We start from the raw sequence: 287996 nt of genomic DNA, 5'->3' as shown, positions 1-287996 counted from the left end.
GACAGTACAAGAAAATCATAGGCCCATATACTGATGAAGTGAAAAAGCATTAGTCACTCAGTTGTGTACAACTTTCTGTGACCCCATGGACTGTAGCCCACCAGGTTCCTCTGTCCATGGAGTTCTCCAGACAAGAATACCAGAGTGGGTAGCCATTCCCTTCTCCAGGGGCACTTTCTTGACCCAGGGATCGAACCCAGGTCTCCCACATTGTAGGCAGATTCCTAAGAATCTGAGACACCAGGGAAGCCCCATACTGATGAACATGAATGCAAAAAATCTCAACAAAATACTAGCTAATCAAATTATATTTATTCCACTTAAAAGTTTATTTTTTGTTCTGATTTTAAAAGAAATTGAAACATTTTCATAGGTCCCTAAAAACATGAAAGACTCTAGGCACTGGGCCTTCTGTATCCATGAATTAAGTTGGCCCTGGTCTTTCCACCATCTCTGTACCCCTAGTTCTATTATTGAGCAAGTCCATACTCAGTAAATTTTTGTTGCGTGAAGGCAATATTCTAGACATGCCTACTTCAGAAAAAATTGAAGCGAATGAGAGAGTAGTTTCAGAAGAAATTTCTAAACTGTGAGCTTTATGCAAATAAAGGGGATTTGAGGAAGGGAGAGAGATGTTGATTCGGTGAATGGAATTCAAGTTTTCATCCCCAAACCAGGGAACACCAGGCTGTTAGCATCATTGAAAGGCAAAAGAGAAGAAAATTGAAGACCGTTTTTACCTCCTGCAGTATTTTACAAAGGCCTGGGCCTGCATGGGTCTCGGCCCTGGATTTGGACAGCTGTCAGGAAAATCAGCAGGAAAGGGAAATAAACATATGTCAAGACACAGGCAACATCAGACTGTGAAAGCCGGTCCACAGGCCCCGCTCCACCAGATGGCAGTGTGTCAACAGGGAGTCGGACAGCGTGCCCAAGAGGTACCAACTACAGGAACTTGCACTGATGCCAAAGCAGAGGCACTGTTTGTTTGAATTATTGCTGATAGATTTTCTTTTTATTATCTAACGAGGATTTTTTATTGACACAAAGAACACACAAAGGTGTACATTATTATAGCCCTTGCCAAGGATAAGACATGCAATCAAGATAAAGACATGCAAATACATCAGTAATATTTATGGATAGTCACTGTACAAAAGTTAAATCACTGGGGACTTCCCTGATGGTCCAGTGGCTAAGACTCCATGCTCCCAATGCAGGAGACCTGGGTTCAATCCCTGGCCAGGGAATTCGTTCCCACATGCCCCAACTAAGACCCAGAGTGGCCAAATAAATAAACAAATAAAAAGAAATATTAAAAAAAAGATGAAGACATGCAAATACACCAGCAATATTTATGAATAGTCACTGTACAAAAATTAAATCACCATAATTTTTTTTCTTTAATGTGGCTGCACCAGGTCTTAGGGCAGACTCTTCATTATGGCATGTGGGATCTTGTTCTTATTTATAGAGTGGATAGACAACAAGTTTTGACAGTATAGCACAGGGCTTCCCAGGTAAAGAATTCTTCCCAGTAAAGAATCCACCTGCCAATACAGGAGACACAGGATCGATCCCTGGGTCAGGAAGATTCCCTGGAGGAGGAAATGGCAAACAACTCCAGTATTCTTGCCTGGAAAAGTCCATGGACAGAGGAGCCTGGTGGGCTACAGTCCATGGGGTCACAAAGAGTTGGACACAACTGAAAGACTGAGCACACACATACTATACAGCACAGAGAACTATATTTGATACCCTGTGGTAAACTATAATGGAAAAGAATATTTTAAAAAAGAATGTCTATTTGTGCATGACTAAGTCACTTTGCTATATCACAGAGATTAGCACAACACTGCAAATCAACTCTACTTCAAAAGATTAATAAAATTTAAAATGTATATATCCTCTTTGTAAAGAGACTCCACTCATTTTGGATTAGGGCCCACCCTAATGACCTTATTTTAATTTGATCACCTCTTTAAAGATGGTATCTCCAAATACAGACACATTCCAAGGTCCTGGGAGTCAGGACTTCTGCATATGGACTTGTTTGACACAGCTCCTCCAATGACAGCATGCCAGTTCTCATCTTGGTTCCCCCACTAAGTAACTGGGCGATGTAGTCATGCTGAGCAAGTCACTCTCTGGGCCTCAGGCTTTGCCTATAAAATGAGGTCATTGGATGATGTCATCTCTGTGGTCTAGAAGTCTGTGATCATGACAATCAATACAAGTCTGAACTTTGCAAGACCAGGAACACAATGATTTCCAAAGCAGCCACAAAGGACAATTGTCTCTGTGCGTAGACATTGGTGTGTGTGTGTGCATACAGATGTCCTCTCTACTCTTGTAGGTATAAAGACAGCTTTCATCAACTTATGGGAGTTATCTTCCCCATGCACATGGGCATTCAGTGCTTTCAAGACCACAGCAGCACAAAACACAGTAACATGTATTTTCTCCAAGTAAGTTGGTCATTTTCCCTTTACTGCATCTTTGAAAGAAAGGAAATGTAGTTAAGGACCTACAAGTAATCCGTGGACTGTGTTTTCCAGTCACCCCATCCTCTTTCATGAGTGTTTCTTCATGCGAGTGATCTTCTCCCTGCATGGATCACCCTCTCTTGTACCTAATCCTGCGCTATTTCTGCCAGCAAACAGCTATATCAAGTGAAAGCGTTAGTCATTCAGTCCTTTCTGACTCTTTGCCACCCCATGGACTGTAGACCACCAGGCTCCTCCATCCATGGGATTTTCCAGGCAAGAATACTGGAGTGGGTTGCCATTTCCTTCTCTGGGGGATCTTCTTGACTCGGGGATCAAAACCAGGTCTTCCACATTGCAGGCAGACTCTACTGTCTGAGCCCCCAGGGAAGACCAAACTATACCAAGGCTCAAGTCAAATGTTACCTCCTTCATAAAACCTTCCACAATCATCTGCTCTTTCCACCTTGCTCATCTAGCACATGGTATGCATGCCTGCTAAGTTGCTTCAGCTGTGTCTGACCCTTTATGACCCTATGGACTGTAACCTGCCAGGCTCCTCTGTCCTTGGGATTCTCCAGGCAAGAATACTGGAGTGGGTTGCCATGCCCTTCTCGAGGGGATCTTCCCAGCCCAGGGGATAGAACCTGAGTCTCTTATGTCTCCTGCATTGGCAGATGGATTCTTTACGACTAGCACCACCTGGGAAGCCAGAGCACATGGTGTGCTCAGCTGTAAAAATAATTATAGTTGCCCACACATACATAGCACTTACTTTGTGCCTGGCAGAAGTCTGTATGCTTTATGTCTAACTCATTCAATTCTCACACCTACCAGATGAGGAAGAAAGACACTGTTATTATCCCCATTTGATAGATGAGAAAACTGAGACACGATGAGGTTAACTGACATGTCCAAATATACTCACAAAGTGATAGAGTATGATTCAAAGCCACACACTCCAACTCCAGAGGCGGAGCAAGCCATCCAGTATTAGATTCTATACCACATTGTTTTGTAATTAGTATTTATTTAGATTTCTGTCTCTCAGTAGATAATATGCTTCTTGGTGACAAGGACCGACTCTTTTTTCCAAAACAAATAACTTTTTATTGAAGGATCATTGATTTGTAATGTGTTAGTTTCAAGTAGACAGCAGAGTGATCCAGTTATATATATATGAAACTTCTTCAGATTCTTTTCCATTATAGGTTATTACAATACTTTATTGCATATAGTTCCCTGTGCCATACAATAGGTCCTTTTTGTTTACCTATTTTGTATGTAGTGGTGTGTATCTGTTCAACCCAAAATCCTAATTTATCCCTTCACCCTCTTTTCCCCTTTGGTAACCATAAATTTGTTCTCTATGTGAGTTTATTTCTGTTTTGTAAAAATGTTCATTGGTATCAGTTTTTTAGATTCCATATATAAGTGATATCACTTGATATTTGTCTTTCTCTGTCTGACTTACTTCACTTAGTATGATCATCTCTATGTCCATCCATGTTATTGCAGACAAGGACCATTTCTTAGTCATCTTTTTTCTTACAGCCTGATGCAGACCTGGCCCATGATAGATAGTTTAATAGTGAATAAATGTATTTGTTACTTGATCTCTCTGCTGTTTACTGAGCACGTGGTGCCTGGCACCTCCCTTCTCCGTGGATCTCCCCAGCTCCCATTCTTTCTTAACATCTACTAGAGCATCTCTTTTCCAGCCTGTGTTCCTCAAGTCCAGATAAACTCTGAGGTGTATCTGTCTACCATTGGGGCTGTCGGTGGGATAGAGATAGGCCCAAATGACTTCTAATAAATACAGTACCTAATGTGCATATCTCAGCTTCAGGTTTAGATGTGACCCCTCCTTCTCCCGTTCTCTTTGGTCCCCCATCTGCTCATTTCCACCATTGCCACAAGCTGTCTGCTCAGAATCACTGGAATAGAGGAGGGGAACAGACAGGTAAATGGGATGCTTATCCATGGGTCTATTCATTCAAAAAGAATCTGACACAAATGAAAAGTCTTGTCCCATAGCCCTCAAATACACGTTTGAAATGTAGTTTTGTTAAAGAATCGTATCCCTAAGCTTTATACACAGAAACTATAGACATGGCTTTCACAATATACATTCTCTTTGTCTCAATACGATAAGTGGCTACCATTAACATCCAACCACTGTATTAAGCCCTTTATATGCATTATCTTTTCTAATTTTCACAAAAACCAATGAGGGAAGCTGTCCTTTTCATCTTCATTTTACCAATGAGTAACCACAAGCTCAGAGAGTTTAAACAATTAGCTGGGGCTTCCACAGCTAGCAAAGGTCAAAACCAGGACTCCAGCCTCAAGTCCGGAGCTGAAGTGCTGCACACTTCTCCCTGTGGCCTCTTGGGTCACCCTCAGTTGACTCCTAATTTCTCTATCTCTCATCTGCACAGGAGAAAAACATGGGGGAAGAGAAAAAAGGAAAAAACAAGAAGGATAGGAATCGAAGAAGGAGAAGCAGATTAAGATGGAGAGAACAGGGGGGAAGACATGGGAAGAAAAAGAGGAGACAGAGCATGGCTACTGGGTACCCGACTTGTAGCTAAGTTCAATGTCAGGTATGAAACTGCTGTGTAAGTCTTTTTCCACTTGTTTTATTTTTTAATTAAAAAAAATTTTTTTTATTATATTTTTGACTGCACTGGGTCTTCGTTGGTGTGTGCGTACTTTCTCTAGCTGCAGTGAGTGGGGGCTACTCTAGCTGTGGTGCTTGGGCTTCTCTTTGCGATGGCTTCTCTTGTTGCAGGGCACGGGATGTACAGTGCACAGACTTCAGCAGTTGAGCACATCGGCTTAGTTGCCCCACGGCATGTGGGATCTTAGTTCCCAGATCAAGGATTGAACCTGTGCCCCCTGCACAGGAAGTGTGAGGTCCTTACCACTGGACCACCAGGGAAGTCCCTCCATTCGTTTTAAATAACAAAATTCAGTAAATGCACCTCGGTGGGACATGGTAAGGCTGTGTCCCATATGAGCCAAGGCTGTCCATGCAGAGACATGGCCTGTGAGCAGGAAGAAGACCCAGAGGCAGAGAACCAGGGGCGCTGACCAGCAAAATTGATGTAGTTGTTCTTCCTTTCCATTTTTTTCTGTCTCTTTCTCTTAATGTGAATGCATGGAAGTGTAAAATTGAGTCATTTAGTTAGCAAAATTAGGATTAATTTATGTAATCTTCTGTTTAGCCCTGCAGGGTTAAATCAGTAAATGTAGTAAATGTGTGTGTGTGTGTGTGTGTGTGCGCGCGCGCGCTCGCACGCATATGCTCAGTCTCATCAGACTCTTTGCAACCCCACGACCGTAGCCCACCAGGCTCCTCTGTCCTTGAGATTTCCTAGGCAAGAATACTGGAGCGGGTTGCCATTTCCTCCTCCTCCTGACCCAGCGACCAAACCCGTGTCTCTTGCATCTCCCACAGGCAGATTATTTACCATCTCGCCACATAGAAAGGTCAGACATTAAGCTTAATCAGATGCAAACCAGCCTATTCTATGCCCATCTTGTATTTTTCTCTCGGGCGTCCTCCACACCAGTATTCCCCACCTGATTTGGACAATGTGTTAGAAATAGTCCCTAAATTTCTCTGTGTGTGTAACCGAGCAGGACCCTATGGGGCCTTCCCTCCACCCCAACATCATCTGCTTTAGGTCCTTTCTGAAGTGCCTATTGAATAGATAATAGTATTGGATGCACATTTCCTTAGTTGTTTTGCAGATGTAAAAAAAAAAAAAGAACCACCAAATGAAAGAACTATTTGATGAGCCTCAGCACACAGCCCCAGGCCTCCTGAAGCCGGAGGACTGATCATGTTCACCCCTGTAACACCACCCTGCTCCCTCACCATCAGCAGATCAGAGAATTGGGTTTGATAAGATCCATTTAGCACCCTTCGACCCCTATCTCCCTCGCCTGACTTTTAAAAATGCTTTGTGGAAACCCTTCAGGGAAACCTTTTATAGAGCATGAGGCACCCATCTCCTTGCATGGCCTTGCAGTAAATCTTTCTCTGCCTCAAAGTCCCAACATTTCTGTTTGTTTGGCCTCACTGTGCATTGGGAACACAAACTTAAACACGTGTCTTCATAATTCTCATGGAGGAGGGAAAGCTTGTGTTCATTCCAAGTGTGTACACTTGGAATTAAGCGAGGCAACACTGGAGCTCAAAAGGAGAGAGGAGGCCTGGGAGTCCTGGCCAGAAGACAAACTGCCCAAATAAATGCCAGAAGTCCAAGAAAAGGCAGAATATAACACTCTTTAAGGGACTAACAGCCAGTCAGCAACTAGCTGTGTGACTGCAGATTTGTTAATCAGCAACCTCTCTGATGCTTTTATCTGCAACAAAATAAGATGCTGAACTCTAAGATCACCAAGACATCATATAGCTATGGAAGCCAAGTTCTGCTAGTCCATCCCAAGGAGATTTTTCTGAAGAAAAATAACATCTTCAAGACAAAGGAGAAGAAAGAGTGATAGATAGGAAATTACAGCCTCACTACTTTCTCTTGAAGAAAAGAGACCAATTCACAACAAATTATCCTATCTACTGACCAGGAAAAGAGCTCTAGATATAAGCCAGTCATTTATATTTCAGCTTTTCACTAGTGAAAATACTTGTCTATTTTAATTGAAGATTGAATTTGCTTAACTACTGAGTTCGTTTAATAGGCTGGCATTAGAATAGAAGATCTAACATGTATCTCTGTAATTTATCGTTTTTCATTCTGAATTCAATCATACATTTTGTATAAGTGCAAATGTAAAACATTTTGATGCAAAATTCATAGAGCAGAAGTCTATTAAAATGAAATTAAAATGGAATCCTTTCTCTTTGACAGCTAAGCTCAATAACTTTAGTCTCAGATTTATTGGGTTGGCCCAAAAGTTCATTTGGGTTTTTCCATAAGATGTTATTTTTAAGCACTGGACTATAGGTGGGGGTTGGATTAGGGGTCTGGGTGGGGGGAGTTTGTCTCAGCACCCCCTTCTTTCCCCGCCATACCCCAGGCCTCTCCTCTTAGCCTCCAGGTTGGAATGACCTCCCCAGTCACCCCCACTCTTATTTTATATTTGATTTTTGAGGTCCCTTCCCTCCCTGCATTTTGCCACCTGTGATAACTCCCAGCTGGACTTTGTCTTTCTCCCAAAACTCCAGCTCCCCAGATAGCTCTCCACCCTATTTGCATCAAAACTCAGCTGCCCTGTCCTCCATTTCCTTAGGGCTGCATTCCTGAGAATTTGCAGTCGATTGCAGTGGCCTTCTATAAAGGCCTGAATGCCCTGCAGGTGCATTAATAGAAGAGGAAAGTAGGGGGCAAAGGAGGAGGTGACTCTGTCCCGGATGACTTTGCCCTCTGCCCCAAAGCCTGGAGGGCAATTCCTGGTGCTCACCTTAAAAGGGTTCTTAATAAACAGGAGTGCTTTCAGGGGCAAATACTCTAATGTATGCTCATAAATACGAACAATTATTTGAAGAGAGTCACCCAGACAATGAGCACTAAGAAAGCTTGTCATACAAGAGAAAATTCAAGGATTTAGAAATGTTTAACATGGAAAAGAAGTTTCTTGGAAAACCAAATATCACCCAGGAAGAGGTATCTGATTTGTAATTTTGACTCCAAAGAGCAAAGTAGAAAGAATAAAGGCAGATTTCAATTCCATTTAAGAAAAATCTCTGAAAACGTTAAGAAGTACCTGTTAGTGGGATTGAAACAGGAGGGAAGAGGGGTAGGGCACAACCTTTGAAAGAATGACATGGCCACAGGACCTGACAAAGACGGGTTAGATCCAGCCAGGTCCAAGATGGGAGATTTAACTTCCTGTGGACCTTGAGACTCGTTATACATGCAAGGTAATGCATTAGCTAAATGACACACCCACAGGTTTCACAACAGTTCTTAGGCCAACCCTAAAAGGCAAAAAAATCGGGAAACCCTAAAAGTCCAATTCCTGGAAAAATCTGTCCCTTCCCCAAAACAGTTGGACTAATCCTTCCACTTATTAGCCTGTGAAATTACACAGCCCATAAAACCTAACCACCTCACATTTCAGCCCCCCTGGCCTTCCGACATAGCCCACACTGTCTGTGGAGTGCATTTCTCCCAAGGCTGCTCTCCCCTTTTGAGAAAGACCACATTCTGTCTCTTATTGTTCAGTAGCTAAGTCATTTCCAACCCTTGGCAACCCCGTGGACTACAGCATGCCAGGCTTCCCTATCCTTCACTATCTCCCAGAGTTTGCTCAAACTTATGTCCATTGAGTCAATGATGCCATCCCACCATCTCATCCTCTGTCACCTCATTCTCCTACCCTTAATCTTTCCCAGCATCAAGGTCTTTTCCAAAGAGTCAGCTCTTTGCATCAGGTGGCCAAAGTATTAGAGCTTCAGATTCAGCATCAATCCTTCCAATGAATATTCAGGGTTGATTTCCTTTACGACTGACTGGTTTGATCTCCTTGCTGACCAAGGGACTCTTAAGAGTCTTCTCTAGCACCACAATTTGAAAGCATCAATTTTTTGGTGCTCAGCCTTCTTTATGGTCCAAGTCTCATATTCGTACATGACTACTGGAAAAACCATAGGTTTTACTAGATAGACATCTCCATGCATTCTGTTTGTGGAATGTACATCTCTCAATAAACCCTCTTCTTACCTATTGTTTTGTCTTTTATTGAATTCTTTCTACATGAGACTTAAAGAATCTTTTTTTTAAATTTTTAATTTAATTTTTTTTTTTTTTTTTGACTATGCAAAACAGTACATGGGCTCTTAGTTCACTGAACAGGGATGGTACCTGTGCCCCCTGCTTGGAAAGCACAGAGTCTTAACAACTAACTGCCAGGGAAGTTCGACATAAAGAATCTGAGCTTCGTTAAGTCCTGACCCCAGGTGTGTGATTTCAGTTAAAAGATTGTGGATTCAAATCCTGATCTGGGTTCAGGCTGGGTTCAAGTCTGGCCCATTGGTTCAAGTCCCATCTGGGTAGTGTGGTTTCAGCAAGGTACTCTGTGAGATCAGAAACTTGTCTCTGCTCCAGATAATCACATAGAGTTAACCAGTCACACTGAGGAGTTATTTTTGAAGAGGGAAATGTGTTCCATAACGATTCATTGAATACTCTCTATGGTCAAGCACTGGGCTAGCTTCTGAGGATGTAAAACTGAGTAAGGTATGGTTTCAATCAGGTAAGAAAAGAGATATCAACAAGTAACAATGCTCCCAAGTACCTCACATCACTGGCCTCACCAGCCTATAACAGAACGAGATCACGCTTACTTTTTATATACTACACTTATTTCAGTACCAAGCCCCACCTGCCTAAATTCCAGAAATAAGCCTCCTTGAAGTGTCTCTCCAATTATTCTCAGTCTCCTAGGATAAAGCTTTCTTATCTGGCCAACGAGGAAAAGGAGCCTTAACAGTGGAAAACCATGGCAATCCTCGCAGAGCAAGCTCCAGAGTGACAGTCACAGCTGCAGGGGGGAGCTTGCGTGGGAACTCGAGTGGGAGTGGAGGCTCCTGCTTGAGGCTGATCAGGAGCCTTGCAGGGTGGAAAAAAAGCTTCAGAATTCAGTGGCTGAGTAGATGCAGGTTGACCTGGAATTGATCTGGTATCTGAACCCCAACCCCCAAAGGACCTGGTTTGCCCAGAAAACGCGGCGAAGTTGTATTCACAGGGGAGAAGTGTGTACCCAAGAAGGGCACCCGAAGTGGTGAGTTTTGTTTAGAAGACGGTTTCCAAGCCAAGGATAGCCGTGGATCTGTCTGTTTAACTCTCCCTTTTTTGTGCATTTCTTATAGCCAACCAAGCGGAAATATGCTGATGACACTGTCCTGCTAAGGAGGGAGATGAGAACAGAGGGCTTCCCAGGTGGCTCAGTTGTAAAGAATGGGCCTGCCAAGCAGGAAACACAGGTTCGATTCCAGGGTCAGGAAGATCCCCTGGAAAAGGGAATGGCAACCCTCTCTAGTATTCTTGTCTGGAAAATTCCATGGACAGAGGAACCTGGAAGGCTACAGTCCATAGGGTCACAAAGGAGTCGGACACGACTGCGTGATTCAACACACAGAAATATGTTGATGACACCATGCTCCTAAGGAGAGAAAAGAGAATAGACAGGTCTGAAGGATGAGGAAGGTTTTCAGGGGGAGTCTCTCTTTGCATGAGAGTTTCTTGCCCAGATTTAGTGCAGTTCATTCTCAGTTTCTGAATGTCGGTGGTTAACACAATCTTGTGGCCTCTGGCCCTCCTTACCTGCATTTACTCACAACACAATGCAAACCTGAACCTGCAAAGTCAACATCACCTCTGCCGGTCCCATTTCCCTTTCCAGTCCAGACACGTCTCCCGGGTCAAGATGCCAACCAAGGACAGATAGAATTCCTTCTGCAGAAGTGACCCTAAGGCTCCTTAGTGATCTTGAGCGGGGATTTTACTTTACTGTTTGCTATGCAAACAGGATGCCACCTATTTCAAGCACAACAGAATAATACACCTCACGGAAATGCCAAGAAGTCCTGGAGGGGGAGGAAATAGCCTTGATTCTGGAGAAAAAGAAAAATTGTACTAATAATACTACCCCCAAAGAAACCACTTAGAGAAGTCGGATGATTTTCTAACGCAGAGAGGCTGAAGTAAAACACCACGGACTAGAATGGATGCCAAAAGGAGGTGTCATGAAAGAGTCAATATTGCAGCATTAATACCCAGATGGCTCTCTCTAGGGCACGCAAACTCTGCTGGAGAAGGAAGTGGGTAGGAGGCAGGGTGAGAAAGGCAGCTTTACACCAAGCGCAGAAAGGGAAATATGCATTTAATTTTAAGCTGTCCTCCTGGGCTCCCCACTGTGTGAGCCCACCAGCGAACAGCGGAAGGGAAAACAGTAACATTCTGGGTTTTGTGTTTGTGTGTGTGTGTGTGTGTGTGTGTGTGTGTGTGTGTGTTCTCCCCTCTGTGAACTGTTTATACGGTTCACACGTGTTACCAGGGCAGTGGATTCCAGAGGGGTCCTGCTGAACAGAGGCTCTTCTTTGAATTACTCATCTGGGGGAGGAAGGGGAGGGATGTCCTGTGATCAAACTATTTCAGAAATACTGGATTCATCAAAACGTTAACTGTTTGTTTACTGCAGAGTTCTTAGAGCGATTTACTCTGTTAATGTACATTATGACTTTCCAAACAGAGAAATATGTGGTATTTCTCCAATTTAGATGAATGGGTCCTTTTCTTGGGGTGCTTTCTGGATCTAGAGTTCTAGAAAATGCTGCCTTGAAACATCACAGAAGCAATCCTTTATCCCCGTATCTGACTTCCCATTCAGTCTTGAGATATGCCTCGCCGTCACCCCATCCCCACACCCTGATCCCAGCAGCAGCCGCCTGGCTAGGCTGCCTGGGTCTGAATCTTCATCCCAAATTCTATTCTACACGTTCCCCAGGCCTTGTCTGACCAAGCCCAGTCTGACTCCTCCATCTGCTTTTGAGATCTTGCAAAACCATCAGCTTTCCTTTAGTCTTGTTCCAAAATGAGAATGAATATTTCTGGAGGGCTATGTGCACAGCTGGAGAATCCCAGGGATGGGGTCACACAGAGTCGGACACGACTGAAGTGACTTAGCAGTAGCAGTAGTATGTACACAGAACTGTTTTCACTTTACTTCTTTTTCTAAAAAATGCATTTGTTTTTAATTGCTTTACAATATTGTGTTGGTTTCTGCCACACATCAACATGAATCAGCCATTACATATGACCATTACATTACATACATATGACCCTCCCTCCTGCACCTCCCTCCCACCTCACACCTGTTCCCACCCCTCTAGGTTGTGACAGAGCATTGGATTTGACCTCCCTGAGTCATAGAGCAAATTCCACTGGCTATCTATTTTGCACATGGTAATGTATATGTTTCAATGTTACTCTCTCAATTCATCCCACCCTCTGCTTGCCCCTCTGTGCCCACAGGTCTGTTCTCTATGTCTGTGTCTCTGTTGTTGCCCTGCAGATAGATAGGTTCATCAGTACCTCACTTTACTTCTATTAGTTCATTAATACCATCCCTCCTACAGCCTCTTTTAAAACTTGACAAATGGGAAACCCAGATAGAGAGAAATTCAGTTACGCACCCCAGGTCACCGGGCTAACAGCGGCTGAGCCACAGTATGAACCTCTCAAGCCCAGCTGCCAAACCAAAGCTCTCTTGCAGCCACAGCTGCCTGCCTCTGCACCCACCTGCTTGTCTCTGCTTCTCAGGGAGCTCTCCCAGCTGGGGGGCCCTCTCTCCCTGGCCTTGTTCCACTGCGGAAAACGGATGAGCCTGGGTCCAACCCTGAAGGCTCGAGTTAGCCACGTTGAGGAGTTTGGACTTTGCTGGGCAGGCCACGGAGAGCAGTCAGAGGATACAGGAAGGTGTGTGACAGCATTCAATGTGTGCTGCTGATGGTCAGCTCCAGAGAAAGAGTACCAAATAAACTGGGCTGTTTGACAAACTCAGAGGTTAGAGGCTCAGGCTAACACACACAGCCCGTAAATGAATGAATTGATTGCACTCTTACAGCCCCACCTGTGCCAACTCTCATTTACCGCCACCCCCCCCACCCATTTCACAAGTGAAGACTCTAAGGTACAGAGCGGTCAAGGAGCTTGCCCTATGTGACCTAGCTGGAAAGTGCTAGAACCAGGATTAGAGCTGAAACTGTTTCTAAAGTGATCCTGTCATTGTATTTTCCAAGTTAGCCTTATTGTGCCTCTCCTGAGAGTTTTCATACTGTTCTTTAAACTCCTCTCTGTGCTCAAGATATTCTGTGACTGTTTTTTGGCAGACTGAAAGGGGACAGGTTGGCTGCAGTGAACCTGTGCGAAGCTGCTGCAGGTGACCCCTCCTAGGGATGTCCTCACATGGTCCTAACTTCAGGCAGAGGTGGGGAAGAGGCAGACACGTGGGCAGATTTGAGTACGAGCCAGGAGGGAGACCCGACAGGGACTGAGGTTGAAACTGGGGTGAGGAATAGGGGAAGGAGAAGGAAGACTCACCCCCAGTGGTCAGGCTGGAAAACTGGGGGCCCTTCAGTGCTTATTGGACTTTCTGGATGGCTCAGATGGTAAAGACTCTGCCTGCAGTGTAGGAGACCTGGGTTCTATCCCTGTTAGGAAGATCCCCTGAAGGAGGAAATGGCAACCCATTCCAGTATTCTTGCCTGGAGAATTCCATGGATAGAGGAGTCTGGCGGGCTACAGTCCATGATGTCACAAAGAGTCAGACACAACTGAGTGTGTCTGGCTCCCATTTCTTTAACCGAAATTCTATTCTAAACACAGCTGGCATCCTTTTCTTTACCAAATGGTGAGTCAACTATGAGTACTTATAATTCACCCCTTTATTATTTTTCTTTCTAACAGAAATAGAAATTACCAGGAGGCATATACTGTATGTCACACACAGTGCTAGGAATTAGAGAGGATGGGAGAAGACATGGATAAAAGTACTCAAAAAGAAAAAAAAAACAAAACTGCTCTATTGATAGCCCAGAAAGTCCATGAGAGACATGGTGGCCTACTTACAATTTGAATGGGAAGTTTTCTCTGCCCCCAAGTGTCCCCTTGTTGATGCCTGAAATCCTCCAGATGAGTCCTTAGACCCTCCAAACAGGAGATCTTGGAGCACATGGAATCTGATATTCTAATTATTCATATGAGGACACTGGGCCCAGAGAGATGATGTGATAGGTTCAGCTCACCCAAACTCACAATGAACCAGGATTTAGAGTACTTGAATTCCCTCAACATTCTCTCTCTAAATTTATTTATTTGGCTATGCTGGGTCTTACTTGCAGGGATCTAGTTCCCTGACCAGGGATAGAACCCAGGCCCCCTGCATTGGAGGCATGGAGTCTTAACCACTGGACCACCAGGAAAGTCCCAACATTTTCTCTCTAGAATCTTCTTGGATAAGGGAAGGTGAGGCAATACTTTGACATTCCCAGGACTTTGGCGTGAGTTCTTGAGCGGCTTTCCTCTGTTTCCAAAAAAAGGTTGCACAGGAAACTGCTTAAGACAGGGGTCCTCAACCTCTGGGCCGTGAACCGGTACCTCCTGTCAGATCAGTGGTAGCATTAGATTAGAAATAAAACACAAATAAAATAAATGTAATGCTTTTGAATCATCCTGAAACCATCCACCGGCACAACTCCCATCCATGAAAAAATTGTCTTCCACAAAACAAGTCCCTGGTGCCAAAAAAGTTGGGGACCACTGGAGGAGGCCACCAGTATTTCATCAAAAGAATTCCTTTTTCTGCATCGAGCAGCAAGGATGGTGCTCCCGGTCCTTCTCCAGGTTACAAAGGGACATTGTCCTCAGGGTCGCCATTGCTCTCTCTGCTCAATCCTTTAGGGAGCAGTCTACACAGGGTGAGATGGTTAAACAGCATCACGGACTCAGTGTCCAGTTGAGCAAATTCTGGGATATAGTGAAGGACAGAGAAGCCTGGTTTGCTGCAGTCCATGGGGTCACAAAGAGTCAGACACAACTTAGCAACTGAACAACAACAGACCTCATTTAAATATCCAGGAGTCCAACTCTGCCTTGGCCGAAGCAGATGGGCCCCAGTCCTCAAATCATAAATCCTTAGCAGGGAGGGATTCTGTCTAGCCCAGCTCCCTGTCTGGAGATAAGATTTTATTGTCCCTAATTTTTCAAACAAGGGCCTGAATCCCAGAGAGGTTAACCGACTTGCCCACGGTCACACCTCCAGTAATTAGAACAGTCACTTAAGGTTATTACCTACTTAGACTCCTAGTGGCATAGAATGTCGGTGCTGAAAGTGATCCTACGAGAACAGGGACCATATTTTCAGAACCCAAAACTAGGACATTTAGTTTGGCAAACCCAAGTGCCCTTATGGGTGCAGAGATTATTAGAATTGGTGATGGCCCAGAAAAAGGGGGATGTATGGCTGTGGTTCTTAGACACCATCCAATCCAGCGCCCCTCATTTCACAGTAGAGGCGACCAGAGCCCAGAGAGGCTCAGTGACTTGCCGGAGGTCGTAGGCAGAAACGTTTTCTGTTTTCTCAACTCTGAAGGTTGAGTCAACAGGGCGTGGGTGGGGGAGTAAAGAAGGGTCCATTGTTCCAGGCAGCTTGCCCTCCAGTGGACTGACTTGACCCCACAGTGCCTGCCTTAATTCAGAGTGGGTGTGGCTGTCCCCTACACACCAGAGAAATAACATTCAAAGCCAGATAAAACTTCGGGTCTTGAGTTCTTCCAGACCTGGGCAGCGAGGCTGAAAGGAATCTAGAGAACTAAAAGTCCTTTTCCTTCAGGCAGTAACATTCGACAGAAAGGAGATGCGACTTTCTGGGGTTTTCTTTTTAATTTCCTCCCAGAAATAAGATGTTAAAATGACAAGATATAAGCTAATCACTCCTCCAGCTTTCTAGATTCTAGTGTAAATCAAAGAAACAAGTCAAGTTGACACATATTTAATAAGGATCTGCATAAGCCCTGTCATGAGCAAGGCACTATAAATACATATTATTAAATCTTCAATTTGCCCCTAACCCTTGCCTCGTGCACTGCATGACCTCATTTTATATTTAGTAGCAGAAAAGGAGACCAAAGAACCAGCTCGAGCGCTCGGGGTGAGTCCATTCCCAGCTAGTTTCTTTGGCCTGGAGGCCCTCAATCTCTAGATCAACACTCCTTCCCACATTAAAAAGTGCATTTTGTCGTGTCCTTTTAACACCTTGGCCATCCAAATGAGGACTCTGAGCAGCAGATGGAACCCTTCCAAGAGTCTGCCTAACCTCTCCTCTATGCAAATGCTGATACTCTGCTGATGGAGAAATTGCTCCCGGAAAACCAATTTCCTCCTTATCGTCCTACAGGCTTCTGGGATACACCCTGCTGTGTAGGGTGGGCTATTACCACACCACCCCCCCCCACCCCCCGAAGAAAGAGGAATTGCTGAGAACAGCCTGCCCAGACTGAGATTTCAGACATGTTTGAATGGGAGCTGTGTTCCCACTCCCCAGTTTAGAAACTGTTTTCCTGAGGCTTGTTTTCCAGTGTTCTAGTTGCTTTGCACCCTCGGGGCCCTGGAGCTAGCATTCTCAAAGCCTTGCCACCCACAATCCACCCGCTATTGTCAGGGTTCAACAGGCGTTTCATTCATTCCTTCCTTCATTCATTTCCTCTGAATTTGTTTCCAAAGGACCGTAACCTGCCATTCAAGCCCACCCTCTATTCCACTGGCAAAGAATCAAGATGGGAGGTGAATGGCCAGCCTGCACAATGGGCTCCCCAGCTCTGTCCAAATGAGAGCACGTTTCCATGTCCGCCCTTCAGCCCAGGCTTCAATCCTGCCTCGGGTGAAAGCAAGTGACAGCGAACTAGAGAAGAGCTAATAACAACCTGATCTCCCAGATAGCATCTTCTTTAATTATTTAGAGAAAGGGACAGTCAGTTTAAAAACCCGTCCTGTTCCAGTTCTTTTGTTAAACCCTCTTAGAGTCACTGAGAGGTTGTGCAGCTGAGACTAGGAAGGGGCTGGTCCTGGGGAGGGAGTCCGGCAGGAAAGATGCTTTCTGAATGCAAAGGAAGGATGAGGCAAAAGACCCTCTGTTTACAAGACAGTTATGCACACGGTTTCTCTGCCAAAAATTCCAGCAAACACAGCTTATGAATTGTATTTTGCTTTTTAAAAATATGTATTTATTTATTTGGCTGCACCGAGTCTTAGTTGTGGCACACAGAAACTTTAGTTGCGACATGCAGACTCTTAGTTGTGGTATATGGGATCTAGTTCCCTGACCTGGGCCCCCTGCATTGGGAGTGCAGAGTCTTAGCCATTGGATCTCCGGGGAAGTCCCACCTTGTATATTTTAAAGAGCAGATTAGAGAAAGTCAAGAGAACAGCCAAGTCTAACTTCCATGGAAATTTGTTGGTGCCTGTGGATGTAACAGAGGAAACAAGATCTCTGGAAGCAGCTTAAAGGACCAGCTCTGCCACTGTCTAGTTGTGTGATGTGTGTGTGTGTGTGTGTGTGTGTGTGTTAGTCACTTAGTCATGTCCGACTCTTTGCATACCCATGGACTGTAGCCCACTGGACTCCTCTGCTTGTGGGATTCTTGCCCAAGCAAGAATACTGGAGTGGGTTGCCATTTCCTTCTCCCAATGTGATGTGGGATGGGTTATTTAACTTCTGGAAACCTTCTGTTTCCTCACCTGTGAAATAAACATCATAATAGCTATGTGATTTGAGGATGAGATGAGAACAGCTTACATAGTAAAGGCGCCATAAATGTTATCTTAAACATGAATTTTGTTGGTGTTGTTTTTGTTGCTAAATTGTGTCTGATGCTTTTACGATCCATGGACTGTAGCCCACCAGGCTCCTCTGTCCATGGGATTTCCCAAGCAAGAATACTGGAGTGGGTTGCCATTTCCTTCTCCAGGGGATCTTTCTGACCCAGGGATCAAACCCCTATCTCCTGCACTGGTAGGCGGACGCTTTACCACTGAGCCACCAGGGAAGTTAAACACGAACAGGGCAATCCATGAACTGGGGAGAAAGAAAGTCAATCAAGTGACGACGTGGACTGTTCTAACATTGTTTCTGGTGGATTTTTTTCCTTGCTGGACTTTGTGCCCTGGAATATGCATTTTAATTCCTCACACGAATTTAATAAACACGTGCTTAATGAGGATTAGATGCAGCATTCAGTGGCGCTCTGGGTCTTTCCATTTGAGGTCACAAAAGGAAATTCAGATAGAGATCTGGACGCTCACATGCTTTCTCAGTTGATAGGGGAAGCCTGGAGTCAGCTGCTGTTCCTTTCATGAGAGATGAAGTACAGGGCATGGGGAACAGGAGAGAAGGCTGATAGGAGGATGCAGACTAAGGAATCAGCAACATTAGAATAAACCAACAGAATGGAAAAAGAGAAGTGTGTTTCCCAGTGAAATCAACGCCCCCTCTGTCGTCTCTCCTGAGCCCTGGGGCTGCAGCGGACTTGTGTCTGCCAACACTTAGCACAGTCCTTGCCTGGACAAGGTGATGTCCAGGTGTTGCAGAAAGTGACAGAAGGATAAACTTTACTTACTAACACCTGGACAGAGTTTAATCATGTGTGTGGCACCTCTCTAAGAACTTTATAAATATGAAGTTGGTTAATCTTCAAAACAACTCACCAACATGGATATTTTATGGTTCCTATTTTACAGTTGGGGAAACAGAAGCCTGACTGTAATAGCCATGTTTATTAAGTATCTCATATAATAATAATAAACATAGCTATCATCACCCTGCTTATTTAACTCATATGCAGAGTACATCTTGTGAAATGTCGGCCTGGATGAAGCACAAGTTGGAATCAAGATTGCCGGGAGAAATATCAATAACCTCAGATACACAGATGACACCACTCTAATGGCAGAAAGTGAAGAACTAAAGAGCCTCTTGATAAAAGTGAAAGAGGAAAGTGAAAAAGTTGGCTTAGAACTCAACATTCAGAAAACTAAGATCATGGCATCCAGTCCCATCACTTCATGGCAAATAGATGGGGAAACAATGGAAACAGTGAGAGACTTTATTTTTTTGTACTCCAAAATCACTGCAGATGGTGACTGCATCCATGAAATTAAAAGATGCTTGCTCCTTGGAAGAAAAGCTATGACCAACTTAGACAGCATATTAAAAAGCAGAGACATTACTTTGCCAACAAAGGTCTGTCTAGTCAAAGCTATGGTTTTTCCAGTAGTCATGTATGGATGTGAGAGTTGGACTATAAAGAAAGCTGAGTGCCAAAGAAATGATGCTTTTGAACTGTGGTGTTGGAGAAGACTCTTAAGAGTCCCTTGGACTGCAAGGAGATCCAACCTGTCAACCCGAAAGGAAATCAGTCCTGAATATTCATTGGAAGGACTGAAGCTGAAGCTGAGACTCCAATACTTTGGCCACCTGATGTGAAGAACCCACTCACTGGAAAAGACCCTGATGCTGGGAAAGATTCAAAGTGGAAGAATGGGACGACAGAGGATGAGATGGTTGGATGGCATCACTGATGCGATGGACATGAGTTTAAGTAGGCTGCGGGAGTTGGTGATGGACACGGAAGCCTGGCATGCTGAAGTCCAGGGGGTCGAAAAGAGTCAGACACGATTGAGTGACTGAACTGACTGATGAAGTATCTATGATGTGTCCGGGTTTTAACGTGTCTTCAATATAATCCTCAGAACCCTATAAAATGAAGTTACTATTACTCTATTTATTTATTTTTTATTTATTTAAATTTATTTTGGGGGGTTCGCCATGTGGCATGTGGGATCTTCCCATACCAGGGATCGAACTCATTCCCCCTGAGAATTCTCTATTACTCTATTTACTAATCCTTGTCTTTTCCAGATGAAGAGTGAAGTTCATGGAGGCTCAATGACCTGCCTGCAATGCAGAAGACCCAGGTTTGATCCCTGAGTTGGGAAGATCCCCTGGAGAAGGGAATGGCTACCACTCCAGAATTCTTGCCTGGAGAATTCCATAGACAAAGGAGCCTGGCAGGTCCCAGTCCATGGGGTCACAAAGAGTCGGACATGACTGAGAGACTAACATTTTCAGTGACTTGCTCGTGGTCACACAGACACTAAATGGTCTGATTTCATTGCTCCAGACACCCCCTGGACCTCCAGGACACATCTCTACTCTCAGGAGGTGAGGTGAGACCAGAGATAAGGCTCCATCTAACATAGACACAAGTGACATCAAAGTAAAGCAAAAATATCCTAAGTTCTAGCCTTCCCTCCCTTGCCCATCACCACTCCATTGTGGGACTGAAGCCCCGCTTTGCTGGGTGGTTTGGAGATAACCAGACTTAGAGAAAAACCTGAAGTGAGATTCTCTCTCCTCCTCCTCAAACTCCCCCCAGTTCTAGACATTTAATGACAGACATCCCACTCTGTTGCCATCACCCTTGTGACCCCAGCCTCTCACTCCCCACCCCAGGCTGTGTCTGCCCTTACTCTGCCTTTATCTCAAAGATGAAAAAACAACCACCTCTGGGAAGGGAAGGGCTCTGAATGAGGTGAGAGAGACGGGAGGGGAGCCGTGACTGGGGAGCGGGAGAAGGATGGGGACCAGGGACCCAGAGGTGGGACTCAGAGGCATGTTCCCAGAGGGACAGCCAGCCCATGCAGGGTGAGACCACAGCCCACAATCTGTTGGCAGACTGCCGCCCGGCTTCTAGAGCTGAAGTTGGTGACCCGCATTGACACGTGCCTTCTCCAGGGCAAGACGCTCCACAGTCTTGGGGCAGGAAGGATGAGCAGACGGCTAGGGTCTCCGATTAGACAGTGGTACATCTCCATCTCTCCTCCCCTCTGGGCCATAACTAGAGGTCCAGTGTTGGGCTGGTGCTGCTTGGAAACCTCACCTTTTGTCCATTCCCGAGGGCTGAGGCGCACCTGGCCCAGCAGGTTGGAGCTGGGTGGAGCCCTGAGACTGCCCTGACCCAGGGCAACTGTTACCCGGAACAGCCAGAGCCCAACCGTCAATCACGTCTCACCTGCGGTTGACATTCCCTTCCCCCCAGCTCAGGGGCTTGGGTCCTTCTGGGCGGGACTGGAACCAGGAGAGCCTCTTAGCCAAGGCTTGGGGAGGATGAATTGAGACATGGGAAAAGAGGCGGCCTGCAGCAGCAGGTGGGGAGTTAGCAGGGAGTAACCAGTCTGGGACAATTGCCTAGAATAAACACTGTTGTCTGCCACAAGCTTTTCTGTGCCAGCCGGGGCCCGCTGAGCTGACCGTGCTTAAAGGGCCAGTTGCCGAGCTAACAGAAGCAAGCTGAGATCTGTCCTGGGGGAGCTGATGGTGGCAGTGAACCTAAAGGCATGAGCTCGTGGGAGCAGGAGTCAGGGGATGGGAAGTAAGTCCAAAGGCAGAGCATCCTGCCCCCCAAGGAAGGCTGGGAGTCAGGCTCGGTGACAGACCGTTCTGACCCAAGGCTGGCTGCCTGCTGTCATCTGGGATTGTTCAGTTGAAAAAAATGAGACCGAACCAGAAACAGAGCAGCCTCTCTCGATGTTTCGGGCTGAGTCTGCCTTTCACCCACTGCTCTCTCACGCCCAGGAATTCACGTGCTGTTCCATTTCCCCCTGTGGTCCCTCCCAGTTTCCATCCACCTAAGTGCTATCCTTTTCTATCACAGGAAACTTGCATCTTTCTATCCTCATCTTCACTCCTCTGAAACCCAAACTGTGAAGACGAAAGATTTAACCATATTAAAATCCACACTTTACCCTCATTTTACCAGCAGTGATGTAATCCATCTCCTATTTCCTGGGGGAGGGTGCATGGCCTCCTTCTCCATCTCCCTGTGTATCAGGAAACTACTACCTGGATTCAAGGCCGCCTGGACGAGGGAGCTGTGGTTACCTGGAAACTGATCTGCAGTAAATACGCCTCCTGATCTGAGTAGGGATTGTTTGGTCTTCTGGGAAACTGGTTCTACCTCTCTGCCCCCACCTCCGCCTCTGCTCCACCCCGATGGTATTTGAATTCAGGACCGGTCACAAGGATGTCCTGGAGCAAAAGCTTTCAGGACCCCAGTCAGTCAGGTGGAAGTTCATCTGGAGGAAAAAGAGGTGTTCTCTAAGGGAGAACCAAGATCCATTTGTTTTGTAAGAAGAGTGAGGCAGAGAGGAAGGAAGGAAGGAATGGAGGGAGGGAGTGAGAAAGAAAACAAGCAAACGAGCAGGGGTAGTTGGGGTGCTGCAGGATTCTAACTTGTCTGCCTTTTCTTAAGGTGCAACTTTCACCTGAGAGGGAACTAAACAGGGCAGAATAAAACTGTGGGGGCAAGACTAGCTGGGGTGTATGTGTGGTCAACACAGTGGTGTTATATCTCCCTTTGGGGGCTTCCCTGGTGGCTCAGATGGTAAAAATGGCCGGCAATGCAGAAGATCCGGGTTCGATCCCTGGGTCGGGAAGATGCCCTGGAGGAGAGTGTTCTTGCCTGGAGAATCCCATGGACAGAGGGCTTGGTGGGCTACCATCCATGGGGTCACAAAGAGTTGGACTCGACTGAGTGACTAACACTTTCACTTTGTACCTCCTTTGACTTATTTCCCAGCCAAAGACCATTCAGAAAAACCCTTAATGATTTCTTTCAGGAAATGTGTAGCACTTGTTCTGTGTCAGCTTCATCTTTACATTTCTTCAGGGCAAAGGCAGCCTGAATACAAGTTCCTGGCTTCCTTGAAGGCAAAGGCCCGCCTGCCTAACCTAGTGCATTGCATACAAGGCATTAATGAACATTTCTGACTTGACTTTTCCGGGCTCCCTGGGCTCCTCTTGTTTGGTTTCATAGTAGCCTCTGTTATGACATTCCTTGGCAAAGACTCTTAGCCTCCTTGCCATGTCTAATCAGGAAGCTCCTGACAGAAGGGGTAGCGAGGGTCCTCATTAAACCTTTTTGCAGTTTCCCATCTACCAGGGGAGGTACCACCAGCCCAGAGGCCAGCACCCAGACACTCAGGGAGAAGCACCTTCAGGGTTTTTACCATAAGTTCTGGCAGAAGCAGCTTCCCAAAGGACCTACGTGCTGGTTATTGTACTAAAGTTTTGCACTAAAAGGAGGAAACTAAATATGGTGTCTGATGCCCCCAAAGGCTTTTGGAAAAGTTTTCGCTGCCAGAAATGGCTCTTTCCTTAAGGATAGTAGTCAGCCAATCAGAGCTTTCTCTGATGATGTCATACTCTGCCAACAAATTTTATTGGTGGGAAGGCTCTGAGGTGTTGTGAGGGTGTAGAATTTCCACTGCAAGCTCAGGGGAAAATTGTCTGTGGCTTCGTTTAAGGTTCTACAGAATTCCATGGTGCTTATATTTCCAACCAAGCTGAGTTTATACTTGGCACTTGTTTAAAATCTGGGAAATTGAGAAACTTTCCTTTTTCCCTGTTGTCAAAAGTTGCTGATTCCTCAGTGGTTGACTATTTTCCTGTGCATACCTTTAGCAGAGGCCTTGGGACGCTGCTCAGCAGAGAATCAGTCCATGACAGTGGGTAGGGAATGACGTCACCGCAGGTTAGCTTGTAGAAAGGCATCTTCCGGTGAGGACGTTAGTGAGCAGGCTGTATGCATGCATATATTTCCATCTGATGGATTCCCAGGCATGCACGTGCCTTAAGTTTGCTCTGCACAGAGATGCAGAACTGAAAATAGCTCAGAGGTTTTTTTCCCCTCCTTTCCATGTGTCCCCAGCTTCCCCAAGTGAAGCCCCTGCTGTCTGCCTGTCTAGGTTGGAGTTAGCACACCAGCGCCTGTACTGAAGGCTAGTGCTGGTACAATTTACCTCGAGCTGCGGGGGAGTTCCTTGGTTACCTGCATCCACGCGGCTGGGAGCACCCACCCATAACCACACATTAAAAGGATGTCGGGGACTGACTCACAGTCTCTGTTATTTCAAGCAGCAGGCCGTTCCCGCCCCCACCACCTCTCCCTCAGGATAATCGACTCCACCCTCACCTCATCCGGGAAACCTCAGAGGAGCCCCACCTTGCCTCAGCCCTCCCCATCTTCAGTCCGGTCCTCTCTTTCAGCTTTTATCCTTGTCACCCCTCTTCCCAAATATATGACACCTAATTACACTGTCTCAAACTGTGTTAGTCACTCATGAGCGTGCTTACATATTTTAGCTCTTCAAGCTTCTATGTACTAACTATATTTACTTTCCCCCCTGTCACATATTAGAGACAGTGCTGAGCATGGACTTGAATGCCCTGGGAATAAATACTGAAATAGGGACTTCCCTGTGGTCCAGTGGCTATGACTATGTGCTCCCAATGCAGGGGGCCTGGGTTTGATCCCTGGTCAGGGAATTAGATGCTTCAACTAAGAATTCGAATACCACAATGAAGATTGACGATGCCTCATGCTGCAACTAAAACCTGGTGCATGCACACACACACACACACACACACACACACACAAAAAAAAAAACCTGGTGCAGCCAAATAAATAAATAAACTGGGATAATAACACTTGGGTTATTATTATATAGGTATTTTATAAGATTAAATGAGATGATGTATGCTTGACATATCATTGGAGCTTGGTAAATAATAGCTGAATCTGAATCCTAGCATGTAAACTCTTTAGGAATTATATGTGGTGGTTATTTAGTCACTAAGTCATGTCCAACTCGTGACCACATGGACTGCAGCACACCAGGCTCCTCTGTCCATGGGATCCCCCAGACAAGAATACTGGAGTGGGTTGCCATGCCCTTCTCTAGGGTATCTTCCTGACCCAGGGATTGAACCTGGGTCTCTTGCATTGCAGGTGGATTCTTTACTGACTGAGCAACCAGCCATCCCCCAATGCCTAGTTTTTGAGGATAGAGACATTTAATAAATGTCAACTGGCATACCTTGATTTTTATTTATTTATGGTCAAGCCTCATGGCCTCTGGGATCCCCATTTCCCAACCAGGGGTCAAATCCCAGCTCTTAGCAGTGAGTCCTAACCACTGGGCCACCAAGGAATTCTCATACTTTGATTTTTAGGATACCTTTCTAGATCAGACATATTCTGCAAATGGGTAATTTGGGGCACCAAGGAATTACAATGAGAATGAGTTAATACCATTTGATATTTAATCTTCATCCGATGGTCCCCCTAGTTTGGGAGGGGGTAGTCAATTACTTTCAGTGGCATATTCAGGACCAAGACAAGCAAGATTGTAATAAGCACATGGGACACACTTGTCACTACAAAAGACCTTTGTCCAACTACTTACTTCTGACAGTTCTTACTTTCAGCTGACACTCAGCTAATTAATTCCTACAGAGGTGTTAACAGATAAGACATGACTGATAAAACATTTGCTGATAAAGATTTGAGGACCCAGCCTGACTTGCTTTGGTAGACATCCTATCATATCTGCAAAGTGGCTTCTAAAATGTGAATGTGTTTCTTTACAGTCTCAAAGGAAACATTTTACTTGAGGGCTTCCCATGTGGAACTAGTGGTGAAGAACCCACCTACCAACGCAGGAGACAAAAGAGACGTGGGTCGATCCCTGGGTTGGGAAGATCCCCCGAAGAAGGAACAGGCAACCCACCCCAGTATTCCTGCCTGGGAAATCCCATGGACAGAGGAGCCTGGTGGGCTACAGTCCATGGGGTCGCAAACTCTTACCATCCCCAGCTTCTTGCCGGGGTCCCTGTCCAGCCATTGAGATCACCAGCAGGCACTGCTGCCTTCCTGAGGTCAGCCATGTACCCCACCCCCTCCAGAGTGTATGTCTACAATGATGCCTGATCCAGCCTTCAGTTTTCCACGAAGCCCTGGCCCCTTGTTTAGACTGTGGGCTCTTTTTGTGGGCCATGGTGCTGCTGAGTTGGTTTCTGTTGTCTGTCTTACCCGTGCTAAGTTGCTCCAGTCGTGTCTAACTCTGTGCAAGCCCATGGACTGTAGCCTGCCAGGCTCCTCTGTCCATGGGATTCTCCAGGCAAGAATACTGGAGTGGGTTGCCATGCCCTCCTCTGGGGGACCTTCCCATGTCTTACCCTTTAAATAAAACTGATGACAAGCCACAGTCTGCTCTTTATTGAGAGCAAGACCCAAATGGTGGTGCACATTTGAAGCGAGTTGTTCTAGTCTCACTTCCATCCGCACTCCACATTCTTGGCTTTTTATTCTGACATGAATTCCCACCTTTGGCACTGTCTAGCCCTGGCGGTCCTCCTAACTTTTTCCATCCTATTTGGACCAGCTCTCCTCCCCAATTTCTAGCCAGCTCACGCTTCTGCCTGGTATTTCCCTGATTTGGGGGGACAGGTCCACGTTCTACCTCCTACTCCCTCAGAAATCCTCATTCTTTTTCCTGGCAGCCGTGTCCTGTCTCAGTCCTGTCTTTCCTCCCTCCACTAGGGCTACAGCTGAGACTTAACTTGGTGCAGTAAAGAACATAGGAGAGGGAGGAGGACCCCTGTAATCTTGGCCTCATCTTTCCCCAGTTTCCTCCTCTTCCTCACAGCCAAGGCCATTGTTGATCATTTAAAACTCTGTAGCAAGCCTGCAACCATATATTCTGTTGTGTGTCTGTTTTTACATTTTTATTTATTTATTTATTTTGGCCACACCGTGAAGCAAGTGGAGTCAAAGCCACCTTGCCTCCTCCCTCCGGCCCTGCCTTCCCACCCACTCCCACCCACCCACCCTTTCTCTGCATAGTGGAAGTGTGGATTCTTAACCACTGGACTGCCAGGGATATTCCTCTGTGTGTATTTTTAAAAATCAGCTTTAAAGTCTATTGTTTACTTGTCATGCTGTAAACTGGGGGTTTTGGATGAGGAAATGTAGTCACCATATGTGTATGTGGCAGAGACAGTGCTCATGAGAAGCTCCATATGCTCCCCCTGTTTCCCAGCCTCCCTTGCAGGTAGCTGAGGCTTATGAGCACACTCTGGCCAGTAAACTAGAAACTAGACAAGGAAATGTCATTTCGACCTCTCTGTTCCCCTGCATTGACCTTGAGAGCTGCGTGCTGAGATGGCTGCCTGAGCCACAGCTGATGACAGTGGGTCCCCACTGACCCACACTGGCTTTTACATGAATAAGAAATACACCATTGGTGTGTTACGGCACTGAAATTTTAGGGGCTTTTCTGTCTTCACAGCATAGCTTGACATCACTCTGACTCATGCGAGTGTGGAGGTTTATTCCTACCAACACCCAAGAACTGCTTTTTAGATAACTTAAAATGTATATAAATTATCACTGTTGATCATGGAAAATTATAGAATACAAATAAACAAAATGAAAGAAAATTAAAATCATCTATAATCTTATTAGCCAGAGATAAATACTGTTAACATTTTGGTGTCTGTACTTCATGTATTTTTTTTCCAAGTCTATATAAATATATATTTATTTATTATTCTGGAATCTATTTCCTTACTTGACAAAATATCCTGTACATTTCCCCAAAGCAGTAAATATTACTCTATGACACAATCTTTAATCACTGCATAGCATTGCATTATGGCTGTATCATAATTTATACACTCTTGGTGTCTGTATTCCTCTGCCTAAATTTTTTCAGTAATGTCTCTGCTCCTTTTCCACATATTTTATCCTTTACTTCCCCTCCCACTCACAGACTGACTCTTAATCATCTACATTCCTAGAATGCAAATGAGACATTCCAAAAATAAGTAAAGTGGCCATGAAATTCCCAAGGTGATATTTTTGGATGGGGAAGGAAGAAGTAAAGTTTTTCCAATGTACTTATCCTTCTAATTATTATTGTTATTATTAATCTTATTTGCTTGGGAAATTCTAGTTTTTATTCTCTGAGTAGTAATAAATGACATGGAGACGGCAAAGGATATGTCAGGATGGGTAGCAGGAGGAAGCTATATAATTTAGGATTAGGTGTGGCTGCAAGAAACAAAACCACATCAAACTCAAACTAACAGTAGCTTAAACAAGCAGAACTCTATTTCACTCTCATAGAAGAGTTTAGAGGTAGGCACTCTGATATCGTACTCTATGGAGTATCAAAGCCAGACTTCTTCTTGCTTTCCTAAACATTTTCTTCCACTCCCAGTCACCTCACAAAGTTCATATGATTACTTTAACTCCAACCACTACATATACATTCCATCATGAGGAGAGGATATTTTTAAAAAGGAGAAGAAAATGTCACTTTTTTGGGAAATTGAACATATTATGTCTCTTTAGTCATTTGGTCAGAGAAGGCAATGGCACCCCACTCCAGTACTCTTGCCTGGAAAATCCCATGGACGGAGGAGCCTGGTAGGCTGCAGTCCATGGGGTCGCTAAGAGTCGGACACAACTGAGCGACTTCACTTTCACTTTTCACTTTCATGCATTAGAGAAGGAAATGGCAACCCACTCTGGTGTTCTTGCCTGGAGAATCCCAGGGACGGGGGAGCCTGGTGGGCTGCCATCTATGGGGTCGAACAGAGTCGGACACGACTGAAGGGACTTAGCAGCAGCAGTCATTTGGTCACCTGTGGATGCATGAGAGGCTGGGAAATATAGTCTTCATCCTCAGTATTCATGTGCCCAGCTAAAATTCAAGAATGTTAGGGCAAAAAAGTAAAAAAGAATGCTATGGACTTCCCTGGTGGTCCAGTGGTTAAGACAGTGCTTCCACTGCAGGCGGCACAGTGGGGAACTAAGATCCCACAAGCCCCATGGTGCTGGCCAAAAAAATGTTATTGCCATAGAAGAAGGAGAGAGTGGATGTTGGATATTGGTAGACAATCAGATATCTCTGCCATTTGAACCACCAGATGATTAATAAATATCCACGTTTTTCTAAAGTAAATAATTTAATTTAACTGAATGTAACTATGAAACTATTTTAGTCCCTCATGGAGGAGGATCAAACTCAAGGAAAATATAGATTACACTAACAGTCAAATGTAATCAAACTCTCGCTTTGAATGGCTGGGCTAAGTAAATACACATTCAGCACTTTACTCCCTGCAGGATTTCTGAAATCAGCCAGCTTCCTCTGAATGAACAAGTGTTAACAGAAAGAACAACTGATAGCCCTGGGCATCTTCGTTGGCACTTGGTTCCATCCAGACGGAGCTATACAATCCATAATGAGCTGAAGATTCTGAGGCACACCCAGGTCCAATTCTCAAATCCCTCAGGTAGAGACAGGGAGAAGATTAGATGATGTAGAGAGATGAAGAAAGCCAGAGCCTTTGTTCCTGATGCTTTGACTATCTAAACTCTCTTCTCCCTTCTCTACATGAAAAATAGTTGCAGGACTTCTCTGGTGGTCCAGTGGCCAAGACTCTGCACTCCCAATACAGGGGGCCCGGGTTTGATCTCTGGTCTGGGAACTAGATTCCACATGCAACGACTAAGACCAGACACAGCCAAATAAGTAAATATTAAAAAAGAGAGAAATATTACTCTTCTTTCTCATCATTTAAGGTGCCATTCAAATATTTGCTTCTCATGATGCTTTTTCTCTGACTTTAATTTTGGGGTCTATTCACTCATCCATTCAGCAAATACTGAGAAGTCTATCACAAACCAGGATTGGTACTTGGCATAGGGTTGGGAGACTCGCCAGTCAACTAGACAAGTCTGTGCCCTCAAATCAACAGTAATTAGGATGGCTAGTGTAGCATTACCCCCAGTGTGGTGGGTTATCTGTCTAAACAAAGGATAGAGAGCTTCTGGAGAGAGGAAACCTGGAGTTTTAATGAACAAACACTTACAGAGTGCGTACTATGTGTCGGTTACTATTCTGTTTTATGCATATTAAGTATATTGATTCTTTGAAGTCTTATAACAATCCCATGAGTTATAGCCTCATTGTTACTTTGAGTGTGTGTATACTTAGTTGCTCGGTTGTGTCCAACTCTTCTGCTACCCCATAGACTATATTCCGTCAGGCTCCTCTGTCCATAGGATTTCTCAGGCAAGAATACTGGACTGGGTTCTATTTCCTACTCCAGGGGATCTTTCCAACCCAGGGGTCAAAGCATCTCCTGCTTTTCCTGCATTGGCAGGTGGATTCCTCACCACTGAGCCACTTGGGAACCCACTGTTACCTTATTTGATAGATAATGAAACCGCAGCATAGAGAGGTTAAGTGACTTTTCACAAGGTCACAGAACTAGCAAGCGGTGAAGCTAAATAAACACACATTGAGTGCTTTACTGTGAGTTTGGCTCCACTGTGCATGCTTTGCTAATATACCATGTTTTATTATGATTCATGCTACCTGAATTCCTAGTATTTAATAAATGCCTGGAACATAGTAGATATTCAATAAACATATGCTGAATAGAAATGAGCCAGCTGCTTGACTTTAGGCAAGTTATCCTTTCTGAAGTAGAATTTCTACAGAGAAGAAACTGGACTTGGAGATATTCTGGAATTCCAGAACAAAAACTCTGTATTTGTTCCCCATTCATGTAGTAAATAACAGATCTGAAAGAACTCTTAAGGAATCATCGAATGGAGTCCTAGAGTTCAGCCTAATTTCATCTGTAGCAGGTTAGGTGGGAATTCCTATATTGATCACGTTTTTAGGATGTCTTGCATCTAAGGAGTAGATGATTCATAGATTCTATAAACGATGTACTGTACTAGGATAAATGCGGTTTCCCAGGTGGCGCTAGTGGTAAAGAATTTGCCTTCCAATGCAGGAGACGCAAGATATGCAGGTTCAATACCTGGGTTGGGAAGATCCCTTGGTGTAGGAAATGGCAACCCACTCCAGTATCCTTGCCTAGAAAATCCCATGGACAGAGGAGCCTAGTGGGCTACAGTCCATGGGGTCGCAAAGAGTCAGACATGACTGAACAGGCACACACATTCCAGGATAAATAAGATATCTAAAAAGTTCCTTCAGTGGGTGCAAAGGTAAAGCGCTTTTCTCTTGCATGGACAGTTTTGTAAGAGAGTATTTTGGTCACATTTCACTTCAGTTTTAAGCAGCATTGGATTATGTTCTGAACCGCTGTGGACTCGTAACAGATGGAACAATGCTTCTAAGACCTCCAGTCTGTCAATGTGGCTACAAGCAACTCATTATCCCCAGTAGACTGCTCTAAATTACCTTTTTTCAGATTTCACACTGGGCCCCAAAGACCTCAGGATACACTGCCAGACCTTTGACCAAAGCCAGCAAGATCCCCATCCTCTGACCAAATGCCAGCTTCAGTCTCTACAATTTGGCCCGTCTTCTTCCCCCCGCAGTCAGCTGGCCTTCACGTTAGCCTTCCCCACCCAGCTCCTGCTGCCCGGTAATCCCTGAATTGGCAGGACTGCCATCTCTGGTGAGTAATTGTCAGACAGGGGCAGTGCACTGGGCTAAATGTGACTGTAAGGGAGAACATTAGTGGTCATGAACTTCCCTAAAACTCCATCAACAGTTGTATTATTCCTCTGTGGAACAGGGCTGTGTGCCCTTGCACTTGAGGATCTAATGTATTTTCATTATTTGTTTCATTCTGAAAGCCTCTGATGTAATGACTTATCATTTTGCTGAGGCAAGAATTGAACACATGCCCCATGAGTTTAAAAAAAAGTTCAGAGTGGATATAAAGTTCACAGTTAAGTCCTTTTGCCAGTTAGTAAGGTTAGTCAAATGCCTAACATCTTGTCATGGCTCCCTTTGGGCATCTAAGATTTTTAGAAATTTTTTTTTATTCACTTATTTGGCTGCAATGGGTCTTAGATGCAGCATGTGGGATCTAGTTCCCTGAGCAGGGATCGTACCTGGGCCCCCTGCATTGGGAGCACGAAGTCTTAGCCCCTGGACCACCAGGAAAGTCCTTGGGCATCTATGATTTGGTCTCCATTAATTTTCCTGACAACCCAGTGAGTTTCTTTTGACTATTATTCCAATTTTATGCAGGAGAGAATTCTATGTTCTAGTACTAGTCATCCATATAAAAATAGTTGGATGTCTAAGAATGAGTCCTTCCCCCTGAGGTTTATTTTGTGGGCAGGAGGGAAAGGGGTAGCCTGTGGGTATAGAGGTGAGTCCTAGCACACACCATTGTAGGAAGGCTCTGCTCTTGACTCGTGTATGGATTTCATCCCTTCATCTCCAATCTCAACTTTCACTCCTTTCCTCCTTGAATTCTTATAAGTAACACAGTGTTCTGTATGTATGTGTTTTCTATTTACTTATATGGCTTATTGTACGGACATCTCATTTTCCTCCTTAATCTTTTAAATTAAAAAAAATGTATAAATGGAAAGATATCTATTTTTTAATATTTATTTATTCATTTTAGTTTTTGTCTGTAGTGGGTCTTCAGTTCTCTACACAGGCTTTCTCTAGTTACGACGCGCAGGGGCTACTCTTTGCTGAGGTGTGCTCAGGCATCTCATTGCGGTGCCTTCTCTCTTGTTGTGGAGCATGAGCTCTAGGGCGTGTGGGCTCAGTAGTTGCAGCTGCCAGGCTCCAGAGCACAGGCTCAGTAGTTGTGGAGCATGCACTTAGCTGCCTGCCCTGTGGCATGATCCCTCTTTTCAGACCAGGGATCAAACCTGTGACCCCTTTATTGGCAAGTGGATTCTTTACCCCTGAGTCCCCAGGGAAGTTCCTCCTTAATTTTTTTAAATCAACACCTTGTTTTTAATATCCATCCATAGCACTCACTGTATATCTAGTTCAATGCTTCAATCTGCAGCATGCTATTCCATAGGATACATTCTTAGTATTTTAGTTATCCAGTCCCCTTGTTGTGGACACTAGGGGGATTATACATATAAACCATATATATATATATATTCATCTCATATCTATATGTGTAGAAGTGATGTGTCACAGCACACATGTAAACTCCAACTTCACTAAGTACCGACAGATGGTTTTTCCTCCCACCACCAAGGTAGACCATGGCATTATCCATCAAAGTATTATTTGAATTGGTTTTTTGATTTCTTAAGTTTTTGTATGGTTGGACACTTACTTAGAAGTATTACCAAAAGAGAGGTAGGGGGAGCTGGATGAGTTAGGGCCCCCCCTTGGGCCTCTCCCCCAGTGATTTACCTCTCCCATCATCCTGTCTCCCTCAAATACCTAGAACCTACTGGAGGAAATTCCCTCTCTGAAAGTGAAAGTCACTCAATCATGTCTGGCTCTTTGCAACTCCATGGACTATACAGTTTGTACAATTCTCCAGGCCAGAATACTGGAGTGGGTAGCCTTTGCCTTCTTCAGGGGATCTTCCCAACCCAGGGGTTGAATCCAGGTCTTCCACACTACAGGCGGATTCTTTACCAGCTGAGCCACAAGGGAAGCCCTCCCTCTGAATCTTCCCCCCAAACAGCTTTTCTCCTTTTTCTCAGAGTTTTTACCAGTCCTCGACCAAGTGTCTTTCCTGTTTTCTGCTCTCAGAATCCAAATTCTTCCCACTTTGGCAAGATCCAATCCAAGACCTACTTCTACCATGAAGCCTGTCTAATGATTCTCATCTACATGTGTCTCCTCTCATTTTGATTATCTCTCTCTCTCATTTGAGGAGTTTTTAAATACTTAATGTAACTGTTTTATGTTCCAAAAAGAAAGATCAGGCAAATGAAATATGTCATATCTGGTCAGCCTCGTCACTGGTTTCTTTCTTTCTTTTTTAAATTTGTATTTAATTATTTGGCCACCCCACACAGCACATGAAACTTCCCCAACCAGGGATCAAACCTGTGCCCTTTGCAGTAACAATGCAGTCTTAACCACTAGGACACAAGGCAAGCCCATCACTGGTTTCTTTAGTTCATTTGACTTGCACTCTCCCAGCACCTGTGGGAGAATCAGATATTCTGGGGCAGTCTCACCCACCCCCTCAAGTCAGTCCTCCATAGGATTATAGAAAGATTTCACTAACAGAAAACACCTAGAACAAGCATTACACCTGCAAAGCATGCATGCAGGGGTCTTGCAAAATTCCTCTCACTGGTTACACGTGTCTTTATTGACTCAGAGTTTGTGGAGTTAAAAATGTGAGGTAAGTTCCAGATGCATCTGTGGAACTCTCTGCTGAGCTTCGGCCTGGCCCCTGTGGTGCTGTCATCACTGATCTTTCAACAACCACCTGCTCATTTCCTGAGCAAACACGGTTCCTGCAGAAAATGATCTCTATCTCTTTCCTATCATCCACCCACCAAAATCAAATGAATTGGGAAACACACCCTTTCCCACCGCTGATACATGATACTGTTTTCCATTCTCAGTTTTCCCATAAAACAGTTTGTAACAAAAATTGCCTGTTCCTAAACTAAAATTGACTTTCTTCTTTCTTACAGTCAAAATGTTGACATTATTCAGGATGGCATGAATCTAGCTTATAAAAGTACATTTTTCAAACTGTTTGGCAGCTGGAGTTTTATACGACAGTTGTTGTTGTTCAGTGGCTAAGTCCTGTCCAACTCTTTGTGACTCCACGGACTGCAGCACACCAGACTTCCCTGTCCTTCACTGTCTCCCAGAGCTTGTTCAAACTCATGTCCATTGAGTCGGTGATGCCATCCAACTATCTCATCCTCTGTTGCCCCTTTCCCCTCCTGCCTTCAATCTTTCCCAGCATCAGGGTCTTTTCCAGTGAGTTGGCTTTTTCATCCGGTGTTCAAAGTATCGAACCGGGGTCTCCTGCATTGCAGGAGCTTCTTTACCATTTGAGCCACCAGGGAAACCCAAGTGACAGTTATTGCCATTCAGATAAAAGCCCAAGTTACTGCCTAAGACGTCCCATGATGTTCTTTAAACAGAAATAACTCAGCAGGTACTCACCAAGGCCCCTTGTCCTTTCTTTGTGTTCCTCCTAGACTGTGGTCATGATGCCTGGCGAAGAGAGTGCCACCTGGGTAACACGAAGATGTGACTGAACAGAAAGATAAAAGGAAGCTGGGTCTCTGATGATGTCATGCAGTTACCATACCCACCTTGGACTCAGTTCCTCTAGGTGCTTTGCAATGTAAGAAATAAAAACAAAACATTATCTAATTTGCTCAACCACTGGTTTGCGGGTGTTATCTATTACACGCTGTCAGACTCAAATCCTGATTGTCATTTGTCTCTGACAAACCTCTTCTCTTGAACAATCTTGCACTGGATCCAAGGCAGCTTGGTAGGAAAACAAATCTGATTTTTCTTACAGAGAGCCCAAAGGTTCTCCAGGTCAGACCTCCTAGTGCCCACTTATCACGATGTGCGCTCTGCCTCTCTCTCACCTTATGAACCTTCTGTAGCTGATATGGGATATCACGCAGTGGCTCAGACATATTGGTAACTCTTCCTTGCTGGTCGAGAACTCCCCCAAGGATAAAGGCTGAAAATGCAATTCTTGCTTTGCTAAGTTTTTTGCTATGAGGGTATGAACGTGCGGCCTGCTTCTGTCCAGGGAGGTTCAGAAGGGAAAGTCACTGGGACACTTCTCTAAAAAAAGGGACCCGTGAAGAACAAATATCCCTTCCTCTTCACTGGAAGCATTGCTGAGAAATGCTGAGTCATCTTGTGTTCAGCAACACGTGAGGAGAACAAAAGTCCTGGATGGGAAGGCTTTGGTCCCAGACATGCCTCCAATGTCTGGGACACCGATTCTGGGTATAAGAATGCCTTTGAACATTTGGCTTTTGTTTATTCCACTTTTGAGTATATTCTGTTACTGGTACTTGAAAGAACTCTAAATGATATAGCAGTGTCAGAATAGGACTGGCTGCCATCTTCAGAATTTCTAGGTCTGTTTATTTTTTTAAAAAACTTCTTTTTTTATATGGGAGTATAGCCAATTAAAATGTTGTGATAGTTTCCGGTAGACAGCAAAGAGATTCAGCCATACGTATACACGTATCCATTCTCCCCTGAGCGCTAGATCTGTTTCTTTAAGTTCCTCGTTTCCTTTGCCATGTAGATACCTGAACAGCCTGTGTTGCTGGTCATCAAACAAGCCCAAGCATGTCTGAATCTGCAAGGAGTGTAGTTCAGGCATTATGCTTGGACTCTACAATGTAATTCCTATTCTAATTTTTGACTTTTTTCGTATTATAAGTTTTAATATAATCACCACCTTGTGGTATGTTACTTTAAAAACAGTAAAAGAATTTGAATGCTTGATAAAAAAAAGTCCTTACAAGGGAAACAGGATTGCTAGTAAATATCAGAATTATATATAAAAAATCTGCAAATAGGAATTAAAATATGTGGAGTCAAACTTTTATTACCTAATTGAAATGTTTGAAAATATTCTGCAGGTTTTTTTTTTATACCAACAATGAATAGCCTTCAAGCAAGATACCAAAGAGTAAATATTTTATTTGCTACGAATAAGTATTGTCTTATTTCTATGGGTACATCCTAATATACTAATATTTGCAGATGAGATATTTGCTCCTAGTTAATCTGGTGGTATTAATTTATGTTTTAAATCAGGTAGGGACTGGGGCTTCCCTGGTGGTTCAGTGGTGAAGACTCCATGCTCCCAATGCAGGGGGCCTGGGTTCAATACCTGGTCAGGGAACTAGATCCCACATGCCACAACTAAGGGTTCGCATGCCACAACCAAAGATCCCACATGCTGCAACTAAGACCAGGAGTAGCCAAATAAATAAATACATTTTTTAAAAAAAATCAAGTAGGGTCTGCAGGAAAGATAGGCTAAATATTTAATATTTCCATCCAAATCCTCAAAATACATATAAATCTTAACTGGTTCTTCGGTCTGCTTTCCCACAGTGGCAGAAGGGCTGTCTAGATGGTCAGTGCTAAACCAAGTTAGGGCAGGTCTATTCACCTGCATAGAACACTTGAGTGAAAAGTGAGCATTTCAGTCAATCATCTGAATAGCCTCAGACTCAAAGACAAAGCACTGGAATGATAATAAAACTTCTCACAGAGATTTGGGCAAGTCAGTGTTGCAGTCTTTGTTTTCTTCCTGAAGAAGATACCATACGACCAAGAAGAGTGCTCTGACCTGTTATAATTAGGAAAAATAATCCAGTATCTCTGTGGGCTACAACCATACATTGTTACAAAGAATGTTCAGTTTCCTGAATGGCAAAATGGTATTCCAAGAGGAAAGACTGCTGGATAGAGATTGGGAATTCTCTTTTAGATGGGAGTAACGAATTTAGTTGGGCAAAATCCGGGAGATAGTGGGGATAGGGAAGTCTGGCGTGCTGCAGTCCGTGGGATCTCAAAGAGTTGGACACGGCTTAGAGACCAAATAATAACAGCTAATTTAGTAAGGAAATAGTGGGTTAGCCTAGGATTCTGGGTCAGTCAGAAACCAACCCTGACCTAAATAAGATTTAGAATTCTATGTGTAGTGATTACTAGAGGACTTTGACCACTCTTTGATTTTTATTCTACTGGCAAGAATCCCAGGGAGGTGGCGGATGACAGGTGACTCTAACCCAACCCCCGACAGCGACTCTACCAATATTAATCTCTGTTCAAGAGGTGCTGGAGAAAGGAGAGATTTTGTGACTTGAGGGTACTGTGCTTTCCTTGGCAATACTCAGGCCATGGGAGAGCACATGACTGAAGCACTACAGCCATAGAATCAGAGCAGAAAGGATTCAGAAGAGTCCAATCATCTTCATTTCCACAAATGAGAAAGCACATCCAGGAGTGTTATCCGGGCAGCTTCTACATGAAACCTCAGATCGCTTGATTCATGTACTTCCACATTCTTCCAGTACATTATTGGACCAAAAGGCTATTAAGAGAGTAAGTAATGCAGAAAAAATGAGATGCTCCAGGTTCGGATATGAATTTACTCTGAAGAACACTGGAAAATAGAAAGGAATTTGCTACAGGTCTCAAAATCTAGGAAGACTTCACCAAAAATGCCAGAGGATTCCCCAAATAGTCTCAATTTGGGTGTGATGAACTGTAAGGAAGTTGTTCATATCTCCCCATCTTCAGGGTTCTGGCCCATAGTATATAAAAACCAAGGACTGGGCAGCATGGGGGTCAAAGCCTATCATTATTAGGACTTTGGGGATGGCTAGATTGGAAATGGTGGGGCTGGATATAGGGGGAGGGGTTTGCTTAACGGCAGCAGGTCTAAAAGAGACAGAGACAGCTAAGAGCAAACATGTATTGGGCTGGTGTGTGTGTTAGTCACTCAGTCGTGTCTGACTCTTTGTGACCCCATCAACTGTAGCCCAGCAGGCCCCTCTGTCTGTGGGATTCCCCAGGCAAGAATACTGGAGTGGGTTGCCATTTCCTTCTCCATTGGGTTGGTAATGAAGTTCATTTGGGTTTTTCCATAAGATCTTACGGAAAAACTTGAATGAACTTGTTGGCCAATCCAATATGTATTGCCCAAGTTTCAAAGCTGGGACAGTTGGTGAAGATGGATGTCAGAGTCTGTCTAGTTGCACCAAGGTAAGGCACTCCTCCTGTTCATTATATTATTACTTACTATTTTAATAGGTACAGTAACTTGCCTTTCCTTTGTTTTTGCTCTGTTTTTTAAAAATTACTTAAACTCTTATAGACAACCAACAAGGATCTACTGCAGCACAAGGAACTTAACTCAATATTCTGTAATAACTTATATGGGTAAAGAATCTGAAAAAGAATCAAGATATATGTATGTGTGTGGTTTAGTTGCTCAGCTGTGTCCAACTCTTTGTGATCCCATGGACTGTAGCCAGCCAGGCTCCTCTATCCGTGGGATTCTGCAGCCAAGAATACTGGAGTGGGTTGCCATTCCCTTCTCCAGGGGATATTCCCCACCCAGGGATAGAACCCACATCTCCTGCATTGCAGACAGATTCTTTACCATCTGAGCCACCAGGGAAACCCATACACAAGCGCTCACACACATACACACACACATATGTATAACTAAATCACTTTGCTGTACATCTGAAAATAACACAACATTGTAAATCAACTATACTTCAATAAAATTTAAAAAATATATATGTGAAATCTTTAAAAAAAACATTACCTAGTAACTCTTAGGGTTACTCTTTCAATGACATTTAGAATTTTCAGAAAAATCATTCAAATCCTGGAAAAAGACAAAGATGAGCAGGATGTCTTTTTAAGGTCATCTCACTTTAGGACTATAGGGAACTGCTTAGTTCATTGTTTACTATTGATGAAAGGCCCCGGACTTAGTGAATTACTTGCTAAATTCTAGATTTTTATCTGGTAAAGATGCAAATAATTTCTGTCCTATGAAACATATCATCTTTAAGATTTACAGCCTGTTGAGAATTAATCAGGTTTTTTTTAATTGAACTTAGCAACCTTATCTTAACACTTTTGTTAAATTGATTATGTCTACTACATTTTTCAGATACTCTCTGAATCAATCATAACTACTTACTGGCTGCCACATTAATGATCTTCTACATGTATTCATTTTGTATTTGCTGGATAGTTGATATTATGTTTTTGAAAATTATTCTTCAATATAATTTTTTCTCTAGTATTCTTCATAAAATGTCTTGAGATTTTGATTGGAACTCATGTCATTTATAGATTCTTTTGGAGAGAATTTTACACGCTTACAATCCTGAGATTTACTACCCTGGTATTTTTACTTTCCTTACTTTTTCATTTAGATACTACACTTTTTTTTCCCCAGTTTATTCTAGGGTAATTCATTTTCTGTTGTTAAAGGGAGTTTTTTTTCCATTTTTATTTCCTAACAATTTTTAGAATAGAAAAATAGAAAGTGTGTGTGTGTTTATCCATTACCTCCCATCTCACTGAACGCTTATAGTATTTCTTTTTTTCCTTTTAGTCACACAGCTTGGCATGCAGGAGTTGGGGGCGGTGGCCTTAAGTTCCCTGACCAGGGATAGAACCCATAACTCCTGCAGTGGAGGCTCAGAGTCTTAACCACTGGATTCCCAGGAAAATCCCTGAATTCCTATATTATTACAAATAGGTTTTTTTTTTGGGGGGGGGGGTTTGGAGTTTTTCCAGATATACAATGATATGTAATCAAATCGTGATAATTTTGTGCTGCCCCCTTGCCAGTATTTGTAATTCCTCTTTCCATAAAGCATGTTTAGAACACTATTGAATAATAAGTGGAAGAGTGGGCACTCTTGTTTTGCTTAACATTATCATAGTTGGAGGTGCAGTTTACAAAGGCACTGAAGAAAGAGCCTATTTTTAGTAAATTGGCACAAAGAAAAGATCTCCTTTGATAGTGCAATCTTTATTTTCACTTAGTCCTCATTTCCTGTTTAATCATATCTCAAACCTTGACTGCTCCTCTCTATTGAAGATAGGTCTGGCTTTCCTGGTGGCTCAGATGGTAAAGAATCTGCCTGCAATGCAGGACACCTGGGTTCAATCTCTGGGTCAGGAAGATCCCCTGGAGGAGGAAATGGCAACCACTCCAGTATTCTTGCCTGGAGAATCCCATGGACAGAGGAGCCTGGCAGGCTACAGTCCATGGGGTCGCAAAGAGTCAAATATGACTGAGCAGCTAACACACTTTAGGAGCTCTGCTAATGAAAGCTAACATACTAGATTTAATACTATTAGATTAATAAACTCCATATGAGCAACTGTGAGTGAGTGAGTGAGTGAAGTCACTTCAGTTGTGTCTGACTCTTCGAGACCCTATGGACTGTAGCCCACCAGGCTCTTCTGTCCATGGGATTCTCCAGGCAAGAGTACTGGAGTGGGTTCCCATTTTCTTCTCCAGGGGATCTTCCTGACCCAGGGATCGAACTCAGGTTTCCCACACTGCAGGCAGACTCCTTACGCTCTGAGCCACCAAAAAATCCCATAAGCAACTGTGATGCTCTCTCAATTTATCTGGCGTCTCAAAAAAAAAAAAAAAATTGCTGCTTTGGGAGGTAAAAGGTTTTTTCAAGAAAAAGGTCGACCTGCACTTGGAGGAAATGGGAAGAACAGAACGCACCATGCCTGCTGCTGTTTCTACCAGGGTGCCTCATCCAGGTGAAGGGACAGGGCCAAACAAACAGCTTTCCGGCGTCTGCCAAATGGCCCTGGTCACCACTGCGGCCTTGCCAAGGGTAGGGCTCTGCTATAGACTGTGTGGAGTTGAGAGCTGAATACAGATTCCTTTTCTGTGCCTCTGGCCCGTGGAGCAGGCTTGTCTGGCCCAGATTGCACTTGAATAGATGAAAAGAATCTGTTTTCGCCTTGGCCTGGGGCCTGCAGTCGAGACCACAAAGGCTAGCACAGACACACAGGAGTGGAAGGGCAGCTAAGAAATTGGAGAGAGGAAACTTAGGGGATTTTGAGAAGAAATAAACAATCCCTCAAGAACCTTTCCGGCTGATGTAGATTATGAGTTATTCAAATGGCCCCTTTGCTCTCATTTGGAGAAATGAAAACTGCAAAGATACTAGTTACAGCCTCTTGTGGATTCACCAGAATCCAGTCTCCCAATCTTTTAAAGAAAAGCTAGCTAAGAAAAAAGTTACGGGGGAGTTCCCTGGTGGTCCAGTGGCTAACACTCTGCACTCCCAGTGCAGGGGGCCCCAGTTCGAGCCCTGGTCAGGGAGCTAGATCCCACATGCTACAACTAAAACCTCACACAACCAAATAAATAATTTTTTTTTTTTTTAAAAGAGAAAGGTTACAGGCCTAAAGGTGGGACCCTGAAAGATGAGAAACATCGTGAACAAGAAGGATTTCTCCCCCCAAGCTTGATCCCGGAATGCAAAAGTTTAACCAAAATTAGAGAAATGTTGGTTCATGCATGATGAAGAGCTTGGGAAAACTGGCAGTGATTTTTATCAATGTGCTTTGTTTGGTGGGTAATTATGAGAGCCAGTCCCTTTGTTTAAAAAGAACTGTCTTTGGAATAGCTGGGAAAGCAAGTCCTTACTCTCTTCCTATTTTGCTTAGAACCAATGAGATGGGTTTTTTTTACATGGGAGCAATGACTGCCTGACGTTTCTGCCTGGAGGGCTTGGTAGAATACAGTCCCAGGTGTAATCTGGAGGCTCTGCCTGTAGCCCAGACCCGGGATGCAAAAGGAAGTGGGGTCTGCAAGGCCTAGGCTCATGAGGAAGCTCCATCCTTCCAGTTATGAGAATGGTTACTCTTGGCTATTTCCACATGACGGGAAACACTACGTGTTTGGGGATAAAAATATGTAGATGATCAGGACTATCAGAGACCATCAGGTGAGACCTCTTCCATGTTTTTCTCCTCCAATTTATTTCCGCCCTTGCTGCCTATATGCTTGTTCCTGGCCTTTGCTACTGTGTTGTTGTGGTTGTTTAGTCACTCAGTTGTGTGACACTTTGCCCCTCCATGGACTGTAGCCTGCAAGGCTCCTCTGTCCATGAAATTCCTCAGGCAAGAATATTGGTGTTGCCATTTCCTCCTCCAGGAGATCTTTCCAACCCAGGGATTGAACCCAAGTCTCCTGCTTGGCAGGCAGTTTCTTTACCACTGAGCCACTTGGGAAGTCCTTGCTGTTGTGTGGGGTAGTATTTTTGTATGTCAAGTGTGGGAATTACTGTGCTACCACTACCCAGGGAGCATGTTAAAATGCAGACTCCTAGGCCCTACCCCAGAACTATTGAATCAGAATATATGGGAGGGAGGAGGAAGGTGCATCTTTCATGATCTCAAGTTTGAGAAGAACTGGACCTCTGAGGACTCAGAGACATGACTCTAAACCACAGTGTTACGGAGTATTACATGGTCTTAGGCAAATTATTTAACCTGTCTCAGTTCTCTGGGCTGCAAAACAGGACTCACTATACCTACTTGATATTGTTATTGTAAATATTAATGACTATATTTTAAGTCAGTGTACATAGGATAGCATGGGGGCAGAGTTAGTGTTCATTCTGCATCAGAGATTGTATTTGCTCTCATCTGGATAAACCTTGAAGGTCAGAGCCTCCTGAGTGGCTGCAGGTCAACTGGTTTTAAACCTGCCATGTCTGTCCCCCTTCACCCTTTATTACCCAGTCCCCCCACACACTCTGCCTTCATGAGCCAAGAAGAGCCAGCAGATAGAAGCCCTGGTCCCAAGGTCAGGACAGAATTCTTCTTTGCTCTTGAAACTGCTCCCCCTGCCTTGGTCTTCTTGTTTCTCTGTGGCGGCTCTGGTCTCTGGCTTCCGCATCTGCTGCATTGCTCAATGTGGTGGCCTCCTCAGGCTGCCTTGGATGGCTCAGGATTCTCGTCTTTCTGTATCTGCACACTGTCTCTGTTTGGCATTACTCACAATTCTCTGAGGAAGACTCCCTCATCCATTCTCTTTCCTGTGGATCTCCCAGTGGTGTGACTATGTTCTCTATCAGAGGAAGAGAATCTGGACAAACCACACCTTAAGTTCCAATTCTCTGTGAATAGACACAGACCAAACAATAGAAAACAACTGGAGTATTTGTTTAAAAATACTGGCCTCCTGGAGTTACAGCCTTTGGTCCTTACTCCATTTTATGAAAGCCTTTGTATGTTCTTTTAAACTACATCCCACCCTTTTGGACTTTCCTGGTGGCTCAGTTGGTAAAGAAACTGCCTGCAATGCAGGGGACCTGGAGTTTGATCCCTGGGTCGGGAAGATCCCCCAGAAGAGAACATGGCAACCCACTCCAGTATTCTTGCCTGAAGAATCCCATGGATAGAGGAGGTTGGTGAGCTGCAGTCCATGGGATTGTAAGAGTCGGACATGACTGAGTGGCTAAACCATCACCACTCTTCTGCCTTTCAAAGCTGAAACGTAGGTTTGTGCTCTGCCTTTTCAGGAAGGAAGGTGTGCTCGGTAGGGTGTGTGAGAACAATTAAAACAGCACTGTGAGCAAGACAGCTTCCAACCGAAGGAGACGGCTTTTAACTGCTCAAAGCTTGAAATGCCAACTACTTGTGAGTGGGTGGTTATGATTTCTTTCTCTTTTTTCTTATAATTGTAAAGCTTCGGTGACTGGGTACTCTTCCCAAGAGAGCAGTCTAGAAAAGAAACATCTCCTGCAAAGTTGTTCTTCCTTAATGGCTGAGTGAAAATGAAAGCTATATAAAAGGAACCTGAAGTAAGAATGTCTTCATTGAATCTCAAAACATCAAGTGTAAACGGATTCATTCTTATGTCTCTGTAACGGAAGGAGTTGTAAAATATTAGTGTCCTTGGTGTCCAGGTGTGCGATGGAACGAATGGACGCGTTTAGTCATTTCCCCAAGGCTGCTCTGTGTGAACCTCTGGTGGAGGCAGAAGCAATTAGCACTTAAGTACCAGTCAGCCCTGGACATCACTGACCTTCAGTCTCTGGAGAAAGACGCCACTTCTCACGAGAAATAAGTTTTTCTCTGTGTCTCTCTCACATACACACACACACATACACACCCACACAATTGCATGGAAACAAGAAACTTCACTTCTCCTTAGGTTCTGCCTTTTACAGACTAACCGGTATATGCTGATCACATACCTCAGAGACGCACTGATTGGGACACGAGAATAAGCAGAACTATACCATCTCTCAGGCTTCCCTGATGGCTCAGTGGTCAAGATCCTGCCTGCAGTTCAGGAGACCCAGGAGACAAGGTTGAATCCCTGGGTGGAGGAAATGGCAACCCACTCCAGTATTCTTGCCTGGGAAATCCCATGGACAGAGGAGCCTGGCAGGCTGCAGTCCATGGGGGTCCCAAAAAGCCAGACAGGACTGAGCACGCATGCACACACATACCATCTGCGTGGGGATCAGAGTGCACCAGACCAGAATTCTGGAGACCACCAACCACTGTTATACTGCTTAGAAGTGAAATTAGAAGTGAGGTCTCAGGTTAACTCAGTCACGATGCAGTAACGAAGACAGACTGTAAGGTAAATAGATTTATATTTACAGAAAACAACAACAACAAAAAATGTACAATATAAGAAACATGAGAATAAAATTAATGAGTATCTGGATCAAGTATTGAGGGAATAAACCATGACTGAGTATGTTTCCTACAACAAACTAAATTTAGGTAATAATTAGTACCAGATAGCACTAAATGTGTTTCCAACTGCTCAAGGATTTTAGTCAATTAAAAAGTGTTTCAGTTCTACAACCTGAGTGGACTCTGGAACTTTTCTGGTTTGATCAGCCAAAACTTGGGGCTAAGGCGTGAGCCTGGAACCCGACTTCGAGGCCCTTCTCAGGACTTCCTGGGCTTCCCAGGTGGCGCTAGTAGTAAAGAATCTGCCTGCCAATGCAGGAGATGCAAGTGATGCAGGTTGAATCCCTGGGTTGGGAGGATCCCCTGGAGGAGAAAATGGCAACCCCTCCAGGGTTCTTGCTTGAAAAGTTCCATGGGGAGAGGGACCTGGTGGGCTACAGTCCATGGAGCCACATAGAATTGTACACAACTGAGTGGCTGAGAATAAGCACAATCTCAGGGTTTCCCAAACAAAGGTTTAAGTTGGACAGCATTTAGGGGTCATCTCTCCTGAGAGTCTCACTTTTTAACCACACAAAATTCTTAAGCCACCAGCAGGGGCGCTGAGCATGGAATTCTAGGCATCAGCTAGCAGGTGAGGGAAGAACTCACAGGTCCAATAGTAAGAGAACATTAGAGGAAGGATGATTGGGACAGATGATCATACAAAAACGTGGTAGATAAATATTTATCTACATGGAAAGTGAAAAAAATTTGTTAAAGAGAAAAGCAGATTGCATACATTATTTTCAATATGATCTGTTAAAATTTTTATAGAGAGACATGTTTATAAAGATATATAGGAGAAATATACCAAAATCTTAGTAGGGAATATCTCTGAAGTGTAGAATTACAGATTTTCCTATGTGTCTGCCATTTCTAATTTTTAAACAATGAGCTTGTATTGTTTCATCTTTTAAAAAATCTTTTATTTATTTTCAAATATAAGACACTATTCAAAACGTTCCTGAGTAAAAAGGCCATTTCTATTTAAAATAAGCACTAAGGCCCATACTTCCTTTCATCTCCTCAAGTAAGGAGAGATTCAGGGGCAGCTTCATAATTCATCAATCATTCAGGTCTTCATTCACGATCCCGGTGTCGGGTATAGGAATTCAGGCTAAATAAAGCTGTTCTACATCCCAGGTTCCTGCATGGGGAAGGCAGGAAATTTCCATGGTGCCGGGCTAGCAGGCAGAATCTCCGATGGCTGTCAGCTACTGTAGTTCCTTCCATTTCACCCCAGACACATCCAGAAGATATTTTTTGAGGTGGGACATTTCAGGTCACCTCCTTGGGTTCCTCCTTGGCCCCTATTAGGGTGGCCTCTGACCCTTTCAGTTGATTCCCTGACACAGATTCCTAGAAGCATGGTCTGCTCTGTAGCAGTATAAATTTTTGAGAAACAAAGTCACTTTAGCCTGAAGACCAGGTTTCGAGGCTGTGCATCAGTCGACAGCGGTTACGTAACGGTTTGTCTTTGTTCCTCTGGCCATCTGTGACCTCTCCTCTTCTTCCTGCTGACACCATCCCCAACAGAAAAATACAATCTGTTTAGCCTAATGTACCGCCTTCTCTCCTGAGCCTTCGCGGAGAATAATAACAGCAGCTGCATGACTTTTGCTTAATGTAAATACTTTATTTACTTTTGTATTTAATTTATGCATCTGTCCAGTGTTTGCACAGCTGTTTGATGTCTGTGTGCCCACAGATTAGCCTTTGCTGATTTGATCCAGCTTAAACTCTAAGTGCTGAGAAACAGAGGGGGCTCTCAGTGCACTTTACCCAGCCTCCAGCATGATACCATACAGATGAAAACTTAATTAAGAATTCCGGAGGTTGAGACATCTCCTTGAAGGCATCTTTCTTGATAAGAAGAAAGACCAATTTTACCTGATCTGCTCAGACAAAACATGACTGTTGTATCAAGGTGACTCTTGTGGAGTTTTTTCTCTCCCCAAAACTGTACCAAATTATTTGGGGAAGTGTAGGATATGAGATTCAGCCTGGATGCAGGGCTAGTAATTATGGGATGGGTTGGGATAGAAAATTGCTTTTCTTGAGGTTTACTTGTCCATCAAAAAACCAAGAAAGGACTGGGTAGTGTAATGGCAATGGTTTGGTTAACCCATACACTTGGAACTTAGTTTGCATGCCTGTACCTGAATGTGGACTAGTTTTCGATGTTGTCTTGTGGAAAGAGTTGAGGTCAGCTGCACCAGGTATGGTTATTGGAGGCAGGGGTGGGAATGCAAGGGCAAGGACCACCCACCCCTCCCCCTCCCCAGCCCAGTCTTTTCCCCTCTAGTAGGAGAGTGGGAAGAAAAAACAGTGGACAGGGATTTCTGTTTGGATGGGCTCTCTCCTATAATGTAAAGGTATCATTATCCTTCAGTAACATTTTTGTCCAGTTTTATGTGACCTGACCATCAACACCTTTTTTTTTTTTTTTAAAGATAAGGGACTTCCCTGGTGGTCCAGTGACTAAGACTCAGCGCTTCCAATGCCAGGGACCCTGGTCAGGGAAATAGATCCCACATGCCGCAACTAAGGCCCAGTGCAGCCAAATAAATAAAATAAAAAATAAATATTAAAAAAAATAAAAAGAGAGATAATAAAGATCAAGTACAGGTTGAATTTTAGGCAGAATTTGAATCTCTCTGTGCCTCTCTGTGCCTTAATGTAATTAGTGCCTCACACCTGTTGATAAAGCCTTAGACTGTCTATTGAAAGGTGAACCACAAAGAATAGAAAACTGAATTACCTAAAGTATAACTTTCTCAGTGGCTTGACTCTCTCTATCACTGTTGCAGAATTTTGCAACAAAGTATTTTGTTGCCATGAGTAAGATGGTTGCCACTGCTGTTTTGTTAAAAATTCATCAAGAAATAAAGAGAAATACTTTTAAAATTAGATCATGACCCAGGAAAGAAGGAGTGAACTGGTAAGTTTGAGTCTGTTATCAACTTTGTTTGAGACTGGCCTTTTATATCACTCTGAGGAGTAATACTGTTTGTTTTCAGCATGAAACCCATAAGAGAAAAAATTGAGTGGGGAACAGGGGGATAATATTTTGATAGGGTTGTTTTATTGTTTTGTCTGATGCATTATGACCTCTAACCTCCAACATATTTAGGGATCATTCATACTTAAACACAAAATAACTTCCAAAGCCAAGTGCAAATGGATTTTTTTTTTAAACAATAAAATGGCATATTGGATTATGCTTCTCGAGTTGCCCAGGAAACTTGGTGTTGACTGCGGTAAGTTTCAGAAACATAGGTGCATTCTCAGCCAACATGTATTTTGAATATAGCAGAGAAACAGATGGTTTAGACCTTCTGAAATGCATTGAATTCTGGAAACTGGAAGCCAGAAAGGACAAAATCGTGGGAGGGGAATGGCAGGGAGCAGCACCCTGGGAAAGCAGCAGCCCTGGAGTTGAATGACCTTCCTTTGAACCCAAGCTTTCCCAAGTCACTTTCCCATGCGCTTCCTCAACACTGGTTTCAGTTCTTTAGATCTCATGAAAGGCTTGGGGCTGGGGAGCATCACCACACAGCTGACTGGAGTGCTGATTCAGGCAGGGCTGGGAGGGAGGGCTGGAGACGCAGTGTTTACAGTGAAATACTGTGTGTGTGTGTGTGTGACTGTGTGTGTGTGCATATGTGTGTGTTTTCTCATAAGGAGTAGTGACATCTCACCACTGCCACCGCTGCCAATGGGAGATTTAGCTTTCTCCAAGTCACCTCAATTAAACATACATGTTAAATAAAGCAGCATGCTTGAGAGATACAGCTTCAAAAGCTCCTTGAGACCTGATTCCTCGTCTAAACATTTCACTGTCCCTTAAAGATCTCATATAGAGAAATGTTAGAGTTGTCTCTATTCATTCTTTCATGAGCCGCTACAAAATTTTGCTTGCAAAGAAGTGGAATTAATGCTTCTACAAAAGCTTACATTTCAGTGTGGTTCCTTTCACTTCCTGGTCTAAGTTCACATCTTAGAAATGGACACTGTAGAGCTCAGACAGTGGGTGATACACTCATATGACTATCTTGCTTTGCTATCTTAGGACATCTTTTCCGATCATTTTAGAAATGCTGAGTGATTTTCATGGGTCTTATGGGTTCCATCCCTGGTCAGGGAACTAAGATCTCACATGCCACTCATTTCATCTTCATTTCAAAACATTAGACAAAAGGAGTTTGGAAAACATAATAATCCTAGTTAATTTCCAAATTTCCTTTCTTCCAAAGCTTTTTCATAATAATTTAATTTTCCTACTTTTATGATACCACACTAAAGAAGAAATCAAGCAGGGCCATTTTGCAGATGGAAAAAACAGATGTTAATTGACTTATTTAAGGTTGCATGGTGAGACAAGATGAAAAAGGAAAGGGACAACTAGTTCCTTAAGTTTACTACATTTCTTTCCAACATGTTATTTCAGTTGGAAATGGAAAGGCACTTCATATAATTTGCCTTTGATTTTCTGTGTCTTTAATGTTTATGTATTAAAAATCTAATTGCAAGGTTAGACTATGATTTTCCTTTAAAGTCATTAAATTATTCATTAATACATATCCTTCTCTGCTGATTCTTGATATAAACAGATTTTTGGCATAATTTGTTTTGATTTGATTTGCAGTGAATTGCAAATAATATAATTTTTTAATTTGCAATTTTCCCACTTGTAATAAAGACATATCTATAGCAATAAAAAACAACAGAAAATAAGTCAGGATATAGATTCTTTACTCTGGCAATATCATTTATGCATTTATTTGGCAACATGGATACAAAGGTGAATAAACAAATTCCTGCCCTAATGGAATGTTCATTTTGGTGAAAGAGATAAAAAATAATCAATTAAAAAACACAATGATGGAGTGAAGGGGACAGAGAAGATAGAACTATTTATTTTATTTATTAATTTTAAAAAAATTTATTCATTTGGCTGTGCCAGATTTAGTTGCAGCATTCAGGATATTTAGTTGCGGCATGTGAACCCTTAGTTGCAGCATGTGGGATCTAGTTCCCTGACCAGGGATCGAACCCAGACCCCTACATTGGGCGCATGGAGTCTTAGCCACTGGACTGCCAGGGAAGTCCCCAGAACTATTTTAGACAGCAATTGAAAAGGTTAATTTAAAAGTCAGGAGAGGGTGGCCCTCCCTGGTTTAGGGACTAGCTGGAGCAGAGTGAGTGGAGAGGTGAGTGGTGGCTAAAGTGTGTGCTGTGATTAGAAGCACAGACCACAGAAGAGTTTGAGCAAAAATAATCACATCTCATTCATGTTTTAAAAGGAATTATCTGGTTGCTGGGCTGAGACTGTACCATGTTGGAGTAAGGATAGAAGGAGCCAACGCAGGAGACTCAACACATGTGGCTTCAATCCCTGGATCGGGAAGAACCCCTGGAGGAGGAAATGGCAACCTATTCCAGTATGCTTGCCTGGAGAATCCCACGGACAGAGGAGTCTCAGGGGCTTCAGTCCATGGGGTCGCAGAGTCGGCCATGACTGAGCACACATGCTCACACTCATGGCTACCTAAAATAAGGAGACCAGTTAGTCAGCCAGGAGAGAGATTGGAGGAGGCAGAGGCGGGTGTTGGCAGTTAGGGAGGAGGGAAGAGGTTGGATTCAGTGTATGTTCTGAAGGTAGAAGTGGAAGGTCCTGCTAAAATCAATGTGGTGTTTGAGAGAAAGAGTTGTTTTTGTCCTGAGACAGGGCAAACTTGAAGGAAGCAATTTTGGGCTTCGGTTTTAATGCTGAAAGTTAATGAGTTCTGCTTTGGACACATGAAGTTTGAGATATTCAAACACGGGTGTCACTGAGGCAGCTGGACATAGGAGCATGGAGTGCTGGTGAGAGGTCAGGGTTAAAGATATACAACAGTGAATGGAGGTTATTTAAAGGAGAGGGCTGTAGGAGACTGCCCTGGGAGGGGGCAGAAAGAAGAGGAAAGGCACAAGGTCAGAGCCCTGGGGCAAGTCGACATTTAGAATTCTACAAAGGGAGAAGGAACCTTTTGAAAAGACTGAAAAAGAGCTACTATCTGGCTAAACGGTTCAAAAGTAGATATGTAGATAGGTACAGCTGGTGTTAAAGTTCAGAGTCTGAAAAAATCTTTGTGGGAGTTCAGCCTTAAGTTCTAAATTATTGTAACAGAGGCTAATGAAACAAAATATGACCAGGAGAGGACAGAAGATGGCAAGTGTATCATTTTAAGGATTGCCCTGAAGATTTAGCACTACTGACCACTTCCTAAAATGTTGCCTAATAGTAGTTTATTCTTGTAAAGGGTTCAGTGTTGAGAGAGTTTACTTCATGGGCATCCAGATTAGCTGGGAGGATGCTACACGCAGACAACATACCTTTTTTCAAATATCTATTTTGATGTCCCGGAGAAGGAAATGGCAACCCACTCCAGTATTCTTGCCTGGAGAATCCCACGGACAGAGGGGCCTGGTGGGCTGCCATCTATGGGGTCGCACAGAGTCGAACATGACTGAAGCGACTTAGCAGCAGCAGCATTTTGTTGTCCTGTTTAACGGGGACACAATATGGAGCTGGTCCCTTTGGCCAGGAAGAAAATACATTAAAAAAGCAAGGTCAATGGAAGTGCCAAAAAACAAAACAAAAAATAAATAAATAAAAAGGCAATGTCAAGGGTCACTTTGGGAAAATTCTCTCCTAAGCCTGGTTGGCTTATTTTTCTCAACTTATTTTTTCTCAAGCCAGCTGCTGAGCCTTCAATTTGGGGATGAGAATAAGCTCCCTCTCTCCCCCTTGTTCAAATTCCCAGGCTCTTCCTAAAACTCAAGGTTAGGCAAGTAATGCAGTTGTCTCTGTGGCCGCCCTCTGCACTGGCTCAACTTGTCTGCACCATGACGCTGCTTCAGTGCCTGGAGGGGACCGCAGTGCAACAGATCCTAGATGCCAGGAGTGAGCCCAGATGCTACTGTCCGGAAGACGACAGTGCCAAGGCCGAGAAAGGAGGCCAGGCGGAGACCTCCCACAGCTCCAAAGACAGAAAGAATTTGCCATTTCCCCCCACAACCCCCGCCTCTCACCTTGAGAATACTGAATCAAACCAAAATAGATGCAGTTATTGAGCATTTTACATTCAGATAGGCTTATTTTTCTTTAGGGAATGTTGCAATTATTGGAATATATGTCTTGAATCACTAAAGGTATTCTTAGGACAAAGGCAATCGGTTACAAACTCTGAAACATGAAGTTCAGATGGCTGCAGAGTTGCCCAGAAATCACAGCCTTCAGTTTCTCTGCAGGCATAGCAAGAGCAACTACTTATTCATAGGTTCTCTAGATGCTTCTTTCCAAGGAGGGGGAGTGCTGGCTTAGAACCAGAGTAAGGAGCATCAGCAGCCTTGAGCTTGCTCAAACACCCCTGACATCTGGAATACACAGGAGGAATCCATTTGTTCTTTCTCTGAAGTTGATAAAATACCAATGTGGGGAAAGCTACCAAGATGTTTTGAGACTCTAAAATGGAATATCTGTGTCATCCAACATATGCATAGATCCCAGTTCCTGTAGGTATTACTCACCCTCTCTACCAGCTGAACATATACCATTCAATATTTGGCCAGTAGAGCTGAATCCCGGGGTATTATGGCCAAACTCTGGGATGTGAGGGCTTTCCAAAAGAATTTAGAATGTCATGATCTTAGTTGAGAGTAGTCAGGGATATCCTTCAGACCATAAGGAGATCAAATCATTCAATCCTAAAGGAAATCAACCCTGAATACTCATTGGAAGCAATGATGCTGAAGCTGAAGCTCCAACACTTTGGCCACCTGATGCGAAGAGTTCACTCACTGGAAAAACTGAGAGCAGGAGAAGGGGGTGACAGAGGATGAAATGGTTGGATGGTATCACCAACTCAATGGACATGAGTTTGAGCAAACTCTGGGAGACAGCGAAGGACAGGGAAGCCTGGCATGCTGCAGTCCATGAGGTCAAAGAGTCAGACATGACTAAGCGACTGAACAACAACAACAAAGGGATGAGAGCCTTGTGCAAAACTCGTCTCTCATGGTGGCTTGGTTTAATGTTCCATCCTGACCTCTTGACATCAAAGGAGATTTCTCTTTCATGCTCACCAATCACCTAGGAACAACACACGCCATTAAACCCTCTCTGCACACTCATCCCTCTCTAGCAGAGATAGGTCTCTGTGGTCAAAAGGTGAACCCATGAACTCCTGCAGTTTGGAGAAAGTAATTTTTAAACTACGAGCTTGGGTGAAGCTGCAGGTCTCTAGTTTTCTTCACTCACCTGGCTGTTTCTCCAGCACTTAGGAAGTACCCCTTAAGACCTTTACAGATCCTAAGTCTACCTGTTTCAAGTAGATGGCTACCAAACCAGGATGTTGAGTTGTTGTTTAGTTGCTAAGATATGTCTGACTCCACGGACTACACCCTGCTAGGCTCTTCTGTCCATGGGATTTCCCAGGCAAGAATACTGGAGAGTGTTGCCAAGCCCTCCTCCAGGGGATCTTCCCCACCCAGGGATAGAAACCCAGTCTTCTGCATTGGCAGGAAGATTCTTTAATGCTGTGCCTACCAGGATACATTTTTAAAATGTACGTGTCTTTAAATTTTCCCATCCAAGTCTGTGCCTCTATGTGAATCTCATTCCATCCCTTCCCTCCTTCTCTGCTAGAAAACATTCTGAATCTTGGTCCTTAAAGAAACCTTGGTTATACTGAAGCTGGCAGGAGTGAGATTATTGTACATGTTCACTCCCTAATTTCTCTCCAGGATGTGCTGAAATCCTGCTTCACATCTGTGCCCTTGAAATCGTGCTAACTGTGGTCAAGGCCACGTTTTATATTCAGTGACTCCCACTGACATGAGTATATGCTGAGTGGACCCGAATCACTGCAGTGACATTAGACGATGCAGTATTTGGCATGGGTGGATTTGAGTACTGAGATACATTATGTAGGCTAACCCCCTCCCCAACATTCAGATCCCAAAGGAGTCAGAAGGAGTGAATGTTACATATATAAAAGAAAAAGATCAAAACAGAAAAGGTTTTGTCAAGATCTGTTCTGTTACACAGACCGCTCGTTGCAGGTCGAAGTAATGCGCAGCCTTTAGGGGTTGAACAAAAGGAGTAGGAGCGAGAACCAAGGGCAGTGCCATACACACGCAGGGGTTCACGTGTCTCCTGGCCACGGACCTTCCGGGGTTGCTGCTCTTTTACCCTTTCTTGTCCTTCCTCTCCCTTGACAGGTCACTTCCAATCTTCCAGTCCATAACTCTGAATGAAGAAGACAACCAATGGAACTTTTAGGCCCAGATTCCAAATAATAACCGATGCGAGTTGATTTTAGACCAAAACGCGCAAGGGATGGAGAGACAGGGAGCTTCCCGACGTGCGGCAACGCCCCCTCTGCTCCGCGGCGCGGTGACAGCACCCCGGGGTCAGCTGTGAGTGGAGAGGAGCCACTGCCGTAGTCTCGGAGGATGGCTCTTCCCGGCGTCGCTGCTGCTGCGGCAGGGTTTGTGTTTTTGCACCGCAGCACGGTGCAGAAGCCAAGGCGGCAGACCTCGCCCGAACCTCCTAGGGTGCATCCCGGCACCCTTCCCTCGCCCTGCCGACCCCCGGAACCCCCGGGGGAGCGCGAGCAGCCCACCCCTCACCGCCCCCCCGCCGCGCACGTGCGCTCCCGGGACAACAGCAGGCGAGGCCCGGGCGCGCCCCCGCCGCCCTCGGCCACGCGCGCGCTCCGCCCGCCCTCCTCGCGCGTGCTCGTGCCCGGGGGCCGCGGCCGCGCGCCTCTTCTCCCCGCTGCGGGCGTCGCGGGCGCAGGAGGAGGCGGAGCGCGGGAGGCGGAGGCCGGGCCCGGCGGCGGGCTCCAACGGGCGCGCGCCGCGAGCGGGGCGGGGGCGCTGCGGGGGCGGCCCGGAGGCGGCGGGCTAGGGGCTCGAAGCCCAGGACCGCATCCCCAGGGCCGGCTCGGCCGGGGGAGGGCGATCGCGGTGCGGGTCGAAGGGGAGGACGACTCCGAGGCCGCGGCCGGGAGCCCGGCGTCCCCGCCCCCGAGCCTGACGGGGCGGCGCGGCGGGATGAGGCGCTGGCGCTGGGGGCGCCCGGCCGAGCCCCCGCGGCTGCCCCGGGCGGCCAGGCGCTAGGCTCGGCGCGCGGGCGGCGCTCGGCGGCGGCGAGGATCGGGACCAGGACGAGGACGAGGAGGAGGAGGAAGGGGAGGGCGTCGGGCCCGGCGCCCCGCAGGGCAGACACGGAGCGGCGAGCGGGGCGCAGCGACGCCGCGGCGGCGCGGCGGGGCCGCGGGGCTCGGTAAGGCGGGGGCCGCGGGAGGGTCGGGGGCGCCGGTGACGTGGGCAGGCGCCGCAGGGAAGGGCTGCGGGGGCCTGGCTTTCCTTTTCGGGAGAAATTCTTTTTAAAGTAAAGGTTCGGGATCGAATGTTCTTGGAAGGCCATCTCGGGTTTCCCCCTTCCTCCCCCCTCCACCCCCCCAACCCGGCTCCCTCCTCGGCCTCCCGGGGCGGACCGCGATCGGGCCGCAGCCGCCCGCGCCCACCACTTCCCCGCGGCCTCGGCGGACCGGGCCGGGCGGTTCCCGGCCTGCTGCGGCGCTCCGGGCCCGAGGCGCCGGGGCTCCGGGGCGCCCTGGCCGTGCCCGCTCCCCGCCGTGCTCGCTGTCGCGTCCGTGGAGTTTTCCCTCTCATCTTTCTAATTGGCTGAAGTTGCCTCTGCACATTGGACGGTGCTGGTGACTCTAGTGCCTTTTTCCTCCCTTGGTCTCCCCCGCCACCCCATCCCCGTCTTGCCTCTCTCATTTTGGTGACTTGATTAAATATTCATGTTAAAAAATTTCGCAAACAGATAAACAGAAACGGTACAGCGAGAAAGTCAAACCAGATTGCTTAGCTATAGTCTACTTCTAGACCCTTTATAACTCCACCTTCTGTGGCTGAAGCTTAAAGAAGGTGGACGGGAGGAGGAGACCCCAGGAGGATGCTTGGGTTGCAGTTTGATAGTTATCTTTTAGGAAATAAAATTTGGATAATTATAATTTTGATCTGCATGCAGAATTGCAATCTGCTTTTAAACTGCTTGGGGCACTGCATGATGTTACATGGATAGCTGGCAGCTGGGCCACATTGCATTGTTGTCAGCATCTCTTTTATTTTCCATTCTTTCAGAGTTTTACTTGGCACAGATTTAGACCTTTTAAGTCAATCTGAATGGGAGTAACTTCTGATGCATTGGTTGCTTTTGTAAACGTTGTCTATATTTGTATTTCTATTGGAAGAAGAAAAAGCATATGGTGCTAGAGTATTGTGGGTCTTAGCATCCAGAAAATACGCTAGTTTGAATCAGTAATTGAATTTGTTGTAATATTTTTGGGTAGTGATGATTGTGATTCATTAATATATTTTTCTTTATTGGATAAATTGGACTCAACTCGGAATATTGACATTTGATCTTTGTACTTGAGAAATAGAAGCTTTAATTGCTGCTACAACATGACCTCAAAGTTTTTCAAGCACTCACTGATGTGAATTCCTTCTTAATGCTGCTGTTTGTGAAGATGGGATATTATGAAGATGTGATGTCCGTTTTCAGGATTGTCTGGAGTTGGCTTCATTCCTAAAATTTAGTGTGTGGTGATTCTTCATAGAATAAGTCTCTAGAATGGCGTGAGGTTGGAACTATGCTCTAGCCAGTTGTGTTCATACCATCGTCCCTATAGCAGTCCGTAGAATAAAGCAGCACTTTGGACAGAGACCTGTCCAGACCTGGCTGGGGTAGAAGCCCAGTTTACTGTATGGTGATGCACGCTGAGATGGGCGATAGGGTGTAAGTGGGCCACAGAGGAAGTGTTAGTTGGAAGAATCTTCTTTGGTTATGTAACTTTTTGTTTTCTGGGGAGAGACCAAGAAGCAGCCAGGCAGGCTCAACTGTCATTAGAGTCTTTGATGTTGGCTTGAGTTCCAGTAGTTATGTTCCTTTTATTTTCTTTTCCTAACCCCCACATCGTTTTTCAATCACCAGAAGCTATGCTACAGTTGGGCTCAGACTTTAATGGGAATTCATTCATCTCTCTTTCTCTTAATCTCTCTTTATTTTATTTTTTAAAAGATATTTTTGTGAATGTGGACCATTTTTATTTTTATTTTATTTTTTTCCATTTTTAAAGTCTTTATTCAATCTGTGACAGCACTGCTTCTGTTCTGTGTTTTAGTTTTTTGGCCACAAGGCATGTCGGATCTTGGCTCCCTGACCAGGAGTTGAACCAACATCCCCTGCATTGAAAGGCAAAGTCTTAACCACTGGACCACCAGGGAAGTCTTGTCTTAGTCTGTCTTTAGAGTGACTTGTTCAGCAGTGTTTTCCCTTTCTGTGCTGGCCTTAGTGTGTTGTCTGCACAGCATACATAGATTCACTATTGACTGTAAATGCATCTGATGAATGTCAGGATTAGCAGCTGTTTTCTTCAGAAGACTTTGATAGCATAAGGAAAATTGAATGAAATGAACTAAACATTTTCATTGCTTTTAAAGATTATGACTAATAATTCTTGAAAATCTTTAGGGTTTAACCCATTAATGTGAAATTTGATGTCTGTGGAAGTAGTTGAGAGGCAGCAGGGACTTGAAATCAGGTTGTGGTTGCAGTTCTGCCACTTAGTAGCTGTGTGGCTTGGTCCCTGCTTTGGGCAAGTTATGTACATTTCTGAGCCTGTTTTTCTTAGGTGTAAATTGAGATGGGATTTTCCAGGTGGCTCATTGGTAAAGGATCTGCCTGTAATGCAGGAGACATAGGTTTGATCCCTGGATCGGGAAGATCCCCTGGAGAAGGAAATGGCAACCCACTCCAGTATTCTTGCCTGGAAATCCCATGGACAGAGGAGCCTGACGGGCTACAGTCCGTGGGGTCGCAAAAGAGTTGGACACGACTTAGCGACTAAGCAACAACAGCAACAAAATGCGACATTGCAAGGAGGCTTGCATTGTCTTCCTTACAGAGAGGTTAGATGAAAGAAAGGATATGAAAATACTTTGTATTGCTTCTTATATTCATAACCCATTATTGTCATTACCTATAAACTTAGTGTTTAGCTATTTTAAATGTCTTAATACCAGTTTTTAAAAATGCACATAAGGAATGAGAATGTGTTAGTTCTTTTTGAGTTCCAGAATTTTGTGATTCTGTCTCATTCTTAGGAAATCCATATGCTGCTGCTGCTGCTAAGTCACTTCAGTTGTGTCTGACTCTGTGCGACCCCATAGATGGCAGCCCACCAGGCTCCTCTGTCCCTTGGATCCTCCAGACAATACTGGAGTGGGTTGCCATTTCCTTCTCCAGTGCATGAAAGTGAAAAGTGAAAGTGAAGTCGCTCAGTCTTGTCTGACTGCTAGTGACCCCATGGACTGCAGCCTACCAGGCTCCTCCGTCCATGGGATTTTCCAGGCAAGAGTACTGGAGTGGGTTGCCCTTGCCTTCTCTGAATCCATATGTAGTGTCTACAGTTTTAGACTCAGAGTTTTTGATTATTTTGGGACAGATGTTTAGTTTATTGAGACTTTGAGCTTCTGAAAAGTATCAGTTCAGAATATTAAAGGAGATTACAAGTTAAGAGTATGAAAAGAGCTGTTTACTAAAATATATTTGTCTGCATTATTTAGGATAGACATTGACAAAATTCAGTATGTAGGCCAAATCTGGCCTGCAGCTTATATTTTGTATGGCTTATGAACTAAGAATGATTCATTTTCAAATAAAAAGTATTTCATAATGTTCAGGTTACATGAAATTCAGATACTAGTGCTCATAAATAAAATTTTATTGGGATTACAGTCACACTTGTTTATGTAGTGTCTATGGCTGTATTGGCTGTACAACAGCGGAGTTGATTCCTTGCAATGGTGATAGTATGGCCTTCAGGGCTTAAGCAGTTTTATTACCTGACCCTTTATAGAAAAGGTTTGCCAGTCTTTGTTGTTGTTGTTCAGTCGCTAAGTTATGTCCTACTTGTTGGCGACCCATGGACTGTAGCCCCCCAGACTCCTCTGTCCATGGGATTTCCCAGGCAAGAATACTGATACGGTTTGTCATTTCCTTCATCAGGGTATCTTCCCGACCCAGGGATCAAACCTGTGTCTCGTGCATTGGCAAGTGGATTCTTTACCACGGAGCCACTAGAAAGCCCCGTCTTTGCTTTAGGATGTAAAATTTTTTTCTCTGCTTAGCACAAGTGTGGTTTCTTGTCATAGCATTATAGGGATTAGGACCCCTGAAAAGGTACTGATTTTTGCTTTGGAGTCAGACAGACTTGTGTTTGAATGTCAGCTGTGATGTTAGCTTTGATCCTGGACAAACAAATTAACATCTTGGTGTTTCAGGTACCTCCTTTGTAATCAGAGAATATAGAATCTGTCTTAGAAGATTGTAGTGATGATTAAATGAAATGTTACATGTGACGGCTTAATACGATATTGTTGTTCAGTCGCTCAGTTGTGTCCGACTCTTTGCAACCTCACGGACGGCAGCATGCCAGGCTTCCCTGTCCTTCACCATCTCCCGGAGCTTGCTCAAACTCATGTCCATTGAATCGTGATGCCATATACGATATAGGCATATAAATAGTAAAGTTATAGATGATGGTGATCATGAATTCTAGTGTAAACAATACACCTAGAATGTTGTACATCACCTTGCCCCAATATTATAGAGTTGTTCTCCTTAGTGGTATGTTACTTGTTACTGAATTTTTTCCTTTACTGAAACCATTAGTTTAGTTAACAGCTGATAAATGGAATAACTTGAGAAATCTCTCATATGTTGTATTTTTATTAATCCCTTGCTTATTTCGATGATTAAGAATGGGAGGAAAGATAATTCTGCTCTGTTTTTCAAAGATCCTGGTTCTTGATAATTTCTTGGTACTAATATATGTTTGCAAGCTGAATTTAAATACTGGTTCTATTTTGGTTTTGATATTTCCTGTTTTTTGTTTTTTGACAAAGATATTTAGGAAAAGAACATTAAATTAGGCCAGGGTTAGGTGACTTTTTAAAATGTGTGTGACACCCTTTAAGTCTAACTTAGGATTTGTGTTAGCATCTCTGTAATAGCCTCTTCAGAGGCGGAATAATAAAACTTAATATTTTTTCCATAAAGATAGGCCTAGTGTACTTTCTAGAAGCTTCGTTGTTAAGCTGCTTTCTGAAATATTTGGTTTAAGTTATCTTACCGTGGATAAATTGGATGTACTTCCCTGCTTCAAATGCTGGTTTATTTAACATTAATCCCAAAGTCAGAGTGAGCAAATAAACAAAGGCCATTGTTCTGAGTCGAACAGAACAGGGCTGGGGCCAGTGTGGCTCTTGCCATCCTACAAATAGTGCAATTTCATGCCTTGGGTGTTCTTTACAGGCTGAGGGATAATCCCAGGGACACCTTTGGAGGGTGCTGACGTCCCCATGCTGTCTTTGGGGTGTGTGCAGAGGGCCTTTCATCAAACTGCAGAGCCGCAGCCCCTGGAAAACAGCGTTTGCGGCCCCATGGAAACAGTAGAGGCCTAAACAAGACCCTCCGTCTCAAGGAGACAGGATTTTCTTTTGAGGTTAAAGCATGTAAACAACAAAACCAACCAGAGAATTCCAGTTTGAAGAGGTGAAGACTGAGTGGGAATATTCCCCATGGTAGCAAAATGTAAAGATTTGGTAAAATAGATGTTTACAGGTTCATAGTATACCTGAACAAGGGGGCTTCCCTGGTATTTACAGGAGGTATTTTAGGTAGGTAAAATGAAGTGAGAAATGAGGTGTTTGGTTTAATTTCTCATATGCAGTTTATGAGCCAGAATGTTCAGAGTGGAAGTAGAATTCTGATTTTCAGGGAGAGTGCATCCGTTTACTACTTTATTTTATGCCCTGGATCATAGTAGACATTAGTATCGGAGGCTGTGGAGATGGAAAGCACTGAGAAAAGGCACGCGTGGCCCATGCACCCTGGACACGGTGTGATAGGTATACGTTGTCTCTGTTACCAAAGATAGGCACTGCACTCTGGGGAGGAATTCTGAAGTAGACATTCCGTTCCTTTGCCCTTGAAAAAGTATTAATAAAATTTTTATTTTGTGGGGTTCAGCCTTGTCCTGAGCAGGCCATGTGATTGCCCTGTTTTTATCCCGTTGTGTGTAGGATGGGAGTAGTAATTCCTGTTCTCTTTTTATTGGAGAGTTATATGAGAGAAGGACTCTCAAGATGAGTAGGATTTTCAGTGACTTTGAAGAACATATTATGTGAACTTTAGTAATTACCCGGTTTATTAAGGGCAGGCAAAAAAGGTAAGGAAACTTGAACAGAGAAAGGAGATTTGAACTTGAAGTCAGAGGACCTGGGTTCTCATCTTGGCTCTCCTGTAAATAAATCTGTGTCTTTGGACTAGTAAGTCATCTTGCTAAAAAACTCATTTTCTTTATATTTATTGATGAAATGAGGGGTCAAACTAGAGGTCTTTAAGATTCTTTCTTGCTCCAAAATTCCATGATCCTGTGATTTTTTTTTTTTTTTAAAGTAGAGACTATCCTCTTGTACTTCCCCAGTTTCTGTTGACCTTCTACCTGAGGAGAACCTGACAAACAGTGGTCTTCAGGACTTAGTGACAGTCCTGCTCTGGTAGGGTGCAGGAAACCAAATGTCTTTCTCAGTGAACTAAAAAGTATCCATTGAGTGCAAGTGAGGTTTTTTTGTACCAAGCTAAATGCAGTGGAGCCTAGATATGAAAGAAGTTGGCATCGAGTCTCTTCCCTTAGGAAGTGTTCCATTCCATTGGGAGGATAAACTATATAATGAAGAGGAATATTATGAAAGAGTGGACAAGGGACAGGGGGATAATCATCCCTGATCCGGCAGTGGCCATTGAAGGACTTGGGTGTACTGTTGGAGTGGATGCTTTGTGGCCTTGAACATTTGTTAAATGAGCTTTCTAGACTCCCTTCAGCTCTAGAAATTTGGTCACATTCTCCTTGAAAGAGCAGTAGCATCTTTGAATCAGCCTGTTAAGAGACAGAGTCAGCCTGTTAGGTAGGCGACAAATCAAGTGAAAACTGTTCAATCCAGGCCAGATTTTTATACTCATTCTACGTGATTGCTTGATTTACTAGATAGAAGGAAGGGATTACTTTAATTTTCTGGCAATGCATTCAAGGGGCAACAATTCTTCTGAAAAGTCAAGCATGTGAGAAGTGATAGGAGACTCAATGTGTCTCTGCTTCTGGGCAATAACTCTGAGCCCTGGATCTCATTCATTTTCCCCTTCTTAAGGATTTCACTCCTGCCATTATTTTTTCCCTTAAATTATCATTCTCTGCTTCCTGGATCATCTCTTTTAGTATGCAGACGTGCCCTATATTACTTGGAGCAGTGATGATTAATTGTTCACCAGATGCCACTCTCTCCAGCTTCATTTCAGTAATAGGGCCCTCAGGTTTTATCTGGCACATGGATGCCCAGCTGGACTGCATTTCCTAGCCTCCCTCTTACACGTGGATGTGACCGCATGATGAAGTTTAGGTAAATGGATATGACCAGAAGTACTGTGAGTGATTTCTGTGTCAGGGCCTTAGAAAGGAAAAGTGAATTGCTTTCTGCTTGCTCTTGCTTTCTGCTTTCCTCTTGCTCCCTTTCTGCCAGGAGAATATAGTGCTGGTACGTATTAATTCAACCTTGCAGTTGAGAGCAACACTTTAGGGGGAGGTAGATCAGTAAGATGGGTCCTTGGATGATCTTATAGAGCAGAACCACCTGCTACTGTTCATTTTTGGATGTTCACTGTTACTGTTCACTTAACTGGATGGTTAAGTGAGAAAGGAATACAGTGTTGTCTTGTTGGAACCACTAATACCTTACTAGGTATTAGAATAAATCACCTCTGTTAAACCATCCTCTCTCCTCCACCTTATGATTCCCTTCAGCTGTTGCCCAGTTTCTTTGTTCCCTTTTGCAGCAGGAGATATTTGTGTTTGCTGTATCTACTTCCTTACCACTGATTCTCTCTTTAGCCTGATCTATTTGAGCTCTTGTTGCTCCATTCGCTGACATTGCTTTTATTTTTATTTTTTATTTTTTATTTATTTATTTATTTTTTTGCTTTTAATCAAGGCTGCAGTGATCTGTATCTTTCAAAGCCAGAGGTCATGCAACGTCTGTATCTTACTGACCTTTCATCAGCATTTCCCATTGGCCAACTACCTTCTCTGATCTCATAGCTACTCATTCTCTTTGTCTTTTTTTGCCGCTTATCTCTGCCCACCTCCCCCTCTAAAATTTGGAGTGTCCCTGGGCGCTGCTGATTTCATCCATTTTCATGGTTTCAGGTACCGTTTATATGCTGTGGGGGCTCAGATTCCTGTCTCTGGTACTGATTTCTGGAGCTCTAGACTCATCATCTAATGCCATTCCTCTACCTGGATATCTCATGAAGAAGGCAGAACTGTGAATTACTTTCTTTCATTTACTCCTTCCTCCACTTCTCCCATGTATTTACTGTTTCAGGTGAAGCAGCCCCACTGTCTACCCAGTTGTGCAGGCTCTGAGGTCATCCTCCATTTTTTCCTTCTCACCTCGTGTTAATAAGTCCCATCAACTCCACCTTCGGAATATAAACTGGACTTGACTATGGCTCAGTTTTTTCATGGTTAACTCCTAGGCTAGCTGCCTTTGTCCTTTGGAAAATTATCTACAGACTTCCCTGCCTCTATCCTTGCCTTTATCCCCTGTGCTCCGCCTGTGTGTCCCCCACCTTCCTCCCACTCCTATCCCTTGGCTACTCAGGATCTTTTCAATGATTCCGTAGTTTTACCATTTCCACAGTGTCTTATAGTTGAAATCTTACAGTAATACTTTTTTGATTAGCTTCTTTCACTTTGTAATAAATATTTAAATGTCTTCCATGTCTTTTCATGGGTTGATAGCTTATTTCTTTTTCAGTTCAGTTCAGTTGCGCAGTTGTATCCGACTCTTTGCGTCCCCGTGGACTGTAGCACGCCAGGCCTCCCTGTCCATCACCAACTCCCAGAGTTTACTCAGACTCATGCCCATTGGGTTGGTGATGCCATCCAACCATCTCATCCTCTGTTGTTCCCTTCTCCTCCCGCCTTCAGTCTTTCCCAGCATCAGGGTCTTTTCCAGTGAGTCAGCTCTTTGCATCAGGTGGCCAAAGGATTGGAGTTTCAGCTTCAGCATCAGTCCTTCCAATGAATATTCAGGACTGATTTCATTTAGGATGGAGTGATTGGATCTCCTTGCAGTCCAAGGGACTCTCAAGAGTCTTCTCCAGCACCACAGTTCAAAAACATCAGTTCTATGCTCCAGTGGCGCAATCGGTTAGCGCCCGGTACTTATACAAAAACATCAGGTACTTATACAAAAACATCAGTTCTTCGGTGCTCAGCTTTCTTTATAGTCCAACTCTCACATCCATACATGACTACTGGAAAAACCATAGCTTCGACAAGATGGACCTTTGTTGGCAAAGGAATGTCTCTGCTTTTTAACATGCTGTCTAGGTTGGTCATAACTTTTCTTCTAAGGAGCAAGCGTCTTTTAATTTCATGGCTGCAGTCACCATCCACAGTGATTTTGGAGTCCCGCAAAATAAAGTCAGCCACTGTTTCCCCATCTATTTGCCATGAAGTGATGGGACCGGATGCCATGATCTTAGTTTTCTGAATGTTGAGTTTTAAGCCAACTTTTTCATTCTCCTCTTTCACTTTCATCAACAGGCTCTTTCACTTTCATCAAGAGGCTCTTGAGTTCTTTTTTACTTTCTGCCATAAGGGTGGTGTCATCTTCATATCTGAGGTTATTGGTATTTCTCCTGGCAGTCTTGATTCCAGCTTGTGCTTCATCCAGCCCAGCATTTCTCATGATGTACTCTGCATATAAGTTAAATAAGCAGGGTGACAATATACAGCCTTGACGTACTCCTTTCTCTATTTAGAACCAGTCTCTTGTTCCATGTCCAGTTCTAACCATTGCTTCCTGACCTGCATATAGGTTTCTAAAGAGGCAGGTCAGGTGGTCTGGTATTCCCATCTCTTTAAGAATTTTCCAGAGTGCTATTTCTTTTTAGCACTGAGTATATTCCATTGTCTGGGTATACTACAGTTTATCTACTCATCTGCTGAAGGACATCTTGGTTGCTCCAGGTGTTGGCAGTAATGAATGAAACTGCTATAAACATCCATGTTTTTTGTAAACAGGCGTTTTCAGCTCTTTTGGGTAAGTACCAAAGAGGGTGATTCTAGGATAGTATGATAAGCATGATTTTGAATGAGAGTTCCCATTGCCCCACATCCTTGTCGGCACTTGGTGGTATGAGCATTGTGGATTTTGGCCATACTAACAGGTGTATAGTGAGTGGATGATGCTCCTTTTCATCCCTTGACCGAGCTAAGCATGTACCTCTTCAGAGATTTACAATCACTGTTCCTTTTGCTTGGAATGTACTGCCTTCACATCTTCTCGTCTTCTGCTGCCCCAGAGAGGCCTTTGTGCTTACCTGTATACAGGCAGTCTCACGGACTCTGTCTTCTTTATTACCTACCTCACTTTGTTTTCTTCATTTCAGTTTGCATTTATTTGCTTTTATCTTACATTTATAACCCCATTTTCTGAAGGCTGTTTGAGAGGCCTGGGCTCTTTTTAGATATGTCCTGTAACCCCAGAATTTCTGTAGAATACGTAATTCTACAGAGAGGTGTCATCCATTGTGGGGACTGATGACAAGGTTTTCAGTGATAATGATAAATTGCGGGACCCTAGGAGCAGCAGGGAAGGTTCTGACTTCTTGGAGGATGGAAAAGTCTCTGGAGACAAAGCTGCTCTAGTCTTTTAAGTAATTAATATGGTAGAATGGAGGAATTTACTTCAGTTTTTGTGAGGAGGCAAATGACAAGAGTGAGCTGACAGCAGGGACTTTTTAATAGAGAAAGGCTGCTTCAGAGTTTAGCTTTCATTTGCCTTGTGTCTCAAAATACTTGTCTCTGCATATAGAGCTACACGTTCACGTTGAAGTTACATAGGCCTCCTGGTCATATGTGGTCTTTACCTTTTCCCGGTATCAGAGTTCCTTCCACATTATCCTTGGAAGGGCAGCACATACCCTCTGCTTCTGTATTTTCAGTGTCTGACTTGTTACTCAGCTGACAGCCCAGTTCTTTTTAAAAAAAAATTTATGTATTTTTACTGATGTATAATTGATTTACAGTGTTGCGTACAGCAGAGTGACTCAGTTATACGTATATGTGTGCATTCTTTTTCCTATTCTTTTCCATTATGGTTTATCACAGGATACTGAACATAGTTCCCTGTACTATACAGTATGACCTTGTTGTTGCCCAATTCTTTTTATTTTTATTTTTTTAATTAAATTTTTTTTTTTTGGCTGTGCCAGGTGTTAGTTGCAGCATGTGGGATCTAATTCCCTGATCAGGGATCAAACCCTGGGCCGTCTGCATTGGGAATATGGAGTCTTGCCACTTGACTACTCAGGAAGTGCCCCGATCCTTTTTGAAAGGAATTCTTACTGTTTAACATTCCTCATTGTATTAGAGTGGAATGTACCTGCCTTCATTTCCAGCACCACACAGATCTCTTCTGTTTTTCACATGACAGCCTTCATCTGTCACGTGAAAAGTGGCTGGTTCTTTGATCTTCCCAGTAACTTTTTTTCTTCCCAGGCTAAATGTACTTATTTTCTTCAACTGCTCCTCATGTGACTGAGCTCCTTTTGCAGGCCCATCCCCAACATTTCTGGAACTCGGGCACGAATACAAATGGAAGTCCACATGCTGTATGTCTAAACATTTACACATTATTAATCAGGTGAACTGATACAGATGATCCATCGAGTACCTTAATAAAGACAACTTAGTAATGACCTAAATATGGGTCACAGAGGGAATTCTCTGACTCCTGGGGGTTCTATTCAACACCATGGTAAAGGGCAGGTACACTTCTCCCTCCAGGCTCCTTGCATGAGGGACTTTTTGCATGTGCTTAGGTATGGGCTCTTGAAACCGTGCATGCGCATACTGCTTTCAGATAGCAGCTCTTTGATCATCCCTGGGTCCAGGGGATATAAATACTGATGGTGTGGTTGTCTGCTCTTGGGAGGGTCCACTCAGGGAAGAAACCTGAGCAAACCCTAGAAGTAGTCAGGAAATTCTAGGGTCCTGGTAAGAAGCGGGCTGGGGTGTGTGGACTGCAGTTGAGCATACCTTTTAGGTCCTGCGAACAGTTGGCCCCGTGGTCAAGCGGGGTGGTCAGCGGGTACCCCTGGTGCAATGTAGTACTGTTCTGTCCTTGTCAGATTCTGCTCTTGATTCTGTTTCCCAGAGCTGGTTATTGTGGAAAAAGTTAAATCCCCTCTTACAGTGTTCCAAACTAGACATTGCATTTTAATTAGAGCTTCCTAACTGGTGTGCCAGATAAGACTCTGAATGTGTTACAGATAGGGCAGAAACATTTCCTCGTTCCTTGGAGAGGACTGTCAGTGACAGAGAGGCAAACGCTTCTCCTGACCTCTAGTGACTGCCTGCAGCCTGGTTTACTTGCCACGGTGTGCCCTTATCAGTACTGTCGTCCTCTTGTGTGTCCTGAGTGCAGAAGACAGGGAAACCCTGCTCTGGACTGCGTCGCGTGACTCTGCAGGGCTCGCGGCATAAAGCCTTTACACACGGCTTCGAGAGCATTTCTATCATCATCAGCATTTGGTCCGCCTGACAGTGTTGGGAGTGTCAAAGTAGGTTTGTGCCCTTCTTATTAATGAGGATATAGATCCAGGTTAAGTGGCTTAGTGTAGCTACACATTCTCACTCAAGTAGGACAGTTGAAACTAGAACTCTATTCTTCTGACTCTTATTCTGGTATATTCTCTCTACTAACCCAAATTCCTTTTCTTGTACTATTTTTTTTTGGACAGCCTATCACTTCTGATTCATGTAGGGCATGCAGGCAGTTGCATTTTTTAGAGTTTTTCTGTCCCGACTTCTGTTATGTTGTTTCTCTTTATTGTTACTTCTTAACCTAAAGATTCCACTTGACAATCCCTATTAAGTGGTACCATTTTTATCAGATTCAAACAGTTCATCCAGTGTCTTGCAACTTAATTATGTATTATCCATTTTGATGGCTCTCTGCTCTGGATTTGTATCATATTTAGTTGTTACAGTGATGCTTGTCTGAAATGGTCACCCCGAGTTGTTTATAAAAGATTAGATTACATTAAAGCAGGAAAATGTGCAGTACATTTTAGAAATATTTCTTTTCTAAACTAGTTATGATAAAAAAAAAGTTCTGGGATGTAAGTGTAAATTCACTTCTCTTTTCATTTAGTGCCCATTTTTCATTGATCTTTACAAATGTTATTTTATTTAAACCTCAGAAATTTGTGGTCACTTACTCAAATGCTGGATTGATTTAGAATTCAAATCTAGGTCTGTTTAACCTCAAAGTACCTGTGTGTTTTCTTAGCACTAGTCTATGAATAATGAGAAATAATTTCTAAACATTTAACTTTGAGCCTGAGAAAGGGATGTTTCCCAGATTCATATTCTTACATTTGGAATAAGTAATTCTCTGGTCAGTTCAGTTCAGTCGCTCAGTTGTGTCTGACTCTTCACGACCCCGTGGACCACAGCACGCCAAGGCCTCCCTGTCCATCACCAACTGCCGGAATTTACTCAAAACTCATGTCCACTGAGTCGGTGATGCTATCCAACCATCTCATCCTCTATCGTCCCCTTCTCCTCCTGCCCTCAATCTTTCCCAGCATCAGGGTCTTTTCAGATGAGTCAGCTCTTCGCATCAGATGGCCAAAGTATTGGAGTTTCAGCTTCAACATCAGTCCTTCCAATGAATACTCAGGATTGATCTCCTCTAGGATGGACTGGTTGGATCTCCTTGCAGTCCAAGGGACTCTACTCATGCACAGAACAGGCTTCCTCACCAGCCCCCCTCCCCACACCTTATCTGGTATAAATGTCAATAGTTGAGAAACCCTGCCCTAAAGGTTCTAAGTAGTCAGGGTTTTACTTTGAATATGTGTGCTTGTATGTTTAGCCAACCCCATCATGGTGATAGGTCCTCAAATGTATGAGAGAAAACTTGTCATACTCCCCACTTGGGAACAGGTTGTCAATGACATTAGAGCATGATGTTTATTCAATTGTGCTGCTTCTAGAGAATCTGGGATTTAATGCCAAAGGCTTCCTGAGTGATGAAAGGTTAGGCTTTTTATATTTAATGCTTATTTTTATTAGAACTGTTGATGGGCGTAAGAAAATGAAAGTTGCTCATTTGTGTCCGACTCTTTGCGACTCCATGGACTATACAGTCCATGGAATTCTCCAGGCCAGGATGCTGGAGTGGGTAGCCGTTCCCTTCTCCAGGGGATCTTCCCAACCCAGGCAATCGAACCCAGGTCTCCCTCATTGCAGACGGATTCTTTACCAGCTGAGCCACCAAACGTGAAATATATGATACCAACTTGGCAGTTAGGTATTGACTTGCTAACCAACATAACTTCTATGAGGAGTTGTGTTTATTGATTAAAATACAGATTTGAAGGGATGGTTGCTTAGCATTCTAAAATCAGGTTTCTTTTCCCTTATTTTTGCGTTCCAAGGCATGACTGGAACATCATTGCAGCACCTTTCTCAGTTTCTTTACATTAATTTTACCAGACTTGATTTTGTGTTCCTTTATTCTAGATTGCCAAAACTATGTCCTTAAACTGATGTTTCATTGTGTTTACTCTAACTGATCAAGAGCCGTCAGAGGTTCTGTATTCCTACTAATTAAATGCTCTTGTTCCTATATTTACTGAACTCTCTTGCTTCATTTTCAAGGAAAGTCTTTTTTTCTTTTTAAATAATCCTCAATTCACAATTCATTGTCACTGAATGATACATGTCTGTCTTATTAATATTATCAGTAGCTACTATTACTACTAACATTTATTTATTATTGATATGCCAGGCTGTTATAAGCTCCTTATATGTATTATCTGGTTTATCATCATAGTTGCCTCATGAAGTAGTTACTCATACCTTTTTTTTTAATTATGGTAAAATTTATGTAAACATTTACCATCTAAACTCTTTTTAACTGTCCAGTATATTCACTGGATATACATTTTATGTATATTCACGTTGTTGTGAAACATCTCCAGAACATTTTCATCCTGCAAAACTAACAGTCCCTGCCTATTAAAGAACACACTATTTCTGCCTCCTGCAGCCCCTGGTCCCTACTATTTTAAGCATCCTTTCTGTTATTATGAATTTGACTACTTTAGATCCCTCATATCAGTGGAATCATGCACTATTTGTCTTTTAGTGACTGACCTCTTGCACTTAGCATAATGTCCTCAAGGTTCAGCCGTGCTGTAGCATGTGACAAGATCTCCTTTCTTTTTAAGGCTGAATAATATTCCGTTGTATGTATATGTCACATTTTGTTGATTCCTTCATCCTTTGAGGGGCACTTGGGTTGCTTCTGTCTCTTGGCTGTTGTAAATGCTGCTGTGAACATGGATATGCAAGTACTTCTTTGAGATCTTGTTTTCACTTGTTTTGTTTATACACCCAGGAGTAAGATTTCTGGATCATGTTGTTATTTAGTCGTTAAGTCATGTCTGACTCTTTATGACCTCATGGACTGTAGCCCACCAGGCTCCTCTCTTCATGGAATTTTCCAGGCAAGAATACTGGAGTGAGTTGCCATTTCCTTCTCCAGGGGATCTTCTGTATGTGAAGTGGTATCTTATTGTGGTTTTGATTTGCATTTGCTTAGTGATGTAGTGATGCTGAGCATTATTTTCAGAAACCTGTTGTCAGTTTTTGTATCATCTTGGAGAAATATATTCAAGTCCTTTGTCCATTTTTTATTTTTAGTTTTTTGGCCATGTTACATGGCATGTGGGATCTTAGTTCCTCAACCAGGGATCGAACCCATGCTCCCTGCAGTGGAAGTGCAGTGTCTTAACCATGAGACTGCCAGGGAAGTTACTGCCCATTTTTAAAAATAAAGTTTTTTGTAGTTGACTTGGCATTATATATTGCAGAAATTTTCTGAAATATCTGGTAGTTTCAGATATTTTCTTCCATTTTGTGGGTGGCCTTTTCCGTCTGTCCATAGTATCCTTTGATGCACCACAGTGTTTAATTTTGATGAAGAGATGGAAACAAAAAAATGCTTGGTTTTTACTGGCTTTCTATCTTTTAGCATTACTGTCTAACCAAAATAGAGGCCTAAGCTTCAGCATATGGAGAACTGAGTTCATGTAACTGTAGCTGATCTGTTTATAGGCTAACCTCTTGGAAGTTAGGAAGGAGAGGCCTGAAACAGGAGAAAGGGTTTAGGAAATCCTTTAGCTTAGTCTTAGCTAGATTAGTGATATGAAAAATATTATGGTATTCTTAGTGTTTAGGATTAGGGACTTTAGCAGAAGTGGAAAAAAAGAAACTTTGGTTAAATGAGCTGATAAAGGCCCTAGTGGTTTAGAAATATTTCTGTTACTGAAGTTCATGCAACAGGATCTGGAATAACTTTCCTGTTACTTTAGACCCTCTTCCTTTGTGTAGGCCTGTTCAGAGCCACCCCGTCCTCCATTTCAACAGTATATCTGTATTCCTGTGATCTCTGTTATATGCATTTGTTCTTTTTGCTTCTTTCAGCTGTATTCCTTTCCACTGTATGCTTATTAAACTTTTCAAAAAAAAGTGAGATAGGACCCATTTGCTTTGAGGACTGTGGTGTTTAGCATACTCTTGGGGGCTCAGTAAAATTTCAGAAGTATGTTCAGGCTTCTAGATTATTTGCCTTCAGTAGAAACAGTTACAGAAAGTTTTCTTGGTGGAGGAAACTGTCTCTTATCTTGGTACTGGCAAAGTCCTTCCTGCATCATGCTTCAGTTGATGTGTTCATTTAGTTCTCAGCTCTGCTGCTGAAAAACTTTTCTTAAAAAGAAATTTTTTTTTTCTTTAAAGTTGTTCATGTAATTCCCATTTTAATTACTTACTGGTTAATTTTTTTGGTAATTATTTTTTTGATTAGTCAGCTATAATAGTATAAGAATAGATTTTGGAGGTTGCTGTTAGCACATAAAAGTAGTAGGAATTTATTTAAACATTGTTTTAAAAGGACAGTTTTAACAATTAAATGTTTAATGCTTAAAAAGTTGTCCAGGTATATGCATAAAGGTAAAATTACCTGTAGTCTAAATTGTAATACTATATTTATATTATTTTTCCTAACATGTATTGTTTAGACTCTTCTCTTGTAAAATAATATTTTTTAACTTTGAGATTTCTTATTTAGATATATTTGTTATCACATTTTAAGAAAGAACTTGTAGACTTGTAACTCTGTATAAAAGCCCATAATAAATTTCTGTACTTTTTACCATGTGGGTATGGTTTAAAGTAGAGAAAGGCAAGAGGGATGAGCAAAATCCTGAAAAACGAAGGTCTTTAACAAAAGCTTTCCTAAATCCTGTCACAGGAAGTATGATAATTATGACAAGAAATCATAAGACCATTAGTGTCAGTGATGTCCTTTGTGTTTGGCTAGATCAACATTCATTTGCCCCCAGGTAAATAAATTATTTTATTTCACAAAAGAGATTTAATAATATACGGCTGAAGTGTAAATGAAATACTATGGCCCTTCAGTTGAGTAATGCATATGCAAGCCACAGATGTAAAAGTTCAGTCAGTTTCGTTGTTGCAGCCTGTGTCATTGAAGAAAGGGGGACAAAAGTTTGTTTGTAACGACCATGGAACTGAGTACAAAGACGCCAGTGACCTCTGACCCTCTGAGACTGTGCATCTGAACAAGGAATTGTTTGAGGATGGGAAAAGCTGCCCGTAGACTTGGGGTGTGCTTTTCCCTTGCTTTCTGTGGGATTGTTGAATGACCTGACTCCAGAAAAACAAAAAAGCAAAACCCCCAAAACAAAAAGCTTAATTGGAAGAACTTCTTATTAGTCTCAGAGGAATCTCATGTCCACACAGCCGAATCTAATTAGATATTCCTTTCCCAAAGTGATAGGCTCTATAAGGATGTTGTCCCCACTTACAAAAGCTGCCGTGTGAATTGCTGCCGTTCTGTGTGCCTACCGGGCTGGTTTCCTCCTCTGCAGTTCTTGTTATCTTCTTTGTAAAAGCGATCCTCTAGCTCTCCTGGTTGAGAAGTCCTTCTGGATCTGGACCACACTAATACCTTAGCTTTCTTTTCACATTGTTTAAATGCCGGGCATTATTCAGACACCGAAACTCATAAATATTTGTCAAATGAATGAGTGGGTTAATACATCCACAGGAAAAATTTTGTTTTTTTGTGTGAGAAGGTAGGAATGATGGCATTTGCAGTAGTGTTTTTTTTTTTTTTTCCTTTCTCCCATGGTGGTCAATAAAAATTTTGTAATATCTCTGAATATGAGAATACGATAAATGCAGCATCTCTTTTGCAGATATAGAGTAGCTCAGCCTTTGAGTTACCTGTCTTGGTTGCACTAGCCAGTGTTCAGACTGGGCTCTGATTATAAGATTTTTCTTCAGATCTGTTGTCCTTGGAAAGACTGAGGGATCAAGACTAGTATTACCATTTTGATGAAAAGCTGGCTCTGGCTTATGCTGTTGCCTAGTTCTTGTGGTTGTTCATTCGTTAATTTGTATCCAACTCTTTGTGACCCCATGGACTGCAGCAAGCCAGATTCCCCTGTCCTTCACCATCTCTTGGGGTTTGCTCAGATTCATGTCCATTGTCAGTGATGCTGTCTAACCATCTCATCCTCTTTTGCCCCTTTCTCCTTTTGCCTTCAATCTTTCCCAGCATCAGGATTTTTTCCACTGATTCGGCTGTTCGCATCAGATGGCCAACGTATTGGAGCTTCAGCTTCAGCATCAGTCCTTCCAGTGAATATTCAGGGTTGATTTCCTTTTGGATTAACTGGTTTGATCTCCTTGTAGTCCAAGACACTTATTGTATTGTGAGGAAAAGTTTGTATTCTGATAACTATATTTCAGCAGAAAAGTGCCATGTTACTTGACTTTCTGAGATGGCAGATGCTAAGTTAATTTGGAAGAATGATAAATAATGCTTTAGGTCAGGCTGAGAATTCATTGTTCATTCTGAAAAAATTTGTCGGGAAATATTCTCTTTAGAATTTAAGTTCTTTTTTTTTTTTTTTTTGAGGGGGCATTCATTATTAACTTAGTACGTCTAAGAACTGAGTATTTTAGAAAACTTTATTCAGCTTTTTGGTAACTTCCTGTTTAAAAGATTAAAGTTAAAAAAAAAAGATTAAAGTTGAAGTATGAAAGGAAAGCAGTCTAGGCATTGATCTTTAGCTGCTAGCTGAAGAAACTGTGGCTGTGCCTGACCTTTTAATGTTATAGAGCTGGAGCTTGTACATTTCTTCCTGAGAGGAGTAGTATGAAAAATGCTTTGGAAAAATAGCTGCCAGAGTTCTACCACAGAAAATTGTCTCTAGTGCCATGAGCCACAAACTTGTAAATTGCTAGATTAAAAAAATATATTCAGCATTAGTAAGAGCATCAAGTACTCATCATAGCTATGGCAGAAGTTCCTAATTTGTCGGATACCCATTTCCCTGTATCTTCTTTCTAACAGAACTTAAAGTTTTCCTAGAAGCAGAAGTGTGCCTAGCTAAAAAACCCCATACATTTCTTAGCCTCCTTTCCAGCCAGAGCAGCCATGTAACATAGTCCTGGTCAGTGAGGTGCAGGCAGAAATTTCTGGATGAAGATCTTTTGAAAGGCCTTTTACCTGTTTTTTTTTCCCTCCTGTGTAGAAATTAGACACGATGCCTAGGGCTAGACCAGTATTCTGGAGGCCTTCAGAGGAAAGCCAGGAGATTTACAGATATCTTCCCCTATATATCCCTGAGTTGCCAAACCAGCGTCAGCACATGCCTCTCTGAACTTCCATTTGATGAGAAGAGTAAACCCCTGTCTTCCTTAAACCACTGTAATTTGGGCTTCCTGTTACATGCATCAGAACATTATTCCTGGCTGATAACAATTATTTGTATGCCTGTTATGATCTACTTTCTGGAGATGTGGAATCTTCTGATTATAATTCAACAAGAGATTTTATCTGACTTGAAATCCAGAAGACCCTGAGAGTTTTGGAATTCTTTCTGTCTTTAGACTTGATTGGATGAGCTGGATATCCAGCTGGATAGATATTGGTTACCAAGGAGGTTTGAGGAAATGCATGGAAATATTCAAAAATAGTCTAGCATCTCCCACTATCACTTCATCCTCTCTTGCATTTAAGTCCTGGCTTCATCTGACCACATAATTTGTGTTGAAACTACTGGTGCTCCCTCTGAATGGAGAGGGTTTCAGATAGTTATAGCACGGTTAGGAATCTGACTGATGACCTCATCTCCCTCCTTGCCAGGGTTAACTATGGAGGCTATTTTCCGTTTTTTAAAAAAACTTATTCAGGTGTAATGTACTTACGGAAGAAGTGCTCAGATCATACCTGTACAACTTTTTGACTTTTCACATACAGCTTTATGTATTTTTCACAAACTGAACCTGTCTGTGTAACCGGCATCTTGATCAAGAAAGAAAGAAGTCCTGCTATGGCCCTTAGGATTATCAGTATCCTTCTAACAGCATCGAGTAGTTTTTGCCTGTATTTGTGTTATTTACACATGGACGCATATAGGATGTACTCTTTCGTGTTTGGCTTCTTTTTGCTCAGCATTTCTGTGAGATTAGTCTATATTGTTGTATATAATTATAGGTCATTCTCATTGCAGTGTGGCATTCCATTGTGTGACTGTATCCCAACTTATTTATCTCATCAACTGTTGGTGGGCCTTTGGAGTGTGTCCAGTTTTGACTCCATTTATGAATACTTCTGCTAAGAATATTCTTTTGTTAAACTTAATGGAAGTATTCTGTTGGGTATGTACTTTGAATGAAATTGCTGGATTGTAGAGTGTCAGTGCTTGAGAGCATTAGCTCCTCTGCATTCTACCAATACTTGATTTGTCTTTGTTTTTAGCCGGGTCATTCTGGTGGGTGTGTGTATTTTGTGAAGTGCCTGGTTGTCTTTTGCCCATTTTTTTTTTTCTTTTGCCCATTTTTCTACTGAGTTGTATGTCTTTTCTTATTGTTTGTGGGATACCCTTTTATATTCTGGATACTAGTCCTTTGCCAGATATTTATATTGTGAATATCTTTTTCTATTCTGTGATTTGCTCTTTCACTCTTTACTTGTTTTTTGAGAAATGGGTCTTTATATAATCCAATTGATCAGATTTTCCTTTGTGTTTAGTGCTTTTTGGATAATGTTAAAAAATATCTGCCTGCTCCAACATCACAAAGATGATGATCTGTATTTTGTTCTATAAAAGCTTTAGTGTGTTACCTCTCATATATAGATCTTCCCTCCACCTATGAATAGGATTGCTTTTTGTCTAGATGTGAGGGAGGGGGTAACAAAACATTTTTTCCGAATAGTTATGTAGTGGAGTCAGCACCATTTGTTTAAAATGTTATCCATTCCCCACTATACTGCAGTGTTAGGTTTCTCATAAATCAGTTAACCAAATATCTGTGGCTTGTTTCTGGACACGATTCTATTCTGTTCCATTAGTCAGTTTTTCTCCTCTTGTACAAACAGCATGCTGTTTTAATTATTACAGCTTTATAATAGGTTTTGTTAACTGTTAGTGTTAAGTTCTTTACCATCTTTGTTCTTCCTTGAGATGGCCTTAGCTAACTGGGGGTTGTCAACTGAGTATGTGGAGTTAATATTCATTCTGTATGCCTTCTGACCTCGACTGTACAGATCCTCAACCTGCTGAGTGAAGTACTGGCTTAATCCACTTAGCTGTCAAGTGAATCCAGTTAGGACCTCTAACCTCTTCGTGGATTTTCAGATCTATTGAGTAAACAGAAAATAATTTCTTGGTACACATATAAATTTAAACTCAGTGCTCACTTTTAGCAGAAATCACTGCTGTGTGCAGTAATCAAATATTTAGTTCAAATGTGTATATTTAATTGCACTGATGCTTAATTTTCTCATTTGTAAGTAATCAGCTGTTTTGTTTATTATGACCAGCACTGTAAATGCTGTGTTTGGGATTTTTTGAAGCAAAAAGATGAAACAGGCATAGTAAAATAAAAATAAGACAATTCCGTCTGGAAGACTCAGTCATCTGTGCGTGACATTTAAAGGCAGTGATCTTTGTAAGTCACAGTGTGATATTGTCAGTTGGGAAAAATTTCTCAGAATCTTGCCTTCTTTCCCCTTCCATTTCATGCTGTATCAGTTGGGGGAAATCCCAAGTTTTTAAAGTAAAGTAATAGTTATTTTTCTTCAAAATCAATCATTCCTAACTTATTTTCTTTGGGGGCTGGGGAATAGGAAGGAGTCAGGGAAGTAGGAGGCCTTCTGGTGACAGTGACTGCATTCCAGATTCCAATAGCACATGTCATCATATGTGATATGTTACAGTTGACCCTTGAACAGTGCAGGTATAAGTTGTGGATTCACTTACATGTGGATATTTTTTAGTAGTAAATACTGCAGTACTGCATGATCTGTATATTGGTTGAATGTATGGATGTAGGGGGTACGTATAAATTATATGCTGATTAACCCTTGCATTGTTCAAGCATCAGCTATATTTAAAATTGAGACTATCTTGGGAAATTGAAAATATATGAATTATTATAATACCTTGGGGGAATTTTTTTCTCGTTTTTAAAATGGGACCAAGTGATCAGAGATCTGTATACATGTGTGCTGCATGAACTTTTAATTTTTATCTCAGTTAATAGTGAGTTGCAAGGGTTCATGTTTGATTCAGAAATTGGAACTGACTGTGAATTAGGTACATAAGGGTCCAACCCCGCCTGTTGGCTTTTAATTACAAATAAGGAACATACCATTTCATTGATAATATAATTAAGCTTAAGAGTAAAATGTCGCATAATTATATGCCCTGTGAGTTAGAATAACCAACCCAGATTTGCTCTGATCCCTGGCAGCAGCCCATGCGTACAGCCATGTAGTAGGCAGTTCTCCTGTGTTAGTGGGTCTGGTACAGATTTCTGCCTAGAAATCTCAGTGGCAGCATTTTTTGAGCAGGTATTTACTGCGTGCATATTGATTTTCAAATACTTTGTAAGTTCTGGCAGTACAAAGTTGAGCAGAATGAGTGCCTTTCCTGCCATCACAGAACTTTCCAACTAGAGTTGTATGCCTCAGGGTTGTAACTTGGTATCTTTGCCTACTGGTAACAAGAAATTACTTTTCTCCAACTTTATTGAGATATAATTGACAAATAGTATTGTATAAGTTTTATGTGATGATTTGATGCACATATATATTGCAAGATATCTTTACCACATAAGGTTAGTTAACACATCCTTCACCTCTCAAAATTACATTTTTTTTTGTTATGGTGACAGTATCTAAGATCTACTGTCTTAACAATGTTCAGCTGTTTTGTTGTTGTTGTTGTTGTTCAGTTGCTAAGTTGTGTCCGACTCTTTGTGACCCCATCAACTGCAGCACGCTAGGCTTCCCTGTCCATCACCAACTCCTGGAGCTTGCTCAAACTCTTGTCCGTTGAGGCGGTGATGCCATCCAAGCATCTCATCCTCTGTCGCCCACTTTTCCTCCTGCCCTCACTCTTTCCCAGTGTCAGGTCTTTTCCATTGAGTTGGTTTGTTGCATCAGGTGGCCAAAGTATTGGAGCTTCAGCTTTAGCATCAATCCTTCCAATGACCAGGACTGATTTCCTTTAGGATTGACTGGTTTGATCTCCTTGCTGTCTAAGGGACTCTCAAGCGTCTTCTCCAGTACCACCATTCTAAAGCATCAATTCTTCAGTGCTCAACTCTCACATCCATACATGACTACTGGCAAAATCATAGTTTTGACTATATGCAGCTTTGCTGGCAAAGTGATGTCTCTGCTTTTTCATATGCAGTCTAGGTTTGTCATAGCTTTTCTTCTAAGGAGCAAACTATACAGTACAGTACTGTTGTCTGGAGTCGCCATGCTGGATAGGCCAGAACTCACCTTGAAACTGAAGTTTGACAGCATCCTAAAAATGCACAGGTACCATCTACTAAATAGCTGACCACTGTTGCCTCTTAACCAGTTTGGTGACAGATATAGGCCGGTGGAGTTTGTTGTTTTCCTCCATTGATAATCAGAGATTAACTTCCCAGATGGCTCTGTGTTAAGAATCCGCCTGCTAATGCAGGAGACACAGGTTCGATCCCAGGTTTGGCAAGATACCCTGGAGGAGGAAATGGTAACCCACTCCAGTATTATTGCCTGGAAAATCCCGTGGACAGAGGAGCCTGGCAGTCTTCAGTCTGTGGGGTCGCAAAGAGTTGGACACGACTTAGCAGCTGAACAGGAGCATGAGCGTGAGACATGACTACAGTTGCAAGTAACACTGTTAAACCGGAAGTAGACCAATTAGTGTCAGTGATGGTGAAGGAGTCAGAGGAGATAAAAGTAGACTGTAGTTGTAAAGTTAATGTTGGTTCGGAGTTGGTTCTAAACTATAAATTATCTCCCTTTTCTGTGCTGGTGATAATACAGGGGTAAAGCACGTAAATACACCGGTATGTTTGAGATAAATGTCCTTTGTTCTTGTCTTTAACCTTCTGTAATTTTTGCTCTATTTCTTCGATCATATTTTAGTTCACATGGAATTCATATATTGTTGATATATTTCATTTAGTAAGTTTCTTTCAAATATAATTTTAAAGTATAGTTGTATTTAACCATTGAACTTAAGCAAATTAGATGTTAGATGTTTCCTGTGTTTTCATGAATGAATTTACAGGTATTCATAGATCTACTTATTTTTAAAAGTTTAATCTTTTCTGCCACCTTTTTTTTTTTTTTTAACTTCCAGAGGCTCATATTATTCTTAGTGAAACTGTTTGAATATTTTGTGATGTAGGCTGGTGGAAAAATGATTCATTCAGCAGCATTGTATTCTACAGTCAGGGTTATTGGAGCATATCATATTTTATTACAGGAGAGATGCCTGAGAAGAGGAGAGTCTATAAACTAGATAAAAGGAACAGTGTCTGTTAACTTCATTATCTTATCACCATCACCTGTTACTTAGTGGTGCCTCATCAAGATAGGATCCATTTACCTTCTTATCTACTGTTTTAGAATCCTCTTAACCAATATCTAAGAAGTCACAACTTGCTGGTTTAAATTATAAGGTATTTTCTGCATCTAAGCCAAATTCGAAGATGAATTTTAGCATTCAGTATAATTTTTAAACATCTATTCCTTGAATAAACAATTCTTTAAAAGGCAAAAGTAATGGAATAGAATTCATATACTGCTATGGGTGTGTTAAATGGTATGATTTTTCTGTGGGGCAATTTTTTTTTTTCCTCCTGTGGGGCAATTTAGGAATATGTATTAAGAGCCTTGAAATGTTACCCTTGACCTGGTAATTCCACTTTGAGGATCTTAAAGATTTAACCAAAGATACTCATTGGAGTATTATATCTAATGGTGAAAATTTGGTAAATCATTATGTTCAACAAAAAATAGTTATGATATATTTGTATAGAAGAATCTTACTTAGCCATTATAAAGATTATTACTTAAGACTAACAGAAAGTCATGATATAAAAATGAAAAAGGTATGAAGAACTCTATAAGAAATTGAGCTCAATCTAACAAAAGCTAGCAGTTAAAAGCATGAGTCAGACCTGTATATTACAGACCTGGAAAGATCATCAACTCACATAAAATGCAGAAAAGCAAGGTGTAGAATAATATACATATACAGAAAAGTGAGGTTCTTATGAAAATACAGCAAATGGATCATGTTTATATTTGTATATAAGCGTATACAGACATAGAAAAAAGTCTCTTTGGTAAAACTATTAATAATGACTGGAACTAGAGGTAAGAAAAGGCTTTTACTTTGACTCCTCCTTGAATTTTAATAATAAGAGTGTATCCATATGTTAATTTGTAATTAATGTTAAAAAGAAACCCAAATTTTCTGTTTTATGAAGAAAAAAGTTCTCTGAAATCTGAGCAGTGGTTGTCTCTGGAACGTAGGAGCTCAGATAGTTCTTAATTTTCTTTGTATTTTTCTGTTTCCCAGAATTTTGGCAATGAACAGGAATTATTTTTATAATCTGAAAAAGCAGTAAAGTGTTTTAAAAAGCTGAGATTACAGGTAGTAGCGTGGTCTGGACTAAGGATTGCTGTGATTCAGATCGCAGTTGTACCATTCTAGAGCCTCATGACCTTGGGGCTGGGGCTTGGGGGAGCTGCTTTACTTTTCTCACAGGATTTTTTTTGAAGATTAAATTAGGTGTGACATATGTAGGTTAGTTTTTATGTGTCTGCCACGCATTTGCTGCTCGATAAATGTTAACTTCCTTCTTGTTTTTCTCATTCATGATATAATAAACTCTTCAAAACAGATGGAAACTACTGTAAAAGTATTAACCAAAACACACATGTATTCAATAATTAGACAGTTGAAGAGCTTATGGTGTGATAGTTTCAGAAATAACCCTGCTACAGGATAGAAAGTGAGAATATTCATTAGAGGAAAACAAAGAGCTGTGGTATTTCACTTCTGATGACAGGGAGAGGCGGGTATGAGTCCTCATTTTTCTGTATGAATCAACTGTTAGTCAGCACTAATTTGTTTTCTAAGTATGGTTTAAAAAATTCTGCACAGGTTCAACTTGAAGAGTGTTTAATAGATACATTGCTGTTTTTATTCAGCATAGCTATCAATATTAAGAAATAAAATGAGGGCTTCAGGACAATCAGTCTTGTATTAGTAAATCAATATGAAAAATGAGATACCTTAATTTCAGGGACATAAGACAATTAGGGGAAATAGATATCAATATGAAATTCTCAAAGCAGTTAACAACTCTATTCTTTCTGCACGTTTGTTAGATGAACAATAGAAAATACAGGCATTTGCTTTTCCCTGTTTTGCAGAGGAGGTATCACAAGCTTAGGGCTTCCCCAGTAGCTCAGCAGTGAAGAATCTGTCTGCACTGCAGGGGACACAGGTTCAGTCCCTGGGTGGGGAAGATTCCCTGGAGGAGGGCATGGTGGCCCACTCTGGTATTCTTGCCTGGAGAATCCCATGGACAGAGGAAGGAGCCTGGCGGGCTACAGTCCATAGGGTTGACTGAAGTGACTGAGCATACACATCACAAGTTTATAAAGAGGAAGATTGATGTTAGCAAGTGAGGGCAAAGTAGGATGTCATACTAGACGCATAGAACTTAAGAAGCACCAGCATTGCTGTGTCTGGTATTGCTTTGTCTGATGTTTTCATACAAGGAAACAATTTAAAAAAACACTAATTCAAAAAGATATGCACCCTAGTGTTTTTAACAGCATTATGTATATCAGCCAAGATATGGAAACAACCCAAGTGTCCATCAGCAGATGAATGGATAAAGAAGCCTGGTGTGTATATACTCAGCCACAAAGAAGAATGAAACTATTGCCATTTGCAACAACTGAGATGGACCTAGAGAGTATTATACTTAGTGAAATATTTATAAATCAGGCGAGAAAGACAAATACTATATGCTCTCACTCATGTTTGGAATCTAAAACATGAAACAGTCCGATGTATATAATAAAACAGACTCCCAGCTATAGGAATCAAACTATAGTGGTTACCAGTGGGGAGAGGGAAAAGAGGAGAGGCAAGATAGGCATATGGGATTAAGAGGTCCAGACTACTGTGTATAAAATAGGTGAGTCACAAGGCTGTGTTGTACAGTGCAGGGTTATATAGCCATTATTTTATAATAATTTTAGATGGAGTATAATCTATAAAAATATTGAATCAAGATGGTGTACACCTGAAGCTGATATAATATTTTAAATCAACTATACTTCAAATGGGCTTCAGCCTGCTGATGCAGGGGACGCGTTGGCAAAGGAAGATCCCCTGGAGAAGGAAATGGCAACCCACTCCAGTGTTCTTGCCTGGAAAATCCCATGAACAGAGGAGCCTGGCAGGCTACAGTCCATGGGGTTGCAAAGAGTCGGACATGACTGAGAGACTGAACATACACACACACACACACACACACACACACACACTTCAATACAAAAAGAAACTTTTTTTTAGGTCTAAGAGGTTTGGATAGATATCAGGTGTTTCTTTTATTTCATTCGTTTCCTTATTTAATCGTTTTTCTCTAAAGGATGAAATTTGGTATCATGTATAGCTGGCTGTGTTTCTGCTTACAGTCTTTCTCTTGCATTGCAACCCTTCAGGAATGCTGCATATTGAAAAACAGTTTGGGATAGATTTTCCTGTGGTAGAGAGTGAGTATACTTTGGGAAACCACTCTGCTCTGTGACTCTGAGTCAGCACAGGGCCTCGGCTGAGGGCCCGCACTCATGGCTTGGCGTGAGCACCTCTGTTCTTGAATGTCTACTAGTAATAAAAATGTCAGTATCAATGCCAATTCAATGTGTGAAATCCTTTAGAATCGAGTCCTCTGAGTTCGTTTCCACTCTGATACACATATTTTCCTTTATTCTGTACAAATTTTTTAAAAAAAGCTAAAAAAAAATTCTTGAAATTTACTATCCTTTCGTACCTATGTCCACTTTACTTTGTAGATTTCATCAGTGGTCAGTGTTCTTTTGTGTCTCAATAGTGTGTTTATGTTTTTAACCTTGTAGTTGTTTTAACTCATAGGTTTCCTAGGACACTTTGTGCTGTTTTAAATGAATTTTAGAATGGGTTCTCTTTTGACTCTGTCCCTTAGTTTAATGGAATCCTGTTACTTTCCTTACCTAATTTAGTGTGTTGTCCTGGCCCTACAGCATTTGCTGGAAGAGCTAATCTGAGAGGCACTGTGTTACCCTCTTGTCTAGGTTTGCTGAATGACTGTGAGAGGCAGTGCCCCCAGGCTCCAGGGGGGCAGAGGCCTCTCTCCCCACTGTGTACTGTGTCTTGCACAACAGCGGGGACATTAGGCACACAGGACATCATGAGGGTGTATCTAAGCTCAGATAGAGCAGAAGAAACCTTGGGGTTAAAGGTAACTACAGGCTGAGTCATCAGCATATCGTTGAGGGTGTGGAGCGCAAGAAAAGGCGGAAAGGGAAGAATCCGCCAGGTTTTTATAAGTATAAGGTTTTTCTAAGTGTAGAAATGAGTGTTAGAGATAACAGTATTTCTGAAGACTTACATTCCAAGCACTCTGCTGTCATTTATATAAGTAGTATCTTATTTAATCTGTAGAGAGTACTGTGGACAAGAAAAGTTGCCATCTTTTGATAATGGTCTTTTTAAAGATGGATGAAAAATTGCTGAATCATGCTGTTTATATATTGTGAAACAAAGTCTTTTTCTTTCTTTAGTGTAGAATTAGAAGATGAAATTAACTGATTTTTTAAGATACACTTCTTTGAAGGCATAATAATAAAATTTGGTACACTTTTCTTGTGGAGTAAATGTTGTCAAAATAGTTGTATTTTTCTCCTCTTTTGACATGTACTGTTTCTGAGGACTCTTTAAAATCCTGGAAAAAAGTCTTAGAGGTTACTTTGAAGTCATCAACAGGAAGGGTGAATGCATGAGAAGATAAACCTATGAATGAATTTAATTAATCAGTTTAAAATGACTGCTGGCAACTTGACTCATATCCAGCTTTGAATGATGAATAGAAGAACTAGGTCTGCACATCATTTACACTGTCAGTGTACAAACACCCTTGGTCTTTAACCATGGGTTGTTTACGTGGGAGTGTGATAATTTTCTATTCTGAGAATTGTGGAAAAAGCAGTTTATTGCTATTTTTAATCTATAATGTACATTAACCATTTGTTGTATTCAGAGTGCTGCTGGGTCTGTAGGGAATGACTGATAAGATTTTAACCCAGGCTTCTCTGGTGGTCCAGTGGTTAAGAATCTGCTTGCCAATGCTGGAAACATGGGTTTGATCTCTGTACTGAGAAGATACTACATGCTGCAGGGCAACTAAGCCCGTGCGCCACAGTTATTGAAACTGTGCTCTGGAGTTTGGGAGCTGCAACTTCTGAGCCCACCCACGTGCCACAACTGCTGAAGCCCGAGCACCCTAGAGCCCATGCTCTACAGGAGAAGTCACCCCAATGAGAAGCTCATGCACCACAACTAGAGAAAGTCCCTGCCGCAACGAAGACCCAGCACAGCCAAAAACAAATTTAAAAAGGAAAAAAAAATGGGTGAGGACTTAACACACACATACAAAGAATTAACCCTCAATTATTTGCAGTAGAGTATTTGCAGTAGAGTGTGATAGACCTGAGTGAAGGGAGAAAGGAGGCCACAAGAGGGGAAGATGTTCCCTTTGAGCTGAAAACAAAGTCAGCCACCACAAGTTTCAAATGGAACACTGATGTTGTGACACATATCTTCTCTTAAAAGACCTGTTTTAATAGCACGGTAGATAGTAGAGATGAGTTTGGGAGGAGAGCAAGCTGAAGATCCTTTAAGTCTCATCCCAGTGTTATGACTGATCACCCTGGGAATTAGTTTGAAATGCCTTCAGAGCCAGGGGTTTGAATTAGAAATTGCTAGAATGGATCAGGCCAAGGGTTTAATATCAGTATTTGATTGCCACTAGTGACCTCCAGTTAAAAACAGTTCTGCTGCTGAGGGACAGCATGATTTCCATCTCTGATAGGACCCGAAGGGTTATGTATTGCCCGTTTCTTTGTGCAGTGATTTATAGCTTTGTCTCAGTTTTCCCCAGAACCTTTTGGGTTTATTTTATATCTCTGTTAATTGCACTTTGAGGCATTGGTTTTCATAACTTTCTTTCATACTATAGGAAATAAAACCTCTGCCTTTTTCTTATTTATCCTAGTCATCATCAAAGAATCCTACCAGTTTAATGGTTTTGGATTTGATGATCTCACGTTTGTACTAGTCATGCCTTCATAGATTGTTTTATTGTAACCATTCCCTTTTCTAACTGAAGAATTATTTTTGGATTTCCTTTATTTGATTATACCTTAGTTGAGCTTCTTTGACCTTTCATTAGTTCTGTCATGTTTGAGTGTTTCTCTGTGTGAAATTTAAACACTTCAAGTTGGAAACAGTACTCAAACTGACTTGAGAGCGACCCCTTTTTAAATCAGTTTCTGATTCCTGAACCAACTCATCCAAGCTCGAGTTGACTTTGATGTTTAAAGAACTGTGATCCTTTCAAAGGCAGAGATTGTATTTTATTGATTTGTGACCAGAGACTACTATCATACCTGGTCTGGGCTGTCAATAAAGGTGTGTTGAATAAGTGAATGGAGTATTGTCAAAGGTTTAATGACTAAGTGGGCTAAATCATTTATGACAGCAGCAATAATAGCAATAGTTAGAACCGGACATGGAACAACAGTTAGACCCAGACTTGAAACAACAGGCTGGTTCAAAATTGGGAAAGGAGTACATCAAGGCTGTATATTGTCACCCTGCTTATTTAACTTAATATGCAGAATGCATCATGTGAAATGCTGAACTGGATGAAGCACAAGCTGGAATCAAGATTCCCAGGAGAAATATCAACAACCTTAGGTATGCAGATGACACCACCCTTATGGCAAAAAGCAGAGGAACTAAAGAGTTCTTGATGAAGGTGAAAGAGGAGAGTGAAAAAGCTGGCTTAAAACTCCACATTCAAAAAATGAAGATCATGGCATCTGGTCCAATTACTTCATGGCAAATAGATGGGGAAACAGTGGAAACAGCGACAGACTTTATCTTCTTGGGCTCCAAAACCACTGCAGATGGTGACTACAGCCATGAGATTAAAGATGCCTGCTCCTTGGAAGAAAAGCTATGACCAACTTAGACAGCATATTAAAAAGCAGAGACATTACTTTGCCAACAAAGGTCCATCTAATCAAAGCTATGGTTTTTCCAGTAGTCATTTATTGATGTGAGAGTTGGACCATAAAGAAGTCTGAGTACCAAAGAATTGATGCTTTTGAACTGTGGTGTTGGAAAAGACTCTTGAGAGTCCCTTGGACTGCAAGGAGATCAAACCAGTCAATCCTAAAGGAAATCAACCCTGAATATTCATTGGAAGGACTGATGGTGAAGCTCCAATACTATGGCCATCTGATGTGAAGAACCAACTCAGTAGGAAAGACTCTCATGCTGGGAAGGATTGAAGGCAGGAGGAGAAGGGGACGATAGAGGACGAGATGGTTGGATGGCATCAGTGACTCAATGGGCATGAATTTGAGCATGCTGTGGGAGATGGTGAAAGACAGGGAAACCTGGCGTGCTATAGTCCATGAGGTTGCAAAGAGTAGGACATGACTGAGCGACTGAACCACAATAATAGCAATAACTACCCCAAAACACAGGTCCTAACCCTAAAGAGAACTGAAAGACAGGAGAAGAAATTTGTATGAATAGTGTAGAATTATAGTTGCCTGAAAAACTACAAAATGCTGTGGGGTCTCCAAGAAGGAAAAAAATGATTTTAAAGAAAATTGTATGTGTATGTCTTGCAAGTTTTGGGGGGAAAATTTCCTGAAGAGGGAGTGGCATTTGAGTTGGATTTTAGAGTGATGGTTTGGTTTGAACAGATTGAAGCTGGTTTGATGGATTAATGTGAGAACAGACATAGGTGGAATAGTAGAGAACATATTTGGAAAATGGCCAGTAGTCAGTGTTGGCAGTAATGTGGAGAATGAAGAGGATTAACTGGAGATGATGTTAAGGCTAATATGCTAAGGAGTTTGAACTCTTATCTTGTAGGTCTTGAAAAACGTTTGAAGGTATTTTATTTGAGCAGGAACTGATATCCGTTTGTGTTTTAGGAAAGTCCTAGGTGGACTAAGGGATAGTTACTGGTAGTTTTGAGAGTGAACTCTGGCGCCCTTAGTATGGGACACCTCCTAGCTCTGTCACTTGTGGTAATCTGATCAATCCCAAGTTTACTCATCTGCAAAGTGGTGGTAATGATAGTACTTAGAGAGCTGTTGTGATGAATAAATGACATTATGCAGTGGAGTACTTGTTACAGGTCTTAACACAGAGTAAATGCTCCCCCGCAAATGTTTGCTGCAGAAGAAAATGACAATTTTGGAAAAGGACAGAAACTAGAGGTAGAAAGAACACACCGGAAATAGGAAAACCAGTCTGTACTAACAAGGTATGCTGTATGCTAGGGCTTTTTAAAATTGTGGAGATAACATTTTGTTGCACTACTGAAAAGCCTTAATTGTGCTTCGTTAGGTGTGTGTGTGCTCAGTTGCTTAGTCATGTCCTCCTCTTTTGAGACCCCACGGACTGCAGCCCGCCAACCTCCTCTGTCCACAGAAGTTTAGAGGCAAGAATATTAGAGTGGGTTGCTGTTTGCTACTCCAGCAGATCTTCTCCAACCCAGGTGGCACAGTGGTAAAGATACGTGTGTGCATGTGTTTACCATAAGTTCTCTGAAAGGGCAGTTGGTTATATTAAATCTTTTCTGTCTTTTGTATCACAGTGACCTTAAGCCTGCATGTACACACCTGTTAGTGACTTGTAGATATGTGGCAGTGGTGGAACAGGAGAAGCAAGCCTGGCTGCCTGGCAAGTCATTGATTGAAGAATGACCATCTCTGGATTTTTCACTTAGTGCTTCTTCACTGTGCAGCTTTTTTTCCCTACTGGGTCACGAGAAAGAAGAGGGTAGAAAAGAAAGGACACGAAAGGACAAAGGCACCATTTACTTGGGTTAATTGTTAGGAGTTATTCCTGAGAGGGTACGAAAGTTAGAAGGAAGACTCCTTTAACATAGGTGCACTGTGTCCTCTAAGGGACTATGAATAATTCCATGATTGCTTGGCTTTAAGATGGAGATTCAGGGCGAATTGACTTTACCCAAGCTGATGGGAAAAGTTAGGAGTAGTCAGAATGGTGATTGAAAAAATTGAAAATTACCCCACATCATTAAAATCCTTGGGATCAGATGTGACTCCGCTTTTTCTCCATCTCATGCCTGCTATGTCAGCAAACTCAGCAGAGTTGAGTTGTCCCTACCCACAGCATAGATCTATCTTGACTTGGGGCATTTCTCACTCCCTCTGTTGCTCCGACTCTAGCACAAAACCACCCTTACCTCCTTAACAAGACCAAGGCAACAGCCGTAAACTGTTCTCCTTATTTGATTTCTGTCCTGCTTGGGACTAGTCTTTGTATAGCAACTGGATTAGTCCACTTCAGTATAAGCAAGGCCATATTCCTCTTTCACAAAATCTCCTAGTAGATTTCTATTTCAAGGGTTCTCAGTATCACTACATCGTGGGAGCCCTGCAAGGTCTAGCCCTATTTCTGGAGGCTTTTCTCCTGTCATTCCACTCACATAGCCACCAAGCTGCTCTTGCCCCAGGGTCTTTGCACTTGTGGGTCCCCCTGCCCAGATGGTCTTTCCACAGGTACCCGCATAATTCACTCCATTTTTTTCAGGTGTCTGTTCACAGGCCACCTCCTCACAGAGGCTTTTCTGGTTTCCGCCTGTAAAGCAGGCATTCTCTGTTCCCTTTAACAGGCTTAAGTCTTCCCCACTAGGACGTAGACTCTAAGAGAGCAGGGATTTTGTTTTCTGGAGTATTCCCGCCAGCTAAGACTTAATAAATGGCCAGTAAATATTTGTTTAATGGATGAATGATTTATAAGCAAAGGGGATTTATATTTCTTTAAATCTGAAATTTACTGTTTTCATCAATATTTATTGACAGCTATGTACTGGAGCAGGCAAAATGAAAATATGAAATATTTAAGAAGAGGAACAACTAGGGAACCACAGGATTATATTATGATATCCAAGAAGCTTTTGCTTAAGGTCACACTTGGTGGTATAAAGGATATATTCTTTAGAAGTTTCTTTCCCTCTAGCTGTAAATTATCTTTCTTATAACATCGTCTATGCTAAACTTGAGGGCTGACAAAAATTATTTGATTCTTACAAGTTATTTAGGAGTTTACTGATTTTGTAACTCTGGTTAATAGCATGCTGTCCAATCTTGTATGGTTCTTTTTAAAAATGTAATTTTTTAGGGCTTATAGTATCTAGAAGTTTTCAATCTTAAAGTGAATTTGAGCTCTAGACCAAGTTTTGACAAAGGTTCAAACTCTTAGTACCAAATGTCAGAGAATGATACTGAGTATAAATGGCTAAGTGAAAAACAAATGTTGCAAACACCAGAATGCTCTTTGGAATCATTGGGAAAACCAGCATGCTGTAGTGCATAAAACTATTGTAAGTCATACTTAAATCTGATTTCTTTCTTAACCAGTATTGTGATTTTGCACCTTTTTTTTTTTAACCTTTCTTGAGTCTGTTTATCTAATGAGTAAAATGAGTATAAAATTACCTAGCTACTGTACAGGGTTGATGTATGAATTAAGTAAGAAGATATTTGTATCATATAGTTTGTATATAACAAATGGTAGATAATATTGTATATCAAATTAATAGTATACACATGGATGGCTGTGAGTGCGTATATTTTTGTATCATGATAGTTGTAATATATTATTTTTAATTTTCCAAAGGTATCTGACAGTATTAACCAGCATATTTTAAATCCATCCAGTTATCTTGAAATCCAGTCAATTTGTTTTACCTTTTTTGTTATAAAAGGAAGATGTATTTTGAATTAATGGGTTATTTGAAATAGTATTAGAAGTTATTAATTTGAGAAAGTGACATAATTTCTGCTTTTAGAGGTTAAAACAGTTTTAGGATCTATATTTTTGAAGCTCTGTTACTGCATTTTAAAATTACACTGTGAATGTGCTTGATCATCTTGTTGACGTTAGTGTAGGACCAGCTCACGGTGTGGCTCAGTAAAATAAAATTGCATGTGGAGGTAGCAGATTAAAAATTACATATTTCAAGTAGCAGATTCTAACTTCATTAATCTTTTTATGCTTCTGTAGGCTTTTTATGGTATAGTTTTATTCCTTAGTTGTTTCCAGCTCTCAGGTGAGATAACTGGCTTCATTCTATGAAATACAGATTTTAATGAACCAATAGGCAACAATAAGAAAAACATTATTTCTCCCGAGTCCTCTGAATATGAATTAAGAAGGCAATAAGATGCACATAATAGGCTCATAAAAACAGTGCTGCAATAATGACTGATTAAAAAATCCAGTTGTATACAATTTATTTGTGGTATTTCTTATGGCACTCTTCTGGTCATTGCCTATAGAATACACTTTACTTAGAAACGTCCTCCTACTCTTCATACCCTACTCCTGTCTCCTTTCTAGCTGTGTGGAGAGGTGTAAAAATACATGGTTAAGTAGAGTCAGTGGGTGAGAAAATGCAGTAGACACTCGGGAAGTAGGGCAGTTAACTTGAAAGTTGCCTTAGGATAAGCTGAATGTGCTGTGCAGAAATTCTGCAAATTGTCATTAAGATTTGTGCAGATGTAAATGCAAATACTGGGTCCCTCTGATTGTTGGCTCTTTCAGATACTGTACACCGGGGTACACTGCAGGAGGCTGCTGCAACAGAAGTACTGTTTGAAATGTAGTCTTGTGCAGAAATACAGAGAACTGGAGAGCAGGGCAGGGCGGAAAGTCCAGCAGGGAGTAGCCAGTGTTTACTTAGAGGAAGTCATTTGACGAAATGGGGCTAAAAGAAACCCCGATTTCAAGCTACTTACTTTCTCTCTGTGAAATGATTTATCATTCCTGTATTTGATGTCTACATAGACAAATATAAAGGAGGTCAGTCACCAGTGGTCACCTATGCTACGAAGCAACTTACACGTTGTATGTGAATGTCAGCGGTTCTTCACCAGACAGTGGCATGAAAAGGTCAGGCCCAAATGTGTCATCTTTAAAGGAACCTCAGGTAGTAAACACGGAACCTTGTCTAGTATAGCAAGTCAGCAAAAGGTGACTTTATTTTTTCAGTGTTTGCCTTAATACCTGCTGAATATTACAGGCACGTGTGGTAGTTACTCAGCCGTGTCTGACTCTTTGTGACCCCATGGACTGTAGTCCGCCGGATTCCTCTGTCAGTGGAGTTCTCCAAGCAAGAATACTGGAGTGGGTTGCCATTCCCTTCTTCAGGGGATCTTCCTGACCCAGGGATCGAACCCGGGTCTTCTGCATTGCAGCCATATTCTTTACCATCTGATTCAACAGGCAAAACTGTCAAGTAAATAAATATGTCATCATCATTTAGTGGTAATTCCAACTTAGTGAGAACTGATGTCCAAAATCAGGAGTATTCTGGAATACACTAGACATTTTAGTTCATCTGTTATCTTAACTGCTTTCAAATTAAATGCAAATTTCTGGGGGAAAAATAGGGATCTTGTAAATAGCACCCTATTTTATTATTTGTTTACAGTTTTACTAAACTGGAAAAAAACCAGCTGATGGTAGGTTAGTAAACTACACTCTGTCAAGGTACAGCTGATGTCACATATGAGTTAAGTAGCTCTAAATGTCTTTGAAATTTCACATTTCTCTTAAAAATTCACATGACTTTTATAATGCCCACATCATAATATATTTAAATTTACATAAATATAATAATATTTGAAATTAACCTCCTCCAAAAAGATGTGCCATTTTAACTTTTTGTATTCCTTGACATTTTGTTGTAGTACTTCCATTTTGAAAAGTAATGTGAAGATGATAGGTTTTTGATATAATTATCTGGTTTGAAATTTACTAGTTTGAAACGTCCCACACGAGGAAGTATAGTCAACATTTCACTTCTGGCGTCTGTGGTGGGGTGTGCAAAGCCAGTTACAGGTCATTTTAGCTAAAAATACTGTCCAACACTAAAACCCCACAATTCTTCTTCCCCCCGCCACAATTCTTATCTAAAAGTAAATAGGGCCATTTTTTTAAGTTTCTAGTTAAAAAGGTAAACTGTCTTACTAGTAATTCAAAAGATGGACATGGATTGATGCTGGTGGTTGGTACAATTTTGGTAGTATCAATAATATGAATCTTTTTCAAGCAGAAGAAAACATAAAGGAAAAATAAACCAATCTTATTTTTGTGTAGGTAACATTTAGCATTCAAAACATGAAAAGTGTCGTTAAAAAAGCTTCAAATAAGATCTGTCAGAACCAGTGAACAGTGCACTCTTTGTGAGCGCTATCCCTGTCTTCCAGACTGAGTGTGCACAATTATGATGAGAAGAATAGCTCCCTGGAGTACTTTCTCTTAGAAAAAGTTTCAGTGCTCTTTGGAATGTATTTATTTTTTATTATAGTCTTCTTTTATTATTTTAAATTTTGGAATTTACTTTTTGAATAATAAATACATTCAGATGTTCAGTGTTCAAAATAGAAGACTTTATAATATTCACGCCTTGTGTCTCCTAGAGATATTTTAAGCATTTCCAAGTATGAGTATGTATGTATTTTTCTTCTCCTTCATTTAAGCTGAGATTGTAGCCCACTATATATTTTGTTCTGTACCATTTTGTAAAACAATTCTGTATCATCATGTTGTGTCTCCCTCCTGGTTCTTTTTTCAGGACTGTCTGGTAATTTCTTGAATGGCTGTATCCCATTTTTGTAACCAGTGCCTTTTGTTTTTCTTTCAGATTGTTGCTTTACTGTCTTGATTCCAGAAATATTTTAGTGTTGAAAATTATTTGTTTCACACTTTCAGGCAGAAACATTGCAGAGTTATGAAAAGAATAAAGAATGTTGGGAGCTGGGTGAGGAAGGATAGTCTTTAGCCAGTTTTTGATTGTTAGAGGTGAAGAGTTCGTGTAACGACTTTTGTTTTTTCTATTTAAAATCAATTTCTTAATCTGCTTTCATACATGTCTGCACATAAATGATAGCATTTTATGGAAAGGGCTTAAAAAAAAAAAAAACTTGAACAGTCCTGGGCAATATTTAGGCATGCACTGGGAGAACCATGTGTCATAGAGCCAGAGATTTGGTTTGTTTTTAAAATAGTTATTTACCTGGCTGTACCAGGTCTTAGTTGCTTAGGGGAGATCTTCCATCTTCCTTGTGGCATGTTGCAGCATGTGGGATCTAGTTCCTCGACCAGGGATTGAACCCAGGCCTCCTGCATTGGGAGTGTGGAGTCTTAGTCACTGGACCACCAGGGAGGTCCTGAGATCTGGGTTTTTATTCCCATTGAATTGGGAATGTGGGCAAGCCCGGAATTCTGAACTGACTATACCTTTTAAACTTTACTTCCTTTATATTGTTTTGTAATAATAATAATAATAATAATAATAATAAAAAACCCCTAGTTGTCAACAACACAAGAGATGACTGTACACTTGGACATCACCAAATAATACCCAAATCAGGTTGATTATATTCATTGCTGCCAAAGATGGAGAAACTCTATACAGTCAGCAAAAACAAGACCTGGAGCTGACTGGGGCTCAGATCACCAGCTCCTTATTGCAAAGTTCAGACTTAAATTGAAGAAAGTATGGAAAACCACTAGGCCATTCAGGTGTGACCTAAATCAAATCCCTTATGGTTATACATCAGAGGTGATGAATAGATTGAAGGCATTAGATCTAGTAGACAGAGTGCCTGAAGAACTATGGACAGAAGTTCATAACACTGTATGGAAGCAGTGGCTAAAACCATCCCAAAGGAAAAGAAGTGTAAGAAGGCAAACTAGTTGTCTGAGGAGATTTTACAGACAGCCGAGGAAAGAAGAGAAGCAAAAAGCAAAGGAGAAAGGGAAAGGCATACTCAACTGAATGCAGAGTTCCAGGGAATAGCAAGGAGAGACATGGAGGCCTTCTTAAATGAACAATGCAAAGAAGTAGAGGGAAACAATAGAATGGGAAAAACTAGAGATCGCTTCAAGAAAATTGGAGATATCAAGGGAACATTTCATGCAAGGATGGGTATGATAAAGGACACAAATGGTAAGGACCTAACAGAAGCAGAAGAGATTAAGAAGAGGTGGCAAGAATACACAGAAGAACTATGCAAAAAAAGTCTTAATGACCTGGATAAACATGATGGTGTGGTCACTCACCTGGAGCCAGACATCCTGGAGTGTGAAGTTAAGTGGGCCTTAGGAAGCATTACTGTGAATAAAGCTAGTGGAGGTGATGGAATTCCAGCTGAGCTATTTCAAATCCTAAAAGATGATGCTGTGAAAGTGCTGCACTCAATGTGCCTGCAAATTTGGAAAACTCAGCAGTGGCCACAGGACTGAAAAAGGTCAGTTTTCATTCCTATCCCAAAGAAGGGGAGTGCCAAAGAATGTTCAAATTACCATACAGTTGCACTTATTTCACATGCTAGTAAGGTTATGCTCAAAATCCTTCAAGCTAGGCTCCAATAGTATGTGAACTGAGAAATTCCATAAGTACAAGCTGGATTTAGAAAAGGCACAGGAACCAGAAATTGAATTGCCAACATATGTTGGATCATGGAGAAGGCAAGGGAATTCCAGAAAAACATCTCCTTTTGCTTCATTGACTATGCTAAAGCCTTTGACTGTGTGGTGGTTGGTGGTCTAGTCCCTAAGTCATGCCTGACTCTTGTGATCCCATGGGCTATAGCCCGCCAGGCTCCCCTTTCTCTCGCCTGGGATTCTCCAGGCAAGAATACTGGAGTGGGTTGCCATTTCCTTCTCCAGGGGATCTTCTTGACCTAGGAACTGAACCCGGGTCTCCTGCATTGCAGGCAGATTCTTTACCAACTGAGCTACAAGGGAAGCTCCTTTGTGTGGATCACAACAAACTGTGGAAAGTTCTTAAAGAGATAGGAATACCAGACCACCTTACCTCTCTCTTGAGGAACCTATATGCAGGTCAAGAAGCAACAGTTAGAACCTTACATGGAACAAGGGACTGGTTCCAAATTGGGAAAGGAGTACAACAAGGCTGTATTTTGCCACCCTGTTTATTTGACTTATAGGCAGAGTACATCATGCAAAATGCCAGGCTGGATGAATTACAAGCTGGAATCAAGATTACTGGGTGAAATATCAAAACTCTCAGATTTGCAGATGATACTACTCTAATGGCAGAAAGTGAAGAGGAACTAAAGAGCTTCTTGACGAAGAAGAAAGAGGAGAGTGAAAAAGCTGGCTTGAAACTCAGCATTCAAAAAACTGAAATCATGGCATCAAGTTCCATCACTTCATGGCAAATAGAAGGGGAAAAATTGGAAGCAGTGACAGATTTTATTTTCTTGGGCTCCAAAATCGCTGACAATGGTTAATGCAGCCATGAAATTAAAAGATGCTTGCCCCTTGGAAGAAAAGCTGTGACAAAGCTAGACAGTGTATTAAAAAATAGAGACATCACTTTGCAACCAAGGCCCTTATAGTCAAAGCTATGATTTTTCTAGTAGTTATTTACGGATGTGAGACGTGGACCATAAAGAAGGCTGAGCGCCAAAGAATTGATGCTTTTGAATTGTAGTTCTGGAGAAGGCTCTTGAGAGTCTCTTGGACTGTAAGGAGATCAAACCAATCAGTCCAAAAGGAAATCATCCCTGAATATTCATTGGAAGGACTGATGCTGAAGCTGAAGTTCCAGTATTCTGACCACCTGATGTGAAGAGCTGACTCATTGGAAGAGACCCTGATGCAGGGAAAGATTGAAGGCTGGAGGAGAAAGTGGAACAGAGGATGAGATGGTTAGATAGAATCATCAACTCAATGAATGAATGAATGAATTTGAGGAAGCTCCGGGAGATACTGAAGGACAGGGAAGCGATGGCGTTCTGCAGTCCTTGGGGTCGAAAAGTGTCAGACGTGACTAAGGGACTGAGCAACAACAACAAAGTCTTGAAACTCAGCATTCAAAAAACTGAAATCATGGCATCAAGTTCCATCGCTTCAAAGTCGTCAACAGTCTAGGCAGTGCTTCCTATGTTCATTTTCTTGTTTCTTTTTAATATAGTCTTACTGCATCTACATATTCCTAAAAATATTTTTTTAAAAGCTAGTTTTAAATTTTGTAAAAAATTATGCTTTGTCTAATTTCTATAATTTCTTCCACTTAATATTGCCTTGCTAAAATTCATCTATATTATTATTTTCACTAAGATTTATTTACTTTATAATATGTATATATTTCATTTTATGATTCTGACTACAATTTATTGATCCAGTTTTCTGTTTGTGGACATTGGGTTGTTTCCCAGATTTTGTTATTATAAACAGAGCTTCTAAGAGTATTTTTGTACTTGTTTTTATTTGTACTGTACAGGAGTTTCTCTCAGGTATAGAAAGTAGGTAGGTATGTACCTAGGAAATTAGGAAATTCTTAGGTGTATATCTAGGAAATTAGTTGCTAGGCATATGTGAATATTCTTCTTCAGGAAATAATGTCAGACTGTTTACCAAAGTGCTTGTACTTCTTTCAGCAACTAAATTCTTTCTTCTCTGTTGTGCATACCAGTCGGGTTCTAGTTAAGAAAATACAAGATAATTTCAGAATTAGTGCAGTGTTATGCGAAGGATAGTGTTGGGAGCTGGGTGCTGGATGGTCTTTAGCCAGTTTCTAATTGTTAGGAGCAGAGTGATGGCTGGTGATGAGGAGTGTTTGTTTTAGTTATGGAAGGCCTGGGGAGGCGGTCATTTGAGGTGAGACTTGGATGAAGGGACAGCTCAGTCAAAAATCAGGGACTTCATGAGTAGAGAGGGCAGAGGTGTTTGGGAAGAAATGAACAGGGTCTGTAGCAGGTGCAAAAAAGCCGTTCTCTTTGGACGGCAGTGGACCAGGAGGGAAGTGAGAGGAGTACTTGAGCATGACAGGGCAGTGATGAGCCTTTAGAAATTTAAATAGGTGAGTGATTTGAGCTTCTTTAGATTTTGAAAATAGTACTCTCACTACCAGCTTGGCCATGAATACCAGACCATGGTGCTTCCCCAGTGGCTCAGTGGTAGCGGCTCAGTGGTCAAGAAGCTGCCTGCAGTTCAGGAGCCGCAGGGGATGTGGGTGTGATTCCTGGGTTGGGAAGATGCCCTGAAGGAGGGCATGGCAACCTACTCACTCCAGTCCTCTTGGCTGGAGAATTCCATGGACAGAAGAGCCTGGTGGCCACAGTCCATAGGGTCGCAAAGAGTTGTACATGACTGAAGCGACTTAGCATGTACGCACCAGACCATGATGTGTAGAAATGGAAAACGGGAGATGGATTAGAAGCAATGGCTAGTCCAGTTGAAAGATGATGATGGCTTAGACTAAGGTAGCAGTGCAGAGGAGAGAGATAGTGAAATTCAGGATATGTCTGGTAGGTAAAAAGTGAAAGTTGCTCAATCGTGTCTGACTCTTTGAAACCCCATGGACTATGCAGTCCATGGAATTCTCCAGGCCAGAATACTGGAGTCGGTAGCCTTTCCCTTTTCCAGGGGATCTTCCCAACCCAGGAATCGAACTCAGGTCTCCCGCGTTGCAGTGGATTCTTTACCAAGGTAAAGAGCTACAAGGGAAGTATTTGCTGATAAGTTCGTTTTGGATTTTTAGGGAGATACAAGCTTTTAATTTCTAAAGCATGCTGTTTAATGGTGAAAAAAAAGAAGAAAAAAAAGAAAAGAAAAAAACCCAGTGTGTTGTTAACGTGGGTCTTTCCTGGTGGCTCAGCAGTAAAGAATCTGTCTTCAAGGAAGGAGAAGTGGATTCAATCCCTAGATTGGGAAGATCCCCTGGAGAAGGAAATGGCAACCCACTCCAGTATTCTTGCTTGGGAAATCCCACAGACGGAGGAGCCTGGCGGGTTGCAGTCCATGGGGTCACAGAGAGTCAGACATGACTTAATGACTAAACAACAAATGTTATTAATGTGACCAGAATTCCAGCAGAAAGCCGCAGTCTTATTTGCTGGAGGTGTAAAATGACAGAGCGTGGGGTCACCAAAGGGATAGTACCTGTCAGAATTTCTGCAGAATCCAGTTACTTTTGCTTCTGTGAAATCAGAATACGATGCAGCAGATTGATAAAACTGATGTTCGGTTTAAACACATTTTTTAATGTAGCCTTCACATTTTAACTAGGTTAGTTTTTGTAAATCACATCGTGTTTTACTTATGTTCAGAAGGTCTATAGTTGCTTGTGACTGGAGACTCTGTACTCCAATAATATCACTTATTCCTGGTTCTCTTCTTTATATTGCCACCGCCCAGGGGTGGTTTTCTCCTATCTGAAGACCATGTTCAGTGGTACTTTTTACTCACATATGTGCATTTGTGTGTGTGGTGTCCTACCAGTCCTTTAGTTCTAGCAGATAACAGCAAAAATGATTCAGACCTAGTTTCACCACAGATGATGGAAGTTTCATTATACACATGAAGTTTCACCACAGATAATGGAAGTTTCACATCTACGCGTATAGCATCTGAGGATAGGGGCTCAAGCAGGAACTTGGGAAGGAGCACAGGAAATGTGGCCTGAGATTCTAGAGAAAGTAAAGCTCTGGCAGGAGCTATGTTAGATAGCTGGTTGAATTGGTGGGGAGATGTTTGGAAAAGTGAGTTGTAATGGTGTCTGGCGGCTGCTGTCACAAATGACCACAAACCCAGTGTCTTAAAGCCGCAGAAATCTATTCTCTCAGGGTTCTAGAGGGCAGTAGTCTGAAATTGAGGTGGCCGCAGGGCCCCACTCCCTCCAAACGTTGTTGGATCCTTGAGCTCTTCTGCTGTCTTTCTTTGGGTATTGATTTGGTTCTAGAAGGCAGTAGAAATTACTGGGTGATCGCATTGAACATTTGGTGTCTTGGTTCTCTGCTGTGCCAGGGTGGGTTGGTTTTGCCTTAGTCCAAGAGCACCCTTTCAATCCTGGGGCATATAGCCTTTATTCTTAAGGAAAGTGCCTCAGTGTGAAGCCTGAGGTTTTTGCCTGGCAGCTTTTAGGCTTAGTTCAAATTCTGTTTCCCCTGGCATGGCAGCAGCTGAGATGCCTTCTCAGCCTCTTTCAGCCTGCCAGCTATTGAGTCTTTCTTACATATGTGAGTTAACGAGTCAGCCATGAATTTGTGACCTTGTTTTTAGACTTTAGGTCTCCTGTAGCCCTCTCTTTTCTGGAATTTCCACCTTCAAAGGTACTATCCCTTTGGTGACCCCACGCTCTGTCATTTGACACCTCCAGCAAATAAGACTGCGGCTTTCTGCTGGAATTCTGGTCACTCCCACACCATGAGAACTGGGATGTACTCCCCAGAGGAAAAGCTTAGCGATGTGGAGCTCACCCACCAGTGTGGTTGTTTTAAGTGGTTTAGTCTCTGATAGTTTTGCTGGCGTTCGGTTACGGTTGCAGGTTGGGTTAACATGGGAAGCAAGCAGGGAGTGGTGTGAAGGAAGTTGATTAGTGTATGACTGGTATTGACATTTGAGGAAGAAGGGAAGGAAGAGATAGGTGGGTGGAGAGAGAAGGTGAACTATGATGCATTTCTAGAAGGGCCACAGCTGACTCTGAAGGGGGTTCTGAAATGGGTTGGTCCTTCACGGCTTTTATCTGTTAATTAGATGTTCTTATGTCTTTTCAAGTACTTGTCTTATATTTTGTTCACAAATAGTTTTTAACTGTTGGAGATAGACAACTTGGTGGAAAAATGTAAGCAAAACCAGGATTTCCCTAGGTTTTAAAATGGAAAGTTACGTATCTTTGATTTTCTGGTAGTGAATCGTGCTTATGTTTGGCGGTGAAGACACTCCAGGTGATTTGCATTTAATCTGAAAGACTTGGTTGTTAGTGTATTTAATTTAACAACAAAAAGAATGCTTCTCGACTGAGCTTTCATCTGTAGTCAGAAAATACAGTTGTTTGCTACATGTGTAATAGCTCTCTAAAATAAGGCAGGATTTCTTAACACAAAACAAGGACATCAACACAACAGTAAATATTTGTACAGGGGCCATAAAATATGTGCTATATAACCATGAAAAATTATTTTATATATTGAATACTATATGAAGTTTTAGGCTCTTGTTTGATAGATTTTCATATATATATATATATATATATATATGTTTTTTAGATTTTTATATTTTAAATGTTAGCCAATCATTGAATTGAGTTGATACATAGTTTATGATACCGTTTCTGTTGAAATCAATTAGTCCAAAGATGTTTCTTATTTTAAAAAAAGTTTTACTGTCAGTTCTCTAACTTGAGAAATATTACTAATGAGAAATTTCATTTAAAAAGCATATTATACTTTAATTTTGATTTAGCCTGGGGAAAACAAAAATGCCTAAACAATTTTTTGCTTTTCTGTCATTTCCCAACAAAAATCCTTTACCTTAAGATGTTTTGTACCAAATTAAAAAAAGAAATGAAGCAAATTGAACAGACTAGTAAATATATTGTGGAATATATACATTTGCATCATTCATCATTGGTTTTACTTGTGTCCTTACCATAAACTTAAATGATAGAGATTAGGGAGAGCAAAGACGAAAGCTCCTTGACTGTTGTCCAGGCTCTAAAAGAATTACTTTTTTCAGTAGCATCTGCAGCATTTCCTCAAAGATATTGTATATTTGGGGGAAAAAAATCAAGTAGTTTCTTTTTAAGTAAGTTTTGAAAAATAACCTAGATTGGCCAGGCAGTGTAACATTCGTTAAACTCAAGGTTCATGTTCTCAGCCTGTGTTACCATAATCATTTCTTTTACAAGAGTGCCACCTGACGTTCCAGTTCTTCAGTAGCAGCTAACTGTATGTTCATTTAGCAGCTTAGACATCAGTTTATTGCTTACTGTCTATCTGGCCACATTAGTGGCCATGTATATGCACATGAGTGCATATACGTGCATCTCATTATGCATTTAAGGTGATAATTTTTGGTACTATTTAAGGTGATAAGTAAAATCCTTAAGTAACTCACTTTTAAAAATTGACTGATTTTAAGCGATTCAGTTATTTTATACGATTCTTTTCCTGTGTCCCCAAACCTTGCCAAACCTCTCTGTAGCTTACCTTTTGTGCTCTAGCAGTCTCTACAGACTTCTAGTCCTCAGTTTGGTCTCTGAGTCAGATCAAATAAAGACAGCTGTGCAAGAGGGGTGTTCCATGGGGTCACCAGATAGGTCCCTATATTGAGAATTCCTTGGGAATAAAGCTTTGAAACATCTCCAAACTTACGGTGTCTGCCTGGCTGCTGGTTTTCATGGGTTGTAGGTTGCTGGTTTTCAAGGCTACCATGGAAACTGCGGGGCAGGGGTGGAATAAGGTCAGGTTAAAACACCACAAAACTCACTCTTCCTACTGAGATTCAGTCTTTATTGAAAAAAGAAATAATGTGCTCTGGATTGCTGCAAGCCTTTGGTTAATATTCAGAATTTTTTAAAAATTGAGAAGAGGATTTTCAGAGGTTCTTTCTTCACCATTTTTCACTGATACAACTCTCTTGGCTGGTACTCAAACCTCAATAAATGTGACTTCCTTTCTTTGACTCACATTGGTTTGAATTACTGAGGTTTTAATATGTAATCATTCTTTGTAGAGCTTTTGCAATCTGAATGCAGGGACTAGAGCTTTTTACAATTTGAATCTCTTGGCACATCTTCTAGTATAATTCTGAGAATCCTACAGTGATGATAGGGTAAGGATGGTGTGGTCCCTGGTACACTGGCATTGACATCTATTGTCTTTACATTTTTTTTTTTCCAGATATAAAATTTCAGTTAGTATATAATAGTGCAGTCAGTTCATCTGTTTTCTTGGTTTGCATTTTATTGCTTCACTGTCAGTGTGCCTTTGAGCTCTTCATATTCAAAATGAAGGCCAGTAAATGGAGTTGGGGCTTCCCTGGTGCTACAGTGGTAAAGAATCTGCCTGCCAGTGCAGGAGATTGGGGTTCGATCCTTGGGTTGGGAAGATGCCCTGGAGAAGGAAATGGCAACCCACTCCAGTATTCTTGCCTGGTGAATCCCACAGACAGAGGAGCCAGATGGGCTATAGTCTGTGGGGTCGCAAAAGAGTCAGACACGACTTTGTGACTAAAGAACAAGAAGTGAAGTTGGCGTCTTTTTATTTCTACGCAGAAATTTCTGGTGTTGGCCGTTTTTATACGTTGAGACAGTGCCAGAATGTGATTTGGTTTAAGTGGCATATGTGGGCACATTTCCAACTGATTCTTTCTTTGCCTGAAACTTTGTTTCTGGTGAACATGGTAGACATTATTAGACTTAGTTGTTTAACTTTCTTTGTGGAATCCTGGCATATGGAAACCTGCTTTTAGAGAGTTGAATTTACCTTTCATTTTGTCGGCTTTTGCTTCCTTAGCTGTTTTTTAAATAAATTTTTGATATTTAAGTTTATATTTAAATGAAATCTTTACTTCAGATTTTTAAAAAGTCAATAAAAAGCCTGAATTCATAAAAGTAAGCAGGTATCTTTTTCATTTTTGTTTCCTAAACTTTGCCAAGGTTACATTTAAAAATACCATCACTTCTGATTTTCGTGTTACCTGTTACTGGTGTTACTCAGCCTTCCACCTTTTCTCTCCCTGTAATGTGAATATCTACTAATTATGTCCTTCCTATGTGTGGCATTCAGTCATGGGTCGGCTGTCAGCTTGGGCCGAAGAAAGATGTGAAAAAAAACTGAAAATAAACACTCTTCTATTCTACTGATACCACAGACTAATAGCTAAACTTAAAGAGTTGGCTAATGAGAAATTTTCTAGCATTTTAAACATTTCTAAGTGAGTTAGAGGTGAAAAGTGAAAGTCGCTCAGTCATGTCTGATTCTTCGAGACCCCATGGACTATACAGTCCATGGAATTCTCCAGGCCAGAATAACTGGAGTGGGTAGCCTTTCCCTTCTCTAAAGAATCTTCCCAACCCAGGATTGAACCCAAGTCTCCCAAATTGTAGGTGGATTCTTTACCGGCTGAGCCACAAGGGAAGCCCAAGAATGCTGGAGTGGGTAGCCTATCCCTTTCTCCAGCGGATCTTCCGGACCCAGGGATTGAACTGGGGTCTCCTGCATTGCAGGTGGAATCTTTACCAACTGAGCTATCAGGGAAGCCCTGATAGAGGTAGAGTAGCTAAAATTCAATAATACGTTAGGTCTGTCCTGTTCAAAAAGTAGCCGCTAGCCATTTGTGATTATTGGGCCCTTGGGCTATGATTGTTCTGAACTGATACATGTGCTTAAGTGAAAGATTTACATGGGATTTCAAGGACTTAGTATGAAAAAGAAATGTAAAATAGATAACTGATTTTAAAATATTGAATACATGTTGAACTGATAATGACTTGGATGTATTAGAGTAAATAAAATATATTATGAAAAATTGAGTTCACCTGTTTTAAAAAGTTTTATTATCAGGCTATTAAGAGATTATATATATATATTATATACATATATAATATATATATATATGTCACTTGCATTGTTTTTATAGAGGAAGTCATCATTGCACTAGACTCTTGCCAATGGATGTGTCTGAAACATCAGTGTAGTCAGTTTCTAGAAGTTACTTTTTCATTTTTATTTTCTGTATTACACTTTCCACCTGAATAGAATGTACAGCATCATCTGTGTCAGTGGATTTTAAACATGACCTTACTTGGGAATCACCTAGGAGACTTTTAATATGTACTGATGCCTCACCTTATCCTTAGAGAGTTTGATTTAATTGATGGGTCTTAGGCTTTGGTATGTATGAAAAAGCTCCTCAGATAATGCTAACATATTGTTAGGTTTGAGAACTACTGTACCATTTGGTTCAATTTTATTTGTTAAATAGTTGTAGAAATGAATAGATATAACTTGGAGCAAATATAGATTTTGATATTAGACAGGGTTGAAATCAGATCACATTATTTTTTCCTCTTTTGTGCATCTAAAGTTTGAACAAACTCCAGGAGATAGTGAGGGACAGGGAAGCCCGGTGTGCTGCAGCCCACGGGGTTGCGAAGAGTTGGTCACAACTGAGCGACTGAACAACAACATCAGATTACCATAAATTGGTGAAGGGACTTTGAGATCTGATTCAATTAAGAAGACATTATCTTGGCTACCTAGATGGGCCCACAGTAATCACAGGGGTCCTTAAAAGAGAGAAGTAGAGAATCATTGTGAGTAACAGAAGTGAAGACAGGAGCAAAAGGTTGGAGTGATGTGTGGAAGGGGCTGTGTGCATACAAGTGGCCTCTAGAAGCTTTAAAAGGCGAGAAATAGAGTCTCTTCTCCTCCTAGAGGACCAGTCCTGCTGACACTTTGACTTTAGCCCAGCGAGACTGATTTTCTCCTGAAATTTAAGATAATACATTTGTGTTGTGTTATGCTGCTTAGCTTGGGGTGATTTATTTCAACAGCATTTGGAAATGAATTCAAAGATCAAAGCAAAAAGGAATACATACAGAAAGCATTGCGTGCTAGGGTGTGTTCTAAGCAGTTTGCATATACGAGCTCATTTAGTTTACACCATAACCTTTTGAAACAGGAACCACTGTTAAACTAAGGCACTGAAAAGTTATGTAACATTTTCAGGACAGATAGATAGATCTATATAGAGAGATTAAAGAAATGTTTTGTTTTAGAAAACAAGGGAATAACCCATCTGTTATGGTTCATTTGGAAATGAACATAGGTACAGAAATATTTAAAGAAACATTGAGTTTGCTCAGCTCTGATGAAACAAATATGAGAAATTTAATGAATTGATTTTTTTAGGAAAGTTGTAACAACCAAGCTTTACTTAGAAGAGAGAGAAGATGGAAGCAGAGTAATTACCATAGAAGAAATAGAAAAACTTGTTAAAGAGAAACCCTCCCTTCTCATATTCTAATCTAACAGATTTAGATGATACTGGAGGGGAAATCTGCCGTACTTTTATGAAATGGATAATACCAATGCAGTGTAAACTGGTAGAATAGAAAACAGGGTTGCAAAAGTTTTACATAATGCTGGCAAAACTTGGCAGAGATTGTACATTGGAAGCTTGATCAGTCTCACAAATGAATATCAGTATAAAATTGCCATAAATAAAAAAAAATTGCCATAAATAAATATTAGCAGAATCAAAGCTCATTAAAGAATAATACACCATGGTCAGATGTGATTATTTACTGACCTCATGAATGCAAAGACAGTTCCTTTTGTAAATCACCACATAAATAAATGAAAAGTCTGATTTCATCACTTCTGTAAATTTTGAAAAGCTATCTCACGAAAAGTGGAATGCAACTTAGCAACTGAACAACAACAAGAGGCATTGATGGTTATTTGCTTAAAACGATATCATCTGTGTGTGTGTCTGTGTGTCTGTGTGTGTGTAATGTGTTTCTGTTTCCAAAGCTGCATCATGATTACTGGGCCAACACTGGAAACGTTATCATTAACCAGAATAAAACGGTGATAATCAGTGACAAGAGGACTTCGAGAGGACAAGTTGCTCAAGTCGAATCTTGAAGGATGAGTCATTGTTTACACAGCAGATGAGTGAAAGTCTGTTCAAAGGAGAGGGGCTAAATAGTACATAGTCACGGCAATGTGAAAAAAAATGGTGAGTTCAGGGGAGGAATTTTCAGAAAAAAAGAAGAGATGACTGAGTGGAGCTCGTGAAGGGAGGTAGTCATCCCTCTGTGTCCTCAGGCTCAGCACCTAAGGATACAACCAAATACAGATGGAAAATATTCAAGAAAAAAAATTCCAGGAGTTGCAAAAAGTCAAAGTTGGATTTGCTGCAGCTATTTACATAGCATTTACATTGTATTTACAACTATCTACGTAGCATTTTGTTGTATTAGGTATTGCAAGTAATCTAGAGATGATTTAAAGTAAATGGGTTATACTTGTTACATGCAGACTCTATTCCGTTTTATCAAGGGACTTGAGCATCCTCAGAATTTGGTATCCAGGGGAGGTCCTGGAACCAGTCCCTCAGGGATACAGAGGGATTACCAAATTTTTAAAAATCCTTTCATTGTGGCTTTTAAAATCAGTATATAGTGTTGTGCTCAGTTGCTCAGTCATGTCTGACTCTTTGCCACCCCATGAACTGTAGCCTGCCAGGCTCCTCTGTCCATGGGATTCTCCAGGCAAGAACACTGGAGTGGGTTGCCATTTCCTTCTCCATATAGTGTTGATAAGAGGAACTAATTGGACTTAATGCAAGTTTCCATTGTTCTTAGGAGCTTTAAGAATAGATTGTTTGGAAACTTTGCTTGCTTGCTTCATTATCTGTGAGCTTCACTTAATCCATGGGTTAGTTCTGAAGTCAGTGAATAAGGTGAAATGAAGGCCTAGGTGAAAGTATGCTTGACAACCCTTTAAATTTACTATGAAGAATGAAATGAAAGCAAATTGTTTCCACTAAATCCATTGTAGTTTTTTCCCAGCAATGAAGCAGGTTTGCTTTTTTTAAAAATACATAGTGAACAATATTGAAGTCAGATTTTTTAGAAGCTCTGTTACAATAAAAATGCATGTCTTTACTTGGAATCAAACCCAGTTGAATAGATATTGTTGAGTTAGCATAAATTAATCACGTGAAACTGTGCCACTCTCTAGCTGTTGTACTTGGAGGTTGTAGTAGATGCTTGTTTTCTTTTCTCTGTCTCCCTCTTCCTCCTCCTCCTCCTCTACCTCCTCTTCCTCTCCCTCATTCTCTTTTTGCAGTAGCCCTTGATTTTGCTTTGGGAATCCTTTCTTCCCCTGATCTTGGTTCCTTCGGGACCAGGCAGAATTCCACCTTTCTGTTGCAGCAATGAACGTGAAGTCCATGACTCAGACCCAGGCCAGTCAACCGAGTGTACCCTCTTTTGGACAAAGTGATTTGTTTAGAAGTGGGTAGGGAATCTAAGATGACCCAATTAAATGGACTCTGTCGTGGCTACCAGAGGAGCAGGTGGTGGGGGACTGTGGCCCCCTGTGGGTTAGGCCTGTAGCTTGTGCGTTACGTGACGTGGTGGGAAGAGGCTGGTCAAAAGTTAGATGGAAGTGGTAACAGCACTTGTGTCCTAGGGAGTGGTGTGCGGGCCCTGTATTCCCAGGGGCGTGGTTCAGCTGGGTGCAGCCTTCTGTATTCACGTAGTGCCTGGCTGACAGTCTAAGGCCTTGCTTGTTTCAGTGAAGTTGTGCTGGAAAACGGCCATGCCCATTCATTTACTCTTGTCTGTGGCCCCTTTCCTTTGATAGAGGCAGAGTTGTATAGTTGTGACAGAGACCATATGGTTTACAAAGCTAAAATATTTATTATCTGGCCCTTTACAGATAGAATTTGGTGACTCTTAACCTAGTGCTTCTGACATGAAATTTTGCATAAGCAGATGCAAAATTCGTGCTAGTTGTAAATTGTTCCTTAATATATCAATCACTGTGGAACACATTTGCCTTTTCGAAGCAAGTGTTAATAGTTGAAATGTTTGTACGTGAAACCTAAGACTGTAGCCAACATCTGGGGAGACATCTTCCTGAAGCAGTTAGAACCCTTGAATGCTTTCATACCTTAAGTGAGAGCACTCTTTGGGTATTTTCAGTCATTATGATCCATATGATCTTTTATGTTTAATCTGGTTTGAGTTGCATTTTCTACTCCTTTTAATAGAATTTTTTAGAAAAAAAATTTTTTTTAGACTAGTTTTAGATTTTCCAAAATGTTGCAGATAGTATAGAGTTCCTATTTATCTCATATCCAATTTCCCCTTTTGTTAACATCTTACATTAAAATGGCACTTTTGTCACATGTAGTGAACCAAAATTTACACACAGTTATTATCTAAGGTTCATATTTTATTTGAATTTTGGTTTCTACTTAATGTTTTTTTTTTTCTATTCCAGGATACCATAAACCTTTAGTCATCATTTCTCCTTGGGCTCTTCTTGCTTGGGACAGTTCTTAAACTTTGCGTATTTTCAGTGCCTGTAGGTTATTTTGTAGAATGTCCTCAGTTTGAGTTTGTCTGACTTTTTCCTCATGCTTATACCAGGGTTATGGGTTCTTTGGGGGGAGTACTACTACAGTTCTTGTTTAAAACCGGCTTTTCAGGCAACAATCATGGACATGAGAAGATAAATATGAATTATTGTTCTTCCCTGCAAGATTTTTACACTTTTTATTTTTAAAAAATTATTTAAAACTTACCTACCTTCTACCTGCAAAACCAGAGTGTAGTCTCTTTCCTTGTCTTGTCCTGCCCTCATTTAATGCCTCATTTATCTTTCCTATAGCATCTTCATGTAAGGTTTGTCATGTTGGGCTATTAAAATATTTGAAACAAATCTTTTTTTAAATGGCTTATATAGGCTTATAAAAATGTTGCACTATTAAATTGTTATCTGAAACATGAAAGTTTAATTCAAGATAAAGAAACCTGTCCCATTTTCAGGAGTTTTGCTGTAATATCTGTATTTCCATGATGCAGAATTCTTCATGCAGCTGAGCTAGGCATACTGTTTTTGGCATGTCCTACAGTACGTTACTTAATGTGGATTACTGGGTGCTCTGATGTCTCAGACTCTCACATCCATCACTTTTCTCCATTACTGTTCCCTGCTGCCAATTGCAGGAAATTTCAGTACATTATTACATTCTGTCATTTGCCTTTGGCAAGTAGTTCTGACAAATGGAAGATTAAAATTTAGCTGCTATAGGTTTAAACCACATCCTTTGTGTTAGATAAAAATACCTCCTGGCATATTTTCTTGGTTTAACTGAAGCAGTCATTTTGTCCATTTTCAATGAAATGGGAGTTTCATTGAGCTTCACAGCGTGGTGTGCCTTGGGGACATCTCTTGATTACCCCTTATCTCAATTTACATCATTTAAATTTCAAATAGCAGCACTTCCAAAGTGAGTCAGAACGTTCAAGGCTTAGATCAATGAAAACTCATTGATTCCTTATACTATATTTTATTTGAAATGTACTGTTATGAAATATGAGCCTTTGATGTGGTTTGGAGAATAGATAAGATACACATACACACACGTATTTTGGGGACAACTCAGTAAAGGCCAGATTAAAGTATAATTTGAGATTCAAATCAATCATGTTTGGTAGCCCAGATAAGGTTTCTTTCTGTGTAAAGTGAGCAGTATTTTAGCCCCCACACTAAAACTTTGTTGCTTTCCTGTGAGTATCCTTGATCACAAATGTTTTTGTTCAGTTGCTAAGTCATGACCAACTCTTTGGTGACCCCATGGACTGTAGCCCGCCAGTCTCCTCTGTCCATGGGATTTCCCAAGCAAGAATACTGGAGTGGGTTGCCATTTCCTTTTCCAGATCTTCCCTGTCCAGGGATCGAACCTTCATCTCCTGCACTGGCGAGCGGATCCTTTACCGCTGAGCCGCATGGGAAGCCCTGGGTCACGAATATTCAAGTACAGTTGCTTAAGTACATAACCTGCCTCGAAGTTTCCTAGAACATTGGGTGTAAGATACTTTGCTTTAATTGCCATCTGGAATGTTTCCGGTTGTGCTGCCTTATGCCCAGTAGTAGCTGTTAGGTGCCACCCACTGTGGTAGATTCATAAAGCATTTAAATAAGAAATATTGTTTAACACACCAGAAATGGTGTGAATTCTGTCGAGGCTTATTAAGCAGCATGGTTAGTAATGATTAGTATTGGTATAGCCTTAATGAGAATCATCTGAGTTCAGTTCAGTTGTTCAGTCTGATTCTTTGCGACCCCATGGACTGCAGCACGCCAGGCTTCCCTGTCCATCACCAAATCCCGGAGCTTGCTCAGACTCACATCCATCGAGTCGATGAGGCCATCCAACCATCTCATCCTCTGTCATCCCCTTCTCCTCCTGCTTTCAGTCTTTCCCAGCATCAGGGTCTTTTCCAATGAGTGAACTCTTTGCATCAGGTGACCAAAGTATTGGAGCTTCAGCATCAGTCCTTCCAATGAATATTCTGGACTGATTTCCTTTAGGATTGACTAGTTTGATCTCCTTACAGTCCAAGGGACTCTCAAGACTCTTGTCTAACACCACAGTTCAAAGCATCATTTCTTTGGCACTCAGCTTTCTTCACAGTCCAACTCTCACATCCATACATGACTACTGGAAAAACCATAGCTTTGACTAGACGGACCTTTGTTGGCGAAGTAATGTCTCCGCTTTTTAATATGCTGTCAAGGTTGGTCATAGCTTTTCTTCCAAGGAGCAGGTGTCTTTTAATTTCATGACTGCAGTCACCATCTGCAGTGATTTTGGAGCCCCCCCAGAATAAAGTCTGTCAGTGTTTCCATTGTTTCCCCACCTATTTGCCATGAAGTGATTGTCTCAAATAAATCAAAGAACTCCAAAATTAATAAGGCCAAAGAAGATGATGTGCTTTCTTCTTTCAGGTTGTCAGAATTCTGAGCCAAGAAGTGACAACTTCCTCCTTGTCATATATTACAGACACCACGCTTTTCCTTCCATTTCCCCACATTGAGAGATGGTAACTAGTTAGAGGGTATAGTTGACAGTTATGTTAGTATCTCATTCATTCAAGCCTCTTATTAACCACTTACATCTTGTGAACAGCCCTTCCATATTTAAATTGATAAATTCTGAGTTATAGGATTAAAAAGTGATTTTTATACTCTTCATTTAAGAATGCTGATTCGTTCATTTGGATTATTGATCATTTCAGACAGTAAAAGCAAATCATTTTGGGAGCTTAATTTTTGTTCTTGTTGCTTTCCTATGTGACCACCTGATTATTATACAGCTGGGCAGTCAGATAAATAGAATCAGCTGAAGAACTTCAAGTGCAGATTCTAGAATCAGGGCTCTAGAAATCCAGTAGGTCATATGGGGGGTGGGGAGACCTGTCTTTTTTAAGCTACTCATCTTGTTCTGATGCCCAGTGGTGTATGTTCGTGTAGTTCTCTTACATACTCTCTGAGGAGTACTGCTTTTGGCTTCTGCAGAGGGCCCTGAGATGTGTAGGGAATGAAATACTGTTCTGTTGTCTTGGGTGTCCAGTAGTTCTGATGGTATCATCTTTATTTCATAGTAAAATTCAGAATGGCTGAAATGGAGTATGTAGTAAATATTGATACTGGTTTTAAAACATTTTTTATTCACTTGTTTTTGCAGTAATGTGATATATGCATTTTTGAAAAAATCTTGTGATGTTACAAACCTTGTACTGAAAATAAAAGGTCTGGTAAAAAGTAGGGTTGCACAAATCACTCAAAAGCTATACCGCTTTCTACCCAGAGCACTAATAAAAGCAATAACAATTCTAATAACAGGTCAGTTTAAAAGATACGTCAAATCGTGAGTCAGTGAAGAAGTAATGCAGTAAATGTAGGATTTTACCTTTAAAGAAGGGTGATGGATGCTTGATAGCACGAGTGGCAGAATGAGGGGCTGAGAGTGCTGAATCATAGACACAGAGGAAATGTGCATCAAACAGAGGAAGCACTGTGCAAAAGGCCCGGGACTCAGGATGGGGCCAAACTGAGCCCGCAGCACAGTGGCCAGAGTGGGCATCACGTACAGTTCGCCAACCCCCTGAATTTTGCCACCACACTCCCCCGGGTAGTGAACTTGGTGTTAAACTGGACATACCTGGCTGAAGACATAATACGTGGGAAAAATTGTTACATACAGTCTGAGTCATAGTGACACATTGCCCTACTTACCAACCTCATGTGAGCTAATTCACGTTACAGAAACCTGTTGGAGCAGGAAGATCATACTTGATGCCCGTTTTGGGGCAGACCTCGCGGTTAAGTGTGTGAGTTCAGGCTCCTTCTGCCCTTGTGTTCCTTAGGTAGATCACTCTCCCTCTTTATGCCTGTTTCTTTTGTATTTTTAAAAGTATTTTGAAAGTGTTTCTGTAAGTGCTATGGGAAAGCAGAAAGAAGAATGCTTGGACTGGGAAATAATTTGAAAATTTCCTTCACAATGAACCTAAGAGGTTAGTGCCACTTACAAATTGTGTGACTTTTGGGAAAGCCTCAGTTTCCTCATGTGTAATTCAGGGACAATGTTTTGATCACAGCATGTGACTAGAATTAGTACGAGATGCTATGTGAAAATTTACCATCCAGTTTTAAGGTAGAAGAAGGAAACATGCATTTCTGAAGTTAAGTTTCCTAGGTAACTTCAGAGTAGACGACCTTCAGATTACTTCTAACTTCAAAAGTACTGGGATTTCTGAAGTTTGTATAAGTTGCTAGTATTTATTTTCAGTTCCTGTCACAAATGTTTCTCTGACCCTTCACTCTTTTCAGCTGTAAGTAGCCACTGGCCAAATTTTTCTTTACTATCATGTTATAGACATTTGCAGCAGATACTCATTCAGGTGAATGTTCTTAATTTCGAGAAAATAGCCTAAGAAAAAACACCAACAACAGCATAAGAATTCCCCCGGTATCAGTTTACAACCTGTGTCTACGCAATTGCGCCTTCTGTCACTTTGGCATCATTTGCTGAATGTTTCGAAGAAGGGTCTTAGTACCCTGACTGATACGCCCAGTTTTTCTAGTTGAATATTTTCATCTATTTCAGGTTAATCTTTAAGAAGTTAAGACATTTACTTTTTGCTCTCCTCCTTTTTGCCCTCATATTGCCCTAGCTGATCAGAGACTTCATTTCATCCAGCTCTTCCTCCCCATCCCTCCTGTAAAATATTTTTTTTTTTTTGCACTGCTGATTTCAAGTAAATTAAGTTCTAATTAAAATAATTTTCACCTTAAGGTTTGAATGCTCAACAAGCTTGACACTCTAAAAGATAATTTGCTTTTCAGATGGTTGTTCATCAAAATAAATCTCTAAGTAGGTTATGGGTCATTGTTCCTAATGAGTGTGTGCAGATCCTTGAACTGTTTTGGGGCAGAGAAAAGGACTGAGGATCTCTGTTTTAAAGCCGCACTTGCAAAAATAGCCTCAGTTTTTTCCTTGGAAAACAATGCTGTACATGACCATAGTGTCTTGTTTGTTTATTCCCAGTGTTGCACCTGTGTTTATTATTAAGCTATTTTATGTTAGACTATGCAGTTATTGAGATTATAATGAATTCAATTCTCAGTGCTTTTTCTTAGAAGTTTATGGTTTTCTAAAATCTGTTATTTTAAATGTAAAATTCCTACCCTTCACTTAGTTTAGTTTCTTTTACTGAAGTGTTATTCACTTTGAAATATGTCAGAGTGCTTTGAAAATAGTAAATCACTTTAGTGATATAAGATGATATTTTTGTTTTGTTGATATGGTATCGTCTTTGTATTTTATGTTTGAACAGGACAGAATGGGTGATAATCACTGGCGTGTTATTGGATGCTGGCAGAAAAATCAGTGCATCCTGAATTGTCTTTTCCATTTGTTCACTTAAGGGTGCCTTGTTAGTTTGTGGATATGCTTGCTATTTGTAGAATCTTTCACTGTTTTGATAGTTCTTTGACTTGGAGATTCTGAAACACTGGCCAAATTGTTAAGTGTTTTCTTGTGCGGAAAGGGGGTAGAGAGGAGATCGTCTAGTTCTCCTTGGCAAATCTATGTTACTTGATGCTAACATGTTGGCTTTCCAAGCTCATGAAGATTTATTAATGTCTATTCCTCTGTATTATCATGAGTCCATATTTTTTCAGATATGCAGCCTTATAGATATTTCTTTGATCTCTTGATTCCTACTAATCAATTAATATCAATTGTTTAAGAGCTGGTGAACTAGGCTTGATATACTAGAATGTGATAGTCCTGCATTTCACCAATTTTAACGTAATTGGTAATTTATTCCAGAATATCAGTTGTTCCTTTTTCATGCTCACATAGGAGTGATTTTAATGTTTCTGTCCTTTTAAGAATATTTTATAGTTCACACAGCTTTTATGCTGCCTTCTAAAATAGTAGGAACTAATTAGTGGCAGACATCTTGGTATTAGTCATAGGCTGTTCAGATGTGTGCAGGAATTGCCATTGTCCCTAGCAGGTTGTGTAGGAGGGACGTGGAATGTCATAGTTGATAGCAGAGATTGCGAGAGCCCTTCTAGGTTAGAAGTTAAACAACACTTGAAGCTTTTTAATGTGCTGTACCTTGGAGAGCTACCCTACTATGCCTGGTGAAGTCATGCAAGAGTATATTATCTATGGCACTTTGCTTACTTTTGTCTTAGCATTTTCTATCATTTTACCCCTTTGATGTTTATTTGATTACTGTTTATTTTAGAAGGCTGGTAGATAAGGCAGAAAACATGAGACTAAAGCAGTCAATATAGCCTTTAGGAATTAATGTCTGTAAAGGAAATAAGAACTCAAGGAACTGGTAGAACAACTCTACTGGGAGAGAATCGGCAAGGCCTGGAATGCTAGAGATCATACAGGACCTGATTTCTTCAACAGATATGTAACAACAAAGGAGGAGAGGAAAGCCTTAAATCTCAATATTATTTACTAAAGTATTAGCTAAAATATCATGTGTGGACTTCCTGATTCAAACAAACCGTGTTAAAAAAACAAAGGTTTGTGCACTGACTGGGTATTTGTGATATTTCTTCAAGTGAGATAATGATATTTTAGTAATTTTAAAGGAGCCCTTATGAAAATTTTGTTTCCTCTTCTAAGGAGTTTAGCATTTTTTACTAGATCCTAAACCTCAATTCATGAAACATTTTTAATTATACCTTCCATTTTTAAAGCATCTTTTATTTACAAATGTTGTGTTCCATGGGTACTTTATGTATACTGTTTCATCTAATCACTTTGATTGCAGTATGATTGGGCACGTTTATTCTGTTCATATGAGGAAATTGAGCTTCAGAGATCTTAAGTAAATTGCCCATATTCATACAGGTAATAAGTGGCACCAAAGGAATTTGAGTTATCTGGTCTTCATTAAATTAAAAAAAAACCAACATTATTTCTAAAATGGAAACCATAGACTCAAAATCAGTACTGTTGTTTTCAGTTGCTTTGTGTGTTTCACTTTAGTGCTACTTGTAATAGTGAAATGGTTGCTTAACGAATTGTGTATCAATTCACCAAGTAAACATCAAGTTAGTTCGGTTTCTGCTTATCACAGCAAAGGCATAGTGATATAACTTGAAGGTTGTGAATTGACACTTAAAGACAGCTTTATTATTTTGCAAATACTGCTTGAGACAGCATAAAATGTAGTTTTTATCATTATATCTTTTCATTATATTCATTGATATCTATGATATGTTGAGATGGAAACTTAGCCTTCAGCTATTCAAGAGAAGAAACTAGAGTAGATCTTTAAATTCATGAAGTTAATTTACTTAAAACTAAAAACTGAAATAGCTAATACATTTTTATATTAAAAATTAAACATTGTGGATAAATTTAAAGATGAAAGTAAGAATTGCCCACAGTCTTTTGTTGTGTAGATTACCAAGCTCTTTTTCTATATGTGTTTGTATTGAAAATATGATTTTTCTTACAATGGAATCACATTAAAATTTTTTTTTTATAGTTACTGATTCCAAACAAATACAGTGGTTACAGCATTGGAGGAGTCTAGTTAGATAGCCTGTCATGTTGAAGTATTTTTCTTCAACCAGTATTATTTATATGAGATGATTCTAGAATATGTAATAATCGATGGTAGGTAGTGATTCAGATTTTATTTTTTTGGGCTCCAAAATCACTGCACATGGTGATTGCAGCCATGAAATTAAAAGACGCTTATTCCTTGGATGGAAAGTTATGACCAACCTAGATAGCATATTAAAAAGTAGAGACATTACTTTGCCAACAAAGGTCCATCTAGTCAAGGCTATGGTTTTTCCAGTAGTCATGTATGGATGTGAGAGTTGGACTGTGAAGAAAGCTGAGCGCTGAAAAATTGATGCTTTTGAATTGTGGTGTTGGAGAAGACTCTTGAGAGTCCCTGGGACTGCAAGGAGATCCAACCAGTCCATCCTAAAGGAAATCAGTCCCGGGTGTTCATTGGAAGGACTGATGCTGAAGCTGAAACTCCCAATACTTTGGCCACCTCAGGGGAAGAGTTGGCTCCTTGGAAAAGACCCTGATGCTGGGAGGGATTGGGGGCAGGAGGAGAAGGGGATGACAGAGGATGAGATGGCTGGATGGCATCATTGACTCGATGGACATGGGTTTGGGTGGACTCCAGGAGTTGGTGATGGACAGGGAGGCCTGGTGTGCTGCAATTCATGGGGTCGCAAAGAGTCAGACACGACTGAGCAACTGAACTGAACTAAACTGAGTGATTCAGTGAAAGCATAGCCTGAGATTATATTTATTGAAAGTAATTTTCTACATTGATAATGAACATTTTATATATGTATATATTTAAAACTTGAATACCAGAAAGTATGCCTTTAATCTTTGCTTATTTGGATAAAGATGTAGGAACTTAATTTAAAATGATAGACCATTTCACTTGAGTTTTGAGAGAGCTTTTCATATACTTGTGAAATTTCCACCTAATATCACTTATTAAGAAGATTGAAAGTATCATGCTGAATTGACTTAAGATCTAATTTTATATGCACTTACTTTGTAATGCATGAGGGGATAATATGAGCTTTTAGTTCTGATTTTTGATTTTGCATTCTTCACATTCAGAAAAGGGATTCAGGTAATTAGAAAACAACCTCTTAATTTAGTTGAGTTTGGTTTCCTTTTACTTACTAAATTACTGCTCTCTTTTAAATAATGGTAAAAATTACAGACTTAAGCCAAATGTTTGAAGATTGAGATATCTTACTCTTCAGTGTTTGTATAGTCACAGTGATGAAAACATTTTTATGGCTTCAGTGATGATGATGAAAATGATGGCTGTCATTTCTGGGGGGGGGGGTCTTATCTATACTGTGCAATATGATAGTTTTATTACATACATTATTTTTAATCCATACATTAACCTTACAGGGTTGTCATTACTCTTTTAGAGATCTCCAAACTGAGACTCAATTTAAGTTACTCTCCCCAAACCACAGGATTTGTGAACAACATGGTTGAGATATGAGTCTATGTCTGACTTCAAAATATTGATACTTCCAGTTCTATTTTTTTTTTTACTTCCAGTTCTATTGAAAACTGTTTTTTCCTTCTAGGTTTTATAGTCAACTTTTTCAAATAAAACTCTTTTTTTTTTTCATGAATATATTTTTGTGATGACATATTCAGATAGCCATTTTTTGGGGAAATTTCATTTAGTTCTTTTGAACAGTTCAGAGTTAGCGCTCTCTCTAAATATGTGTTTCTAATAAGCAAATCTTCTCTATCATGAAATGTTCCATTTCCTAGCCAAGTAGACAAAGCTTATCTACAGAATGCTTCACAGATATGACTCTACAATAGATATACCACATGGCTCTTCAGAAAATTATGTATTCTAAATGTGAAGTGTCTGACTGTAGTGAATACATATGTATCAAATAATTGTATTAGAAAAATTGAACAAGAATCCTTCTAAGATATTTTCAGTGACCGAAGATTTTCCTGTAATGTAAAAAGTGCCATATATAATGTTCAAATGTCATCCATTATCAACCATTCTTCTACTATGTATTCATTCTACATTTTAATGGATTTATATCTTTAAATTGTTTTTCTCTTGGAAAAAAAATGCATTATACTTTGGTATTCTTTTTTTTTTTTTTTTTTACTTTGGTATTCTTAAACTGTTGCTAAGAATGCTTTTCCCGTTCCTGTAGGAATGGGAACTTCTCTTTCCCTCAACTTCTTTGCCTGTTGGTCAGTAGAAGATGAAGAATCAGCTGGTTCTAAACTACTGATGGTGACTTTTGGGATTTAGGTCAGGGACTTGTGCTCTGAAAAGCTTGCAGTGGGAGTGGAGTCTGGTCAGATTTTAAACCAATCAGGAAAAAGGGTTAAATCCCCGCTATGGTCTGTAAGAACGGCCCTCTCAACCTGTGGTGGCCATGGGTCCCACTCTGCTTGCTTTCTTTCCTGCCTCTATCTTTGATTTTTGCTAGATATTCCTAAGCTACCAAAGAAGACAACAGAGAAGAACGACCACATGTTGATCTGAATTTAAGCCCTTTTTTTTTAAAAAGCTTTTGACAGCATAGTCAGAACTGTGAGAACAAGTCTTGAATGACTGCTTGGTGCGAAAGTCAGCTTGGGAGGAGAGGAGGCTCTCCCTGCAGCAGGGGTGCGGGGTGGAGAGGTGGGCGTCTGATGTGACAGCAGGGCTGGAAGATGAGGCTTCCTGATGCCAGACTGCCCATGGTGTTCGGTGCGCAAATTCCGCTTACAGTGTCTTTTTTCATGTTTGAAAGTGCTTGAGGAAGGGAGGTAAATGAACCATGAAAGTGAAAGAGTAAAATAAATGATTAGAAGGAAAGATAAATAGGATCTATGAAAGCACATGATTTTTTGCCAAATTGCCCTGCACGGAGGTTATACCAGTGTATATTCCCACCAACAGTGTATATTCATTTTCCTACATCTTCTTCCTAACAGCTTGTTAAAACTTTAAAACATCTTTGCCTGATAGACTAAAAAGGGATCTTATTGTGTTTTTCTTTTTCATTTTTATTGAGTGAAGTAAATAAGTTTTATTATGTTTTTATGATTCTTTCATGTCTTTCTGTTATTATTCTGCTTATGCTTTTTGCCTGTTTATCTTTTGGGTTGTTGGATTTTAAAGATTTGTAGGCACCTTTTATATATATATTAAAGAAATTAACCCATTGTGATAGGTTCCAAATATTTTTACTTAATTAATTACATTTGACTTCATTCATAATTAAAGACTTTTTTTGGTTAGGAAAGATTTTTAAATTTGTATGCAGTAAAATTTATCAGTCTTTTGTGGTTTTAAGGCTTCTTAAAGTTATATTTTGAAAGGACTTCCTCACAGTGAAGTGATCAAAAGATTTCCCAGATTTTCTCTTTTGGTTTTATCTTTACATTTAAATCTTTGATCCATTGGGAATTAATTTCAGTGGGTGAAATGAGGAAGGGGTTAAATTTAATTCCATCTCCTCACTATTTCTTTGGAATGACTAACGTGGTCAGTAGATTAAAACTATATAGTTTTTGGAGCAACAAAATTAAAATAGTAGCACGTAGTATAAGTTATAGTTTCGTGGAAAGGAAAGGTACCTTATAAACAAAGTCAGCTGCATGGTTCATTTCCTTTATTTTCCAATATGAAAATTCAAGGGTATCCCAGTAGATGCCTTTTAAACTTTTATCTGGTCAGATTTAGTGCAAAACCAGGCTTGTTAGTAAAAGGCAGATACCCGTACCAGGTTGGTACCAGGTTGGTACCAGCATAGCTGTTTTTTAAGTAACAGTTGTGCTGGTTTTGGAGATGCTGTACTTTTCACTCATTTCCCAGCGAGTCATTTTACTGCTCCTCTAAGCATCTTTATTTTAAGTTATGTGTAAAAATGTTGCATGCTTCTGTTTCTGTAATTGTCAGCACCTTTCTATTTATGACACTTTTTTTTTTTCCTTTAAAAAGCCATGGACAGGCCCGGCTGTTGTGTCCCACTTTGGATACCTGAGCAAAGGTGTATATGGAAGTTATTATTGAAGGGAAGGAAAGATGGGTGTTATATTAGAAGGCATGAAGATGGTCAAGTCCCTAGACCTTACTTATCTTCTCTGTATATTGTGGTCCTCTTTAACTCTGAGATACGTAACTGTGCCTCTCATTGTGCTGGGTCCAGAGCCCTTTCTAATTTTATGTTTACCTTTCTTAAGTCAGAGATAGAACTTCTAAGTTTAATTAGGTCACATTTGTTTTTTTGTTGTTTGTTTTGTTTCCATTACTCTAGAAGGTGAATTTAAAAAGATATCAGAAAGTGTTCCATGTTTTCCTCTAAAGGTTTTATAGTGTCCAGTCTTACATTTAGGTCCTTAATCCATTTTGAGCTTATTTTTGTATACTGTGTTAGAGAATGTTTTACCAGCAACACTTATTGAAGAGACTGTCTTTTCTCCATTGTATGTACTTATCTCCTTTATGGAGGAAACCTATATGTCTCTGATATTCTTGTTTCCTCCTCTTATGGAGGAAATCATAAACAAATGAAAAGACAACTTACAGAATGGGAGAAAATATTTGCAAATGATGCAACTGACAAGGGATTAATTTATAAAATACACAAGTAGCTCATACAGCTCAATATTAAAAAAAAACACAACCCAATCAAAAAATGGGCAGAAGACCTAACTAGATATTTCTGCAAAGAAGACATGTAGATGGCCAACAGCCAAGTGAAAAAATGCCTGACATCACTAATTAATTATTAGAGAAATGCAAATCAAAACTATAATGAGGTAGGTATCACTTTACTTTGATCAGAATGGCCATCATCAAAAAGTCTACAAATAATAAATGCTGGAGAGGGTGTGGAGAAAAAGGAATTCTCTTGCCTGGTTGGTGGGATTGTAAATTGGTACAGCTACTATGGAGAACAGTCTGGAAGTTCCTTAAAAGACTGCAAGTAGAGTTTCCATATGATCCTGTAGTGCCACTCCTGGGCATATATCTGGAGAAAACTATAATTAAAAAAGATACATGCACTGCATTGTTCATAGCACTATTTACAATAGCCAAGACATGGAAGCAATTGGAATGTCCATTGACTGATGAATGGATAAAGAAGATGTGGTACATATATATAATGGAATATTACTCAGCTTAAGTTAAAAGAAGTAATGCCATTTGCAGCAATGTGGATGGACCTAGAGATGATCATACTGAGTGAAGGAAGTCAGACAGAGACAAATGTCATATGGTATTGCTAATATCTAAAAAAAGAAATACAAGTGGACTTATTTACAAAATTGAAGTAGACCCACAGACTTAGAAAAAAAATTTATAGTTACCAAAGGAGAAAAACAGGGGGGGAGGGATAAATTAGGAGGTTGAGATTAACATATACACCCTACTATATAAAATAGATAACCAACACCTACTGTATAGCACAGGGAACTATTCTCAATAATTTTGTAATAGCCTATAAGGAAAAAGAGTTTGCAAAAGAATACACAGACACACACAGTCACACACATATGTATAACTGAATCACTGTGCTATGCACCTGAAACTAACAGGACATTGTAAATCAGCTGTATTTCAATTTAAGGGGAACATGAATGACTTTGTATCCTACTGTTGTGTGAAAATTGTATAAATTTTAATTATGTTGAATTGGTTCACAGTGCTTTTCAGGTCTACTATATCTAATAAAAATTAAATAATAAAGTCAGGTAGAAAAAGGATATAGATAAGAAAAGTCTGAATCTTGAAAATTGCTAATTTTAACTTAATAGCTAGAAATCTTGAGAAGAGAGAAATAATTATTAAATGACTAGGAACTGGTGAAAACTCCCCTGCATTTGGGTCGTGTGTTTGGCTATGTAGGTCAGGCAGCCTACAGCAGTGGGAGGGTCCGGTGTCCCAGGTGTTGCAGTCTGACACATTGAGGGTGCTTCGCGGGACTTCCTGTCTTTGCCTCAGCTGTAATTAACCTTGCACGTAATAGCCTGTGGCCCGGCATGATCACGTTATTACTGGCGCCCCGGCCGCATACCTGTGTGTACATCAGTAGAGCTGAACAGCCTGGACACTGCTCTGCTTTTGCCCATGCCTTGAGGTTTAAACTTCGAAGACACACGATGGAGACCGAAAGTGAGGGTAGCACATCGGGAGATGACAGTGTTTTTTGGTTGGATTCGGAAGTTATAACCCAGGAGACTGGCAGTGAAGAGGGAGAAGGGGAAGAGCATTGCAGGTAAATACGGAATTCACAGTCCGTTCTTTCTGTCTGTCTCACCTTTGTCCCTCTCTCCACCTCCCTCACCTGTGCTCCCCAACCCTCCCATCCTTTTTCTTTTAACCTCCTTTCAGTAAGGTTTCTTTTCTCTGGGGGAAGATTTGGAGCTGAGAGGACGGGTTTCTAGTTGGGTATATAGCATTCTTCATTCCACAACTTGCCCTGAGCTTGTAAAAGGCATTTTAAATGACTCGTTAGAACACCAGGAGGAGAAGGTGTTAGACAGGTTTTGTAGTAGCATTTCAGGAATTTCAGGTAGAGACTCATAATGAACTATTACCCCTTCCTGTATCTGATTTGCACCTAACAGAAGTGACTTGGATCTGAATCTAAGAGATTTTTCTTCCTCTTTTTCCTTGGAATATGTTCCTCTGTGTGTGTGTGTGTGTGTGTGTGTGTGTGTGTGTGTGTGTGTGTGTGTGTGTGTGTGTGTGTGTGTGTGTGTGTGTGTGTGTGTGTGTGTGTGTGTGTCTGCAACTGTGGCTGCTTTTGTTCCCTTATTCTTATGTACGAAACATTTTGATTATGTGCAGATTAATTATTTCATGGATCAAAGCCTCTGACCTTATATTTCACTTACCTTATAGCTCTCCTTCTCCCACCTGCCCCAGCAAATCTCTCTTGGTATGATCTCTAATTGTATCTTCATAAATGAAGTGTTTGGGAAGGCCACCTGATTAAGCAACTCTCCAAGTTCAGTGCATTAGTGAAGAAAGAGGTCTCACCCTCCTTGTACACACAGTACCATTTGTGTATTAATTTTGTTGTGCTGTTATAAATTTTAGGAGGCCTTATTCTGGCTTTTCTTTTTCAACAGGTGTAGCAAATTAATTCTTTTGGAGATACTAAAAAAAAAAAAAAACCTCGAAGAAGTTTGTACTACATATTATCACTGCCACCCACATGGGCAATTAAAACACCTTTTACAGTTTTATCTATGGATAGTTGGGTAGGAGACCGGATCATTATTTTCATCAGATCTTGTCTTTAGTGTTTGAAAAAGAGTCTTTCCTTTCTCAGTGGATTTCTTTATTCACAGATTTGACTTTTAAAGTCTAGGTTGAATGACAGACGAGATTGACTACTGGGGCTTCCCTAGTGGCTCATTCTGTAAAGAGTTTGCCTGTGATGCGGGAGACCTGGGTTCTGACCCTGGGTAGATCCTCTGGAGAAGGGAGTGGCTACCCACTTCAGTATTCTAGCCTGGAGAATTCCATGGACAGAGGAGCCTGGGGGGCTACAATCCATGAGGTTGCCAAGAGTCGGACATGACTGAACAATGCCTAACACTTCACATATATCACATTGAATGTTAGGAATTCTTGATAACCACTGATTAACAAATTGAGTGTGGGTTAAAATGAATAGGAAGTATGTTTTAAATTTTAAAGAATAATTCACAGTGTTCGAAGTATGAAAGTATGAAAATGAACATTTCATTAGCATGTGAAATTCTTTCTTGTGTCAACTTTCTCATTCTCTCTATGGTTTTTATTTTAGCCTTTCTCACTGGCCTCAGCTGCTTCTCTCCCAAGGTGTGCTCACGTTTCACATCGCATATTCCATAGTTTTAAATGTGATCTGTGTGTCATGAACAGTCAGTGGGAATAAGGTATTTATTGTGTGAGAACTGTTTGGCCTAGTGTTAAAGTCGTGGAAGTTATTTTGGCCTGTTTGTCAAAGGAGGAGACAGTCTGGTCTTTGTTGTGATGGACTGGGTTCCAGGATCCTCCATTTACTTGCGAGGCAACAGGAGGCAGTCTGGGGTTTTCTTTTGACAGTTCATCTGTGTAGGCCTGAGTTTTTCTTCTCCTGAGGACCATGGGACCACATTTTCATTCCCGAGAAACTGAGTTAGGTGGTGCATTGTTTTAGGAAACCCTGACACTGTAGGGCATTTGTCCTGTTGACAATATTCTTTCATATCTGATTGTCATCATGACTCTCCCAAACCAAGTATGTCTTTGAGATTTGATCTTATTTTATTTATAAGGGTGACAGAGATCAAGGCAAGGCCATGTTTCATGTAGTGTTTCTCACCTATTCAGCAGTCAGACATGAGGAAATGCGCAGCAGAGTGCTTGCATAGTGTTCACCCTGATGTTCCAGCTGAGATGCCTTGCAGAAAAAAATGTGTGTGGGTGTTGAAGGTGAGGGTTGGATACTGGGAGTTGTAGCTGTAACCTTGAGAAAAGCAATGGTAAACTCAGTGTTGTGTGTGACAGTTGTTTTTGTAAAATCAGTTTAATAGTTAAAAAATACAGAAATGTTTTACCTGTTTCTTTAAAATCTGTGCTGATATACATTAACTAAAATGTTGTTAATGATTACAGTCTAATTTCCATGCATGCACACACTCAGAAAAAGGGCAAAAGATTGTGTACTCTTCTTTTTCTCTGAATAACTTATGAATTAGATTTAAAATTCATTCTTTTTTTTTTTTTTTACATTTTTTAAAAACTTTAAAAATTTTGTTTTGGGGTATAGCCAATTAACAAGTAGGTATTGTTATTTCCCATTTTCCAGATGAGGAAACTGTAGCTCAGACAGCCACATAAACCATATTGTCAGTATGTGTAGATAAGTGTAACTAATGTTGAAAGTAAAAGACTTCAGTTTGATAAAAAAAATTTTTTATATCTGCTGCTAAATGTTATTTTCTAGTAAATAACAACCTTTAAGAAGCTACAGCTTATTTCTCAGTTCTGAAATTCCTTCTTTGAGGAATTTTTGAGCACTGGTGATACATCAGTTACGTAGCCAACATAAAAGTGAAATAGTGCATGCAACAATGTGACCTTTTAAAGATATGACCTGGAGGACACCTGGGAATTATTACTGACTTACCATCATGAGAGGGTCTAGATTTTTGGCATTTGAGGGCAGAAAGGTTTATCATATGACCTTGATTAGTGTTCTCTAGTATCACATTATTGTATATACAAAGCCTAGTATGTATGACAAACAATGACATAGAGTTTGAAATATTTACTGAGATGATATGTGTGTATAATTAAACCACATTTTTAGAACTTGTGTACCTTTAAAAATCAGAGTCTACAGATGCCCAGATCTCAATCAAATCTTCACTTTTATCTCCATTCTAAGACAGTTGTTTTTAAGAAGAGAAGCTTCTGACTCTAGTTAAGCTAGATAATTTGGCGTACATATTTTAACTTTTTTTGAAATGTGTTTGTTGGTTTATAGCATCATAAAGATAATAATAAATGGTTCATGCATTTGATTGGTTGGTTAGTTGGTTGCTTTATTCATTCTCTGCCTTATTTGAAATGAGGTAAAAGTTAGAAGATTTTGAATTAAAAGATTTTGCAGCAGTCCAAATAGGTAACAAGGAATATGTTAGTTCTTTTAGATCTTTCAGATCTAGATCTTCTTTCAGATCTAGATCTTCTTTCAGATCTAGGATGGCTATTTTTTTTTTTTTTTTTTTATTATTTTATTTTTTAGGGTGGCTATTTTAATGGCTAAATTCCTCTGGAAACTCACAGTTCTTTGCTTTTAATATGCTTACTGTTCTTTTGTCTTCTGTAGAAATTTCTCATTTTAGGAATCCCAGGATAGAGAGGTAGCAATAACAGCTTATCATTGACATATATATCAGTATCACACCCAGACCTATTTTAAACTCTGTGACTTTTCATAGTCATCACACCCTTAATAATCTGTTATGTACAATACCCACCCCCCAAAATGTGCATTTTGCAAAAAAACCAAAAAAGATATTTCTATTACTCTGTAACTTTGGATATGTGATCTGGAGTATAATTTACTCCCTGAAATATTCTTTCAATATGAACTATAACTTTCACCCAAAGTCATCTCATCAGTGTCACATAAAGAGTATATTTAATGGTAATCAGACTGATATGAACATCGCTTAATCTCAGAAAATTTTGTTCAGTGTTGGAGTCTAGTCATTAGGCTGTCCTTTTTAATGGGTGAAATGAGTCTGTCTTAACCATGAAGCATGCTAGTACAAGACTTTCTTGGTATTTCCCTAATTAAACTCTTTGGGATGGAATCCAGGGTTAGCCTTTCTTACATCTGTCTGTATGAGTTTGTTTGTTTTTTTTTTAATATACAAGAAGGGCCTGAAAGCACAGAAAATTATAAACCTATATCAGAGTTCCTGATTATTAAGTTGTGTATTTAAAGTTAAAAATTTTAAATCTTGTTTCTCCTTAAGTTTTGGATTCACCTTAAGCATTAAGCCCCCGCAAATAGTCAATTGCACGTTCAAACTTAGTAACTAAAATTCCTTGAAACACTTAAAGCTCTGTTTATAAATGTAGTGCAGTCAGTATCCTTTAAAAATACATATAAAGTGACAAACCTGGGAAGACTGCAATCAGAACAAGGAAAGCCGTTCTAGATAGTTAATTTTAGAAGTTGCCTGTTACACTTTTACTTTCCATTAGTGATTAGCTTCCTTTCCACGCGCTCATATTTTCAAATCAGTTTCTTTCACTCCCATGTGCTGTTTCCCCTCATCTTAGCTCTGTCTTTTCTTCCGTTTCCCTTCCTTTTAAGATAAGGTCTTTAGAGTGCTTCTCTTAGTCCCCTAATCCCCGATGAGTCTTTTATCGCCATTTTGCCCCTGTTTACCTGGTGGCTCAGGTAATCCTTCCTCCTGCAATGCAGGCAAAGCAGGTTCAATCCCTGGGCCGGGAAGATCCGCTGAAGAAGGATATGGCAACCCACTCCAGTATTCCTGCCTGGGAAATCCCATGGACAGAGCAGCCTGTTGGGCTATAGTCCACAGGGTCGCGAAGAGTTAGACATGACTTAGCGACGATACAACAAATTCTGTCCCCACTCCCAAGCCCAGTGTTTTACTGAAATGATTTTTACTATGTTTTGCCATTCAGTCAGATTTAGTTATATGTGTCATTGTTTCCTCTCCTTTTTAATCATATTCCATCTTAATGTGTCTGTTCTGGTCCATTTGTTACTTAGTTGATATTTTCTTGAATCTTTTGTTCAGATAAGTTCTATGAGTGATGTACTCTGATTTCTTCCATATACTCACTGCTATTTTTTTTTTTTTTTCTTTTCCTTGGTAGGTAACTTATTCTTTCTGAATGCTTGTAAAATTTTCTTTTTATCCTTAGTTATGTGTATTTTGTCATTAAATCTTCAATTGGACCTCAGTGACTTTCAGTCTGTAGACTTAAGTCTTCATATTAGGAAAGATTTTTAGAATTTTATTATTAATTTAATGATTACCTCTTTTATCAGTAATAATTTTCTCCTCATGGAATCTGTTTATTGCGTATTTGATCTCCTTAGTGTTTCTTTCATGATGTATCTGTCATTGTTGTTTTTCAGTCGCTAAGTCATGTCTGTTTGTGACCCCATGGACTGAAGCAGGCCAGGCTTCCCTGTCCTTCACTATCTCCCTGAGTTTGCTCAAACTCATGTCCATTGAGTTGGTGATGCCACCCAACCATCTCATCCTCTGTTGCCCCCTTCTCCTCCTGCCTTCCATCTTTCCCAGCATCAGGGTCTTTTCCAATGAGTCAGCTCTTTGCATCAGGTGACCAAATTTATCTTCACATTTTGATTTTATGATTTGAGGTATTTCTTATACTTCTTCTTTAGGCCATTAATTTCATCTTTTTCTTTAATCTTTCAGATTCATTTTGAGTGGAGAAGTAATTTTTAAGTGTTCTTGTTCTTATGTATCACTGACTTAATATTTATATAATAATGAATTTAGGTTATTGTCTTTCTGCTTTAACTTTGCAGCCTGTGCGCTAAGTATGCATGTTCCGTTTGTTCTGACTAAAAGAATAATATTTATATAATAATGAATTTAGGTTATTGTCTTTCTGCTTTAACTTTGCAGCCTGTGCGCTAAGTATGCATGTTCTGTTTGTTCTGACTAAAAGAATTGTAGCTTTTTACTGCTCAGGTCAATATCGCCTTTCTCTGTCTCCCCACCCCCACTTCGGATTTTCTCCAGTGGTCCCATGATGCTATATAGCTTCTGCCTTTCTTTTCTTAGGTGAACACACCCTTGTTAATAGCCCTAGTCCCTCTAATTGATTGTTAAATTTATTTACAGAGTAATTTTCCAGTTTTTATTAATTCCTTGGGGGCAAGTACCTCTTTTGTTGTGGGGAGAAGTGGGAGTATAGCCTCCTTGAACCTCTGTTATTCTCCACTGGTTTACCAGTCAGTGTGATCCCATTTGCTTCTTTGTCTTCCAGAAGTTGAAGATTTCTGGCCTGCTGATCCCACCCAGTATTAATCTTTTAAGGATTTATTTTCCTTTTATTTGGCTTACTGCCTTTTCAGAGACTTAGAGAAGGAAAGCTCTATTTCTCAACGTATATGCAGTCTTGAATGGGAAGTTCACTGGTAGCTTTTTTCACAGCTTTCGAGGGAGAGCTTCTGAGGGGAGCATTCAGTGAGGCAGGATCTTGGTGTCTGCCACCCAGTCCAGTGGGTCTCCGAAGGTGAGAATTGCTTGTTTCAGGGTCCTCTTCAGGCTGGGAGGTGGGATCTTCCAGTAGAAAGTGGTCCATCACATCTGGAATGCCTGAGATGTGTTAATACATTTCAGTTTTCCTGTTTGCAAAACAGGGCTACTAATAGTATACCAAGAGTAACCAGTTAGAAGACATTGGGAGAAGAGGTGCCATTTTTAAGAGCAACAACAAAGATGAAATGCTCAGAAATAAACTTACTAAGGAACTCTAAGATCTATGTGAAGAAAATTTAAAATATTGCTGAAGGACATAGAAGTTTGGAACAAAAGAAAAGATATATACCTTGTTCATAACAAAATAGTCAATATCATAAAGATGTTAGTTTATTATAAAGTTAATGTGATAATAACAATGCTTTTTTAAAAACCTAGGTGAATTGGTTTTGAAATAAATTGACCTTGACTAAATAATTGAGTCAAGAAGCTTTGGGGAGAAGAACAAAGCAAGGCTAGGAAGAGGATTAGTGCAACCAGATATTATGTTATGAAGTCTCAGTGATTAAAACCTTGTGGTACTGGTATGAACAGAGGGCATAAGGGGGTGAAATGGGAAGCCTAGAAATTTACCCTAATATATAGGAAGATATGGTAAAGTTGGCTTCTCCAAAGCCAACGGGAACATTATGTACTATTCATTGAATTCTTTGGGGGGAAAACTGAATATGCATCTGTGAAAAATAAGGAAAATTGGAGACCTGCCTCATACCAAGGATGATTTCCAAATGATTGAAGAAGGTACAATGTATTAAATGAAACCACGAAAAATTCAAAAGAAAATATGGGAAAGCTTAAAAAAAATAGGTTTTGGATCAGGGATGGCATTTTGAAATGACTTAAAATGTAAAACTCAGGGTTGTGGAATTCAGCTACATAAAATATAAAACATCTGCATTATAGAAAACAAAATAAGCAAGGACAAATGACAGCCTGTTAAAAATACTTGGAATTCATATTACAAATGAAGAACTAATGTCTTTAAAGAACTTAAAAAGAGATAAGAAAAAGACCAAAAATCCAACAGAAAAATGGGCTACTTTATAAAAGGAATTTTTTTTCATCATTGAGTGTTTGCCTTTCATATATACTTGAACATATCTTGAAATGACATCTTATAAACTTGTAGTATAGTTTGTAATAGTGAAAGATTGGAAATAATTGAAGAATTCACTAGTAATGGATGAGTTAAATTATGGAATATCTATGATATTCCACAGTGGAATATTGCACAGTTGTAAAAATAGCAGAGAAGCTGTTTATAAACTGATATGGAAAGTCCTTCAGAAAATATTAGAAAACTACACAACAGTGTGAAACATGATACTTTTTATGTAAAAAGTATTGGCAGTTCATGGGGTTGTGAAGAGTTGAGCACAACTTGGCTACTGAACAACATGGGCTTCCCTGGTGACTCAGTAAATAATCTCCCTGCAATGTGGGAGACCATGGTTTGATCCCTGGGTCGGGAAGATTCCCTGGAGAAGGGAATGGCTACCCATTCCAGTGTTCTGGGGTCTTCCCTGGGGGCTCACATGGTGAAGAATCTGCCTGCAATGCGTGAGACCCAGGTGTAAAGAGTAGGGTGGAGGTGAAGGAATAAAGTCATTCTCCTATTTTTTACACAAAGAGTAGCATATTTATACATTGCTTTTATACTTTGCTTTTTGTGGATATAGTCTTTAAGAAAAATATATATTCTTTATGAAAAATTACATATACGAATATATATATTCATAAAGTCTGAAAGAACATATAAAGTGGGGAATTTAATGGGCAGACTGGAGACAGGGAAGAGAGGAAGATTTTTTGCTATATACCTATTGATACTTTTTTAGATTTTTGCATGATAAAATTGTACGTACTAAGAATTTTATCAGGCATTTTCATTTGGAAATCACCAAAACTCTGCCTTCAGTAAACCTCTGTTCCATTTTCACCACCAACATAGCTAACCCTGTTAGTGTTAGAAGTTCAGTTTCTTTATTTTCTGGGAATTCTGGGAATATTAGATTTATGTAAGCACTTAATAGACCATATAAACCAGATGGAACAGAGCTTTAATATTTTAAGGGGCTTTACAATCTAATATATTAATATGCTCTGAAGGTAGGAAAGTATAACTCCCTATGATGACAGATACTAACTTTTATCACTTACAGACACATAGCCACCTTGTAGCTTCAGTTTTACAACTTAAACAGAACACCAAACTGACCACTTCAGGTGCACCTCAGAGATGTTCTTCTCTTGAGTAGAATTTAAATACGTTCTTTCACAAGCAGACATAAATAGACTAAAACCAGAAATAAACAGAAACAAAGGCTGTGGGGAATGAAAGAGAAAAGCAGAGTTGTATTGCTGCTTGGAATTTACTCCAGAGATCAAGAAAAGATATGCTTGTGAGTAAGCAGCCCCTAAGGTCACTTCTCAAGCAATATGTTTCTTAGACTTCTCTTGGAACTTTTACACTATCAAGTATAGTTTTTTATGTTATGAACAAGAATCTCAAAAAATATAAAATGAGTGTGTGTCAGAATCAAATAATTTTTTAATGAGGGAAAAAGCAAGTTGGTAAAGCTTGTTCCCACAATTTAAAGAAAGTGATGTTCTCTCTTTTTCCCTTGGATTGGAAATATCCAGGTCTGGACGTATCCTTTGGATTGTAGTCATTGGAAGGCTTTCTTAGAAATGGGAGTTCTTATCACAGTCTTTCATGTTTTGGTCTCTAGGAAGATGAAGTCCTCAGTACATTCTGAAGAGGATGATTTTGTTCCAGAACTTCACAGAAACGTTCACCCTCGAGAGCGGCCTGACTGGGAGGAAACACTTAGTGCAATGGTAAATCAGTTCTATGCATGTGTGTATGTATATTTTACTTACATAAAGAAAAGGAACAGAGGAAGCATTACTCACAAAAATAAAATTTTTTGCTGTTGCTTTACTCATTTATTCAGGAAATACCTGTTGAGCAAATAATCTATTCAAGGCACTATTCTAGACTCTCGGGCAGAGCTGTGAATAAAACACACACATTTCCTGCCTTTATGGAGCTTGTATTTTAATGAGGTAGGAGAAGTAGCAAATAATTAAATGTATAGTATGTCATGTGGTGGTACATGCCATTGTTGAAATAATGCAGAGTGGTGGGGTCGCAGAGTGGTGGAACGCAGTTTGAAGAAGGGTTGCTTGCTATATAGGATGGCAAGATGGTCTCTAGGGGAAGTTAAGATTGGAGCAGACACCTGAGGGGTGTGAGGGAGTGTGTTTACCTGGGAATAGATCATTTTAGGCAGTGGAAGAACAAGTTAAAGGCTGTGGCATAGAATTAAAAAGCAAGTTGGAAGAAACATGAGTAGGATGTGGCCGAAACTGAACTGGGAAAAGATGAGATCACAGAAGTGGTTTCTTGTAGTCCATTATGTGAGGACTTTGGTTTTTTATGCTGAATAAGCTGGGAAAACGTTGAATGATTTTTAGCCAAGAAGTGACATGATCTGGCTTAAAATTTTATAGGAAATCTCTCACTGCTGTGAGTAAGCTAAAGGAGGCACAAGAGGAGGAGATACACAAGAGAGGCACAAGAGGAGGCACAGTTGGAAGATTGTTATAATAGATGGACAATGATGGTAGCTTGAACCAGGATGGTAGATGTAAAAAATGGCTAAACTCTGGATTTACCAATAGTTCCACAGATAAAGCCAACTTTTTTTTTTTTTAAGCTAAGGAATGAATATAGAGAATGAGATAGAGATGTCAAGGATGACTTCAAGTTTTTTGACTCATCAACCTGAAGAATGGAGTTTACATTCACTGAAATACTGGAAAAGCAGTTTTTGTTTGTTAATAGTTAGGTGGAAAAATCCTTTGCAGTGTAGTTTTTCCCCATAAGTTTGAGTTATCCATTTAATCTTTTATAACTTTTTGTAATTCATATCCATCAATAAGAACAATGAAATTTGTTTTGTGGAGAATAACATTTTACTTAATTAAAGTTAAAAGTTAGTGATTCTTACCCAAATTGAAGACAAATGTTCATTTGTCATTGTAGGTTTGTGATAAAATTTTACATATTTTATTTTTGAAAATGCCTTTTCACTCAGCGACTTCAGTTTATTAGCATATGATTTTACTTGAGCATATTCATTGTTTATAAGGCATTTATAGAATTCTGTTAGTTTCTTCTCTTGATATTTTCCTTTTAGCATAATGTTCCATTGCAAATTTCTACTCTAAGAGATGTGAAATAGTCTAGTCAAGACAAACAGGCCCCACACACCTCCCTATTGAATCAAGTAATCCCTGGAGGTCCCAGCATGCCATTGAAAGGCTATTCAATAAATTCTTTTGTCCATGTAAAAATCTTTCACAGTTTTCTTCTGTATTTTGATAAACTACATTGAGTTTATTGGATGGGAAGAAAGGTGATATTTGTTGTGTGGTAGTTCATTTACTCTGTATTAAAATGTCATATGCTGTATACATGGGAAGTGACTGAGTTCTGTTTCCTGGAGTTCCCATTGGTTTGTCTATGGAAATTACCGTTTGTATCATATGTTTTTAGCATCTTTTATTTTACATTGGTACTCTAATTTTTTTATGTGTAAACTTCTTGAAGACAAGTGCTATAATTCTATGTTTTCTTTAAAAATGATTATACTCAATAAATAGTACATTACAGGGTTGCAAAAAGTATACAGTGAATGATGAAAGGATATAAATGAGATTTGAACTGCTATTTTACTACACTTTCTCTAGAAAGTTATACTAATTTTAATGAGGAAGTAAGAGTAAAGAAAGTTGGGAACCTTTTTCTCTTTCAATAATAGTCTGTATTAAATATTATGTTGAGAATAAAGTTTATTATTAAGAGAAACCCTTATAAATGTTTCTCCAAAACAATTTCATGTATTTAATGTTTTAGTAGCTTTAGAAATAAACGTGTGTAAGTGTAGAACTTTTATTGATTTGTGTTGTGTGGCCAGAATATTAGTTTTTTAATGCATATCTAAAAGAAAATCAGAGATTTCTGAATTAAGAATTTTAAAAATTTTGTAAATAATCATTTTTAAATTGAGATAAAATTGTTATATTATAAATTAGTTTCAGGTATACAATATAATGTTTCTGTATATGTGTATATTGTGAAATGTTCACCAAAAGTCTAGTTAACATCCATTACCAATACATAGCTGCAGATTTTTTTTCTTGTGATGAGAACTTTTAAGATTTACTCGTTTAGCAACTTTCAAATACACGATACTGTAAATTTTGTATATTTACTATAGTAACCACACTGTACTTTATATACCAGGACTTACTTATTTAAATGGCTGAAATTTGGACTCTTTGACTACCTGAATCCATTTTGCTTACCTACCTTTATAGCCACCAATCTGTTCTCTGTATCTTTGGTTCAATTAAATTAATCATATTTTTAAAGCTTCCACATACAAGTGAGATCATATGGTATTAGTCTTTCTCTTTTTCACTTATTTCACTTAGCATAATGCCCTCAAGGTCCATTTATGTTGTTGTAAATGGTGAGATTTCTTTCTTTTTTTATGGCTGAATAATATTCCTTTGTTGTATATATACCACATTTTCTTTATCCATTCATCAATCAGTGAATACTTAGGTTGCTTCCATTTTTTGGCTAATGTGAATAATTCTGCAATGAACAAAGGGGTACAGATACTTTTTAAAATTAGGATGTTCGTTTTCTTAAGATAAATACCCAGAAATGGAATTGCCGAATTATATGGTAGTTCCAGTTTTCATTTTTTGTTGAACCTCCATAATGTTTTCTGAAGTGTCTGCACCAGTTTGCATTTATTCTACAAGTGCACAAAGGTACTGTTTTCTCTTTTCTCCACATTCTTGCTGATGACTGTTTTTTATCTTTTTGATAGTAACTGTTCTAACGGGTATGAAGTGATAACCTGTTGTGGTTTTGATTTGCATTTCCCTGATGGTTAATGATGTTGAGTGCCCTTCCATGTACGTGTTAGCTGTTTGTAAGTCTTCTCTGGAAAAATGTCTATTCAGAGCCTGTGTCCATTTTTTTTAATTGGATTTTTTTTTTTTTTTTGCTATTAAGTGAGTTCTTTCATATTTTGAATATTAATCTCTTAACAGATACATGATTTGTAAAAATTTTCTCCCATTTTATAGGTTACCTTTTCATTTGGTTGATGGTTTCCTTTACTGTGCAGAAGCTTTTTGGTTTGATGTAGTCTCACTTGTTTATTTTTGTTTCTCTTGCTTTTGCTTTTGTCAAATGCAAAAAATCGTCTCCAGGACTGATGTCAGGGAGCATGCTACTATGTCTTTTCCTAGGAGTTTAATGGCTTCACATATTATGTTCAAGTCTTTAATCCTTTTGGGTTAGTTTTTATGTGTGTTATAAGATAGTGGTTCAGTTTTGTTCTTTTGCATGTGACTGTTCAGTTTTCCTGACACCATTTGTGAAGACACTGTCCTTTTCCCATTGTATACTCTTGATTTCTTTGTTGTATTTTATTGGCAGTATACAAGTGGATTGATTTCTGGGCTTTTTATATTTTTCCATTCGTCTATGTGTCTGTTTTTATGTCAGTATCATACTGTTTTGACTACTGTAGCTTTATAATATAGTTTGAAATCAGGAAGCATGATGCTTCCAGCTTTGTCCTACTTTCTCAAGGTTACTTTGATTCTTCCATGTCTTTTGTGGTTCCATACAAATTTTAAAACTTTTATTTTTGTGAAAAATGCCTTTGGAATGTTGGTAAGGATTGCAGTGGATCTAAAGATTGCTTTGAATAGAGTAAGCATTTTAGCAGTATTAACTCTCCCAATCTATGAGCATTTTTCTTTTGTTTGTATCTTTTTTACTTTTTTTCACCCATGTCTTACAGTTTTCAGTGTTCACGTCTTTTACCTCCTTGGTTAAGTAAATTCCTGGGTATTCTTTTTATTCAATTTATTGAATCTCAGTTGTAAATGAAATTGTTTTAATTTCTCTGTTAGTTCACCATTAGTTTATAGAAATGGAACTGATTTTTGTATAGTGATTTTTGCATCATGAAGCTTTACCAAATTTATTAGTTCTAACAGTTGTGTGTGTGTGTGTAGTCTTTAGGATTTTCTTTATATAATAATATCATGTCATCTGTAAATAGTGATTGTAAAACTATCACTTTCCAGTTTGGTTGCCTTTTGTTTCTTTTCCTTGCCCAATTGCTCTGGCTAGTACTTCCAGTATTGTGTTGAATAGATGTGGCAAGATGAGCATTGTTGTCATTTTCCTGATCTTAGGGGAAAAGTTTTTAACTTTTCATTGTTGAGTATGATGTTATTTGTGGCTGTGTCAGATACAGCCTTTATTATGTTGAGATATATTTCCTCTGTACTTGGCTTTGTTGAGAGGTTTTTTTTTTTAATATTATAAATGGATGTTGAATTTTGTCACATGTTTTTTTGTCCATCTATTGAGATATCAAATGATCTTTTTATTCTTCATTTTGTTAATATCATGTATCATGCTGATTGATTTGCAGATGTTGGACCAGGCTTGTATCCCTGGATTAAATCCCACTTGATCAAGGTTGTGTGATCCTTTTGATGTATTGTTAAATTTGCTTTGCTAATTTTGTTTGCTAAATTTGCTTTAGCAATTTTAAAATTGCTAAATTTGTTGAGGCTTTTTGTATCAATGTTCACCAGAGATATTGGCCTGTAATTTTCTTTTCTTGTTGCATCCTTGTTTCACTTTGGTATCAGTGTAACTCTGTACTTTTAAAATGAGTTTGGAAGAGTTTCCTCCTCTTTTATTTTCTGGTAGAATTCACTGGTTAAACCACCTGGTTCTGGACTTTTGTTGATTGGGAACCTTCAGTTACTGATTTAATCACCTTAGTGGTGATTGATCTGTAGTACATAAGTCATTTTTAAGTCAAAAGAGGAGTAGTAATAAACCCTAAAAGAGGCCTCTGTCTTTTTGTGATTTATGGCTTATGATTTATTTATTACTCTTCATAAATTTGTAGCTAAAACTTAAAGTTTTTAAAGAAATCTCTTAAAAAACTATAGAATTTTTCTAAATTACTGATTGAAATACTTATTTGCAGTTATTTAACAGTGAAATCATTTAGTAAATAAATATTAGGATCTTAAAAAAATAAGATCAAAAACTTGAAAAGAGAGACTTTCACCAGTTTTGAATATTTTAACTTAAATCGTCATTTAAGTTAAATTCATTTAATTTAAATTCTTAGTGTTTTTCCATTCACTTTATTTTTAGTATTGATCATTGCAAAATTCTCAAAATGGAGCCTGTTAATTCTTGAAATTTTTTGTTAGGAACAATTTCTCACTTCAGTTTCCTTTTCTGCTTTAAAGTTAATGTGTTCAAGGCTCAGGGCTAAAAGCAGGTCATGTTGTAGCAAATGAACTTATTATTGATAAAATAAAATCAATGGTCTTAGTTGAAAATGCTCACACACATGCTAACAGCCAGAGTCAAGAAAATTAAAACCAGTTATAAATTTTGAACTTTCAAAATACAAAAAAATTAAAAAGGAAGACAAAAGGATGCTCAGTGTTGTCAGCTTTGCTTGTGCTCAGCCACATTCTGTCCCCTTCCTCTGCCTTTTCTCCCTCTCTCAGCCCTCTCCCGGATTCTCACCCCCCAACCATTTCTCTCTGTCTCTCTAACACACACACATACATACACGCAGAAATTCACACTTGCATACTGCAGTCACACTCACTCACTCCTCAAGGGTTGACTCTCTTCCGATCTCTCTCCTTCCTACCTGCTGACTGTTGGCGCTCACAGTGCCTGTACTTTATCTCTGTGTTAATTTCTTGCCGGATCTTTACTGTTCCTGCAGGTTCACTGTCATCTTTGTACAGATGACTGCCACATCCGTAACTCTAACCTGGTAAGAATTCATTTCCCACTAGCAGGTCCTGTAGGAACCACAAACTACAGATCTTCACGAAATCCCATCTTTGCTCTCCCTGAAGTGAGTTACTTCTTTTTAACTTTAACAGGTTACATTAGTAACACTGACTATTCCAGTCCCCCCAAGTTCAGAATCTTGCATTTGTTATACATGGTTTCATTTCATTTTTCTTAAAAGCAGGACCTTGATCATTTTGCTCCAGTCACACTGGCCTCCTTGCTTTTTCTCAAATACCCCGAGCATGCCCCTCCTTCTGGGCCTTGCATTTGTATTTGCTGCACCTGGGAGGTGCTCTTCCTCAGGGTCTGCACAGCTTGCCCGTGCTCTGCCTTCAGATCCCCTTCACGTGTCGCGCTTCAGGCTGCCTTGACTTGCCCCTCCAGTGAAGTCCCAGCCCTGTCCTCCTCTCTCTCTCTTACACTGTTTGAATTTTCTCTGTGGTACTTGCAAATACTGAGTATTTATGATTATTACCTTTCTTTTTCATTAGGGTGTAAGCCCGTTGAGTATGAGGACTTTATCACTGTTGTTTACTGTTTTAGCATCTGTGACCAGCATAGTAAATTATAAGTAAATAATTTTTGAATGAATGAAATTGTCATTCTCTGGACAGATTGAGCTATCTGTTTCTCCTTGAAAAATATCCTGAATTTTCCTACTTCTTTATATCCTTTCTCAGATATTAAAATGAATTCTTGTCACTTTTCTTTTCTCCTTTTTCTTTTTTTCCCATTTCTCTCTTTTTTTTAAACAAAAGTGAGACCATTGGTACATTTTTCTTAGACTTTTCCATTTTTGGCGTTTCCCCTTTCTACTACCTCCTTTGTCTTAATTGATGTATAATTGACTTACAGTATTCTGTTGGTTTCAGGTGTTCAACACAGTGATTTGATATCTTTATACATTATAAAATGAACCCCAGGATAAATCTCATTAACACCTGTCACCATGCAGAGTCACTGACTGTAGTCAGCCATGCTGTCTATTACATCCTCATGACTAACTTAATTTTGTAGCTGGAAGTTTGTACCCCTTCATCCACTTCACTTGTCTCATGCATGCGACCACCCTCCTCTTCTCTGGTGACTGCCAGCATGTGCTCTCTATGAATCTACCTCTGCTTTGTTGTGTTCATTTATTTTGTTTTTTTGATTCTACATATAAGAGAACAGTTGTCTTTGACTTATTTCACTTAGCACTTTGAGGGCAAAGTTCCTTCATGTTGTTGAAATGGCAGGATTTCATTCTTAAATTTATGGATGAGTAATACTCCTCTTTGTGTGTGATTGTATGTGGGTGGGTGTTTGTTCGTGTGTGTTCTGGGTTAGGGAACATAGACAGGATAAAACATTGCCAATTCTTATTTTTTCAAGTTTTCAGTATCAAATTATGTTTTCCTGAAATGGATGCACTTTAATCTGTGTGGTTTAACTGGTTCAGACTGTGGAGAAACAAATACTTTCCTTATTACAGATGACATTTTTTTTTTGTTTTTTTCCCCAGATTGTATTTTCTTTTTAACCAGTGAGGATTTCTTTTATGGCTTATATTTAACTTGTGGTATACTCTCCAACCTTATGTGTGAAGTCGCTCAGTTGTATCCGACTCTTTGCGACCCCATGGACTGTAGCCTACCAGGCTCCTCTGTCCATGGGATTCTCCAGGCAAGAATACTGGAGTGGGTTACCATTTCCTTCTCCAGGGGATCTTCCTGACCCAGGGATCAAATCCAGGTCTCCCGCATTGGAGGCAGGCGCTTAAACCTCTGAGCCACCAGGGAAGTCCTCTCCAACCTTAGAGGAAGTCAGTTTATTGCTGGAGATAGATGCATAGGGAATTTAATTGTAAATGGTGGGTGCTTTTCTGAACATGGTATGTTCATTAAGTGGTATGTTCCATAGCCTCTGTTGTCTCTTTAATTTTCTGTTAATGAATGGCACTATTTGTGTGACATTGATATAAATTCTGTTTTGGAAGCATAAATAAGTGATGATTATAACATGGATAAACTGGGAAAATTGTATTTTCCAAGAATGAATGTTACTTAATGAGTATTTCCTAAAGGAGAAATTTCTTAACTTTTGATTGAGAGTGACAGAATAAAATGGTTCAAGCTAGGTACTTTCAATAGAAATATAAGAAAATCTTTTATATCAAAAAATAATATGTAGGTGAAAATGTTAGTTTATCAGACAATTGAGGAATAGTGCTATATTTTCCTTGTAATTTTGTTTACTGATTCTTAAAAGAATTAATGATACCACTTTTTATGCCTGGTACATTTCTGGACTATGGGAAAATATTGCTGGACAAAACATACATGGTTATAGGTATTCTTAAAAGAATTAATGATACCACTTTTTATGCCTGGTACATTTCTGGACTATGGGAAAATATTGCTGGACAAAACATACATGGTTATAGGTATGTTTGAACTGTTGATTCAGTGATTGATTGAATCAGCATGTTGAACTGTTGGTTCAAAAATATTTTCTTAAATCCGCTCATACTTCTTGAACCATTGGTTCTTCTGCCTAATTATTACCGTTTTGTCCTTTTAGGCAGAGTCTTCCTGTCAGGCCCATTTAGATAGCCTGTGACTTTACCTCTGTGTCATGTTTCTGCCTGTGTCTAGCAGTTGTGGTTGCAGAGGTGTGTGTCCCTCGTATGTCTCCCTCTGTGGATCATAGACCTGGCAGGCTTCCTTATTTTCTCCTTGGATGTGTGTTAGGGACAATGGCCTATCTAGCACAGAAAGCCTGTTTGCAAAAGACAGTTAATGTTTTAGCTTTCATTCTGCCAAATAAAGTCATCACCATTTACCAACCTGGGCCAGTGCATTCTTTTTTTTGAAAACTCCTTTATATTTAAATTTTGAGTCAATTTATGAATAATTTACAGAACAAATGTTGTAAGTCCATTATGTTAGAAATTTTAATGTGAATTTAAGCATAGCAGTGACATAACTCTTTATGTCAAGTGAATTTTGATGCACAGATATCATAGAAGTTGAAAGAATGTCCAGGTTGTTGCAAAATTTGATATAATGAAGTCCTTTCAGTTGAATGACTGACTAAAGTACCATATTTTCTTTTTGTCCTTAAAAATTTATTAGTTACTCATATTTTTTTAACAGATGGATATAATCACCAGTCTGAGATGTCATATTAATATATGTGGTCAATTTCACCTGCGTTACTAGAATCTCACGTGCTGCCTGCTGTTTATTTACATCCAACATTTGATGCGTCTAATCATAGTAAAAAATCTTTGTCAGTTTTCTCTTTTCTGTTATGGATGAAAAGTGGAAAATATGGAATTCTTACATATATTCAATGAAAAAAAAATGCCAAAATCAGCAAGCTTTTAAAGTATTTTTTTTTTCTACTGAGGTATAATTGATTTATAATGTTATATGAATTTCAGGTGTACCACATAAAATACCTTCTTTAAAGATGATGCAACAATTTGGGCAACATAACATAAAAACTAGATAATGATTTATTTCACTACTGTGTCAACATCGTAGGTCATTGGTTGACAAATTCAACTTACTGGCTGCCTGTTTTTGCAAGTAAATTTTTTTTTAGCATGAATCTATATTAAGTCATTTACACATGGCTGCTTCTGTGTTGTAAAATAGTTGAGCTATGGGAGAGACAGTGTGGTCTATAAACTTAAAATATTTACCATCTGACCCTTTAAGAGAAAGTTTGCCAACTCCTTTTCTCGGTCGGTGTTTCCTTTATTTTCATTTTTTTTTAAAGCTGTATTTTTAAAATTTTAGACTTTTCTAGTGTGGTAGGATTAAGAATGATGAGAGGCACTGATGAAGTAATACCTAGGAGTTTGAAGGAACTCTGACTCAAGATAGAGGAAAAATAATACTGAGATCCTATATTAGATTTATGAAAAGGTTCAATAAATCCATAATGTAATTGCAAGATGGAATGAGTTCTATTTCATTACTAAAGAGTATAATAACATTTTTTCCCTTTGGAAGACCTGTAGGACAGAATAAGAAGACTCTGTGAACAATTGATGATGAAACATCAACCCTTATAAATAAACTAAGGAACTTTAACTGTTGTTAAGTATAGCAAGTTTAACCATACTAAGGACAAAAACCTCAGACAAAATGGGTCCAGTTGTTCCTGATGGTGTTTATATATCCAGTGTTAATTCTTGTAAGTTCATACATTGTTACCTCATATTTTTCAAAAGTCGTGGATTTTAACATTTAATCTGTCTTGGCTAGTTTTTTTTTTTTAATAAGAAACATTTTAAAAAGTTGAGATGATGTTATGAATCTCCTCCCTTTTTTATTTTATTGAGATATAAACTTGAAGTATAACACTATATTAGTTTCAGGTACACAGTAGTATGATTTGATATTTGTATACACTGAAAGATCACAACAATAAGTCTGATTCACATCTGTAACCATACATAGTTAACAAATCTTTTTTTCTTTTTTTTTTCCTGTGATGAGTACTTTTAAGATCTACTCTCTTAGCAATTTTCAGGTGTCCAAGACAGTGTTATTAATTATAGTTACTGTGCTGTACATTAAGTTCCCATGACTTATTTGTTTTATTGCTGGAAGTTTGTATCTTTTGACTTCTTCACCTTTTTCACCTGCTCTCTCCCCATTCCCACTTCTGGCAGCCACCAGTCTATTCTCTGGATCTATGAGCTTGGTTTTATTTTGTATTGATTTGATTTTAGATTCCACATGTAGATGAGACCATACAGTATTTGTCTTTTTCTGACTTAATTTGACTTAACATAATGCCCTCAAGGTCCATCTATGTTATTGCAAATGGCAAGATTTTGTTCTTTTTAAAGGTTAAGTAGTAGTCTATTGTGTGTATTTATCTTCTTTGGGAATCTCCTCTTAACTCATTTTAAATGCTCAATCCACATTATTCTCCTCTACTGCATTATTTGACACTGGCTATAGCAGTTTTTTTGTTGTTGTTGTTACAAGTCATAGTTTGTATAGCATAAGTTTGTTTTTTTAAGATAGATATTTGGTTTTGCTGTTTGCTTTCTCTGGAGTGTGAAGAATCTTTTGATTTTCCAGTTTCTGTTGTTAAAATGATGCAGCTGAATGTATCACTAAAATTAAAAAGTCACTAAGAAAACTGGCAGACTAAGGGTAGTTTGGAGGTATTACATAGATGTGTCAGGCGAGTGTATGCTCCTCGGTTCTTTGTCTCGTCACAACAAAGATTTGGAGTGATGGACGTTAAAGCCCCTCGGCGGGTCACAGCTCTCGGAGGACAGACCGTGTTACAGCTCTTAAATAAATCACTGTTACAGCTCAGTGTTACAGCTCTATTTATTTAGATGATAGCAGGAAAATCCATCTTCGAGGTGCGAGGGCACTTCGATCCAAAGACGGGAAGAGAAGAGCACCCCATCGTGTGGGGGAGAGAGAGAGAGAGCGAAGAGGGCTTTGGCTCCTCTTTTTATATGTTTTTTTGGTTCCCCCGGGCCTGTCCTATGCAAATTGGGCTTAGGCAGGAACGTTGTTTGTTTTACCTGAGGTTCTCACTCCGGTCCTCGTACCTTCCTTTGTTCTATTTTCCCGGGCTTTCCCTTCCAGGTCTTTTAGCCACCGCCATTTTGGACTCCTTTTCCCTGTTCTAACTACCTAACAAATGGAACTTCCAAATATTAGTGTGAAAAATGTATGTTGTGATCTCCTAATTATGTTCACATTATCACTTAAATTTTTGTTAATCATCATAACCAGGGTTGTTTTGTTCCAACAGCTTTGGGGGGAGAATTTAGTTTGTGCTGAGGCACATAATACAATCATTGATTTCAAAATGTGATTATAAGAGAATGAAAATTCTTAGTTTGACAGAAAATTTTTCCTTTTACAGTAAGGTTAAATATTTTTAGGTAACTATTTTTCCTTGTTCTTAGCAATTAAGAGTCAAGTAAGTTATAATTTTAAGAGATTATTAAATAAGTATGTATTTCTTTTGGTATGGAGTTAGCAGGACCATTAAAATGAGCTGTAATCTGCTTTTTAAAATATATTCATAATAAAGGGACGGTCATAAATCTTTTGTCTTTGTTTTTTTAAGGCCAGAGGAGCAGATGTTCCAGAAATTCCTGGAGACCTTAGTCTTAAGACATGTGGCAGTACAGCCAGTATGAAGGTTAAACATGTGAAAAAGTAAGTATAATATTACAGTGAGTTTTAAGTGAGTTCCAATAAATGAAAATCGTTCTTTGGTTCTCCTAAAACTTTTATCCAGATTTCTTACTAAATGAGCTCTTACTGTCCATACGTTGAATAATACTGTTATGACTCAGCTGTTAGCAGAACAAGTCTGAAGATTACATGCCTAAAAATATACTTTAATTTTGTTCTTGGAATAACTTTCATGTCATTTTCTGTTAGGTTGCATTTGTTCAATAGTAACAATCCAAGTATATCTTTTTTGGTACCTTTAATACATGCTCTCAGTCATTTCGAAAAGTCAGTTTTGGTATTTTGAGTTAGGATATCGCTGTTTCTCAGCTCTGCATTTGAGAAAGCCTGACGTGGATGCCAGTGTTTGACTCTGGAGTGAAGTATCTGAGGGTATCCATTTCAGTTTTAGATAGAAAAAGCATCTTTTCACCTGGTAAAGGGTTAGATAGCTATGTTTTTATCCTAAGTGGAGGAAAGACAAGGATAAAATTTTCATTCTGCATCCAGACCCACCAATCCAGGACTGATGGGCTGTGACAACATTCACAGGTAAATGCTGGTTTTGTGTTTTGTGGTGGGAATGCTGCTTCTGCTTAGAGCAGGCTGTTCACAGTCTCCATGACATTTATTGAAAGCATAGTTTTTCTAGGGCCATTGACATGGGTCAAGATCAGGAGAGTACTGTAGCGATGCTTTTTATTTTATTTTTTTGTTTTGGTTTTGACCTGTGCACTGAATGTAATTTCCATTTGATTCTCTGTGTTTCTGAAAAGGTTTGAGTGGATATATGTGCTCATGCGCATGTGCTTATTAAATCGTTTTGCTTGTTGCATGAGCTCTTAAACCTGTTTTATTTCCTCCTCAGACTTAGTAATTTTGACTGTTTCAGGATCTTGTATCTCACGTATTTCTTGTACTTCAGGTTACCCTTCACTAAAGGTCACTTTCCGAAGATGGCTGAATGTGCACATTTCCATTATGAGAACGTTGAGTTTGGCAGCATACAGGTATATTTGAGATATTTCCTACATACTAAAGTGAGGCGTATTTTTGTCTTAACTGTATATCTCATAGGTGACACCTGGAAGTAGTTTTTCCTATTGATGTCTTGTTGGTTGATGTGAAAATTTCTATTATTTTCTATTGACCAATATTTGACATGTGATGACTGCTATTTCAAGTAATATTTCAAGAAACAGTATAATCCAATCAGTATAAATTTCAGAATTTCTATCAGATTCCTAGACTGTTCTGCAGCATGAACTGTTTTAGTTGTTACCTGACTCCTGTGTTGAGTCATAGTGGTGATGGATTAATCAGAGTCAGGATGAAGTTAGAGTAGGATTAGGGAGAGAAGTGCTAATGGAATTTGTTTTCAATGTTTTTCTTATTGTGAAGTATATTATGTGTAGCCATGTATATAAAACACATACATTTATACATATATAGTATATACATATTTATGTACATTTTAAAGTCCAGGTTAAGAGAGAAATTTCTTGCGTCCCTCTTGTTATTGCATTTGCCTTCCCTACCCCAGAGGTTACTTATACCATTACTTTTGTAGTATTTATTATCTTATATCTTTTAAATAGTTTTACTGTCTATATGCATTCCTAATCAATATGATATTTAGCTTTACTTATTCTTGAGCTTTTACATAATTGGAATTATTCTAATTTGTTCAGCAAATATTTACTGAGCAAGTGCTATGTATGAGGCACTGTTTTAGGTGCTTTGGCTGTGCTAGTGAACAACAGCAACCAAAATCAAAGGCCCATTCTTAAACAGCATAGAAGATGTCCAGGAACATAAGAGCTATTATAAAAAGAGTAGAGCAGGGTAAGAAGGGTCAGGGGTCACTGGGGTTGGGTGGGTAGCCCACCCATCAAACCAGGGTGGGCTTCCTTATTGAATGTATTCTTTCTTCTTTCATTTAACATTGTGAAATCTATTCCTGTGGATGTATATAGATATAGTTCAGTTTGTTCAGAGCTGTGTATTAGTTCATAGTGTGCATATGTCACAGGTAATTTACCAATTCTTTCATTTGTCTGAAATTTGGGTCATTGTCAGTTTTCGGCTCTAAGTTAAACAGCATCTCAGTGAACTTTGTTTTACGTGAAACCTGATGTACAAATGCCAAACTACTTTTTAAAGTGGTTTACAAATGTATACTTCCATAAACAGTAAACAGTAGTTGTCCCACATTCTTCCCACATTCTTGGTTGTTTGATACTTGTTAATTTTTACCAATCTGATGGGGAAGTAGTTCTCTCTCACTGCATTTTAATTAGCAGTCTCCTAATTTCTGATCCAGTTGCTCATCTTTTCAAATGTTTATTGGACATTTGAGAGTCCTAGTTTTTTAAACTCTAGATCAGCCTTTTGCTTGTTCTGTTTTATAGATTTGCTTATATTTTTCTTATTCAGTCACGGAAATGCTTTACATATTTTGGATGTTAGTCTTTTCATGTTGCATCTAGTCCTTTGTTGTTTTTGTATGTGAACTGAAAATACTTTCTCTCACACTGTGGCCTGTTTTTTTTTTTTTTTTTAACTTTATTCTGCTTTTAGTATGCAGATTATTTTATTCTTTATTTTATGTAATTGTATATTTGTATAAATCTTCCAATTTGTGGTTTCCCTGTCATATTTCAGATATCTTCCCTACTCTGAAGTTATGAAGATATTGTCCAAATTTTTTTTCCTAAAGGCTTCATAGTTTTGACTTTAACATTCAAGTTACTTGTAATGGTTATATATGAACTTTGTTTATATATGAGCAAGTTACTTGTAATGGTTATATATGAACTTTGTTACATATGAACAAGTTACTTGTAATGGTTATATATGAACTTTGTTATATATGAACAAGTTACTTGTTATATATGTATAGTGTAAAAGAGGCAATGTTAATAGTTTAGAACCCCTAGTGTGACAACCAGTCAGTGGACATAAACTATAGCACTGGAACTGAGCCCTGATGCCCTTCTCCTGTGCAGAGAACTGTCCCTATAGTCGTATGGGTCATTGGTGAAACAGGATTTCAATATTTTAAAACTGTGGTACCCACCAGCCTTGTAAAAAAGAGTACTACCTTATTTTAAAGTGTGACCAGATATATTAGTCAGAGTTCTGTAGTGAAACAGAACAAAATTGTGTGTGTGTGTGTGAATATGTGTCAGGATTGTGTGTGTGTGAGTATGTGTCAGGATTGTGTGTGTGTGGGAATATGAGGATTATGTGTGTATGAATATGTGTAAGGATTGTGTATGTGTATGAATATGTGTCAGGATTGTGTGTGTGTGAATATGTGTAAGGATTGTGTGTGTGAATATGTGTCAGGATTGTGTGTGTGTGGATATGTGTAAGGATTGTGTGTGTGAATATGTGTCAGGATTGTGTGTGTGTGGATATGTGTCAGGATTGTGTGTGTGTCTGTGAATATGTGTAAGGATTGTGTGTGTGTGTGAATATGTGTCAGAATTGTGTGTGTGTGAATATGTGTAAGGATTGTGTGTGTGTGTGAATATGTGTAAGGATTGTGTGTGTGTGTGTGAATATGTGTAAGGATTGTGTGTGTATGAATATGTGTAAGGATTGTGTGTGTGTGTGAATATGTGTACAGAGAGAGAGAGAGGCTTTAAGGAATTGGCTCATGTGCTTGTAGAGATTTCATGGGTCCAGACTCCCCAGAGCAGCCTAAAGACCAAAGGAAGAGCTGCTTTTGCAGTTTGAGTCTTAGGGTACTCTGCTGTGAGTTCCCCCTACTTCATAGGAGACCAGTCTTCATTTCTCTTCAGACCTACAACTGACTGGAGGGTAACCTTTTCTCCCTCCCCTTCTCCCCTTCCATTATGAAGGGTAATCTTTTTTTTTTTTTTAATGAAGGTAATCTTCTTTACTCAAAGTCTACTGATTTAAATGTTAATGTCATCTCAAAAATAGCAGTAACATTTGGAATAATGTTTGATGAAAAGTTGATACACAAAATTAACTATCACAGTCTACCCCTTTTCAGCTTGGCACTCCTTAAACCACACTTACCACCAAAAAAAACAATAATAAGGTCATATTTCTGTCTAGCATGATTAGCTATTTTTTATACAACTGAAACTACTAACCTTTTTCCTAGAGAAGGATGCAAAGTCCGTGGGTAATGTTTGCTCTTCTTGATGACCCATAACAAAATACAATGATGTAAAGTTAAAAATACTTAAATACCATGATATACATCTTACATCATATAAGGCAATAAGAGGGGGAAGAAAACAAAAGTATTTGCTTTTTGTGCATACATGCCTACATGCATGCACACACATACACAAAAACATATTCATAATAAAATAAGGGGTAAGTACTCGTGTCAAGTATAGTTCTTGGTTCTGTAAATGGTCAGGTTGTAGGTGGTGTTATAGTTGCCTTTATATTCTGTATTTTCTGTATTTATATTCTGCCTACTCATTCTGTATTTTCCTCAGCAAGAACTTCGGCTGATTGTGTTCTTTACCTGGTAAGGTGACCCAAATCTTCGTTCTGGGTCTGGCCATTAATAGTCCTGCATGAACTGGGTTCTTGTTATTTTCCATCGAGTTTATGATCGGGCATGGACCCCTGGGGGCTCCCATGTATTCAGATTACTCTGCGTTACTTCCATCACAGTACAGTTGACCAGTTCCCCCCATAGTGAGTATCAGTCTTACCAGCCAACAGCGTAATTCCCTTCTCTGCTTCTTGATTTAAAGGTGTAAGGAACCCAGAGGAGCTCAACAACAGTCTTAACTTCCAGTTCTGTGTCTTCTAGCGGAAACATTCCTCCCTTTGGAACTAAGACCTCTAGGCCAGCAGAGCATATAGTTGTGATGACAGGAAGCACCGATTTTGCTAGTGAGTCACTAAGAGTAACACTTGAGTGGTACCACTCCCATTTTCCACCCCCTTGATTCCTGGTGCTTCAGTCTGGCTAAAGACATGAATGACTCTGTATCCAATAACAAAGAGAGCTTGGGCCATCCCTGGCTTGAGGGGTCTATAGAGACACCCATTATAGTGCCCTTGGGTACTTGGAATCAAACACTGGTAAGAGACAAGGTTTCTGGACTGACGCACATATGATATCTTTGAACATTTTTGTCAAACCAATGCATATAGTAAATTTTTCATTCCCCTAATGATTAGTAACGTTCATCATCATTTCATATCTTACTGTCATTTGATAATTTGAAATCATCTTTGGAGAAATGTTTAGAAATCCTTTCTGCATTTTTGAATTGAGTTGTTTAGTTTTTTTGGTTGTTGAGTTTTAGAAATTCTTTATATAATAGCCTGTTGTGCTTTTAATTTAAAGTGAGTCTTCTTATAGGCAGCATTATAGTTGGATCATGTATTTTTTTAATCATTGTGTCCATCTTTGTCGTTTGATAGTCAAGTTTAATCTATTTCATCCATAGTAATTACTGATTAGAAAGAATTATTTGTCATTTTGCTATTTGTTTTCTATATATATTATAGATTTCTTGACCTTTATTTCTGTATTAGTCCTGTCTTGCTTTTAGTTAATATTTTGGTAGTGAAATATTTAAATTCCTTTCTCATTTCCTTTTATATCTATCTATAGATATTTTCTTTGTGGTTACCATGGGGATTACATTTAACATCCAAAAGCTATGACACTAATTTTACCAGCTTAACTGAAATGACATACACAAGTTCTGCTCCTTTACAGCTTGATCCTCACACCTTTCAGTTGTTGGTATATAATTACGTCTTTTTACATTGTGTGCTCTAAAACATAAACTAATAATTCTTTTGAATACATTAGTCTCTTAAGTTATGTAGAAAAGAAAATGTAGGGTTACAGACTTAAATTTCCAGTACTCACTTTTAGACATAATTTTGAAAAAGTATTAGTTTCTTAAGTCATGTAGAAAACAAAAACTGATTATAGAGTGTTACACAGTCCCAGCTTTTATGGTTGCCCATGTGTTTACCTTTACTGAGGTCTGTCTTTGTATGTTTTGTAATTCTTATCAAGTGTCCTTTCGTTGCAACCTGCAGGACTCCCTTGAGAATTTCTTGCAAAATATGCCTGATGTTAGTGAACTTCTTCAGCTTTGGTTTATTTGGGAATGTCTTATTTTATGTCTCACTTTTGATGGGTGGTTTGCTGGATATAGTATTCTTGGCTGACAATTTTATTCTTTTAGAAATTTGAATTTGTTGGCCCACTGCCTTTTGGCTTCCAAAGTTTCTGATAAGAAATCTAATAATCTCATTGAAGATTCCTCGTATGTGACTAGTTGCTTCTCACTTGCAACTTTTAAGATTCTCTTACTGTATTTGGCTTTTGGAAGTTTGGTTATTATATGTCTTGTGTGGGTTTCTCGAAGTTCATCTTACTTGGAGTTTGTTGGGATTCTTGGCTATTTATGTTTATATCATCAATCAAGTTTTGTAAGTTTTCAGCGAGTATTCAGATATTCTCTCTACCCTTTGTCTGTCTCATTCTGAGACTCCCACAAGTCCCTTAGACTCGATTCACTTTTCTTCACCCTTTTTTCCCCCTATGCCTCAAAATCAGTAATTTCCATTGAGCAAACCTTATCTTCAGGTTTACTGATTCATTTTCTAATTACTCACATTTGCACTTAAGTCTCTACTGTGAAATATTCACTGTAGTTATTGTGCTTTCAGGTGCAGAATTTCATTTTTGAAACTTCTCTTTGTTGGTATTTCCATTTTGTTCATATATCATTTTCTTTACTTTTTCCACATTGTCCTTTGGTTTTGGAGAGCATTTTTAAGGCGGTTGGCATAAAGTGTTTTCCTAGTAGATCCACTATCTTTTTTTTTGCAGATTGTTTCTGTTGATTATTTTTTTTTTTGCTTTGAACTAGCCGTAGCTTCTGTTTCTTTGTGTACCTTGTGTTTTTTTTTGTTGATTTGGACATTTGAATCTTAAAAGTAGCAAGAAAGAAGCAGCTAGTCACATACCAACCAGTCCATCCTAAAGGAAGTCAGTCCTGAATATTCATTAGAAGGACTGATACTGAAGGTGAAGCTCCAGTACTTTGGCCACCTGATGCGAAGAACTGACTCATTTGAAAAGATCCTGATGCTGGGAAAGACTGAAGGCAGGAGAAGGGGATGACAGGAGATAAGATGGTTGGATGGCATCACCGACTCAATGGACATGAGTTTGAGTAAACTCCGGGAGTTGGTGATGGACAGGGAAACCTGGCGTGCTGCAGTCCATGGGGTCGCAAAGTGACTAAGTGACTGAACTGAACTGAGTCACATGCAAGTAGTAACGTGGCAACTCTGGAAATCTGATTTTCCCTTTTCCCTAAGGTTCTCTGTTTTTGTTTATTATTATTTTTTAAAACTTGTTGGCTCACTGTGTGCCAAGGACTAGCCTGATGTTTAAACTTAAGGTCTCCTCAGGTATTTCCTGAGTCTTCACTTCCCTATGGACCTGTGTGTGGTCACTTCCTAATTTCCCCTATATATGCAATTGCTTTAGAATGTCCTAGTCTATGTCTGGCTTCCCAAAATGGGAAAAGAAAAATTAAGAAGAAGAAGGGGCACTGGCCTTTAAAATTCTGTGGAAGTGACTTCAACCAGTGGGGGGAGGGGGTTTACAATATGGGGGTGAACAACAATGACTGTCTGCCTGTTGGCACCTCTGCTCTCTGGAGCAGCAGTTTTCAGAGCGTGGATCCTTCTCATTTGTGGGATGGGGCCCTTCTGCCCACCGTGGTTCTCACAAGCTGCCTGCAGGCTGCTCCTTTAGTGTATGTGGCATGTGCTGTGGAGTTGTGCTGGGCAGCTGCTGCTCTGCTAAGAGCTAGATGGACCATGATTCACCACAGTTTATCCTCCAAGCCTTCCCCTGGAAGTCCCAAGCCTTCAGTGGACTCCAGAGTTACAGAATAACTGTATCAGATTCGCCAGAATCTGGGAAATTCCTGGTGCTTCCTACTCCACCATCTTCCCAGAATCCTCCTTCTCAGAGTCCTTACTTTTTAACATGGGATTGACAGTATGTTCTGAGGAGAAAGTAAGTGGGTAAACTTAGTAAAATGTGTCTGGAAGAGGTGATTAACCTCAGACTTGGCACCTCTGGTTTATCCTAACAGGTATTCATCATGACTGACTCAGTTGTTGTCTATTAATATGTCCCAGTGGTGGGACATTCTGCAGTAGCATACCTTCTTCTTTTTTTTTTTTTTCAAATTCTGATGTGTTAAATTTCTCTTAGACTTACAGATTTCTTGTTTTCGCATTAATAGCTCTTTCTCTTCCTCAGATAGTGAGAATTTGTAGTTGCAATAGGCCATTGTATCCTAGAAAATGTCACTGTCCCCTAAATATTTAAAATCTGATAGTATTATATTTAACTTTAAGGCTTTGATTTATAAAATGAACATAATTATTCTTAATCCCATATGTTATAAGTTCTGATTCTCAATTTTATTTAGATGGAAAGACAAAATTGCTTATAAAATAATTTAGATGTAAAGATTAATTTGGACCAGTAGTGTCATTGGATCATAAATAAGGCTGAGCACTGAAGAATTGATGCTTTCAAACTATGGTGTTGAAGAAGACTCTTGAGAGTCCCTTGGACAGCAAGGAGATAAACCAGTCAGTCCTAAAGGAAATCAGCCCTGAATATTCATTGGAAGGACTGATGCTAAAGCTGAAGCTCCAGTACTTTGGCCACCAGATGCAAGGAGCTGACTCATTGGAAAAGACCCTGATGCTGGGAAAGATTGAGGGCAGGAGGAGAAAGGGACGACAGAGGATGAGATGCTTGGATGGCATCATCGATTCAACAGACATGAGCTTGAACAAACTCCGGGAGATGGTGAAGGACAGGGAAGTCTGGCGTGCTGCAGTCCACGGGGTTGCAGAGTCAGACACGACTGAGTGACTGAACAGCAACAACAATTGCTTTAGATTGCACGGCTATGCTCAAATCCTGCTTCAGCTCAATTATAGCAGACCTTAGGGCTTCCCTGATAGCTCAGTTGGTAAAGAATCCGCCTGTAATGCAGGAGACCCCAATTTGATTCCTGGGTCGGAAGATCCCCAGGAGAAGGGATAGGCTACCCACTCCAGTATTCTTGGGCTTCCCTTGTGGCTCAGCTGGTAAAGAATCCGCCTGCAATATGGGAGACTTGGGTTCTATCCTTGGGCTGGGAAGATCCCCTGGAGAAGAGAAAGGACTACCCACTCCAGTATTCTGGCCTGGAGAATTCCATGGACTGTATAGTCCCTGGCATCGCAAGGAGTCTGACACGACTGAGCAACTTTCACTTTAGCCTATCTCTGACTTTCCAGTTCAAGAATCAGTTCACTGTCTTCAGTTGTAATGTGTGGTAGAAGATGGCATCGTCCTACTGAGGAGTACAAGGATACTGGTGTGGGGTTGAATGGGTGTGGCACTCACTGTGGCATACAGTCTTGACCTCAGTGGAGACTATTATGCTTGGTCTTGTTTCCCTTAATTCTGGAAAGGAAGTATGGTTCCTGGATACTCTGGAATAACTAGATGACAGCTAATGTTCCTTCTAGCTAAGATGAACTGTGAGCTCTGACTTAAACGAGCTGGGATGTGAGCAAGTGAAGAAGTAAAAGGATGTAGTGACATCGGCAGAAGAGGCTGTACCACGTCATGTTCTTAGTTTAGTTCGCTTTCATATGGAGCAGGAAGAGGCTGTCTTTAAAAATTAGAATCATTACTCTAGTCATAGAAATAGGTTGCTGAAACATCTGTATTCCTGGAACACACCCTTCTTCCAGGCTATATGTTTTAAAAATAAGTTCCCTTTTTTACTCAATCAGGTTTTTATGATTTTTATATCTGTGTTCATTAATGATGTTGGTCTGTATATTGTACTTGTTCACGAACCTGAGTTAGAGAACTTCACTGCCCCATGACCTTTTAAAAATAAATGTCTTAAGATAATTTGTAGAAATGGAAATTACCTATTCTTTGAAAATTTAGAATTTTTCTGTTTGGTTCCCAGGAGGCTTAATCTGTACCATGTCAGTTTGTTGATATAATTTGATTATTGGTCTAGTCTAGATTATTGGTCTGGTTTTGCTTATTGGTTTCTTTTTAGGTCTAGTCAGTGTCTCCGTAGGTCAGTTTTTATCTTCTATATTTTCTTAGAAAAGTGTCCATTTAATGTAGATCTTCATATTTGCAGGTGTAAGTTGTTGTGTACAGATATTCTTAACGCTTGGTCTTACCAGGAAACCAACTTGGAATTTTACTCATCAACTTGAGACTTTTTGTCTTCTCCCTCCCTTCATTTCTCTCTCCTTATTATTAACTTAAATCCTAAGCAAACTTTTTTCCTTAGATAAATAAAATTTTATAGAACTCTTGATACTTCATTTGTCTTTGGCCATTGTTTTTTAATAAGTGCATTTGAGTTTGGACATTTTTCTCCCTAAGTAAACTACAGAATCTGACATTTAAGTTTCAAATTTTGTTTAGAGAAATTGAAACCTGAGAAAACAAGATAAACAATACTTACTAGAAAGAGCTGATTATTTATTAACTAAAACCGCATGTCATTTTAAATTCTGTAAATTTATTATCTTTATTGCACTTCTCTTTGTGGATCAAGTCCTTTGTCCAAAAAAGAAAGATTTATTCGCATTCACAAGCTGTTTTCAGTAAGCAGGAAAAGCATCTCTTACCACGTGTAGCTAGTTTATTCAGCTTTACCGCTGTTGCTGTATTAGTCTCTGCTGGGCTTGGTGTGACAGCGCCATCTAGTGTGTGGTTTACGTTCTCTTCTCATTCACGTATCTGAAAGTGTTAGTCACTCTGTCCTGTCTTGATTCTTTGTGACCCCCCAGACTGCAACCTGCCAGGCACCTCTGCCCATAAAATTCTGAACCTGTGAATTAATGTTTCTTTTTATTCAGTTTCACATAAAACATTACGTTAAATTAACCCAAATGCAAGAGCTCAGATTTTGACTCAAATACAGCACAGAAGAAGTATGAATGTAATACTTGTCTCCTGAGGGTTCTCTGCTAAAGCTGCTATGCACGGGACTCAGAAATGCTACTGTGGTCATTCTTAAGATGTAGCTCCATTTTCAGATAGAATTAAACCTATAGCTTAGAGTATTGAAATTATGATGTATTTCTAAGGTTTATGGTTTAAAAATAAAGGAAACCAGAGAAAATACATCATTGTATTTTACCCTATAGAATAGTAACATTGAAGATCATATATATGGATTCCACATTTTCAGTTTCAGTATGTCAGTATCAGCTCAGTCGCTCAGTTGTGTCTGACTCTTTGTGACCCCATGGAGTGTAGCACGCCAAGCTTCACTGTCCATCACCATCTCCCAGAGCTTGCTCAAACTCATGTCCATTTGAGTTGGTGATGCCATCCAACCATCTCATCCTCTGTCGGCCCTTTCTCCTCCTGCCTTCAGTCTTTCCCAGCATCACGGTCTTTTCTAAAGAGTCAGTTCTTCGCATTAGGTGGCCAAAAGATTGGAGCTTAAGATTCAGCATCAGTCCTTCCAATGAATATTCAAGGCTGATTTCCTTTAGGATGGACTGGTTTGATCTCCTTGCAGTCCCAAGGGACTCTGAATTCAGAGTCTTCTCCAGCATCACAGTTCAAAAGCATCAGTTCTTCAGTGCTCAGCTACACTGATCTAATATTTAACAGTTTCAGTACAGTTTCAGTAGACTATTTTCGAAACAGATTGAGTTTTCTTCCTGTTAAGAATTCCTCTAAATTTAGCCATTGAAGTTTATAGAAACGTGTACCAGCAACAAGTTTCGGTACCTATCTGTGAGACTTTCAGACATGGATAAAAATGAAGTAAATCAATGAAATGCTTATTTCCCCATCTTCTTAATACTACTTTCAATTTCAAGGTTAGCTTGTAGATGTTTCCAGTTAAAAATTATCATATTTAGAAGTTTATATTATTTGTATGTAACCATTTGAAACAAAGGACGTGATAATTTTACTATTCCTATCCCTACCAGAAAGTCTTCTCCCTCAAACCAAAACATATAAATTTCAACCCCACTTTTCTGCATATCCTGTTATGCCTGGAAATCTTTGTCATTTGAGGGAAAGATTTGAAATGAAGAGTTGACATAGTGAGTTATCAGTGCTGCCATCAACCACGTCCTGGATTTCAACTGTATCTCATTTGAGATTGTCCAGTTTAGAAGTTAGGTGTGTAAAACTGGTTGATATATAGAAGTCACGTTACACATGCAGTTCACTTCCAGGAGTTGGACTGAATATGCTTACAAAAGTAATATTGTTAAGTCTGAAACTGTGAAGGGTCTGAGATGTTTCTCTATTTAGAGGCTAACAAGCCAGCTTGTCAGGGTTAATCTCTCTCTCTCTCTGTAACAGAAAAGTGAGGTCTCTGCATCAGAAATCAGACCTTTTATAACCTCGTAGTGTAACTCGTGTTGGTTCTGTTTGCCTCAGTTCTCCATGAGGTGAGGCAACGGGAGCCAGATGTATACCACATGTGGACAGTGGGTTTTTGTATCACAAGAGACAGACTCTGAAATTTTGAAACTTGGAGTTTCCATCTGATAGCTGGTACTTCTGTCCATTTGCCTTTCTGGAGGTGGAGGGAGGGACTCCGCTCTGGAAAATAAATGCGTCCTCTCTAGGAGAAGAAGCAAAGATGTCTGTTTTACGAACAGCTGGCCTTGAGAAGAGAGAAGACTTTCTCCAGAGGCTCTGGCATTCGGGATTCCCATTCAGTCTTTCTTTAACCTCAGTGCTGAAGCCTGTTTGTTCAACGTGTTCTGACCATATAGAAATGTGAAAATACTCGTGAAGCTTTGTTTCCCGACAAGTGTATATTCTGGAGTGGGCACCTACAAGATGAGACTGTGATTCTGCTGTTCTGTCATTTAATCTTATTTCCATTTATTCTTCATGGTGGAGACCTCTTGTTGAGCTGAGGATGGTTCTGGTGTTTAAGGATTAGCAAACCAGTTCCTTCTTCTGATACTCCCCTGAGGAAACAATGTTTTTTCCCCATTCTGGAAGGAAAAATTGACTATTAATTTTATTAAGATGCATGTAGTTCTCTAGCGTTCTCCTAAGAAATTTGAATTACAATTTTGTCTCATTGATTTTAACCTTATGTTCTGAAATTAGAACTTGCTTCACTTATTACCTACCTAAGAAGTAATATAGAGTTACATGTCAAATATAGAGTTATTCTTCCACTTGGTGTTCTCAAGTCAGTAGTTTTGAAGACGTATTTTCAGTGTTGACTATTAGGATGTTGATCGTAGGTGTGAGCAGACCACATGCAACAGAAATTATTTTTCATGTTTACATGTCTACTACAGTCTACGGAGGTGAGGAAAACTGTTTACAAACTCCACAGGTATGTCATAGTGAAACTGCAGCCATAATAGCATTATAAAAGATGAATAAAAAGAAAAGAACTCTTTCTTTGCTCGATTTGCAATCTGTTGATTAAACTTTGATGAATGGTTTTTATGTGGGTGGGGTGATATATTTTTATACAGCTTTACGCTGATTTCCGTTCTCCATGCAGAGAAAGGACTTTTTGAACAGTTGAAGGCTTGCTGAATAGAGTTGTATTTTTAAAGATCCTAACAACACTAATTTCAGCTTGGTTTCCATGGTGATAGAAAAGTGAATATAGGAAAAATAACTCCAAAAATAGATTTGTAAGAAATCCAGAAGATGGGACTTGAAAGTTCTGTTTTCTTTTTCTTATAGGCAAAGGATTGAGATTAAGTCAAAGGAAGTAAAAATAAATCATTATGTTCCTGTCATAAGTTTCTATAGGTAGCCTCATCTTTCATGGTGTGTATACTCTAGGTATATGTGCTTCACGTAGTGTATAAAACATCCTGGTGTTCAGACTTGTGTAGAGGAAGTCTTAATAACGACAATTCATTCAGAATGGTTTTACTGAATGCCTTGTCTGTGGCAGGTACTCTGTGAGTGCCACTGACGAAGTAGATAAGAGAGTCTTTCCTCGGGAAGTAAGCAATATACCAATAAAAGTAGTAAGATTGTTGGAGTTTTTATAGGGATTCAGAGGCAGGAGAGGTTATTTCCTGTGGCATTCAAGGAAGGCTTTGTTGAAGACTGAACAGGTTTTGGATATGCACAGATAGACGTGAAGACCAGGAAGACATTTAGACCAGGAAAAATACCACAGACCAAGGTCCCTGGAAGGAAAAGGGATGGACGGGTTAGAATGATGGTGGAAAAACAGGGCTTAGAAAATAATCTGGAGAAATGCCATCCTTCAAGGCTCATCTAAGGTGTTTGGACTTTGGTTTTAAATTAGTTTCTTGGTAGGGACTGACAAAGTATTGAGGAATTTTGAGAAGAAGGTGCCGTGAGCCGTGTGTAGTAGGAAGTGGAAAGAAATCAGTTAGAAAACGGCTCTACTTATTCGTCTAGTCTGTTAGTCTGGATCAGATGCAGGGAGGCCCAGAGCTGGGGAAGCAGCAGTGGGGAGTGGGGAAGAAGGAGCAGGGTTGTGAGACAAGTGTTGGGGGATAGGAGAGAATAATGAATTAAAAGTGTAGGTTAGATCTTGACCTGGGAATATGAAAAGAAAGGATGTGTGCAGAGGAGGAGGTGATAGAGGAATCTAGGGTAATTACGTTGGTCAGCTGGGGGAGTAGTTATGTTACTTTGGGAATTCAAGAGGAAGAAGAGACTATACAGGCAAAGAGAATGTATTCAGTTTTGAAAATAAGTGTTGTATTCCAGTGAGACTATCTGCTTATTCAACCATTCATCAGAGAATTACTGATCCCCACTTAAATTCCAGGTACTTTTCAAGATACTAGGGTAGGTAAACACTCATCTCATTTTTTTCATTATATATTCTATTTTTAAAAATCTGTCCATGTATATTGTAAATATTTTACTCCCATTTTGACTCATCTTTCACTTGGTTTGTTGTATCGCATTGTGATAACTATAAAAACTTGGATAGATAGTTGCTAATACCTGTTTTTGTGAAGGGGTCTAAAGTTGGTGTTCTCCTGTTCGTTCGTCTTCCTAATATCACTCCTCAGATAATCTCCTTATGTCTTTTTCCTTCTGAAATTCCGATAATGTATTGTTTTGGTCCTCTTTATGATGTCCTACAAGTCCCTTAGGTACTTTTCATTTTCCTTAACTCTTTTTTTCTTTCTCTTCTTTGGACTGTATATCTGTGTGTGGTGGGGGGTGGTGGGGAGTGGGGCACCACGCTGAGTGACTTGCAGAATCTTCATTCCCTAACCAGGGATTGCAGCTGGGCCCTTGACAATGAGAGTGTGGAGTCCTAACCACTGGAGCCACAAGGGAATTCCCTGAACTGGATATTTTTATTTACCCTTTCTTTAAGTAACCTGATTCTTCTTCCTGCCCAAATCTGCTGTTGTTCTCTTTTGGTGAAGTTTTCATTTTAGGTGGTGATTTTGTCATCCCCCAAATCTGTGTTTGGTTCCCTTTTTTTTTCTTTCTTTTCATTGATATGCTCATTTTTTTCATACATTGTTTTCCTGCTTTCCTTTAGTTCTTTGTAGTTTCTTTAAGCTCTTTGAGTGTGTCTTGTATCGTTTATTTAAAATCTACAAACTTGGGACTTCCTTGGAAGTCCAGTGGTTAGGACTTTGCACTTCCACTGCAAGGAGCACGGGCTCCAGAAGGGTTTTGTTAGGGAATTCCTTGAATGCCAGGAGCTAAAAATAAAAAGTGAAACAAACAGAAATCTACTTCTCCAGTCTTTGCACATTTCCTTTGTGTTGAGTGTCCATTCAACACTTAACCAAGCTGCTCCTATCTCTGCCTTAGCTAAGGATGAAGTAGAGGTTAAAGCTCAGGATCTTCGTGTGTCTTTGGTGTGCATGTGTCTCACCCTGAACAGATTCATGAGTTTCTGCTGTTTCTAGAGTAGTGAGAAAGCTGGTTCTCACCCTCACAAGAGAGTTTTTGCTTGTTTTTTTCATGTTTCTGTGAAGGTACTGGAGTTTGTAGCTGCCCACTGCACCCTCTTGTTGCTGCTATTTGACTGTCCTGTTTCGCTTTCCCCCATCTCCTTGCCTTAATTTGGAAATTTGCTCTCTCCTTCTGTCTTCTTCCTTCCTCCTGTTTCTGTTTTGCTTAGGAAGGTTGATGTTGCTTCTATTCATAATTCTGTTACAGGTATTGACACTTAAAATTTTTTACCTCTCTATTGTTTGAAAGCTGAAGAGGGTTTTTCTGTCCTTTTAGTGGTTATCATTAAAAATTTACCTTGAGACAAGTGCTCGGGCCTGGTGCACTGGGAAGACCCAGAGGAATCGGGTGGAGAGGAAGGTGGGAGGGGGGATCGGGATGGGGAATACGTGTAAATCTATGGCTGATTCATATCAATGTATGACAAAACCCACTGAAATGTTGTGAAGTAATTAGCCTCCAACTAATAAAAAAATTAAAAAATAAAATAAAAATAAAAAAGGGATTTTCCCAGGCTTCCTACCCCCCCAAAAAAAAATAAAATAAAAAATAAAAAAAATAAAAATTTACCTTGAACACCTAATTTTTAGTCTAAAGTTTATCAATTTCTTTACTCTTCTTTCAAGCAGTACCAGATAGAATGATTTAAGCGGAATTACTCTTGTCTTCCATGGTTGTGTTGTTTAGGATTTATAGTTTCATCTCTTTATCTCTTATAATTAATCACCATTTTTGTTACATATTAAGATTTGTTTTGATGTAATACTTATTTGCTAAATTCTTTGCTCAGTATTTCTGCTTTTTACCTTATTTATTTATCCTGGAATTCTTTTTCATCTTTAAGGACACATTTTAGAAGTCTATTGAAGATGTATTGATGGGAATTAATTGTTTTTATTCATCAAAAAATGCTTTTTTTCCCCTCTTTTTCTTGTATGTTTAGGTTTGAGTAAAACAGGCTCATTTGTTTTCTTTTCTCAGAACTGTTAAGTTAGTATCAAACTTCTGCTCTCTGTTACTGTTGAGAATTTAGGTGTTGTATGTTTACTTACATATTTACCCTTTCTGATGTTGCTTATCCCCTTCTGAAGTTCTGGATTTTTGTGTGGTACTATTTCCCTTCAATCTGAGGAAGTTGTATTAGCTTTTATTGTTGCACTAATCTCTTAGAGACAGATTCTCTCAGCTGTTGTCATTTGTAAATGTGTTTATATTCCTAAAATTGCTAAAGCTTATTGTCATGGGATACAGAATTGGCAGTCTTTTTCTTTCAGCACTTTAAAGTTGTTTCTGTTTGTTTTCTCGGCTCTCTTACTTCTGGTGAGAATTCACCTGTCATTTATTTATTTCCCCTTTAAGTTTTATGGGTTTTTTTGGTCTGCTTTCAAGATTCTTGTCTTTATTTCATTGTTCAAAAGTGTGATTATGATATGCCTTGTTGTGACTTTTGAAATTGATCCTACTTGAGGTTCACTGTTTCTTGAATTTGTTAGTTGATATCATTTACCAGTTTTAGAAAGTTCTCGTCTTTTGTCTAGACAGCAGATACTTCTGTGCCCCATTCGAATCCCTTTTCCTTCTGGTACGCCAGTTGTACATGTTGCTTGTCTCAGAGATCTCAAGTGTACTGTTATTGATGGATTGATCATTCTTTTTTTCCTCTCTGTCTCAGCTTGGATACATTCTGTTGATCCATTTTCAAGTTCAATAATTTTTTCATCTACTGTGTTCAGTTTGCTATTAATATCTGACATCATAGTTTTTATTTGAAGCCTTTTATTTTGAATATATTTGTAGATTAGTCTCTTCTAGAATTCTGTGTATTCTTATTTTCTTACATAGTATCTTTTCAAACTAAATTTTAGAATTTCTACCATAATTAATTTAAGTTCTTTTTACTATTTCAATATCTGGGGCATTTCTGTGTCTGTCCCTTAGGTTATTTCCTCTGTTGACCATGGATAAAAATTTCCTGCTTCCATGTATATTTTGTAATTTTTTAATGCCAAATATGTTATATAAGAGATAGTAGTGACTAAAATCAATAATTTTTGCCTCCAGGAATGAACTTATCCCTTCTTCTTCCATTCTGTTAGGTTGTTGTATTAGATTGTGTTAGTCATGTTTGAAGTGGGCAGAGTCAAGCTGATCTGTGGTTGATATTGACCTTGTGGTGGTGATGTGGTGTTCAGTCATTCAGTTGTGTCCGACTCTTTGTGACACCATGGATTGCAGCCCGCCATGCTTCTGTGTCCATGGGATTTCCCAGGCAATAATACTGGAGTGGGTTGGCATTTCCTCCTCCAGGGGATCTTCCCAATGCAGGGATCGAACGTGAGTCTCCTGCATCTCCTGCATTGGCAGGCGCGTTCTTTACCGCTGAGCCACCTGGGAAGCCTGATATAGACCTGGCCTTTGGCAACTTTACTTTGCTTTTGTTTATCGTTACTTCTAGGTATTCTGAGTATAAGTTCAGGAGATTTTTGTTTGTTTAAGCAGGGAAGATGGAAAATTGTTGAGGTCTGTTTGAGCTCTGCTGTGAAGCCAGCCGTTCTCTGAACTGAGGGAGAGCAGCCCCTCTGGTTGCTAGCTCCCTTTGCCCTCCAGCTCTTTCTGGCTCCCCTTGCCCTCATTCTAGTGTGGAGCTGCCTGATGCTCTTCATGCAGCGTTGCCCCAGTGGGGTTTCTCTCAGCTTTTCTATGCCCCTCTGGTCTCTACTTATTAAATGTTCCGGGGGCCTCAGCTTTCTTGCCCTCTCCATCTCCAGTGCTCAGCTGTCTTATGCTTGGGGAGGCTCTGCACACGTCACACACAGGTTCATCTCTCTCAGTTCTCCCGCTCTCTCCCACTGGCCCCAGCTTTGGTGTGTTGATCTACTTGTTGATACCTGAACACCTGTGGGAGTCACTTGCTGAGTGCCCAGGTCTGACTGTCTGCCGCACAGTGGTCTTTGGAATTTTAGTGCCTCACTCCAGTCCACAGGCAGTCACCTGAGGTTTGGCTGGTTTCTCCCTGCCCTGTCTAAGGCAGGTTCCTTATCCTCCAGCATCCTTGCCAGGCATCCAAGCACATCCATAGGAATCTCTTCTATCTCAGGAAAGTCTTGTCGTCACTGTTTGCAACTTAGCTTGTGTAGGTTTCTTTTCAATTTTTAAGGAACTCATTTTGGAGTTAATCTGGCTAGTTTTGGCTAGTGTGAGAATGATTGTTATCTTCCAGATTTCTTCTACTTAATTCCAGGAGGTTGGTTTTTTTTTTTTTTTTTTTTTAATACTTTCAATGATATTCCTTTCAAAAGTAGAAAATATATTCTCGTCAACTTTATTTTCTTATAATATTAACTGTAATGATAGGTAATGATTGCTAAGTGTTTACTGAGTGCCAAGCACCTTGGTGAACACTTTAAATGCATTATCTCATTTGCACAGACTTGAGAATGGGTGTTATTATATCATTCCCATTTTCCAGATGTGAGATTAAGTAGGTAGGTCAACATTATGTAACCAGTTAGTGGCACTTTTGAACTCACGGTTGTCTATATCTGGAGCTGAGTTTGCAAATTCACATCCCTAGATGGAACAGATGTGTGAGTGAATGAGTGAAGTGAGTACAGTGTAAAAAAATAACAAAGCAAGTAGCATGATGAGTGGTAATTAACATTCCACCTAGATATCAACAGAAAATAAATCAGTAATTGCTTCTGTGACAAAGTCTCTGGGAGAATACAGGCCTCATTCAAAGGGATGGTCACTTCTCAGCTCCAGCCAGTTGTTGCCCATGTGAGAATATGGGTCCAGTAGTTCAGAGGTTCAGATTTTTCAATAGGAGCCAGAAATTTGTATTTTTTCATATGAAATCATTCAGTTTCTAAATGCTAGCTGTGGTTCAAATAAGAATAAAATAAAATCCAGTGTGCAGACCTACATGGTGAGTCTGAAATAAAACATGTCTGCAGGCAGCCTGTTCCCTGGGCAGCCAGTATGCAGTCCCTGTAATGGACCCTTTGCTCTCTGAGACCACTGGTCATACTGTCTTTTGGGGCCTACTTGAACTTCCTTTCGTATTTGTGCTATACATCAAGGACATGAAAGCCTGCTATAGAATGAATGTATTATTTTATTTTTTACTGCTGTTCTGCAATTGTGCTAGTGTAGATGCATGCCACAAAGACAATTTTTAGGATCATTTTTATTTATTTTTTTTTTTTAGGTTGTATTTTATATTGGAGTATGGTTGATTTACATCTTATGTTAGCTTCAGGCGTACAGCAAAATGATTCTGTTATGCATATTCATGTAGCTATTCTTTTTCAAGTAGAAACATTTTTTTAAAAATCCTGACTTCTTCATTTTATCTATCTGCTTTAAGCAATAAAGTTCTAATATAAGGCATATGTTACATTAAATTGATGTGAGGGCCCAAATATTACTGAATGCTGATTATATTCTTGCTCATTAATCATGACTTTCTTTCCCTCTCTTTTACCCTTTCTGCTCAACATAGCTTTCACTTTCAGAAGAACAGAATGAAGTAACAAAAAATGGCTGTGAATCTAAAGAGCTGGTCTACCTCGTGCACATTGCTTGTCAGGTAATTTTGTGGGTGGTTCTCCATTTCACATAAAATTTAATAGGAATTAAATGTAAATGAATAACATTGAATGAATAAATGAATAAATATGAACAAATAACATGGATGATGGTAACAGAGGTATTTTATTTTATTCTTTCTTCCAGTCATATTGGCATTTCTGCATGTACTCAGAGTTGATCAATAGAGTCCATTAAATAGATATTTATTTTACAAACTTGAAAAGTCTTTTAAATTTTCTTGTAAAGGAAACATATCCTTTATTGATGATGAGATTAAATGGTTCAGCTACTGCTTGCATATTACAATTAAGAGACCAGACCAAATAGTGCCTGCCTCAGATGCACATTTTTCTAACCAAGACTTTAAGTTCCACTGTGGTGTAACAGTAGGATGTGTACATGTTTTAGAAGTGTGCTCTTTCTTAACTCTCAGTGTTAGAACTTTTTTGAGGCTTATTAGTGTGACTTGCTCTTAATGAGATTTCAAATATGTCACTTGTGGCATTGATTATTTCCTCCATCAAGTAAGCAGTTCCTTGATTTATTCTTTGTTCATTGAGCCTTCTTGCCTGTCTTTGAATTAGTCATTGTAAAGTAAATGTTTTCGAGGAAACCTTTCTTATGTACAAACTTTTCAGTTTCCTTTGACAGAGAGTAAGGTAAGGAATTTACATGTTTTGTTCCAAAAAAGTATTATTCATGTACCTGAAGTTAAAAATTAAATAATCTGGAAAATGGCTATTTCATATGGGAAATACTAAGTTCCTAGTCTTGATGTGACTTTAAGGGCAAACCTTTCAGAATTAAGTGCTTTTATTTGTAGATGAGAGAATATGAGGTTAGAAATTGAACTTAGCTTATATATGTATCTTCTAAGTTATGTACTGTTTATACATGTTTTATTATATGTCATCTTGGTTCCTCTGAGGAAGTGGGCAGCTCTGAATCCGTGTTTCATGTCATATTTCATAAAAATGCTTTTACTTAGTGAGTTAATCTTTACATGAAAATATCCAGTGCTTTTATGATGAACCATTAACAGGTGATTAGAAAGTATTTCTTCGTTATCTAGAGTACATGATTGGCATGTCAGTCATGAACTTATTATCCCATCAAAAATCTAAATCTTTTAGTGCCTTCTCTTCTTAGCAGTGATTTCCATTTGTTCCGACAGTGCAAATATTTTTATTCTTTCTCATAAGCAAAACATGTCAAAAATACCCATGCTGTCTGTAAAACATGACCTTCAAAAGGTAAGCGTGGCATTTTGGTACCATACATTAGAATGGGTAATCGTTACTTGATTATGCCTCCATGAAGTAGTGACCTAGATAGTTAGGCTTTTTCCTGGTTGTAAGTATCTTGTCAAGCTGCTTAAAAAATTTCAGACTGCTTGTTATGTTTTTACTACATCAAGGTAGTAATTTACTGCATTGTAATAATGCTGTCGTGTTTCTCCTCTGCCTCCTCACTGGAAGTAATTGTTGATACTTTCTCATTGCTTGCCTTCTGTATTCTTGCCATATATGTCATCCATAAACCATAATAGACCAAAGTCATTTTTTATAGCCAAGATAGACTCAAAACCAAACCTTCTAATTTTGCAAATGAGGAAATTGAGGCCCAAATTATGAAAGTTGCTTTCCTAAGCTATATGAAATCTTAGCTGGAGCTCCTAAGGACTTCAGTTTCCTGATTGCTAGCTTTTCTTACATCTCCTGGGAATTTGCAATATACAACAGATTTTAGAAATTGTATTATCTTCAAATGAGATATGATCACCTCTATTCCTTGTAATCTATTCATCATAGAAGCTAATTGCATATTTCATATCTTTGCTAATTTCTAATTTTTAATAATGTGCACTTGAAATTTATTTTTATTTAACCAAAATTCTTGGTCCTTCCTTTTTAACACACTTTCTTCCCCAGTTCTTTTTTCTAAGAAAGTGTCCAGTTAAACAACTGTGATCATTTCCCTTTCTGTAGGCTGTGGTACTAATTCTTCAGGTATTAAGGTTACATTTGAATCTTGTAAGGTGTCTTTGCCTCTGCCTCTTAAAGCTTTAATTTCTTTTTAAATTGTGAACCCAGAAATGTAAACCATGTGTTCCATACTGCATAGATCCAAATTCAGTAGGCATTTTTTGATCTCTTATATGTCTGGTACACAAATACTATGGCATACAGAGTATCATTTAATTTTAAAACAGCTCTATGAGGCAAATGGTCTGGTTTCCATCTTACAGATGATGAATGTAAGACTAAAGAATGTCAGTAACTTCCCCAGGGTCATGAAATTAAAGACCAGGATTTGAACCTCAGTCTTGTGGTTTTGTTCTGTTTTTCCATTATAATTCTAGTTTTATTTATACTTAGTTGGCCACTCTGAAGTCTGCAGGCATAGTTTGATGTTATTAAAGAATTAGAGAAATACACCAACTCTAATAATCTAGTTTCTTTGCTTGACTTCAGTGGACAGGACCTGGATAGCATTCATATATGTAAAGATGTATCTTTTGTCTACCTTCCTCTATAAAACTTTAAGTGGAAGCCTCTGAAAGTCTAGGTTGACTGGCTGCAACCCTAGGCCAACAGGCTGTATGTGTTAGTCACTCAGTTGTGTCCAACTCTTTGTGATCCTATGGACTGTAGCCCACTAGGCTCCTCTGTCCATGGGGATTCTCCAGGAAAGAATACTGGAGTGGGTCGCCATTCCTCCTCCAAGGCATCTTCCCAATCTAGGGATCAAACCCTGGTCTCCTGTATTACAGGCAGATTCTTTACCATCTGAGGCACCAGGGAAGCCCAATAGACTGTATAATCTGGGCAATAAAAAGGGGACAACATAAGATGAGATGGTTGGATGGTATCACTGACTCGATGGACATGAATTTGAGCAAGCTCCGGGAGTTGGTGATGGACAGGGAAGCCTGGCGTGCAGTAGTCCATGGGGTCACAAAGAGTCGGACACAACTGAGCTACTGAACTGAACGGATAAAAATATTTCCTAGCTGGTATACTGGGCCAAAAGCAGTTGGAGCAGATACCTGTCACTCAGATCTCATTCAGCCATATCCGTGTATCTCAGCTGAACGTTAACCATGGACAAAGCGACTTTCTCAAATGCCTTGGAGACAGGTCTGCATGATGCCCTGACTGAGCTCTCAATGCCCTCCCTCTCCTACTGATCATTATTTAGAATAAGTTGTCTTGACCAGTATAGCCATATGCCTTACGTGTTCCTTCCTTCATGTCTTAATTCTTTTCTCCAAGGAAACAGACTTGGGGGTGGAGGTAGGGGAATGTTACATGGAACAAACAGATGAAGAAACACAGTGTGAATGAAGAAACACTCTTCTGAGTTTGTATCATGATATTGATCTGAGTGGGAACACTTTCTTTTCTGCAAAGCATACTAATTTTTCCTCTGTGTATTCCTTGCTTTTCAGGAAATATGTATTTAGTTTGAAATCAATGAAAATTAATAAAAATCCTAGGATATTCAAGAACAGGTCAAGGTAGATAAGGAAAATGGAAAAACCTTTAATGTCTCAACTATTGAAACTTCAATAATTAGAAAAAAACAAAATTAGATAAACCTTGACACTAATTACACTGAGCCCCATTACACAGAATAAAGCAGTGTATTATCAGTGGTAGGGAATCTTAAAAGCATTTTGTATTCTATTATTTTATTCACTAGCAGATAAGCAGATATCAGTTTTTAAGTGTCAACTTGAAAATAACTCATTTAAACCTAGCTATTGTAAGAATTTATTCCGATATGTGCCCTAATGAAAATTGTGTCTGATCTTTCCCCCTCTAAGCGTAGTTTTATTAGTTTAAGAAAAATTGTTTCTTAATATTTTATTATCCCATAGTAAGCTTTAGAGTAGTTGAAATGAATGGTTCTTATTGAAGTTGGATTTTATGAACTACCTTTGTATTTTAACCAGAATTCATCAATGTATAATAACTCATTTTTCCTGAAGTGTTTTGTAAGTATTTACAATACCACGAAGCCTTTTTTAATGTCCCAGTTGATGGAATAAACAGTTGCTTGTAGGGGAATGCTTTTCTGCCTCAAAATATCTCCTGTACTCTGATGCTTGAAATTCCACCATCAGCAGTGCATTCCTCAGTATTAAGTATCTCCTCCACTTGGTCCATTTAGCATATGCTGTTACTAAGGGGATGGAATTGATTATTAATGTTTGAAGAGCACCTGTATATGGACACAGTGTATAAGCAGATGGCAAACTTCTTATTTAAGTGTGAAAACTTTTTTTTATTAAATTTAGGTGTTAACTATTCCCATTATGTGCTTGGTCACTCAGTCATTTCCAACTCTTTGCAACCCCATGTACTGTAGCCTGCCAGGCTCCTCTGTCCACAGGGATTCTCTAGGCAAGAATAGTGGAGTGGGTTGCCATGTCCTCCTCCAGGGGATCTTCCCAACCCAGGGATCAAACCCAGGTTTCCCGCATTGCAGGTGGATTCTTTACCATCTGAGCCACCAGGGAAGCCCGTTCCCATTGTATAGAAGAATAAACTGTCACTCGTAGGTGTCAAGTAACTTGTGTAAAGTCCCCTGTTCAGGATAAGGTCAACCTGAGATTTAAATCAGGTCTTTCTTTTTACTGAACTTCATCATGCATACAGTTAATTCATAGTATTAATTCTGTTGCATGATAAACTTTCTCATGATTAAGGGTCTTCAAAGGTCATGGGTGAAGACTGTTCTCAGAAAGAACTGCAAATATATATTATAGATTTGTTTAAAGGTTCATATAGTTAAAGCTATGACTTTTCCATTAGTCATGTACGAATGTGAGAGTTGGACCTTAAAGAAGGCTGAGCGCTGAAGAATTGATGCTTTTGAACTGTGGTGCTGGAGAAGACTCCTGAGAGTCTCTTGGATAGCAAGGAGATCAAACCAATCAATCCTAAAGGAAATTAACCCGGAGTATTCATTGAAATGACTGATGCTGAAGCTCTAATACTTTGATGTGAAGAGCCAACTCATTGGGAAAAATCCTGATGCTGGGAAAGACTGAGGGCAAGAGAAGGGGACAACAGAGGATGAGATGGTTGGATGACATCACTGACTCAATGGACATGAGTTTAGCAAACTCTAGGACATCATGGAGGACAGGGAAGCCTGGCGAGCTGCAGTTCACGGGGTCACAAAGGGTCGGACATGACATGGTGACCATACGGCAGCAACAACTCATTGCCCCTCTGTTATTACCAAGCTATAGTCAAGCTGCTGTCCCTTGTTGGGCCATTGTGATAGCAACTGCCAGAGTGAGGTAAAATGCAAATTTAAACATGTTACTCTCTTGGTTAAAACTCTGCCATAGATTTCCACTGAGTTTAAAACTAAACCCAAACTACTCACCAAGGCCTGTGAGGGCCCTGCAGGATCTGGACCTTGCCTGCTTTCTACATCATGGGACAGTCTTCTCACTCCTGGGCTTTGGTCTCACTAGTTTTCAGTCAGTTTAAGACCCTGAGTTTTTTCCTCAACAAGGTGTTACCTTTGGTCAGCCTGTAAGTCCATTCACACATGCACGTGCATGTCTGGTGCCTGCGCAGTTCTCAGGAGGCCGTTTAGACGTCACCTTCACAGAAGGGCTTTCCCTCACCACCTTGACCGGAGTAGGGTCTTGCTTATTTCTTCATAGCACAGAATTGTCATTATTTTATTTTTGTATTTATTAACTTAAGGGCTTCCCAGGTGGCTCATTGGTAAAGAATCTGTCTGCCAAGCAGGAGATGCAGGTTGGATCCCTGCGTTGGGAAGATCTCCTGGTAAAGGAAATGGCTACCCACTCCAGTATTCTTGCCTGGAAAATCCTGTGGACAGAGGGGCCTGGAGGACTATAGTTCATGAGATAGCAAAGAGTTGGACATAACTTAGCGACTAAACAACATGACAGTTTATTAACTTAAAAGTAGGATTTTTTTTTCCTTCTCATTTGAAATACATTCTAAGAAGTCAGAGGTTTAATGGTCCTTTCTCTGTTGCATTTAATACTCCAGGGCTTGGTACTATGTAGATGTTCAGTAAATATCTGGTGAATGAATGAGAGAAAGGAAAATTTTGTCTTAGGAATTTGATCTTGTATACACTGGGATTTTTCTTTTTTCTCATCCTTGTTAAGAATTATTATTCTTTATTATCTTTGTTGATTTTTGTTATCCTTGGAGAACAATACTTACTGATACATTATTCAGGTTAGAAATTAGCTGCAAATTAAAATTTAGACATGTATAATGAATTTTTTTGTTTTGTTCTTTATAATAAATAATTGAATTTCTGGAATATTCTGATCATTTACTTTATTCAGCTTATTTGGAAATGGCATGATTAAGGTTGTTTTTACATATAAAATTTAAAGTTCTTCTCCCATATTCACTAAAAAGATAGGTATTTTGCTGTTTTTATAATTTTACTCAGTGACTTTAAAGCAACTTTAGAGGATTTGAAAATTATGTTTAAGCTTTTAATTTCCTGTGTGTAAATCTGTATTAAAGAGCAGACATTTTAATTGCACGGAACGGTTCTTAAAAGTTGAAAGAAATCGGTTTATTGATGTATGAGGAAAGCAATTTTGAAATCCAGTCCTCAGTCTTTACCTTTTGAGTCTCTGAGTCTCTGAAGGCTCTTGCCTTTATGTGGTTGCTTGGTATTTATTTCTTTGAGCAAGAGTCTCTAGAGAGAAGAGAACATGATTACTTTTTATAAATTTAATAAACTTGATTTTTTTTAAGGCTAATTTTAGGTTCACAGCAAAATTGAGTGGAAAATACAAGGTACCCATGTATCCCTTGTCCTTGTACATGCACCTCCTTCTCCACTGTGGACATCCTCCCACTAATGTGGTACATTATTACAACAGATGAGCCTCCACTGACATACCATTGTCATAGGGGTTCACTCATGGCATGGTGTTGTTCATTCTCTGGGTTTGGGTAAATTTAAAATGTGTATCCACCATTATAGTATGCAGAATAGTTTCACTAGCCTTTGAATTCTCTGTGCTCTACCTAGTCATCTCTCACTGCTCCCTAGCCCCTGGCAACCACCAATTTTTTAAAAAAAAATTGTCTCTGTAGTTTTGTATTTTCTATGGTGTCCTATGGTTGGAATCATATAATATATAGCCTTTCCAGGATGGTGACTTTCACAAAGTTCCATGTCTTTCCGTGGCTTGATACTTACCTCATTTTAGTGCTGAGTCATAGTCCATTATCTGGATGTACCAAAGTTTATTTATCAATTCACCAGCTAATGGACGTGTCAGTTGCATCCAGGCTTTGGCAATTTTTAGTAAAGCTGCTGTAAACCTTTGTGTGCAGGTTTGTGTGTGGACATAACTTCAACTCATTTGGGTAAACACCATGAAGTGCAATTGCTGGATCCTATGGTAAAGCAGAGTATGAGTAATTTTGTAAGAAAGTGTAAAGTCTATGAAAGAAGCCATACCATTTTGCATTCCTACCAGCAAGAAAGGAAATTCCTGTTATACAACAGGAATGTATATAACATCATTTGGTGTTATCAGTATTCTGGATTTTTGCTACTCTGTTAGGTGTGTCCAGTGTTCTTGCCTGGAGAATCCCAGGGATGGGGGAGCCTGGTGGGCTGCCATCTGTGGGGTCGCACAGAGTCGGACACGACTGAAGTGACTTAGCAGCCGCAGCAGCGTTAGGTGTATAGTGATATCTTCTTCTTTATATTTGCCTTGCCCTGATGACATATGATGTGGAGTGTCTTTTCATATACTTATTTGCCATCTATATATCTTTCTGGTAAGGTGTCCATTTTTAAATCAGTTTTTTGTTTTCTTATTGTTGAATTTTAAGAGTTCTTTGTATATTTTGCTTAATGATCCCTTGATAAGGGGGATAATATTGATAATAGTATGTTTTTTGCCAGTATTTTCTCCCACGTCTGTGGCTTTTCTTTTCATTCTCTTGACAGGGCAGAAAATTTTAATTTCAGTGAAGTCAAGCTTATCAATTCTTTTTTTCATGGATTTTACATTTGCTCTTATAGCTAAAGAAAGGCATCACCAAACCCAAGGTCGTCTGTATTTTCTCCTATGCTCTATTCTATGAGTTTTATGGTTTTGTGTCTTAATGAGGTCTTTTTAAATTAGGTTTTGTGAAAGGTGTAAGGTCTGTGTCTAGATTTATTTTTTTGTCTGTGGGTGTTCAGTTGTTCCAGCATCACTTGTTGAAAATTTAAAACAAAACAAAACTGTCTTTTCTCCATTGTTTTGCCTTTGCTTTTTTTTTTTTTTTTTATCAAACATCAGTTGACTGTATTTAAGTGAGTCTGTGTCTGGGCTTTCTATTCTATTTCATTTATGTATATGTCTATTCCTTTGCCAGTACCATATTGTTTTGATTATTGTAACTTTATGGTAAGCCTTGAAGTTACATACATCAGTCCTCCAACTTTCTTCAATATTGTGTTAGCTATTCTGGGTCTTTTGCCACTCCATAAATACCTTAGGATCAGTTGGTCAATATACAGAAAAATAACTTGTGGGGATTTTTTCTGGGGAAGCATTATGAATCTATAGATCAAGCTGGGAAGAATTAACATCTTGGCAATACTGAGTCTTCCTGTCCGTGAACATGGTACATCTCTCCACGTTTAGTCCTTTGACTTCTTTCACCAGAGTTTTATAGGTTTCCTCGTGTAGATCTTCTGTATATTTTGTTAGATTTATACCTGACTATTTCATTTTGGGGGCGGTTATGTAAATGGTCCTGTGTTTTTAATTTCAGATTCCAGCCGTTTATTGCCTGATATATAGGAAAGCAGTTGATTTTTGTTTATTAACCTTCTATCGTGCTATTTGCTATACTCACTTACTAGTTCTAGAATTTTTTTTGTGGTTTTTTTGTGTTTCCTACCTAGACGATCATGTCATGTGTGTATAAACACAGTTTTATTTCTTCCTTCCCAATCTGTATATCTTTTACTTCCTTTCCTTGTCTTATTGCACTAGCTAGGAATTTCATACAGTTTCAAAAGCAGTGATGAGAGAGGATCTCCTTGCCTTGTTCCTAATCTTAGTTGGAAGGCTTCAAACTTCTCACCAAAAATCAGTTCCATTTCTATGAACTATAATAACAGACTACTAGAAAGAGAAATTAAGAAAGCAATTCCACAATTGGATCAAGAATAATAAAATACCTAGGAATAAATTTAACCTAGGAGGTAAAAGATCTATTGTTTTGTAATAACCTATAGTGGAAAATAGTCTGAAAAAATAACATATATAGTATAACTGAATCACTTTGCTGTACTGAAACTAACGCAATACTGTAAATCAACTATATTTCAATTTTAAAAAGCCCAGAGCTTTGAAATAAAAAGTCACCATCTGTTTAATCTCTTTGATAGAAATATACATATGTTAAAATAATTTTGGTAATTTTCTGATATTTGAAGGGTTGCATAATTTTTGAAATATATGTGTGAAAGAAAAAATATTTGTAACTATGCAATAAGTTGTTTTTCTTTTTCTCTGCCTTATTGTTCATTTTTATTTATTTCTTATTTTTGCCATCCCAAAGGAACAAGTATTTAACCCACTGTTGTGACTCAGAAGTGCTTTGGGTAGATGGCAACTATAGAAGTGAGAAAACAAAGGAGCTTACTTGAGCAAAGAGTAAAAGAAGGACTTTGCATAGCAGAAGAACAGCACTTAAAAATCATGTAGGCAAGAAAAGGAACATTTTACAAATGGAATAAATGCAAGTAATTGAACATAACTGAAAGCAAAGAAAGAGCATGGAGGAGTAGTGAGTGGGATCACACTGCAGATTTAAACAGGCCCAGATGATGCAAGTTCTCATATGTGCAAGTATGTTTGGATTTGATTGATCAGTGGTTTCCAAATCAGGCTGATCATCAGATTAACGATCCCATTCCAGAGTTACTGAACTAACATTTCTTAGAATTGGGACCCAGGGACTGTTCTTTAAATTTTCTTCCACATCTGTTCTCTTATTTCATTCTAACAACCCCCTCTGAAAGAGGGAGGTGGTATTGCTCTCTGTGTAATGGAGGATTGCAGTCCAAAGTAGGATTAGGCATATTTATCCTGTTAGTTATGGGCAATACCTGTGTTTAGAATTCAGCCTCTCGCCTGTGAAGTGGTACCTTCTGCTTCTGCCGCATCTGGCAGAGGCAAATGGAAAAGAACTACATTAGAGATTTTTCTTCATTTCTGAGATGGTTGCTTTTTCTCCCAGTTCCTCCAAATTCTTATGCGACTAAAGCCCCCACATAAAAATTAAATTGTCAAACCAAATCGTGTGTAGTAGAGACCAGTTCATCACTACTGCCCACGGGAGCTTTTGAAGGCCTTCTGGCAGTGTGACCTGACAAGCTCTGTAGTTCTTATTAGGGGAGGGGAGTGGAGGAGGAGACCAGAGGCAGGGAGGTCAGAAGTGTTGTGGGTCCTCACCAAAACTCAGGCTATGAAGTGATGGATTCGAGAGAAAATTAGAAGACAGTATGTGATAAATATGTTCTGTGACTAAATTTTCATATCTAATGAGCTTCAGAGCTTAGGCAAGGAAAGGAAGAAAGACCGAAAAGTGGGGAGATACAGGGGGTTCTAGATATGATAAGCACCCCGAAGGCTTGCAGATGAGATTTTAGCGGTGTTGATTGTCAGTGCATTGCTAATGTCGGTCACAGAAAATGTTCATGGTAACTGATCAGTAACACAATTTTATTTTTCTTTAATTTTTAGTAGTATTCTTCTACACAAAATCATTTAATGGTTCTTTCTGTGGGTTTAAGATCACATGCTATCTTCCGTCTACCAGTTATTATTCCCAGGGAGAACCAGTGGGCTTGACCAGTCGTAAGAAGAGGTTTAGTGGACAGTTGTAGCTCATTTTCCATTATTAATGCTTTACTGTTGTACAACTCATTAGAGGGTTTCAGAGTTTAACTGTTTACTGTCAAATTAATTAGTAAATATAAAATCTCATGAATAACCTATCATTATGGAATAAAGCCTGGTACATGACCACTCCCAATAGAGACAAATTATAGTGGTCTTTTTTTTCTTACTCGTAGGGCAAAAGTTGGATTGTTAAAAGAAGTTATGAAGATTTTCGGGTACTTGATAAACATCTTCATCTGTGTATTTATGACCGACGATTCTCCCAGCTATCAGAGCTTCCCCGTTCTGATGCTCTGAAGGACAGTCCAGAGGTGAGCGTTTAGTACTTTGCAGAAGTAATCACTATTATGTAAATCAGCAGAAAAGTTTTGCTAGTATACTAAGTAAAAGCTTATTTTGAGGACTCAGGAAGATTTGTGAGATTATTTATTTCTTAAAATAGTAGAAAAATTAGTAATATTTTAGGATATTTAAAATAGGTTTGTTGTATAATTTTATGAAAAGAAACTCATATCTTAATATACAAGTAGGTGATATATGTGAGCAGATCATTTTTCAAAGAGAATATAAACTATAGAAGCAAAAATATGGAAAAATATTGACCTCACTAGTAATCAAAGACATTCATATTCAAACGATGCTGTTTATTCAGTTTATGATGGCAGGCTGTGTCCATGCACTTATTTCCATGCCTGTCAAAATTTTCTAGTAAAAGTATAAGAGAGTTTTTTTTTTTTTTTTTAAATTTAGGAGGAAGGAGATTATTTTATAACATTAGAAAATGAATATAACCATCAGGGAGTCCAAAATTGTGAGGAATCTTAGAGAGTGGACAGGATAAGATTTATGGGGGTAAGATAATACAGTTTGAGCAACTTCTGCAGGAGGACTGCAGAGGGACAGGTAAACTAGAAATCTTCAGTGTAAAAACTGGAATAAATGAAGTAACGGAAGAGCCAGCAGAGGGCTTTCAGAAGCGTGACTACCATCCTGAGAGAAAGCAAGTCAGTCACATTCATGGAATAAGGATAGAGTTTATAAAAATAAAATGATTAGAGCTCTTAGAAATGAACATATGGTCATTTAAGTTAATTTTAATAATAACAAGCATTAACAGCCGGACGACATGCAAAATGGACTTAGACGAAGAGAGAATTAGTGAGCAGGAAGGGCAAACTCTGTAAGAACGCAGCCCCAAGGGGATAAAAAGTTGTGAGAGAACAGTCGAGAGTCCCAGAGAGCAGATCCAGAAGCTCCTGCAAGTTCCTGCTGCTTTATAGGAGTTGTTATAGGAGGAGAGAGTGGATGGAAGTGGCTAAAAACATAATGGTGGTGGTGGTTTAGTCACTAAGTTGTGTTCGACTCTTGCGACCCCATGAACTGTAGCCTGCCAGGCTCCTCTGTCCATGGGATTTTCCAGGCATTAATAGTGGAGTGGGTTGCCATTTGGTTCTCCAAAAGCATAATGTTTCCCTAAATTAAAAGAGCCTGTTTTCAGATTAAATCAGTCCATTAAGTGTTAAATATAATAACAGCTAGAAACATTATAAAATTTCAAAATGCCAGAAGCAGAGAGGAAACTCAAAAAGCCTCCAGAGAGCAAAAACGAGATTTTTCTCAAAGGGACAAGGAATGTATTGGCATTAGACTGCTTAGCAGCCACAATGGATGCTTGAGAATAGTGCAAGTCCCGAGGGGAAAACCCTTCCAAATCTGTAATTAATTCCTGGGCAATTACATAGTGGAGGCAAAGTAGAGGCTCCAGTCATGCAAAAACTGCCACTGTGGCAAAGCCTCAGGAATGTCCTGAAACCACAGTTTCTGTCGTATGATAGAAAACCTGGAAAAAAAAAAAAAAAGAAAACCTGGACGTCTCTCTGCCTCCATTTCCCTTCTCTGTCTGTTGGTTTTTCTTTCTCAGACTGTCTCAGAACATGACCGCTCCCAACAGGTACCGGGTTCTTATCTCTTTGTAAAAGAGCAGCCAAACGGAGCTGAAATTAGGAGTTCCTGATTCCTGCAGCAACTCCTGTTAGGCTACGGTTGGGTCCCATGCCTGGACCATCAGCTGACTTGAGGTGGAGGATCACGCGTGAACTGTCCTGCCACGGCTGGGTGGGCGAAGACTGCAGCAGGCCTTGGAGAAAGTTTCAGAGTAGTGGGGAGAAGCTGGGAAGGAACGTAATTATGTCTGTGCTGTCATTTTACATTTTCAGTACAAAAATAGAAAGGGAAGGCAACCAAATTAGAAGCTATATGACCCCTGATGATGAGGGGCCGGAGTGAAAGGGAATTATGCAACAAATAGGAAATTATGTTAAGTGCCCGTAGTGTCAGTTCATGGAGTTGTGAAGCCTCTATGAAGAACCTCTGTGACTATGAAAATGCCTGAAAATCTGCAGATTTTTTCCTCCCAGAAACAACCAGTTTACACCAGTTTCTTTAGCAGTGAGAAGCTGTTACCACTGAATCTTCTCTTTTTCTTTAGTCGGTCACTCAGATGCTTATGGCTTACCTGTCCCGCCTTTCAGCTATTGCTGGGAACAAGATCAACTGTGGACCTGCCCTTACTTGGATGGAGGTATTAATCTAGTTCACTCTTTATTAGAGTTAATTACCTATGAAAGAAATCCCATGTGAATTTTGATAGCTATTGAGTTTCAGGAATCGAATAAGTGGGGCTTATTCATGTTTTCTGGAAGATAGAGATGGTACATTAAATATTTTTATCTCAAGTCTTTTTTGATAATCCAGGAAGCTAGTTTTAATATTATTTTATGAATCAGAATGACACCTGTTGTTTTGGTATTCAATATATTAATGTTTATACATTTAGCAAGGTGTGTGTGTGTGTGTATATATATACATATTTAATTGACTTAGTAATGAAAATAGTTTTTAGTCATTTAAATTAAATTAAATCCTTTTAAAGGATCTGATTTAAGAATGTTTTGAGTGATACAGTATCCAGTCAGTATGTTAGATTTTTTTCTTTAATTTGCATAGGTAAAGTTACTTTATTTTCTAAGTGAAAATTGGGAAGATGATGAAAAGTAGAAAGAATATAGAACTTAGAGCCAGTACAACTTGCATTGAGATCTTGTTTCTTCATTATTGGCTGTGTGATCTGGGACAAATTATTTAATCTTCTGTAATTTACGTAAATCTCTTTGGCTTTAGCATCTTCATTGTTAGGTATTGATAATGATGATAAGTATCTTTTAAAGTTGTGAAGATTCAATTATATATATAATATATGTACAATACAATGACTGGTATATAGTAAGTAGTCAGTAAGTGGGTTTTTTTTTTTTCTTTTAAGATTCTTTGGGTTATAGTTTTTCTAAATCGAGTTGAGTTATATAGATACACCAAGAAACTTGCAAGTCCCATGTCTTTAACCATCTCATAGTATATTTTCTTTGTTCTAGATTGATAATAAGGGAAATCACCTTCTAGTTCATGAAGAATCCTCTATTAACACTCCTGCTGTTGGTGCTGCCCATGTTATCAAGAGGTACACTGCTCGGGCCCCAGATGAATTGACCTTAGAGGTAAGTGACCAAAGATACTCTGTGTTAGCTCAGTCTGTGCTGCCTTTCTAGCCTCATCTTTGTGTCAGTCATTTACTTAACAAAAAGCACCAGGTGTTTCTGCCCATTATTGTCTTTCAGCCTGGCATGCCATCTATTTTTATTTTAATGACTATACTCATTCTTAAAAATTCAGCTTAAATGTCCCCCATTTCTTCTAGGAAGTCTCCCTGATTTTCTTCCTTCTACTCCAAGAAATACATACTCCACTTCTCCCCCCACCCCACCCCCACCCCCGCCCCTCTGCCCCACTAACTCCTGCCCAGAGCCTGCACTGAATGTCATTCTGAGCTGTTCTCAAGGCTTATCTCTGAGAGTCACTTATTACATTCAATCAAAGTTGTTCTCCTCTTTGTCTCTATGAGCTTCTTGAAAGCCAGATCTTCTTGTCTTTTGTCTTTTTTTTTTTGGCACCTAAAAACAATACCCAGTGATACTTTTTCTTTTTGTTCATAGATTGAGGTAAAGACCAAATGAAAAGTGAAATGAACATTTCTTGCTATCAGATACAAAAAAAGGGGATTTAAGTTTCTTCTGTTAATACTGGCTGATGAGAGATCAAAAGAAAATGCTGGCAATTATTCAATTTAAGAGAAAAAAAGTGTACGTTTTTACAGTACAGAATTCAAATAGTTCTCAACTAAATTTTTAGCTCTATACACAAAGAATCCTTGATCTTGAAAGATACCGTGTCTGTTAGCAAATATGGTTTTGTGAAGAGGATGTTCATGACTGGAAAAATTAGTCATGAATATACCACAAAAATTCGTGAAGCAATATTGTGTACACTAGCAACATTGTTCTGCAGTGCCTAACTGGTTTATCACAGAGATCATCACTTATTTTGATTGAAGATTACAACTTCCTTTAAGTATATTATTAAAAACTATTTTTGCTATTTTTATACTTAGGATTTTGTAAAAGTTTGTATAAACTCATTAGTTTGTCTTTTAGGGTGAACAAAGTCAGCTGTTCAATAGGAATGTTATATTGAACCGCCTTTTGAAAGAAATGTAGCTGTCATTCAATTTTACATGTACTAAGAATAACCCAGTAATTGTAGACATCTTAGAGCGTTCCTATGTAATGAAATAAGATACGTGAATTGCTCAGCCCAGTGCCTGGCACATGGCAAGCAGCTCACTGAGTGTATTAATAGAAGCTGTTGTTGTTCTAAATATGGTAATTTAAAATTTCCTTTTATAAGTGAATCTGATCACCTTTAGTAGCAGCAGTAATAGTTTTTTAACTCTGTGATGATGCCTAGTGTTAAAAAATCTCACACTGTCAATCAGGCTTTCTGAAGTTACTACACATGTTACTTGGACCACAGTCTTCGTGCTGCTTAACTTTTTGTAAACCTCTCCTTAACAAATGGTTAAGATTATTAAATTCTTTACAGAAAGAAATATTAATGTCTTTCTAGAAATAATGAGCCAGAGAATAAGATACAGTTCAGATTTAAAGTTTAACAGTTTAGATTTACATTCTAGGCAGACGATTGCTTTACAATTTGATTAAAAACATTTCACTTAACATGTTTTCTCCTAGGTGGGAGACATTGTTTCTGTTATTGACATGCCCCCCAAAGTGTTAAGTACATGGTGGAGAGGCAAGCATGGATTTCAGGTAGGCAACAAAGAATTCGGTGTGAAAAATTCAAAGAACATGTTCTCTTTTGGTAGTAGTTCTGTTTACAGTGGTGTGCTGGCAGTGGACTTTGTTATCAGAAATTTTGTCTGCAGTGGTAAAAAAAAAAAAAAATGTAGATGACGTTAGACTTGGGTTTCCTTTTCTAGTTACTGCTGTGGAAGAAGATCTCCTCTTCTGTCCCACACGGTGGAATAGTTGAAGTGTGAGGAGAGCCACCTGCCTGCTGACCTCTTTTAGATTATCGGGCCTGTAACTGTGGCTCACTTTTCATAGTGGTTTAAAATCATGAATCACATATGTTTTCCCTCTAGTTAAGTCAGCTTGATCAGTGTCTTTTAATGCATTATAACTGTTAATGTAAACAGTGTGTTAATAGCTGAATAACAGCAGAATCTAAGGCTGTCTCTTTCTTTTTCCTTATATGCCTAAGTAATTTGAGACCTGACAACAGCATCTCTTAGATGTCACTAATTTCCACAGGATAGAAAAGTTTCCTTTTAGCTTTTAAAACTATCACTAGAAGAACATCTAAAAATGCTTTAAAATTGCATCCTTAGTATATAACTCGTGGGTTTTAGTTGCCTATTTATAACAATGTTCCTAAAATGCTGGGTAGATTAAATGCTCATGCTGTACAGTTGGAAATGTTAATGGCTGTTATATAAATACAGCTTTATATGCATATAAAAACTATTAGATTTCTATAAAATGTGTTTTATGAAAAAAAATCATACAGTTTAAAACAGGACAGCATGGTGGCTAAAAACATGGGTTCTGGTGCTATATCTCTTGGGTTTTAATCTTGTGTTATTTTCAGCAAGTTGCTTTACTTTTCTGTACTTCAGTTTCCCCATTTGTAAAATGGGGATTGTAGGATTGCTGTTAATCTCTTAAGATTATCGAGAAGATTAAATGTGTGAGGATAAAATATGTAAAGTACCTAGAGCAGACTTGGTGCATATTTCTCACTCAATAAATGTTGATTTTTAAATGTACATAATTCAAATAAAACTTGATTTGATTTACACCTCAATTTGTTATAAAGCATTCATAACAATTTAATTTGTTAACACCAAATTAACACTAAATTGATTAACCTTATATCTTTGTTACCCACAAATTTTCTCACGTGTATTAATTGTAGTTCTACTTTAGCTGTGCTGATTTCTTAATTGCTATTAATAATTGGTGCTTCTGATTAAATATAAAACTAAATGGAAAGCTGGTCTTAACCAGCTTTTTATTAAGGGATCTTATTAAGGGATAAGGGATCCCTTATCTTATTAAGGGATCAATTCTTCACGTTCATGGAAATGAGCTATAAATGGTAGGGACCCAACAGGATGAAAAAGTAAATTTGGCTTTTAAATGATAGTTGTGTTTCAGTCTTGCTATTACTTCCTCTCTCAACAGCCTTAGACCGGTCACTTGCTTTCTTTGGACTACAGTAGCAGGAGACGAGGGGCTGGGCTTGGCCCTGGGGTAGCTTGAACAGTGGTCTTCCTGGGAATCAAGGCCATTTGGAGCTGCCCACTCTCAGGAGAGAGGGTGGAGGGGAGCAGAGATGTGGGCTGTTGCTTCTCAGGCTGTGGGCCGGCCTTGCGGTGTGCTGCTCTGACCCTGGAGGAGAGTGTTCTGGAGATGTGTTGTCAGTATGTGGGCCCCGTGTCTCCACCGCAGGTCTGCCTTGCTCGATGTGTTTCTGATGTGTTATGTGGGCTCCCCTGTTTTCCCCTCAGTCACAGGGGTTGTTGTCTCTGGCCAGCTGTCGGGACATGACAGAGTGCAGGTGGCATGCGGAACCTTTCCCTTCAGTCCAGCGAGCTGATGCTGTGCAGTTGCTAGCTTGTGACTTTGTTTTATTTTTTATTATTATTTTCAAAATAATTAATAGATTCTTATCATTTAGTACAAATTTACAGAATAATTGACCAGATAATACACCAAGTTTCATATATTATCTATCCCACACACATAGTTTCTCCTGTTAACATATTGCTTTATGTTTTATAATTCACTGAATGGAATTAGCAAAATGCTGATCTTTATTAACCACAAGCTGATGAGCAGAGTTTACCTACAGCGCAGTGTAACCACTGTTTCTGGGAGTGGTCCGAGGAACACCAGGTCCAGAATCACATGGATAAGAGTACAAAGTGTTAGTGTCACATCCTCCACCACAGTGATGGAAACAGTGTTGGGGTTTGCTTTTTGTTACATTTAATGAACCAATATTTGCACATGATTATTAACTATAATCCATATTTTCATTAAGACTCACTCTTTGTGATGTCTGTAGTTCTGTGGGTTTTCACAAATGCATAATGACATGGATCATTCATACAAAGTGATTTCCCAGTCCTTGAAATGTTCTGTGCTCTCACCTGTCCATCTTCTCTCCTCCTGATCTCTGACAAGCACTGATTACTATCTCCATAGATTTGCCTTTTCCAAAGCATTGTATAATTGGAATCATATGGTATAATATGGAGCCTTTTCAAGCTGGCTTTCAAGCTGCACTTAAGGTTCCTCCAGATCGTTCCATGATTTGATAGTTCCTTTGTTATCATTCATTTATCATTCATGGTTATGAATGTGCCATAATTTTGTTTTTCCATCCACTTATTAAAATGCATCTTGGTTGCTTCTAGTTTGGGGCATTTATGAATAATATTGCTGTATATATCCACATGCAGATTTTTGTGTGGATATGTTTTCAGCTCCTTCAGGTAAATACCATGGAGTACACTTGCTGTGTTGTATGGTAAGATCATGCTTAGGTTTGTAAGAAACCACCAAACTGTCTTTTAAAGTGGTTCTGCCATTTTGCCTTCCCACCAGCAACAGTGGTGATGCTGCTCTGCATTCTCATCTACATTTGATGGTTCTCAGTTGGTTTGTTTGTTCTCAATCATTCTAATAGGCGTGTGATGGCATTTATTACATTGTTGTCAGAATTTGCAAATAAAGTCAGTCCAAGGAATGGCATTTACTGATACAGATAAGGGTGTTGTACTGCTGTCTTCATTTCTCTATTACTAATAACTCCTTCTACTCTCTCTTCACCTCTGATTCTCAAACTTTATTTGGTGAGCTTATGATGTGTTGCATAGGGAACATGTCAAAACATAAAATCCTGTGACATAAACCCTCAGGTTCTGTCTCAGTGATTGTGGGATAGGATTAAGATACATTCTTATCCATGTGATTCTGGCCCCGGTGTTCCTTAGACCACTCTGCTGGAAGCAGTGCTTACTCTGAGCTGTAGGTAAATCAGTCAATCAGCTGGTGGTTGATAAAGGTCAACATTCTGCCAAGTTCTAGTCTGTATGTTGTTTTAACCTAGACCATAATTTAGCTGTGGGAACAGAAGGATTAGTTCATCCATGTTTCTAAATTATACTGTGACTGTGTTTCTTTTCTTAAACTTCTAGGAGTAGGAAGTGTGAAATTATATTAACTATAGTAATTTGAAATGCTGAAATCTTTTTTTTTTACTTGTCTTCTAAAGAGTATATTGAGCCTTTTACCTTTGTTTTCTGAAGAGTTTCATCATGTAATGTATATTTCAGAAAGAAAAAAAAACCTCATTTTCTTTCTTGTTAAAAATACATGGCCTTTTTGTGTCTGCTGGTGGACTGTGGTTGGAAATGTGAGGTGAGGTGCCTGGAAGGTCTTTTTTTTCCTTATATAACAGGCATGTTACAAATGTAAAGTGTTAATGTCTGAGGATTATTTGTTTATGCCGTGTTTCTCAGAATTTTATCTGGGAGCCGTAAGTATCAGAATGACCTGAGAAACATATTAAAACCAGATAAAACTGATCTCTGGAGATGGGGGACAGAAATCTGAATTTTATCATGTTCCTCAGATGATTATTAAGTACAAAATGTGAGAACCACTGACTCAGCCTCCCTGTGTTTATCCTGTGCAGGTAGAGAAAGAATTAAAACTCTGCTTAGTGAGTGTTCTCCTTTTACCCCAGAAAAGCTCCCAAGACATATTTGGGATGCAGTCAGCCTAATGGATAAAATACCACTTAGAGTGTGACAGAATCCTATTCAGTCATGTTCTCTTGGTTCTCCGCAAGATGGTCAAGGGTCACTGGATTTATTTTCATAGTTACCCCAGCCTGTCGTGTGAGGGTTTCCATGCACGAATGGCAGACAAGCAGCTCTTCAGCAATAAGCATTCCCTTACCTCAGGAGTTTAACGTGGTTCCAGAAAGCTTACTTTCAGAAAAGCCTTCTTTATCCCACGGGGAAGATGTTTGGAAACCTTGGCTCTTGCAGTAAGTAGTTTAATAGAGGAAGACAGTTCACCCACTTATATTTATATGAAGACCATCATTTTATGTGCAGAATTCAAAGCTGCACCTTTTCATTACTCAAAATTAAGTAGAGCAGAATATTTCCTCTCCAGTTGAGTAATAGGAAAATTACATAATTTTTCATCTGTAGTGTTTACAGGATTTCAGGGGAAGGGAGAGTCAGAGTGTGGTGCTACAAATACAAGGCATTGTAACACTTCTTGGTTCTCTTCTGTGTGCTTCCTGTTAACCTTTAATTCTCACACTAGAAGAAGGTACTTTGATTACCTCTCTTACTGACAAAGAAACTAAAGCAAAAGAGGACTAAACTACTGGCCTGTTATTATTTTGCTGTTTAGTGTCAGGGCTTAGGTAGAAACTTAGGTATTCTGGGCAAAGAACAGATCATAGTAGTAGTGCAGTGAACCAGTAGTGGCTTCTACTTGTCTACATGTGTGAATCATCGATTTCTAAGGTTAAAAAAAATGGCAGAGGATCACCTGGTCCTAAATTGTCACCTTACAATTGAAGAAATCAAAGGAATTTGGGAAGATGGTTTTGGTTCGTAAAGACAGTAAGTCAGTGATACAGCCAGACATGAACTTGGTGAGTTGTGGTTTTGTATTTCTCCCCCTTGGATCACAAAACATATGTAAATTTTCTGAAATTATTTTCTTTGTTTCTTATTGCTGTCTTTATTTTTCTTTCTAGTGCCATTAGCAGCTGCCGTTGACATTTAGAGAGAAACTAGTTTCTAGATAGCCTTTTGTTAATTTATTATAACTTCAAAATAAGTCCTACCAAATGATTCTTAAACATTCAGTTTCTTGGAAATTATTGAAAAAAATGGCTTACAGAAGTAGTTCTTAGCATCATCAAACCATACACCCATTTGTTATGATAAATAATTTCTAAAATCCTTCCTTAGAATTCAGAAATGAAATTTACAAATGACATAACAAGATACAGACACAATTTCAAAAAAGTCAATATAATTTTTCACATATAATATAAAAGAGAAATAAAAGTGAGTTGCATACTTGAAATACACAGTTGTGTATACTAGGGACAACTTCATGGAAGTCTTGTTACTTCAAATGTAGTGCGCAGACCAGTAGCATTAACCTCAATCACAAAACAGAATAAAACTTACTTGTAATAGTATCAAAACTATGAATGACTTAGGGATATATCGGAAGAAAGATACAAAAGATCTGTGTACTGAAAACTACAAAGCATTTCTGAGATAAAGAATATTTTAAAAACAAGAGATATATACCCTATGTATGGGTTGGAAGTCTTTATGTTGTTAAAATATCATCTCTTCTAAAATTAATCCCAGTCAAAATCCCAGCAGGTTTTTTTGTGGAAATCAATACACAGATTTAATAATTCATATGGAAATACAAAGGACCTAGAAAAAAACAGCCAAAACAAATTTGAAAAAGAAGAGCAGAGTCAGAGAACTAACACTAATTGATTTGAAGACTTAACTGTAAAACTGCAGTAACAATAGAATATGGCATTAGGGGAGAGATGGACAAGTAACTCAACAGGACAGAACAGTCAGAAGTAGACCCATACATACGTGGACGCTTGTTTTCAACAGAGGTTCAACATCCATTCAGTGAAAACATGATCTGTTTCACAAATGATGTTGGGACAGTTGGATATCCATATGCCTTCATAAATCCTTTTATTTTTTTCTTGTGCCATCTGCACGTATTAACACAAAATAGGTCATGTACCCAAAATGTATATCTTAAACTAAAAAGCTTCTAAAAGAAAACATAGGAGAAACTTTTGTGACTTTGGATTAGGCAAAGATTTCTTAGATGTGTTATCAGAACAATCATAAGATAATAAATTTCATCAAAATTTAACACTGCTGCTCTTTGAAAGGCGTTATTTATAAGACAATAAAAAGATGCATTACAGACTGGGAAAAAATATTTGCAGTGATTATATCTGATCAAGTACTTGTATCTCCAACATATAAAGAATTCTTAAAATTCAACATGAGGACAGAACTCAATTAAAAAAAATAGCAAATATGGGAACAGTTAACCAAAAACATACATGACAAATAAACCTGTCAAGAGATGCTTAACCACAGTGATTCAGTTCAGTTCAGTTCAGTTGCTCAGTTGTGTTCGACTCTGACCCCATGAATTGTAGCACGCCAGACCTCCCTGTCCATCACCAACTCCCGGAGTTTACTCAGACTCATGACCATCAAGTTGGTGATGTCATCCAGCCATCCCAATCCTCTGTCGTCTCCTTCTCCTCCTGCCCCCAATCCCTCCCAGCATCAGGGTCTTTTCCAATGAGTCAACTCTTCGCATGAGGTGGCCAAAGTATTAGAGTTTCAGCTTCAGCAGTGATTAGAGAAATGCAATTAAAATAACAGTGAGACCTTGCTACATACTTACTGGAACAGCAGGATGTGGAGGAATTGGAACACTGACATAGTTGGGGCAATGTGAGATGCTCCAGCCAATTGGAAAACAGTTTGTCAGTGTTTCAAACATATACCGATGGCAGGATCAAGCCATTCTGCTCCTAGGTGTTTATCCAAGAGAAAAGAAGATCTGCCTTCATACAGAAACTCACAGGTGCCAGTTCATAGCAACCATATACGTAATGGCCCTAAGCTGGAAGCAACCCAGTTATCTCATCAGCAAGAGATCAATGAATAAACGAACAGTGGCATTTACACGATAGAATGTTACTAAGGAATATAAAGGAAGAATTAGTGATAAATACAGCAACATGACGATCCTCAAAATAATTAATGAAAGAAAACCAACAACAAAGTACATTCTGCATGACTCTATTCATATAAAAGTGTAGGAACTGCAAAGTGATGTGTAGTGGTAGAACTTGGTTGCTTGTTGAGCAGGGGCGAGGGCTGCTAGGGAGAGGGAGAAATTACAGAGAGTTACAAGGAAACTCTGGGGGTTGATAAATATGTTCATAATTTTGAATGTGGATACAGTTTTATGGGTGTCAACTTATCAGAATGTACATTTTAAATGTGCACAGCTTGTTTGTCAGCTATACCTCAGTAAAAGTGGGAAAGAACTGCAGAAGCATCTGAGTTAACTTTTCATGTGTCTAATCCTATGACAGTTTCCATCTCTTCTGCCTCTGTGTCTCTTACATCCATATACTCTTCTTTCTTCTTCATGCCAAACTGACTCAGGGGAAAACTACCAGACTGAAAGTTCTCTATCCCTCCTTTAAGCCCATCCCTCAGCCTTGTCTTTTTTTTTTTTTTCTGTTATTTTATTTTTATTAGCTACTCCTCTACCCTTGTGGACGCTGGATGCTCATCTTTTCTTTTCTTTCCCTCCTCTTCCTAGAGTAGAAATTCATTTTGACTCCTGCCAAATATATTGAATTCCTCTCACCTTTCTCAGTCATTTAAATTAGAGCTTTAGAAAATGCCACTTCTGCAGAGAAAACAATACAGGAAACAGGAAAATATAATTCATAGCTCATATTGTTGGAATTCCAGTCACTTTTAACATTGAGCATTTTGAGTTTATTAGAGTTAATTTATATTTGGTAAAATATTGGCTTAAGTATGCACTATGTTTTGTCAGACCTCTTCACTGTGACCCATCCTTCTTGGATGGCCCTGCACGGCATGGTTAATAGCTTCATTGAGTTACGCAAGCCCCTTCGCCATAAGGCTGTGATCCATGAAGTGGCAGAAAATTTAAAATGTTCATTAACTGTAATTTTAGGGTTAGTTATGTGTGTATTTTCAATGGAACACAGTTTCATTTTTTTATGGTTGAAATTTTATAATAAGAAAATAGAATCTATTGCTTTTCTCAAGTACACAGAATTAGCTCTTTTAAGTAAGACAGTTATCTTAACTGTCTTACTTAAGATAACTGTCTTAAGTAAAGAGTTACAGTTAGAAGTGCTTTTGGCTTCAAGAAACAAAAGCAAACAGAAAAGGTATCATTGCTGCAGTTGAGTCAGCAGCTTAATGAAGCTAGGCAGAATTATCTAAGATCCTCTTGGCCTTTCTTTAAGGTTAGATGATTGCGACTGCTGATCCATTCCCAACACCTGGGTACACAGCAGAAAGAAGAGACAGGATAGTCGTAGTAGAGCTTTTCACATGTGCCATGGCTACACCCTGAACGCAAGGAATCTGGAAAACTGAGTATTTAGTTCAGCTAGCATTTAGTAATCGGAGAAGGCAATGGCAACCCACCGCAGTACTCTTGCCTGGAGAATCCCATGGACGGGGGAGCCTGGTAGGCTACAGTCCACGGGGTCGCTAAGAGTCGGATAGGACTGAGCGACTTCACTTTCACTTTTCACTTTCATGCATTGGAGAAAGAAAGAGCAACCCACTCCAGTGTTCTTGCCTGGAGAATCCCAGGGACGGGGGAGCCTGGTGGGCTGCCGTCTATGGGGTCGCACAGAGTCCGACACGACTGACGTGACTTAGCAGCAGCAGAAGCATTTAGTAATATTGCACTTTATACTAAAGGGAGATAGGCGAGCAGGGATGGGAATTAGACGTTGGGTGAACCTCCCATGGACCTACCTCTGCATAATACACAGCAGCTTTCCCCCCATATACCTGGACCTTGAGACATTTAAAAGGTGAAAGTGCAACTAGTATGTACCAGTTTGATATAATTCCTTAAAGAAGATCATTAAGCTTTGTTGAATCTTGTGAAGAAATAATGGCAAGCTATTTTTATTTGCTGACAGATATTTGAGTTTAGAAACTAGACTAGGTGCTTTTACACAGATTATTCAGGTAGCTAATGATGTCCCATTTTTATGAATTAAGAAACAGATATTAAGCAATTTGCTGCAGATCACAGAGCCTAGGAAATGAGTGGTCTTTTCTCTATAGCGAATTGCAGAAGATGTTTATAAATGGAAATGAGTTAGAATTTTATGGAAAGAGTGATATTTGATAGTGAGGAAACTTAAGTACATGCAGGCAAAAGGTAGTAGGTATTACATGTCACATCTATACATTGGAGGAGCCGAAACCCTCTAGGTCTTCTAGTGGCCAACATACTGGAATAATAAAGAACAGATAATGTTGCACAAGTGCTTACTACATTCGTTTTGCTTATACTCATCTGTTTAATCCTCATAACAAACCTTATGAGTTAGGCACAAGATCATTATGTTTAGAGGAAGAAACTGAAACGGAGCCTAAGTTATAAACCCAGCCCAGTAAGTGGCAGGCCTAGAATAGAACCGAGGCCCTCTTAATCCTGGGGCTAGGTGCATGCTCAGTTGCTTAAGTTGTGTCCAACTCCTTGTGACCCCATGGACTGTAACCCACCAGGCTTCTCTGTCCATGAAATTCTCCAGGCAAGAATACTGGAGTGGGTTGCCATGCCCTCCTCCAGGGGATCTTCCTGACCCAGGGATTGAACCCATATCTCCTGCATTGCAGGTGGATTCTTTACCCACTGACCCACCTGGGAAGCCCCAATCCCGGGGCTACACTTAACCATAAGTAATTCCCTTAGAAGTGGTTTGTGTAAGAGAGAATGAGAAGGATTTTTCAAATTGATTCTCATCTGGTTCTAACCAATCTTGGAAGAATTTCTACTTGTTGATTAGTTAAATAGGAAGTTGAGTAAAATATGGTATAGAATTTCACCAATAAAACAGATACTTACAGCATCATTTTAGAAGGCAGTGCATATAGGAACTTTAAGATCCTAAATCAGATCTTTTAAACAAGCTGATAGTTTATTAATAAGCCCTTTCAACTCATGATAACTGGTTACATCTTCATAATTTTAAGAGCTAACATAGAATATCGATCAAGAAATTGAAGTAAGAATGCAGCAAATTAGTATGTGAAATACTCCCACACAGATGAAAATTATACAGCTCAGACCTTCACGATGAGTCAGACTCTTGGAAAGCTGTTCCTTTCTTCCCCAGAGTCTGTCAACAGAGGGATGTACAAAGTGATGTAGTTTTCTTGTTTCAGCTTTAACATCTGCTGCTTGGCAGCCCAATCATATTCCTATCTAAGAAAACATCTATAAATATTGGTAAAAATTTCCTTTTTACTTTTGTTTCCCGGATCTTCATATCTGTATTCATTCTGTTGGCTATGTAGTATCTCTGGGTGATCTGGAGCTCAGTATTTTCCTATCACAGCTCCTTGGGGGTCTTCCTAACACCATGAGCAACTTGCTACCAGGTCAATTTGGTGTGCTTTTTCAAAGCCGAGATTGGTTGTTTTCTTCTCTTGCTTCCCCACTTATCCACACACTTCTGACTCTTTACCAAGAATGAATACCAGAATTTTAAGTGAGCAATTGTTTCGTCAGGTTACTTTAATTTAGTCTTGTCATTTTTCACTGAACCTATGAGAGAATGAAGGAAAAATAAACAAAAAAGTTGCATGTGGTTTAGTGTTGCTTTGAAAAAAAATCATAGAGAAGTCGGTAAATATGAAAGTGGGCAGTAGAGGTGTTCACACAACTGGATTGAAATTTCAGCAAAGTAAACTATTAACAGGTATAAATTATACCTCTTGCCATGCATAGCTTGGTATCAGACTAAATATTTTAATTAGAGTAAAAGAAGTTTGGGAAATTAAAAGCTAAAACTAGAAAAGAAGACAGACTTTTAGGCAAATAAAACACATGCCTCTATATACTCATAGCAACAGCTTGTTTTATTTGTTTGTATAATTGGCATCGTCAGTGATTTAGAGTCTTGGGATAGCAGAATCGCTGGGAGGGGCTGTGGAGCACATTACTGGAATTGAATTGGCAATGCTCACACACTGGTCTGTTCCCTGGTTTAGAATCCTCTCTCTGCTGCCTTTCTTCTTTAGGTGGGACTCTTCCCTGGACACTGTGTTGAGTTAATTAATCAGAAAGTTCCCCAGTCAGTGACCAACTCAGTGCCAAAACCAGGTGAGTACTCTTTCTCATTAGTGTGGTTATTTACCCACTGCTTAAAGATCCAGATTTTCTCTTCCAGTCAGGCACGCAGCTTGCTTAGCTGTTGTGTTCATTGTCATAATATGCATTCTTAATTTTAATGTGGTGTTGATTTTTAGTGTATTCTTTTTTCTCTGTTGATCATTTCACAAAGGTTTACATGCATTCAGAATTTTAGGCAATTTTAAGAACTGTTTGCTCCATTAAGCTTTGTCATTATTTGCTTTTGCAATTATATAGTAGGAATGTGGCTAATTAATGAGCAAAATGATAAAAGAAAATGCTAGGTTTAAGGACCTGACATGAAGATAATATGATTAGCTGAAAATTAATAAATGAAGGGAAAGTATATCTTATCAGTGCCTGTGAACATCCAAACTATTTTAAACAGCATTTCTTATTACTTATATAATATATTTACAGTGCTGCATAAGTGTGTGGAATATTGTACAGATATATAAAGCAGTGTGTTGTAGGGAGTAAAAATAAAAAACAGTGGAAACTTGTTTTTATTGGGGTGACTTAATCTGGATGAATTTTACAGAATACTTCATCAGGAACTTTTTAATGTGATGTAAATTTTTGGAAAGAAAATAAAAACAAAGAATAAAGAATTTAGAAGGAGGAGAAAGTGATCAAATGAATTTCTCCTTCTGCTTTACTCTCCCCTCACCCTGAGATTCTCAGTCTCTTTTCAAGGCATTTTTATCCTCTATTAAATCCTCCTTCTTTGGCCAAGCTTGTTAAGCATAAAACAACACTGTCAGAGAGAACTTACTTATTCATTAGTGGTTGTGATGGCTGTAGTTTTCTTTTCTTTTTGACATGTCGCATCAGTAACTTGGAAAAAAAAACTCCTGTGCCCACTAGCAGACACTGCTTCTCCTCTCCCTCGCCCCAGCCCTAAGCAACTGCTAATCTACTTTCTGTCTCTAGAGTTCTCTGAGCTAGACCTTTCACACAAATGAAATGAATCATACAATATGTAGTCTTGTTGTAACTGGCTTCCTTCACTTAGCATAATGTTTTCAAGGTTCATCCATATATCAGTGCTTTATTCTCTCGTCTGGCTAAATAATAGTGCATTGTATGGTTATACAGTATTTATTTTATCCATTCACTTTGGATTTCCATTTTGGGTTATTTTGAATAATGCAATAATTAGTATACAAGTTTTGGTACATATATATATGTTTTCATTTCTTGATTATGTGTGTAGCAGTAGCATTGCAGGGTCATATGATAACTGTGTTCAACCTTTGGCGGAACCCCCAAACTAGTTTACCTTTGTAAACCAGCTGCACTGTTTTACACTTCCACCAGCAGTGTATATGAGAATTCAAATTGTTCCATTTCCTTGTTACTGTATTTTTGGTTATTGTTGTCTTAGTGGGTATTAAGTGATGCATCTTTATGGTTTTGATATGCATTTCCCTGATGGCTAATAATGTTGAACATCTTTTTATGTGTTTACTTATTACCCATTTGTGTATCTTTGGAGAAATGTTCAGACCTTTGTCTGTTTTTTAATTTGGTTGTCTTTTTACCATTGGGTCATGTTATACATTCCACATACAAGTCCTTTATCAGATAATGTGATTTGCAGACATACATTTCCTCAAATTCTGTGTTTTGTCTTTCATTTTCTTGATGGTATCTGTTGAAGCATAAATATTTTTAAATTTGATGAAGTTCAATTTATTTTTTTCTTTTCTCACTTATGCTTTTGATGTCTTATCTAAGAAGGTGTTGTTTAGCCCAAGGTCAATATTTACTTCTGTATTTTCTTTTAAGAAGTTTATAGTTTTAGATCTTCCTTTTTAGCCTACTACCTATTTTGAGTTAATTTTTGTGTACGGTTTTAAGGTTCAAGTCCATTGGATATCCAGTTATCTGAGCATGATTTGTTGAAAAGGTTATTTCTTCCCTATTTAATTGACTTGACTCCCTTGTAGAAACTCAGTTGACCTTATACGCATTAAGTTATTTCTAGATTTTCAGTTCTGTTCCATTGATCTATATGTCTGTTCTTATTCCACTACCACCCTGTCTTGATTACCATTGCTTCGTAATAAATTTTGCAGTTGGGAGGTCCTCCTACTTTATTCTTTTTCAGGATTGATTTGGTTTTTCCAGGTGCCTTGCAATTCCACATGAATTTTAGAATCATCTTGTTAGTTCTAAAAGAAGATGGTTGGGATTCTGATAGGTATTTATTGAATCTACATATCAATTTGGAAAGTATTACCTTCCGGCCAGTATTTAAGTCTTTCAGTCCTTGAACATGGGGTTTTTTTTCCATTTGATTAGATCCTTCATGTCATTCAACTTCTTGTAGTTTTTTTTTTTTAAGTTCTGCATATCTGTTGTTAAATTTATTTTTATTCTTTTGATGCTTTTGTAAATGGAGTTGTTTTCTTAGTTTCATTTTCTTATCGTTTATTGCAAGTGCATAGAAATACAATTAATTTTGTATCTTAATCTTGTATCCTGAAACTTTGTTGAAATATTTATGAGTTCTGATAGGTTGTTAGCAGATTTCTTGGTGTATTCTATATGTAAGATCATGTCATTTGTGAATAGACATGTTTACTTCTTCCTTTCCAATATGGATGTTTTTTATGTCTTACTCTTGCCCAATTGCCCGGGATGTGCTACAGTGTTGAAGTTTTGAGAACAGGCATCCTTATCTTACTTTTGACCTTTTAGGAGAAGTCGTCTAATTGTTTATTGTTATGTAAAAATTTTTAACTGTGTGGTTTTCGTAGATGCCCTTTGTCAAGTTGACAAAGTACCCTTCAATTCCTAGTTTGTTGAATGATTTTATCACAGAAGGGTGTTGGATTTTGTCAGATACCATTTTCAATGTTATTTTATTTTCGGCTGTGCTGGGTCTTCTCTAGTTGTGGAGAGCAGGAGCTACTCTATTGTGGTGTGTGGGCTTCTTGTTGCGATGGCTTCTCACGTTTTTGCAGCATGGGCTCTGGGCCATGCGGGCTTCAGTAGTTGCGGCTCTCAGGCCCTAGTGCACAGGCTCAATAGCTGTGGCGCATGGGCTTAGTTGCTCCATGGCCTGTGGGATCTTCCCAGACTAGGGATCGAACCCATGTCTCTGGCATTGGCCGGTGGACTCTTCACCACTGAGCCACCAGGGAAGCCCTGTCCGATACTTTTATCCATCTGAGATGATCATGAGTTTTTGTGGTCACTGCTTTAAAGTTACCAAAATTCTATATCAAAAATTTACTGTTATTTCTTGTGTATTATTTTCATGTATTTCTGCTATAATAAACTTAACTTTTATTAATTATAAAGTCTTATCTTTGATCATGTTACCTCAGATATACTGTAAACTGTTTTTAAAAATTAGCTTAATATTGGGGAGGGAAGTGGGTGGGGGGTTCAGGGTGGGGAACACATGTACACCCATGGCTGATTCATGTCAATGTATGGCAAAACCCACTACAATATTGTAAAGTAATTAACCTCCAATTAAAATAAATAAATTTTAAAAAATTAGCTTAATATTGGTATTGTATCAAATGCTTTCTCCCATGTTCTGAATATGAAAGTGAATTTCTAATAGTGATAACCTCAAGCACTTTTAAAACGAGAAAGTTAATCAGTTATTGACATTTCTGGAAAATGGGTTTCTATGAATAGACCTGTATGGCGTTGTTAATTCTAAATTAGTAGTGATGTATAATGACAGCACACCTTCAAAAGCTAATATTTTATCTTTGGTGGGCAACATTTCAGGGCTGGCATAGGGAAATGTGCATTCTTAATACATTTTGAAAAGGATAATGTGAGTTCTATCAGCCTCAGGCTTGTTTCACACTTTAAAACTGTCTTTGCCTTCAGTACAAATAACTTGAATGTTCTATTTATTTTTAACATTGCCATCTGTCACTGTGAGATACCAGGTCTGAAAGATGGAGCTATAGTTTGAGACTGCAACTTAAAGCTCCCTATATTATTGCACAACAAGGGCAATAAGGAACATTTTCCCTTTGGAACTCTTCTTAATGTTTTCAGTATGACCAATTATTTGTGTCTGTAAAAATAAAGTTAATGAATCACCATGTCCTGACCAAGATAGCACGTATCCATGGTACCTTAAAGAAAAGGGCGTGTGTGGGGTTGGGAGGTGGGGAGGAGAGTTAAGAGGAAGAAAGGTAAACGCTTGTTCCAAAGAAACTGGCGTTTGTTCCGTCCCCGCAGGTCCTGCTTTGACAGCTGATGAGGCTGAGGTGAGTGGGAGGAAGAGGAAGGAAGCGCATGAGGACTTCTGTGTGTGTCCCCTGCTTGGCATTTACTGAGCTGTTATTTACTGATGTCTTTCTTCAAGTTTTCAGCCTTCTCAGCTGTTGCCTCCGCAGATGTTTCTTTTGCGTATGTCTCTCCTCCTCCACCCCTTCCACGTGTCACTCACCTCTCTGATGTTGGCTTACCATCCTCTCTCCAGCTCCTGTGCTTTCTGCTGACCTCTTCTCTCTGTGCAGCCTCTCTTAAGCCCAAGAATTCTCCAGTTCTCGTAGCAGGTGTTTTCTTTCTAGGGTCAACATGTGGTCTTCATTAATTTCCATGGTTGAATCCCCCATCTTCCCACCTTCTCCACCTTTTTTCTTCTAGAAAAAAAAGAATGAGGGAGTTTGGGGAGGGAAGGAGTGGGCAGAAGGTGGAGAAAGAGTGAAGAGAAAAGAAGGGCAAAGCTTGCTTTATGGGCATGAGATTCTAAAAATGGAGGGCTAGAGAATTTAGACAAACCTCCTCTCTGAAAACAGAAAATCTGGACAGAAATGTAAAAATATAATATAGTCTCTTTGAAGCATTGGAGAGTTAATAAGGTACTGAACAGTTACTGAGCTAAGATGAAGCAGAAGGAGGAAATCCAGAGAAGTGACCACAGTGTGTGGGGACCTGAGCCCTCAGGGTATCAGTTGATGGAGCAGAGAAAGTCCTGGTGCTCTCAGAACAACACATGAAGTTAAGAGCCCAATAGGGCTGAGTTGTTGATAATGCCCCAAGCTTTAAGTTAGGAGTTATGTTGAAATTGACAACTGATTCTAAATCGATTCTAAAATTTGTATGGAAATGCAGAGCCCAAAATATCTAAGACAAAGTTGAAGAATGAAATAGTGGAAACTTAATATTATAGATATCAAGACTTATTATTAAAGCTTCACTGATTAAGATACTGTGGTTGATACAAGGATAGACAAATAGAATAGTGATAAAGAAGAGAGTCCAGGAACAAACCTGTGTACATGTGTTAATAGATACTTGATTTATGCACTGCAGAGCATTGTGAAAATGACAGTCATTTCAGTAAATGGTGCTGCTGCTGCTGCTAAGTCACGTCAGTCGTGTCCGACTCTGTGTGACCCCATAGATGGTAGCCCACTAGGCTCCCATCCCTGGGACTCTCCAGGCAAGAATACTGGAGTGGATTGCCATTTCCTTCTCCAGTGCATGAAAGTGAAAAGTGAAAGTGAAGTCGCTCAGTCGTACCCGACTCTTAGCGACCCCATGGACTGTAGCCTACCAGGCTCCTCCGTCCATGGGATTTCCCAGGCAAGAGTACTGGAGTGGGTTGCCATTGCCTTCTCCGAAATGGTGCTAGATCTTGAAAATTATAGATCTGTATGTGGAAGGTGAAACAGCAAAACTTTTAGAAGAGAATACAGTGGAGTATCTTCATGGGCTATTTTCATGATCTTGAAGTGAAAAAGTGAAGTGGAGTGAAGTCGCTCAGTCGTGTCCAACGCTTTTCGACCCCATGGACTGTAGCCTGCCAGGCTCCTCCATCCATGGGATTTTCCAGGCAAGAATACTGGAGTGGCTTGCCATTTCCTTCTCCATCGTGATCTTGGGTTATACATAAAGCAGTAATTCTAACTGAAAAGCTTAATTATTAAACTTAAAGTTCAGAAAGTAAATTGTAATATACTATTAAGATAGTGAAAAGGGCAAATCACTAAGTGATAAAGATATTTGCAGCACACTTATCTGACCAAGGTCACATAACCAAAGTATGTAAAGAATCAGAAAAGGAGAGATAAACTGATTTTTTTTTTTAGTTGCATGAAAACTTGAACAACAGATATCAAAATGCTGAATAAGCACACCACAAGTTGTTCCACATCACTAGTCTTTAGGGAAATGCAAATCAAAACTTTATTAGCTCATGAAAACACACTCACCAGAATGCTTAAAATTTAAGAGTAGCAATACCCAAAGTTGGCAAGGGTGTAAATCAACGGGAATTCCCATACACTGCAGGGTAGTGTGATGTGGGACAAGCAGTGTTTGGCACTGCCTGCTAGGTTGTACACATATATACCTTGTGACCCAGCAGCTCCAGTCTTGGGTGTATATGTAGTATGTTCATAGCAACTTTATTCATAATTGTCAAAAAACTACAGAGTATCAAAGGCATATCCACAGTGGGATAGATAAATAACAGTGTGTTCATTCAGTGGATTCCTCCAGTGAAAATGAGTCATGGCTATGTGCAACAACATGGAGGAGTTCCACACAGAAATATTGAGGGAAAGAAGCCTGATTACCTACGACTTACACTGTATAATCCCATATATGTAAGGAGAGAGTTCAAAGTCATGGAGTTCAGCGCTGCTGTGTGGTGATAAAGTTTAGGCAGTGGTACTTCTGAAGAGGGGAGTGAGCAGGTGGGTAGGAAGGAGGATCTGGAAGTGCTGGTAATGCTCTGTCGGTCCAGGTGGTGATTATACAGAGGCATGATGACATGGAGCATCTTTTCCTGTGCTTATTGGAGAAATGTCTATTCAAGTCCTTTGTCGATTTTTAATTGGTCACTTCATGTTTTTTAGATATACCTCCCATCCAGGTAAATCGTCCTTACGGTATTGCTTTAATACACAAAGGTTGAAAATCACATTCTCAAAATAGATGTTATACTTCCGTACTGTGAAGTACTCTGCAGCCCTCAAAAGAATGAAGTAGAAGCATATGTGCTCACCCAGGGTTTTTCCTTCCTGTGATGTGTTGTTAAATGAAAGAGCAAATCACAGAGCAATACAGTCCTGTTGTAAACTCATAGAGGATCAGGAGGATGCATCCGTCACTGGAAAGGCGTGTGAGATTGCAAATATAGCAACAGACATTTCTTTTTTTTTCATTTGCTTCTGTACTATTTAACTCCTTTACACTGATCATATATTACTCTTTATGGACTATAATCTCCCCTTCACTCCACCCAGTCCAAATAGGTAATTTCTAAGGTCTTAATGTAGCCAACCCATAAATAGATATTTTGTGAAAGCAGATTTAATGCAGATGTTTTATTTAGTTTATATACCTATGTGAAAAGCAGGACAGCGAGGTGAGAGCACAGGCTTCAGCCTTGGGTTTTAATCCCTGCGCCATGTTTTACTGTCCCTATGCATGTCATTTGGCTTCTCTGATTTTTAATTTCCTCATCTAGGAAGTGAGCCAAGATTCATTTGAAAATTAGATATAAAGCATTTAAAGCCCCCTGGATACTTAATCACTATCAGCTGTTATTATTTTATCAATTTATGGTTATCTACTATGTTATATCATTTAAATTCAGGAGTGTCTAAAATTAGGTCTACTTAGTTTATGTAGATAACTTATTTAATGTGTTACTCATTGGTATAAATTTACATGTAAATATTTCACAATATACCTGTAACAAACAAATTATAGTTGCTTTCATGGGCCCATGGTGTGGAAGGCAGCTTCTTTGGATGGTCACTTGAATAGAGTTTGCATCATAAATTTTTTTGTTAGCAGACATAGAAGGAGCTGAGGTTTTCATTTTGGGATAAGACAGTGATTAAATGTAATGCTAATGAAATCCTTACATTCATTTAAGAAGTAATTTATAAAGCAACAGCCTGAATTTGTAGAGTAATTTTGAAATTAAAAAGCCCTTGTATTCTTTTAGAAAACTGGTGCTTCAGAATCTTGTTTTTGTTGTTGCTGTTATTTTATTTGCAATTTTGCCTGATGATAGTTTTTTTCCTTTATGTTCATTTGTTTGTTTCTGGATTGTTTGTTTTCTTCCTTTGAGTGTGCAGCACTTTGCTCTTCTGTAACCATGCTTCCTCACATGTCACTTTAGCATGAGGCAACCACTCTATAGCAAGTGAAAAGCTTCCGGTTTTTACTTCACCCCACGTGGAACATTGTATTGAATCTTCTTCCCATTGAACACATGCTTGCTTTATCGCTCTGGAGGCAAATGTCTTAAGAATCAGATATTAAAATCAGTGCCCTAGGAGGCATTGCCGTAAGATTTAAAGGAGTTCCAAAATGCCCAGGTGTTTTTCTCTGCAAACACATGGATACATCAAGATAATACTTTTCTCACTCTCAGGGAAAAACTGAGAATTCAAAACACCACATGTTTGTAGTTGCCTTAGACTTTTCAAATACTGAATTTTTATTAAATTGGACCTTGAATCTCGATACAGCCTTGCAGGATACTAAGTATGCAGAATGTATTTCTGTTCCCCACACACCCCTTTTTAACTAGTAGAGCAACTCAGAAAGACTTCCATGATGCGCCCGAGGTTTCACAGCTGGCCTTGGGAAGTCTTCTGCCCTCTCCTGGTAATCACTGCCCACACTGGCCTTGTACCAGGTGGATTAAACTCATTTGTGATTGTTAAACTCAAAAACCAGAATTTTCCCACCACAGAACACTGAAGAGAGGTAAAGTTTATTGTTTCGTCTCCCAAAACAAATATTTATTTAATATCTTCTGGTTTTATTACAACAAGAGAAAATAAAAATGTATTTCTGTAAATGAACAGAACAATAATTAGGGCAAAAGATGTGTTAAAGGGGAAATGAAGATGAGTGCTTATCAGAACCTACTTCATTTGCTAGTTTTGTTTCAACCATCATTCTTTCTAAGCCTTCTCTAATTAATTAAAAAAATATCTTTCACTGCGCATAAATATCTCCTCACTGCACATAAAACGGACCTCCAGACTGGACTCTGCTGTGTCATTTCCAGCCCCCCTCCTCCTCTGTCCTCTGGTTCTGCTCTTTCCCCTTGTGCTTGCAGGGCTCTGCCCTGCTGTCCTCAGAACAGACCATGTGATCATGCAGCTTTCCCTCTGCTCCTGCTGCCCCTACAGTAGAAATGCCCTCCTTCCCATTCCCCCCGAGTTGACACTTTCCTTGTATTTAGACTCAGGCCACAATCTTCTTGTGCATGAAAGCTCCACTGACCGGCTGTCCCTGGCCCATCTCTCCCTGACCATTATCCCCAGGCCTGCGTCCTGTTTGCCCCCATGTCAGATCTAATAGCAGCTGTTTTCCTTGCTCACTAAGTTGCCATCTCCTCACTGGTGACAAATGTGTCTCATTCATCCTTATTTCCCCCACAGGGTATGTGCACAGCGGATGCACAATTAATGTCTGTGGATTTAGTCTATCTTAATATTTACTACTAAAATAAAACTTTAGAATACAACCTTTATAACGTGTAATCCCTGACTTCAGAAAACCTCAGTGATTTCCCTTTGTACCAGAATTATATACTAAACCTTTAGCCTGAAATTTTAAGATGCTCCATAAAATACTGGAACATTTATGTTTGTAACCTGTTTTTCCCCTTTCTCATCTCTACTCGGCATCAATAATATGTTTGCTTATTCTCTGCTTGGTTGTACTTTGATTTCCCCCACTTCCCTGCCTATGGTCTGTCTTCTGCGTGAGATGACTTTCTCTGTTCTTCACAGAGGCTCCTTGGGCCGCTGCTTCACAAACTTGAATGTACATTCAGTCCACCTGAGAGAGAGAGTTAAAAACTGTAGCTCATGATTCACTAGGGTGGGGCCTGATTTCTGTATGTTTAAGAAGCTCCCAGGTAATTCCATAATACTGGTCCTAAGACTATGTTTTGAATAACAAAGGACTACAGCCTACAGTAGCTGTTCCTTGTGTCACTCATTTGGAAACAGAGTTTAGTAATAAGTTAGCTTATTTTGAATTTTATACTTCACTTTTTGTGTGTCTTTTTTCTTCACCTAGATTTGCTTCTGGATAGATATTCTATTGTATGTTAATTTGCATCTTTTATACATAGCATTTGTTTTAAAGCAGTTGATCAATAATTATGAATAAGAATAATTTCTACTACTAGTATCGAAGATGTTTCCTAAACTCTCATTTAGGCCTTAGCCAGTGTTTGGGGTAGGTGCAATCTAATCCTTGCCATATATAAAGCAACATTTCCACTATTCATTCATTCAGTGATCAAACGTTTACTGAGGGCATGCCGAGTACTAGGGCTAAAATAGTGGACACAACAAAGAAAAATAGTGTCATTTTGCTGTTTGTATTCAAGTTGATGAGAGGGAAAGAAAAAAGGCAAACACATTAAACACACACTAAGGTAGGTAAGTGCTGTGGAGAAAAACGAAGCCTATAAGTGAGGTTACAAAGTACTGGGATGTGGTTCCTGTGGGGCTATAATTTCAGAGGAGGAGGGTGGAGTAGTCAGGGAGGGGTTCATTAGAAAGTAATGTGAAAGTGAAAGTCACTCATTTGTTCTTTGTGACCCCATGGATAGTCCTTGGAATTCTCCAGGCCAGAATACTGGAGCCTTTCCCTTCTCCAGGGGATCTTCCCAACCCAGGAATCAAACCCAGGTCTCCCACATTGCAGGCGGATTCTTTACCAGCTGAGCCACAAGGGGAAGCCCAAGAATAGTGGAGTGGGTAGCCTATCCCTTCTCCAGGGGATCTTCTTGACCAAGGAATTGAACTGGCGTCTCCTGCTTTGCAGGTGGATTCTTTACCAATTGAGCTATCAGGGAAGCCCCATTAGAAGCTAACTTTGGGAGCAAAGACCTGAAGGAGATGAGGAGTAGAGATAAGCACTTACTTGTGGGAAGAGCTTCCCAGAGAGGAAACTGCAAGTGTAAGGACACTGAGCAGCATGTGTCCGGGCTTGTTAAAGACTCAGCAGGAAGGCTGGTTTGACAGGAGCAGTGAGTGAAGATGTGGGTGAGGTCTGGAGGGTGGAAGGGCATCAGATTCTCCTTGGGGCTTGGGTGCCACTGTGTGGATTTGGACTTTCGTTTAAAGCTAGATGGGAAGACGTGAGAAAGTTTTGAGCAGAGAAAATTCTATCATAAAAATTACCCAAATTATTTAAACCCTTGACAGTTTGTCTGTAAATTCTACCAGTTTCATGGTCAGAAACATATCCAGAATCAGATCACATCTTGCTCCTTCGACAACAACCCTCCTGACAGAATGACTAGAAAGTTGCCTTTGCCTTCCCAGGGAATTCTCTTGTTTTCCCCACTAGCCACACAGACCCATCATAGTTCTTCACAGGAGAACCTCCATTTTGTAAAATGCAAGAGGAACATAGCAGGTGACCTCTCCTGTGCCATCAGCAGTCATTGAAAGACAGAGCATGATGTTTGTTCGTGAGCCCATTTTAAACTTTGTATTTTGGAACAATTATAGTCTCAGACGAAGTTACCAAAATAGTTCAGAGAGGCCCCATATCTTCAAAGCCCAACTTCTCCTAGTTGTCACACCTCACATAACTACACTGCACATCCTCAAAACCAGGGAGTGACATTGTCATCATGCAGTGAACCACAGGTTAGACTTGAGTCCACTTTCACCGAGGTTTGCACACACTCATATTCTTACCTGTATTTTTACATGGCAGAAAGTGCAGCCTCTTAGTTTCAGGTGAGGCTTATTTTGTCATTCTGCTGCACTCAGGTGAGCTACCGTCGAATTTACTTATCCCATCTGTGCTCGTATGTTGGGGAGCGTGAGGGGCTCTTGAGTTGCATGGAGTGTCCCCCAGATGGCTTTTCCACAGCAGGGACTCCCCTCCCCCTGCCCCTTTCTTCCCTCTCCCCTGCCTCTTTCTGTTGGGCCCCTGCCCTTGTGTCTTCAGTGCTGAGGAAGGGAGCGGGGAGGAGGGGTGGCTGTGCCTTTTCCACCATGAATAAACTCTTGGGAGCCTCATTTCCTACTCATCAAAATCCATAAGTCCACAGCTGTTCCAGTGGTAAAAAAAACCACATGTTTTGTTCCTGCCATGCCCTGGATTTCTCTGTGGTCTCTCATATTGTGAGATCACATCAATTCATTGTTTTTCTTATTGTGGCCTACCATTTATCAACACTCCTTTGTTCAGAAGTGCAACCAGAGAGGAAAGAATGATAAATACTCCCCAGGCATCTTAAATTCAACAATTCCTACTTGTGTGACCTTGGCTTCCTCATCTAAAGATGGGAATAGTGTTCTAATCAACTTCATAGTGTTGTAATGAAGACTGTCTATACATTATTTAGAATCTTTCTGGCAAATGAAACATCATTTCCTTTACTAGAAACAAGTGTCTGAACATGGATTTATATTGGTATTGGTGAAAAGTCATTTAGAACAGAAAATATTAATTCAATATTAATATTGGAAGATATTTAATATTAATATTAAATTGTTATATTAATTTAATATTATTGGAAGATATTAATTTAATATTAATATTTTAATATCTCGCAATTCACTTAATTTTTCAAATCTAGTCGGGTTAACAGTGCAGTACTGCTATTTAGTATAAATATTGAATCTTTTCTGGCAGTGCATAAAGGAGGAGGTCATAATCAGAAACATTTAATTCTGGATTTTTTTTTGTATTGAAGTATAGTTGATCATATGCAATTCTTATTTTTTAATTCTGAAAAAAACTTTGCAGGTTTTAAAACTTTTCATTTGCATATTAAAAATTTGTGCATTCCAGTCTCAGAATTTTTCGTGCAAAGGCAGTATACATTGATGATTTTTTTGTCTGAGTAGAAAACATTCACCACTCATTATCAGCAAAGATATTCAGAGTTATGTTCTCCCAGCCTGTCGCTGCCAGTTTAATGATTCAGCCTTTTGTAGACAGTACTTCCTGCTAGATCAGTTTTTTTTTTTTTAATTTTAATTGGGTGTAAATACCATCATTTTTATAGGATATACTGTCTCCCATATGGATAGCAAATATAAACAACTGAATAGTCAGTGACTTTTTAAAAGGTTAAAGTCTTAATTAAGTATCAGTTTAGTCCTAGTGTTTTCTGAACAAAAGATATGTACCTGTGTGAAGTGGGTGGGTGGAGTTATCCTGGCAAAGCCTGTTCTGCAAGTTTAGTTGGGCTGGGGCTCTCTGCTGTGTTGGAAAGCAGGACGTGCAAAGAGAGGATTAAGCTCCTGCAGGCAGAGCTCTCCCGTGCACACAAACCACTCTGCTTGACTAAAGACCAGAAACCGGGGCTGAGGAAACTGCTGGGAGCAGAGCTGGAACCTCAGCGTGCTGGGAAGGTCTGACTGGGAGTCACCCCGTGGTGGTGAAGTCTGAGCCGGTGTGATTGTCATTCATTCTGCACGGAATGCAGAGCCACGGTGTCCTGTCGAGCCTCCTGCCAAGTGCAGCCATTTGGAATAATTTTAATTATTGATCCTAAAACCTGTGCCACAGCGAGAGGTAAGGACATCTCAGTCAGTTATTCAAGTGTTTGACAAATATTTCAGAGACTATTTTTTATATTGCATTTGGGCACGTATTTCCTTGGCTGCTTTTAGGTGACTGGCTAATTATTTAACTATCCACAGATGGAATAACTGAGCTTTAACCTTTGGCCTGGTTGTAGAGAGGTGATCATTTTTTGAAGTAGATTTAACTCTGTAGGTATTATCTTACTTTCCTAGGTTCAGGAAATAATTATTTTAAAATTTCAGATCAGCTTATTTCTTAATGCTTTCCAGACCTCAGGTTAATGTACAAAAATTTGCATGTTAAAAGAACATATCTGTTTCATAAGCAGCAAGTATATATCATATTTAAATTTTTTTCCCTACTGGGTACATAGCATCTCAGTTATTGACAAATAGAAAATAAGTAGCACTGATTTACTGTAAAGAATTTGGTAGTCTGTATAGCCTGTTCAAATTAGCACAAGGAAGTAATCCTTTTGCCTTTTTATCTTCAGGTATATTTTTTTTTCCTTGTTGGCATTAGTAAGGATAGGTCTCTGTATCCATGATATATTTGCATTGATTCTTTTTTCCCTCTTGCACAGACTTTCTTACTATCAGGGTAGTACTCCATATTTATATGGCACTTCTTCAGATCTTGGTTATAAATACTTTTCATTAAGATAACATGGAGACCACAGTTTTCTCTGAATCACAGACTAGCCCTGTTAAGAAGTTGACCATTTTTCTTTTCTACTACTGTTTAAATAATACTGATATTTTGACTTTCAAAACCACAAATGGAGAAAGCTCAGAATTCAGAGCTCCTTTTCACGGTCAACTTTTAAAGAAGCACCAGTTGCTCATATGAAAATGGTTTGCAACTGTAACTTCTTTTTTAGCATATTATATAGTAGTATATGATATTCAAGATGAGAGAGCAGAAATCTAAAGTTTCTTAGGTTAAGTTTGCACGTAAGACAGTTATACAGGCAGAAACTACAAAGTGATCCTGTGTTTATTTGCACCTTTCCTTAGTGACCTCAGCCCTGAATTCAGGAGGTAAGACCAGATATGATCAAACCTGGTTTGTAAAGCCGACTCAGGTTCTGGTTAGCCCTGTACCTCGGAGGATTCTGAAAGTGTTCAGAGAAATTGCAGTGGTGAAACGACTCCTGTTTATTGACACATGCAGACTTAAATGGTTGGCATCTGTAATTTCATATCAGCATTGTAGTAACCCTGGGTGATAGATATTGTTATTGCCATTCTCACTGTGTGTTTGAGGGAACTGGACTTAAATAGGTCATTTGCGCAAGACCTTGCATGTGGGAAGTGATTAGAGAGTGGATTCCAGCCCTCAGGTCTGTCTGACTCCAAGGTCCAAGTTCTTATTTCCCAGGACAAAGGCCAGGTCTTCCTGGGCAGGCTTCTAAGGCATCTGCCTTTAAATAGAGTTCTGTCTTCTTCAGTTATGGGATGTTTCTGCTCCAGCTCCTGCAGAAGGAAAGGTCGGGAAGGGAAGGGGGAAGTAGCCCATACAAATGAAACCCACCCCCATCATATCAGTGTTCCACATCAAACTTCATAGCTTAATAAAGTGCACAGGGTTTTTTGACATCAAAGTGAATATGATTACATTGTAATCTAATAAAAAATAATAATTTCAAGAAAAGAATTTTCACACTGTTAAGATTAAGGTTCAATATGTCCATATTCCTAGAACTTCAGCAACATAATTTAAATTAATTTTTATTGGAGTATCGTTGCTTTGCAGTGTTATGTTAGTTTCTACTGTACAGCAAAGAAAATCAGCTATACGTGTGTCCCCCTTTTCTTGGATTTCCTTCCCATTTAGTTTTTTTTATAGTTCTCTTACTTTTGATGTTACTGAATTCCTAAGAATCTGTGCTTATTCCAATCTAATTTATAAGACAGATATATAAATCAGTGTTCTCTTAAAATAGTACTAGTTTTTAAGCTTCATGTCAAATAGTACTAGTTCACCTTGGAAAAATGAGAGCCCAGATTATTTAAAAATCCTCAGCAGAGATGCTTCTACAGTCTTTTTATTATAACCCATTCTAGTATTAGAATCCTTTAGTGTCAGGAATTTATATCCACCTCATGTTTCCTCCCACTCTCCTCTGCTAAAATGCAAATCTTTTTGTTCTGTATTTAGAAATGAAATTAGTCAAGAGTCTTTTATATAATAACTGAGGTGGTAAAGCTACCAAGATAAAAAAAAATGCTTATTTTGTTTTTGTACAGAGTTGAGGAACAAAACCAATCACATTTATTGTTTTAATTTATAATTTAAAATTTAAAAATAAAAGTCAGTACCAGTTTTAGCAAGAAAAATGTAAAATTTATTTATATTACCCTAAAATCACATAAGCTACATTTGAGCCTTCTTTCATGTTTGTTACTAAAATTTCTAAGTCCTCAAAAAGTAAACGTATGATGTAAATAATAAGACTGTCCTAATCATACCCTGATGCCCATTTTCCCAAGGAAACAGTGATTTTTGAAGGTCTTATCATAGCCTGCCCTTCGTGGTTTATCTGTCACTGTTTATGTCCTGCCCTGGGAAGAGCAGCAGTATGAAGTTGCTTTACACCCTGAGAAAGAGATATTTTTATCCAAACACCCAAGGATTTTAGTGGAACACAGACATGCTGTTCCACCTAAGGATTGTGTTGGATATTCTGAAGCAGCAGTTTGTTGCCAGTTTTCTGCTTCTTTTTTTCCTAATGAACTGTTCTTATCTCCTCTGTGTCTGAACAGCTCTTCTCTAAAATTTACTACAGATTTATTTTCTAGATCTATTAGTTTCATCCATTTGCATTCCTGCCTGTCATGCCTTTTGAAATGCCTCCTCCTCTCTGCTCTGAGTAAATGGAGACCTGTCTGACTTACGTAACTGTTAGCAGCTTCCACTCGCTCTGTGTGCCCGCGAGCTCAGTTGCTCGGTTGTGTCCGACTCTTAGTGGTCTTGGGGGCTGTAGCCTGCTAGGCTCCTCTGTCCACGGAGTTCTCCAGGCAAGGATGCTGGAGTGGGCTGCCATTTCCTCCTCCAGGGGATCTTCCTGACCTAGGGATCTCTTGTATCTCCTGCATTGGCAGACAGGTTCTTTACCATGGCGCCACCTGGGAAGCCCCATCAGTAGCTTTCCAGGTTTTCAAACAAGAGCCATTACTGTCAGAGCTATTTTATATTCAGTATTGCATCTACAGGACATTTCTCAAATACCTGGTTTCCTCCTTTGAGGTTGGAATGTACAGATGCCAGAACTCTTCCAGCGGCCACATTCCAGAACCTCATCCTTGCCCTGGGCTGGTCCCCGGTGTTACTCAAGCAGCTGTCACACACATCAGTCTGAGAACTGTGTTTTTTCTCTTACTTCCAAAATTGTTTATGATAGATTGAGCAAAAATGATTCTGTACTTTCTTATTCCATAATAACTTCAACAGTATGTTACAATTTGATACCCAAATTTATCTACATATTTTCTTGGACATCTACTTTGGGATGTGTGGGGGCCAGTGAATCCCAAGGCTGAAATTGTTTTATTCTTGCTTTAAAAACTAGCAGGAAACTCAAAGTAATTCCTAGAGAGACAGTAAATATTTTACATTTTGAATATCAACCTGATAGAATATAAGTTTTCAGAAGTGCAGGATGTATAGAAAATATTCACCTTTTTTCCTCTTACTATAGTGAATTCCTGAAACCTAGTTAAAAAATTAGTCTTTATAAAATATATGGCACTTTTTCTAGTAAAAACAGTATTATAAATGGCCATTGTAGTGCTCACCAGGGACTTGCTAACAGATCAGAGAAACAGTGCATCATATGACATGAGCAACAACTGTTAATGTTTTTAACAATTAAAGATAGTATGCCTGTGCTTCAAGTTCTGGAAATAGTTACAAGCATGCTGTATAAATGATATACGTAAGGACTCCTTATTTCTAAATTTTCATGGAGAAAAATAAAGCACTTTAACTTAAAAAAACTAAACTTGATATATTGTGCTTGAAATAGTAACATTTAACAATGGTCTATTTTAAGTTTTTATAGCAGCCTTTCCCAAGATAATTTGGAAAGCTGAATGTATTTTGTTATATAGCTGTCCAGTGGAATTTTAAATTATGTCCTTTTTTCCCTCCTGATAAGTTTTCCTAAAGCAAAGACATTTCCCACAGACTCTAGCGCTTTCTCTGCTTTTCTAACTGTATACTTTCTCAGAGTGTTTCTTGATTCCTCAAGTATTTCCATTGAAATCTAGAATTCATATACTGTCTAGTTTCACTTCTCATGCTTCGTATTATTAAACTGAGATCTAAACTAGCTAATTACCTTGTCTGAAAGTTTGCAGCAACTTATTGGCCAAATCAGGACTTAAACTACATCGCTGCGTTCCTGGTCCAGTATGCTTCCACTTGCTCTTGCCTGCCCAATAATAGGCGTGTTTGGATGGGCAGCCTTCACTGGACCGTTTTATTATTGAAAATTGAAAGTTTAGTCCCTTAGTTGTGTCCGACTCTTTGCAACCCCATGGACTATAGCCTGCCAGGCTCCTCCATCCACGGGATTGTCCAGGCAAGAGTACTAGAGTGGGTTGCCATTTCCTTCTCCAGAGGATCTTCCCGATCCAGGGATCGAACCTGCGTCTCCCACATTGTAGGCAGACGCTTTACTGTCTAAACCACCGGGGAAGTCCTTGTTTTATTATTAGAAAGACCTGAAAGCTTTCAGTTTCTGAGCTACTGGTTTAGTATGGTCTCTAAATCTTCAAATAGGATTGCTAACATTTTATCCTTGCTGAATATTTTTACCACGTACAAAAGCTATATATGTAGATATAATAGAATAGCACCAAATAAACTAAAGAAAAGGAATTGAATTATGAGCTTAGGTCGAGCTGGATACAGGAAAGATATAGAAAGAAAAGGTATGAAGTATCATTATTCTGATAACCTTATTATATTTATTATTTTGAATGTAATAGGAGATGAATTAGATTTTATTTAGTATACCTCATCTGACAGACAGAAAATTTGAATGATCAGATACTGGTTTGTATTTGAATTTAAATCATTTAGAGTGTAAGGCTAACTGAATTTAAATTAGCTCATATAAAGCACTGAAGCATAGTAGACCCTCAATACATGTTAACTATTCTATAATGTTATGATATTACTCTAATTTCTAAGTTTTCCTTCAGGTTTCATTGGAGATTAGGTTTAGGGTTCAGTTTGTCTTTTTCTTTTTCTTGCCTTTGTAGGACTGGGAACAGGCCAGTGAGACGGCAGGTCTGACAAGACCAGAAGATGTACAGAGATAAAAATAGAGTCAGTGACAGAATTTCTTAGATGCCTCCTTATTTCATCAAATGAAAACCTACTTTGAGTTTGGTTTGCAAGAAACTCTCAGAGGGTGTTTTTTGTAAGACTAAAAAAGATACAACATCAAAATTATTCATGTGTATTTTCAGTCATTTGATTAAAGAAGTTCTTTTATATCATTATATCTCTTTATTTATATTAAAGCTCTTCTATATTATGAAAAAGAAAAGTTAGAAGAGGTTCTATACCTCAGTTACTGGAAAAAGTTTTTTTTTTTTTTAGTTCAGTTTATTTAATATTGGAGTCATATATAGTCTAGCTCATCCAGAATTTTTTCTTTAAAAGTTTGTCAAATTATTACTCTAGTGAATCAGTTTAATTTCCAAGTCCATTTATTTTCAAATAAAAACTTCTTTGGTTTAGTGTAAAATTAATTGATATACTCAAAGCTATAAACTAAGTAAGAATTAGTTCATATTTTTTTCCAACATGAGTGCTGACTTAACTGGTTCAAAAGTTATGTTTCTGAGTTGCCCACAGATCCTTTCAGGACATATGACAGTACATGCTAAAAAATAAGTTGATTTTGACAACTCTTCCCAATATCCCTTTTAATAAATTTGAAAATACTAAGCATAGTTCACCTCAGCTATTTAAGACTGTCACTGGAAAGATATGGCATGTTTCTTTGCTTCTATTTAAGACATCATCAACCTATTAAAATCTTTCTATGTTTAAAATTCTTTATACACTTGTACCCTGTAGAATTCTTTTATGTTTGAGTTTTTTTATTGAAAGGCACTGCTGATATGTTTACAGGATTCCTATGTTTATTACAATTTCTAAGGGAGAATTTTGCCTTGGCTTAAGGCTTTAGTGTTTTATGTTGCCACTTGCCTCTCCAGTCTGGTGTAGTCATTTACATCCCTGCAACAGATACGAGGCAAGCAGAACACAGGAGGTTTATCACCTGAGTATAAAAGCAAAACTTTAAATGTACCTACGGTTGTCCCCAGTGGCTCATTGATAAAGAGTCTGCCTTCAATGCAGGAGATGTGGCAGGAGCCTCAGGTTCAATCCCTGGGTTGGAAAGATCCGCTGGAGAAGGGCATGGCAACCTACTCCAGTATTCTTGCCTGGAGAATCCCATGGACAGAGGAACCTGGTGGGCTATAGTCCATAGGAGTCACAAAGAGTCTGACGTGACTGAAGTGACTTAACACAAGCAGGATTGTTGTCACATTCAAAACTTAAAAGTTAAACAAGGCCAACTAAATGATTATCTTCATAGATACAGAGAATCATTTGATCAAAGTCAATATTTGTTCATTTTATGTATTTTGACAATTAAGAATAGGGAGTTTTAAAAAAATCTGTTTACGGTTTCTATCCAAAAACCCATGAAAATTTTATTCTTAATGGTGAGATATAAGCAGTCTATTTAGATCAAGAACAAGATCATCATTTATTCAAGGTTCAGTAAAATTAGACAAAAAGAAATGGAAAGGAAGAAATAAATCTGTGTTATTTACAGGTGATTGTCTATAAATCCAGAAGGATCTCCTGTCGAATCATTAGAAGTAATAACAGAGTTGAGCACGGTTGCTGAATGAAAGATAAACTAATACAATGACAACAGCAGCACCTAAATTTATTAAGTTTTTTTCTGTTCAGCAGGGAAAAAAAAAAACAAACTTTATATTTAATTGTCACAACAATCCTGTTAGGTATTTACTATTTTTAATGTTTTCATAGAAGAAGAAAATGAAGGTCTGAGAATTGGGTACCTTGTCCACGATCATACAGCTGGAAGCTGCAGAGGCGTGATTGGAACCCTAGTAGTCTGACACACCATGATACGTGTGTTTCTGTATTGTCGTTGTTGTTGTTCAGTCACTCAGTTGTGTCTGCCTCTTTGCAACTCCATGGACTGCAGTATGCCAGGCTTCCCTGTCCTTCGCCATCTCCCGGAGTGTGCTCAAATTCATGTCCATTGAGTTGGTGATGCTATCCAACTATCTCATCCAGTAATCAGTTATTAGATTTTTTGTTTTCTTTTTTGCATTTCCCAGTGGTAAAGAACCCACCTACCAATGCAGGAGACTTAAGAGATGCCTGTTCATCCCCTGGAGAAGGGCATGTCAGAAAGATCGCCTGGAGAAGGGCATGGCAACCCACTCCAGTATTCTTGCCTGGAGAATCCCATGGACAGAAGGAGCCTGGCAAGCTACATACAGTCCATGGAGTTTCAGAGAGTTTGACATGACTGAAGCGACTTAGCATGCACGCACATACACATCATTTACAAGTAGTGTACAAATCATTTACAATAACAATGAAAATCATAAATTTCTAAAGAATGGCTATAGCAAAAATAAGTAAGACCTTTATGGAGAAAGATTAGAATAATTTACTGAAGGGCATAAAAAAATCTTAAATGGAGAGATATGCTGAATTCATGGACAAGAAGACTCAGTATTGAAAATAAGTCATTTTCCTCAAAAATAATCTGTAATTCAATGCAGCTTCGATCAAATTCCCCAAAGTGTTTTTTTCCACCTATAATTAGAGAAGCAGATGCTACAATTTATACGAAAGAGTAAAGGGCTGAAAATATAAAGCCAATTTTGAAGAATAGGAAAAGTGGAGGGGCTCATATTTCCAGGTACCAAGACCTGTAAAATGCTAAAAATCAAGAAAGTGGGGAATTGATGAAATGAGAGACTGATAAAATTGAGAAAACTCAAAACAGACCCCTCATACTATACACATTTTTCATGTAAGAATTAACCTTACAAATCAGTGAAGAAAGGACTGTCCAATAAAAGTGATGAAATGATTGTGTAAAGAAAAAGGTAGTGTGCTTATACGTTGTCCTAAACATACAAAAAAAGCTTAAAATCAGCTTAAAAACCTTTAAAAAGTAAAAAAGTTTAGGAAATAAAAACTTTAAAAGAAATAGGACAGTATGTTTATGACCTCGGATAAGGAAAGATATCTTAAAACATAGAACCATATACAAAGACATGATTAAAAATGTATACAGTACAAGCGGAAGACTGGGAAACATGTTTGTGACAAAAGTAACTGACAGGGGACTCATTTCCAGATTATATAAAGATCTCTTGCCCATCAGTAAGAAAAAGACAGCCAGATAGTAAAATGGGCCAAGAATGTAAACAGTTATTTCACTGATGCGGAAGACAGAATGACCAGTGAACATGGAACAGTGCCCAAGCTTATTAGTAAGCATAGAAATGCACTTTAAAGTGGAATATAATATGTCATACTGATGAGATTAACAAAAATGAAAATGTCTGATAGAACTAAATAGAACAAAGAAATGAAGAGTGAAAAATGTAAGTATGTCCTATGGGAATATTATGTTGGCAAATTGTTCTAGAGAATATTTTAGCAAAGCTGAAATATGGTTGAAAAGTAACATGCTGTACAGTCCAGTCATCCTCCTCAGCGTGAGTGCCAGAGACATTCTCTCAGAATTATGCATCCCACCTCTAACTTTGTCTGCTTGGCCATCTGAACTCATTACAAATCTTAGAACTCGAGGCATATAAGCAAATAAACCTAATGCAGAGCCCCTTATCTGGCACAAATCATCTTCCTTTAATTTCCTGAGAAATTCCTTCAAGCTCAGACTTCTCTCACATCACTCTAGAAGATTCCTAAGACCCAATTCAGAGAACTCTGATTTAAGTGAAATATTATGAGAAAAGAAGATTCCTTAGGATTTGCTGGAGAAATACTGTACTTGTACTGTGGTTAGAAACACCTGGTGCCCGCCTCTCTGTGTCAAGGTTTCCTGAGCCCCTATGAGCTGATTGTCGGTATCATAAAGCTTTACCTTGGAGATACTAAAGTAAATACTGCTAAAACTTTTAACTACTGGAAGGACTGGTTGGGTTGGGTTTGTGTCAAGTCTTGAAAGAAGACTGCAAGTGTGAAATCATGTCTAAATGATATGGAAGAAGATAGCCTTGTGGCACATGCTGCATTTTAACTCTTGGCTAGGGAGTGGTGGCTCAGATGGTAAAGAATCCGCCTGCAGTGCAGGAGACCCAGGTTCCATCCCTGGAGAAGGGCATGGCAACCCACTCCAGTATTCTTGCCTGGAGAATACCATGGACAGGAGCCTGGCAGCCTATAGTCTGTAGGGTCGCAAAGAGTCAAACATGACTGAGCAACTCACACTTTGACATTTACAGGGAATTTGAACAGACCAGACGGTGGTGTGATTTGCTTTTGTTTTGTGTTTTATTTTTTATGCATTTTTTTTTCCCTGTGAAAGTGTCACTGTTATCATTTTCATTTCTCGAATCCAGCATATTTGGTGGACTTGAGCCCTAACACACTCCCCACTGCATTTCAGGTTCCTCTGCTGAAGTGGGTTTATAAGCACTTACCTGTCTAAAGCCAGCCCTGACTGCTCCTTCCTCAGAAGTCTCCTGGTTTCTCTGACAGTAGTCCAAACTCTTGTTCCTATAAAGGGAGTTTTACTGAGTAGTCTGTGGGGCTTCCCTGGTGGCTCAGATGGTAAAAAGCTGCCTGCAGTGTGGGAGACCTGGGTTCAATCCTTGGGTCAGGAAGATCCCCTGGAGAAGGGAGCAGCTACTCACTCCAGTATTCTTGGCTGGAGAATCCCATGGACAGAGGGGCCTGGTGGGCTACAGTCCATGGGGTTGCCAAGATTGGACACAACTGAGCGACTAACACTTTCAGTTTCACTTACTAGTTTAAGAAAATGGTTGGAGGCAGTGCAGTGTCTGAAAGAAAACTTCTTTTAGCCATTTTATTGTCTAAGAAATGGGAAGGAAATATAAAGTGAAGAAAAAATTAAAGTGAAGAGACATGTATATTTGGAAGTGTTTGTTAGATCTTACACAGACCATCTGATTTTTAATCCTGGTTCCATTACCTTAGACGTGTTACTAAGCACTCTGTGCCTGAGTTTCTTCCTCTGAAAAGGGGGTAATAGTAGTCTAGTAGTCTTTTCCTTGTAGGGTCCTGTGAGAAACGAATGGTTAATAAATATAAATGCTTACACAGTTGCTGGCATGCAACTAAGCATAAAATAAATGCCAGCTGCGTCTGTATTATTATTTGTTCAGTATATTGATAATAATATAATCAAATAATAATGCTGGTATTATTATTTATTTGTACGCCTCTGCTCCGTGAGCTCCGACAGCAAGGAGCTGGCCTCACCTGCTCCCTGCCGTACTCTCAGGGCTGAGAACAGTTCCTGAGATGTGGTAGGCACTCACGTGCTTGTTGCTAAATGAATACAAGTTAAAATTCAGTTCCCATCCCTTTGAAACATTCCTGGAAATCCGAGACTAAAAGAATTCTTTCTTATATACATCATATGCAGTTGTCAGAGTCAACAGATATTTTCACCAAATTCACTGTCAAAATACAAATGCCTGCTTTTAACATGTATCTTGGATGTTCTGGCCAATTATTAAAATCTAGAAAAGAAATCAGAAATTATTCCTTCAGAAAAAGAATGGAATTACTGTATTTGCTCTGATACAATTATATATCCATGAACTCTGAAAGGATCAACTAAAATCCTTCTTAAAGTGTTGAGATTTTACAAAATGATCAGATTTGAGCCATACATAAAGAAATCATTTTCTAATGTACCTACCATAAATGAAAATGACTGCTTTCTACAGAAGCAGCAAAAAAAAGTAAAATAACTGACAATATCCCTAACAAATATGTGGAATGTGTCTTTTCATAAAGAAAATTAGAAAACTTTGTTGCAAGATTTAAAACTTTAGAAACATTATGACATGCCCTATTTCCAGGTAGAAATACTGAATATAATAGAAATTAAAATTCTTCCAAATATATAATGTTACATTAATGCAAATTTGCTTGTTTTTATGTGTTCATCTTATAAAAATTATCCTAAAATTTGTTACAAAATGTTCAGAAATGGTTTGATGGCCACACTTTAAGAACAAAGATTCATAATAATCTACTAGAAACTGGGGAGAATAAAACTCATACAAGTTCAGAAACTTTTGATATACTAATATGATATGTGTGACATCTTCTCAGTTACCCCAGTGGGTACAAATGTCTCATTAGCAGATAAGAGATCATATCATTTAATTTTATAGCAAGAATCTCAGATACAAGTGAGGCTGTAATTTGCCCAGAGTGTCACACAGCATGTTAGTGATGGCATCAAAATTATACTGATGATTCTAGGTAAACTGTAAGTGGTTGGTATAGAAAAAATAAATTTCCTCTTTAATCTGTGTACAAGGATGACAACCTTGTCCCAGTTCGCTCAGGACTTTCCTGATTTTAGCACTGAAAATCTCATGTCCCAGGGAACCTCTCAGTTACAGGCAAGCCAGTTACAGTTGATTACCTTTGTACAGTTTATAGAAAAGATGCTTAAGTCTGGAAGTAGTGTTTCCCATAAAATGTAAAGAAAATGTTTAATCTGGTCCAAGTAACCCATCTAGTGGTCCATTTGGACCACAAGTTAATCTCAGTGCACAGAATTCCCACAGAAGGGTTCATCAGTTCATGGGCTTTAGGATTTGGGTTCACTCAAGAAACTAGAGGGGGTTCAGTAAGACCTGTAATCATCTGCGGACCGAGCAGGAGGATTGGGGCCATGTGGCTTAGTCTTCTATCCTGCAGTTAATCGCTGAGCTTACGGTAATTTGTTGTATGTTGACTTCCAGAGTAATTTCCCCTGCAGGATGCACTTCTCAGCAAAAATCATTTTTCTAAGGATTTGTTTGCTTTCAGATCTTTCACTGTTGTCTTTCTAACATATATAAATCAGTGGAAATATCTTACTGTATATAATTTGCTTATCTCTTACTTTGATCTACAAAGGTCTTTAAGGTGATGTATTATGTGATAGATGAATGTCAATAAAGATCTAATGCTTTTTTATGGGTGTGTGTGTCTTGTACTTAACATAGCCATTAGTTTGATAATTGTGTGCTATTTCATAATGGGATTGTCCTCTTTATAAAATGAGGAAGAGGGAATTGTTTCTTTTTTAAGTTTTATTTTCCAGATTATAAATGCCATGAAAATTTCTAACACTAAATAAAATACTTTAGAAATTAATTAGAAATGCAGTTTCTTAAATTTCTACCATGTTAAGTCTTACTTATCATGAAGATCTCTAAAAGCAATATATTAAAGTAAAACTCAAGTCCTAGTTATAATCCTGTAGCATGCTTAGGTAGCATTGGGAAGTTGGCTGGTTTACCATGCTTAACTTGAAAGTCATGAATTATAATACTTCAGTTTGCACACAGTTCCATCAAATAAGACCACAAGCTGGTGAGAAGAACCTGCAAAACCATGCTTTTATTTATAAAGCAACTGTTTCTTCAACTTCCGCTGAAAATTTCCTACAGAATATATGGTCTACTTGTAATAGATTATTTCGTAGTTATTCTGTTGAGATCTGCACTTCATTTCCTCGTGCTACAACTAAGGTATTTTCTCTTATTGTTTTTTAGTATCTAAAAAGCACGGCAAGCTCATTACTTTTTTACGCACATTCATGAAGTCTCGTCCAACAAAACAGAAATTGAAGCAGCGTGGAATCTTGAAAGAAAGAGTGTTTGGCTGTGACCTGGGGGAGCACCTTCTGAATTCTGGTTTTGAAGGTAAATATGAAATTTATAATCTCATAATTTCAGTTTTTGACCTCTCCCTGTTGATCTCCTATAATCAGTTACATACGGCAAGCAGCACCTGTTCCATTTGAGTTCAGCAGCACGTACTGAATGTTCTCAGGTACTCGCCTGACTTCGGGGTAACTGAGAATCACGAGGGGTCTAGGAATGCACTTTGGCATTAGAGATGCTTGTCATCTGTTCAGAAAGGTGAAGACATTCTCACCAAGGGTACAATAGCTCTGCTGGTTTGCATTATTTTCATGTCTTTCCAGATAACTTCCTCACTTTTCCTTCTCACAGTTTATTCTGAAATGTTAATTTCTCTTTTGGAAAAAATTCATAGTTTTGAGATTGTGTATTACCAAGACCAGCTTCCCAACTTTTACAGCTAAAAATTTAAATTCCTTTCTCTATAAATTAAATTCTTATTCAAGAATTCAGTGCTAGGAAGAATGGATGGAGGGGCTGAATGGATAGAAAGAAAGGAAAAATGGAGTTTTTCTTTGATTTTTTAAAAAATAGCACTTTTCTCTGCCATCTCTTTTAGATGCTAGAATATTAAGGAAGTACTTAACTATAATTTTGATAAGTACCAGAAATAGGTGATTTGTGAAATTCTGAATCTTGATGGGCAATACCCATTATATACTTTTTAAGAAGACCACTAGTGAAAGTTAGTGTAAATATCAATAAATATCAAGTTCAAATTAAGGCCTTACTCATTGCCTAAAGAATACCAATATATTTATAGTATGGATTTAATACAAACTATACCATGTTTCTTGCGGGAGAAGACACAATATTACTTTAAATAGGTGTTAGTCCCAAACTAATATCAACTTATGGCAATTACTGAAAATTAAACAGAAAACAGACAGACAAACCAAAAGCCTGAGGATTATTTTTGCAACTAGTCAAAATGCACATGGAATAATAAGCCAATGAGAAGATCACAGAACATTATGGGGAGGGAAATCAGGGATAGGAGACATCTAACTTTGCCACTATTAAAACAATATTCAAAACTAGAATGTTACTGATGTAGAGGATGAGATACGACTGATGAATGATATAACCTGGAATGTTCAGAAGTAGTCGTCGTTCTAGATATGAATCCATGCTGATAAAGTGTTTTTTAAAAACCAGCTCATGGGGAGGAGTTCATTATAAATACATACAGAAACATGAAAGAGCAATTTTGAAAAACTTAATTCTCGCTTTATGACCCTAAAAGTTTCAAATATATGAAAGGGTTAACTATTTTTAACTCATAAAAGTGTTAATACGAAATGATTTTGTTTTGAGATCAAAGAGAAAAAACCATAAATGAAGAGGTGATTCCAAACAAGCAGTTTCCATATAGAATAAGTCCCCTACATACGAAGAAGTTCTATTCTGAGAGCACATTCCTAAGTCGAGTTTGTCTGTTAGTCCAACAAAGTTACGTAGGTATCCAACTAACACAGTCGGCTATGTAGTACTGTCCTGTAATAGGTTTATAGTACTTTTCACACAAGTAATGCATTTAAAAAACAAAAAATAAACCATTTTTAATCTTACAGCACAGTGCCTTGAACAGTACAATACTGCAGTACAATAGCTGGAGCTTCCTAGTGGTACCAGCTACATCATCGCTGCTTTGACGCTTGCTTCCAGACAGCCTGGGCTTGAAATAAAGATGCTACTATACCGCTGCTCTACTGTACTCTACATAGTACTGCACAGTACAGCACGTGAAAACAGAGCCGCTTGTGGAGGGTGCAGGCCCCTGACAATATGCCAGACACATGAACTAACGTGTGTTTGGACATGTGAGTGCATGTTCACATCTTTGAGAGTTCACAACTTGAAGGTTCAAATGTAGGGCACTTACTACAAATGGAAAGGAAAGGTGCCACAGACTGGGAAAGTCCTCTTTTCTTGGGTATGGTGAAATGCTCCTAATATAGTAAACCAAAATATCATTCAGGCTTGTGAGAAAATTAAGCCCCTGGGTAGAAGAATAGAAAAAAGATATAAACATATAATTTTGACAGGGAACTAAATAGTAAGCAAATGCAAAGAAATGCAAATAGTGAACAAGTGAAAAAAAAAAGTGTCTATCTTATTTGCAATCATGGAAATGTATCTAAGCAATTTTGAGACACCGTTTTATATAAGTAAATACTGCTGATATAACAAAGCTGTTTTTCTAAATTATGATATCCAGTGCCATTAAAAACAGCAGAGATTTTTACCAGCAGGTGAAAAATGTTGGTTTCAGGTAGCTCTGGGAATTACTGCCTTTTTGCAAAACATTTTGGCACTCCAGAGCAAGAGACCTTACAGTATTCCTTTCTTGTAGCAATTCTCCCTCAGGGTTATCCTAAGGCTATAATCTAACAAAAATAAAAACGTTCATTAGAGTATTATGTATGAAAGCCAGAAAATGGAATATTCAACTTTTAGGGAAATTGCTGTATAAATTAAGAAGCTATTCAAACTGTAAATTTGAATACGGCATAGAAATTTCAAAGATGCTATATTTTTCTTGCTTTATTGCTCTTTGCAGATACTGTGCTTTTTTAATGAACTGAAGGTATGTGGCCGCCCTGTATTGAGCAAGTCTATTGGTACCATTTTTCCAAGTGTTTGCTCACTTCAGGTCCCTGTGACACACGGTAGTTCACACAGTATTTCAAACTCTTCACCAGCAAAGATTACAACTCACTGCAGGCTCAGATCATAGTTAGCATTTTTTTTTAGCAATAAAGTATTTTTCTAATTAAATGTGTATACATTGTTGTTCAGACATGATGCTGTGGCACGCTTAATAGACTATAGTATGGTATGAACATAATTTATATGCATTGGGAAACCAAAAATTTGCGTGACTTCCTTTATTGTGAAGTTTGCTGTATTCTGATGGTCTGCAACTGAAACTGTAGTGTTTCTGAGGTCTGCCTATGTATAAAGAGTAGGTATGCTTTCTTGTGGGTTGCTGTTGCTATTTAGTCACTAAGTCATGGCTGACACTTGGCGACCCCTTGGACTGTAGCCTGCCAGGCTCCTTTGTCCATGGGATTTCCCAGGCATTGAACCCATGTCTCCTTGGGTCATGAAGATCCCCTGGAGAGGGAAATGGCTGCCCACTCCAGTATTCTTGCCTGGGAAATCCTATGGGAGAGGAGCCTGGTGGGCTACGGTCCATGGGGTCACAAAGAGTCAGAGGTGACCGAGCAGGCATGCACTCAAGAAGGAGTAATCATGGTGTAAACAAATAAATATTAATTCAAAATGACATAGTTCTGTTGGCATCTAGAACCCAGGGATAGCTACTTTTGCTTAGGGGTATATTCAAAGAAAGCTTGCCTAGGAGTGAGAGTTCAGTTGGGTTTTGAACAGCAACCAAGAGTTTTCTATAAGAAGATGGTAGCAGAAGGAGAATCCAGGCAGAGGAAGCTGGCTTCTGGAAATTGATGGACTTAGAGCGTGGCTGGTTTGTTTGGTAAAAGATGAGACTTAACTTGGCCTAGAGTTGTGAAATACGGAAATATGGTAATACTAAAATAAGTGCAAATGGTGAAGGACCTTAAAATCCAGGCAGTGTGTTACCATAGTTAAAGTGTGACTCTGTGCTTGGACAGCTTGAGTTTGATCCTTATTTGTGCCATTTGTTTACTGCTTTTCCTTAGGTGTAAAATTTCATCGTTCTAAGAGATTCAGTTTCCTCTCTGAAAAGGGAGGTAATGATATAATTTCTCTGAAAAGTAAATGAGAGTATCCATTGTAAAACACTTAGTCTGGCACATTTTGCTTGCTCAGTAATATACCTGCTTTCTTATAAAACTATTCAAAGCTAAGGAGTTTATGTTTTAAATATAAGTTACAGGATCTGACAGAATTTAAAAGACAGGATGCAGGAAGTACAACACAAGGCAGGAAAACCGAGGAAAAACCTTTTGTAATTAATATAGAAATGATATACACATTTAAGTGATATGCAGTAGATAAGATTATCTTATTAAAGTATCTTAGTTGTTTCATTCACCTCTCTTTCATCCTTAATAGAGTAGTTTTTTGCAGACCAAATAATGTTCTTTCGAGCTATTCTTTTCATGGATTGTAAATAAAAATGATAAAATGAACATAGTTACTAAAGCCTGTGAATTCATCAATCTGCAGTGCAATATAAATGAAGTTCAGATTTCAATTACTGTAGATTTTTGGTTAGAAAAACATTTTCTCATAAGCTTTGAGTGTTCTGTTCTAGACCATAAGCCCAGAGTAGCTGGCTGTTTGTGTCAGTTGTTCAGAGGTAACCAGAGAGCCTTTCTTTTCTTCCTGCTTTTTGTTGAAGTGCGTTTCATGACCTGTTGATACTATCGAGTCAAAAGTCAGTAATTTTAATATAAAGATAGGCAGGAAATTAAAAGATTCCATTTACTTGAAATTACTTTGACCCTTGCATTACCTTGATGTTTATTGGATATAATTAGAATTACCATTAACTATGAAAAGATAAAAGAAACTTTTAAAGGTGAAAAATTGAAGCACTTAAAGTAGGTAATTATCATGTTGGGATAAACATTGAAGTTTGCATATCCATTTGCTGAGTATGAAATTCAGCTGAGTAGCTGAATCTAGAATGATGTTAGAACTAAACAGTTCACCTTGCTATTTTAATATAATCTCAATGAGTCTATTGCAGAAGATCTTAGAGAAAGTATCCCAAAAGTTAATGAACTCTTCCACTTACCCCAGTGTAACAGCATAGAGCCAATCTTGATTATTCAGGAGCCAGTTATCTAGTTTAGATGTGAAATTAACATAAATATGCCCTTATCATTTTTTGTGGTAGATTAATCTCCACTCCATGTAGTTTTAATTTGCAACTTTCATTTTGCTAAGACATTCTTACTTTTTGTGACTTTGTTTCCATTGAATACTCTCAATTTAATCCATGTCTTCCAAAATTCTCTCTAGTGCCCCAGGTTCTTCAAAGCTGCACAGCGTTCATCGAGAGATATGGCATTGTGGATGGAATATATCGACTCTCTGGCGTTGCCTCCAATATCCAGAGACTACGGTAAAACCCAACATGGCTTTTTCTTTTTTATTCCTACTGTAATTCATTAAAATGAAACAGTTTCAAAATTAAGTCACTTACATTGATAATCACTATTTTCTGTAAGATAGTTTAGATAAAGTAAAAAACAGTATCTATATTGTTCTCTGTGTATGTTTTTGACATTTCTTCATTTGTAGTGTCAGAAACCATGGCCTCTAATCTCAATACTTGTATTTTCTCTGCAATATTTGAAGATTTTTAAAAATTGAATTTGAACCTGTGACAACTATGATAGATGAAAATTTACATTATTATAGAATTATTCTTTAATTAAATTGACAAGAGTGAACCTGTTTATTTATTATTATTTTTAATAAGAATGAAGCTTTTTCTAATCTTCTTTCACCCAGGTTCTGTAGCATGTGCTCAAGTGTGTATGTGTCACATATTCCACGTCCTTTCCCATTACGACCCCCAGAGACAAAATTAGTGGTATCTTTTACACCAATAGAAATTTTAACTTTTTCTTAATCTCTTAGATTCTTGTCTGTTCTTAACATGTTATTATCTTTTATTTTTCACTGTGGTACATGGTAATTGCCATTATTCTGTAAGGATTTTAATATTCTAAATTGACCACAGAGTTGATTTCTATTTTCAGAATACATGTTTGGAAAATACTTAAATTGATTCTGGTACTGAAGACAGTACAGTTTTTGACTTCAGATACATCAAATCTTGTATTCAGATTAATCCTCTAAGTTGACAAGTGGCCTCCTGTCTGTAGATTAATATTAGTCAACCTCCTGGAGAATAAGCTTAATCTGCCTTAGTGTTCTGAGCACAGTTTTTATTTCATTCTTTAATGCTGTGGGTTTTACTTTCCGTGTTGGCAGAGAATTGTTTTATATTGTTTCTGTCTTCCTTATCCCTCTATCATAGCACATTCCTGAACTGTACTTCTTGCATCTGAGGAATTTCTGCACATAGTTTTTCATAGACCAGCTGCCATTCAACTCTAGTTTTCAGAACCTCCAAAATATTGGGCATCTAAACAGTTAGGAATTAGTAGTCCTATGTTTTGATCTGTGTGGTAAGAGCTGCTCTTTCACACAGGTTTCAGAGATATCTGTCCATTTTAATATTAAAACTATGCCCTGAATTTCTACTTAGAAAAACACTTGTCTCATAGTCAGACATTCAATTACTGCTGAATAACTTCTGTGAAATACAGTCATTTGAAGTAAATATTTGCTCACTGAGCTGGAGGTTAATACTTTGGACCTTTTCTTTCTGTTTTAAAGTCATATTTGCTTTTCTTTGGAAAAAAATTAGTTTTGTTGTCTCTCTTCTATCTTTTTAGCCATGAATTTGACTCTGAACATGTTCCCGACCTGACAAAAGAACCCTATGTCCAAGACATCCATTCCGTGGGCTCCCTATGTAAGCTGTACTTCCGAGAGCTCCCCAACCCTCTACTCACCTACCAGCTATATGAGAAATTTTCTGTGAGTACCAGTCACATTTAAGTCAAGTTCTGTTTGCAATTTTGCTGTGGTTTTAAGTTGATTTCCCCATGAAAGAAATAGTTATATGAATAAAAGAGCTCCTTTAAAGAGAAAATATTGATAAAGAACACTTACTGCTAGTTGGTCCACAGTCTTCACTGTTTGCACCTTTTCATCCATTCAGTCTCTGACTTTGAGCCACTAATCTTACGATAACCCTTGGTTATATGTTGGTTATCATAAAGTTTTTAAAACATTGTCTGGTATTAGATTTCAGCATCCACATAGCATGTGAACAAAGTTTACTTCCTTGGTACTACATTGTTTTTCCTCATCGTTCGGTGCCAAAGAGCAAGGTCAATGAATTTCAAAGTGAAACTGAATTGTAAGTGAAGAACTTTCATTTTTACCAACACAGCCTACTAGTTTATTTTGCATTATGATTGTTCCAGGATGCTGTTTCAGCAGCAACAGATGAAGAAAGGCTGATAAAAATTCATGATGTTATCCAGCAACTCCCTCCTCCACACTACAGGTAAACCACGCGCTGTGAAATGCCAGCCAAAAGTAGAAGTCAGTTGTGTGAACATGGGCTCCTGGGGTTTCTAACTGTTTAAGTTTCCTTGGAGTTCTGACTGTTTAAACTTCCATTTTTCCATACATTTGTGTTTATATTTGTCATTATATTCCCAGGGTCTGGGCACCATGCTTGGCATCCAGCAGGCGCCCAGGAGCCCTCTCTTCTGTTGCTACTTTTACAGCCCAGTTTAATTTGTATGTTAACTTGGACTCTTGGAAATAGTTTGGAGGATTTAAGTGTAACTTTCCTCTCCCCCACTGGCACATAACCACACATAGCCCATTTTCTCATCTTCCTAGAATGGTTTTATGAGTGCTTGGTGTTGATTTTCTACATTGCTGTATCTATGTAACTGTTATTTAAAACTACATCTAATAGTATGCATGTGTGCATGCATGCTCAATCACGTCCAACTTTTTTGAGACCCCATGGGCTGTAGCCTACCAGGCTCCTTTATCCTCTGTCCATGGGGTTTCCCAGGTAAAAATATTGGAGTGGGTTGTCATTTCCTCCTCCAGAGGATCTTCCCGACTGAGGGATTGAACCCATGTCTCCTGCACTGGCATGTAGATTCTTTACCGCTGCACCACCAGGGAAGCCAATCTAATAGTATACCAGAATGTTTTCCCCCTTCTGGGGTAACCTTGTTTTTTTCATGGAGTGATGGCCTGTTTGGGGTTTGCTGAGTTCTTGTTATCGCTAGCTTGTCTCCTGACTCTGTCACAGAATGATGGGTATTCTTTCACTTGTGTTTAACCATATCAAGCTACGTTTTAAAAGAAACGTTTCCCCATGAAGACACCCCTTGTGGTGGCTTCAGTCCCGCCACTCGTCCAGAGTGCCTCTCGCTAGGTCTCCTCCACGCAGCGCCGGCTCTTTCCCTCCTCCTGGAACCTCCCTTCATCACTTCCTTCCTGACTTAGACCCCTTCTCCTCTGGACCTCTGCCTGCCACCTTCCCGGGTCCACTCCCTGCTTTCCTAGTGTCCATCTTTGGTAACTGCCTGAGAAAAGGTGTGTGGGAGGTGTATATGTGGAGACTTTGTTATGAAAATGCTCTTATTCTCCTCATACTTTTGACTGACAGTTGGCTATAGAATTTTAGTCTGTCAATAGTATTTTCCCATAATTTTGATGGTATTACACCACTGGTATCTAAGCAAAAATGCTGCAGCAAAGTCTGATACCAGTTAGAGTGCCGCTTTTTTAGTATGACCTATTTTGCGTTGTTTAAATCCTTTCGGATGCTTTTAAATTTAGAACCTACCTAGTGGCTCGTTTCCATGGTGACTCATCTTGGAGCAGGCTCTTTTTCATTCTTTGCTCTGGGCACTCATTGGGCTTTCTCCTTCTGGAAACTTCTGAGAAATTTTCTTGTGTTATTTCCTTGCTGGTTCTCACAGCAGCTTATGGCTCATCCCTTTTCTTTATTCTCTTTCTAGAATTGTTTTTATCTACTGAACTAAACTCTTTTGAGCTTCTTACCTTTTCTTTGTCAGTTTCCACGTATGGATTTCCTCCAGACCGTCTCATGATTAAGAACACTGAATTCTAAGAACTAACTGCCTTCCCTCCCTCTCTTTCTCCTTTCTCTGAATGTTTCTACTTTATGTGTATAATCTCTTCTCTCTGTGAAAATACTACCAGTAATAATGGATTTGGTTTTGTTTTAAATTGTTCTCTCCTTATCACAGTATTTGTTTCTTCCTCATGTGGCGGCTTATCTTCCTTTCCTTCTTGAGTCACTGTCAGGCTCATCTGAATCCTGAAGACTCAAACGTCGACCACAATTTAACTTTCATTGCTGTTTCAAATAATACTCTTAAACTTCTATCTTCCATTTATTGTCTTTAATAGTTTTAATCCCTATAAGGTAAGGACATTTTGAGAGATGTATCGGTAATACCTTGTGTTTATCTAACTTAACTTACATTTAAGCTGATCATTATTTTCCAGGATACTCTGCCCTATTGTTAAATCTCTCTATATATAAAAAAATTGTTTACATGAATCACACTTGAGGATATATAAGATAAACCAGGAATTAGGATTTAGAGTAAGCTTTCTGTTCCAAGAGCTTGTTATTTGCTCAAATAGTCTCCCCATTGGTACCTGCTGGAATTTTTCTTTTAACTCTTTTTAGGCTTGTGAAATCTTGTCATTTTCTTTTATAGAAAAAAAAATTAAATTCTCTCATTAGCTTATCTGCTGCAAATAGAATACCATGACTTCATGATAGCGTTTGTTTGGAAACTGATTTTTGGAGGATTCACTTCACTGATGTCCCTGAAACTAGATGTGTAACAGGCAGGAACAAATATTCCTAAAGATTTCTTTAAAACTAAGGCTGTTTCATTTTCTGAGCGAATCCTATCAAAAACTTTCATTTCTTACTGCATCTGCCTTAGACAATTTTTTCTTGATATTCTGTGAATGTAATTACTATATATAAAATCCATATTACTCTGACAGTTCTGTATAAATAATAATATTTAAACCTTATAGGCAACAGAAAACTTAGATGGGATCTATAGGGTTTCTTTTTCCGTTTTTCCATTGAAAACTTACAGATTAATTAGTGGAGCTTTTCTGCTCTATACTACTACCTGATGTTTCTTTGTGTTAATATGTTGCATTTCATTTTCCAGAACACTGGAGTTCCTAATGAGACACTTGTCTCTTTTAGCTGACTATTGCTCCATCACAAATATGCATGCAAAAAACCTAGCAATCGTTTGGGCTCCAAACCTGCTAAGGTAAGTTACATTTGACTCATAACCTAAAGTAGAAACAATCAAGTAACAGTCTAATTCTTCAGTGTTCTCTTAAGGAGAATTTTTATTTTAAAAATATTTATTTATTTGATTGTGCTGGGTCTTACCTACAGCACGCGGGATCTTTAGTTGTGGCATGCAGACTCTTAGTTGCAGCACGTGGGATCTAGTTTCCTGACCAGGGATTGAACCCAGGCCCTCTGCCTTGGAAGCGCAGAGTCTAAGCCACTGAACCACCAGGGAAGTCCCAAGGATAATTTTTAAAAGTAAAGCTGATCTGTATGAGCGTCTTCTTTAAAACAGGCGGTCGAGGTTTAGCCAAGGCACTGTCAAAGTGTGCTTTCTTCCTGTGGTTCACTTGTAATTTACCTACAAACCGAAAGATAATGCTCTTCAAGACTACTGTTCTGGGGACCCTCTGATGGTAGTGTCGTTTACCCCACAGATCAAAGCAGATAGAATCTGCCTGCTTCAGTGGGACAGCAGCTTTCATGGAAGTGAGGATTCAGTCTGTGGTTGTAGAGTTCATCCTCAACCACGTCGACGTGCTCTTCAGTGGGAAGATAAACGCAGTCATTCAGGAAGGAGCAGGTAGGCCCACATGGACGCTCTTCCCCGCTGGGAACGTGTCCTTAAACCTCCACCCACTTCAGGGAACAGCGTCTCTCATCGCAGTTTAATAAATCTGTCTCCAAAGAGAGCGGCTAATTTATATCTGCTTCCCAACACTCACAATTTAGCAGTTCCGTTATGTGTTTTTAGTGAATACTAAATATTAGACCTACCATGATCTAAGTTCAGGGAGCATAAAAAGTGTATCATGTCACCTATTACTGATGCATGTAAAAGTGTAATATAGGGCCGCAGAAGAAAAACTCCTCCCAAAATTAAAAATGCATGACTGACTCTAGGCCTTGCCTGCAAACCTTTAAGAAAGGAAAATAGTTAAATTGTTAGTTAAATACTTAAGGAATTTTATACTTGTATCTATCACTGTTAATAACATAGTATGTCATTTTCTATTCCTCAGTATAAGGCTCGGTTACTTTTGCCATTTAAAAAATTTAATAAAATTTAAAACAACACAGAAAGGTAGATAGATAGATAGACAGGTAACCAGATTGTTATGCACACACTCACGGATATTTATATTTTTCCGTCATGTCAGAAAGTTTGAGTCTCGTCATTGCTTTTTTTTTTTTTCCCTTTTCAAAGCTTCTCTGTCAAGACCTAAGTCCCTGCTGGTCTCGTCTCCATCTACCAAGCTGCTGACCCTGGAGGAAGCCCAGGCGCGAACACAGGCTCAGGTCAATTCTCCAATTGTGACCGAAAATAAATACATTGAAGTAGGAGAAGGACCTGCTGCACTCCAGGGGAAATTTCATACCATAATTGAGTTCCCACTCGAAAGGTAAAATTCATTTAGTCCTCCTTAAAATTGTGCATTTCATGACTATTTGTTGTTTTCTTTTCTTTTACTTTGGTATTTTAGTATTGATTCTGTCTATATATTGATTCTGTCAGTCCCAGAAAAACCTGTTCATTCGACTGTGGATGTTACTTCACGGGAACTGAAGCGAAGGGTTATCAAAAAGCATCGCATCAGATCTTAAGAGAAACAGAGAATCAGAGCTGGGGAGGATACTGACGGAGTCTGAGAACTACTGCTGTTCACATTCTCAGCATCCTCTCCAGCTCTAACTCTGTTTTTCTCTAAAGAAACGATGAGCACGTGGTTTCTGTCACTTCTTTACTGGTTGTGAGAAGACTAGTGTCTGTAAGTTAATTTTGATCTCAGGTCGCTGCTCTGGCTGCTCCATAAGAATGTCAGGATTTCAGCTCCCTGGGTTGGGTCGTACTCATAGAAGTTCATTTCCGTATGTTAGTATACTTTTCTAAATTCTTTTCACTTCCCTCGACCGAAATGTCCTGACAACAGAAAGTTAGAACATACTCTTTTACTTTGTCATTCTGAGTTTGTCTTCAGCTTCTTGAATTTTTTGCTCTATAATTTCCTCAAAAACCTCTTTATAGTATAGTAGTCAAGAGTGTCGATGCTGGGCGGACCTGGGTCCAAACCTTGACTCCATCATTTACTAGTTTTACAACATTCAACTTCTGCTTCTTACTCCCTCAGCTGTACAATGAGAATAGTACTTAAAAGGATGATAATAGTACCTACCTCAAATCGTTTTATAGAACTTAAACGAGATACCATGTATACCAGTTAGCATAGTGCCTGGCATTCAGTTTATATTAGTTACTTTTCTTAGTGCTTTGCTTCTTTTTTGGCTTAATTCTCTTTACCCACACCTAGAATCATTTTCTTCAACTCTATTTTATTTTTGGAGATTTAATATTTCCTCTTCCTAAATATGTGTTATTCTCACTTATTTCACAGACTGTGAGGTTAGCTCTCAGTATGAAAATCTGGTGAAGTTATCTTTGTGAAACTAGTGACAACTGTTCAAGTCCATGCGCTTAACTTTCATTTCCTGCTTCAGCGCGCAGCTCAGCCGTACTGCGTGGCGCGCTCTGTGGAAGGCGGGTGTCGACCGTGTCCGCCGTGCCTCTGCCGGCTGCTTGCCTCTTTCCATCACGTGTTCACCTTCAGTGAGGAAAGGGAGCCTCTTGGATGTCTTAATGTAGACCATTTCCTCTCTCCTAGGAGGAGGCCTCAAAATAAAATGAAAAAGTCTCCCGTGGGCAGCTGGCGTTCCTTTTTCAACTTGGGGAAATCCTCGTCTGTTTCTAAACGGAAGTTGCAGCGTAATGAGAGTGAGCCCTCCGAGATGAAGGCCATGGCTCTGAAAGGTGAGTGTTCACGCCTTCCCGTCCCTCTGCGCCCAGGAGCGGCCTGCGCGGGGGCTGCACCGCCCGTCCTGTCACACGGCTCTTCTCTTACCAGGACACACACTCAGCATGTTGTTGTCACAGGCGCCAACAGGATGTGTCCTCATTGTGCTGTTACGGGTGAACTGTCCCCTACCAATGCTTTATCCCCAAATACATAGTATATATAAGTGCGTATAAGTTCCGTTTCTTTGGAAACTATACAGATTATATATAGTGTCAGTGTGTTTAAATATTCACAGCTATTTGTAATATAGTTTGTATATGGTTGGTAATAAAAAGTAACTGCTGTGGTATTTAAAGTTGTTAATCTTATGTATTTATAGATTTCTAAGAAATGACGAAATCAGGTTTCGACATGCGTATAAGAGTTTTAAATCTTATAACTAAAGAAGGTGTCTTTTTCCTAGATGATAGGTTGAAATGAGAGTATCTTATGGGATAGATAAATCTATTTCTGTGTTGTTGAAAGTACTGCTATTTTAAAAATCATTTAAATTTACTGCTGTTAACAGGTTCTGAATCTGTTAGTGTTTACTTCTCAGGCAATGCTAGAAATACAGTGTTCGATTAATTTAATTTATCATTCTTTCAGTTTGCAATCATGTACTAAGCATGTGCTAGATATTTTGATAGCAGCCTCTGCAGAAAGAAAGAAAATTAAGACACTGCTCCCAACCTTCATGTCTTACTTGGGACATATGTGTAAGAAAATAAATTTCATGCAGAATCATAGCTATTGAAATTGAGGCTTAAGTGAGGCATTTATGGCAGGAGTGGTCAATTCCTATGGGGAGAGAGGTGGGTGGTCAGGAAATAGAACCTGAGACTTGGGTTTTGAAGGATAAGTAGGGATTCACCTGACCAAGGGACTGAGAAAGATGTTTCGGGAAGTGGTAAGCAGAGTGTGTGTTGGTGTGTGGAGCAGGAAGCATGAAGAACATGCGGGTGGGATGGTACACACAGGGTTCCAGTTCTCAGGGGCCCAGGGTGCTTGTTGGGGGTGTGGTTTTGTCCTGCATTCCTTGGGTGTCACTCAATGGCTGCAGTCTGTAACATGATCAAGTTTGGGTTTAAGAAAGATGACTTTGGCAGCAGTGTGGGGAATGTGCAGGAAGAGGATAAGCCTGGAGTCTGGATGGTAAGTCAGGAGACAGTTATAGCTATGCAGACAGGAAACGAAGAGCATCTGCAATAAGCAGTGGCTGTAGGAGTGGGAAATAGATTTGAGAGGCATTTATGAGGCAGAATCGACAGGGTGGGCAGAAAAATAGTTGTGAAGAATGAGAAAGGTCATTGTCAGGTGTTGATTAATAGTCAGGGAGTTGCTATTATTCCTGAAGGGAGTAGGTTTGGGAACAAAAATGATGTGTTAATTTTGGACGCAGTGAATTGGAGCTGCCCAAAAGGTGATTAGTACTGGGGACCGGGAATTCAATAAAGGGGTTTAATCTGACTAGAAATACAGATTTGAAACTCATCAGCAAACCAAGGGTGAGAACCCTAGGGATATTTTTTTTTATGGCCAAGGGAAAGCCTGCTGGGTGAGAGAAGCAGGTTGGAGGCTGAATCCTGGAGAACAGCAGTGTTTAGAGGGCGGAGGAGGCAGAGCTGTCACGAAGGAGAGTGAGAAGAAATGGTCCCTCGGCAGGGACAGAAGACACGGTGGTTGTTGTGCAGCCGCTAAGTCATATTTGACTCTTAGTGACCCCGTGGATTGCGTGCTGGCGTGGACTGCAGCGCGCCAGGCTTCCCTGTCCTTCCCCATCTCCCAGAGCTTGCTCAAACTCATGTCCATTGAGTCGGTGATACCATCCGACCATCCCATCCTCTGTGATCCCCTTCTCCTCCTGCTCTCAGTCTTTCCCAGCATCAGGGTCTTTTCCAGTGAGTCGGCTCTTCACGTCAGGTGGCCAAAGTACTGGAGCTTCAGCTTTATCATCAGTCCTTCCAGTGAGTATCACGAAGGAAGGTCTTTATAGGGAAATGTCAGCAGCGTTGAGCTCTGCTCAGAGATTGAAAGAGGATGAGGATATTTCACAAATAAATCCAACACTTGTAATTAATTAAACGACCTCTGTTAGTTTCCTAGGGCTACCATAGCCAATTTGTCTCACCATCTGAGACAGACTGGCTAAAAACAACAGGAATTTATTTCCTCACAGTTCTGGAGGCTAAAAACTGAAATCCAGGTGTCAGCAGGGCCATGATTCCTCTGAAGGATCCAGAGAATCCTTCCTGGCCTCTCGCAGCTTTGGGGACACCTGTGTTCCTGGCTGTGGTGGTACCACTCCAGTCTCTGCCTGTGTCTTCACATGGCTTCTCCTCTATCTCTCTGCAGCTTCTCTTAAAAGGATACCAGTCATTGGATTTAGGGCTAACTCTAAATTCAGTATGAGATCATCTCAAGATATACCAGTCTTTAGGAAATATAAAAGCAAGTTTAAAAATTCATCTGTATTCTGAAGTTTATTATTCTTTTAGAAAAGAGATTTTTTCACATAGGAAACCACTTGAGAAGAGTACAACACATTATATAAAATGCAAAATTGAATACAGTTGTAAAAATCTAATCATTCTTGAAAGTTTAAATACATGTATAGAAAAACACTGTCCCCTTTCACTACATATGTAAGAGTGAATAAAACATCACACTGTTTGGTTTTGATTCTTCAGGTGGCAGGGCAGAAGGGACCCTCCGCTCAGCTAAAAGTGAAGAGTCTCTTACTTCTCTCCATGCAGTCGATGGTAAGACTAAAGCATCAGTTGTTTTATTCTAGAATGTATTTCATAAACAGATATATTGCTTAATAAATAGGCTGTAGATTATAATTTCCTGAAAATACTACTGTTGTTGTTTAGTCACTAAGTCATGTCCAACTCGTTGCAACCCCATGGACTGTAGTCCATCAGGCTCCTCTGCCCATGGGCTTTCCCAGGCAAGAATACTGGAGTGGGTTTTCATTTCCTTCTCCAGAGGATCTTCCTGACCCAAGGATCGAACTCATGTGACCTGTATTAGCAGACAGGTTCTTAACCCCTGAGTCACCAGGGAAGCCTCAAAATACTAGTATCTGCTTAGTATTGTCCATTGATGCTTTAATATGGTGGGCTTCCCTGGTGACTCAGAGGTTAAAGCATCTGCCTCCAATGCAGGAGACCTGGGTTCGATCCCTGAGTTGGGAAGATCCCCTGGAGAAGGAAATGGCAACCCACTCCAGTATTCTTGCCTGGAGAATCCCATGGACGGAGGAGCCTGGTAGGCTACAGTCCACGGGGTCGCAAAGAGTCGGACATGACTGGGTACTAGTCCTTAATTTCTTCACTTTTGACATGATTGTGATTCAGTTTACATAAAAGTAGGTAAAGTGTTTTAAGTTAACCATTTATGTTTGTTAATGCCCAGTAAAAGATGGTGTTAAGAGTATTTCTTTATATTTCAAAATGAGAGCACAGTGCTTGTCACAGAGTATAAAATTAAGCAGTATTGATGTTCAGACCAGTGACCTTTTGTCTTGCAAATTTAACGTGACCTTAAGTCTCATATATCACTGGTTAGAGATAGCCCTCATTATCTGAGGATGATTTTCTACCAGGAGAAGGCAACTGAAAGTGAATCTGCTTAAAATGGGGACCAACATGTTATGGTTAATAGTACAAAAAGATCTAATTGCAACTTGGACAAAACTAAAAATGTGGAAAATAACTTTTTAAGTTTCCGTTTAGCGTAAGTCGGGTTACAGTTGCAGTTCTGTACTAACTTCCAGAATGAACAAAGGTTACATCAGTGCTGACCTGGAAGGAGGCAGAACTTCTTTGACAAAACCAGGCAGCAGCAGATAGGACTTCCCCCACATCAAGACTGGATTGTGTGTGAGAATGGGAAGAAGGCTTTGTTGCAGAAATGATCGAGAGCTGCATTGATTTCCTGCAGACTTTTCTTAATCTGTTGGTTTTCAAATTGTGCTCTTCTGAAGTTTCCCAGAGGTGTCCTCATCCCGGTCAACTTTCTCATCCTCATTTAAAACTTCTAACTGCCAGGTCCCTATTGACCCATGGCTCTACTAGGGATTCAACAAATCCCTGCCTTTCATGTCAGTGGGGTGTCTGCCATCGTCCTGATTTTCTGGGATTTTCCATTTCACTGCAGTTGAGAGTGGTTCTGAAAAATAGTGCAGTGGACTGGCTAAGTGCTTGTAGTGAGGTGAAAATAAAATTTGAGTAGGGATTAATTTTATAAGTGGTCAACACATTAGTGGATGTATTTGTGTTAAGACAGTGTCTCTTTATGGTACTTCGTCACTGTGGGTCATCACTGTAACAGAATAATGAGATTGAGATAGAGGACTCTCTTACCAGTTGGATGTTTAGCAATATCATAAAATAAGGTAATATTATTACCACTGTTAAGGCCTCTGCCTGACAAGCTTAAAGCCTGTTCTTGTTGAAGAAAAAAATAAAATTATTTTTAAATATCTGAAAGGGATACATTACTAAATATAAAATCATACTTTACTAAATATAAATACTTTTTTTGAGAAGTTCAATTTTGTAGAAATGCGGGTATGAGGATATTTCCCCACAAAAACAAAAGAATAAAGCAAAAAAAAAAAAAAGCCCTCTTTTTGTTGCCTATCCGAAGTACCATTTAAAGTGAGTAGTTGTACCTCACAAGTCATGTGTGAAGTCAGTGATAAAACAAGACAAAAAGAAATGAAAAATTTGCCCAAAGTCACAAGAGTCCATGTTGCAATTGGTAATAGAATCTAAGAGTTCTGAGTCCTTTTTCCTATGGAAACCATCCAATGCATCCTGCCTCCGATGGTATCGAGTGAGTCTGTTATTGAGTGTTTGCTTTGGGGGTTCCATCTGTGCGCCCCAAGAGATGGTTGTGTTTCCTTACTGTATGTAGTGCATCTCTGCTGTACTAAGTAGTTGACTCATAGGGCACCATGTGTCCTGGGACGTTCATATTCTGACACTGCTACCCATTTTTGCCAGGTGACTCCAAGCTGTTCCGACCCAGAAGACCCAGATCTAGCAGTGATGCCCTGAGCGCCTCTTTTAATGGCGAGATGCTGGGGAACCGCTGCAACTCCTACGACAACCTGCCCCACAACGGAAGCGAGGAGGAAGTCGGGCTGCTGCACATTCCGGCTCTTGTGTCTCCGCACTCAGCTGAGGATGTTGACTTGAGCCCACCAGACATCGGAGTAGCCAGCCTGGATTTTGATCCGATGTCATTTCAGTGCAGTCCTCCTAAGGCCGAATCAGAATGTCTGGAGAGCGGGGCTTCCTTCTTAGACTCCTTGGGCTACTCCAAGGATAAACAGAGTACCTGTAAGAAGGATACGGAAACAGGCGGTAGCCAGTCACAGACTCCAGGAAGCACTGCAAGTTCTGAACCTGTGTCTCCTCTTCAGGAGAAGCTGAGTCCATTCTTCACCCTGGACTTGAGCCCAACTGAAGAGAAAGCATCGAAGCCATCCTCGTTCACCGAAAAGGTCGTCTATGCTTTCTCTCCAAAGATTGGACGGAAGATAAGCAAATCACCCTCTCTGAACATATCCGAGCCCATTTCAGTGACCCTTCCCGCCCGGGTGTCAGAAGTCATCGGCCCCGTTGCAAACACGGCAGCTCAAAATGCACCTTCTGTAGCCTGGAACAAAAGTGGTGAAGAAAGTGATGTCATAAATAGATCCCCCACCCAGGTAGTAAAGAGAAAAGCAAACGAGAGAGAGGCCCAGGAAGGGTGTGAGTGTGAAGCCCAGCCCCCGGACCAGGGGGCTGCCGCAGACGTAGACTCACCAGGGAAGGAGGAGCCTGCCTCAAGCAGTCAGAGTAAGGCTGTACCTTCTGGACAGACTCAGACAGGTACCATTTGTTTTCCTCCATTCTTGCTTTAAGCTAAGCGGGATCTTCCACCAACTGTGCCTTTTAGGAGAGAAATTGACTCCACGGCTAGCCTTTTATCAAAGAGAATGTTTTCTTCTAGGTGGTGCTGATGACTCAAAGCCCTAAATTAAAGTCAGCCAAAACATCCCCCAAAGGGCCAGCTGTCCTACTTCAGGTCTTGATAAAGTGCTCTTGTCCAGTCAGAATTCCTGGATGATTTTTGCACAGCTTCATAGCTCTTGATTCTGATTTCTCTTCTGATAAAATTATCAGTATTATAGCCTTACACGTTAACTAGCCAGCCTACACCATCAAATGTAAAAAAGTATTCTTAATAACATTCTGCAAGCACTTGAAGCTTGTTTGCTAAGCAGTCTTTTCTGAGCCGGATGAGGGACCGGCTCCCCGCCTCGCCCATCTCTGTAGCAACCCAGAGGAGATTGCAGTCTTAAACACTTTCTGGTTTAGTTTTCCTTCTGAACCAGATGTGTTTTCTGCAGTGTTTGCATGTGGGATAGAAGATTGCGGATGGCCATTTTGAAATACGGAAGGCACTTTTTTTTTAGTGATCAAATGGGGGAATGTTTGGCTTTCCATGTAGGATAACACAAGCTACCTTTTCACTTTCTTTTTTCCCAATTTCCCCCCAGGAGCAGACACACATGACCCCCCTCAGGATTCCGTTCCTGTAAGCTCAGTCTCTCTTATCCCACCGCCACCGCCTCCGAAAAATGTGGCACGCCTGCTGGCACTGGCGTTAGCAGAGTCTGCACAGCAGGCCTCCACCCAATCACTGAAGAGGCCAGGCACGTGCCCGGCGGCCTGTGCACACTGCGGGGACGTAGCGGTGGCCGCAGCCGAGGACAGACCGCCTGCTCCCTACTCTAGCGTTACTCTCGAGAAAGCCTATTTCCAAACCGACAGGCCAACAGAGCAGCCCCACCTCCAGAACAAGGGCCCTGGGCACGGTGACCAGCCAGTGCCAGACACAGCAGCTTCCAGGGACTATACCCATTCCAGCGCCACGGACTCCACGGGGCAGTCCCCCCCGGCAGACCTACCAGGCGATCAGCCACATCGAATCTATCTATCTGGGGACCCAGAGAAGGCCAGAGTCACTTCCGTTCCCTTGACAGACTCAAAGTCTGATGATCTCATCACTTTCCCTGAAGACCAGTCTGTGAAGACCAGTGGGCCGACCGTCTCCTTTGTGGAACACGATCAGCTCCATTTCTACAGTGGGGATGAGCCTCCTTCTTACCTTGGTGCAAGCGTGGATAAGCCCCATCACCCTTCAGAACTTGCAGACAGAAGTCCCGCCCCTTCTCATTTGCCTAGGGACAAAATCTGCCCTCCTTCCGGGTCCCCTGAAGAGAACACCAGCACAGTCCCCCTGGCGTACGTGACGCATGCTCCAGCAGCGGCCATAGCGAGCGCCAGCGAAGCCAGCTGGGAGGTGGCGGAACAGCCCAGCGCAGTGGAGTATGTAACCGCCACCCTTCAGCGTGCTCAACGAGCCAGCCGTCCCCTACCCCTACCTCCTTCCCAGAGACCCGCAGAGCAGCCCCTGGTCCTGGGGCAGGTACAGACCACAGCCAGTATAGGACTAACCAATCCCCACAAGGTAAGAAGTGGGGCGGGTCAGTGGCATGCAGTGTTTTTCCAAAGGTGTGCCACTCTCCATCAGGGTGTGCCATTACCTCGAGTGAGATCTGACATCTCTTTTTAAGTCCTATGGCAGATTTCCATGAAACACTTCCTGGTTGAGATTAGGATCCGCCCTTACCTTGATGCTGGCTTTTCTCTGAAAAAGCAGCAGCTTCTCCGTGGCTGTGGTTTAACTATACCCTCTCCTTTTATAAAGAGATTGTGAGTGCACGAGTCCAGCTGGCCCTTGGCTGTCAGAGTTGTGGGGTTTTCCTGGCTCCCTCACTGACTCAGTGTGACTCTGGGCAAGTTGTCCAACCATCTCTGCCAGTTTTTCATGTCTGCATAACCAAAGTGCTATAGTCTCAGGACATGTGGAAGACTTTATGCCTTACCAACTTTCTAGAAATATCAGAGATGACAGTGTCTTAGAACTTTTTGTTTTTTTCAAAAAGCATTAGCTAGCACACTGTTGAATAGTCAAGCACCTGTTTTGATGCGAGAATGTTATATGCAGACTGTGAAGGTTTTTTGTCGTTGCCTTGGACTAAAAGGACTTCATTTTCTAGTCCGCTATGGAAGATGCTATTTCCAGCCATTTGTTTCTCAACGGCAGCGTGTCTGCAGCCTTGCAGTGAGACCCATGTTTGTCCTCTGCTACCACAGACCCACTGGAGGGGGAGGGAGAGGCGGGGGCTGTGTTGAATGCCACCTGGACATGTCCCTTCCTGTCCCTCCCTGGCCTGGGGGCTGAAAACTGCCCACTGCGGGGTGGGTGTCACTTCAGAACACTCTTCAGGTAGAACCAGCACTGCTTGTTTCACAGAGTGTTCTTGGTGTTGAGACTGAGCTGCACAGGTAGACCGGGTATGTGTTTTCAAGCCTAGTGGTCTTTTAAGCAAATCAGATCTGTCATGGTCCACCCCATCTCTTGAAAACCCATCTTAAATGAGAACAGCTCTGCAAAGATAGGCTGGCTGCCTCACCAGGTGGCCACACAGGCCTGCCTTATTTTCCTGACTGTAGGGACAGGTAGGCCTCTGCCCTGTCCAGCACCTCTGCACAGCTTGGGAAATTTCCAGCTGCTGCCCACATGGCCTCAGCTTGTGAGTTATGAATTCAGTAATGTTTGATTCCGTAGAGGGAAGCATAAAAAATCACTCACAGTACTATCATCTTTCAACAGGTTCAAGGAGCAGTTCCGGCTCCAGAGAGGCCATCCGAACTCAGGGGCCTGGGTGACCCTGCACCTGTCCTGGTTGGGGATGGCGGGGCCGCTGCACAGTGCCCAGCCTCCGCTCCAGCTCCCCAGCCCGTCCTTCCTGAAAAGGTGCGGGAAGGCGCCAGGGCGCCTGCGCTGCACCTGCGCGCCGAGTCTGTGCCCACGCACGCCTCCTGTGGCTTCCCCACCCCGGCGCCCCCCGCCAGGACCATGGAGAGCAGACTGGCTGCGGCCCTCCACTCGGGCGGCGCGGACGGGGCGGGCAGCGCCGGGTACCACTCCTTCATTGCCGCTGCCTCTGCGGAAGAGGCCTTGCCTTTGCCCCTCCCCGTCCCACAAGCCAAGCACGCCTCTCTGAAGACTGCTTACTCCACGTTCGCCAGGCCCGACCTCACCACTGAGCCCTTCGGTCCGGAAAACTGTCTGCATTTCAGTATGACCCCAAACTGCCAGTTCCGCCCCCAGAGCGTGCCACCTCATCACGGTAAAGCGGAGCCGCACCCGGTGTACGCGTCCAGGTCGGAGCCACCAGCCTCCATGGGTCCCCGGTACAACACGTACGTGGCCCCCGGGAGAAGCGTGTCTGGACACCACCCGAAGCCGTGCAGCCGGGCCGAGTACGTGTCCTCGCTGAGCTCATCTGTCAGGGGTGGCTGCTACCCCGAAGACATGCCGCCGTACCCCACCATCCGCCGGGTGCAGTCTCTGCACGCGCCTCCGTCCTCCATGATCCGCTCTGTCCCCATCTCCAGGACTGAGGTGCCCCCAGATGAGGAACCCGCCTACTGCCCACGACCCCTGTACCAGTATAAGCCATATCAGTCGTCCCAGGCCCGCTCGGACTACCACGTCACTCAGCTGCAGCCTTACTTCGAGAACGGCCGGGTGCACTACCGGTATAGCCCCTACGCCAGCTCGGCCGGTTCCTACTACAGCCCCGACGGCGCCCTGTGCGACGTGGATGCCTACGGCACGGTGCAGCTGCGGCCCCTGCACCGCCTGCCCGGCCGCGACCTGGCCTTCCTCGCCCCGCGGCTGCAGGGCAAGAGTGTGTACGCGTTAGCCGGGGGGGCGGCCGTGCGCCCCCGGCCCAGCGTGGCCAGCTACTTCCCGGCCAATGACCACAGCGTGGTCCATATGCCCCCGGTGGCCGACGCGAAGCACGCGTACGCCTCGTGGGACCTGGAGGACCTGGAGAAGTACCGCCTGCAGTCCATCCGCAGGGAGAGCCGCGCGCGGCAGAAGGCCAAGGGGCCCGTGGTGTCCCAGTACGACAACATGAGCCCGGCCGGCGCGCCGGACGACCTGGGCGGCATCTATGTCATCCACCTGCGCAGCAAGTCGGATCCTGGGAAAACTGGACTCCTCTCGGTGGCCGAGGGCAAGGAGGGGCGGCACCCGGCCAAGGCCCTGAGCCCCGAGGGGGAGGACCGCTTCTACCGGAAGCACGCGGAGCCGGAGCTGGAGCGAGCGCCCCACCACCAGGGCGGGTACGGCAACGGGCAGCCGGAGAAGCCGTGCCTCCCCCAGAAGCAGAGCAGCGTCAGGAACCGAAAGCTGCACGACGCGGGCTGCAGCCTCCCCGAGCACAGGCCGCATCAGGAAGCAAGCCATAGGCAGCTGTGCGACCCGAAGAACGGACCCCCTTTCCCCCAGGGAGCCGGCCCGCTAGACTACGGGCCCAAAGGGCTTCCAGACCCTGCCGAGCCGGTCAGCTACCTTAACTCTGGAGGGAAGTACGTGCCGTCAGGGCCGGAGTCTTTAAGACCGAGCCACAAAGAGGTGCGGCTCCCCAAGGAGCTGGAGCGGCCCCGGGCCCGGCAGACCCCAGCCGCAGAGAAGCACCCCAGAGACTGCTACCAGGAGGAGGAGCACCTGCCGCAGTCCGCGCTCCCGCCGCCTAAGCCAGAGAGGAGTCACAGCCTCAAACTGCACCACCCCCAGAGCGCGGACAGGGACGCCGGCGTGCGGTACCACCACCACACCCACGGCAGGCGCGCGGGCCGGGGGGCTGCCGGGCCCCAGTGCGATAACCTGGAGGGCTACCACTCCCCGCCCCAGCACCAGCGGGGGGGCTTCGGAGCAGCAGCAATGGGCCCGTACATGCCCCCCGGCTTCCCCCACCCCCAGAGCAGGACATACGCCACGGCTCTGGGGCAGGGCGCCTTCCTGCCCACAGAGCTGGCCTTGCAGCCTCCTGAAACGCAGGTCCATGCAGAATGAGCCCCGGGAGCAATAGAGTTGACGCAGCCTCTGCTGGACAGTGGACTGTTCTATTTTTTTTTTTCAGTAACCAAAAAAAAAAGCTACAAACCGCCCCCCTCCACAACATTAAAAAAATAAGAAGAAAACAAATCACCATCTTTTTTCCCTCTCCCCAGTTTCATCACCACCTCTTCCACCTACAGACTGTGTCATTTTTGTCATTTAAAGATCTGAACGATTGTGAAGCACTGTGTTGAAAACCTAGTAAAGAAATTTGTTACAGACCGTACTTGCCACATAGGGCTGGTTTGTAAGAGCCTGAGGACTGCCTTTAATGGAATTCTAGTTTGACCTCATCCCTTCTAGCATTTGCTGCGTCCTTCAGAGCAGCTGACACCCACTTCCTGAAGGTCTTGTGTGCCCTGTCCTGTCCTGTTCCCACTGCTTTCCCAGTAGCCACGGCCTTGCCCAGAGGGTCACCTATTTTCCTTGTCAAGTCATACCCCCTGTCTTAGAAGGGGCTGTGTGTTAAATTAGAGTGGAGAGAAACTTATCCCTGAGCCTTCACATAAGACTATTATTGGACATTTAACAAATTATAGCCAAAAAAAAAAAAAAGGAATTAGGACTTTAAGCATTTAATAGTCATTACAAAATATCAGACCCATTTGATTCAGGCTGAACCATGCCCTTCTCCTGGTTGCTCCACACACTTCAGTGAACAGGCTCATCCCACTAAAGAAACTTCTTAGGTGGAAGTCGGTGACCTTCGTTAGCACCAGAAAATGACATCAGTGGTTCTAAGCTGCTGCCTGTCTTCAGTTTTTTTTTTTTCCTCCATAGTATTTGATAAATTGTGATCCTAGTGAAGTATTTCACACCATTTGTTTTCCTAAAGCAGTTTCTTTTTTTCCCCCTCATTTAAAAAACAATGGAAAACCAGCATGGTTTGCCTGGATAAACACACATACTGTCACATGATTGTAAATTCACATGTTAATTTGTTCCTAAACCAGGTGTCCTGGGAATTCTTACAGTAGCTACAGGTTATTATTACCTGTTAGTAAACTGAGCATTCCTGCAATAACAGGTAGCACAGCCCATTTGACTGCTGGAATTCTGGGCAGTGACCCTTTAGGTCCCGAGGAATTACCGTGTTGTGTCTTCCCTCTGTCCCTGGGCAATTGCAGTCTTAACTGTAATTGCCATCCACACCAGCATTTCAGGTTTAGTCCTCGCAACGCTGCAGACATGTCAAACATGTTCCATACCCAGGACTTTTGAAAGTTTGCATTCCATTTTCTCAACCCACCCCACCACGAACGCCAGACCAGAAGGCAGTCCTGTATTTATAAAACGAGTTGAGATAATCATGTCATTCCATAGCTCTTAATAATACTTGATTTTTATACATTCACATGTTTTAAATGCTCAAGTTTGTAGAAGACATTAGGAGAATTCCATTCCATTTACTGGATGGTTGCTGCTCTGGCTTTTTAAAACTTGGAACTAACGTTTATTTAGAGCAAAGAAAAATCTTTTAAGAGGCTAAATTGATGCTGCTATTATTGCTGTGAAATTGTATAAAGATTAGGATTCATGCCAGTTTTTTTAAATCTACAAAACCATGTGATTGCATTTTAAGGGTTTATATTTAGAAAAAGAAAATAAAGTTTTAAGAGCAACACATCTACTTATTAATATATGTGGAAATACTCTGTTAGGTGTTCTTTTGTTCCCCCAGAATTGATCAGAGAGATTCAATAAAGATCATGGAGGAAATCCTGAAATTATAGAAAAGGTCTGTGAAATTCAGGCCTCAGTACAGACCCTCCTGGTCTGTAGTCCCAGTGCTAGGGAACCTGATAGGATACTTCCGTTTAGCACACACATCAGGAGCTCCGTGCAGGAATTTGCTCTTTGGTGAACATGCAGCACTAATTTTTTTTTCCAACCATTACCATCTTTTTGTCAGTAGGCGACTGATGGCCGCTTTGAGGGAAGACAAGCCGTCTGAGCTCTCACAGGCAGCCCGGAGATTAGAGAAAGGAGCTGGTGTGGCCCCGAGACACAGATGGCTTTAGGAGCTGAGAGCCTAGAAAAATGTGGCTGAAGTCTGTCCAGTGTTCATATCTGTGGATTGGTCACACACACTGTTTATTCCTGAAACTAAAGTCTATTTTATAAAAACTAAGGTTAATTCTTTAAAGCAGTTACTTTGTTAATGTCCTATGGGTTTGGAAATATCAGGTACATATTTTGAATACAGAAAAATGGCTCAAATTCCTGGTAAAAGTGTGAAACACAATTTAGCGTTGTTTCACCGAGTCTAGATCCAGCCTTAACGTTGGGTGCAGTTACTGAAGGACTTCGCCTGCATCCTTCCCTTTCTAGTTATCGCAGGTAGGTGGCAGGTCACTGTGAGCCAGCTTACCTCAGCACAGTTCACCTTGTTGGTGTATGACGTCGCAGATTGAGTAACCAGGTGTCAGCACTTTGACACGTTGACGTGGAGCCTACGATCAAGGAAACGGAGCTGCCTTACTCGTGAAACCCAGAATTTTAATTCTGTTGGTGTTTTCACAGCCATGTCTCCAGATTTTATCCTTTTGTTTGGCAAAATTCTGATGCCACAGCTTGGTTTGATTGAAATAAATATTCCCTGGATGTCTCATCAGGGACCTTGCTGACAGCCCCAGAGATGCCACCTCCTTCCAGTAGGTTTCATCTGAGCCTTATCGACAGCTCACTGTCTTCAGTTTCCTTCTAAAAACATGAAAGTCCCTGGGACGGTCCCAAAGACAGGGCCTGCACATTTTTATAATGGCAAAGCATCTTTTTAAAAAGGTCAGGTTGAAATATCTAGGAATAATCCTGTAAAGAAGAGGGACCATTAAAATGAGCAGAGACAGACTAGGTCATTAGCACACCTGAAGCAGCAATAGATGTATACAGTGTAAATTTGAAATCCGCCCTTTAGTTTAAAAAAAGGAGCCTGCGAAGTCCATTTATCTGTTCCCAGCCCCGTCAGTCACCCATCCAATATGTTGGCAGAGTATCGTCTGAGCAGTGTGTGTAAGGAGTAATAATGAAAGCAAAAGTATGTCAGAAAGTTACTTCCAAATGGTTAGAGGCATGTGACTTTTAGTACTGTGTGTTAACGGAATGTCAGGAATGGTACATTTTAACTGTGTGCAAGATAATGTCAGTGTGCACAGAGGGTCTTTTTTTCCTTTTTTGATTAGTGCTGTTAGTGTTCAAAGAATAAAAATGGTTGTTTTACAGTTTAGATTCCAAGATAGCAAAATCTGATTTTTCAACCATGACCTGCATGAGAGAAGCATCCTAGGAAGTCTTAGCTCATACTTCTGAGTTCTTAACTTTAATTTATATAGTGTTTTTTTTATGTTTTAATATTTTTGTGAACTGGTGTAAATTGTTAATGCATATAAGCTTGTGTATTTTTGTAAATAGTTTGTGATTTATTTCTTGACCCATATGTAAATATTTAGAGTCTCATTTCTTCAAAGCTTATTTGAAGCTGAGTTGTGGGTTTGGGGTTTTGTTCGTTTGTTCCTTTGTTTGTTTTGGTTGGGGTGGGGGGCGGGGAGAGAAGGGATTTTGTATTCTGATAATCCAGATGGAGATATCTTGTGGTTTAAAGCAAATGTCCCACTGAAAGCAATTCAAATATCAAGAAAATTATTTCAGGTTAAAACACACTTCCTGTGTACGTGTTTGCTTTCTAAACCTAATGTGAGTTATAACAAAGTAGATGGGTAATCGGGGGTAATCGGGGCTATTCTGGCCAAAAGATGAGTGTTTGCATGACATAAGTTGTTATACCAAAAAGATACTTTATTTGAGGGAAGGGGTTTAATATCTCCTGTTTTCATCTTTCACAGTAGGCTGCCTGGCTGAATTTTTTCCCAGGTCAGAGCAGACCTTGGCCTGCTCTGCAGGGTCTGTGCAGACCTGCTGCTGGTCGGCTGCCTGCAGTCATCTGTGCACTGGGCCGCCTCCTGGCTCCCAAGCTTACAGGAGAGTGAGCTAGCTTCTTAGGGTTCTCCAGATCGGGGTTCTGTATACAGCCACTTCTCAAGATTCCCACAAAGCATCTTAGACATCCTGTGTACTTTGTGGAGTGAAATGACCAGAAACGAATCTCCTCCACTTGGTCACCTGTTCTCAGCTGGTGTGTGGATAAAGGTGAAGCATTCCAGTGGGTCAAATGCTGGCAGTCACCCAGCTGCCAGATGGGGGTCCAGACGCATTCCTGTGCCAAAGTTCTTCTCCAATGCTTCTATATCAACCAGAAATTTTTGAAGGAAAAAACAAACCCAGTATCAAGTTATTTAAATTCTAGTTTTCCTACTGGGAATGATAAATTACAAATCATTCTTCGTCCTAAAATATTAGGGCCTGTCACTTTTTTGCCAGTCGTATGGAAGGAAAGTCACCTGTTCAGTACAGGTGACCCTGGCGTGCCCACCGTGTTCTGTGTACTTGCTACCACACGCAGAGCGGAAGCAAGGTGTGACATCTGCTTCCAGTAAACACTCCCAGCCTGAACACACGCTCCCATGGAGACGGCTGCTCAGAGGGGATAACAGACATACGTGGCAGCTCCACTGGGTCTTCCACTGTCCTTAATTTCCTGAAGTTGTCATTTCCATACCAACTACTACCAAAATTCCTTCATGCTCGTGAAAATAGAGTCCCTTCCTCTTAAAATGTGTATTTACTTATCACTGAGGAATCAGTGGTAAATACATTGGTGGTGTTTGAAATTATCTTTTGTGGTTCTATGGGAAAAGGGCACACTATAGTAATATTGACTCCCTGTTACAATTAAAGCTTCGAGTACCTGCAACCACCTGAAAAAAGACATTTTAGTTGCCATGTTTCTCACATAATTGCATAATTGACAGTGTATGTCTTAAAAAGAAAATTGAGATTTAATTGTTATTTTAAGTATATTAGTTACTTATAGTATTTCCAGAATATATTTCAAGCCACAAACTTCTTTTGCTGTTAGTATACCTAAGGACTCATCATTTACACCTGTGGATCACTGTCCCATAAGATAGTGATATGGTCAGGACACATGGAGATAAAAAGTGTTTGCTTCTACGAATACCAAATGCTCTATCATGCCAGTCTATACATAAAAGAGTCCTATCATGGTCTTGTGTTGTTTTTTTTTTAATTTCCTAAATCCTCCTTTCTGACGTCACTTCCTGCCACTGTCTACATGCTACCTGTCAGACTTCCTCTAAATAACCTTTCAAAATAAATAAGCTTGTCAAAATGGTGAGCAAAATTCTGAAAGATTGGGGCTTTGCATCATCTGTATTTCATTACTTGGAGCCTCTGATTCTTTTCTCCTAATAAGGTACTTGGGTAGGCAAGTTTCAGAAGGTGAGATTATTGTGTAAGATGCTTAGAAGGGAGAATAAAACAGACTCTTAAGAGTTCTCCCTACATTTGACCTTTTGTAAGAAAGCAATATGATTAGACACAATGGCATTTTCCATGCTAGCAGATGGAATGGGCCCCTGTCTGAGGGAAACCGGTTCTAGTTTCCAGAGCTTTGCCACTTTTTCTCATTCGCACCATGGTTCCCCATCTCTTTAGTGATTCCAGAAGTTAATCATTAATTTCTCTATCCCTGTGAATAAATATTAAGCCCAGATTCAATTATTTATAGCAGTGAAAGATAGAAAAATTAGGTCTAATTGACCTGACAAGCAATACAGAAAAAAAAATTCTCTAAAATTGGTAAGATGCTCATGATCATTTATAACATTGTCTCCTATTATACACCTACATAGTCAAGGTCTGTACCATTGCCTCCCATTATACACTTAACACAGGCAAGGTCTATACCATTGTCTCCTATCATAGAGTTACATAGTCAAGTCTCATTCGTGAAATATTCAAGCTATTAGGAAGTGTAGTTCATGCGTATTGCTATTCACACAGTCAACTCAAATACTGTATTAAGGGATAACAGAAATAACCCTTAGAACCAAGTGATCTGCCTGCCTTTCTCATCAAAATATTTACAAGAGCTACCAGCACATAATTCACATCCTTGACTCTTCAGTTTTGTGTGTTTTAGCACCTGTGGGCAATAGTATAGAAGTGTTTTAAATGCCCATGGTGACACTGTGCTTACTACACACTACCCAGCCGCTGCTGTAAGCCTTGTACGTCGTGAGCTCATCTGTTCCCCATTAGTTTACACATGAAGCCGAGGCGCACAGAGGTTAAACCCATCACCACTGTCGTATACAGCTAGTGAAGAGTGAGGGAGCTGAGTCAGACCCAGGTACTCCTGCCAAGCTTATGCTCTAATAAAAGCAGACTTTAGAGTTGAGTAATTGAATCCTAACTGCTACAAATTCTAAAACCCGTAACTACTAAGCCTTTCTAAAATTCATACTAAGCCATGGCTTTCTCATCTCTAAAATGGGAATAATAATAATAGTACCTACCACTTGGGGTGGCTGTGAGCACTAAAGTAAATAGTGTCCCTAAAGGGCAGAGCAGGAGAGCAAGTACCCAGTAAAAGTGGTCCAGGCTTTGTATTATGGGATGGTGCAAGATTGTGCAGAATTAAGGAAGAGAGGGTTCTGTTATACAATTATATCATTAAGAATCCAATCAGTTGGGTCAACCTTTCTGTAAAACTGGAGGGTTTTACATAGTTGACATGTATCTTGCAGGAAGAGAATCTTGACTGGTAGAGATAAATGCAAGACATAATTTGGTGGTTAAAAGGAAACTTCAGAGGGAGACTGGTAGTGCAGAAAGCCCTTGCTTTCTGTCCTGAGCCCAGGTTCCCTGCTCAAGCCGTACACTCAGCCGAGGATGCCCTTCTCACAGGAGGCCATTTCTCTTCACTGGGTTCTCACTCCATCAGAGAGCCTTCCTGGAGACCCAGTTCAAGACCACTTGATCCCCTCACCCTCTTAATTCTCTAAATAGCACTTATTCAGAAATGGTTTGTATTTTTTGCCTACTAATTGTCTGCATCCCTTCACTGATTTCTAAGCCCTACAATTCCTTGACACACAATATGTATGCAAATAGGCTTAATGAATGAATGAAAAATGTTAAAGAGACTACCATATGACCACAATTCAAAAAGACACATGTACCCCCAGTGTTCATTGCAGCACTATGTACAATAGCCAGGACATGGCAGCAACCTACATGTCCATCCACAGATGAATGGATAAAGAAGTTGTGGTACATATATATGGTGGAAACGTGAAAGTCTCTCAGTCATGTCTGACTCTTTGCGACAGCATGGACTATACAGTCCATGGAATTCTTCAGACCAGAATACTGGAGTGGATAGCCTTTCCCTTCTCCAGGGGATCATCCCAACCCAGGGATATTTTTTTTTCATTTATTTTTATTAGTTGGAGGCTTAATTATCAACCCAGGGATTGAATCCAGGTCTCCCGCATTGCAGGCGGATTCTTTACCAGCTGAGTCACAAGGGAAGCCTAAGAATACTGGAGTGGGTAGCCTATCCCTTTTCCAGCAGATCTGCCCAACCCAGGAATTGAACTGGGGTCTCCTGCATTGCAGGGGGATTCTTTACCAACTGAGCTATCAGGGGAGCCATGGTGCAATATTATTCAGCCTTTAAAAGGAATGAATTTGAGTCAGTTGAACTGATGTGGATGAAACTAGAGTCTGCTATACAGAGTGAAGTAAGTCAGAGAAAAATAAATATTGTATATGAACGCATTCTAGAAAAAGAATACTGATAAGCTTATTTACAGGACAGGAATAGAGACACAGACATAGAGAACAGACTTATGGACACAGCAGGGGAAGGAGAGGGTGGGATGACTTGAGAGAGTAGCATTGAAACATACACACTACTGTGTGTAAAATAGCTAATGAGAAACTGCTATATAACACAGGGAGCTAAGCTCAATGCTCTGTGATGACTTAGGGGGATGGGGTGGGGAGAGGGAGGGAGACTCAAGAGGGAGGGGACATATGTATATTCACGTATTGTACAGCAGAAACCTACACAACCTTCTAAAGAAATTATCCTACAATTAAAATAAAATTTAAAAAAAGAAAGAAAGAAAGGGGTCATAGAAACAATAACTCTAGAAAACTCCTGTTTTGCCCACGCACAGTCCTGAAGGGAAGAGCTGCCTTTGTAACCAGCAGGCATCTCTAGATGCTGAGACCTGATCTTCCTGCAGCCTGGAGAGCGGGATTTCAAAGAAGCCACCAGATGGCGCTGGTGACGCGTTGATTCCTCGAAAGTGTCCTGTGTGTGGACCAGGGCGGCTGGGACCTCTGGATGCTCCCTGGGCTGCTTTCTCGCTCTTCTCTTCTCACCCACTTCCACAAGGGCACTTCAAGGGCATGGACCCGGCCTCAGAGACTGGGGAGGTGATGTGAAGAGCCAGCCATGAGAACAGGAGGGTAAGACTGGAGCTGTGACACGCAGCACCTGGATGAAAATGCCCTCTGTCCCAGGAACGCTAAGGAGAGGTTGCTTTCATTAGGAGACTTGATAATTTCTAAGGATGATTTTGTGGTTTTCAGATTCCTCAGATATTGCTTATTGCTATTTTTAGGAAATGGCATAAACATTTGGAGACACACGTCTCCGTTTTCATAGGCTGAGTCCTGGAAGGGTTTCTGAGCTTCAGCAGAGTTTCCAAACCTGGACACAACATCAGAATTCCCTGCCGAGGTTTTTTTTTTTAAATATAGATTTCTATGCACCACTAAATGAATTGTCTCTTTGATGGCCAGAGAACTTTTTAAAAAAAATATTTTTTATTGGGTATAGTGGGAAAGCCCCTGAGGCTGGGAAAGATTGAGGGCAGGAGGAGAAGGGTGACAGAGGATGAGATGGTTGGGTGGCATCACCAACTTAATGGACATGAGTTTTATTAAACTCCAGGAGATAGTGGAGGACAGAGGAGCCTGGCGTGTTGTGGTCCATGGGGTCACAGAGTTGGACATGACTTAGTGACTGAACAACAACAATAGCTGATTAACAATGTTGTTATGGTTTCAGGTGAGCAGTGAAGGGACTCAGCCATATGTATACATGGACCCATTCTTTCCAAACCCCTCTTCCATCCGGGTTACCACAAAACATTGAGCAGAGTTCCCAGTGCTATATAGTAGGATCTTGTTTGTTATCCATTTTAAATATAGCAGCGTGTACATGTCCATTCCCAAATCCCTACCTATCCCTTCCCTTATCCTTCCCATCACCTCTGCCGGCAACCATAAGAACCTGTATTTTTTAAAGGAACTCCCCCCCCAAAAAAAATAAATAAAAGGAACTCCCCAGAAAAATCAATTTCATCCATGATTTAGACGCCATCATTCTTGGAAATCATCTTGGTCATCCTCCAGGCTCCTTCTAGAACCAGACCTCTCTGCCCACCACTCCCTGGCCTGTCGGGGGCTCACCCAGCCTCACACGGGAGGAAGAAGCAAGGGCACTTTCCAATCCACGCGTGTGCAGCGTCCCTCACTGTTTCCCTTAGCCTAAGTGGAAAGCCAGCCTCCAAACTGAGATACTGAGCAGCCCCCAACTTAACCCACCATATATTCCCAGGCTTCTTAGGGTTTGGATTAGGGAACAAAGTTTGTAGACTTTCCCATCCTGAATTGAGCTTTTAGATTTACAAAGGGCTGGGAACATAATCCAGAACAGCTGGTTCCGGCTTTCCCAAGCCCAACAGTTCCATGGGGCCAAGAGCCATGTCTGTGGCTTGTTTCACTCTCTTAATGACACGTTTTGAGGAATAAAGTCTTAATTTTCTGTAGTCAGGTTTATCAATTTTTCATTTATGGTTGGTGAATTTTATGTCCTATTTAAAAAGTCCTTCCATACCATGAGGCCACATGTTTAGAAATTTTATTGTTTTACCTTTTATACTGTAACTCACAATATAGCTGAATTGATTTTTCCATATAATATGATATGGGGTCAGTTTAGCTTTTTTTTCCTATGTGAATATAATTGTCTAACACCAATTATTGAGAAAAATTTCCTGTCCCCAAAATTAATCAATTCTGTATTTATTATAAATCAAATGTTTGGATAGTCATTTAGATTCACTCATTTATCATTTCTATTGCTCATTCATTACTATATCTTTGAACTTCTATGTGGGATCTTTTAAAAATTTATTTTCTTAATTTTTATTGGAGTATAGTTACTTTTTCTGCTTCCCTGGTAAGTCAGCTGGTAAAGAATTTTCCTGCAATGCAGGAGAGCCCAGTTCAATTCCTGGGTCAGGAAGATCAGCTGGAGAAGGGATAGGCTACCCACTCCAGTATTCTTGGTCTTCTCTAGAGGCTTAGCTGGTAAAGAATCCACCTGCAATTTGAGAGACCTGGGTTCGATTCCTGGGTTGGGAAGATCCCCTAGAGAAGGGAATGGCTACCCACTCCAGTATCCTGGCCTGGAGAATTCCATGGACTGTATAGTCCATGAGGTTGCAAAGAGTCAGACACGGCTGAGCGACTTTCACTTTCCTAGTTGCTTTACAATATTGTGTTAATTTCTACTGTAAGCAATCAGCTATGTACCCTGTGTGCATGCTCAGTTGTGTCCGACTCTGAGACCCCATGGACTGTAGGTCCTTCATCTGTGGAATTCTCCAGGCAAGAATACTGGAGTAGACAGCCCTCTATTCCCTTCTCCAGGGGATCTTCCTGACCCGGGGATCCAACCTGGGGCTCCAGGATTGCAGGCATATTCTTTGCTATCTGATCCACCAGAGAAGCCCTTATATATTTTACAGATGGTATCAATAGTGAATATGTATCAGTTCCAATCTCTCGATTCCCTTCACCACTACCTACCCCCTCTCCCCCTGGTATCCACACATTTGTTCTCTATGTCTGCGTCTCTACTTTTGCTTTGCAAATAAGATGACCTGTGCCATTTTTCTAGATTTCACATATATGTGTTAATATATGAAACTTGTTTTTCTCTTTCTGACTTACTTCACTCTGTATGATGGTCTCTAGGTCTATCCCTATCTCTACAAATGACCCAGTTTTGTTCATTTTTATGGCTGCGTAATATTCCGTTGTATATATGTACCACATCTTCTTTATCCATTCATCTGTCAATGGACATTTAGGTTGCTTCCATATCCTCACTACTGTAAATAGTGCTGCAGTGAACACTGCAGTGCATGTGTCTTTTTGCATCACGGTTTTCTCTGTGTATGTGCCCCGTCATGGGATTGCTGGGTCACAGGCATAGATATTTTAAAGTCTGTGTTCAATAACTCCTATTTCTGTAGTCCCTCTAGGTCTGTTTCTATAGCCTTAGTTTTTTTTCTCTTAGCTTGTTTTCTTCTTGTGTGCCAGTTATTTCTTGTTATCACAGACTTGATGGATACAAGTTTGAGTAAGCTCCGGGAGTTGGTGATGAACAGGGAAGCCTGGTGAGCTGCAGTCCATGGAGTTGCGAAGAGTCAGACACAACTGATCAACTGAACTGAACTGATTCTTTTTGAAAAACTGTTTGCTAAAATAACTTGAGGACTAGAATGATATCACCTTCCTCCAGAAGGGATTTATGCTCGTTTCTGCTATGTATCTAGGGATGCCAACAATTGAAGTTTCCAAATCCAGCTCCAGACATGGAGAGAGTTTGAAGCTGAACTGAAGTCCCCCTGAGAACAATCTGGTATATTCAGTTTGCTCCTAGGGCAGACTTTCCCAGCCCAAGGAGAACTGGCTTCATCAGGTCACTCTCCTATATCCAGTTCATCCGTACCCTGATAAGCTCACACTCCCACTCAGGGGCAGTAAGCCCAGCAATGTGCCACCTGCAGTATGCGATGTGCCCTTCAGCCAGTTCCCGTAGAACCAACACATACTCTGAAAGGGGAAGTGGCCCCAAATGCCGTGCTTACGTCCCTGGGCTTCCGCTCTCTGTCCTAGGTCTTCTCCCCGTAGCTCATTGTGATCTTGTTAACTTACTGCTAACAGCTAACAGTGCCTTTGAGGGCACTTTTTTTGTTTGTTTTTTCTGTTAATACCTTTATTGAGATACAATTCACATGTAATACAATTCACCCATTTAAAGTGTACGAGTCAGTGGTTTTTAGTATATTCATAGAATTAGGCAACTATTACCACAGTCAATTTTAGAACATTTTCACCACCTCAGAAAGAAACCCTGTACCCTTTATCACCTACCAATTCCCTTGATCTGTGCCAAGCATCCATTAATCTACTTTCTGTCTCTATGAAATGCTTATTCATGACATTTTGTATAAGTGGAATCACATAATACAAGATCTTTTGTCTCTAACTTCATAGCGTGCTTATAAAGTTCATCCATGTTGGAGCATCTATCAGTTTTTGATTCCTTGTTGTGGCCAAATGAGATTGCATTGTGTGGAAATACTACATTTTGTTAATACATGTTCTTGATGGACATTTGGGTCATATTCACCTTTTGGCTGTTAGGAATAATGTTACTAAGAACATTCATGTTGCTGGAGAAGGAAATGGCAACCCACTCCAGTATTCATGCCTGGAGAATCCCATTGAGGGAGGAGCCTGGTAGGCTACAGTCCATGGGGTCGCAAAGAGTTGGACACAACTGAGTGACTTCACTTTCACTTCATGTTGGAGATTTTGTGTGGACAGACCTTTTCACTCCTTTGGGGAGTGGAAACCACTGGGTCACATGATGACCTGATGTTTAACTCTTTGAGGAACTGTCGTGCTTTTCCAAAGTAGCTGTACCACGTCACATTCTTGCCAGCAGGGCATCAGGTTTCTGATATGAGAGAAGTTTGCTCTTTTAAGATTTTTGTCTATCTTTCATGTTTGTTCTCAGCTGGATTGTCCTTTTAAATGACTGAATCTCCTTCACCAAGAGCAGAAGCCCTCTTAGGACTTTCAGCAGAGTGGCTCCAGTCACCAGTGTTGATTCTTTAACATTTTACATCGGATATTCCCAGTAGATAGGGGTTGTACTTGAGTGTATCCTTGATGGAAAGAGAGAGAAGAGCATTCAGCATGCTGGTTCAAGAGTTTGGGGTAACTTTGGACCACAGGCAACCTTCACTTGTAGCCCTTTGGTTTAGAGACTGGCTCAAGTAAGAAAGTTTATTCTTTTCTTTTTTTAAAAAAAAGCTCTTAATACTCTGGATTCCATGGAATCCTTTCAAAATGAATTATGTCTTTATGGATACATGTCTCTTGAAGTCATAAAAATGTATTTAAAATATCTTCTAAAAAATACCAAGCCCTAAAACATGTTTTAGATTTTGACTTCCCAACTCGGGCTATTTGGAAAATAACTGAAAAATATTTATGTGACTGAAAGAAGTTCTTTCAAGCTCCCCTTCATTACCTGAATCATTCATTAAAAATGCATCAATAGATTTTCACTGCTTTCCTGGGCTAGGCTCTGAATATTAGGAGTTTGTACTTCTTAGCCTCAGAGAATTTATAATCTAGCTAAAACCAGAGAGGTGAAAACCATCTAAAGTGATAAATATGCATAGGGTCATGTAATGAAATGTACATATATTATAGAGCCTAACAGCAAGAGAGAACATTTATGAGTTATTCTGTTTCACTGATTATTTATCAGAAACCCTCATGGCAATTCCTAGTTGTTGATTACCTTGGATTCCCTCTGAGAAAATCAAAAGTAACTGTGTAATCTAAGTGGCTTCTATTTATTAACAGTCACTAGGCCTATGAACTAAAAGTGGTATGAAATGCTAGACAAGGGGACAGACTCGGGACATAGACTGCCTGGGCATGAATTCTTATGTGGGTGTCTTCATTGGATGACTCTCGTTAAGTCACTGGACCTCCCTAGCCCTCTGTTCCTCCTTCTATAAAATAAGGGTGAGTGTACCTAGTTTATAACATGCTTGTGCAGAGCAAATGAGTTGAGGTCAATAAAGCACTGAGCGGACTTCCCTGGTGGTCCAGTGGGTAAGAATCCACCTTGTAATGCAGGAATCGTGGGTTTGATTCCTGGTCAGAAAACTAAAATCCCACATGCTTCGGAGCAACTAAACCTTCATACCACGACTGGGAGTCCGGGCACCACAGCAAACACCCAGCAGCTGCAACTAAGACCCAAGGCAGCCAAATCAATAAACACAAGAACATTTTTTTTTAATGCACTAAGAACCAATTCTGGGACATGGTAAAGCTCTCAAGCTTGAGTTCTTATTTTTCTTAATGTGTAATCATGGTTAATCATTTACTTGGGGGAACTGAGGTATAAACAGGAAAATACTTTGTGAATTATTAGCAACAACATACACATAAATGGGGAAGGAAATGGCAACCCACTCCACTATGCTTGCCTGGAGAATTTCATGGACAGAGGAGCCTGGTGGTCTATTGTCCGTGGGGGTCACAAAGAGTCGGACACGACTGAGTGACTAACACATACACATAAAAAAGGAAAGGGGAAAATCCATTTTGCTCCCAGCCAAGAGACACTTGAACCAATATCCTTCCGGCCCCGACTCACATGTGAGGTATAGAAAAGCAGTTTCCATTTTCTCCTTACAAAATATCTTCTTGATTTTTCTTACACTCCAGGCTGAAAGAATTGACTGGTGGCATTTCTTACTGAAGGCAGTTTTACTGAAAGCCTTTTTACTTTGTGTCCAGCCTTAGTGAAGAGGGTTCAGTTGTGTCCGCATCACCTGAACTCTTCTTGGTCATATGCTGTACCCCCACCAGCTCAATCCTCAGTCCTCTCCTCCTACACCTAACTGCAACATTTAACTCTGCTTATTGCATTCATCTCACTACATTTATTAAATAGCCTGGGATAGTACTTGAATAGAATTGTATTGATATTTATCAATCACTGGAGAAGGAACTAGCAACCCACTCCGGGTTTCTCTCCCAGAAAATCCCATGAATGGAGGAGCCTGGCGGGCTGCAATCTGTGGGGTCACAAAGAGGCTGACACTGCTGAGTGACTGAGCACTATGTACCCCAACATTCCATCTTGTTAAAATCTGTGTGATGTGCTTAGTTGCTCAGTCATGTCCAACTCTGTGACCCCATGGACTTGTAGGCTGCCAGGCTCCTCTGTCCATGGGATTCTCCAGGCAAGAATACTGGAGTGGGTTGTCATGCCCTCCCCCAGGGAATCTCCCCAGCCCAGGGATCGAACCCAGGTCTCGCACATTGTAGGCAGATTCTTAACTGTCTGTGCCACCAGGAGAGCCCGAGAATACTGGAGTGGGTAGCCTATCCTTTCTCTAGGGGAATTTCCCAACCCAGGAATCAAGCCAGGGTCTCCTTAAATTGATCTAAAATGGACATTAAAAAATTACTTTTCTTAATTTTATGCTTTCATTAAAAAAAATTTTTTTTAACTTTCCCTAATTTTAAGTTCCATTCATCAGGCAACTTTTCTTCTGCCTCAACTTTGATGTTGATATTTCTAAACATTTTGTCCTCAGGTTTTTTATTTGCCCTCACTTTCTTCCTAAGAAATCACATCCATGCCAAGGATTTCCTTCCCCAGTTCTCTGCATCTTTTGTTTAGAATTTCCTCCCAAGTCCAAACTTCCATCCAGCCTCCTGCTGGACTATTCCCCATGGTGTATCACACAAGCTCCTCAAATTCAGCATGTCTAAAGTGACTAAGACTCTTCCTCTCCAAATTGTATTTCCCTTGAAATACCCTGATTATCCTTTACTGACTGAATCACTCAAGTGAGAAACTCCAGAGTTCACCTGCTTATACAACTGTAGCTCCACTGCTGGTGGCTCAGTTGAGAGTCTCATCCTTCCTCACCTGGAGTATTACAGCAATCACTTGTCTTGCCTCCAGTTTTTATTTTTCTTTATTTTTAATTTTTAAAAACATTTTTATTTCTTTATTTATTTGGATGCCTGGTGGTGGGAGGAGGGCACCCTCCCTGCACATGGGTCAGGCGGCTGCATCCCACACCCAGGTCAGGCAATCCTGCCCTCACCCTGACCCCCCAACTCCCACCAGCTCCAGAGACTGTGCCGTCCTGGGGGTTCCTCTGTCACTCAAATTCCCTAATCACCCCGTTGGAAGGTGCGGTCTGTTTCCTGCTGGGACTCCATAGGGCCAGGCAGGCCCTCTTAGGGTGGACTCAGAATCCAAACTGTTGACATCAAAATCATGTCTCCATCCTCCTAGCTATGATTCTAGGTCCCCCATCACTTCTCTAGGCCTCACTTTCCTCATCTGTGAAATGGGCACAAAACTGTTACCACCCGCCCATCTCCTCTCCCCTTCCCCTGCTCTCTCTCCTCCTTCCTTACCTCCTCCCCCTCCTCTCCCTCCCTCTCCCCGTCCTTCCACATATCCTTCCCCACCTTCCCCTCCTCCTCCTGAATTTCCCCCACTTTCGCCCCCAGGAGTCTCACTTCACAGCTCTCCATCTGGGCAGCCGACGCATGGTCTCTGGGTAGATGTGCAGGGAGTTTAGGTTCAGGCTGGCAGCTTTCAGCTCTAAGCCTGGGCCCTGATGAAGAAGTGAATGTTAATCATTAATATAATTTCTTTGCAGAGAAGCATAAGATTTTACAGCTGGAAGCAGCCTTAGAGAATTGTGATAACCCACAAGTTAACAATTGTGGAAACAGCGGGCTCTTGCCATCCCTAAAGTCACAGGGCTGGTTGGCCAGTTGCTGACTGTGCTGGTCCCACCATCCCAAGCCCTTCTCCTAAACTCTTTTTAAACTTTTGAGTTTGTAAATGCATCTCCTAGATGAGTGAGAATAGCCCAGCCCTGCAATTTCACTCTGGGTGGATAGACCTCTCCCCCGGTGAGCTAAGGAAAACCAACCCTAACAGTAATAATCATTATTGCCCTAGGGCTTCCATCACTGCTTCTGTTTGTATCCTGCACTTTTTCTAACCTCTTAAGAACTGGCAAATGAGGAGAAGCCAATTTCAGCAGAAAGGATCTCCCATGGAAACTCAGAGATGCTCAGGCTTCAGATAATGGGGTCTGGAGGTAGGGCCTGGGCTGATGGGAGACCCAGAGCCCCATGGTGATGCCGCAGGCTCCTGACACAATTTGGAGCCTGATGTAAATGAGCAGTGACTGCATGGACTTGTCTTTGCCAGTCACTGCCAGAAAACTCAGAACCATTAAGTCATTGGGTCTCTGAGTTCTGTACCTGGAGGCCCAGCCTCGAGGACAGGGTACTCACATTTGGTGACCTGTTCCCCCATTCCCCAACTCTGGGCCTGGACAGATCTGGGGGTGTTCAGACCTGATAAACAGCTCCAGGGGAATGGCCAGCCTTGCTCTGAAGCCTGGGCAACTGGGAGACAGAAAGGTCTTTTGTTAAGGCTTTTAGAAGGCAGGAGAAGTTTGGGGCTGGGGTGTTAAGCAAGGAAGGGCTGAGGGAGTTCTGCAGCAGCAGACACGTGGGGAAGCTTGAGGAGGAGAAGGCAGGTGGGAAGAAGACGGTTCAGCATCCTTGTGGTCCCTGAGTTTTCTGATCAGGGGATCCTCAGAGTGGCAGTCCTTGACTCCAGGACCTCTTCCTGAAGCTGATAATGAATATGGAGCTGGAAGCTTAGTGGCTCTGAGTCAGGTTAGAGGGGGCGGGGGTACATGAGGACGATCATTCATCCCCAAAACTTGCAGCACACATCTTCTGTCTCCCGGAAACCAGATGCAGGGCTGGACCAGGAGGCAGAAGGACCAGCCCCCACCCGTAGCCCTATCCCGGGCCACTGCACACTGCCGCCTGGGGCCCCAAGGTCATGTTGCTGACAGAGCCTCCTGTTTCAGGGATGAGAGGGAGGAAGAACCCCCGTTCCTTGCTGTCCTTGTCTCCACTCTCCTTGCTCTGATGACCTTGAAGAGCCTTCCGTTCCTTCTGTCCCAGTTAGGTTTCCATGGGAACCTGAGTGGCAGCATCATCATTCTGCTGAGGTGAGATGCCCCCAGGATGCTGTGAATACCCAGGAGAAAATGATCAGAGAAGAATACACCATCTCAGAAATTACCCTGCAGGGCGCTTCCTAATATTCTGCTTCCAACATCTCCTGGGTTAGGTCCTTCGTTTTTTGTCCTCAAGTTCAGGGAGCCCACTGGGAATGGGCATTTGGTCTGGATCTTTGGTCCTTAGTATCTGTTCTGCTCCTGGTTGGTGTGATAATCATTTACTCCATTAATTCCTGGGTGAGGATCATGAGAAGATGAAGTCATTTGATATCCTCTCAATAAATCCCAGGTGGCACAGTGTTAAAGAATCTGCCTGCCAATGCAGGAGGTGTGGGTTTGACCCCTGGGTCAGGAAGATCTCCTGGAGAAGGACATGGCAACCCACTCCAGTATTCTTGCCTGCAAAACCCCCATGGACAGAGGAGCCTAGTGGGCTATAGTCCACGGGGTCACAAAGAGTGGGACACAACTGTTTGACTGAGAACCACAAAAAATTCAGACAACTAAGTGTGGTGCCTTGAGGCCTGTCCTCTCCCCAAATTTGTCCCCTGACCAAGTGACTTCGAGACAGAGTCATGAATGGCTGTAGATATATTTTATTTGAACTTCTCAAAAAAACCTAGTGATATGTTTAAGAGTGGTCACTTACAGTCAAATTGATTGACAGGCACTGGACTTTCTGGAATGAGCCATGGGCTGCTCAGCAGGCCCCTAGACAATGGGACAGATTCAGAATAAGCCATCTCCTAATCATGGTTCTTGCAGAGTAGTTGAGAACGCGGACTCTGGAGCCTGTCTGCCTGAGTTCAAATCCTGGCTCTGCCATTTAGGAGCTGGGTGAACCTGGGCAGGGCACCTAGCCTGTCTGATTCTCAGTGTCTTCATCCATAAAATGGGATGATGATGGTTTCTATCTTATAAGTGACTGTATTAAAAGAATTAATACACACAAAATGCTCAGAACAGTACCTGTACATGGCAAGTCTTAGCCATCTTATTGTTATCATAATTATCCTACTTTATTCATTCTGAGATGCATTTTTTCCTGTTTTGATATCTCTGAAATATGAAGGGGTGTGTGTGTGTGTGTGTGTGTGTGTGTTTCTGTTTCCTGGGAACATAAAATATTGTGTATCTATAATGGATTGTGTTTCAGACTCAATTAAATTTATTATAATCATTTTTAAGATCTCATCTCTAGCACAGTGTCTGGTCAGTAATGAGGACACCATATACTTTTGCAAAGACTAAATAAATTCTCTCTAGGTCTTTTCTTCCTGGAGTCCTAGTAATGAAAGGTTTGCCATTGTGACCATCAGTGTGGGCCCCACTCAGTCGGGCAGACAGATAGCGCTGATAGTAGAGGTGCAGCCATCCCCTTCCCTTCTCCTTGGCCCTCAGGACAGACATTCCAGCTGGTTCTGCAACACTGGGGAGATAAGGAATCTCAGTGTCTGTACCATCTGGCAACCAGAGGGAGTTCTGTGTCTGTGTTAGAGTTCTTCAGATAAACAGAACCAATAGGATGTGTGCTTAGGTTTGTTTTAAAGAATTGCTCATGGGATTACCTGGCTGGCAAATCCAAAATCTGCAGAGTAGGTTGGCAGGCTGGAGCCCCAGGAAGAAGACAATATTCCAGTTCAAGTTTGCTGCAGAATTCCTTGCTTGGGAAAGGTCAGTGCTTCAGCTGACTGGAGAGGCCCACCCACGTTATAAAGGGCAGTCTGCTTTGCTCAAAAGCCACTAATTTGTGGAACTTCCCCAGTGGTCCAGTGGTTAAGACTCTGCTCTGCCACTGCAAGGGGCATGAGTTCGATCCCTGGTTAGGAAACTAAGATCCCACATACAGCACAGTTCAGCTGAAAAAACACAGCAACAACCAAACACCAAAGTCTGCTGATTTAAATGTTAATTTCATCAAAAACAGCCTCACAGAAACATCCAGAATAATGTTTGACCCAATATCTGGGTGCCTTAGCCCAACCAAGTTGATATATGAATTCACCATTGCAGAGACTTATAGGGGAGATTTCTAGAGTGTAGGGCCTGCATTTGTTAAGGACCATCCTTTCCATGGAGAGATCACGCCTCCTCCCTTGTGAATTCCTGATGGGCTCAGTGAGATTTCACAATAGTCTCTTCTGTAATCTCCACAACAATCCTGCACAGTAGGCAGGAATAACTTCATTTTTTAAATGAAGAAAAAGAATCTGAGGCTAAGTGTCTTATTAGTAGGTACCTCTGGGATCTCATTCAAGAAGAATGAGATTGCCTCATTCAAGCCAGGTTTCTCTGACTCTAGCTCTTGCTTGTCAAGGGTACTAGTAGTGTTTACTGTTGCTATTACATTATGATATTAAACACCAATGCTTACTTTGTTTCAGGCACTGTTCTAAGCACTTTATATACATTAACTTTCTAAATTAACTCAATTTCCTAATCTGCTCCTAGAATTCCAAAGATGGATGTGACAAACAAGTCATCTGGAGGTGAGAAATGCCTGCTGTCAGCATTGCCTGGGCATGGCCAGGGGAGGGCTCTTTGCTTCCTGAGGCTAGTTATCTCTCTCCCTCCTGCCAAGCTTCTTTCCTGCTATTTTCACTGAGCAACTGATTAATGCCTGTGCAGGGCAGACATGCCCACTCCATGGTGTTCTCACCTCGTCACTTCTTTGCACCTTCTAATGGCTTCTGAGATTAGCTCCTATCTTAGTTTGCCACATTTAATGAGGAGTGGGGACTTTGACAGGAACCAGGGATGCTGTCAACATCCCTGGCTCTCCAAGGTCCACCATCCTGCTCTCTAGTTTTACACTTTTTTTTTTTTTTGGCTGTGTTGTGTGGCTTGTGGGATCTAAGTTCCCCAACCAGGGATTGAACCCATGCCCTTGGCAGTGAAAGCATGGAGTCCTAACCACTAGACCACCAGGGAATTTCTGCACTTCTTAATCGCCAGTAGCTCAGCCCTACCATCCTCCTGAGAAATGAGGACCTTGTTTGCAGGACCTGCATCTCTGAGCATCACTTAAGGGCTGGAGTCTGTTGTGCATAGGGGAGCTGTGAGGTGTTCTCCTTACCTTGACTCCTGTATGGGTTCATTTCTGCCATAAAATCCCTTTATCTTTCACATCAGACCAGAGTTTTGTGTTGAGGGCATCACAATGAAGGAGAGGAAATGCTGCCTTGATGGACAGGCCAGCTGGTAGATATTCAGCACATCCAGAGAACAAAGTCATCATTTGGTGTGAGTGGTGAGTGCCACAAAGCCCCTGGCCATTAAGTGGGATGAGGAGGATGGAGGTCTGGTTTGGGGAAAAAGAAAAAGGCAATTGCCCTTCATCTGAGCAATGAAGGATGAACAAGATTTTACAGGGGTGAAGGGAAGGGAGAAGAAAGCAGTGGGAAAAACCTGGGAAGAGTGAAATGTCCCGTGAAGAGGGATTCTCCACTGTACTAAGCATCCTACCCTCCCCTTTTTTTCTGGGGTCCTCTGATGATCCCTTCAGTGGTGGGCATCCTCTGCTTTCTCTTCCTTGGTTGATGTTTCTCATCAGCATTTAAGCATGCTGAGTCTCTATTATCTTTAAAACAGCTGCACACAAATCACAACTCTTAAACTGTCTCCCCCTACTCCTTTTCTCTCCAGACACCCACTGCCCTAGTTACCACTTTCATCCAGTAGCTCAAGCTCCAAAAGAGGGAGTCAGTCTTTACATCCCTCACTAGTCTGTCCACTTTTCTCATTCCTTACCAGGTCTTGCCAGTTTAACTCTTAAATATCACCTGAAGCTGTCCACTTTTTATAGTAATGGTTAATTTTGTGCGTCCACTTGACTAGCTACAGAAAGTCTAGATTAAGCATTGTTTCTGGGTATGAAGTTGGCATTTGAAGTACCAGACTCCATAAAGTAGACTGCCCTCCCCAATGTGAACAGACATCCTCCAGTCCAGCAAGGGCTTGAATAGCGCAAAAGGCAGAGGCAGGAGGAATCTACCTATTTTTCCTGCCTCATTGATGACCTGGGACCTCGCACACCATCCTCTCCTGCTCTGGGACTGGGGTTGATGCTACTGGCTCCCTTGGCTTCCCAAACGGTGGACTCAGACTGAATCACACTAATATCACCAGCAGATGGCAGCTCATGGGGCTGCTCAGCCTTCATAATCACATGAGCCAATTACACACACACACACACACACACACACACACACACACACACATGTCCCCTGCTGATTCTACTCCTCTGGAGAACCCTGACTAATACAGATGTGGGTACTGACAGTGGTGGTAAAGAAACAGAGTTTGAAGGATGAGTTTTCTGAATTGGTTGTGGGTTTCTGGAATTGGTTGTCTAATTTGATTGGAATTTAAAATGCTAATCACTCTATTTCCAGAAGTAGAGAGAGCACTGATAGTTCATGACATGAGCTGTTTACAAAGATGTGCAAAGCATCTGCATTGGAGACTCCTAGTCAGTAGCTCAGACTGTAAAGGATCCACCTGCAATGCGGGGGACCTGGGTTGGGAAGATCCCCTGGAGGAGGGCATGACAACCCCCTCCAGTATTCTTGCCTGGAGAATCCCCATGGAGAGGGCAGCCTGGCGGACTACAGTCCATGTGGTCGCGAAGTCAGACACGACTGAGCGAATAAGCACAGTCGAGTAAGATACAAGATGCTGGGTGACTGTGTCTATGACACCTTTGAACATTTTTGGAAAACTTTTCTGGAAATGAATATAATAACCTCATCTGGCTGCTCCTAACATCACTGGACAAAGAGGAAAAAGAAAAGATGAGCTCTGGGTTTTGAATTCCCAGCTCCAGTGCCACAGGTAAACCTGAGTGTGTGTGGGTGTGCCCGGATGAGACCCTCAGCTCCCGGCGCTGCAGGCAGAGACAGCTGGAAGTCCAATTCAGATCTCATTCTGCTGACTTACTCCCTAAGCTGAACTCCCAGCCTCCTGGGAGCGTCTGTTGTTAAGGTGAGGGCCTTGGTGGGGGAAGAATAGGGTCCGGAGTTGGAGTGGAGGAGGTCATGATGAAGCCAGGACTCAAGGTCATCTTCACCAGTGAAAGAGGACTCCCCACCCCCAGCGGCAGTGGCATCCTCATCCCGAGGATGTCAGTCTTTCCACCTCCTTCTGAGGGGAGTCCCCCTGCATTGCTTGAAGGAAGTGTGATGGCCTCCCCTGAGGCATTTGTCTTGCAAGACAATATGATCCTCTTCCTGCAACCCAGCCCCGCTGCATATGCACACAACACACAAAGTCTGTTGCATTAATATATTTACAACATATTGTATATATGTGTATATCTGTGCAAGTGCTCAGTAGCTGAGTCCTGACTCTTTGCAGCCCCATGGACTGTAACACACCAGGCTCCTCTGTGCGTGGGATTTTCCAGGCAACAGTACTGGAATGGGATGCTACTTCCTACTCCAGGGGATCTTCCCAACCCAGAGATGGAAACTGTGTCTCTTGCTCTCTTGCATCTCCTGCATTAATAGGCAGATTCTTTACCACTCTTGCCACCTGGGAAGCCCGTGTGTGTGTGTGTGTGTGTGTGCGTGTGTACACATGCCTTGTGCATTCACCCTCTGGCTGCCCTGTCCAAGTGGTAGGGTAGGGGACCCCTCCCCTCCAAGATCAACTGATGGTGGTGGCTGAAGAAGCAAGGAGGTTGGAGGGACCCAGTGGGGCTCTGAGCACGGCTGGCCTCTGAATTACTCTGAACTGTGGACGCTGAGCCCTCCCTCGGACCTGTCGCCCTGTGTGGAGGAGCAAAGGGGACCTGAACCCTGTCGACCAGGAGGGGCCCCTGCCTGGCTGCCCTATGCCAGAGCGTGGGTATGAAGCATGGATGGGTTGTGTCTCATAACCCCACCCCAAACCCTGAGCAAAGACTTTGCTCAGTGCCGGGCATGTGCTCCGTACATCCGAGGAGAATTAGGGAGTGAAGAAAAGGCTGAGATCAGTTGCCAAGGAGGAGGAAGCAGGCAGGGGAGGTGGAAGGCCCTCACAGTCAGGGACAGCCCTGCTCAGAGGGCCACCCATGAAACAAGGCCCTCAGGTGCAGAAGCCAAAGGTACCTTGGCCCAGGAGGTGCTTGGAAGATCGGGTGGAAAACACTGGGATGGGGAAGTATAAAGGAAGAGGAAAGAGAAGGGAGTGAGTGAAAGGTGGGGGAGGCCAGGATGCCTCCTTTAGAGGCTAGCTCAAGGGAGGGCAAACCAGAGGGGACAGGAGGGTGGACAAAGAAGGTTCCCTTCTCTGCAGCTGTCCTGTGATTTCCAGGGAGAGGAGCCAGTCTTTAAAGATATGCCACTTTGAATGAGGCCCTTCCCAGGAAATCTCATAGAATTCTGTGACATTCCAGGAGGTGGTTATCACTGTCCTCCAGCAGGGAAAGAGATGTAGAGGCTTAATCTGACTGAAAAGGCTTTTCTTTTCCCAGGACGGTGTGCACACTCCAAGTTCAGACAGAGATGCTTCGTGCTTTCGCACCTTCTGCTCCTCGGCTGTGTGGCATTTAAAGATAATGGTGAGGTATTAATGCAACCACAGGATATTAATGTTCGTGCATGGCTTTTTTTCTATTTATAGCTCTCACTGGAATCTGTGAATAAGACGATGCTTATTATAATCAACTCAGAGGTCACGAAGGAAAAAGTGAGTCAAAGAATTAAGAATTAACGGTGGCTGCACATCTTGGAGGGGTGTATCTGTGTGTAAATGGTGAGCGAAAAAGTCACCTTTGTGGACTTGAAAAAATATCCACTACCTAAGTGTTGAGAGTTATGTTTTACTTGGTGGGGAATTTTTAGGACTTGAAGCCTGGGAGACAACATCTCAAGTGACCCGCTCGAGGAGAGGAGGAGAGGAGCCAGTTTATATAGAAGTTTTAAAACAAAAGGCAGGTAATCTGAACAACAAAGATTATTGTTAATTAAAGAAAACCAGATAACCCAAGGTAAGAAATTTAGCGCTTTTCTATGTATGGGAAGATGCAAGAGTCTGGGCTCACTGAAATTGTTCCCTTGATATGCACCTCATCTATCTGGGGCCAGTATCCTCTGTTTTCACATCCTGAGTTCCTCAGCACTCACCGTAGGGAGTGGCTGAAGTCTGATGGCCACTAGATGGCAGGTATTTTTTCCTTCCTAAGTTCCCTCGGGGCTCACCAGCTCACCTTCGTGGTGGCTACAATCACTGTGACTGTGATATCCTTGTTCAGGATATGGCGGGAAATATTCCATTTCTCACTATCTATTGGGATTTTTTCTAAAATATGCCTGAAGGATTTTGCTACAGAAATTTGAAGCACAAATGTCATGGAAATGGAAGGGTAATGATGGGTGGTCACCCTGGAAACGAAAAGCATGACTCATGATACAAGAAGACCATCTTTAACTGAATAAAACAAATAAAATGAAACTCCTTGGGACAGTTCATTGAGTTGTAACCAAGGGTGCTTCGGGTTTACCTTCCAGAGCAGGCTATTCTAGGTATAGTGATTATAAATTAAGATGAGGGGCAGTAATGTAGGAATCTAATTTTAGATGGTGTATTGATCAAGTTCTCCGCCCCTAGTTAATTTCTTAGCTTCTCTTCCCTGAGGTCTCAGACGGCAAGAGAAGTCCATTGTTGCATTCAATGTACCTTTCTGCCCACCAGCTATTTCAAAGAATTCAACAATCTTTTCTCTACTTGATGTGAAAAATGCAAATTTGTAAGGAGAATATGGAAATTCACTCTTTTAAGCTAGCTACACGTCAGACATCACAATATAAAGCAGGGAGGTGACATGGAGTTTAAAAGGATGCTTCAAAAATGAAAATAGGGCATTTAAATGGGCAGTGGAAATCAAAAGAAGTTGCAAAGCTATAGTGTGAAAAAGAAGTAATTAGGAGAGAAATTCAGAGTAATCTAGGTCATGTGACACACAAGAAAGAAAGAATAACAGGCCATATTCAGAGGGAAAAGAAGAAGTTATCAGCTTTGCAAATACATCATCTATACCATTTTCCTAGATTCCACATATATGTGTTAATATACAATATTTGTTTTTCTCTTTCTGACTTACTTCACCTGTATGACAGTCTCTAGATCCAGCCATGTCTCTGCAAATGGCATAATTTTGTTCCTTTTTAATAGCTGAGTAATATTCCACTGTATATATGTGTCACATCTATATCCACGCCTCTGAAAAAAAGAGGGAAAATATAGGAGTTTTGGAACAAAGGGTAGGTAGTCAAGAACATCAAAAGATTACCATTAATCAAAGAAACCAGATATGTCAAGTTAGGAAATTTAGCATTTTTCTATGTATGGGAAGATGTAAGAGTGTGTGTGTGTGTGTGTGTGTGTGTGTGTGTCTGTGTCTGTGTGTGTGTGTGTGTGCACGCATGCTCAGTTGTGTCCAACTCTTTGTGACCCCATAGACTGTAGCCCTTCAGGCTTCCCTGTCCGTGGGAGTTTCCAGGCAAGAATACTGAAATGGGTTGCCATTTCCTACTCCAGGGGTTCTTCCCTACCCAGGGATTGAACCCGCATCACTTGAGTCTCCTGCATTGGCAGACAGATTCTTTACCACTAGAGAGTCCCTTGGACTGCAAGGAGATCCAACCAGTCCATCCTAAAGGAGATCAGTCCTGGGTGTTCATTGGAAGGACTGATGCTGAAGCTGAAACTCCAATCCTTTGGCCACCTCATGCGAAGAGTTGACTCACTGGAAAAGACCCTGATGCTGGGAGGGATTGGGGGCAGGAGGAGAAGGGGATGACAGAGGATGAGATGGCTGGATGGCATCACCGACTCGATGGGCATGAGTTTGAGTAAACTCGGGGAGTTGGTGATGGACAGAGAGGCCTGGCGTGCTGCGATTCATGGGGTTGCAAAGAGTCGGACACGACTGAGCGACTGAACTGAACTGACTGAACTGAGTGCCACCTGGGGTTGGACCAAGATAAGAGTCTGGGTTCACTGAAATAATTCCTTTGATACGCACCTCAGCTATCTGGGGCCAATATTCTGAGTTTCCTCAGGGTTCACCAGCTCACACAGATGACTGTAGTATCCTTGTTTACTGCTATGGCAGGAAATATTTCATTTCTCAGTCCCATCTTAAGCCATTTGGCATGGACCCAATGTGCTCATGAACATTTAGATAAGACTGAACTTCAAGGACCTTCTGGTATGAACCAAATGGCTCATGGGGGTTTTTGACAGCATGCAAAGTCCTGCAAGGGGCCTCAAGGAGCAGGCTTCCACCTGCTTTTCTTTCTACCTTTTCTTGCTTCAAGGACAATTTCATCTGTGAACCCAGCTCCAACTCCCACTTTTATGCTGACAGAATCTACTGTTCTATCCTCTGGGCTCCAAACGTATATGTTCAAATGGCTAATTTTGAGTGTCCTCTAACATGCCTTGAACTTCCCTGGAGCTCAAATGGTAAAAAATGTGCCTACGACGCAGGAGACCAGGGTTCGATCCCTGGGTTGGAAAGATCCTCTAGAGAAGGGAATGGCAATCCACTCCAGTATTCTTTCCTGGAGAATTCAATGACAGAGAAGTCTGGCGGGCTACAGTTCATGGGGTTGCAAAGAGCTGGATGCAGCTGAGCGACTAACACACAAACATGCCTCAAAAAAGGCAAAGGCACAAATGTAGTGGTTTGGCCTGAAAGTAAACACTTACTCATCTGTCCCCTTCCACCGCTACCCAGGTTAGTTAACTCTGAAAGCCAAAGGCCTGGGGCTCCTCCCTAACCTACCTCTCCCCAGGGTCCCAGCCTTCTGTTCACTATGCCTCTTGTATTTTCTCATCTACTCACATTGTTTCAGATCCTCTGCTGCCTTGTTAGTTCACGTCACCATCATTTCTCACGCCACTGGCTTCCTAATACATCCTCTTGCTACGCTCCACTCTTAATCAAGAGTAATTATTCTAAAACTGATCATCATTTGATAGTGTTGTTACGGAGTCCAAGTTCACTCTGCTCACTATACAACAATGAATTGGAGACAAAGTGTTGAGGTGAGGAATATGACTTTATTCAGAGAGCCAGCTGACTGAGAAGATGGCAGACAAATGTCTTAAAATAACCATCTTATCAGGGTCTTGATGCCATGTTCTTTTATAGATCAGAGATGGGAGGAAATGAGGAAACAAAGTAAAAAGGCCATTAATCTTGCAAATATCTCCTAGAGATAGGGAGGGCCTGGTGTGCTACAGTCCATGGAGCTGCAAAGAGTCGGATATGATTTGGCGACTGAACAACAACAACAATATCTCCTAGAATGACAAGCCTCAGGTAGGAGATGTGTTCATTTCTTTCTTCCTGCCATCTACAGGTGGACAGGGTTCTGAACAAAGGTGCTTTAGTTTAACAGTCTGGCAGAGGGGCAGGGTCCTCTGAGGCAGGCCATTATGTCAGTTCAGTTCAGTCTCTTAGTCATCTCCGACTCTTTACGACCCCATGGACTGCAGGATGCCAGGACTCCCTGTCCATCACCAACTCCCGGAGCTTGCTCAAATTCATGTTCATCAAGTCGGTGATGCCATCCAACCACCTCATCCTCTGTCATCCCCTTCTCCTCCCTCCTTCAAGCTTTCCCAGCACCAGGGTCTTTTCTAATAAGTCAGCTCTTTGCATCAGGTGGCCAAAGTGTTGGAGCTTCAGCTTCAAATTCAGTCCTTCCAATGAATATTCAGGAGTGATTTCCTTTAGGATTGACTGATTGGATCTCCTTGCAGTCCAACTTCTCCTTAAGACTCTCAAGAGTCTTCTCCAACACCACTGTTCAAAAGCATCAATTCTTTGGCACTCAGCTTTCTTTATAGTCCAACTCTCACATCCATACATAAATACTGGAAAAACCATAGCTTTGACTAGACAGATCTTTGTTGGCAAAGTAATATCTCTGCTTTTTAATATGTTGTCTAGGTTAGTCATAACTTTTCAAAGAGCAAGTGTCTTTTAATTTCATGGCTATACTCACCATCTGCAGTGATTTTGGAGCCCCCAAAATAAAGTCTCTCACTGTTTCCATTGTTTCCCCATCTATTTGTCATGAAGTGATGGGACCAGATGCTATGATCTTCCCTTTCTGAATGTTGAGTTTTAAGCGAACTTTTTCACTCTCCTCTTTCACTTTCATCAAGAGGCTCTTTAGTTCTTCACTTTCTGCCATAAGGGTGGTGTCGTCCACATATCTGAGGTTATTGATATTTCTCCCGGCAATCTTGATTCCAGTTGTGCTTCATCCAGTCCAGCATTTCTCATGATGTACTCTGCATATAAATTAAATAAGCAGGGTGACAATATACAGCCTTTAATGTACTCCTTTCCTGATTTGGAAACAGTCTATTGTTCCATGTCCAGTTCTAACTGTTGCTTCTTGACCTGCATACAGATTTCTCAGGAGGCAGCTCAGGTGGTCTGGTGTTCCCATCTCTTTCAGAATTTTCCACAGTTTGTTGTGATCCACGCAGTCAAAGACTTTGGTGTAGTCAATAAGGCAGAAATAAATCTGTTTCTGGAACTCTCGCTTTTTCGATGATCCAGCAGATGTTGGCAATTTGATCTCTGGTTCCTCTGCACTTTCTAATCCAGCTTGAACATCTGGAAGTTCTCAGTTCATGTACTGTTGAAGCTTGGCTTGGAGAATTTTGAGCATTACTTTGCTAGCGTGTGAAATGAGCACCATTGTGTGGTAGTTTGAACATTCTTTGGCATTGGCTTTCTTAGGGATTGGAATGAAAACAGACCTTTTCCAGTCCTGTGGCCACTGCTGAGTTCTCCAAATTTGCTGGCATATTGAGTGCAGCACTTTCACAGCATCATCTTTGAAATAGCTCCACTGGAATTCCATCGTCTCCACTAGCTTTGTTCATAGTGATATTTCCTGAGGCCCACTTGACTTCGCATTCCAGGATGTCTGGCTCTGGGGGAGTGATCACACCAGCGTGGTTATCTGGGTCATGAAGATCTTTTTTGTTTAGTTCTTCTGTGTATTCTTGCCACCTCTTCTTAATATTTTCTGCTTCTGTTAGGTCCATGCCATTTCTGTCCTTTTTTGTGCCTATCTTTGCATGAAATGTTCCCTTGGTATCTCTAATTTTCTTGAAGAGATCTCTAGTCTTTCTCATTCTATTGTTTTCCTCTATTTCTTTGCATTATTACGTATGGTTATACTAAGAAGAGCAATAAAAAGCAAGTCAAAGAAACAGTTCCAATTGTATGCAGTCAGAATTGGCTTTTCCCTACAACGCTGTTATCTGCATCACCATGGTAGCCTTGTTTAGCCCAGATCCTGCCACCCTCCAGCTCTGAGCACCCAGACGGTGCCTCCCACCCTCCCTTTAGGTCTTCCAGAACAATTTTCTCCCTTCACAATGTGAGTCTTCCTCAAAGCAATCCCACCCCCGAGGGCTTTTCTTCACCTTCTCTTCCTGATTAAGTCCTTCTCATGCTTCAGATCTCAGCTCAAATGCTGCTTCTGCCGACCAGAGAAGATCCCCTGGCATATGCTTTTTATGATTTGATTGCAACATATACACAGGACAGATAAAAAAATTCACATTTGTGTGAACTCATTGGATGAGTGCCTGCCTCTCCGCTGGAATAGAAGCTCCTTGAAGACATAAGTTGTGTCTCTTTTGCACAGTGTGGGGACTCCAGTCTTGAGTGCTGTCCTGGGTCCACGGTGTCCTCACTGCCTGGGACGGATGCTTAGTGGAGTTTGCTCAAGGCTGGGTGTGTGAGTGAGAGGACTAGCTCCCTCTGTGGCCTTGAAGTTCCTGTTGGGAAACACTGCCTCCCTCTGGCCGTCCTTGGGGATGTGAAGGAGAGAGGCGGCGAGGCAGGAAGCAGGGTGGCCAGAGCTTTTCCAGGTCTGTAGAGGAAAGACTGTGATTCCTGTTTTCACTTGGAGAATCAAAAACAACCTAGAAACTGTGCTCACAATCGTAACATCAGAAAAAGAGGTGAATGGATCCAGTCCATGCCTATGTGTTAGCCTGGAGGAAGTCAAGAAAAATCCCAATACTCAGACTGCTCTTTATAGAATAAACTGAAGACAATCACCATGATCTGAAAGTGATCGGTGTGGAGGGTATAAAGGTTTGGCCTGGAATGCCTTTTAATAGCAAATTCTACATGTGCTAAATCATTAATACTCATTTGATGGCAAATCATTAATTTTATAGCCAACACCTGCATTTGGAGTCTTTCGATAATTTTTCATGAATGTGTTCATGTATTTCACCTCATCCTTTCCTCTAGTCACCAACATGGGGCATTTCTGTGCCTATAAAACAGATTTGAGATGAGTGGTCAGTGAGATGAATCTGAGAGCAACTTCCATTTAACTTGGCTGTGGGTTTCTAAAGGGCAGGGCCCATGGCTCACTCAGCTATTTCCCCAGTTCCTGGCAGGATGCTCAGAACATAGGAGGCACTCATAGGAGGAAGTGATTATGAATTATGTCTGGCCTGAAAGGATGCCTAGAAAGACTACTGGGGACATCCTAATTCCACTCATATAGAAGCATCTCCTAAATCCTTTCATCTGTAAAGGTTTCAGTTTTGTTGCTGTTTTAAATGCAAAGTCATCGTCATATGCAGAGAAGGAAGTAAGTTTAACCTGGGGGCTAATATCCTTGGAGGAGCCTTTAGAGAAACAACTCTAGGGAGAAACAAATCTAGGGAGCAACTATGGAAGGGGGTGGGGAGGGTGGGTATCTCTGTGTCTAGGTTTGAAACTGCGGAGGGAAAGCCTGCAGAGGGGAGGGATCTGGAGCAGAGTGAGAGCCAGGTTTCTCTGGGCATCACACACGCACCAGTTTCTGAGGTGTTGCACGCATTTCATTCACGCGAGCAGCCCTTTAAAGAAATTTCCTTCTTTAAAGTGGAAACTTTAAAGGCTTTGAAAAGAGGCAAGTTTTCCTTTTCGGATGCTGCCTGCAAATGTTGCAGAGAAGAGAGCCTACTATGTACGTGAGATGAATGGGAAGAGCTCAAGGTCAGAGCAGGAGGAGGGATTTCTTCATGTTCTGTTTTTCAAAAATTATTTATTTGTTTTTTCATGTTTGGCTGTGCTGGGTCTTTGATGCTGCCCACAAACTTTCTGCAGTTGAGAGGAGCAGGGCTGACTCTAGGTGTTGGGCTCTTCTTGTGGGGCAAGGGCTCTAGGGGTGAGCCTAGTGGTTGTAGTACACGAACTGGGCTGTTGCCCCTCAGCACGTGGGATCTTCCTCAGACCAGGGATCAAACGTGTGTGTCCGGCATTGGCAGGAGAATTCTTTACCACCGAGCTGCCAGAGAAGCCCTGATGAGTAGTTTTTAACCTCTAACCGATGAGATGGTGTTGGAAGGCCTAGCATGCCTCTACCAAGACTGAAGGGAGCGGTCAGGATGGACCTGGGTCCAGATTCTCCTGCTCTCGTGGACCCACTGGGACCCTGGGGGGCTTGTGGAGAAGAACAGCTCCTCCATGGGATTCTCTTCTTTCCTAGTGGAAAGGCCACTGGGACCCCTGAAGGTGGGACATGTCCACAGGGCAGAGTTCTCATCTGCCACTTACCCTGAAGAGAAGGATGGGAGGGCTGTCCCCAGATGGGAGCCACGGGCAGGTAAGCAGCCAGGTTTCTGCCCATCAGGTGCATCTGTGTTCGGCAAACATCCCTCCCCTGGTTCCCATCTGTCTCCATGGAGCAGACCCAGCTGGACTCCTCTGTGAGCAGACATATGGTGGGTGAATTCCTGAATGACCACGGCTGATTGCCTCCCCAGCAATCAGGAGAGAAAGTGGCCACTGCTGAGAAGGGTCACATCACACAGGGCTGACTGCACTTCTGAGTGGGGTTAATTCTTTTTATTTTTAATTTTTTTTAACTTTCCTTTTAAAAAAAAAAAAACTATAGGAGTATAGTTGATGTACAATGTGGTGTTCGCTTCAAGTGTACAGCAAAGTGAATCAGTTATACATATCATATCTCCACTCTTTTTTAGATTCTTTTCCCATTTAGGTCATTACAGAGTATTGAGCAGAGTTCCCTGTGCTATACAGTAGGTAATTAGCTGTCTATTTTTATATATGTAATATTAATCATTCAGTCGTGCCCGTTTTGCGACCCCACGGACTGCAGCCCACCAGGGTCCTCTGTCCATGAGATTTTTCCAGGCAAGGATGTTGGAGTGGTTTGCCATTTCCCTCGCCAGGAGATCTTCCTGACCCAGGGATCAAATCCAGGTCTCCTGCACTGCAGGCAGATTCTTGACCAACTGAGCTACCAAGGAAGCCCCATTTTACATCTGCTGCTGCTGCTGCTAAGTCACTTCAGTCGTGTCCAACCCTGTGCAACCCCATGGATGGCAGCCCACCAGGCTCCTCCGTCCCTGGGATTCTCCAAGCAAGAACACTGGAGTGGGTTGCCATTTCCTTCTCCAATGTGTGAAAGTGAAAAGTGAAAGTGAAGTCACTCAGTCATGTCCGACTGGTAGTGACCCGATGGACTGCAGCCTACCAGGCTCCTCCGTCCATGGGATTTTCCAGGCAAGAGTACTGGAGTGGGCTGCCATTGCCTTCTCCAATTTTACATATAGTAGTGTGTAAATGCCAGAAGACGCTCAACATGGCTAATTATTAGAGAAATGCAAATCAAAACTACATCTCATTGGTCAGAATGACCAAAAAGTCTACCAACAGTGATCTAGTGGTTAGGATTTGGCACTTTCATTGCTGTGGCCCTGGGTTCAACCCCTGGTCAGGGAACTGAGATCCCATAAGCCACGGAGCATGGCAGACAAAAAAAATGTGAAAAAATAATCTACAAACAAATGTTGGTGAGGGTGTGGAGAAAAGGGGACCCTCCTACACTGCTGGTGCGAATGTAAATTGGTACAGCTACTATGGAGAATGGAAGTTCCTTTGAAAACTAAAAATAGAACTGCCACATGATCCATGAGCGTGGTTATTTAAGAGGAGATTTAGAATGTGAACATGACATTTGGAGCGTGCACACAAAGGGATCCTTAATGCATGTGCTTATCAACCACGTTCTTACTACCAGCAGCCTCACCCCTCATCCCTGGATTTCTCCACTTACACTGTTGCACTGGATCGACCAGTGATGCTCAAACCCTCATTAATTCCTCCCTTGAGATTTCTGATGTTTGTCTCCTCTAAGGGAATCCAGGTTATTTTACCAGCAGCTTCTCAGTAAAAGTAAAATACTTCCTTAGAGAAAAATGTTTCTGTTTCTGAAACTCCTTCCTTGATATTGATCTGCCGTCAGGCAGCCAGAACGCTTTATGGCTGCCCTAAGGGGCTAAAGGGATACGCGGGCACACATCTCACACTGCTGCTCTGACTGGTGCAAGCAAAGCCTGGACCTTCTACACAAAGGTGGGTTTTTGGAGCATAATGTTCAGATTTTTGCTTTTTACTAGAAGAGGGTGTGTGGTCCTCCTTACCCAAATCGTAATCCAAGCTGTGTGTGGCAAACGTGTCTACTGAGGGTTCTTGCCCCCTGACTTGGAGTTTTAAAATTATTTATTTTTTACTGTGCTGGGTCTTTGCTGCTTTTGCTCAGGGTTTTCTCTACTTGCGGTGAGTGGGGGCGGCTCTCTTGCTGTGATGCATGGGCTTCTCATCGCGGTGGCTTCTTTCGTTGTGGAGCACAGGTTCTAGGGATTTCAGGCATGTGGGATCATCCCGGGCCAGGGATCAAACCTGCATCCCCTGAGCCACCAGGGAAGTCCTGCAGTTTCCCTTCTGATGCTGAACAATATTTACAGTACGATCCCCAGTGAAGAGGCATCCCCACAGGCCAACAGCCAATGGTTCCCAGGACTTCCTGACCTTGGTGTGTGAGTTTTATGTCACACCATCACCATGAGGCTGTCTCAGCCTCAGTCTTACCAGGTGCTTTTACCCAGGGCTAATTTAGAGGCCCTGCACTTGCTTTTGCCTTGGTTGCATGCACTAATCTGCTTGTGCTCTGTTATAGACTGAATATTTGTGTCCACCCCAGATTCATATGTTGCAATCCTAACCCCTAATGTGACGGTGCTAGGAAGTAGAGCCTTTGGAGCTGACTAGGTCATGAGGGTCCGTAAAGAAGCAGAGCACCAACGATGCCAATTGATGCCTTTGAACTGTGGTGCTGGAGAAGACTCCTGAGAGTCCCTTGGACAGCAAGGAGATAAAACCAGTCAATCCTAAGGGAAATCAACACTGAGTACTCATTGGAAGGATGGATGCTGAAGCTGAAGCTCCAGTGTTTTGGTCATCTGACTCATTGGAAAAGACCCTGATGCTGGGGAAGTTTGAGGGCAGAAGGAGAGGAGGGCAACAGAGGATGAGATGGCTGGATAGCATCACAGATGCAATGGACGTGAATTTGGGCAAACTTCAGGAGATGGTGAGGGACAGGGAGGCCTGGCGTGCTGCAGTCCATGGGGTCACAGAGTTGGACAGGACTGGGCGACTGAACAACGGGTCATGAGGGTGAAACCCTCAGTAATGACACAAATGCTCTTATCAAAGAGATCCTGCGGAGCACCCTCGCCCCTTCCACCACGAGAAGATACAATGAGAACACAGGTGTCTGTGAACCAGGAAGCAGGCTCTCACCAGACACCAAATCTGCTGGAGCCTTGATCTTGGACTCCCCAGACTACAAAACTGTGAGAAATAAATGTTTGTTGGTTAAGCCACCCAGTCCGTGGTATGTTTGTCAGAGCAGCTGGACCAGCCTAAGTCATGCCTGATCACCACAGGCGGGCCACAGAGTCAGACCAGCAAGATGCCTCTACACATCAGGGTTGCCCTGGCTCCCACAACTTAATATACTGTTTCTTGTCCTAAATCAAAGCCCCAGAGAGCTGTTTTATCCTTTTGGAATGGTTTAAGTGAGGGATCTTTTTGTTAACCTCCTTTGTAGATCTGAGCTGTTCAGTTCCCATCCAGGGGACTGGAGCAGAAGAGAAGGCAATTCTAAATCCTCTGATGACATCCTCAGCAGAAACTGTTTCCTTCACTTGAAAATCCTGAATTCCTTTGCCTATAAAGACACATCCCAGCTTCTGCCGTCCTTCTCCCATCATTCAGTGATATCAGTCAGTGCTAATTAATGCCATGAATGCAGACGGTCAGTGCAGGGACTCTTTAAGGTGGATGCTTCGTGTTGTTTAGTTGCTAAGTCGTGTATGACTCTTTTGCGACCCCATGAACTGTAGGCTGCCAGGCTCCTCTGTATCCATGGGATTTCTTTTAGATACTCATTATTTAGGTAGTGTAGTCTGAATATTTAACTTAAAAACATGTGTGAGAATGATGTGGGGGATGGAATGAATGATTTACCAGGAGAAGGCACATAGCTTGTATGCTCTGGGTGATGATGACCTCGCCCTGCTCTGTGTCTGGAGGTTGGGCGCTGATTCCTGTCTCCTCCTCCCCACCTTGCCCAGACTATCACCTCCACTCCAGTTAAGATACTGATATCCCCTGAAGAAGGGCATGGCAACCCACTCCAGCATTCTTGCCTAGAGAATCCCATGGACAGAGGAACCTGGGGGGCTAGGGCCCATAGGGTTGCAAAGAGTTGGACACAATGGATGCAACTTGACATGTGCACACTCTGTTTCTAGGGGCTTCCCTGATGGCTCAGTGGGTAAAGAATCTGCCTGCAATGCAGGAGACACAGAAGATGTGGGTTTGATTCCTGAGTCAGGAAGATCCTCTGGAGGAGGAGGATGGCAACACATTCTAGTATTCTTGCCTGGAGAATCCCATGAACAGGGGAGCCTGGAGGGCTACAGTCCAAAGCGAAAGTGAAAGTTTAGTCACTCAGTCGTGTCCGACTCTTTGCGACCCCATGGATTATAGACTACCAGGCTCCTCCGTCCACGGGATTTTCCAGGCAAGGTACTGGAGTGGGTTGCCATTTCCTCCTTCAGAGGATCTTCCTGACCCAGGGATTGAACCCGGGTCTCTCACATTGTAGGCAGACACTTTACCGTCTGAGCCACCAGGAAGTCCCAAAGGGTAGGATCAAAGGGTCGGACATGACAACGCATGCACTAGTGAAAACAAGAAGGACAAGTTTGCTTAAACTGGCAGTGAATTGAATGGCAACCAACGGCTATCTACTTAAAATGAGAAAGAGTTCTGTAAGATCAAATCCACTTTATTGGATGAATTTTCAGCAGTGCAACGCTGTTCTTTTTAATGAGAAGATTGACAAGTCCTACACAGGGAGGAAGAGATTTGACATAGGAGTTAAGGAGATGTGTTTAGCAAAAACCAAGTTGAGCAGAATAAGTGGCTTCTTCCCCAAAGCAATAATTCCCCATCTAATCTCTTTTCACAGCTTATTAATTCCCTCGGAATCAGAAAAAAGTGTTTCCCAACTATCCTGCCATGGGAGAACATTGCTGGTGGATGGAAGCTGATGTCCACAGCACGGCACACACAGGGGCAGCCAGGAGAGGTGGGGCTGTCTTCCTTCCTTCTTTCTTCCTTCCTTCCAGGGAGCCCGGAAGCTGCCCTGGGGGCAGGGGTTTATGCAGGACGATGGCCCATCTGTGTTTGGGAGGCTCTGCTCTGGGCCCCATGGTCCTCTGATTATCTATGGCCTTGAGCAACTGAATTAACATCTCTGAACCTCAGTTATCTCTTTGGCAGCAAGGGGTTCCTAAGAGTTTCTCAGCAGGCTTTTGAGAATTAAGCATCATCTTCCAGGCAAAGGCCTAATCCATGAGCACATAGTAGGTGCACAGTAAAGGGTGTTTGCCCAAAGATGTGTTCAGGGCATATTTTTAGGTGACAGCAGGAGACTCTGAAGAGGGGGGGAGTTGTTTTAGTTTGGGGCAACTTCAATACAGAAATTTCGAGTGTCTGTGGCTTCCAACTCTCCAGAGACACAGGGCTAAGGCATGCTGGAAGCCAGGCATGGGGCCAGAGTGTGACAGAAGGTGCTGGCTATTACCAGTCACGAGCAGGAGAGCTCTTCCCAGATGGATGAGAGCTCCTTCCCCTCCCTCAAAGCCAGCTGCTGCAGCCAGGACCTCGACCAGCAGAAGAAATTGACAGGAAGTGGGCTGACTGCACAGGGAGGGTGGTGTCTGGAGGGGAGAGTCATGGGCAAAGCTTGTTCAAACTGACCTGGGAATGGGGGTCTTTGGGCAAGGCCGTGGAGACCTAGCAGGTGTCAGATGGATGCTGAGAGGATGAGTGGAGACTTACCTTCTTCTGAGCTCCTGGGGGCTTCGCCCTTATAGGGGATGGTTCCAGAGCAGAAGCACATGGAAGCTGAGGCAGGAGGTTAGCTCCCAAGGCTTTAGGGTCTGACCGATGAGAATTCTTTGGGATTTTGGAAGTGCTGAGGCTTGTGAAAGCCACCTTGCAGCCAGCCTGGCTCACCTCTCTGTGACCCATCAGGGGTGATGTGTGGGCTCAGAGCCGTGTGGCTAAGGGCTGGGACTCATAGGTGGCTTGTGGGTAGATGCAGTGTTTTTAAAGTGATCCTCTGAGGTTCCAACCTTCATCAGACTCTACATTGAGTGAGTCCATGTTGATACGAGAACTACCAGAAAATGACCTGTGGAGTGTTTCAAACTTTAGTTCGATCAGTTGGTCACCAAGAAGGATTGCCTGGGGATACAAAAGGCAGCCTTCTTGCCTTTGAATTTTCTTGAGAAATAGCAGCTAATGTGCACAGTGGGATTGCTACCCGATTCATACCAGTGCAGGGGGCTCAGCCCCTCTGCGGGCTTTCCAAGAGGATGGTGCCCATCGCTTCCTTTTCTGAGGCTCTGCCATGTCTGCAGTTGGCTGAAACATGATGTGGCCTGGGTTTGTGGGGGCTACCGCAGAGCTAGGACACAGGGGAGTGACTCATGTGGCCACTTGGGTTGCTAGGTGCAGGCAGGTGTGAAATAGCCCAGGACTCAGCCCGGCTGCAAGGCCTGCTTCTCCTATGGTTTTCCCATCCTTGCTAACCTGCCTCACTGAACGCTCTAAACCTGCAGGCACTGATGGGTTTTGACGAAGGCAGCATTTAGATCTGGTGGGGGTTGGGGGAGGGCAACAAAACAGTCCTGCAGTGCAAGCCTTGGATCTGGTGGGCTGAGGATGGGCACCCACTCCACAGTTCCAGCTATAGCTCCCCAAGACCCCCAAGGCATCTAGTCTTAGTGCGCCAGGTTGCCTGCTCTCCTTTCCTTTCCCTGGAGGACAGGATTCCAGCCCATTCCTGGTTCCTTCCATGACCTGCTTCATTACAGAGGGATGCCTGCCTGGAGTCAGGACTCACCATCAGCTTGTAGCAAAGACCCTGCTCTTCGCTGCTTCCTGGGCCCCCCTCTCCAGATCCATCCCCTTGCTTGAGAACCGGGTCCCTTCCCCTGAGTGTGGCCACCTGCCTCCTCTTCTCTGCAGCCCCAGTACCCGGAAAATCCAGCCTGCAATCCAAACCCAGCCCCTCTGGCTTGGCCTTAACTTCCTACTCTTACTCCCTGGGGAGGTGCTTTGCATTCGGGGCAGGAAGAGGCGTCCCTTTTCAAAGGTCAGCCAACAGCTCTGCCATGGTGGTGGGGAGGCCTCCACAGTTCTGTGGCCAGAACTTCTGCATCTCTCCAAGTCTAGGTCAGCTGATCAGAAGCCTGTCAGCATCCACAAGCCAGATGTGCCCCATCACCATGACAGCTGCAGCATCAGTCCATCCTCTTCCTGCGCCTCCAGGCTGAAAGGGAAAGCCTTCTGCCATTGTTGGTTTTTTTGGCAGCACCACTTGGCCTGTGGGATTCTAGTTCCCCAAGAGGGATCCAGCCTTCAGCAACAAAAGCACAGAGTCCTAACCACTGAGCCATTAGGGAAGTCCCATGGCTTGCTGTTTTTAAGGCTCTTCTCCATTCAGCGCTCTCTTAATGTTCACCCCTTCTCTGATTCTCCACGTTTGCAAGGTGAGGATGGCCATCCTTCCTGCCCTCCCAGCCCAGCCACCTCATTAGACCCCCCAGCTGTCGGAGAGGAGACCCAGGGCAGCAGCTCCAGCTCAGAGTCCCCCACTTCGGCTGGAAGGTGACACCAGCCCTATAGGGACTTCTCCCCGTGCCTCACGTCCCTGCTTCACCTGGTAGCAAAGCTTGAAGTCAGCGATCTTGGTGACAGCTGGTGCCGCTGCTCATTTTAAAATTCAGGTTTTGTTTGCCTTTCTCTGTGTGTCTTCCCTCCCCCTCCCTGCTTCAGCAGCGACTGGCTCATCTTGCCCTCTGACCACAGCGTTCTCCCTGGATGGATCGCACCATGGGCTCTGAGACTGTGCGGGAAACCACAGTGAAGGTGAGAAGCACTTTGAGATTCTTGGGGCCAGACGTCCTAGCACAGGTCCAGCTGCCGGGGTTCTCTCTTTGGTGGGAGGTGCAGGCACGGTGTGGCTGGGGCGGCCAGGAAGTGACCCCGACTAAACGTCACCCTAAGGAGAGCAGTGGTCTGCAGGCTACATCGGACCCACAGAACACAGCGGGGAAAGCACGCACTTCACAGGTAATGCTGAGATCTGGTGGCGAGGTCCTTAGCGCTGAGTGGTCACTGGTGGCAAATTTGCAAGGAATTGCTATGTGACCTGAACCAACGAGGTCTGTGAGCTCCACTGGGGACCGGTGATTGGAGCTTCCAGACTGGAGGGGTCTCTCCACCCTGAATCCACAACAGGCTCCACAATGGCCGGAATGAGGGGAAGGGGGCAGTAGCCTTCACTGGGTGTCAGCCCTCGGTGGGAGGGGGCTTGCCGGTTGGTCTGTGAAACCCCAAAAGGAAGGTGATTCAGGCCAGTTGGCAGAGAGAGGTGTGAGGACAGAGGCCACCTGGGCATTTCACTGTGAGACAAGCCCTCCTGGCCTGGCCCTTAGCCCGTGTAACAGAGGCCAGGGAGAAGAGACAGCACTGCCATGGGAACCAGCTGGAGTCCATCTGCTCCAGTAGGTCCTGCCTCGGAGGCGCCAGGACTGGGTTACTACTCCTCTCCATAGAGCCTTAAAGGCTCCTGGCCACCCCCACCCCCAAAACAGCACACTCAGCACATTCACCCAACCCAGCCCACTCAGCCCTTCAACCCCAGCCCTGCAGCCTCCGTGCTCATGAGAAAGGAGCACAGCGGGGGTGAGGGGAGGTCATGGGGAGAGTGCCGTCCTCACGCAGAGACCTTGGTTTCCTGGGACCCACTCAGACCCTCAGGCTCTTCCTCCCCCTCCCGCTCGGCCTCTGCACCCAGCTCTGCTCCAACGCAGCCCCCCGGCAGTGGGGGGCTGGGGAGGTACTGCAGGAACCGGCCTTCCCGCTTCATTTCTGCCAGCTCCTTGGCACAGCAGCTGGGCGTGTTGGTTTCATAGGTGTCGTGGAAGGTGTTGTAGTCCACCTCATAGAAGCCCTTTTCCAAGGTGAGGACTGGTGTGAACCGGTGGCCCCAGAGCACCTCGGTATCCATGTAGGAGCTCCGTGCTTGGCAAGTCATGCCTGGGTGAACAGAGGGCACGTGTATTAGGAGTGGCCACAGCCTTCCATCCATTATCCATCCATCAGTCGATCATCCATCATCCTTCTATCCATCCATTCATCATCTTTCATCCATCTGTCTATCTGTGCATCTATCCATCATCCATGCATCCTATCATCCATCCATTCATCCATCCATCCTATCATCCATCCATCATCTTTCATCCGTCTATCCACCCACCCATCCACCCACCCATCTATCCATCTATCCATCATCTTTCATCACCTCTCCATCATCCATCCATTCATCCACCAATCCATTCATTCATCACTGATCCATCAATCCACCCATCCAATTATCCACCCAGTCATTCATCAAGCATATGTTGAATATCGGCTTTGTGCTAAGCATGATCTAGACATAAAGCTGAATAAGACACAACCCTTGCCCTGAAGGAGCTCAAGGTGTGATGGAGGCAGAAAATTAGAAATTAACAATGCAAGGTTGTGGAGTAGGTTTCTGGAGACTGGAGTGAATAATTCAGGAATGGACATGGTTCCTGCACATGCATTGAGTTCTAGAAGACTGAGACAAGGAAAGACGAGGAAAGTTTGAACAAAGATAAAATCAGAGTGGCTCAACCCAGAGAAGCTGACAGGCATTTATAATACACGGGGTTGTTTGGGGTGGATCCATATGGACAAAAGCCTACACGTGTGTACACACGCACACACACACACACAGACCTGTGTGCACACACACACAGCATGACTCCTTGGTTGGAGCATGCTCCAATGCCCCCATTCCCTGTCGGCTCAGCCCTGGCATGCCTGTGTTATTTTTAGGTGTTGCTTTCTATCCAGAGAGGACAGTTTTGTTTATGGATGAGGACGCCTCTGTCCTCAGGGTCACAGGGAAGCAGTTTTCTGATATTTAATCTTTCGGCTGAGGAAGGTCCTAGCTTGTGCTCTTTGGAAACTGAAGGAAATGTCTGCTTAGCACCACCCTCCCCCCAGTTTAAATGTTCTCTGGCAGGGGTCTCATGCACCGCAGACCCACAGAGCACCAGGTAACCCCAGTGCACCCCACATGCTCTCGGCTCGTGGGGTCCCGCCTGCTCCAGATGTCTCCCCTCAGTCCTTGGATAACCCCCAGCTCAGCAGAGGTGTAGAAACCCATGCTGGGCACTGACCAGTCCAGACATGAGCCAAAGATCATGAGGCTTGGGGGCCTCAGGAAACACAGTGAGACGGGACCTCCGTGGGTGCTTTGGACCAAACCTCCTGGGGTCTTCCTGCCCTTCTTCTGTCCCATGTCTTGGAAGGGGGCTGTTCAGTGACTGGAAACCCACCTGTGTGCCTGGCAGTCATCTTCCAATGCATTTGGAAAGGACAGAATACCTACTCTGGGTGGCAGGCATTGTGCTTCACATACATTCCTCCATTTCATTGTTTAACCCTCCTCCCTTGTGAGCCTCTGAGGTTTGTTATCTTCATCCTGCTGGCGAGTGGAGCCACCTGCCCAAACTCACACGTGCAGGCTGCGCAGAGCTGCGCTGGTCAAACCTCAGCCTGAACTCACAGCCTGTGATTGGTTCTGTGAATGTGGTAACCAAGTTGCTAAAGTGGCTGAGATCAGAGCCCATGTGGGTGGCGGTCTCCCTCTCTTTTCTCCCTGCAGAACTGGAGTGACCCAGGTCCTGGGAAGAGAGGAGGGCAACCAGATGGGGCAGGTCAACTGAGGGACCTGACTCTGAGGAGTCACGCCGGGAGAGGTCAGCGAGTGGCAGTGAAGGGCCGGGGGAGAGAAGTATGGTACGGCACTGCCTTCCTATCTGTCCCCACATTTCTGAGCTGACCTGTGTGGCCTTGAAATGGAGCTCTTTTCCCAGAATCTCAGCCCATGTTCTGGTCTGACCCTGCCTCCAAGGATGGCGTGACCTGCAAGCTCCCAGCGGTGGGAGGAGAGTCTGCCTGCAACCCCCATCCTGTCCCTGGAGTTCCCCGGCTGCCACCATATGCCGCCTGGCCAGCCCGAGTCCCCGGCAGATGGCCGAGCAGCTCCCCCCGCCCAGGTCCCTGGAGCCTGTTCACACCCCAGAGGTTTTGCTCCGCTCGGGAAGGTCTGTCTGTGGCTACCCCATCTGAGCCGCCCACCCAGTCCCCCAGGGAGGCCAGGAAGGCTTGTTTGGCCACCTTTGTGCCAGGCCCCCAAACTTACGGAGGGCATTGTGGTGTGGCTGACAAACTCTAGATGCCTGAGTGAAGCCCCAAATACGACAGACCCTCCTGTCTGCATGAAGCAGCTTCCACATCTGTGAAACAGGGTCGAAGCCAGCCCCCCAGTGCCGTTGGTAGATTAGAAAAACATGTATAGTCTCAGCTCCAGTGAGTTTTCTATGAGTCATCCTTAGGGCCAGGGCAGGTGCTCAGACGCCTCTGTGAGTGAGAAAGGAGGGCAGGAAGAAGTGGGGAAGCAGAGGAGGGCCCACACAGTTAGCGGGGCTCCCTTGCCCAGGGAGTGTGGTGGGGATACAGGCTCCCCCAGGCCTTGGCCTCCCTGAGCCCTGAACAGAGCTAGGAGGTGGGACGCACTTGGCTTCCATGAGTCAGTCGCTGGGCAGGGAGGTGCTGGCCGGACACGGGTGGGTGTGATGCACTGTCTTCTGCACACACCCGTGTTCACAGAGCCCCTTCTGCAGGGAAGCTGAGGGGCAGCCTGCCCCACAGGGGCCCAAGGGTGTGGGAACTGGGAGTCTCTCCCAGAAGAGGATTCTGTGACTTTGGGAATCACCCTGTCCTTGCCTCAGGTGGCGATTCACATGTAAAGAGCTGCCACATCCTCCTGCAAGAAGCCAGTTCACCTTTGTTCAACCCAGAGTTTCTCAGAGTTATGTGCTCACAGAACCCCCTTTGGGTGACACCTGCTCCAGGATGGGGGGAGGGAGGGAAGGACAGGTGCTGTAGCCTGTTGGAAACCAGTGCTGGCTTTGGATCACCTGGCTTTGACCTGCATCCTGGCTCAGTGACTTAGGAGCACTTGCCCTCCTCTGTCTGTTTCTACACCTGTATGTGAAGGAAAACCATCTCACTCAATGAGCTATCCTGTGCTTAGAGTCTAGACCATGCCCAGACATTGGGTGGGTTCAACACACATTGTGTTGTGTGGGCACGCGCTTAGTTGTGTCTGACTGTTTGCGACCCCATGGACTGTAACCCACCAGGCTCCTCTGTCCATGGGATTTTTCAGGCAAGAATACTGGAGTGGGTTGCCATTTGGTATTCCAGGGGATCTCCCCAACCCAGGGATCAAACCCACATCTCCTGCATTGGCACTTGGGTTCTTTGCGACGGAGCCACCAGGAGGTCCCAACACACATTATCTGCTCTCATAATTCCATCCTGAAAATCACCATTTGGGGGGTGGGGCTGACTGAGCTGCTGCCTTCAGGCTGCACCTTCTGGAATCAGCAGGGTCTGAGCGCCAGGGCGGGGGCGGAAGGGGTTGGGGAGGAGAAGGAGCTGGGGAGGCTCACCTGTGGCCTCCACCATCCCTTCCAGGATGACCACTACCTCGAACTCCTCCTGGGTCAGCTGGGCCCGTGACATCTCCCAGAAAGGGCTCTTCTCGTTGATTTCGTGGCAGATAATGAGCGGGGAAACCAGGAAGAGGCGGTCGTCCCCCGTGTCGAAGCCCACGTTGATGTCGGTCTGGTTCAGGGGGATGAACTCGCCCTCCTTGGTCTGCCGGGACTTGATGAGCTTGGCGCGGATGGAGGCCTCCACGATGTGTGAGTTACG

At 40.9% G+C, this 287996-nt stretch overlaps 2 protein-coding genes and 1 long non-coding RNA gene across 9 annotated transcripts in view; 1 reads left to right on the top strand and 2 right to left on the bottom strand.

Moving 5' to 3' along the window:
* Positions 1-1987: 1987 nt before the first annotated feature.
* LOC122430607 lies at positions 1988-21883 on the bottom strand. Its single transcript, XR_006266355.1, has 3 exons — positions 21821-21883; positions 4312-4423; positions 1988-2165 (listed from the first exon to the last, which is right to left on the bottom strand). It is a non-coding gene; the product is annotated as an uncharacterized LOC122430607 (long non-coding RNA).
* Positions 21884-55185: 33302 nt separating this feature from the next.
* On the top strand, positions 55186-246442 carry ARHGAP32 (Rho GTPase activating protein 32). 5 transcript variants are annotated; one of them, XM_043452466.1, is made up of 23 exons: positions 55186-55268; positions 131921-132029; positions 144241-144332; positions 144861-144902; positions 145276-145360; positions 164873-164959; positions 176083-176220; positions 178398-178490; positions 179341-179463; positions 181054-181131; positions 192321-192402; positions 218826-218975; positions 223953-224055; positions 225401-225545; positions 225998-226080; positions 228773-228880; positions 229344-229489; positions 230114-230309; positions 231567-231712; positions 234428-234499; positions 236753-237625; positions 238297-239270; positions 240480-246442. In XM_043452466.1, the coding sequence occupies exons 2-23, from the start codon at positions 131925-131927 to the stop codon at positions 242736-242738; spliced, it is 6180 nt and encodes a 2059-aa protein (XP_043308401.1). In that variant the 5' UTR covers positions 55186-55268; positions 131921-131924; the 3' UTR covers positions 242739-246442. The 5 variants fall into 5 exon arrangements, with proteins under 5 accessions (XP_043308401.1, XP_043308398.1, XP_043308400.1 ...); XM_043452463.1 differs by lacking the exon at positions 55186-55268 and adding an exon at positions 122236-122638; XM_043452465.1 differs by lacking the exons at positions 55186-55268; positions 144861-144902 and adding an exon at positions 122237-122638.
* A 33430-nt stretch (positions 246443-279872) lies between these two features.
* KCNJ5 (potassium inwardly rectifying channel subfamily J member 5) overlaps positions 279873-287996 on the bottom strand; it is a 26745-nt gene continuing 18621 nt past the window's right edge. For all 3 annotated transcript variants that reach the window (XM_043452623.1, XM_043452624.1, XM_043452622.1), the window contains 2 exons: positions 287732-287996; positions 279873-284216 (listed from right to left, as the gene is read on the bottom strand). The exon at positions 287732-287996 is cut by the window's right edge and continues 674 nt beyond it. In XM_043452623.1, coding sequence (XP_043308558.1) covers positions 283894-284216; positions 287732-287996 — 588 coding nt within the window. In that variant the 3' untranslated portion in view covers positions 279873-283893. The remainder of the gene's footprint in view (positions 284217-287731) is intronic.

Source organism: Cervus canadensis, chromosome 29 (assembly GCF_019320065.1).
Source record: "Cervus canadensis isolate Bull #8, Minnesota chromosome 29, ASM1932006v1, whole genome shotgun sequence".
Taxonomy (NCBI): domain Eukaryota; kingdom Metazoa; phylum Chordata; class Mammalia; order Artiodactyla; family Cervidae; genus Cervus; species Cervus canadensis.
The sequence above is the reverse complement of the archived record's forward strand: the minus strand, read 5'-3'. Positions and strand labels throughout refer to the sequence as shown.

Excerpts from the sequence above, each read along its gene's own strand:
- ARHGAP32 (XM_043452463.1), top strand. The coding sequence starts at position 122,403 with ATGATCACGTTATTACTGGCGCCCCGGCCGCATACCTGTGTGTACATC. Across the intron at positions 144,903-145,275 it reads GGCTGTGACAACATTCACAG|GTTACCCTTCACTAAAGGTC; the intron begins GTAAATGCTGGT and ends CTTGTACTTCAG. Across the intron at positions 181,132-192,320 it reads GAGGCAAGCATGGATTTCAG|GTGGGACTCTTCCCTGGACA; the intron begins GTAGGCAACAAA and ends TTTCTTCTTTAG.